At 40.3% G+C, this 211,883-nt stretch overlaps 2 protein-coding genes and 1 long non-coding RNA gene across 14 annotated transcripts; 1 reads left to right on the top strand and 2 right to left on the bottom strand.

Annotated features, from left to right (window-relative positions):
• Nucleotides 1–6,321: 6,321 nt before the first annotated feature.
• LOC148183779 (uncharacterized) lies at nucleotides 6,322–11,552 on the bottom strand. Of its 2 annotated transcripts, XR_015773245.1 has the most exons (3): nucleotides 11,413–11,552; nucleotides 9,658–10,616; nucleotides 6,322–7,559 (listed from the first exon to the last, which is right to left on the bottom strand). It is a non-coding gene; the product is annotated as an uncharacterized LOC148183779 (long non-coding RNA). The 2 variants fall into 2 exon arrangements; XR_015773244.1 differs by lacking the exon at nucleotides 6,322–7,559 and having other exon boundaries at nucleotides 8,952–10,616.
• Nucleotides 11,553–11,896: 344 nt separating this feature from the next.
• Nucleotides 11,897–142,059, top strand: ARHGAP22 (Rho GTPase activating protein 22). 8 transcript variants are annotated; one of them, XM_088059531.1, is made up of 10 exons: nucleotides 11,897–12,001; nucleotides 29,254–29,453; nucleotides 33,477–33,564; nucleotides 105,709–105,885; nucleotides 124,060–124,267; nucleotides 127,866–127,998; nucleotides 132,925–132,998; nucleotides 133,944–134,065; nucleotides 136,376–137,279; nucleotides 141,330–142,059. In XM_088059531.1, the coding sequence occupies exons 2-10, from the start codon at nucleotides 29,274–29,276 to the stop codon at nucleotides 141,556–141,558; spliced, it is 2,115 nt and encodes a 704-aa protein (XP_087915657.1). In that variant the 5' UTR covers nucleotides 11,897–12,001; nucleotides 29,254–29,273; the 3' UTR covers nucleotides 141,559–142,059. The 8 variants fall into 8 exon arrangements, with proteins under 8 accessions (XP_087915657.1, XP_087915654.1, XP_087915653.1 ...); XM_088059528.1 differs by lacking the exon at nucleotides 11,897–12,001 and adding an exon at nucleotides 14,040–14,161 and having other exon boundaries at nucleotides 105,709–105,837; XM_088059527.1 differs by lacking the exon at nucleotides 11,897–12,001 and adding an exon at nucleotides 14,040–14,161.
• A 3,612-nt stretch (nucleotides 142,060–145,671) lies between these two features.
• Nucleotides 145,672–189,108, bottom strand: MAPK8 (mitogen-activated protein kinase 8). Of its 4 annotated transcripts, none has more exons than XM_005520582.3 (12): nucleotides 188,997–189,108; nucleotides 169,816–169,982; nucleotides 167,245–167,374; nucleotides 166,028–166,086; nucleotides 165,765–165,903; nucleotides 160,934–161,099; nucleotides 155,738–155,809; nucleotides 153,738–153,920; nucleotides 152,831–152,955; nucleotides 151,801–151,864; nucleotides 151,010–151,087; nucleotides 145,672–150,575 (listed from the first exon to the last, which is right to left on the bottom strand). In XM_005520582.3, the coding sequence occupies exons 2-12, from the start codon at nucleotides 169,935–169,937 to the stop codon at nucleotides 150,430–150,432; spliced, it is 1,284 nt and encodes a 427-aa protein (XP_005520639.1). In that variant the 5' UTR covers nucleotides 169,938–169,982; nucleotides 188,997–189,108; the 3' UTR covers nucleotides 145,672–150,429. The 4 variants fall into 4 exon arrangements, with proteins under 4 accessions (XP_005520639.1, XP_087916098.1, XP_087916099.1 ...); XM_088059972.1 differs by lacking the exon at nucleotides 188,997–189,108 and adding an exon at nucleotides 174,855–174,936; XM_014250240.2 differs by having other exon boundaries at nucleotides 150,437–150,580.
• Between the last annotated feature and the right edge of the window lie 22,775 nt (nucleotides 189,109–211,883).

The raw sequence follows: 211,883 nt of genomic DNA, 5'->3' as shown, positions 1-211,883 counted from the left end.
GTCTGGGTTGTTTATACTAAAAACCCCTTTGTAATGCCCCTAGGCCTACAAAAACAGGAAGAAAAAAAATCCTTCTTTGTTCTCTTCCCTATAATCTCGGGGGAAAAAAAAAAAAAAAAAAAAAAAGGACATGTCTCCTACATGCATTTGCAGCTCTGTCAAGGCACGCAATTCAAAGGAACCTTCATTTTGTTTAAGACATCTAGAAAGGTCACTACATCTCCTGGTCCCGGGAGCCAGCTCTAGCAACACCAACTGGGAACTGCCATCTGGCAGCACTGTGATGTAGGTCATCCACAGCCCAGTGGAGATGGTGTCCTGCCTGAGCCAGACATACAGCTGGCTTTCCAAGGCAAGGACCCAGAGATAACTATAACTACAAGGCCCACCTGTCTCACAGCATCAAATACCGTCCCTCATGTTGCTTCTTGTTGAACTTCTCTTTTCTTTGCCACTCCAATCTCCACACACAAGCAGAGAAAAACAGATTCACACCTTTACATCTATGATACCAGCCACACTAATGCGTCTTAGTGGTTGAGCATGCCAAGAATCACAGTACTTCTTCAGCCTGAGGCAGGTTTCCCCAAAAAACACAACTTGCTGTACGCTTCAGCTCACTGAATGGCTGACTGGCTACAGCAAGAGCAGACAAGTCCTCCGGCTACTGCTGTGCAGTGGCCTTTGTCTCAGGGCCTCATAGTTCAGCCCAACTGCAAACCCACATGGGATGGGGCTTTGCTGAAAATTCTTTATTTCTCCCTTCACCAGGTTTATCTCCTTGTAGACATAAAAAATAAAAGTCAGCTGAAGTTGCTGAGACAATAAATTTTTGTGCTGCACATTTGTAACCTACAATCTAGAGGGGAAAAAAAGCAAGATAAACATGTGTTCTTTTCAACATTTCAGTGCCCAAAAGTTGAATTAGCTGCAGGCTTTTTCCTCACTCTTTGCCTTTCTTGCTAAAATCCATCATCTTTTCTTGATAAAAAGAAAGTTGATTAAAAAGTGTTAGAATCATTATTCATTTCTTTAGGGAAGCGGCTGTGTTTCATTTTCCTCCCTTCTTTTCAGTGGCAGAACAGAAGCTGACAGAGAAACCGCAGAGAAAGGCGACGCAGAAATTTAAACCATCTGCTTAACCATCATTTTCACTCATCATTTTTCTCAGCAAACCTTGAAATTTGCAGTGAAGGAGACATTCAGCCCCTTCAGCACATCCTCCCAAAGAAGCAGAAGCAGCCGCTTGCAAAGAAGCTGCAGGGTTGTGGGCCTGAGCAGCTCGGCTCCTCTCCGTCAGGCGCAGGCACGGGGCAGGAGGGGTACAGAGGCCACCCCACCTCTCGGGCTGGCTCTTCTCTGGAGGCCGAAGCCCTGGGGAGGTGGAAGGCAAAGAGCTGCTGCTGGTGCTGCCAGGCGGCCCCGGCTGAGCCACGGCCCGTCCCGCCCAGGGCCTTGGGCGGCACCGCCACCCCTGAGGGGAAGAAGGCGACGTGTGCCGGAGCACAGCCACACTGCAGATCGCCAGGTAACTCACCTGTTTGTGCGCCTGCACAGGTAACTACACTTCAGCTCTAAATTAAATGGACTGAGGAAACCATGAGGGCTCTCAGTGTATCCACAAGGAGAGTATTGCCTGCCAGCATCCCTTGCACCTGAGCGCTCCCAGCCTGTATGGGAGCCCCTGAAATCCCCCAATACTCTGGCACCATGACTGTGGGTTTAAAAGGACAGGGCAGTTTGCAGCCTTGCTCCTGCAGTCAAACTCCAAACTTGTCTCAGGAAAGTGATCCATTTCCTTACCCCATGTTTCCACCTGAGCAAGGTCAGGAGTTCTGCAGCTGGTCCTCTGTTCCTCCTGGCACCTTTGGTCAGCAGTAGCAGTGTTACGTAGTAAGGATAATTTTTCACTTGAATTTTGCTATTCCAAAATGTTTCATTGGAAACAAATTCCCTCCATCAACCCAAGTCTGTAAATCAAAATGAATTTTTCCCAATGTTTTTGTTTAAACAGGAACCAACAGAAGTGTATCTAACGGCCTGCAGCTTACATGTTGGGCTGCAACAGTGGTTTTCAGTCTTTTGAAATCTGTGAAATACGGAGGTAGTTTCCTACAAAGCATTATGCAGCTCGTGTAAATCAGCTGCTTGATAGCTTCACCCTTTGGTCATTTGTTTTGCCTCTGTTAAAATTAGTCAGGGAGACTCACCAGATAATATAATTACAGAAGTACACGGAAGAATTTTAAGCTACACTTTAAAAAAATTCCGTGCATAAATAAATCTCAATTATTCCAGAGTCAGTAAAATAACATCAGCTCTTGAAAACACAAGAAAAAATAATCCTCATTTTAAAATGGGTATGTAACAAAAGTGAAAACGTTTTTGTTTGAGATTTTCAGATCCAAACACAACTTAGAGTATTTTTTTTCCCAGAAGAAAAAAAGTATCAAAAAGCAAGTTCCTCTGGCAAGCTGCTATTTTGATTAAATGTCACCTACTGACAAGAAAAGTGTTGTGCAGTAAAATTTTAAGACAACTTGACTGAACACATGATCTCCACACAAGAACCCATGTTAGTCTAATGAGACTGAAGAAGTTGAAAGGCTGGTGCAAAAAATATAATTGGCGTAGTCAATGGCATGCTCCCTCCTGTACCTCAGATTAGCTCTCCACTACAGGATTCACAGGAATTCATTGCTTTCATATCAACTCAAAAGTTGTTGAATTAAATGATCATGGTACAGAAGTTCTGCAGGATTTTATTTTCTTAATATTTTCAAAGTTAGACTTTAACATGGAGTGCTTATCAGAAATAGAACTCACAGACAGCTGCAGACAAAAGCACAAGATGTAATTACAAAACTCATATTGACCAAGAGCTGCTTTTCTTGGAAGATTTATTCTTATTTTCTCTGCAGAAGGATCATCAAAATCTCTGCAGACAACATCACTTTCTTAAGTTTCAAAAATGGGTGCTAGTTCCTGTTTTACACCCCCTTTGCTTTCTGCCAGGATGTTGTGCAGCATGCACAGCCTACAGCAACACTCATCATCTTAGAGGAAATAGGGAGCCTGAAGTTCAGGCTAAAAAAATTAAACAATATCCCTCAAACACAACTGTGAGAGCAGATATTTTTCCAGCTGTGATATGTGCCCTGACAGCTACATTGTGGTTCTTTTTTGGGTTGGTTGATTTGACTTTTTTGGGTTTTTTGCAGTTCCCAAGTCTACTGATAAACTCCAGGTCTTGTGACCTTGTTCTTCAATAAACTGTGCTCCCAGAGAGACTCTGCACATATCTAGGAAGTTTGCTTTCCCACAGTCATAACTGCTCAGGTACCTGCAAATGCCTAATAAGCCAGGTTTAATAAGCTGTCACACCCTATTCATGGATAAGCTTGTTTTTTCTGTAGATATTCTTCTAGCTCTGTGAACTAGACTCATGTCTCTTCCCTTTTCTCCAATGCTTTATTTATAGAACCAATACTCCAGTCGCATTTGGTTTGCCATGTCATACAAAATTCTGGACAAAAGGAACAGGGATGAAAATGGTGGTTTTGCTCTCTGGTATGTTCTGATTTAAAAAGACAGTTCGTGAAGCTGAGCAGCTTCCCTGGGGACTGTTGCTTTTAGGGTGTTCAAATGACCCTGTTCTAGGCTGGTAAATAATAAGAAAAAAATATCCATAATCCCTACTTAATTTACAGCCAGATTCCACATTAGTGTTTGCTTTTGTGCAAGGAACTGGACCAATAAGGATATACAAAATTGCTGCTGCTCATCAGAGAGGTAATTTTAGTCCTGAAATTAAACCTGAGCACTGCATAAGTAGAAAATATTTTGTTAAGGGGGAAAATTAGAGCAAAAAGGAACTAGTCATTGGCTGTGTGATCATTTGGAGCTCCAAGCATGCAGCCGAACTTGAAAGCAGAGCTATCACAGCAGAGGCTGTGGTAAAGGAGGAACTGGTAAAAGAATGCAGTCCTTACCTTACAGTGGGGCTCACCACAAGAGAGAAGTGCAACAGCTCCATGTCAGATGGGAGTCCTTTTTGCTGCTGTGCCATTGCAGGACTGCAGAGCAGTGGCTCAGATCTGACAAACCAGCAAATTCCTTCTGCAAGGCTGCACATTAGAATGCCAGTTCAGACACAGGGTATCTAGGATCACTGCCTTCAAGAACTGCCTGGATGTAAGTAGGGAAATGTGAATGGCAGGCTTCACATGGAGGTCTACAAAGGCTTATTCAGTAACAAGAGTTGCTGTCTAAGAAAGAGACAGCAGTCATAAGATGAAACTTAAATAATTATTTTGTATCTCAGTACATCAGTCACAATACAGATGCCTCTGACTTGAAGGAAACAGAAACCTACCTTGTCAAAGTCTGGAACCTGTATGCATTCAGAATGTAACCTGAAAGGTTTGCCCCCTTCATCCAAATGTGTAGCAACAAACTAGTACCAGAACCTGTGCTCAGAACATTGACAGAGTCACTATAAAAAAAAAAAAAAAAAAAAAAAGGTCAAAATCAGGCACATGACTTGTACTTTATTCGGCACAAGTGGAAGAATAGCTCAGAGAGGGGATCCATCTTAAAAGACATCTGAAATGCACAGATGATGAGCGTATGACTAAATCTTTAGTGGGATAGGCCAGACTCTGGTGGTATTTTTATTTCTATTTAATGTCTTATCCTTTTTCATTTCCAATAAACTTTTATTTTCTATTTTTCTTTTTTTTTTTTTTTTTCTCATATGAGATGAGAATAAAGATGAAAAATTCAGACAGGAAGCCTTTGCCCAATACAGGCATTCCCACCAGAGATATTCAGGGCTCTCCTCCCCTTTCCACAGGCCTACTTTGTCCATAAAGATCTTCAATAGGAAACTGTACCTTACAGTTTTTTTAGCCTGTATCTGAGCCCCAGAGAACATTACTTGCTTTGTGGTTCTCAGCAGTAACATGGGCAGTCCTAATTCCGAGCATCTTTTGTGTTGGCACCATCCTCCCTGAGCGTCACGAGGTGGCAGCACAACAGAAGGGCTTGCAAGGGCTGCTCTTACATCAGGCAGCCAAAATCTCACACACGTGCAAGTACACAGTCCATTTTCATTAGAGTTGCAGCTTCCATTTCTTTTCCTGAGACCATCTTAAAAAGTGAGACAGTAGAGTGTCACGGCACAAAATAAAACCACTCACCTTCCTGTTTAGGTGCTTTCAGCTATTTGAGCATTCATAGGATTACATTTTCACACTCCCACCAGCCTCTGGAATGGACAGGTTTTAGCTGGGCACCCAGCAGAGAAGCCGCTTAGAAAGCAGTGGTGTACTTTGACCTTCTCACTTTATGGACACAGCTTATAAAATTGTCAGCATGTAGCAGAGCAGATATAAGATTGTGGATGAAGAATGGAACTCTGGGGGAAGTAAATTACTCTCAAATTGTGTCAGCATTGGCAGAAGAAAGAAAACATAAGAGATATTTTTATTTTAAAAGTGGGTTTTGATACTCTCAAAACTAAACTAGCCCATGTTTTGTTTTGGAAAGGCAACTTTTCATTTAAACCTTGAACAAAAATATTAGTAAGGCTAGATGAAGGATAACAAGCAAGAATACATTGAGATAAATTATATTGGTGGGGAGCTCAGGTAGATAATTTTAGAGGGTTATTTGGTTGCTTTTAAGCAAAACAAAAATCTCATTCATAAAACTTTAATGAGTAGTTCAGTTCTATCTAAAATTCAGCAATACAGGACTTTTCATTGCTTTATTTTTTTTTTTCACCAGGTTGAAATTCCCTCCAGGAGCACAAGCTTAGGAATCTTGTTAAGGATTTAGAACCATGAATTTTTTAGATCCTACAGATTTCTGACTTTCAATTAAGTATCTCTATGCAGACTCGTTATACTGCAGTTGAGTGGACAACCTCCACAGCAGGGCATATCTGAGAAGACATTTGTATAAATGAACAGTTGGACAGTCCAAATGAGTCTGCTCCACATATGAATATTGGGGAAGGCAAAGGGAAGAAGCATTTGTTTTCTTCCAGGAAACCGATGTCCTTGTGAACAAGATGCTGATTACCAAGCTAAGACAACCTTTAATAGGATAATATCTGCTCTAAAATGAATGATGTTTTAAAATATTACAATTCCTAAGTTTTCTTCACCTAGAGGGAATTTGAAAATATTTTAAAAAATATCACGTTTTTTCCATAACATTTTGATCCAAAAATATTAATGGGAACATATTTTCAGATCACACTTTTACATAGTAAGAAATATTTCTTGTATTAAGCACATTTGATTGGGAGTTTTTCTTCTCTACATCTTAAAAAGCTTAGCAGACAGGTCAGTTTTACAGACTTCATTTCACAGGCTGAAAACAGAAACATTAAGAATTGTAATTATATACCCAGTCAGTGGCAGAGCTGCAAATGATGCCTGGGCCTCCAAAACTCAAGTCTGTAAGTCATTAACAACTCTATTTTAATTTCATTATTTTCTTCTTCTCTGCTTAAGATTATTTGAAAAAGAAGAAAATGGGTCAGTGTTAAAATAACTACACATTTGAAATTTTTAGCTCCCTCCATTTTTCACCTAGCCTCCAGTTTTCACCCTAGTTTCATTTTGAATCAGATCTGCCTAAATTACTATATTTTTCCCTGAGGCAGCAGGAGGAGATACATTCCTGAGGATGCCAGTTTCAGTCCCCGGTGTCTAAAATATGCATGTACTGCTCTTTGATTCCTGCCACTAAAAGAAAAAAAGCAACATTCATTCTGCAGGGATAGCATTCAAGTTTTAAATAATGTATTTCTTTATCTCCTCTCCCAGCCAAGGACCTCATGTCTTCCAGGCCCATTGGTGACAGATAGGATAAACCACTGCCTAGGTTACAGTGTTTTATGCAGCTGATTCAGGAGGTCCTGCAGCTCCTTGCCAAAGGATATACTGCTGTCATCATACTCAAAGGTTCAGGGAAGGTCTGGGGGTGTACAGAACCAGATGAACAAGTGAGAAATCAATAACTTCTCCAGGCTTTCACATCCTACCTGTTTCAGGAATACCAAAGAAGCTCAATCTGGAAAATTTTGGTCGATGATTGGAGCAGACTGCATAACTGTGCAGGTAATACAATTAGAATCAGTGATGTGAGCACAACTGCACAGTTAACTGGGACTTGGTCATGTTAAGAAACTTCATTTTTGAAGTTTGAGATGATTTGCTCACATAATGCAAAATCCAAACAACGTCAACTACCCCAGTAAATTCTGATCCAGCAGGTCAATTAAACATATATTTCAATGTGAAGATTATGAACACTCTCTCATGATTTAAACTTAACCTTTGAATGTTCTTCTGTATTGGAACCAGGAAATTAAGTTCAGAAATACACAATATATTTCACAGAGAATTTCTCTGAGAAGAATCACCCATTTAAAAGAGGCAATGATGAAGGAAAGATCTTCCACTGAAGATTTGATTTCCCCGATTTGACAGCAGTAGCAGCCCTCTTAGATCTGTGATGATCTGAAGGTGATGGTGAGGGAAGGGCTAGAGAGAGAAGTAGCATCTTTTTAGGTCAAAAGATGTAGCAGCAGAAAAGAAACTTCTAGACAGACTCACCAAAATGTTGACAGAAGGGACCTCTGGAGGTTCCTTTGTCCAGCCTTCTGCTTGGAACGGAAGTAGCACCAAAACTAGACTAATTTAAATCATCTTAGAAACCTCTGAAGGCTGACATCTCCCCTGGTCTGCAGGTTTCTATCCCAGTCCTGCATCATCATCCTCCTGGTCAACAAGTTTATCTGGGTTCCACCCTGAGTTTCTAAGGTCCAAACTCGGGGGCATTGCTTTTTGTATTTTAGCATCTGTAGTGCCAGGTGTTTGATTTTATACTCTGAAAATGTCTTTTAACTTCTTGCGGGTTCATATTAGGTTCCTCCATTAGCCTTTTTGCCAGATTAAGCAAGTCTCCTTCAACTTTCTTGTAGGAGAGGTGCCCTAGTCCTCCATAGCCTCAGAAGTCCTTATTTCACCATATTTCAAACCAAATATAATTTGGGAAAAAGATATTTCTTTGTACCTTAATTGTGTTAACTCTATTTTATCTAACTGTGGGACACAATTTGCAGTGTCATTGTCATCTTATTTCAGATTGGAAAATATCCACTAGATCTTGTATGGAGCAGAACCAAATAATTCAACGTCTCTGATCTGCCCTGACACATCCCCAGTAGATATTGCAATGTTTAAAAGATTTCTCCCCGCCTCATCGATAAAGCTATCATCTAGACAAAAAATTAAGATGGACACTGGTTGTCCATACAACTAGTATCCATTCTATATTTATCTCCTTATCCTCTGAAAAGCAAATGCAATCCAATACTTAGAGCCATGCTGTCTCGGTATCCTTATGCTCATTTTCATTACCAAAGGAAACTTGGCTTGCAGACATGTTTAGGACTATGGCAACAGAAGGAGTTCTTATCACTAAAGGAGACATATAATTTCTGATACTAATATAATAAGGATAATACCACAAAGACAAAACAGAAAAAAAAAATAATTAAAAACTAGAAACATACTTTGTCCCTATTCATGAAATCTAGAATATCTGGATTTATAAGACACTTACTGTTCTTAAGAAAGTTCTTGCATTCATAGTCTTACTTTTCTGTAATATATGAAGATGCATCACAAAACATGTTTGGAATTTTTTATCAGATCATTCAGAATTGTCTATCTTTTTTTTTACCACCTTTTAAATCGCACTGCCTAATAGCTTCTCAAAAGCTGAAAATTTGTTAAAGGTTTCATTACAAACCTTCTCATTAGAATAGCACACCTTGACATGGTCAGAGATGACTGTTTATAACAAAATCAGAAAGGACACATCAATGTCTCTGATGTTTGTCAAGTATAAACAAAAAAAAGGGAAAGAAATCCAAGTCATGCTTTTTTAATCTACTATGAAAATTAGCATACAATTCTTAAGGTATTTTTACAGGCCACTTATGTAAAATATCTATTTTTCCTACAGGGCACTCTTTCAAATAAATTTGAAAATACATTAAGGTATTTCCAATAGTAGTAGGTGAGCTCTTGCAGCCATCACTAGAGGAGAAAAAAAATTAAAGTGTGCCAGAAATATTTCTGCAGGGTAGTTTCTTGTCCCACTGAAGTCCAAGACAGCTATGTTATAGGCTTCTCTCAAGCTACAGCTGCTCTCTAGAGAGTCACTCTTACATCCTGAAATCAAAGATTAATTACTCCTGACCTATTTGTGGAACATGACTAGATGGGAAGGAACATTGACTGTAAAAGAATAAAGACACTCAGAAATTCCCTAGTTTCACTCTGAAAAGCATTAAAAATTATTGTTGTTTAGTCTCCCTCTTAGCCCTCATTCCTGAATATAATTCTGCAAGACCATAGGTCTATCCTTTCCTAGCAGTCATGATGTATTTGGCACATTCACTGCCTCCTGCAGTAAGCACTACCCCTGGGAAATCCAAGATGTCATTAGGCTTATGCATTTTCTCACTTTTCAGCCAAACCTAAAGAAATAGGTCCATTCTTTTTCCCTTGGCATTAGATAATCCCCAAACTAAAGTTTTTCCTGAATTACCCTTTTTCCCCTCAAAGATACCTTTGAACTTCCAGTTGTTTCCAGAACTGTTCTAGAACATCTACACAGATTTCTCCATTCTGTATCATCAGTTTACATGGTACCAGAGAGGTCATCTCCAAAGAAGAACAGGAAAATTCTCACTTCATGGTTTGAGTGTTTCTTGGTATAAACCCTAAGACTGCCAGTGAAATCATTGGTTACTGGCAGCTGAGAGGCCTTCTCCACCTGGAAAACCAGCTGGCATCATCAGCGTCATGAGGTTTCAAGTGGTGATCACTTAGCCTGTAAGCAAGCGCTATATCAAACTGACATTGCTTCTGGTCGTTAGATACTTGAAAAGTTGTTCATTTATGCACACATTTCTTGATCAGAATTCCACAGTTCCTGAATATATAACCATTCAAACTTGCCTTGCAGAAGAAATGTTGCTGCAGTTATTGATCTCAAAATGCACACAATGGTCTTTCCTTGTTTCTCTGGACCCTTTTCCATCAACTCTACTTTGCAACATATTAGAACAGATTACAATTTTGGTTACAGTCTAAATAAACTGGATCTGAAATTCAGTGGGGCCAAAGTCCAGAGTTATTTGATCTTGGGCTTTGATCCAGGTGCATCATTCTGATGAGCAAAGAAAATGTTATCAGTCAGCTAGTTACAAGTCCTTGGCCTGCAGATGGAAGCAGAAGATGAGGAGGAGGAAAAAAGGATATACCGTGCGATAATTGGTAGGTGACAGCATGCTGTTTGTGCAGCCTGGGGAAACAGAGATCCATTCAATCCGCCTCACAACAGCTTCAGCAACTTCACTGGCCCACACACTCTTCCGTCTCGAGAACCCGCCGTGTTTCATAGCCTCCAGTCATCAGCCTTGGCGCCAACACATGAATCATATCTTCTGTGAGTGTCCCCACTGCGGTAACTTATTATCATCCTCTGCAGTTAGATTGCACTTGCCAATCCCAGATCTCAAAACACTGCATTAATATAGACAAAACCTGGGATTTAATATCTTGCTTGTAGCCATGGGAAATCAGCTGTCATTAAGACAAGAGACCTCATCTCCTCATTCTCCTTAAGCTTTCTAATCCCTAGGTCACATCACCTGCCTTCCTTCATGTTGTGTGCTTAACCATCCAATGGGGAACATTTGTGATAGACAGAAGAGTTCTTCCACATTCCAAAAAGGCAGCAGATAATTAATGACCACATTTATTTTTAGATTCACACAAGAGTCACATAGTAGCACTTCTCCAGTACATGGTTAGTCAACTGATTCCTATTTTCTAGCCTACTGGATGTTTAGTGCTCTACAATAGACTTCCATTCTGGATTTGACCAAGCAGAGGTATATAACCATGGGAACAGTGGTTTGCAACAACTGGTACATGTTGTCACTTTGGTATCCCAAGCCATCAGGGATGCCCCTCTTGACTCAGATCAGTCATAAAAGCCCTATTGCCTACAGCCCAGCAGCTTCCTTAGTCACTCTAAGAAGCCTGCTAAATAGGACCCTTAGAGCCCAGCTCTAGAACAGAATGACCAGCAAAACCCCTTTTCTCCCTAAGGGAAAGAGAGGGAGAACACAGCAGGGCAGGCCATAGTCCCCATAGTATTTGAATGAAGGAGGAAAGATTTAGAAGTGGCCAGGTTCAACCAGAAATCATGTTCATCAAACACATTTATGATGATGAAGAAGCAGGTCTAGGGTCAAACTAAGGAAACACACCACAGCTAAGAGTGAGAATTATGTAGAATAAAGATTACCAGTACCAGACACAATTTTCCAATTACTAGGTAGATTCACAACATTGAGGGAGATGTAAGGCCTAGCTGAAAAAACAGAGATTATCCAGAGATGATAATCCAAATCCATACATCACTACAGTAGCACTGAAGACTAAGAGTCTTACCAGCTAGTTTAAACTGGATATGAAGCCCAAACCTGGCTTAAATAGAGATCCTGGGCCTATGGGCAGAGGGTGTGGATGGTGACCATATGAATTGTGTTAGGGCCATTAAAGCTATTAATGCACTTCAGGATCACAGGTTTCTCCCATCTTTGCGGAGTGTGCTTACATGGGAAAACATCTCTGCTGCTGGGAGGGAAAGGAGCTGTTAAACTCGCACAGGAGAATTAAGGAAAATACAAACTATTGAGAGAACTTGTTCCAATTATCTTCCTTAGTTTAAGCAGTTCAGTATAGAAGCCTTAGGAATTAAACATTCCCATACTGTCTAGCTCTTTCTAGAAACTTGTGCTACCTTTCTACTGGGTCTACTCTAAGTGTTTATTTGAGGAACTATTTCTCTAAATTTTCACACCAAAGCATTGAAGCTAGTGTGGAACTACTTGCTGGAGGTGATTGTTTTGTTAGGTTTTGTTTTGGGTTTTTTTCTCTCAGCTGGCTTGTTTGTTTTAATTTTTTTTTTTCTTTGCAATTTGCTTCCCCCAAATAGTGTTTGAGCATTTCAGACCTGAACTTCAGACCAATACTTAAATGGGGGGGAAAAAACCCAACCCCCACTTTCCTAGTCTTTAAAAAAATCATTTAACTTATTTTTATACTTTGAAAATTGTTTTAAGAAGGGCAGACATTTTTAAATCAAAGCAAAACAGGGACAAATTGAATGTTTCTATTTCCATTGACTATTTTTTATTTAACAAGAAAAACTTAGAAGTTAACATTTAGTGTTGAACTTGGCTTGAATGTTTTCATTTGACTCATAAACATGATAATTATATTATTATATTATTATATATTATATTATTTACATTATATAGGTCACATTATATAATTTTTTCCCAGAGGGGAAATCAAGTTTTCATGGGAAGTGACTTATAAGGACAAAGTGTTCTGTGCTTCCCATGAGGTTAGAAGTTCAGTCAACTTTATCCCTTGTCATGTTTACTGTACACACCTTTTGTATTCCTGCTCAAATTGTAAAATGATATACATAAACACATCAAAACAGACAGGAATTGCTAAAAATATGGACAGAAAAAGAGTTCTATTAAATTGTTGGATGGAATGACTTTTTGATACAGGGTCTCAGGTTGAACAGAAAGGCAGGAATGTAACACCCCTCTGCTCATGCTCCTTTTGCTTACCCACAGTAGCAGGATGCTTGCTCAGTTTGCTGGCCAAGGGATCTTTCTTCACTGTGCTGAAACCCAGCTAAAGCAGATGATTAGTGGGGAGATAACTGCAGGAGGCTGTGTGTTCAGAACTGAGACAGTAGTTCAGATCCCACTTCGATCCTTGCTTACAGGTGTTTAAGTTTGGGTTCATGCCACTGTGACCCCAAAGATTTACAATCACTTATAAGCTGCCGGTTTCACCAGCAACTAAAGGCCCAAAACAGCCATTGTTGCAGTCTGCACATTGAGAAATACAAACTCTGTAAAGAGCCAGAGAACCTTTTCCAGTACTGGAAATACAACTTGATAGCCAGCATTCAATATCCAAGATATGATAGATCTTGGAAGAGGAGAAAACTGCCGGTCTCAGATGCCTTTTGTCAGTACAACCCAGCAATACAAACCTGCAGGGTGAAGCTGCAGAGCACGTACACTGCTAGGGAAGTATTTACTCCTTTTTGGTACTCACCAAAGGAACTTCTAGGTGGATGGAGCTATGAGCAGTCCAGTGTCAGGTTGTGTCCATTACTCAGATGCAATTATCATCCAATTATCTATTTATATTTTATAGATACTATTGAATAGTTTCTATCTATTTCAACAAACATTTGTCCTTTCCTCCCCTTCATTACTGACTGCAGAACTGCAGACTTGCCTCTTTCCCAAAGAAAGGGTGAGGGTGAGCTTAGCAAACAGTACAATTAAAAATGATGGGTGCTAAAATGTAAAGTAATGTGAAATGTAATGAAGACATTCCTTTGTGCCCATCCTGCCAGTGCAGTCGAGAGATATTTTTCTCTCGCAGAGAGCAGTGGGTCGTTTCTCCCGTGGCTCCCCGGCTCCCACCGGGATGCCTCCCCGGGAGGGATGCAGGGCACAGCAGGTGGCCTAGCACGCCGCTGCCCTCAGGACCAGCGCACTTGGTATTTCTTCCAGCGCAGAAGAAATCCCGCTGAATCAGGTTCAGCTCAAGATCAGATCCTTGTCGAGCGCAAGCATCTGTTGAGCGCACGGCACCGGAGGACGCCGCGGCTCGGGAGCGGGGCTGAGCGCGGCTCCCTGGAAGCGGCACATTGATCACACGGCCGCGTGGCCAATTAGCGGCAGGAGCCAGGGCCAGCCCTCGTGTCTGCGCGCTGCTGATCTATCGGCAGTAATTACCGAGACACTTAATGCCTAGTTTGGATGGGAATTAATTCGAGGCCGGATAAATAATGCATTAGGGTTTATTTAGTCCGGCGTGAAGCGTCGCCCCCGAGCCGGGGCTGGAGCGGCGAGCGGCAGCGATGCGCGGGGCGGCGGCCGGGGCCGGGCGCTGAGGCTGCGGGCAGCGCCCAGCCGGGAGCATGCTGAGCCCCAAGATCAGGCAGGCCAGGAGAGGTGAGTGTGCGCCTCGCGGGCTGGGGACGGAGACCATCTGCGGGCACGGGGAAACTTCGCGGCGGTGGCGGACAGCCTGTACCGCTGCCCGCGGAGCGTCCCCCGCCCCGGCTGCAGCGGCTGCTTCCCCGCTGGCCGAAGCCGGCCCTGGGGAGGGCAGCGGAGTGACTGCTAGGGGAGAATGGAGCCTAGGAGGAGGAGACCTGTGCTGGTGTTCGCCGGCGTGGTCTGCAATGACTGGGTTGAGCAGTAGGGATAAATTAAAAAAAAATTGTACTCTGTCCTGGGACTCAACATAGCCTTTTCACCCCTGTGCTGGTTGCTAATGCTGTGTTTCTAACGCTGAAGTCATTCTAAAGGCTGGAGACAGGTGTGTCTGGTTTACCTGCAGCATCTTGGAGAAGCAGTTTGCTGTAGCACGTTATCTTTGCAGGGCTGGATGCAGGAGGTGGAGATATTCGTTGTGTGAGCTGTGGGCAAGACAAAAGGAAGGAAGAAAAACCTAGCCTGGGTTTGCAACAGATGTTTTGAGGACTCATTTGGAGCTGTGAGGTGTAGTGTGCCATGTTTGTAAAGCAGAGGGCTGGGGCTGGGCAGAGCCGTTGTCTCGATGTCACCTGGAAGAGATGCTCCGGCAGGGGACGCGTTCTGTGATCTTCAGGGGCAGCACCAGTTACTCATTTGACATGACATTCGTAAATCATCATTTCCACTCACAAACTAATGACTGTGTCAGAGGGATATCTTCCTGCCCATGGGAAACAGATTAGATCGTCATTCAGGAGCTAAAGCAAACACAGTCAGAGGAATATGTAAAGATTAGGATTTTCTTCAGCCATACCAGTATTGTCAAATAGGAAAAGTATCACTGGTTCTGTGATTCCAAGACAGGTACTTTCAGCCAAATGTTGCTGCATCATATAATGAAAGCCGTATTATGTGATGAACGGTCCTTAAAATACCAACAGCCCATTAAATAGCTGTTAGCATCTTGGAAAGAAGCAGATTCCTGCCATCTGGAGGTGTCAGGATCAGATATGTACTGCCACACCCACAGTAAAGTCATAAGTACTTATTTTTCAGTTACACGATGTTGTAGAAGTTCAGCAAGTCTTTTGTAGATGCTGCCTCTTTCCCATCCCCCTTCTAAGGGATGTGTTTGATGTTTGTGTTATCCAGCATTCCTGGTAGCTATTACAGGTCTGATGAGACAACCTAGATGATGCTACCAAGGTAGCATCACAGGAGGGCTGTATCATATCTGCCATTTTTCCACTTTCTTCAAATCACCTGGAAGACGCTAATTTGTGTATTAATATACATTGAAATCTAGTTATGAGGCACACATATCCTTAGGGGCTACTGATACTTAGGGGACAAACTATATGTACCTTTGTGATTCAATTTTGATTTATAGCAGTATGTGTCATTCTCTATGGGTTTGTTCTGTTTAGTTCATTAACTGTGCATAGGTAAGTTTATTTCTGAATGAATTTAGAACTCATGAAAAGAGCTGCAATGCTGGAAACTTCAACAATTAGTTTTGCAATGCTGTGACAAAGCACTGGTAACCTCTTGCAAAGCTTACCAAGTCTTGCAAAGTTCTTCTATAGCTCTACTTCACAGGAACTGTAAACAGGCCATGCTGGAGATGCTGAATGCTTCTTGAAGGTAAGTGTCCCACCTTGCAAGACTGAGCTGAATAGGAAATGGCAGTTCATGCTCTCAGTTCATGCTCCCTGGAGTCTCAGTTGGGATTGCTAATGAAGATTCAGGTGATAAACAGTGGACAAGAAAAGTATCCAGAAGGCTGTAAGAATGTTCTGTGTACAGCGAGCATCAACAAGAGCAGCTGATCTGCTGCAGGCTGCTGCATGAGTTTGGCTGACTTTTCAGAGTAGTGACTGTCAGCTCTGCCATTGAGGACTTAGTTGTGGGAGTCAATGTGACTTCTCTGAGCAGACAGATTGGAGAGCAGGGACAAGGAGGGATACTCAGGGTACAGCCTGTGGTTTTACTTGAGTGTGACAGAGGACAGCAATGTGGCTGAATCTAGGGATAGACATTCAGGTATTTGTAGAGTTCTTGAGGTTCAAACCCCTATGTGTGTGTGGCTAGCTAGCTCATTGCTTCAGGCTCCCTGCATTTGTGCAAGCAGGAGTGCTTCATCGACTTCTTTTTTGTTTCCAGTTCTCTGATGAGAATGTACCTTTAAACATTGAATTATGACGTCTGATGCTTTCATTTTTTGTTTATATTGTAGATTGTCCTTAAGAAAGCTCCTGGGTTTAAAGACATTCAACCTTTTGAAAATGCATGGTCTGGACATGAACCTGACAATCCAGAGTGTAGTTCCTAATGCCTGTGAAAGGGACGGTAGAGAACCAAGATAATTTGCCTTACTAAAATTAACTATCAAGTATAAGGCAGACCTTGCTGTTCCACCAGCAGCCTCACATCTGAAACTCTGAAATACGTGTTCAGAGGTCCATGTTCTTTTCATAACATAGGAAGGTGCAGAATCTCAAAGATGGAAAATCTTAATGTGCATAAATTTGCTTTCTGGAAAATCATTCATTTTGGCTAGGTTTGAATGGATTTTGTGTTATTTTTTCAGCTATAGGAGTTCATACACAGCAATTAGTGGAGTCCAAGATCCCAAAATAAGTGACTGCAATGGAAACATCTATTTTCACATTCTTCTTATGTGATAGGGCATAGAAATATAGCCTGGCAGGGTGGAGGCAAGAGAACTTTCTGTATAGATTGGAGGGAAGGCAGTTTTCAGACTACATCCTTCAGTCTCAAGGAATGCATTTTTGCTTCATTGTTTTTAAGAGATTAAAAAAATAAAGCATTTGATTCTTGTCTTGAAAAGTCCCCAAAAGGTTGCCAGCCCAATTGCATTTAAATGTGCTAGAAAATGGAAGCTGGACTGACTAAAGGCTTATGCATTTGTATTTTAATGAATGATGTGATTGCCCTCTATAGAAAGAGAGTTAGCCTGCTGCCATGATATATAATTTACAGTCTTCCTGTCTTCAGCACAGTCTGTCTCAGTTGTAGAGGCACTATGGATAACTCTCCTCTTCTTATTAGGACTTTGTACTTTTGGGTGGCACTGTGACCTATTATTTTTCTTTGTGACATGTCCATACATATGTTACAGTAAGAAAATTTTACATACAGTCATAATAATAAAACCTTTTTTAAAAACATTATTTAAACTTTTAAAGAAAAGTTTAATTAAAACTTAGAGTCTGGAAAAAATGATGTGAGACATTTTTGGTTAGCCTGGTGCAAATGTACTGATATCCTTCACATGCCTGTAGTAGAACAGAGTTATTTCCCTCATGCTGTGTGAAGAGCTATCCTTTCACCAGCCAGTAAAAGGTGGAAGAGGGAAGTCCTCAGGTGCCTGGTGCCCCTCACCAAATACCAGCTTAGCACCTGCAGCCCCAGCTCTGCACAGCGCAGCACTGGTGCCTCCTCAGCCCCACCCTCCGCTCTGGTTTGAGAGGCTGGTGCTGTACACAGCTATCCCAGAGCACATGGGAGCAGCACCTTGGCACCTCCAGCCTAACAGGTAAATGGTAACACCCACTTTCTTACTTCTGCAACCAAGGTAAACAGCCCTGAAGCTGTGAGCTCCTCCAAACATTTCCTTCAGTCCTCAGAGCCCACCAACATTGCAGGGAGCACCAGGGTGCAGAGGCGGCAGGGTGGGAGCAATCAGAGTGGCTTGTGCAGCTGGCAGAGCAGAGCCACCATTAATGAGGAGCCCACCTGTGAGGGGGCGATTCACTACCCCACATCCTCTCATGGGTGACTCTTTAAGGTAGGAGAAAAAAGCTTAGAAGCTCTTCTCTGGAAACATATGTGGGTAAAAGACAAGGATGTTGGTAAAAATCATTTGGTTTCTAGCTTGGTTTGATGGAGGAAGATGTCTCTGACATGGTAGAGAGCAAGAGGAGGTGGTAGTAGGGCTGCCTGCAGCATGAGCCTGGGTTTTGTCAAGTTGCTATGGAGGTGCTCGAGATGAAACTGCAGAGTTAAACTTAAAATCCTAAGGCAGGAGTACAGTGGCTGTGGAGGGAGGCTGGAGTTGGTGCAGTATTGGATTAACTGCCCTGAAGGCAGTGTGAAGAAATAGGACCAGGCTAAGGGGTAAAGTAAGGGACAAGTAAACTATGAGGGTCCCTTCTCACTGTGTGCAGCCCAAGGGAGGTGAATGAAGCATGGAGTTACTTTTGTTCCTTGGTATCGGGTCAGGCTTCTAGCACTGTGCTGCTCTGGTGCAGGGGTGTATGGCAATGCGCTGTGTTATAAGCTCTGGTCTCTAATTTTTTTTTGTCTCTTTTGTTCTGATTCAGTGGCCGTGTGCATATAGACACAGGGTCAAGAAAGTGATGTTTGTGGGATTCCTCCAGAGACAGGTTCATGTTCTCACTCTTACTGGGTGGTATGTCCCATGAAGAAGGACTTGAGTTGTTCAAAGGTGTAATCCTCTCATCTCTGTGGATTTACCCCTCTCCAATTGGATTCATGGTGTATGCTGGAGTAATTGGTGCTCTTGGCAATAGCAGCTTTCTGTCCTTGCCTGAAGGCTCAGGCAGGCAGTCATTCTCCTTAGAAAAAGCCCTGAAAAGTTTGTAGGCAGGCACCAGCTTATTAAGCACAGGCAATCTGAATTTGAAATAATGAACCATAGCCTCACCTCCTGGGGAGGGAAAGGGGCATTGAGAAAGAGCAGTATAATTCAACTCTAAGGGCAGCTGGACTGCTGGGGAGAGCACTTGTGGGGAGGGAATTAAATATTAAAAAATCACAAAGCCATAGGCTCTCTAATTACTAATAGAACATCACTGAGGGAGTACAGGGTGAAACTGACAGTCTGTGTGTAAATAGCATAGTGGAAGGGCTACAAATGCTAGCACCTCTCCCGAGAGGACAGCCACCTGCACTTTTACTACCTGTAAAAATGAATTACTCTTCACTGTAAGATTACTACCAGAATGACTTTCTTTCCTTGCTGGCTTTCCCCTTATATTTATCGTAAATGATAGGCAAGCACAGCAGTATAAACAATTAGTTTTCTTCAGCTCCCTGCAGTATGGGCAGAGGTAGTTTGATGCAAGGATAAGGGTTCACTGGTGGGAAAGGGAAACTCCTTCATGAGGCTGCAGTGCAAGGTATCTGCTGAACTGGAAGAGGAAAGGATCTATGCCTAGACTCTGCCCATACCTCCACATATTTAAGAATTTAAAACTAATGTGGGGGAGGGAAGCTCCTGCTGACAGTCTTTCTAACATGTATTCCTTCCACAGAGCTCTTCTGTGTATCCTTTGTGCCCAGTGAGCTGTAAATTGGTCTTTATGAAGATCTCCTGTAAAGAGAGGAGATACTAGGTTTTTGCTGTGGTTAAGAAAAGTTGCTTGTAATAGACTTCCTCTTAAAAGCAGGTATTAAGAATTGTTATGCTTCACTAAGGTTGTCATCCTGTGAACTGGTATTGAAGTTAAAAAGAAACAGCATGTGGTATAAGAAATGAATGACAAAGAAGCTGCATATGATTTTTCTAAAGTAAGAACTGATTCTGTTGCATGGGAAGGGATTGGGTTGCTCATGATCTCTTTCAAAGAACCGTAAGCACAGGGTTAATACTTACTCCTTTGCGGACCTCCAGTTTAGGGGGAACCACCTTTGCTTATTAACCAGTGATATCATAAATACTTATGGTTCAATAATCTGAGTACTTAGATTCAGAGTATGAATTAATGTAGGAGTAAGAATTCCTAGATTTCTTCTGCCTTTGTCCCCCAGATCAATCCCGGCAGCGCAGTAAGTACTTAGCTGTTGCACACAGTAGGAAGCAGAATTTGTTTGCACATTAAAAACAGGTACAACAGTGTTGAAACAGGCAAACTGATCTCTCGGTTCAATATTATTCCCTGAAAAGTAGGGTAGGAATTAATACGCTCTTGATCTTTGGATGACTGAAAGAAGAAAAATACAATGTTGTGGCTGAATTCAGGGAATTTTATTGGTGAGAGTGGCTGGGTTCTGGTATCACTTCCTCTTATAGCCAGTTGTTGGCAAAAGGCCTTGAGAGAGTTTTTTCTACCCTAGATTCTAATTTTTTCAGTCCAGAATAATTTTGGAAAGTGATATCCCAAGGAGCAGGGAAGACAAATGTCTTTGGTGCTCATAACATCAATTTTAGGAACCACTGATGTTGGCAGCCACTGTCTGAAGAATATGGTCCATGTGCTTGGTATGGCACAGACAATATTTAACAAAAGCACATGGGTGACTGGCGTGCCTCTGGGGAGCCTGAGTTTTTACACTGCAGTGGAACTATGCCTATGCTGCATCTGTAGTGCTGTAGAGCTACAATTTTAATCAGGACTCCCCAGTATTTGGTGCTCTACAAGCTCAGGCCACAGTCCCAGCTCCAAAATGAATGTTACTGGGGTCAGCATTTTTTTGTTTGTTCCTTAATCTACTATGACTGGAAAGATTATTAAACATTAATAGCCATAGCCATTGTGAGGACTACAAGGGGCTGTTGCTGATTGCAGAGGGAATTCAAGGTATTTGTTTGACCTTCCTTCTCTGACCAGATTTGACTTACTAAAACACCAGGAGGAAAAACAATCTTAGAACTTTGTAGCATCTCAGTGAGTAACTTTTCTTATTAAAAAAGTCTCACTTTGTCAGTGTAGGAATGTGAGGCTCAGTGTGTTAGCAGAAACACAAAACATGGAAACATGGAAAGAGGAGAGTTAGAAGTAGGAAGACTTTTTTCTTCTGGCAGTGGTGAGCTGTGGCTCAGTGTGGTTGTCCGTGGGATTACAAGGGTTTAGCCAGCAACAGAGAAGCCTTCAGCAGTGTGGGGTTTGCAGTTCTCTTGCAGGTATGTAGTTGTAACCAATAGACAGAGAAGGTGTAGAGCTTTCTAGAGATCGTGCCAGGGTTCAGTGGGAGTGGAGGGCTGGCGCTTGGGTTTGCTAGGTAACATTGTAGCCCATAGTGTCTAACAGGACATGTGCTTTAAAGCAGCACATCAAATGGCTATGACCTAAGTGCTGATCTGTCCTCTGAATAGCCTGCAGTGGATCCAGATGGGACATCTCAGAGGATAGTGCAGCTAAAGGGACTTTGAAATACAGTCTTTTTGCTGGGAGCAGTTTCTGTACTTGTTCTTATATTATCATTATGGTCTGTAACTCTGGTTTTGCAATAACAAAGGGCATGGGCTATTTCACTTTACTAGATTGTAAATTGGTAGGTCAATCTGTTGTAGCAGAAAGAATGAAGTAATTATCCTTTCATCTTGGCACCTATCCATGATCTAATGCTCGTGGTTTGAAAAGACTGGCATGGCTTTGTGGATTTGCAGGGCAGTTTCGAGAACAGCTGGTGACAGGTTACCTGCAGTATTTAAGGTTTGTTCATTGTCAGGTGTCAAAATCACCAAACATTCCTACAACCTGAAGCAGTAATTCAAATTCTTGTGCAAATGCAAGGTTAAATTAGTTTAAATAACTATTCTGTGGAGTTGAGACCTGCTGGCCTTCTTGCTCATAGTGAAAGCAAATTAAGTTCAGGACTACTTTGTACGATAGCTGAGAGGTCTCCAGTGTGAAATGTCAACCAATAAAGCAATGTCCCTTTACCTATATGATAGCGATGGATTGAAAAAATCCTTCACTTTTCCTGAAGTCCAACATGCTACCAATTTGTATTAGTTTGAAGATGGATATCAATTGTTCTTCAGGAGAAAAGGTTTAAATTATCTCACTGACAGTATGTTTTGGATTGAGTTTTTTGTATTGTGTAGGGAGGATTGCATTGATTAGCAAATATACTTGGTTTTCCTTGACTTGTGGAAAGGTCCTGCATTAATGTATATCAGTTTGTGCTACTATATATGTGTTCTCTGATGTGATAGACCTCACCAGACCATTGGTTATATCTCACATAAGCCTTGAACTTCATGTCATTGGAAAAGAGAATTATGATTGAAGCAGATTCTTTTCTTTCTTCAGTTTTATCCCTCTGCTGCCATGTTTAGATAAACTACCTGCATACTTTTGAAAGTAACTCTGGTCAGTAAAGTGGCTTTTATCGTCACATCACCCAGGTCACTGGAATACAAAATTATTTTTCTGATTTAGAATGGGCCTTATACAGAGCTGACTATGCCATTTGTAAGGTGGTGAAAGGTCATGGCTGTTGAACACCACAAAGAAGTCCAAGATTAATTTCTTCATGCCAGCCAGGAAGAAACTTCCCTCCACCTCATAAGTTTCTTCTTTCTTCCTGACTGTATCCCATAAATGCTGTACTGGTAGAACAGAATCATAGTTTTTCTGCATATTCTACAAAGGAAATACTGTGAGCTTGTTGAATATTGATGGAAAACCTGAACCAGCTCTGCTGGCCCTAAAAAAGGCTATAGGCAGCTTTCAGTATGTGTTGTTATGCCTGAGCTTATGGCACAGTTGGGCAACACAGTTTTCAGTACCAGAGGCAGTTGTGTATTCCAGCAGTGTTGTTTGGATGTGCCTAACCTGTGTACTGGCAGGAAATCCTACCTCGCTTCCTGCCAGGTACTGTCAGCACATTCACCCTTAAAGCATGCTGATATAAAGAATTTATGCAGTCTAGTGCTATGCTTCAGAGCTCCTTGGTGTATGTTTGCCAGTGAAAAAGCACTGACTGGTCTGGCAGTACAAAAGGGATACGAGAGAACATTTATAAAATAGCAAACAGCTTGAAAACAGAACCCTCAGCATTTGGACTTTGAGAGGAGATGACACTGTGTTGTAGCGACAGGGTGCTTCTTCATGAAGAAGTCCAGCTTCCCAAGCCATTTGGGCTCCTTTTTGGGCATTCATCTTTCCCTGCTAAAGTCTTTTAGGCTGGCTCAGATCCTTTGGCCATGGTTGAAATATGCTTTTTGGTTGTTTCCTTGATATTCAGATCTTCCTTCATCCCTCCCTTTGGTATTTTTCTGCTCAATAGTCTGTATATGTGTTTATGTCAGATTTTTTAAAATTTTATTTGGGTGTGATTTTAATTTTTAAACAGAATATGCTTACCTACAGCTAAATTATCTATAACCAGAGTTTCTGCTCTTTGCTTAAGGGCTGAAAGGTATTTCAGACTATGAATACAGCCAATTTCTAACAGCGGTCATCCCTAGTCTGAGAGTGAAAGTACACTGGCTTATAGCCTAGTAAATTGTACCAATTCATGTTGGATTCTAGATTTATGAAGTGGTATTTGGGAATGCAGTTTTTCTTGCAGAAACTTACTAACAAGTAAACAGTTATACGAATAGATCCTTCCATCAGACTTTGAGCTTTGTTTTTCTCTTTTTTAATCCTGGTTTGATACTTCGGCTTCCCAACCACTGCAGAAAGTACAAGTTAGTAGACAAACATATGTAAAGCTGTCTCCTTGCTTTTCCTTTGATTGGACAGTAGGCAACAGAACTGCTTCCAGTATAATGCATTTATGAGGTTTCTTGGGGGGAAAAAAAAAGTGTTTCCAGACCCATTTATTTTTCCATTTTTATTTTGTCTGAAAGAAAAATAAATCAAGGGAAGGGAAGGAAGTAAACATAGCATGTCACTTTGCTCTATAAAATGTTCTGAGTAGACAGGTGTGGCTTTATCAGGTAGAAGTGATGGAGCACAAGCTGGCTCTTATGATAGTGTTTCTGAATGTGGCAAATGTCAATTTGATCACAAAATGTGAGCAGCTGTGTAGCACCTTTTTGTTTCTGTAGAGATTGCTTCTCTGTATTGAGGGAACTAAAAGCCCTTGCCAAGTCCGTGTAACTGATATTCTTCTAGTTGTTTAAAAATATCTTGTGACCAACCACTTCAAATATTCAGCCTTTAATTCTTTTATTATTGTGTTTCAAGATGCCTAATTCTCAGATTGTACTGAGGAAGTACCTTGGTTTTGTTTATACTTACTGAGTTGGTATCTTAGCAATCAAATTCAAAGACAAATATGGTTCTGTGATAGACACAGAAAAAGCCAAACCAAGTATTTTATTGCCTGCAATTCAGTGAAAGGAAATTCAGTATCTCTTTATAGGCATATTACCTGCATTTCCAGTGAATCCTTTTATAAGGCCAAATTTGAATTAAATAAATCAACTGAGAATATTGTTTATAGTATGGGAAGCCGCTTCCCTTTGTGGCTAGTATGCTAAACAAAGACAGTATTAGAAATAATATGTAGTGTCACTGTGTCATCAGGCTGAAGGAACATCACAGCAAAGTGCCTTTATTGTAGGACAGTTTGTTGGCCAAAATAAATTATAATGACTATATTGATTTTAGCTAATTATCTATGAAATTTCAAAAGATTGAATCTTTAATTGATATTGAATTTCATTGACTTGATTGCTTTCCATGTCTGGTTTAAGTAAGTACTCTGAGTGCTCAAATCTCTAGTGGTGTTCAGAGCTGGGAGTGGGAGAAGGAGAGCAGAAGAGGTTGTATAATACTGCCAGGCAGGATTGAACTCAGGAAGGGGGGGTGGTATGGATAGGGAAGGGAAGACGATGTTCCTATTATATGCATGTGCAGGGTAGAAAATAGATGTGATGAGAAAACAGGAATGTGGATATTGCTTGGGGGCAGGTCTGAGTTGCAGAGGAACTCTTGTAGTGGTGTATGGCCCTCTGGATAGGGATTGCTGCCTCTGTAAGGAGTGGCAGTGTGGCTCCATCCAATTTGACCCATCCACTCCTTAGAATAATCTTTGATTTTACTATAAGAGGCATGACAACCAAGTATGGGATTTCGGAGGGGAGTTCATTTAGTATAGTCTCAGGCATTTGCACAGTGAGTGTTGAGCAGCATTTCACTGCCTTGGCTCATATTCCTCCTCCCATCCTCATCTGGATACGAGAACTTCCATGTGCCAGTGTCACTTCCAGGCTTAAGAGCAATTTCTAGGTCTGTAATTTTGATTCTTGCCTTATGTAATGATTTACCATCCCGAAATGGTTTGACTCGTTAGTGCCGCCTGCGGGTCTGCCCGGTGTGTTGTTACCTTGCTGTGCTGCAGTTCCCTTGTTTCCCTGCTGCTGAGTGGGTATGGTGTGGGCGGCTGGTTGGCATTTCAGTACTGCCGTGCTGTGCAAATGAATCCTAAACCTTTTCCCAAGGAGACTTTGAATCCTTTCTACACTGATTTCTGTTAAGAGCTCAGGTGTATGACTAAATCAATAATAGACTAATGACAATGTGAAGAGTGAAACCAACCTGTGTGGTGTTATTGAAAACACATTACTGGATCAGAACTCCAGAGCATGTAAAGTATTTGCTGAGTTGTGAGTCTGCTTTATTGATTTGTTTTCTTCCTTATGTTCTGCTGATTCCATAATTCTGTTAGATAAGTACAAATAATATATTTCTACCATTAAGAATCAGGTGCTTGATGTACTGCATCAGGTTATCAAAGCAGATATTTTGATCCCAGTAATTGGAGATAGCTGCTTCTTTAAAGGCAGGCCCTGCTCATCCATAAAAGTTTTCTTCTGACCTCTATGCAATTATTGTATTCTGTGAAGCATGCAATATAAGCATCAATGCTGTTAATAGCCATAAATAATTCCTCTTTCTAAAAATTTCTATCTGATCCATGTTGTTGACTTGCAGATGAAGTTGCTAAGTATCTCCCTAATGAAATTAACTATTACAGCCACGACCAGAGACTAAGGAAATGGAAAGCTGAGACAGCATGAAGAATTAACAATCATAGCAATTGACTGAGACATGGTGCTGCATAAAATAAAATGAGAAAAAGATCTGCATTCTCCAGAGACTGATCATGAAAGCTTTAACTCTTGACTAAAATAAATAATTACTTGGTGAGCTGTACAAATAGTATCAAAGGAGGACTGAGGGAACATACAAGGTAACATACTTGGTAACATTTGAAAGCAAGATGTTTGATGTCTTTTGTGAGGTCTGTGTCAATATAGATGGTACATTTCCAGTTAAATAAAACTAATTTATTTTTATAGGGAGAGGTAAAGTAGCAGAGGGTGTACATAATTACATGCAAGTCAGGAAAACTGGGGGCTGGTAGGATTTTCATGCTTAAGTTGGAGAGTGCTAAGGTACTTTAATGTGGAAATTACTTAGGTGCTTACTGAAAGATGGATTTTGGTATCATTAGACTAACTGGTTACTTTAATAGCCAAGATTTTGCCCAAGAACCATTTTAGTGCCCTTGATGAAAACAAAGTTTTGGGATATTTTTGTAATTACGTAATTTGTAACACAAATGTGAGTTGGAATTTGGACAGTCTAAACCAGACTACGGTTTGGTTATAGTGGTAAAATGTGGCCTGGGATGAGGCAGAGAAGTTTTATTCAACTCAATTCCTATGGGCCTCTGCAATAGGCATTTAAAAGTGAACAGTGAGTTTTCTTACTGCCTGTGTGTGAAACAGGGTCCTCCATGTCCTGGTGGTGATGGGGAGGGAGCAAGGTGTCCTGGTACCTCTGTAATCATCTGCCAGAGGATGTTGTGCTACCAGAAGAGCTGATACTAAAGCCTGAGCATGTTGGCTGTGTGGGGGAAAGTGGTTCTTGATATTTACAGGAATGAATATACCTGAGAGAGCTCAGACTACAGTGAGTGAGTTTAGAGAATAGGCCTGGATATACCAAAGCCTGCTTTTACATGAACTCTGTTGTAAGATTTTTTTTAAAAACTATTGTTTTGACATATAAAAATAATCAGAACAAAGGAGCACTGGGTTACCTAGCAGAATCCAAAAGTTGCTGGTAAATTTTCCTTATGCAGAACTAATGCTATATATTAGCTCACATAAATTCAGCAATGTATTTTAGGCAAAAATTAAGAGAACAGTAATTCTGAAAAAGCTATGATGCCACAGCAGCACTTCTTACAATATTTCAAGTTTTAAATAAATTTTGAAGTGAAACTAAAAACAAAAAAAAAATTTAGTCCTTACATCATGAAATAGTTATAATTTGAAAACTAATTTCTCTTGATTGAACCACAAGACAAAATCTGTTATTCACATTTTTTGTTGAGAGCAGCAGGATTTACCTTAGCAGTTTAGAGAAATGGGAAAAAAAATCCATATGACTGTCAGGGCTTTCATCGAGTCTGAAATTTCACAAAGTGATTCCATCTTCTGTCTATAAAACTGGAAGGTTGTTGGGGTCAGAATGGATGGTTACAGGAGAGGCGAGTGGATCCTTAAGACAGAGTAGAAGGAGAAAGTATACGGAACTATAAAAGTGGAGATTGTGTCACTGTGACTTTTTGATAATGGGAGATGTGCTACCATTCAAATCTGCCTTCTGCTGATGGAAGTGTTTAGATGTGCTGGTTTTAGCTCTTTATAAAGCACTACATGGTGACCTGACTGCCAGGTCATGAGGAAGGTCAAACCAGATTTTATCACAGACTCCAGTGTGATTTCCCTCACTGGATTACACAGAGAAGGCACTTTAAAAATCTGCCCTAAGTCCCTTATCTGTCTCTCCATATTTTGCTGTTTGCTTCATGGAAGTGAAGAAATAGGAACAATTTTAATGTTGCAAATGTGATTATTTTTAAAGCTTTTTTTGTTGTTTATTTTTGTTTTGTTTTGGGTTTTTTTTTGGTAATTCCCCAAACACCACTACATCCACATTATTTTTCTTTCTTTGGCAAACACTGGCAGTTTCATCACTGTGTGGTGAGGCACCAGGAGCAGAAACCAATCATGTGGTATCATCAAGGCCATGTTTAGTTGGAACCCAAAAGAGGCAAAATTAAACAGTACTCTGAGAGGCAGAGGGTTGCTTTGCACTTTCTTCTGATGGTTTGAATTAGCTGTAGTGTATCAGGGATTCTTGGGTAAGAAGCTTGCCTGGCTTTTAGCTGCAACAGTTCATAGTGTTAATGTGAGACATTAGTGACGCAGATTTACTGGTACTGGCCTGTAAACTCATGCCTTGTTCTGAGTGGGCAGTTATGAATTGTGCTTTAAGTTAGCTGAATGCAGAAAATAGGAAGGAGCAGGACCATTAGCACTAATGAAGGAAAAATGGCATGAAGTATTAAATAACTATTATTATAAGATACTTCATAAATCCAAAGGAAATAGAGGTGGAAAAGACCTATGAGGTCACTTAACCTATCCATTCTGGAGGACTGGCTTACTGCCTGCAGTATATAATCATTGTCTGCTACTGCTGACTAGTTCTAAGTGCCCCAAGTTTTAGTACTCTTAATGCAAGACAGGAAGAAAGAAAGAGCCATAGACTTCTTTCAATTTTTTAAAAATTTTTCCTCAGTTCTTTTCTGTTTCTGAAACCTTTCCTCATATTTACATGTTAGCTTTTTCCTCTATTTTGTCTTTTTATTTTTGATTTTTGTTTTTTAGTTTTGGTTTGGTTTTTTTTTGCTTCAGTGTCAGAATGCCCTGAAGAGTGAGATAACTTTAATAACTCTGGATAGCTGTGTTGTCTCTGTCTTTTGTGTGGATCACAGTCACTACTTTGATTGACAATTCTCTTTTTTAATCTTCCTCAGTTATTATTTTTTTTTCTCTCTCTTTTGGCATCTGGATTCCCTGTCTAATCACCCCAAACTGGTAGTGTGAGGAGTGACAATATTTTTTTATATTTTCTTCTTTTTCTTTTTATGCCTCCTCACCACACATTTGCACATCCTCTTTGGACAAATATCCTGTTAAGAGAGAGCACTAGCATTATCCTTGTAGAGCTGGAAGGCAGTGATGATTTGCCACAAAGAATGGTTGTAGGAGCAGTGAAGCCTCAGTGGAAATATTTGGGGGTTTTGCACCTTTATTTTGCACTTTTAGACACTCTGGAGTGATCAGTACCAAAAAGTAATGTTTGTTCTGAGTTTGACTGTCATGACTTGAATGCACACCCTGAAAAACAAGTATCTGTTCAAAAAGGAAACATGTCTGTCCATATCTGAGGAGAAAGCGTGGAACAGTTATTTATCCTCTCTGATTACTCTTACTATGATTTTTTGTTTCACTTATTCTGTAATTGCCTTTCCAGCCCGGTCAAGGAGTTTGGTGATGGGTGAACAGGTTGGGCCTCCCTCCAGACCATCTTCTCCAAATCCTCAAGAACGTGTGCTGAAGTGTGGCTGGCTAAAGAAACAAAGGAGCATTATGAAGAATTGGCAGCAGCGGTGGTTTGTGCTGCGTGGGGATCAGCTCTTCTATTATAAGGATGAAGAGGAAACTAAACCTCAGGTATGGCTAGAGAACTGTAGGTGTTGTGACTTCTTTGTGATCACAGCCATGCTATGACTGACAGCTCATTTTAGTTGTTTTCTGTCCTCATCAAAACTATATACACTTAAGGAGGTTCAAAGGCACAAGACGTTGCAGGGAGGTTTTTCTACAACCAGACAAGTGGAAGAGCTTGGGCAAAGGTTAGAAGGTGTTTATGTTGGAGGGCATGCTGACCTCCAAATCCTAGTATGGCCAGCTATGAGACTGGAGTTTGACAAGAAGAGCTATGGAGTTGCAGATTACTGAGGCAGGAGTGATTAACCTTGCTTGCTCAGCTGGGACTTGTTATCTCCCAACTAATCCATTGTTAGCCATGAGGTGAACCAGCTGCTTAGAGCCGGCTTGTGTGTGTGAGGTATAAAACCTGCAGTGTGCAGGTTTTGTTAGATGCTGAGAATGGGCTGGAATATGTGTTTTAGTGTGGGGGGAGGGAGTGGGTGTTGTGCTATGGGCTAAAGCTTACAGAGGAGATGAAGTATTTCTTATTCATGTTTTCCTAATGCCTGTAAAATTCTCTCAGAGCATTTGAGCTAAGGTCTTTCCTAGCTGCTGTAGTAGATTATACATCATAATTCACATAGTCATTGTTTTGACTCAGGCCTTTAACCAGAGTCATTGAACGGTGGGAACATAATTGAATGAGCCAGACGATGTCCCTGTACTGCTGGCTCCTGATGAGTCAGTACATGCATTACAGAGTGACAGTCAGCCTGTGTAATATCATCACCATCCACATGCTCATTATAGACAATTATTAAACTTCTTGGTGCAGCTGCCTGCTTGACTGTCACACATAAATTTCATTGTAGAGTGAGAATGGAAACTAATATTCCCCTGTGGGCCTGACATAAATATGGTAGATGAATGAGGATGTTGACTGCATCTTATATCTTGCACTCTCCTGATGAGGGATTTGGTCCATAATTATGGAAAGTTTGCTGTGTAAAGGCTAGAGAGATTTGAACTTGATGATGTAACTTGATTACTCAGGATGCTGCCAGTAACAGCTGGATTTTGCACCTTCAAACCAGGCACCTTATCTTCTTATGCAATGCATGTAAGCACATGGGAGAGCTGGGCACTTCTGACTCACATCAGTGAACATGATGAGGAAGAAATGGCCTCAGGTAGTCACGTTGTAAACGTTTTCTTTAACCCTGACTGTTTTTGGGCACAGGGTTGCCATACATTTATCAATGTGGGGAGCCATTTTGTGTAGGATGGTACAGGACTATGTCCTAACTATTCTTGTAGGAGTTACAAACTAGGATTTGTATCTGATTTCAACTAGGGCTGCTTGCATCCCACAGATGAGATGTACTTTTGAGGCTTATAGACAGCTGTTGCTTGGGATTCTCTAGAATGAAGGGGCAATGGCACAGGTGTGCCCATGCATCTTAGGAAGACAACTGAGACCCTTTGTTGTAGGGAGATCATTTTTATAGGCCATGGAGATATTTTCACCTGTTGTTATTGATATTAAGCCCTAATTTCCTTCAGAGCTAAAGGTACTCATGCTTAATTTAAATCTTGTTGTTTTATTTATTAAGTATGACCTTTACGCTTGTGTGTAAAAACGAAATCAATAGTTTCCCTGAAATTCCCATTGATCTTCCACCTACTTGATTATTTATATATACTCTGGAAGAGAGTTGTATTCTTGTTGTTTACCTGATAAAGTCAAATGAGATTTTTGACATAATGTTTCAAAAGAGAAATACAAAGCAACATCTTTTTCTTTATGAATGTTGCATTGCCTATTTTTATGAAAACCTGCTCTTTCAGATTCTTAGAGGAAGCTGTTGATACTCTTCCTTTAATAGTATTGCTGAAAAGATGGAGCTGTAATCTAATGGCAGGAGAATCACACAGGCTTTCTGGTGTGAAGAGGAATTATTCTGTTGTCTTAATGGATTGAGTACTATTGAGGATGTGTATGTTTGTGTGCCACATGACAGTTGCTGTGGCACAGCCCACTCCATCAAAGACCAAAGGTTGGACTTGTAGACATTGTTTTTCTGCAGGGTTTTCTTTTTTTTTTTTTTACTCTAGGGGACAGGGGGAAGGGAGGACTGACCTGGAAAGAGTTTTTGATGCTCCTACCGAGTCTGTCAATATGTGTGGGTTTTTAAAGTAGCTTTGGGCTTTTTTCTATTCCCAGGAAAGGAGAGAGCATGCACCCCTCCCCAATTTCCAGGGAAGCAGAATCCACTGTGCAACTAATTCATTAACCTTTCCTTCAGTATTGACTTGACATGATAAAAGGCTTTAATGCATCTGCAATGGGTTTGAATTTTGTACTTTAGAAAACAGCAGAATTTTTTAGAATGTGTTCTGGCCACTAAAGATGATGTTTCATACAATATTTTTCAATACCATTTTGAATAATTTGAGATGTATCTGCATTTTTGTCAAGTTACCTTTCCTGTGTTTTTCTGTTATCTCTGGAATGTCTTCAGTTTACCTTCTAATTTCAGTGAACCTTAGAGCCAAATTTCAGGGCAACAGGATTGGGAGGTAAGGGTGCTGAAGGTTTATCCTGTTGTGCTGACTTACTGTACCTCAATTTTAAATCTTACAACCATTCTTGAGGAATCACTCAGCATGGACATTATGAAGTGTCCTCCAACACGATGTCCTTCCACAACCTTACCCTTACACTAGGTAAGGGATAGGAGCTGAGCCTTGACACTGTTGAACAAAACATTTGTAGGAGGATATATTCCTGAGGAGCAAAGCTATGGAAGTTATACTGAATAGTGGCAATGGAAAGTAGCACACCTGGCTTCATTGTTTTATAGAGAAGATTGCAAAGGTCTTATGAGTTGTCTTCTGTTAGTTGAAATTCTGGATTGTCTGTCTCTTGAGATGCTAATTATATTACTCCATTATACGTGGCTCTGGAAGCTGACAAATAGCATCACTAGAATTTGTTTTGATTACCAATGTTATGATGGCACAGTGTGTCTTGGATTTGGTTGTTGCCAGATTAGTAAACATGCGTAGCTATGTTCTTATCAACCAGAGATGTGTGAAAAACCTGACTGAAACAACTTTCTTCATTTTCTGTTCATCAAGAGAAGATGCTTTGGACCCCATTTGAATTCCAGGACAGTTCAGTGCAAGAGTGGGAACTGCTGATTACCCTCTTCATGACTTAACTCTTGAGAGTGCCAGTTCTTGCTGTATTTTTTCTGTCTGATTGTGCATACGTCCTGAAGAATGCTAAACTGGAAACCCTTTAAAATATTGGTGAATTTTTGCAGCTTGTTTCGCTCACGTTACTGGACAAGAGCTTCCTGTCTTTTCAGCTTTTCCATAGATTAAGAGGATTTTATTCACTTTGAAGATACTGTCACCAGCCATGCAGAAATCCCAAACTGGAATATGTTGTGTTAATTATGCTTGGGCTCAAAGCGAAAATGAAGCTGAATACTGGCAGCATTTGAACTTGGGAAGTAAAGAGCCTCAGGTTGTTTTCTAGGGAAGTTATAGCCTTTTGGATTAAAAGGTAGTCCATTGTCTTGCAAATCTGAATTATCTGCTGTCTTCCAGTATTTCCCTGGGAACTTCTGTGTACTGAGAATCTCTGGAAAATCGGCCATTTTATTCAAATGCACACTGCAACCAGAAATTCAAGGGTGTAGGAAGAGTAGTTGTAATACGAGATGAAACTTTTGCAAAGGATAATTATGGAATAGTTAGAAATAGCTATAAATTATGGATAGTTATGGAAACCAAGGAGAATCACTTTCTGCATGCTCAGAGTAGTGTTATTCTAGAGGAAACAGCAGCGTCCAGTGCGAAAGAAAAGACAGTGAAGCAGGTGGATGATCAGCCCAAATCTTTTCTTGATCAGAGCTGTGGAAAGGTGTTGGGATGAGTAGATGAGCAGGACTTGAATTTACTATACATTTTATCATCTTTTCCTTACCCTTTTAGCGGTCTTTCCCTTTTCACTAATGTTTGTATCCATTACAGGGTTTGATACTTCTGCAAGGCAGTCAGGTGAACGAGCTGCCACCTAATCCGGATGAACCAGGGAAACATCTCTTTGAAATTACCCCAGGTATGCTAACTCTTTTTTGTGCTTTCACTATAAAATCACAACATTTCCCGTCAGTTGTCACTAATGAAAATTGAGTTGTACTGAATACTCCTGAATGTTCTGATACACTCGCGAGACTATCTAGTGAGACTGCGAAAGAGAACTTTACTACATGGTATTCTTTGTTCTGGATAGAAGTGCTGCTGTGGCACCTCATTTTCATTTTAAGGTAGTTGAGATGCATCATGCTCCATGACTTTCCTGTTTGAAGAAGGCTCTTTGCTTGGAGTGTTGTGTGGTCTCTCAAACAGATGCATTTGTCCAGTTGTTATGGGAGAAACAGACAAAGAACACAGCACAGAAGTTCTGGAAAAGGGACATGCAGTCTCTGGATGCAGTATCTTTCATGTATGCTACCTATTTTGGGAAGTGGGTGGGAAGGCAGACAGAAAGCTTCAAAACACTTCCCTTTTGGATGAAAGGTTTAAGAAAATAATGACCTGGCATGGAAGAGAGGTTGACATTTTTTTTAATGTAGAAAATATAATGATCTGTCACTGTAGTATTAATGTAAAACTTTTGCAGTCATTTTAGCTCCCATATAAACACTTGCTGTGGACAGAGCTGGTATCTCCAGGATAGATTTAAAATTAAGTTCCCTGTTGCAGTATAGGAGCAACTGAATTCAGTTGATTTAGTTCTGATTGTATTTGGGAGAGGACCATCCCTATGCATGGGTTTCAATGCACTGTATTCAGGTGGTAGTTTCAGGTAGCAGGATCTACAGAGGAAAAAAAAACTGTTTCACTGCTACAGTGTTACAACAGAGGAATGAGAGCAGTGAAAGGATTGAGCCACTTCATCTATTTCTCTGTACCTGAACCCCGAGTTCCTAGAAAGGAACAGGCAAAAGTGATTGTGCTAAAAATTGTGTGAGTGCACTCGATCATCCTTCACTTCACTGCCAGCTTGGCCTGCATGGACTACCTGTCCATGCTGCTTAGCATTGTCTCTCCCCACAGCATTGGTGCTGTCAGTAGGGCAGATAAAAGTAACTGCTTTAGGCTGCCTCTTGTTTCTTAATGGAATTTTTTAAAGCCGAATGCTTGCCCCAGTATTTGAATGTTGTTGCTGTGGAGTCAGGTGTGTTTTTACTATTTGGGAGTCTTTTTCTTGCCACCCTGTTAGGCTAGCTTAAAATGCCATTTTTGCACACCCCTCTTGAGGTAGTATCAGGCAGAGCAAGAACAGGCAGTGCTGTAAGGTTTTCAACTACAGCATCAGGCAGTGTTTTGCATTACCTTAGTTGCAAAATTCTGTTTGACATGGAGGAAGCTACTTGGGGAGAAGGGATTTTATTTTTTTTTTGTTTTTGCTTATCACTGTGCACTATCCTTTAATACCTTTTTCCCCCTTATATTGCACTGTGCCCTCATAGGCAGGGCCCCACAAACAGCAGGACCTTGGGCCCACAGAGTTGCCTCTATGGAGGATCTCCAAGGAAGTGGCATTCATTGTTGCTCTGAATGAGACACATCTGCCCCATACTAGTGCAGAAGGACTGTGGACCTACAATGTGAAAGCACTTGGGTTGTTGTGATCCTGAATGATCCCATCTGTTGTGGCAGTGATCTGAAATAATTAACTGAGCTTGACTGAGTTTCCTGCAGGTTTGAGTTTCTTCTGATTCCAGATGGCAAAATAGTAATTCTGTGCTACTTGTCCAATTTATCAGATTATATTACTGTAGCCTACAGGAGAATTGTCCTAAACTGCAGGCAGCTGTTGCTTCAGGTGAGTTGGTAAAGCAGGGCATGTGGCTAGTTGAAATGGGCTATTCAGCATAGTGAAAAAAGTGACACAGTTTAGCATGATTGTGGATCCCAGGATATTTGTGTTCAGTCTGGGGTTTTGACATCGCACTTTTCTGTGTCCCCTGGAAAAACAATTCAGTGTACCACTAACTTATGGAGGTAAACCCTGTTTGTAGCAAATGTAGTTGCTAGATGGATAGTATCGAAAAGCACTATAAATAGCCAGTCAATACAGAACGTAATTGACACAGACATCGCTGGAGAATGTGGCCCAAAGAGTTCCCCATTTTGTTCACAGTACATTTATTCTGTGCTGGTTTTGGCATAAGTGCCTTTTCTTTTTTTGCGTGTGTTCTCAAATGACCGTGTTCTGCGTGGTTGCCAGCCTGCAGAACACCCACATAGTGAGCAGCTCTGAAACAGATGCCAGCTAGAAAGGGGAGCACAAATGATCTTGCAGGACCCAGATATTTATTTCTCATCACTGCCCATCTTTCCCTGCGTTGGATGTATGGCCATGATCACATTTCTGCCTAATTGTGCTTAATTTATCCCATTATAAGCTAGGACTCTACAGTTTCTATTTTTTAAGTTTTCTTAGCTAAGTTGGGGATTTTGTGAATACAGGTACATTCAATAGCTGTAAGTATTAGATTGAGGTTTTACTGGGCTATTCAGCATCAGAGCTTTAACTAACAAAATTTAGAATGGAGTGTAACATTCCTAAAATGCACCCATAGCTGACACCAGCTTATCTGGAAAATAGAAGAGGCTGAGATCTGAGAAATTTCCAAAGAGTTCCAAAGTCTGTGGTACCAGTTATCTCCAAAAGCCTATTTTGTGATTAATAGCTAACACATTCAGTGTACTTGTTGTGGAATTGTTGCTGAGATGTTGCCGCCTTTTCTCTGCTGCAGGCTGTGTTAAGTTTGGCTGTGGGACCTGTTCCCTCAGAGTGCAGGGACTAGTGCTGTAACAGAGCATGTATTGATTTTTCTGCTGAGTAACAAGAACTAATGATGGGCATTGTGTATTATTCATGTTTCATCAAGTTCATTTCTAAGCTGTATAGGGCAGCTGGGAGAAGGGTTAACTAGGGACATGAGAGACTGCAGAACAGTTCTACAGTCAAACTAGTGTTTGATCTGGTGACAGGACTTCCTGAAATATATTCTCTGTATTCCTTTTTGGGGAAACAGGGTAAATTTCTGGACCTTTTTGAATCAATTCATGCTTCCCTTCACCATAGCTAGAAATTCAAAGTGGAATAATGGGGTAAGCCGTGGGTGCCAGTTGCTCTCATACTCCAGTGCACATTAGCAGGTGGTGGGGGATGTTTGTGTAAAATTATGAGGGTAGTATGAGGTCAGGTGTTGTACCATTTGGGGTAACAATTCCACAGCATCTGGTGTTTATAGATGGAAATTTTCTTTGTTGCTTGGGAGAGGAGTCCAAATCTGGCAACAGAGACAGCATCTGCTGTTGCTAGGGGCAACAGGACAACTTAGTGTTGACATGGGGTTACAGTGCATTTTGGAGTGGTGTATTGCAGCTTGTAAGAAGCCACAGGGATTAAGCTCTGACAAAGTCTTAAGGAATGCTGATGACTTAAGTGCTCCTGAGGTCTCACCTTTCAGAAAATGGATGTTTTAATGTCTTGTGGCAAGTGGTCTACCTAGCTTCATTCCCCAGTCTGCAGCACCATGAGATGCTCAAGTTCTTCTGCAGACAGAGAATTTCCTGATGTAGTACAGTTTTTAGAATCAAGGAGGAGAGTAGTAAAAAGGTTCAGAATAAAAGGTTCATGGTACACATCTTGATGTCTCCTAACCACTGATGATAGCTCATTCCTGTTTATTGTCACAGTGCTTTCTGCTAAGGTGAACAGTGACAGCTCTTAGCCGAGACTTCCTGTGAGAATAAGAGTGCAGATTTGTAATGCATTTAATTTTTTCATTAGAAACAACTGCTGAAGGGGTTGATCTTGTTTCCAGATACTTAATCATATCTTTCATTTCAGCTCTTATAACTGAAAAAAGTTCCCAAACCGGTTGGACTTCAGGTCAGTTGAACAGAGGTAATGAAAACTTCACCTTCAGGTTGTATTTTGTGCTCCAGTTGAGTTAGCACCAGCCTCCTCTTTAATGAGGCAGTCCAGTCCTCTTCATAATTGTTACCTTGGTCTTTTTTGCAGACTTAGAGCAAGGATCACTGCCCACACTTGATTTACATGTCAAAGGTTATTTTCAAAACTTTAGAAGTCAGTTCTCTATGGTGTGCTCTTTCAGTTAATTATAAAGACTTAATTCAATACAGGCAACTTGCCCTTACAAAAGGGACTTGCATCCTTCAAAGATGGAGTGGTGGTTGCACCATGCCAGAAGTTAGGTTGGGGCAAAATAAAATGCCTCCTGCAGTAACTTTGTGCAGCGTTTATGTAGAAGCTACTTCACTGCCTTGGTTGTGCTATATAACAAGAAAGAAAGTCAAGAAAGGCAGAATAAGAAGGTAGGCGTTCTAATTCTTACAGGAACAGTAATTGCTGTCTGCTTGTTCTGTAGGGGTCCATTTGTGCTGTTGACAATATCTGACAGAGAATTTGGAGTGGCAGCTTGTTTGTCTTGTACCAGTAGGTGGAATGATGCCCACAGAGCAGTCTGATCTGTGGTACACTTCAGCATCCCAGGTGATCGACACCAATTAAGCTATTTTTGTGGCTTTTTCATCTCAGTTCCTGTTGAGATGGTGTGTAATTAAAACACCTGGAGGAGAAATTAGAAATTCATACATTGAAAATCATTCAGTGTTCTCTATTATTCAATGCAAATTGCAATTCTAATTAACAGCAGGATCCTGAGTTTGCTGTTGGTAATTAAGTTTTCTCCTGAAGTCTGCAGCTGAAAACTGACTGTGCATATCTGAATATGTGATGATGTTGATATTTGAGAGATATATTTAGATTTCTGTGATTGGGCATCCACCATATTGACTGGGGAAATGGCAGCAAAATAAAGTAACTTTGAGTCCTACTAGAAAGTTTAAGACAGTGTAGTTGCAGCGGTGCATTCTGGAAACACTTAGCAAGAGAGAGCTATGGGTGTTACTATGTCCATGGCATTGCATTGACCTTGACAAGAAGATTGCTGGTCTTGGTTTTGCAGTGGAAAGCCCTGTCAGATCTGTGTTTATTACTTCTAGATGTCTGGAGCATAGCTGAGAGCATGCAGCTGTATGCCACTAAAAACCATAACTGTCTCTTGGAACATGAGATAGACTTCTCCACTTATTGAGGGGTGAGAAGCAATAAATCTCTTTTCTAAATTGTCTTTCCAAAGGAGTGCCCAGAATGATAAAATTGTATGTTTTCTTTGCAGTTATAGTCTGGAAACTGTTTTGTATTTTTATCTTGGGTTGAGACCTTTAAGGTAATAACGTTTTCACACTCAGATGCTGATGGGTACATCTGCTTGCCTTTTCCCAGCTGGAATATCTTTTTATGCTCAAGTGCAGTTTGAGTCTCCTTGAAAGTGTATATCCTGAACTTCTGTGCCTAGAAAGCGTTAGTGCATTGTTCTTCCTGTTCTGCTTGCTCCGTCTCTCCTGAGCACTAGATGGTGCTGGTTCTTTCCAGCTTTTGCTTGGACTCTTGCTGTCGGTGATGGCACGTGTCTTGATTCCCAAGAGCAGAGTTCATCCTCTCAGAGGAAACCAGCTACTCTGTTTTGTTCGTTCATGTCTCCTCAAAGCAAATCAGCAAGCAAGAGTTTCCTAACAACGTCACTGCCCAGCCTGTGAAGCCAGTACTGTGCTCTGTAGGCAGAATACAGCACTGAATACATTTCTGCACATTTGTTCAGTTGGTTTGAAGATGGTGCTAATGATACCAAGGTTGTGGGCTTGATGGCCATATGGGTCATTCACTTAAAAGCTGGGCTCGAAGATCCTTGTGGGTCCCTTCCAACTCAGAATATTCTGTGATTCTGTAATATTCTATATTGAACACTCTCCATGTATTCACAATATACAGCTGCTGTCTCAGATGCCAAAATCAAGTCTTTGAAAACATTCAAGTTCAAATTATTTACCTATTTGAATCTTGTTTTGGTCTTAAAACTTTGATATGAGAGCAGAACATGTCTGCATAGACACATACAGTAATGACTGTGTGGGGAAGCAACTTTGATGTAGGTCTCTGTTGTTTCAGGTTAATGTACTGACCCAGTGCTTATGAGCTATTTAGTGGCATCTGTCTGTTTTCCTCTTCTCCTATTCTGAGCCTGCTAAACTTATTTTTCAAAATGTGTATCTTCAAAATTTTACAGTTTTAATGAATTGGCATTTCCCAAATGGTATACTAACTGCCTTCCTCAGGATTACTCCTTTCCTCATTCTGAGATTCTTTTATTGAACTGAAAAAAATAGCTTTTGTGGCATGTCCAGACCTTGATAACTCCCTTTAGTGTCAGCAGAAGTGTCAACCAGCTGCCAGTATTTCTAGGCTTGTCTTACAATGGATTCAAGTTGACAAACTGTTATTAGAGTAAATTAATGGAGGCTCTCATTTCCCTCGTGCAGATAAATGCTGGCTGCTCAAATCTTCTGTAAGCAAGGCTTCTCTGCTTACTGATTTTCTGATCTGTACCTTCCCTGAATGCTTGACTGCATCATGTCACTGAATTCTTATGAAAAGAACGTGGTAAAAAAAGGACTGAACTTTGCTCTCAATTCATGTAACCTTACTGATTTCATCAGAGTTGTGTTCAATGCTGTGTCTCTACAGCTTGACCAATCCACTTCTGCCTACTTAAGATGATGATTCACTGCAGGTGAAGGTCTTCGGACCGCATCCAGAGTTTTCTGCAGAAAGGTTATTAGGCTCTTCTTTTCCCCTGAGGGCTGTGAGGCTCTCTGATAGTTAAGAATGTTTTGGTTCACCTTACCTTATCAGTTTAAAACATCTTGAAGGGCATCAGGAGGCACCTGCAGCCTGTAAATTGCTTTTTGCTTTCTTTTCTTTTTTCCCCTAGCATATGCAATGAATGAGGCTTATGTTTGCATTTGGCAGGTAATGATCCTGCTTCATGAAATAAGCAAGATCTTGCCTTTGTTATATTAGAAGTGTTTGATCTACTTCAAGTTGTACTCTCTCTATCCCTCAGTGCTCTGGGGCCATGGGCAGTTGAAAGTAGGACTGGAAATGGGCTGCAACAGCAGAAGTGTTCTGCTGTCCTGGGATTTGTATTCCAGGAAGAGTTCTGCATTTGATCCCTGATCAGTAGCACCTAGCTATCATTAATGCACGTGCTGGCTTTCAACAAGAACGATGGTTTTTAAAACTTCAATTGCAATCGCATAATGCCTGCTGTGAAAGGAGCATGAGACTTAAGAAGTCCCATGAATAGGGCTTTCTGCTAGTGCAGATCATTAAAATGTAACCTCTGACTGGTTTTGAGCAGTCTTCCTTAACTCATTGTATTCCTGAGAGACAAATATAGCATTTTATATAGGTTGCCCTTTGGGTATAGAAATATGGCTTTGTAGTGTGATGGCACATTGTAGCAGAAATGTACAAGGCATCATTTGATCCCCTCAGGTTGATTTTTTCGGTGCAAATTAGGTAAGATTTTGAATGCTTCCTGCTGAGACCTTCCAGAGTGAGTTCTGCTATTGAATATCCTGCCTTGAGGATAATATATTAAGTCCTAAGGCACGTGTAGTAAGTAGAGTGATTTTTTAAAAAAGAATTCTGGTGCAAGTACAGCTTTGTTACATAGAGATATGCTTATCAAACTGTCAGCATGATCAGTTATGTAGTATCATCTCTATATTGCTAGAGTGTCAGAAATCAAGTCTTCAGTGATGTTTTACAGCTTGTGTGCTCTGTTGCTGCTGTTATGGGTTTTGTTCAGCCCCAGAAACAGCTGTTTTCCCATTTGCAATAAAAATGGATGAATTCTCCACAAGATTTATGCAGTGTCTGGGATCCCTGAGGCTAATAAAATTCTCTGTTAGGTTAGCATGATGAAGTCAAATAAGATACAGGATATATGGCGATGTCACAGCACAGACTAAATTGTAGCAGAATTGAAATAAAGACAAGAGGAGAAGGCCTCAAGCTGTGCCAGGGGAGGTTCAGGGCAGACATGAGGAAGAATTTATTCCCTGAAAGTGTTGTCAAGCCTTGGAACAGGCTGCCCAGGGAGGTGGTGAAGTCACTGTCCCTGGAGGTGTTTGAGAAAAGAATGGATCTGGGGCTTAATGCTATGGTTTAGTTGACATTGTGGTGTTTTAGTCAAGGACTGGACTTGACCTTGGAGGTCTTTTCCAACCTTAAAGATTCTGTGATTGTGTTCTATGATACTGACAAATCCTGTAAGGCAGCACCACTCACGTTTTTGAGGTACCTGTCAGCACTACACCTTAACTGCTCAGTAAAACACACTGACTTCAAAATACCATGTGGAAATGATTCTGGGAAGCAAAGGTAAATAAAAAAAACAAACCACAGGTCCTTTTTACAAGGCCCACCATAAGTGTTGGGGGGAAAGGGAGACACACAGCTGATAATCTGATGGTCCAGGATCCAAAAGAGAGTATAACTGAGAAACTGCTATCTGGGGTGTTTATGAATGCACTAGTACCAGTTTGAAGTGGCAGCTGGCCCACTGTCAAACACCTGTGAGAGAGGATTCACAGGCAAAAAGCCCTCTGTATTCGTCTGAAATGCTTTAGGGATAATTAATGTGCTATCAGTGAGAACCTCATTGCTCTGGGCTTTTTGACCTTCACAGGGAGGAGGAAATATGACAATGATGTATTGCCTGTGGTGTAACACTTAAGCCTTAGACCCAGCTTAAGAGCACACAGGGTTTTTTTTGTTTCTTTTGGATTTGTTTTTGTGGTTTGTTGTTTTTTGGGTGTTTTTTTTTGGGAGGGTGTTTGTTTTTTACTGGGAATGGGTTTAACTACCTGTGCTAGTTATCAAGGTATAGTTTCACTATGGGAAATGCATGAGTGCTGAGTACACTTATGGCAGTGTGGCTAATCTATGTTGAATTTATTAGCATTACAACAGTTTTATTCCCTAAAACTCACGGTAAGCTTAAGAGTGCCCCTACAGTATTCGTTGCAGGGGCTCTGCTCAAGGTAATGCTCTCTAAAGGCAGTGAGTCAGCTGGGGTCAAGACTGTGGTCTGTATAGTGTAGTACATTCTGATGAGCTTAATATTCCTAATTTTTTTCAAGAACTAATTGAAATGAATGTGATTTCTTCTATTAGGAAGACGAAGTTCAGGTTGTTGGTCATTATAGAGCTTTTTCTTTTCACAGACTTTAAATGTTTATCAAAGTATGTGTCTTCTGTCTCTAACAGGTGAACAGGCCAGTTAAGACACATTTTTTCAAGTCTGCCTTTTAATCTTAGGCAGAGTCCATTGCTCATCTAAGTGAAGTCCACTTAAGATGTTGATACCTATGCTTCCATGTGCTATCAAAGAGGTTATGTATCATCCTGGACTCCTAAAGCACTGTTATTTGTTCTGGGATTTGTTTTTAACCACCAACTGTCAAACAGAAAACCTGGGGGAAGGGGCAGGAGGAATTTGAGATATCAAAGGAAAGAGCTGTGAAACCAAAAGTATACAGTGTTAAAAGGGAGTGTGTGTAAGACAATAGAGAAAGACTAACGATGCAAGTAATAACTTGCATTGAAGGATAATTGTGGTGCTTCCCTGAATTTTGGGTTGTGTATTTTACTATGAAGATTTGTAAGCACTCTGGCAACTGCTGACTTGAGAGGTGAAGAGTCTTGTTTACATTAGTAATTCTGTTCCAGTATAATTGTGTAAAAAGAAAGCCTGTAATGTAATGAGGAGAAAGATTACTTTTATTAACACAAAGAAAAGTGTCTGCAAAGATCACTATTGTGTGAGATCCTTCTGTGCCACAGAAATTATCAAGTCTCTGCTTTTAAATCATGTGGTTTGTAAATGAATCAGAGACTCAAAATGATTCCTTCTGGAAGGGTTCAGCAGAAGATATTTTCCAGATTAAATTATATCTGGTCCACTTTGAATGACAAACCAGGCTTCAGCTGCCAGTTTTTGTCCCTGTGTCCTTTATAGGTGCTCTACAGATCATAAGTGTCATGTGTTGCTAATACTGTAGAATATGAAAGCAGACATCCTACCTTTAGTTAGCTCTGTCACCCAAACACATCACAACAGAGAATAGAGGAAGTTAAAACAAACGGAAATATTGTGCTTATGATCATGCTTGGTAAGAGAAATATTATCACCTCGGCCCTGGTTCTGAAGCTGGTGGAGTCTCTGAAAGGTGTCATAATTATGGGTGTGGGCCTGTAGGGTAACTGTCTTACTGAAGGGGATGCATGAGGATTGAGGAGGACCAGTGAGAAGAAATTCAGTGTTCTCCCTTAGTAGTGTTTTGAGGTTACAGCTGTTTCCTCTTGGAAAGCAGTTTTGCCTTCAGTTTTAGTGCCAATGCCAGCACAGAGTTCTGCTTTAGTCTTGGTAACTTTGATGAAAATACTAAGCTACGTATAAGGAGTTATTTCTTAATCACCTTCAGCAAAACATCCTCAGGAAGCTCAAACCTTAACGCCATTAGCTTTAATTTCTGCAGTCAGTGAAGAGCTGTCATTCTGTGAGTCAAAGCAGATCTTCCCCTCTCTTCTAGAAGCAAGGATTTTTTGAAGTTAGTAAGTGCAAAAGCTTGCATACATTAATAGTGGGCTGTCTGTGCTATGTACACTGGGATCTGTTAGGAAAGGGTTCCTTTTATAGTTTGAAGTGCTAAGGGCAACAAGATGCCTTCAGGTATTTGCAGTAAAACTGCTTCTTATAATCTGTGTGCTTAGGTGATCTTCCCCTTTGGGCTCTTAGCTGGTGTGAACTGTACAAGAGCAGCTATGGATGCAGGGCAGTGCCAGGCAGGAATTGCTGATGTTAGCCAGCGTGCCCACCTGCAGCTAAGAGCTGTTCATGCTCCAGGCAACACTGCCCTTCTTCCGACAGAAATGGAACAGGAATAAGGTCAGCTTTGCCACAACCAGTTGCAAAAGGGGATTTTGGCCATATGTAAGGCTTGATTATTCAGGTATTTTTTTGTGTTTTCTCAGAACTTCAACACCAGAGGCCCAAAAGCTTGCTAATGCCCTCAAAACGAATACCTGGAGATGTACTCGCTAGCACGGTGTGGCTAAAGCTGTACTGGAATTTCCAACCAAGATTTCTTCATTTGTTGATGCTTGCACCTAAAATTCTTTAATTTTTTTAGTTCATCATAATTCAAGGAATGCCTTTTTGCTCTTCACAAGTGCTTTAGCTTGTAGAGTCATTATTTGAAGGAAAAAGCAAAGAAGGTAGACATCTGTGAATCTCCTAAAATATGGCCATTAATATGAAAAAATGTCCAAATGCTAGTGAAAATTATTGTCACAGGAGTGTCAGATGGTATGACTGAATTTCTCTTGGAATTACAGTGACTGGAGGGAGAAGAGAAAACAATGGATGTAGTCAAATCAGAGGAACTTTTTATAAACTCAGTATCTTTTGACTCTTTCTGGACTAGAAATTCTTTAATAGGACAAGGCCAGATATTTTGAAGTGTTATTCCTGACAGAACAGGTGACTTTGGATCCTTTCTTTTTTTATTTTTTTAAGCCTGTGAGCCTTTTATTTATAGAACTGTGTTCCATTGTAAACTTAGCCTAACCTGGTTAGCAGGAATGTGTTTTAGGTCACTCGGGGCAAGGCAACCTGTGAATACAAAATGTGCACTTTCATGCTGTCTCTCATACAGTCTGGTGATATATCTATACTGAACTCATGTTTTCTGTGCTTATGTCTTCTGTGAAGAATAGATCAACTATAAATTGTTCCTTTAAATGATGAAGGTCTAATTCTTCTCTCAGCAGGTTATTTTTCAAAGTCTTAGGAGCCATTGGAGTTTTAAAAAACATTTCCTTTGCAGTTTATATTAAACATACTAGAAGTATGTATTTGGAGGGCAGGGGATGATGAAGACTGGGGTTTGAAAGGGTGAGGATGGTTTACATTGCTCTGCTCTCACAGGAAAAAAGCCTTAAAGGGAGGTAGCATGTCACTTTATTAATAAACACTAGGCTAAAAAATTCACTTGGCAATTTCAGGCTCTTTTAAGAAATACAGTAGGTCTTTAAGAGACTTAGAGTACTTAGATATATATGAACTAAGACTGGTTGTAATGTACTCTTCTACCTGTGTTATTACATTGCAGGAATAGTCTTTTCTTTCTTCTGAGCCCAATGGTTATTGGGAAATTTTTGGAGAGTCACAGAATGCTCCCATTGTGCCCTGGCAAGCCACTTCTACTTGTTTCACCATGTATTTTGGAAATCCCGGGAATAATCCATGCTGAATCTGACTTACAAAATCAACTTTTCACTTTACCAAGACTTTAACTTTTGGAGAGGAAGTCTATAATTTGCCCTGACTTAGAGATTATTTGATTGATATAGAGAAGATCATAGTATAAATAATTTTTCAGATCAGACAAAACAAGCTTTTATTGGCCTAGCTTGAAAATTTTAACACATTCTTCTGAATTTTGGGCCTGGGTATTAGTATACATTGTGAGCTTTTCATGAATGCACGTTTTGTACTGGCTGGCTTAGGTCCATTCTCTATGAAGACCAGTTCACCTATTTAATAGTTATGGTGCAAGGTTGTGCTAGCATTTGTGTTCTTCAGATAAGTTTGTGCCTTTTGGGGAGGAGAGAATGGTGAGGAAAATCCCCAAAGCTATGTAATCTTGGCCTTATGTCTAAAAAAGCTTCCAAAATGAGTGCTTTCCCAGTTCTAGAGATGTAACTGACATAGTTGGGAGTCACAAAAACCACTTGTCTCCTAATAAAGAAATGATTAATAAATACCTTCAGCCACTAGTACTCAGTCATGTCTGGAATGAATCATTGAACTAGAATAACATATTCCTCTGCTATCCTGTAATTTTTTAAAAATTTACTTGGTTAGTCTTTTTTCCCCCCCAGAATTCAAGTGGTTGGCTTAACTGAAACTGAAATCTTTACCTCTGGCTCCAGATATTTAGCATTGTAGAGAAATATAAAAGTTCAATATTCACACAATAATATTCAGCTGCTGGCTTTCCTTTTCAGTGGCAGGCACTACACTACTGCATTTCTTAAGAAATGAGAGAGAATGTGAACTTAAAATCAAGAATTTCAGATGGTGGAGCCAAGAGCTATGGCTGAAGCAAAAAAAAAATGTGCAAAGTAGATGCATTATCAAAAAAAATCTTAGGACACTCAGTCTGCACCAGTTCGTTTTACTGGGATCTTTTAAGTCCTTGGAGTTTTTAAAATATCAGCCTAATGGTTTATCCAAATTTAGACATTGTACTCTGGGCTCCTGATTTTGTAAAGCCTAGTCTCAAGTTGGTGTATGCTGTTAAAGAGAAGACATGCATGGTTAACTCTAGGTCTAAAAGGTCAAATTGTTAAGAATTACAGAAATCCCACCTTGAACAGATCCTGCTCTACAGACTGACTTATGTGTATTAAGAGAAAGCAGTCTCCAAGGAATCATACTGCAGAGTAAACGGGTTTTGTTGCTGGAAAAGTGCAGGCATATCCACCTTGTTTACTGCATGAATGGCCTAATACCTACTTGAATTTTTTGCTGAGTGTAAATATAAATGCATTTTAAATAATATTAGAAATTATATATAAAATCTTTATTTTATTTGACCCAGACAGGTTTGACTATCTTTGATATATTAATCTTGTGTTAAGCCTTCCCACCCTTCAGGTTGTGTCAGGCCTTGTACCTGTAGCAATCAATCTAGGATGAGAGTTTCTAGAGTTTCCTTTATTTAGGCAAAATATTTGAGTGGCAGTTCTGCCCTCTTACCTTCATTAGCTGACTGCTGAGATCATCTGCCTGGGCCTGACTGCATCCAAAGGAGAAACTAAGTGTGGTTTAGACATTAAAGAATCTTGAATTTCCCATGGGATGACAGATATAGACATCTGACTTCTGCATCTCCCAGACATTGCTCAGTTATCTCAAAATGTTTTTGTTTTAATCTTGACTATCATTCCTCTGCCCTCACAAAAAATGGTGTCTGGTTTGTATGCATGCACTCTGGTGGTCTGATCCCCTGCTAGCTCGTTCTGTCTGGCAGGATTCAGACTGGCAGTATGTTTGACCAAGGACACATATTGGCTTAAATTTTAGGAAATTTAATGAGTGCCCTCTGAAGCTAAAATGACAAATGATCTGCAAAGTGCACTGAAGGTATGTAGAGAATGAATGTCCTGGTTTTTATTAGTTATATGGATTTTTCAGATTATAAGAAAGGTGGTAGTGGTTATAGTATTTTAGTTTACTAGACATTAGGGCTCTTTATTTAATCACATTTTCACTCACACTTTTTTTGGTTTAATTATCAATGAACAACTCTTTAGCTATAATTTTTTTCCCCGAGGGTTTTGTCTTTTCTGAGTGCATTTTTTTTCAAATTTTTTCACAGTCAAGACTGACCCAAATATATATCAAAGTCACCAGTTCATTAATGAATTTTCTGAAATGTATCTTTTTTAATGAGCAGTTGAAGAGCTTCTTTGTTTTGGATGAAATTTGTATTTTGCTGTGAAACTCAGAGCACGGATGGTTCATTTATATGCAAACTTTGGATGGCTTTCTGAAAGCTGTCAATATTGGCTTATTTTATTGCTGACCTTCACTGTAATTTTTGTCATCTGGAGCAAATATGAGAGAAGGATTAAATGTTCTTTAGCTCCATTTTGCACAGCAATGTTTTTTGGGTAATGTCACACTGTGTCCACAGGGTAAGAATATCAGAGGCTCTGCCTTCCTTTTGTAATGAATGCAAACTTGAAGATTGTTATTTTAAATACATGGTTATTACAGTAAATCTCAGCTATTTTCATCTGGAACCATTTAATTCCTTTAGGTAATGTCACATAACCAAAAGGTAAGACAAACTTTTTGTCAGTTTTCCAAATATCTTGTGAAAATAAGGCGAGTTTAAAACTGTAACGTTTCAATAATAGAAACAAAAAAACAAGAAAACAAATCTTGAAATGCTTTCTTGAAGCTCTCAAATTGATTGTCTGAACCAAGCATGTGTGCCTAACCCCTCATCAGCCTCTATCTGTCCATGTGAGGTGATGTATGTAATAGTCCTAAAACTTCTTAAATACGCAAATTTCAGTAACTTCTAGGCTGCCTGGGGGGTGGAGGGGTTCTCTGACATGGAGCACCTAGTAACTTTCCCCATGAAACTGACTTGGCTGCCAGGCTGGAACAGCTGGAGAGGAGGGTGCTTTCTCCATCCGTTTTACCTGCCACTGCTCTGACAGTGCCATTAGTAAACACTGGCTTTTCCAGAACGTGGAAAACTTCCCCCTGCTGGGGGCTGCCTGGAGTTTGCTTTAAAATGAAATGAAGGAGTATTGCCAGGACATTGTCCAGCCCCTCAAGCAGGTGGTTTACACACCTCTTCCCTGAGATCAGATCACCCTCTAGCAAAGAAGAAAGGGAAATATCTGCTGCTTTACAAGGACAAGGGAGCGCTTTGCACTAGAGATGGATTTCCAAGCAGCTGTCAGCTATTGTCACTGTCTGATGAGTTTAGAGGCACAGCAAAACAACTAAGATGAATTCTCACACATCTATCCAAGAGGAACAAGTTCGTACCAGCAAAACCAGAATACTGGATTTTCTTCAGTTCTCTTGCAGAAATATCTTGAATTTCCTCTAATATGTTTGGTGGTGGTGGTGGGAAAGTTTTCCTGCCCTGTCCATCGTCTATCCTGTGTGGGATTTGGTTTTGTTTTGGTTTTTTTTGTGCTAACTAATGAATGCTCATACTCTGCGATTGCTCAAGTGTGCAGTTAACAGTTGAATACTCCGCAGAAGGACCTCTCTGTAGAACATCATTGTAGTAATTTTTTTTTTTCTTTTCTTTTCTTTTCTTTTTTTTTTTTTTTTAATGATTGGAGACCTGGTAGACATCTACCCTTGGTTATTCATTTTCTCTCCTGGAAATCCTTTCTGAAGAACTTCAGGCTCGTGTACTGGGAGCTGGAGTTGCAGATTGTCATCAGGACTTGGGTTCAGGCTTCTGGTATTTTAATGGTATTGAAAGATGTAGCTCCTTGTTACCTCCCCCACCCCCAAACCTCTATTTGTCTAGATTTCTCCACTCCCACCCAAACCGTAATTTTTGTGCTTTGCACGCTGCTGTCAAAGAGTGTAGTCTTCTTCAGTGTCCAGCCTGGAAAAGACTTTATCATTCAGATATCAGTCACATTCTTGTGACATCCAACTCTTAAGCTTGATCCAAGCTTTGCAAAGGCAGCCAGTTTTCCTGTAAGTTGGTGTATAAAACAAACTATGACTCTGCTGTGGTGCTTAGGGCAGTGGGGCTAGAAGAAGCAGGGTCCCAGCTGTGTGAAGTGCTGCAGGGTCTAGAGAACAAGCACAGAATGATCAGGGATCCAGCAAACATCTGTTCTAGGGATGTTGTTCTTTCCTTATCCCAAAACAAAACGCTTATCTTGTGGCTGGTGACTCGGGTTAATGTAATTAAAAGTGAGTGTGTAAACAAGCCTTCTGAATATTGCTAGAGCAGTGCTGACCTTTGCAAAAATGCAAGGTCCCTGTAACTCTCAGTATCTCTGTGGAGACTCAGATATATAGTGTTTACTCTTGTGGGGCTTCAAAAAACTAAAAAGCTTGTGGGGGTGTGTGATGTTGGGGGGATACCACATGACCCTGTCCTGTCCTGAGAGAATTTTGCAAGAGGTGAAATAGTCTTTCCGGTATCTTTTTATGCACACTGAAGGTTTACGTTGAATGTCTGTTGCCCTCTGGCCGTCTGAGAGCCTCTCACATAAAGCAGGCTCCGGTGGCTCTCACCCCTTCAAAGGGGCGACTATAATTAATAAGCCAGCGCGGTTTAAGGGGCAGGGAGCCGTGAAGCGCCGAGTCTGCCTCGAGGCCGGCTGGAAATAAGGGCGACAAAGGAGGAGGGCTCCAGGACACCAACCTGCCGCTGTCCCTGCGTAGCCTCTCGGGAGCCCTTGTCCGGCTGCCCGCCCCGCTGCCAGGGATGCTGGAGGCGGCCCCTCCTGGCAGGGAGCGAGCTGGCTGGGGCCGCCAGGGACGCCACCTGCCATGGGGCTATGTTCCTGCAAAGGCTGCCGTGAGCAGCCCAGAGGTAACTAACTTCCCCCTCAGCTGGGACGGGGAAGCTCTCCTTCCCCGGTGAGTGCCGGCGGGGCGGCGGAGGGAGAGCGCAGCCCCGGCTGGGAGAGCGCGGCTCGGGAGCCACCGGCCGAGTCCCTCCTGCGGCAGCGGGACGGGGGGAGCGGGAAGCGAGGCCGCTGTCCCTCTGTGTGCTGTACCCAGCGCCTAGCCCTTCGGGAGGTGCCACCACTTCTGCTCGTGGGTCAAAAAAAAACTCGGCAAACTAAACTAAACCGTTAAAAACTGTCTGGATATGATGTTAAGCTTTAAACGCAATCCTTGGTTCTTTTTCTCCACTAACAAGTAAAATTTGATGTGAGGGAAACCGGTTGTTTCTTTTCAGAAAGGCTGTTAACTTGGCAATAGCATTAGTTGACAATCTTTCCTCTGTTCTGCGTAGTGAGGGACTTGGATATTTTCTGAAAGGTCGAGCTCCCAGAAGTCTAGAAGAAACTGCTTTAGGAGGCAATGTCTCCAACCCACTTAAAGCTATTGTAATTCTCCTAAGGATTTTCAGTTACTTCCAGAGTGGCTCCTGCATGGGTTTATGTGTTGGGACCAGCCTCTGACATCCTGTCTGTTTTGGGATAAGTTTGTAGTTGATATTCAGGCACTCTAAGAAGAGCTGTTGTTTGAGCCCAAAGAGAAGCGTAGCTTTCCTCAGCAGAAAGCAGTCTCATAAGAATGATGTTCAAAAATGTTACTGTGCTTGGAGTTTGTAAAATAAATGCTTGACTGTTTTGACTTTTTGACAGCTGAAAATAATTCTTTTTTAGTAATCAAAATCCTCTGAAGTTGGATTAGTGAGAAAATAGGGAGAAAAATTGCTTCCTGTGCAAAACTTTGGAAGAAACACCATTAGTAGTTGCTACGCTGGAAGTATGGTTCAGAGAATGGTAGAAATTTAGCACATATGGGCAAGTTTTGAGGGAAAGGGGAAAAATAAGCACATTGGTGGAAATTTGGTGAGTATGAGGCTGCTGTCTTCATCACAGCTGCATCAGGGTAAATTTTATAAATGAAGGTAAAAAAAAGCTAAAGGTGGCAGTATAAAAGCTAAAGGAAATGTTTGCTGATGTGAAGTAACTTCAGTAACTGTCACTTATATTAGAAGCATAAACACTGAAATCAATTTTCCCTGTCAGGAGTAGAGAAGACCAGGTAAAGGTCTATCTAGTCTTTCAATTATTATTGAGTTGACTATGCCCAGATTGTTGGTGTGGCACCTGGTGAATGGATCTGAATTTTCCTCTAAAGACAGGATAAGGAAAAGAAAAAAAAAAAAAAGCGCAAAATATCCCTGAATTTTGGATTGGCAATACTGTGGGATTTTTAATACGCTTCTGATTTTAATCTGTTGAGGAAGGGGAGGCTTAGATTGGGTGTTATCAAAAAACATTTGTCCTAGTTCTGGCTTGAATCCAGTCACCTCATTCACTTGAGTGAAATTGTATTTATCTTTTTCGGGAAGAGCTTCTACAAACAATGGGTGTTTCAGCTAGCATATTGCATTCAAGCTTGAAAGAACAAAGTGTGTTTGTGTCAGAATTGCACATTTGTGTAAACCTGCAGACACCAGTGAAGCCACTCCACCCTCTGAGAACTGGTACAGTTGAGATATATGTTTGTGCTAAATTATACTTTGCCTGTGGGACTCTATTGAGTATGTAATACTAAAAAGTGTTTTGAGGACTTCTTTCAAGGTTAGACCAAATTTGGCTCTGTGTGATGCTGCTGAAATTTGCTTGTTCCTTGGTGCTTGGCATGGGCCCCTTTAAAGCTGTAAGCTTATTTTCCAGTGCTTTTCATGTGGCTCTAATTTTATAAGATATGTAGTGAAACCACTGATTTAGATTGCCCCTGCTGCTTTGCTTTTTTGGCTTTAAGGATGGTTTAGACTATGCGTGCATTGGCCTTTTGATCATGAGCTTCAACAAGTCCTGCTTTGCTGTAAAAATACTTTCAGCAGATGTGGGAAGGGTGTGGCTGGGGACCTGGGTACTGATAGCAATGATTTTCGTTATTGCATTTTCCCTATCAGCTTTTTCTGATAGCCTTTTAGCACATCAGGCACAGATAAGGCTAACTGATGATAGATTCCTACTTCTTGGAAGTTGCAGGCTGAAGTGTCTCCTTAAATGCAGTGGGTTATCTGCAGATAAAGACAAGCTTAATAAGGGGGGTGAGTGTTTAAGGATATTTGCATTTGTTTAAGGCCAAAAAGGAAAGCTTGAGTTGTCATCCTTCCCCACTCATCTTCCCTTCTGTCCCTGTGGCAGAATTACCTTACTGGCTGGAAAGTAACAGACTCCTGGGCAGGAATGCAGAACTGTCCCTTTACCCTGTCATTTAGGTTCAGTTGATTGCTGTGCGCTGAAATCAGAATGTGGGAGAAGGATGTGATTGCTGGTAGGAATTGGAAAGGAACTAAAATCCACCTTCCACCTCACCCTTGTAGTACTGTTGGCTCCCACTAGCCTAGAACCTGAAGCTGTTGGGAGTGTTTGCCATGTGCTGTGGTTGATGGTTTACACTTCACTGTTTCCTGCACCAGCTTGTTTCAGTGTGATTGTATTTATTTTCTTGGCATTTTTTATACTGAGAGTTGTTCTCCATCAGATCATCCAAAAAAATCTTGCACTCTAATATTACAAAGATTTCTGGTGGTTTTCCAGTGATGCAATGTAACCAAGATTGTGACTTCTGCCTTGACTTGCTTTAACCTGGTTATCAATTTATCCTGCGCAGCGTAGGTCTCCTGGGGAGACCCACCTTGTGTTCACTATGAAAAAGGTTTCAAACTGGTGCAAACATAAAGGATGAAGGAGAACTCTAGTTCTCAGCCAAATAGTATTTGCCCTTTCAGTCTTGTGTGGTGTCAGCTGCCAAGGTGTGCTTTCTGTTACAATTTTGGGTTTAAAAGGTGCAGAGTTTATACAGGGTTTGTAAGACTGGGAAACTAGGAAAATGGGGCTTGCCTAGGATACCAAAACTCGCTAGGTTATTTCATAATGGTTGTGCTTTGTGTGAAAGGAATAGAAGAGGAAATCTGGAAAAAATCAGTTGCATCTGTTGGATGACCTTAATGCTTTCCTGTGTAGAAGCAAAAGGGATGAGGATTTAGAAGACTGTACTTAGTAAGACTGCAATTCTTAATGCAAATAAAATCTGTTCAGTATCTTCCAGTCTGAAATGCTTTAGAAATGTGGCCTTGGGATTATATAATACATAATACTACCTCAGAGCTAAGGAAATAATTCTCCTGTTTTAAAAATAACCAAAAGCTAAATTGTTTCCTCTATCTTCCTTTTTTTAGATTTGAGTCTCCACAGTAACTAAATATATCTCCTAACAGAATTCCAGAATGAGTTCTCACTAGAAGTACTGAGTAGATTTTGACCATAATCTTATACATTTGGCTCTCCTAGGGACAGTGTGATTGGCTGTGCATTCATGTGAAGCACACAGTAGCACAGTTGCAGTATTTCACAGTTAAGAAGTCCCCAGCATGTGTATGAATAGACTTGGGTGCTTATACATTGCACACTTTCCTTCCTGTAAGAAACAGTTCTCTGTGATGTGACGTAAGCACTGTAAAAACAGCCTGTGTTGTGTGGGAATGTATATTAAGTTGGGATGTGAATTCATTCCTCATTTTAACAGGGTGGTCAGTTTACATTTTAACTATAGTAGCAAAAAGGTCTTCAGAGTCTCCTGCATTTTTTGAAAACTGAAGACATAACAACAGAGATAAAGGAGGAATTCACAGTCTTTTCCAAAATGTAAGATAAAAGTGAATGGATTTTCTTAGTGAGTGCACCAGAGTATGCCACCTGCATGGTTCTCCAGCTGGCCTTCCCTATGTGCACCCAAATGTGCTTCCTCTCCTTTTTCCATGTGCCTATAGCTGCTAAGGGTGACATTTGGAAGGTACATTTGGGACATTATTTTTGCTGAAATTCAAAAATTAACTAGAAATTTGAAAATTTGGGAGATGGGTTTTAGGAAGAAGTATTATCCTGAAGTTATGTGGTTAATTATTACTTATCTAGAAAACTTCTCTGTGACTGGTTTTGTCAATGAAAGCAAGGAGTAACCTTTGACCTAACACAGCAGAGCTGTTGCTGTGTTAGTTGGTGGAAAAATACTATTTACCTTTATGGTCTCCACTACTTATCCTCTGAAGAGGAAAGGAATTAACTGATAGCATTTCAAAGCCTTGATCCCTTGATCATATGTTTGGTCTCTTGTTCAATTCACCACCTGTTTTTTGATGTTGGCTAGTTGCTAAGCAGAGCTAATTACAATTCTTTTGTTGAGACACTTCATTAAGAGGACTTTTTATTTAAAAGTTGTATTTCTACAGTTCTTGATTGCTGTAACTTGAAAATATCAGTTTCAATTAAAAAGGTTTATTTCTTCCCACATTATTAATAATTTAGCAGAAATGTAAAATATTTTCTGTTGTCATCTTTTTCCATGGAAATGTTACATTGTGCCGTGTTTGACTATGTCCCTCAAAAATGATCACATATGGCATAATAAGTGGAGTGGGATACAACTTTGCAGGACAGGAAATACAGGTCAAAAACCAGAAAAACAAAGTGATGGATCACTACCTGTATGTGGGTAAAACAGGGGAACTATGGAATACTGCTACATTGAGGGCAGGTGCACAGAGGTTTTTAATGTGTAACAAGCACAAAAGATGAGAAGCTGAAGCAATTCTTTCCTTAGTCTGTGCCCCTTCAATGAACTATCATTTACAGGTTAAACTGCCTGCTGTGTTTTATCTGTACACAACTAGGCTAACACTTGAAGATTTGGTAACATCTACTGTATGCATAACCTCTGGCTTGTGTTTATTGTCAACAGTCTTGCTACTTGTTGATCTTAATTCAGACTTTCATAGTGAGAGAGCTCATAAATGCAGCATGAACCCCTGCAGTGACGTTGCTTCTGCTCTCTGTTACCCTATCACTCACTTGTAACAGGAAAGCTTTCTAAACTGCATAAAATGGGATAAACTCTCTCTTCTCCAATTTGTTTTATAGCCTCTCTTCTCTTTTTTCCTAAATAAAGTGTTCATCTCTGCATAAGTGTAGTGTGGCATCCTAACACAGGCAGAACTTGCATTCCTTATTCTTGGGGACATCTTCCAGGGATGGTGACTTTGCCATTTCCCTGGGCAGTCTCTTCCAAAGCTTAACTGCTCTTTGAGTAATACCCATCCTGAACCTCCCCTGACATAACTTTTCCTCTTGTCCTGTCACTGATTGCCTTGAGAGAAGGGGCTGACCCTTGCCACAGCATCCTTGCAGGTAGAGAGCAATAAGGTCTCCCCTGAGCTTCCTTTTCCCCAGGATGAACAACCCCAGCTTTGTAAGCAAATAAAGGCAAATAATTAGCTGTTGTTGTCTGGCATGATACAGAACTTGTTCAGTTCATGTAAATGAATCAAATGAGGTCTCCAGGTATTTTAACCAAAGGGTGATGTGGCAAGGAACCCTCTCCTGTGGTATGTGAGAACTGAGAAAAGAGGTGTTGTTCAGACAAACTTGGTGGTTAGAAACTGATGTGGCAGGGTTTATTTCTCCTTTCTTTTCTTTTTTTCCTAAACTACAATTGAATACCAATGCTACAAAACATAATCTTTATGCCCGGCACAATACTCAGACTGAAATGGCAGTAATGGAGCCTGTGTCTGGGTACCTCAACCTGCTTGTGGAGCAGCTGGCTGAGCAAGGTTCAGCACTGCTGGATCCCCCACTGCCTTCTGGAGGAGCCTGGAACATCCAATCTCTCCGTCCCCCAAACCTGAGTGTTTCTGGAAACAGTGGGGAGCAAACTTGTGCAGCTCAAAACGTTGCTGAAGGTGTGTCAGTGGTGTCTCATCTGCTGCTTCTCTCGAGGCATCCCGGGATGTGTCCTCCAGCCTTGCTGCAGGTATCAGTCATCAGAGGGGATTGTGTGCTGCAGCTGTGAATGACAGGCTTCTCGAAACATCTGGGGCATGCTTGCTGACTTGGAGTTAATGCTTCTGTTTCACACGATGAAAGTAGCTGTGCATGTCGTTACCAAGTGGTTTTACTGTAATTAATGTTCGGAGCTTTGTTCAGGTATCAACACTGGGTGCCTTGCATCTGTTTTAAGTGATCACAATGCTGTGGGCTGCTGCTATAAATGAAGGGGTTTTTCAGGTGAGTTACTGATGGTGCTTAGGGATGTGACTAAATTAACAAAAAAATAAGCCCAAACCCTTTGTTTGTTGAGTGTTTACTGGAAAAATAACACTATTTTTTTATTTTTATTTATTCTCAGGAAGTATAATGTTAGTATTATTAGTAAGTATAAATCTAGCCACAAAAGCAGGCAATAATGTTTTTAAGGAATTATGCTACTGAAAGCTTTGAACATCTTGTTTTGACTTTCAGAAAGTTGCCTCATGGTATAATCTGGCAATCTATTCCATTAAAGAGGGTATGGTGCCTGATAGTGGGGACACTTTCCTCACTTCTCCCCAAACCATTTCCATGAACTAGGCTTTTCTAGCATTTAACTGGACTTCAGTCAGTTTTTCTTTTGTTATTAATATTTAGGTTATTGAAGAAGCTGTGAATAAATGCAAATACAAATCCTCTGTGAATTAATAGCTTTTTGACCCTGTGATATGGGAATTGGTACTTTGAAACAAGATAGTAGTCTATGTTTCAACAAATCTATATTTCAAAGCATAACTAATCAATTAAAGGGTGCATGACAAGAGAACAGAAGAACAATGGGTGTTACTATATATTATATAAGTAGAATAACTATTTTGCTTTTTTTTAAGTGACGTGGGAAAGAAGTTAAGGAATTTTTATGGTGTTTGTTTGGGATACTTTTGCTGTTTTACTAGTGACCTAATTTCAGCAGTTGCATCAGTGTAAGTAGTGAAACAGCAGCCTGAAAGGTAAGTTTTGCAGCTCTGGTATAATCACTGGGTTTCTGAAAGGAGTAAGTAATTAAACTTGGTTTTTAACCAAGAAGAGGGCATGTCACATAAAACATTATAGCAAGTGTGTACCCTGTAGGTGATCCCATGGCTGTTTTCTATGCCACAGTTGGTAGATACTACATGAAGAAATGGGATGGAATTTGCCATAGCTTGACCTCATAGACAAGATGATGTTTTTGCACTTACAGGAATTCTTGTCTTAAAAAGTTGGTAGTAAGGAGAGAGAGTGTGCTCTCTCTGTCAGTGTCTGTTAATAACTGGAAGGGATTTGGGGACTGGTTCCTGAAAGAGCAAAACCAATGAATTTCAGTACTGCTTTGGGAGCAGCTAGGGTTCCAGGAGAGGCTCTCTGTCCTCCTACAGCCTTTGCAACAAAAATCTTATCTCTAGACTTTCAAGGTGCAGTAACATCTGTGAGTGGAAATGGATATTCATTTATGCCATGATGCCAGGTTTAATGAACTGAGCAAGTGAATCTGGTGGGGAGTTGATAAATGAATGAAATGAACTATTTGAAATTATCTTTTAAAATTAACAAGTTTCTAACATCTATAAAAAGGCCATTACCTTTCAGCTTGGAAGCATAAGTATGTGCCAGCTCATTAATAACCTGTGACACTGAGCTAGTAATTGAGGCCCTGGCTGTACCAGGGAGTATGAGGTGCAACCTTTGATTCCCAGTAATCCCAGATATGTCTTCTCTTGGCCATGTCTTGGCAGGACCAGCTGTGACTCAGTTTCTGAGTTGGCTATTGCCAGCCAAATGAATTGGGCTGTGCTACTGGTATGAGTCTGAGATGGGGAAAAAAAAATTCTGTATGAATCTTTTTCCGCAAGATCTTGTTTAGTGTTTTGTTATCAGAGGGGAATACACACTTCTCCAGGTTTAATGGTTACAGCAGTATCCTAGCACTATCTATGATGGGTAGTCTTGTATCCCCAGTACCTTTTGTTTATCAAATCAGAAGTGATAGAGGAAGTCATTATCTTTGTAGATGGTGTAGTCTTTTCTACTGGGCATCCTGTTTTTATGAGGTTTCTGGGATATGCAGTGAACTGCTGCCATGAGACTGAGAAATTAAAAAGGCTATATGTCACCATGGTGTTTTCACCTGTGTTCTTGCTGTTGGGATGGTGTGGATAAAGACTCGTATGTGGAGGGCAAGAGACCCTAACAACATCCTGAGCACTGGATTGGGAGACTTAAGTTTAGTACATGTATCTTAGTGTTAGTTGTGACCCCCAACCAGTTTCTTAGGGTTGTTCTTTTCACTTCTAATTTGTGAAAGACATCCAATGATGGCTGAAATTGAGATTGAACACCAAAGATTGTGATTTACTCAGATACTATTGTAATGGGAGCTACATTATTGTCACAAATTTGAGAGACTGTATGTTGTTGAGTAAACGTGTTATGCAACAATCAGAAAGAAGAGACAAACCTTATGGGTTGAGATGGAACAATTTAGTAATTGTAACAAAATATTATTATAGTAATATTAAATACATCAATAATATTTATAACAATTTTAATAAAAAGGAATGGGAGAGGTAGAACAAAATTCAAGAGAAACCGGTGATGCACAGTACTATTATTTTCTACCCAAAGAACAGTATTTAACCCATCCCTGAGCAGCAATTGGCCCCTTCAAAGTAATTTCCCCTGTTTGTATACTGAGCATGATGTTCTATGTTTTATGTGGAATATCCCTTTGACCATATTGGGTCATCTATCCTGGCTATGCTCCCTCCCAGCTTTCTGTGCAGCTTCTCACTTGCAGAGCATGAGACACTGAAAAGCTCTTAAGACAAACACTACTCAGGTGAGCCAAAACACCAGTGTGTCATCAATGTTACTCTCACACTACATCCAGAAAAACACAGCACTCTGTGCCAGCTACTAAGAAGAAAATGAACTCCATCCCAGATGAAACCAGAACACAGCACAACAGTCAAGTAACACATGAAGAAATTCATTAACATAGCAGTAACTGATCATTCTAGCAGTGGTAGGCAATTCAGGATTTTTTTACTGTCTTTGCAGCAAAATGTTGTGTTGTAAATGTAATCACACTATTTTGCTCCCCATCTTCAACCATTTGTGATTCTCTGTAAGTTCACTGTGGAGATGGAAGCTTTCTAGCAAATTTACCAAGGGAAATTTGGACTGAGTATTGGAAGGTTTGAAAAAACAAATCAGACTAAACACTGGGAGCAGAATAAGAATGAAAGCTTTATTTTCCTTGTTACCAGTAGTCTTGTGAACTTTTTGAATATCTGACAATGGCAGGAAATTAAAATCCTTAATTTGAAAAGTTTCTAACCCAAAAGCCAAGATTTAGGAAAGTAGTTTTTGATTATGTAAATTGGGTGTAAGTAATTGTTTGAGTTCTTTGAAAAAAAAACAACAAACACAAACCAAAACAATCTTCTGAAGTAATTTCCTTAAATATAGTGAAAATGGACAATAGAAGGGTTGTTTTCTGCCCTGAAGTGTTCTATACTTCTCGTTCTAGGATTTTTCTTGCTCAAGAAGCTGTGTCTCTGCTCATGCCTGTAAACCCCATTCCTTTAGCATCCAGTGTATGCAGCCTGCTGCCAATATCCAGTACCACACCTGTATGATTGGTGAAAACACTTTGTCTTTCTGCTAGACTTAGGTCTGTGTATTTAGCTTTATAGTATTGTCCTTTCACTTTTTAGGGTGATGGTATTTGTACTTAACCATTGCACATTATATATGTAATCATATATGGGCAGATCCCCTGACTTTCAGGAAAGAGGTCTTTTTTCCTTTATGCTTGTCAAGTGTACTGTCAGCACTAACTGCTCTTGCTTTTAGGATAAAGTCTTCCTTGTCCTGCAGCAGCTGCTGTCCCACAGAGCCCAGACTGCCCCCCGTGACACTCAGCAAGGTGCTCCAGGGCACCATTAGGAACTAAGTAGGGACTGGGATATGTCCAGTTTGTTTCCCACCACAGCCTGCTGCCCAAGATGATTTTGCCTCTAGTTGCTTTGGATACAAAGGCAGGTACATAGGGTAAGAGAGAGAGAGAGCAGTCAGTCCCTTAAAGGAAAACTCTTGGATGCTCTCATACTCTGTGAGGGCTGGTTTCTTTTCCATATAGAGGGCAGCATCCTCCTGAAGCATAAACTACTTAAGCACCTCTAAAAAGGTGGAATCTGGGACTTTACTCCCATTGCCCAAAGCATGTAGGCCTTTTGTGTCTAGCTCTTGAAGTAACGCTTTGAAAAACCAGGGTTTTGGCTTTCTGTGTGGGAAAATCTGTGTGCGCCAATGTGTGTGCCTTGCTGATTAGCCCACTGGGTCAGACACCCCTCCGGAGCAAAGAGTCGGACTGAAGGGTGGTGGGAGGGAGGGCTTTGACTCCATCAATCCCTTTCTGTCTGTAGCTCTCAGGAATGCTGAGAAACCATATGCAGTATTGTTCCCCCCGGCATATTCTCATGTGCTTTGAGTAGCTTGGCTGTAAGCAGTTCAAATGACAGGCATCCAGCCCTCCCTTGGGAAGCAAAATATAGTTTAGACATCATTATAGGAAGGAGAATGAAATTCCAAGGAAATGAGGGGAATCTGCTTGAAAACAGCAGCAATATAAAGGGGCTCTTAGACTTTGCTATCAGGGATTTACCCAGTCTCAGCCAGAGACAGACTTGGGCAGTTTTGTACCTGCTGATGGTGGCAATGACATAGGACCTTACTGTATGTTTCTATATTAGGTTGTAATTTTCTTCTGATTCTGAAGATTTAATATTGCCATATATGGTAGAGAGACTTCAGTATGGGCGAAACTCACAAGGGAGTGTGTGACTTGAGTTAATCTTCTGGAGACTAGACTAGTTGAGAGACTTCATAGGCTGTTTAGGGGCCTGGAAAGGGTCCCTGAGCACACTGATGGTAAGTGTTGATTTGTTGTGAATTACTGCCTTTAAACATCCTGGTTCATTGCTTATTAATACCATACTTATTGATACAATGTGTATTGCTAGATCACCTGACAGTATAAATGTGATTTTATCCATGTGATCTATTTATCAGTGTTTATATTGGATAAGGCAGAGCACAGGTTTCATGGTGGTACTTTATGCCTGTGGAAGCAGATTATGCCTGATCTGGCATAAGGAAATTTATCCTTTCGTAGCATTTTAGTACATCTGAATAAGGCAGAGAGAATTTGCACCCTTTTTTTCTATTGCACAGCTGGGATGTTTTCTGGTATGAAGGAAAAAATGCCCTAAAATTTGCTTTACTGCCTCACAGAACGGGAACCTTTATAGTCTGTTGGCGTTGCCCACTCCTGTTTCCCACAACTCTGTATCTTCCTAGAGATGAGCCTCCCACATGAATTCGTGGGAGTCTTAATTAATCAGGTCATTCCTCTCACTCACAACATCCCAAGGATTTATCCATACTGAGTAACTGAACCTGTTAGAGACACAAGCTGGTGTTACTAACAGATTTGGCTAGTTCAGGGAGGGTTGAATAATCTCTGTCTTTTGTTTCTCTGATTCTGTAGGTGAGTGGATGTTAGTGTATAACTGATCCATGAACATTTTGAGCCAAGGAATGCAAACCAACATTTGGAAGTTTGTGCTTTCTTCTCAACAAAAGTAGAGTGTACTCTGATTTAATGAGTTTTGAAGCTGTTTTACCTACCTCTCATCTGCTCTCAAGACTCCTTTCTGAATTACCTAAAGGAGGAGACGTGTCATACTTGAGGAAATCTCTGCAGCAGTAGCCTTTTTCTGATAATAGCTAAACCAAAACATGCTCAAGGTCTGTTTTCACTGATAGTTCAGTTTCCCTGGATAGGGCTCTTGCTGTGCTGCTAATAACAAATTATCAAGTCTGTTGTTTTCTGTTTCTGAGAAAGACCAGTCTAGCAACTGCTGCTAACTCAGGGCCTGGGATTCTGTCTCTGCACCAGATGTCTCTGAAGTGATTTGTCTCTGGTGCAGCAGGTGGGAGTTAATCTACCCCTATGCTAGGTTTTATCATGTCTTTAACAGCTAGTGATAACTTTAGCTCTGGAGAAGACACATCAATATTTCAGCTAAATATTGGTTGTTGTAGTGAAGTGATCCTTCTGGATAATCTTGCCTAGCACAGGAATACAATATTTTTGACCATACATTTTGTGGAGTTTTCCTTAGTCTTTCTCCTTTTTTTTTTTCCTTTTCTTTTTGGGTTGGTGCCTCAGAATATCAGCTGCCTTTATGCAGAGGTACTGCTCCTGTTTACTGAACTGCTAGTTTTTGTATTTTTTCTTCATAGCTCCTCAGTGAAGTTATTAACTTTTTTTCTTATGGAAGAGGAGTTTTCTTCTTTGTTGAAGCCAGCTCAGCTGCAGTGATGGTGAAAGTGCTTTTTGCTTCCTACTACTCTTGGAGGCTTCTCTGCTGAACAGTGTTAACCTGCTGTTTCCTAGATGCCATCTGGCCTCTTGTGGAAGAATAATCAACATTACCTGCCCTGGTCTTTTGTTAGCTAGAGTTCAGTTCAGCAAAAACAGCTCCACTTCTGTAGATGTATTTCCTGTGTGTCATAGAAAGGAAAACTGAGGCAGAGACCAAGAATGCTCTTTTATCATCAGCTGGAATTTGAGCCAGGCAGTATGGTATCTCAGGTCCACTAATGGACACTATTTCTTAAAGGAAAACTCTGGGTTTGAGACATTGATCTGTTAGTTCAGCTACATAAGAAGTGTATGATCTGAGAATCATGAATTCTGAGAATGGAATCGCCTCAGTAGCACTGAGCACCACCCAAATATCACTACCTAGTGTAGCTCAGTTTCAGGTACCAGCAGGACCTATTTTGTTCCAAATTTTAACAGTGGTTATTACCCTAGAGCTGTTTGTGAATATCCTGGCACAGATATCTAGGACAATAACTTGCATTTTCAGAGCTGTATTGCTTGAAGATACCTCCAGCAGCTATAAATCTGTAGGTGTTGAGTGTTCCATTGATTCAGAGCAAAATAAAGGCAGAAAATAAATGATGACACACATTACTACAGTGCTTGGGAGTAATTCAGCTGGAGTACAGATCTAATCTATTCCTATTTTACTGATGAGATTGCCAAGAGACTGAGGAGTTGAGGGACTGACCTTCAGAAGTACAGTGCAGAACACCCACTGAAGGCAGTGGGAAATAGGAGGGCATGGCAGCTCTGAAAAGCCAGTCCTGGCAGACTGCAGGAGGAAACTTGGGATTCCTGTCTCCCAGAATAGATTAGCATTCAGTAGTCTGTCCAAAAAAATACATGCTTAAATGCAATGTTGATAGATGTCTTAACCTTATGCTTTGCTGTGTGACAATGCAGGTTTGTTTCTGTCTGTTCAGTTGTGGAAGGAATGCAGAGCCCCAGAGGAGAGAGGATGAAGACTTATGTAGGCTATTTTAAGCAAGTCTCTTTGCTGTCTTCAAGAATCAAAAGGTGCACAGACTGTTCTTTCATGGGGTCAATATGTGGGATATATTTTGATTAAATGAAACATACTGAGACAATTCTCCTTAAATAGCAGCAATGCTCCAGGGGTCTTGGTGTCCTTTTGTCCTGGAACACTGGGAAAGATTTGCACTGAAGGCATCCTGTAATAGTTTGCTTTTGCCTGGTGTTAATTTTCTTTGTAGTGCGCACAAAAATGCTTTCTGGGCTAAGGTGTAACATGGCTCTGAGAAATGATGGTTTAATACCATCAGGGTGGGTGGCAGTCCCTGAAACTAATGCCACTGAGTGAGCTTCATAAGATATTTAAGTGTAGCCAAAGAATAGATCTAAAGGCTTGTAACAGAGTGGTTTTTACTCCCAACCCTTTCCTTTTAACTTCTTTCATTTTAAATTAAATTTAATTCCAGGTTTGAAACTGAGCAGAGCTTGTGTGTAGGACATGAAATGATCTGTGCATGTGACTTCTTGGCAAAATCTCTGCTGCTGTTAGCAGTCCAGATAAACCATAGAATGCTGGGATGTCATCCCAGGAGATAGGTCCAAAACCGTGTCATTTAATGGCATGCTAGGTGAGCTCTATCTTTTGTCAGCCTTAACTGAAAGCCATCTTTAAGGCAGCGGATGCCAGCTGTTACTGCCTGGGTCCCAGTGAGACAATGTGGCTTGATGAGGGGTTGGGAAGGCATGCCAGGCTCAGCAACCAGTGTCTGATCTGCAGGGGAGGCATTGATATTTTAGTGGTAATTTCCTAAAAGATGCACCCTTTAGTGCCCAATACTGATTCTATAGTGAGTGTTCTGCATGTGAATAAAAGTCATCAAAATCAGGGATAAAGGGTACGATAATCTGGGTCAAAAATAGTCATAGAAAGGAGAATCTCCATTTGTGATTGTGTGTGGGGATGAGGAGGGTTATTTTCTTGGGTAAGTTTCTCCTGGGGGGAAATCAGTCAGTTCCGACATCCTCTGTATGTCCAGTCAAATTGAGTAGCAGTTCCACTAGTTTCAGTTCTGGCAGATCTGTTCTAAAATGTAAATGCTATAGGGAATCAATATGAATGAGATAATAGCTTTCAACTGAAGCCTCCATCAAGGTCTACTCCTCTGGGAGTTTTGTAATTACTATCACATGAGTGGACTTGATGCTTTGTGAGTTGGCTGCAGAGGTAGTTCAGGTTGCCATACAGAATTCAGCAGCCCATAAGAATTTTCAGATGGGGCTAAATAATTCAGTAAAACACGTTTTGCGTTTTATGCATCCCTGTGATTTCTGCATCTCTGAAAGAGAATGAGCCTCAGAAAATGCAGGGGAAGATATCCTCAGAAAAAGCAGGGAAGGCAACTTCTGCCTGTGGGCCTAGAAAAGGTTGTGTAGAGTTGGACAGCAATTTGAATCCATGCAAATGAACTGGAAAGCCTGAGATACATGATACTGGAGGTCCAGCTTAGAATGTAACAGGGAGGAGTCATAATTTTGTATAAAAATTTTGCCCTTTGCAACCCTTAAATATATTCATACCTATTAAATATCCTTGAGATACTTACAGCTATTTAGTCTACACTGAATGTTAGATGCTAACACCACATCACCATCAGCGTCAGGTTTATATTTAATACTCTGGTTCATTTTGTGCAGCATGTCAAGAATAGCATAAAACCAGTTTATAATCTAAATAAGACTTGCACATATCTTTTCCTCCCCTACTACAGGCATTTCTCTGTTTGCTGCAATACAGGGGTGACAGCTTTAAAGTAGTCTTTCTATTTCTACAAGTGGATAATGTCTGCTTAATATTAGAGAACATCCATCTACCCATTGGTTTGTCCCAAACAAAGGAAAAATCTTCCTTCTGTGATTTCTGAGTGTTCATGGGATGTATAGAAACATATGTGAAGTGTTTAAAGCTCTCCTTATTTGGAGGAGGGTCTTTTCTGCAGGACAGTGTAGTGAGAAATACGGTGTGTTTGTTGAGGATGTGGTATTCAAATCTTATGATTCCTTGCTCTTGGACCTGTGGAGACTTGTCTTCTGCTTCTTGGTTACTTCAGTTCTCCCCTGGAACTCATTCTCCAGTGAATCAGATACAACTTTCTACTTCTTTACTCCTTATGCACAGTTCAAGCTCTTCTGTCATTGCTTGAAGCACCTCTGTTTCCTTCTCTTGATGTAATGAGCTCTCTTAAAAATGAGAGGAAAGTGAGGTGATTAACTATAATCCCTCCTGAGTTTTGTTGTTATAATCATCAGAAAATCTATTATCTTTTCAGCTAAGCTTACTGTTCTGCTCTTAGGATGGAGCTCTGTGATCACTGCTAGCAAGTTAATGCATCCTAAACTTTCATCCTTCTCAGAGGAATGATAACTTATGGGTATACCTTCCTTATGTTGAAAATGTAAAGTAAAATGCATTAGCTGAGCAATTACTATAAAATTACTCTAACACCAAAGCAAAGGTCTTTGCCTCGAAGAAACAGACAAGAACAGAGGCAGCTCTTGCACTGCACACACAATGAGTAAGTAAAAATACTAAAATTATGGTCAGACCATCTACTCAGCACAGATGCCAAGGAAATGTGCAATTTATAAAGTAAATACAAAATAACTGTGTGAATTCATAAAAATCTTCAAATGCTGGAGAAAAATTGAGAAATGCTTCTTCAGAATCTAAAATACTTTAGAAACTCTGCTTAGGGGTTAAAACTTCTAGCCCAAGTTAGACCAAAAAGAAGTGCTGAGTAGAAGACACATGAGAAAGGAGAAGTGTGTTCTATATAGGAATGAACTTTTTACCTCTGTATCCAAACTGACTAGAAGCTCTAGATCAAGCTGGTTAAACTAATCAAAGAATAAAAAAAATATGCTGCAGGCTACATTTAGTAAATTCAGAGCAGCAAATTAGCAGGTCTTTATGTAACGGAAGAAGAGCTGATTATGGTTCCTGTGGTGTTAAATTCCTGTTTCCACTGAGGTTCCCTCCTGCACTGGTTTAAAATCTTCCTAGACTTCCGTTATTATTTCCAACAGACTTGTGGCCTCTTAGTTTATATGTATGTTAGACAAGACACATGCAAATATTTGTGTTGCTTGCTCACTATGTTGGGAAGGCAGCAACTGCAGCAATACAGCTCTTCCTACATTTATGGTGGGCTTGTTTTTCACATCCTTAAGGACAGTTCTTATCCTTAAGTATAGTACCTAGGTCTTTCTCTGTGTGTCGTTACTGCCTGGGCATTTCTGACCATAGAGTACCATCAAAGTATTCAGTTTGCATAAGGTTCTTATGCTGTTTGCTTGTATTGAAGCTTTCTTACGTGCTGTTAGATTATAGGGTCTGCTACTTTTTAACAATTTTAATATTTAGTGTCTAAACATTTAATAAAGGAAGGAAAACATGAAGTAGTTATACCTGTGGTATTTTAATTTTTGTCTGCTTTATTTAATTATTACAGCAAACCTTTATGGCTAAATCAAAATTTTGTACTCAGCTAATGGTCCTCACTGGGTTACTTAATGTTGGTTTGCTTGCTATCTCTTTGATACTCATTTGAAAAACATTTTAAGGAAATTGGCTCTTATAACTTGTCAGGAGAAAAAGTTCACACATAGCATGGAGCCTGTAAACTGTGGACAGTAGAATAAAATGGTTGCAATTTGAAGTAATATGTAATTTGCTTGTTCTTGAGTCTAAAAATGTGATACACTAAGATTACTCTGTATCTCGGATCTGGGGGATGAATTTTATTTTCAGTCTTTTGGCCTGACTCCACCATCTGTAGACTGTTTAAAGCTGCAGTCGTTTGAAGATATGTCTGTCCCTACAGTGATACCCTTGTTTTCTCATCCCATTTCTCAAGGGCATGTTGGATTAGCTTGAATAATGAATGTGTCTAATTGAGGAGAGTTGACATTGGATGGAGCTAATACAAAATAGGGTTGGAAACAGAATGGGTATAATGTAACCTTTGAGAGGACATACTAACTTTTCTTTGGAAATGTGTCATCAAAGACCATTATTACAGGTGTTGGCATGCCGTGGTTCTTAATATCCCATTTTCTGAGACTTCATGGATACTAAATCTGGATTTGCTTTGTTGATCCTCAATTGGGATTGCTTGGCAACAGAGTGAGCAGGACTAATGTTTGTACTCTGCATCTGCATGCAGAGAATGGCCTTTGGTCCCTCTGTTCCCCTCCCCTTCCTAACATCTTTACTGGTCTGCTGCTGTTTTTCCATCAAAGCAAATCTCATATCTCAGAAGAGATGAAAGCTTAGAATGAGTTTTACATGACAGTACAGTTTACAGCTCAGGCACTGTGGCCCAAATATGAAAATCAAAGGAGGTGGTTTAAAAACACAGCTGTAAAGAAAGGAGGTGACGTGATAGGATCTCAGATTTCTGGTATCAGCACTTTGTCTGATGCAAGTGCCATTACTAGAAATGAAAAAAACAAGGTAGGAGAGAAGCTCTGTTTTGTTTCATAACAGCCTTTGGGGTTTTTTCTGTGTTGACACAGCAATATGTGCTGGCTCATGCATAAAATTCTTTATTGAATGAATTGGAGGTTTTGTTTTTTTGAAAGAAAAAAGTGAGTCTCTTTGCCACAAGAGGGAGAACGTGAGAAATGTGAGAGAGAGGAAACTATACTGTGACAGTTCTGCTCATGTCTTTGTTTTAGACCCCTCAAAGGGATAGGGAGGTTTTTGGAGTTTAATTCCTCCATCATTATGCCCAGCCTCACTAGAAGATGGAGGGGTTAGAGACTGTAGAAGTCTAGCAAAGTCTTGCCTAATCAGTGTTGCCTAGAGGTTCTTGCATGAGTTGTGATTATATGGTAGTTTGAGATGTATATCACTAAGGTTTTATGAATTAAACTTGCAGACTAATTTATACGGTACATCAGCCATAGTACTGGAGCTGGAACTTGGAATCTAGCGAAGAAATAGCAGCAGTTGTTAGGATTCATCATTGCTTGTGTCTGGTTGGCATTCTATTACCGAACCCACTTAACTAAATGGGTATCGATTTTTAGTTAATTTGCTATCCAACCAAGTCATGCTGATACACTTTTAATGTACTCTGACTTTAGTTATGCTGAAGGGCTACATCTATTTGAACTGTGTTGGGGTTTGTGTCAGTTTAGTTAAATCTGTATAAAAGTGAGTATTGACAAGCTCAAAGTGTTTCCTAATGGAATTTTGCATTGTAAGCTAATTTTCCATTGGGGTCATGTTTAATCCCATCTTGTTTTTCATTTGGTTTTTGGTGATAACATTTTTTAGGTCTATCTTTTATTTTATTTTAGAAAATCCAGCACAAGAGTGATTGAATACTAACACTCCAAGATTCAGTACTTCCAGGTCAAGAAACAACCTAAATCTGCCTTTTGTTTTGCTTTCTTCTCCTTGCTGTAGATATTCTGTAATAATCAACATCTCATTCACTTATTTTATCCCATATAATTATTTTTTCTTTCTCCTTTGATAATAGCTTTGAGATATTTTCCAATCTCATAGTATTGTGATTAACTTGCAGAGTCTGTGAGAGGTGTCTGTAAAAGTTAATTGCACACACACTGCTCAGCTCAGGTGACTGGAATATAAAGCAGAAAGCAGATATTCTGGGAATGCACACAGTGGTGTGTGACAAGTTCCTGTTGTGGATGGTGGATTAGGCACCACACAGAACAGGGCAGTAAGAGTTCCTTCTCCTGCTCTGTTGATGCCTGCCTGTGAACACACACTGCTCCCTTTGTCTGCAATTCCCTGCCTGTCTGTTCTCTAGTCTGTTATAATGATAAACTCTGCAGGGCATGGACCAACTCTTGTTGTGGTCTGAAAAAGCCAGGCACATCCTCATTAGCTACCGCTCCCTCCTTAGACTATTTTTAGTCATTGTTTGTCTCAACCAGTTGTTACTTCTATCTTGCAGACAGCAGAGACTGCCAGCTGCATGCCTAGACAGCACCCAGCACTTGGCAGCCCAGACTTGGTGAGCCTTTTTACTCACTACTGTCACTCTCTTTCCACCACAGATCTATAATTTAGTGGTATGACACAAATGATTTCTGGTATCACCTGAATTTTATCTGTGGCACTTGTCACAGCTGCTTCAGTGCTGGTGTTATCAGCCATATTTCAGTGCATCTTAGGCATCAAGTTCATAAACTTAACGTAAGCTGAGAGAGGCAAAGTTTGAGGCATAAACTGAGGGGCCAAATTGCATAGTGGCAGTAGTATGTAAATGAGCACATGGACTTCAGTTTCCTGAAAATTGAGAGGAGGAGAAAAAAAATCAGCTCTCTTCAGCCAAAGTAAAATCTTTACAGTTTAGGCAGGCATATTAATTTAGGACTTTTCATCCTGCATTTACAGCTCTTCAAAATTCTCAGGGCAGCCTGAGGTTTCAAAAACATTAATCCAAGGATGTCAAGCATGCACCAACACAGGCCAGAACATTCCCATTCCTGTCCTATTTGTCGGTGGTTCTTCAGCTGTGGGCGGGAAGTGGTTTGAGGACTGGAGCGTTTATTCTTCTAGTCCTGTCCCCGATACACTCCTACACTGAGGCTCCATAGATTTTTCCTAGCACATGAAAAAAGTAGGTTTTTCAGGTGAATTAAATTCTCACGGCTCCTATGCATGCAGTAAGAACACATCTGGTGATGTGTTAGAAAATGCCAGGAACATCTGCATTTGGCTCTGTATGTGCACATCCCATTATAGGATGCCCCATGTCTCTGTTGTATGACACCTGTCATGCGATTTCTCCAATGACATGGTGGGGTGCCTCTTAATGCTCAAGAGTTGATTTGACCCATGATCTGGAGTTGTTGAACCCTGTGGGACACCACAAATGGCATACTTCCAACTAGACCATGATTACAGATCTCTGGGATCTGTGGTTCAGTTTGTACCCAATCCACGTCACTGACCTCTCATCCAGTCCACATTTCCTGATTTTTGTCAATGAGGATGTTGTGAGAGGCAGGATTGAAAGCCACACTGAAGACTAGGTAAATCCCTCATCCAGCCAAGCAGTAGTTTTATCATAGAAGGCAATCAGGTTGGTCGAGCATGATTTACCTTTAGTGCATCTGTGCTGACTACTCCTGATCACCTTCTTGTCATCCATATGGAAAGAGATGGCCTCCCAAAGGAGGTACTCTATCACCTTCCCAGGGAATGAGATGAGGCTGATTGGCTGGTAGTTCCTCAAGTCCTCCTTGCCTTTTTTGAAGACCAGGATAATATTTGCTTTCTTCCAGTCCTCAGGCATCTTTCCTGATTGCCACAGCCTTTAAAAGATGGTCATGAACAATTTTGCCTTGGCACCTCCCAGCTCTCTGAGCACTCATGGCTGCATTGCATCAGGGCCCATGGACTTGTGGATGTCAAATCTGTTTAGGTGTTCTCTAACCCAGCCCTCCTGACCAAGAGAAAGTCTTCCTTACAACATTCCTTTACCCTCTCTTGGGTCAGAGGTGCCTGAGGGCTGGTCTTGTCAATGAAGGCTGATGCAAGAAGTTGTTCAATAACTCTGCTTTCTCTGCAACCCCTGCTCTAGGGTACCCTTCCATTTAGTAACTTTATCCTTTATTTTCCTTTTGTTGTTGATGCACTTAAAAAAGCCCTTCTTGTTGTCTGTAACATCCCTGTTTCATTTCTACTTATTCTGACAGCCTTTCCACATCCATCCCAAGTGGCCTGACTCTGCTTCCATTTCCTGTGGTTTTTTTGTTTATGCTTAAATAGTGACAGACAGTAATGGCAGGAAACTGTGAGGCTGAGGTAGTGCTGAGGAACTGGGCAGACAGGAGGCTGACTCCTGGCTCCTGTGACTCCTGCCTGCTGTCCTCTCTCCAGGAGCTCACTCATGCTTAGCAACTCTAGTGCTGCAAACTGAACTTCACGGTGGAGTTAGTTTTGCAAGGTAAGGGGCATATGAATAAGGGAAATGGTGTCATGTCTTTGAGATGCTTAAGATGCAGCCTGTGCTTCATGTCTGGAGTCTGTAATATGAATCTGAGTTATTAACCTCTACTCCAGATAGGCTTGGTACTTTCTTCCTTTTATTTTCATATGGGAACAACTTCCTATTTTTATGTGAGCTTATGGGAAAAATCTAGTATTTCTCCAATTAAAAACAATTTTGAAACTGTTCAGATAGCTGCACCCATACAAAGGGCAGCCTAGCAGCCAAGGCAGTAGCAAGGGTTTGTGCCAAAGACCATGAAGAATTCCAGCTGTGAGCAAATGTGAGAGAACAGCCTCTGGGTACCCAAGCACCGTTCCCTCCCAGCTATCATTTCTTTCACAGCTGTGGGAATGCTTAAAAACTGTGGATGGCTAGGGAGGAGGGGAAAAAAGATCACAGTGACTTTCAAATATTTGGCTGAAAGCCAGAAACATTGTAAGCAGAGATTCAGCATTACAACTGCAGCCATGAGAGACTCAGAAATGATTGGGATTTATTTTTAAAGTGTATTTAATTCCAAACTTCTTTCTCAGACCGTGTTGGCATGTTGAGGTCCAGCCTGGCCTTTCTCACTGTCCTGGGAGTAGCACTCTCCCAGTCTGTCTCACTGATTCCCCTCAGCTGTTATTAATAGAGATCACTTAGTTAATTTTTCATTTTCCTTTCAGCTATTTCCACTCCACTTTCTATTCTTTAGGAAGTTCAAACAGCTGAGATGAAAGTGAGGAAGATGGGTTGAATAGAGAAGTTGGGTTGCAGTCTCTGAAAGATGTTTATCTGCTAGGTTATAATACTAATCCTCCTGCCACATCTTCAGGGAGATTTAGGGACTGCTTGCAACAATTGTGGTTTGTGATGGCTCATGCTGCTCTTCCTCGGGTACCAGTTAGAAATTCTCAGCCTATGTAACTGGTGTTCTTTTCAGTGCACCTACTCATTTGGGTGTGGGAATTGGGATAAGGAGGTATCCAAGATATGTGAAATCTCATTGCTAGGATTTCCCCCATGCATCCAAATACTTTCTAGGTTTAGCTTGTCATCAATGAGAACTGTATAATCAGAATTAGATTAAGAAACAATATTATAGATAGCTGCATATTCAGAGATTTTTTTGTTAGAAAAAAATTAGGGAGATAAAATTTTCATTTAAAATGCTATTTTTCATGTCTCTTTGAATGAGTGTTAATTGTATGGCAATTTTTCACAGAATCACAGAGTGGGCAAGATGGTTTGTCAGCTCATCTGAAAAGTACTGAGAACTAAAGAGACAGTAGGATAAAAGAATGTATTTACCTCTCAACAAATACTACCATTCATCCACCTGTATTTTAAGTAGTTTCTAAGAGGATCCAGAGACTCCCTGCTGTTTGTAACCTCACAACAAATTCAGTTTCAGTGCAATTTGGGCAGAAATGTTAACTGCCCCATTAGCTTCTGTGAAAGTGTTGGCTTGTGGGCCATCATCCACCAGAGAGTAGGTAGCATGTAGTTACCACTTACCCATAAACATATTAGTTATCCTTAGAAGGACCACTCCTTCATGGCTCAATATAGTGCAGCATTCAACACAGATCTTAAAACCAAAATGCATTTCTATATAGAGTTAAAAATACACATCTGTATTTTTGTATAAACACAGAAGTGAGAGGGATGAAAAGAATTTACTCGTAAGGGTATTTGACTGAAATTAGACATAATAATAGCAGCCTCATAAGGTGGGGAGTAAACCCAATTAAAGAAAGTTTTGATGGATGGAGAAGTTAAAAAATCCTCATTCAATGAAGCTATAGACATTAGTATTCAATTTTATTTACTTCATATTTACCATACAGGAATATTGAGAGAGCAGAATCCACTCCCAAGCAGTAAGGTATATAGCTGGAGTAAGACTGCTAAAATATGAGATTAGAGTAGATTTAACTTTAAACCAGCAGTGAGATGGTGAGTCAGTCTCTTTAACTGTGACTCAGAAGACAATCTTGCTATTACTAGAAAAACCAGTTTTGTTTGTTGCACTATGTTGGTTTGTTAATATTGTAGCAATTGAGCCTTTGAGATGAATTTTTGTCCTAAACAGGCACGTAGATGTTGTGATGAACGGTTTTAAATGAGTTGATTAGGAAGTGGGTGTATTTCACAGCTATTGGCACCAATCCAGCTGGAGGGGAGAGACAAGATACTGTTGCTGTGGCTTCTAGCAAGGGTTCCTGGCAGGCAGGGGGAAAGCAGGGATTTGGGGGGAAAGATGGACTCCATGTTGTATCATTATTGTTCTTTCCTGTTATTTTTCGTTTTAGGCGCAAAAAGGCACCCCAGCTGCTTTTGGTGGGAAAGGTCTTGCAGTAATTGAAGGGGCTAGCAGGCTCATGAAGGGGCCAGCTAGACCTCTCTCCCTACCACTTTAGCATTTGGTTCTGCAGGTTGTTGGCTTTCAGACTGCTTCGGAATTTTTTTTCTGGCTTAGTAGCATAGCCCTGTGATGTTTTCACATCCCTTTTCATAAGTTCTGCATCAACTTTTTTTCTACTCACTTTCTTGTCTTGAAGCCATGGGGTGCTGTGGGGGAGATGATTCCATCAGAAATGATTGTCTGTTCAAGATGAGTGTCAGCTTGAATTTTTCTTTGTGTATATTCTCCATGGTTTGAGGTTTGCATCATGTTATCTGGCTTATTTCTGGATAGTATTGTAGACACTAATGCTGACGTTCAGTTTTCTGATAGCATTTTAGAAGATGTGGTCTTAAAGTATAAATTGGTAGCTTTACAGAACATCCCAGGGAACCATGAGACAACATTAAGGAATGTGTCTCAGTGCAGGACAGTAACTGGTGACAACTAGGGAACTGCCTCCCTGGTTGAATAGCAACTCGGGACGCTCAGTTCATAAGAAAAACCTGCATGGTATATGTGCAGGGAGAAGGGGTGGAACCAGCTCTGAATCACACAAGTAGTTGTGATAGCCTTGAAAAACTGTTTACGCTAGTTTATATGTAGGCTGTATAGTAACAGAACAACCAGTAACATTTTATTTAACCTTGGTTTTTCATGGCTAGGTCACCTAGTAATTTTGTTGAAAACTAAAACTGATTTTCACAGATATTAGGCTTGTTCCAGCTTTAGTAAAATCACTTAATTCAGACAAGAGCGAAAGGAAAAGAGTCCTGCCTGTGTGGCTGATGATGTGTTCTGCTGGGCATACAGCAGGTAGCCGTACAACAACATCTGAAATCCACAGAGCCCTGTAATATGTTGGAAGTGGATTGATTATGTGAGATCTCTTTATTTTGCAGACCAAACAATCCTTTCTTTACTGCTTTTATCACATGTAAATTCCTTTGTAATTAACCATTCCCTGTAACTGTGCTGGTTGCCAGGATTCATTTTTCCATAACATGCGCATTGTTTTCGTAGAATACATTATTTTTCATCTCATGTGATTATTTTTGTCTTTGTAGCCTGTCTAGGATTCTTTGTTCTTCTTCTGTCACTGCAGTTTGCAACACTTGTACTACCTTCACAAGTTCTCACAAATTTCTATTTACAGATCTTTATGAAGATATTATCTGAACACTAAATAAAACATTAAAAGATGTGCTCCCTAAGGGAAAGAGGTTGGGAGCCTCTAAATGGAGGTAGAAACAAAAATCTAGATACAAGACTTGAAGAAGCTGGAGCTAGAGCATCATACTGTGTGCATTTGATGAGAGATTTAACATGTACTGAAGAGTTGACAGTCTGAGGCCATTCAAATACTGAACACGGTTTTGGAGCTGTTAGTACCAAAGATGTAGGCATGTGATCCAACGTACTGTTCTGACATAAATTCTTTGATGTTTCAATTTTTTTTAAAAAAAAGAAAATACATCCCCCCCAGGCTGTAAATTAGCAAGCTTTATTTTTACTCAGATATGGTCTGCTTATATAGATATGGTCTGCTTCTATCTTTCCAGTTTTGTTGGATTAGGTATCTTTTCTCCTGCAGCTGGCATAAAGCTGATTTAACTATTGTGTGCTTTCCCTATTTCCCTTTTCCTATTTGACAGAAATGTGATTGTGTCTGTGCCTGATCTAGCTCAGTCATGCCTTATTAAGTGATTTCATAGCTTAGAGCCAGTATTAATTGTCGTGGAGCCTCTGCCATGTTACACGAGACAGAAGTAAGTTGTCTTCTTCCCCATTTTGCATACGGGGAGCTGTTGCAAAGGAATCAAAGCCATGTTCCTGTTCCAAGTAGAAGTGGTCTGTCAGCTTCCTGCTCTGCTGCTGCCTACTGCGTATTCCTTTTCAAACTGAATACACTGAGTTCTGTGATCATGCCTTTTGGAGAGGGCTGAGTTTTGAGTATCTCTGATAGTGTTCGTATTCCAGACAACTTGAGTTTCAGTACTAAGGAATTTTGGAGCCATGAATACTGAAATAAAATCCAAGCACGTTGTCCCTGCTGCACTTTGCTTGTTTTAGAGCCTCCTTGCAGCAAGCTAGCCCATTTTGTTTGGAATACTTTGCCCTTTATAAACCAAGACTCTTTCTGAAATCCATTATTTACCATCTTCCTGTTGATTAATGATTTGTTACCTTTGTAGTACTTATGTTCTTGCTTGAACAAGTGGTCTGGCTCAGGACAGTAATTACATAGATTATTTCTTTTTATGTCTGCATGTAAAATATAAGCCATGATAACACTAACTTTTATAGGTAGCTTGAAATTTTGTACTTCACAATAATGCAAGCTTGATCTTTCTGTTCAAAGGGACTGTCAACCCTTGGTTCCTTTAAGGTAGAGTTAGTGGCAGGTATAGAACACAGTTTGCTGTCCACCCAGCCAACACTGTCATGTGTGCAAGGTCATTAGAGCTAAATGAGGAAACTTAATTGTCAGAAGTATTGTGTGAGGCCCTGAAGGTCCAACCACCAGTCTTAGCTCTGTTCTGTCAGCTCCTGAATGGAGTGGCCTAAATGCCAGATCATTCTCCAGGGTTTCCAGACTGGGAATTACCCACTGGCCTTGGGAAATCAGTCTGGGAAAAGATTTGGAAAATGCTGAGGAAAAAGGTAATGCTTTAGAGCACAGCAGGAAAGACATGAAAGTTGATTCAGAAGGAGTGGCAAGAGAGAAGGCTCTATCTCAGAGGAATGAGTTGCAGAGATGCTCTCCCTTTCCCAGGTCCCCTTTCTAGGTGACCCAGTCAGACTCTTGACAGAATTTACTTGACTCCACCAGGACAGAAACACTTGGACAGCTGTCAGTACCAGGCTGGAGGGATAGATCCATCCTGGACCGTGCAATCCTTTCTGCCCAGGATGAACTACCCGGCCTGCAAGACACAGATAATCCTGTGCAAAACGGCTGTGTTCTTACTATGCCTAGTGCTGGGTAATCACACAAAATGCTTCATTTAATCAAGAGTTGAACAAGAGTTGGGCAATTTCAGTTTTTAATCCCATTTATCTTGTTCAGGGGATTATTGTGATGAAATGGCTTAGTCGAGCTGCTCTGATCCAGCCTGTTCCTTCGGTGGCAGAGTTGTGGACGCAGCTGTAGGAATGGTGGTTTCAGAAAGGCTCCCTGTCCCTGGATAACAGATTGAAGGTGCTCAGCACTGTGTCTGATAGCACTCTCAGTTTCTGCAGAGTGAGGCATCCTCTGCAGTGTGCTTCAAAACAGGAAAAGTCTGACGACTTCTCAGCTCAGGTACTGCTCACTCTAATTAGTGTATCAGAAAAGATCTAAGGAGACGAGATGGCTCCAGAAAGGGTTCTCACACTGGTTGCAGGAGTCTGCTCAGAGGTCCTAAATATAGCCACCCATGGGTCAGAGGCATGAGTGCTAGGACTTAAAATGCAGACATCCTACTGCCATACTCTGGAACCACACTGTACACGTTCATTGCAGGAATGGGGAAGAAACAGCTAAACAAAATATTAGATGAGGAAATATATTGTTTCCCTTCTCCACCACAACACCAACAAGATGCTGCTATCATGGGGAAGATCATCAATTTCTTTGTTTTGATTAAAGTTTCAGGTTTGTGTGACAGTCTGAAATTTGTTTCAGCTAGTAGCATTGAGTACATGGTATATCCTGAACTAAACAATTTATTTACTCTTGATACTGGGGGCTAGAACCTGTGAATAGATGTTCCAGGCTGCTTCATTTTCCAGATTGTTAGATAAACCTGTGGGATCCAACCCTTTTGAGCCTAAAATAGATGAGGCTTTTGAATACCTCAGCTCTGATCCTTTTTCCATCCTGAGACCTCATCCCCCTCCCTACCCATCCTGGGGCTCCATTATGTACTTGACATAAGTCATCAATCCCTTGTTATCAAATCTAACCAGTAATGATTTCTCTGTCTAAATATTTAATTCTCAGTCTTTTGAAGTAGTACCATGATGGAAAAACATAATTTTTGTCAGCTGTAGGGAGCAGTTGTCCTCATCTCTAAAATTGAGATTGTCATTGTGCAGGTGGTGATGGGGGAGCTAAGTGTGTTACCTGGGTGTTTGTGTGCAAGTGATTAGCAGTAAATTATCTTAACCTGTTATATGAGCATATTTGCATCACCACTAGTAGGTTTTAGAGTTTACATCTCAATTCCTGACTCTTCAGATGTTTGTGCATATATGACTTCATCGGCTTCAAATGTGTTGGGATATTTTTCTGCTGTGCAGTCGGGGAAAGAAACATGGAGGGGAGGAGCCAGAGTGCAATTTAAAGGAGAATGGTGATGCATTTGCATAGTACACCAAGCTTCACATCTGTATATTCAGTAATATGAAAGATGGAGAGACTGTTTCACTCCATAAGGACAAATAAGCAAAGTAATGCAGACTCTGAGCAGCGGCAGCTGTGGGCTGTGGACCTGTGTGCAGTAAAGAGTGATGGAAGGATGACATTCCTTATCAGTGAGGCTGTTGGTGTGAAGTGTTTAGCTGGTGGTGTTGATGGATCAAAGCAGTTTGAGCACAGTGTGCAAATGTCTTCTGCTGTCTGTGCTACTCCATTGGGAAAGGAGCTGTCTGAGCCCCTGTTATACTCTCACCTGCAGGGCCTTTTGTGAACAAACAGAAGCTTTTACAGCTTAATATAGATACCACTGGAGAAAAGTAGAAACGTTGTTTTCTTTGTCTGGGGGAGAGGATTGTGGTTTTGGTTGTTCGGTTGTTGTTTTTTGGGGGTTTTGGGCTTTGTTGTGGGGTTCTATTTTTCCTTAATTTTTAAATTTACTTGCCTACATTTTCTGCCATGAAAGCAATGATGTCAGGGTAAAAAATCTGGGAAAAGATCAGTTAAGGCATCTTGGGGAAAATCAGATGACAGAGATGTTAAAATTACTTTTCAGCAAAGCAAAATATTCATTTTGTGTTATCCCAAGACAGCAAACTGTCTTTCAAATGTTTTCAGTTTAGTTTTGCATTGATTGCTTTTGCCTGAACTTTTCTTCTGTTGTAATCAGCTTATAGATAAGAAACATATATATATCAGTAAAGACATTTAAATACTTTCTGCAAAATGTAATATTTTCAGACGTTTTAATTTAGGCCAAACACATTTGCACTGAATTAAAAAACTCTTCTGATCTCCTTGAAATACCCTTTCATTTCTTGTGTCTCTGTTCTGTTGTGAAGATGCTTCTGTGAAGAAAGGTACCTAAATTACTCTAGGTGTACTAGTCTGAAGCTGAATGTACATTATATTCTCTTTACTGGTCAAGGGTGAAAAGAGATGCCCTCTCTAATGCCTTAGCAGACATTGTCAGTGTAGTTAAATATCCATTACCTGTATTTACATGAGGGTGTTGTCAGCATGCACTACAGGATGCGTTATGGTAGCAGATCTGGAGCTCCATTAGTCTAAGCTGATGGTGTACTGGGACGATGCTTCAGCCTTCTACCCCTTTAGCAGCACTGGAAAAGCTCAAGGTATAAGTCTAGCCCTGGAGCTTAGGGAACAGGCTCTCAGCTGTGGTTTTGCTGGAAAGAAGTGGGATAGGATCCTTCAGCTGAGGATAAATCGGGCTATGCTGACATCATTATTGCTGATTATTTGGCCCAGGGTAATGGCTGTATTTATTTCTCCTGCTGTACCTTGAAACACAGGCAGCTTTTGCTGCATTGAATAAGCCTGTTTTCTAGCTGGGATAATTACTGTTGTAATTGTCAGTTCTGAAGAGAAGGTGTTGGCCTGCTCTCATCTCTGGTAGAGGCAAAGGGAAAATAGAAAGCTCACTGTCAAGTTGCTGCCCTGAGGAAGCATCATCCAAAAAGAAGGAATCCTGGCATCAGCAGGACTAAAGGGGGCAGGTCCCAGGAAAGCAGTAGTGTAACCCTTAAAGATGCATTCTTGTTCAGGAGTCTTACAGGAACTTGCACTGTCTGTTTCCTCACATTTGTGCATGAAAGAGAAGTTCTGTCTCAGTCTCTGCCCAACGGAGGGATGTGAAAATAGAAATACTGAAGTATAGTACCTTGATTCTTCTGCCTGACTGTAGCATAGAATTCAGATTCTGTTCAAAGCCAGTGACTTGCCAAGGCAGATGTTACATGCTTGAATAAGTTTAATAAGATGATCAGGACTCTGTTTATCAGTTTGACTTGCTTAGAGCAGTGCTCCAAACATCCAGGGAAACAGGAAGAAATTGTAATTAAAGGGAGCTTTGAAATTCAGTATGTGGCTGATTTGCATTTTACTATTTTATTCCTCTTTCTCCTTCCCCTGTAAAAGCCTGGGGAGGTTTGCATGGTGAGACTGGCATTGCTGTGGTACATTATCTATGCTTGAGGGACTGTGGAGTGGCAATTGTGTAATGAGGATGAAAATTGGAGCTTACTCTGAAGAGAAAAAAACCTTTTTTCCCTTAACTGGTGCCTGGGGCCTTCCCTCATCTCACTTGTGCATGTGGGCCTAAGCTGTGGTGCTCTGAGTGGCTGTGCTGGAGAATCCAGCATGAGACTGTGGTGCTTGGGGGGCTTGTCTGGGGCTTCTGACCAGTGGCTCTGCTTAGTCTCAGTTTCCATTATTCTGTTCAGGGTGGAGAGCACGTGTCTGTGCTAAACTTCTTGCTAGTAGGACTAGGAACAAAATTGCATCTATTTCCTGTGCTGAGGCTGTGAGCAAAGACTCCTTCCCCACTCTCACAACACTTATATGTTTAGTGATTTATTCTGTTGTGGTTTACTTACTTGTCACTAAAAGCTATGCTTTGTGCCCAGTTGAAGCAGTAGAATTGTGTTACCAATCAGTTTATTGCATAAGTATCTCTTAACTAAGCTCTGTAGACTTAACATTTTGTCTTGTTCTGCTTTGTAAGTGCTGTGGATGTGTTTGTCCTCATCTTGTTCTAAGTACCTGAATAACTGAATTTATTTCATTTCCAAAATGAATTAAGAAAAATGTGGCAAGGCTCTGGGATTTCCTGTTTAGAGCACATAGTCATGAAGTCATATATTGTCTCATCGTGTATGTGTTTTCCCTTGAAAACCCTAATTCTAAATACTATGATTATGTAAAACTTCCAGCTTTCATTAATAAAGAACAAGTCTCTTAATGTTATGGATTTAAAATAAAGATACCAAATAGGATCTGCAAAGGCTCAGAAACCTGAAGAGAGATAATAATGAAAAAAATCCCATTGGTTGGAAACCCATCTCCTGATTTTGGTGGGCTGACCTGATATTTATGAATGCCTGGAGTGGCAATGATTCAGAAGCCAGATAGTGTTCAGGCTGTTCAGTGTTGTTGACCAACAAAAGTCACTGATACTTTAAAAACATGTCATTCAAAAATCAGTTAAGATAAAAATGCCTTTTGGAAGCTGTCTGTGGATGTCCCACCACACTGTAATGTTCTGAACCAGGTGGGTTTTCATCACATCACATCTACACAGCACATTTATCTACCCTCCATGTAGCTGGGAAACAACATCTCTTTCCCTACCACTGCCTGTCCTGTTAAACTAGGAAAAAAAAAGAGAAAAGTAGGGCAAACTCCATAGCCTTTATGCAGGGAAAGTCCCATCAACTTCAGTGGGAGACTTGGCTCAGGGAGAAGTACAGGAACCAGGCCAAAGTTTTCATTCTGTTTTTTCAGAAGCTGGTATTCCATGTTTGTAGATTAATGCCACATAGCTTTGCAAAAGTGGCCTATAAAATGCCTTCAACTTAGTGGCCATTTAATTCCTGCAGTTTCCAGTCGATGTGTTTTAAGAAAAATTTGTTCCTCATTGGAACGTGTTTGCCTGAATGTGACACTAGGAATACAGCCAGCAGTGCTCCAATATACATTGGCATAAATTGAACCCCATCCTTGCTAAGGGACAGATAAGCATGAAGGGTCTCAGTGTTCTCAGATGAATCATACTTAGCTTATCAGTGCATGCCTTGATTTAATGAAGCCACACTATGTTAATGTTAACACCGCAGAAAAAGCTGAAAAGTTACAGGCAGCCATGCTAACTAGCTACAAGCATTTAAAAGCCTGGGCATGAGCTCCTGCTTGGCTATTCTGGCCATAATTAATGATGACAAGTATGTTGGAAAAATAATTATTTTGCTTGCTTTTAAAGACAATTACTTTGCTTGAGGCGAATGAGGGGGTGGGCTTTATGTGGCTGTAATAAGCATATGTAGATGGCATCTTCCCAGAAGAATATTATAGCCACAGGATCTTTTTAATTGACCTGAGATTCCTTTGTTCTGCAGATACAATTTATGTATGTGGTCACAGACTAAAATGACCCTACTTGTCCTAGGGCAGGCTTAGTTCTAAACTGCTGAAAGGAAAAAAAAAAAAAACAAACCTGCTTTTCTCAGCCCAATCAGCAACAGATAGAAATCTCTCCTGGTCACTTTGTAGGGGGGAGAAATCTTTTTAAATTGGTACTCTGAGTGCATGCTTTTTTCATCTGATAAAATAGGAGTTGGGGGTATGGAAGCAGGCTGAGGTGAGTATTATTGCAGCCATCTGGTATCACTCCTGTGTCTGGGCTTGCATAGCACAGCAGCTTTTGCCTGGCACACTGCAATGCCACCCTCTGACAGCCACCTGCCTGCCCATTTACCATGCTGGGCTGCAGACCCTTGGTCCCTTTCCAGCCTGGACATGGTGCTGGAGTCATGGAGAGGGAGCACCTGCTTCTCCATCAGCTGCCATTCTAGAGCATCTTGTTACTGCGAGATGGAGGGCACCTCCACCCCTCCTGCCCACCACTCACTGGCATTCAAGGGCTGTGAGAGCCACACAGTCTTATCACATACTCTGTGATCATATCCTGGAACAATAAGGTAGTGTCTTACTGCCTTTCTCTCTGAGTTTCATGCTAACTGGGCCCAGGTGGGAAATAAAAGCAGAAAATCCCCCAAGGCTGTAATCCAGTGGAAAATTTAAACATGTGCAAACAACTAATGACCTTTAATAGTAATCAGGAGTTTTCATGTTTGTTGTCAGTCATTTTGTTGTTCGTTGAAGATGCTAAAATTTTCTTGGGCTGCAGGAGAGAGAAGAGGAACCAAAAAGCTATGTGCTGCTCACTTATGTATCAGAAAAATCTCCCTCTTGTTCCCTTTTTTAATTGTGTGGTGGTAATACAGAAGTCACAATCCCCTTCTCCAGTTCCCATCTGTAAGATGGAGAAGATGATGCTGTCTTTCAGTAAAGCGTTTTGAAACCTGATACTGAAATTTGTTTCAGAAAATGCAGTAATGAAGAGTCATGGGTGCTCTTCTCCATGTATTTAGCCTGCTGCTAATAGTAAAGGTTATGCTCTGTGCACTCCCAAGTCGGTTCAACTGAACTGGGATCTGGAGGATGAATAAAAGAGGAGAAACCCACTAATCGTATATTAATGTGTTCTTTGCTATGATGGTGCATAACAGAAAAATTTAGATTTCTTGCAGTCACAAAAAGGACTTGTATCTAGTAGTCCTTTCTAAAAGCATTACTAAAGGAAGCAGTCTTAACAGTGGGTATGATATCAAATGATAACATTTGATGGTTTGGGTCTAATTCATTCTATTCTTGGTGTCTGTAGATTTTTGTCAGGATGGAAGTTTTCACCTGATTTCAGTCTGTTTGGAGAGCTGATTAAGGAAAGCTATGCCTGAGCAACAGAAGAGTACTAGAGGATAAAGAATAAACGGTTGTCTCATGATGAAGATACAGAGTCTTAGGGTTTCTCAAAGTAGGCTGTGGTGGTAGGAAGCAGGGAGGCATAGAGAGAGAACTTGTGTTTCATTGCCCTGGATGAGCGATACAAATGTTTGTTTACCTAAGTTCAAAGTTCCCCCTGGAAATTGCAAGTCTAACAGGAGGGCAATCTCTGGTTTTAGCTCCAAGGGCAGTGAGCTGGAAATGAGGTAGAATATAGGGTACTGGAGTCACAAGCACTAGAGTTTTGTGCAAGGTCATTAAAGGGCCAGAATCCTAGGCAGCTGGGAGGATTAGTACATTAGTCTGTATTTGACCCTGTGTTAAACTGGCAGAGAAGGGAGTTCCCTTGTGGTTGTGCTGTGGTTTTTACTGGGTATTTCTTCTTCTCCTTTCCCCCCCCCCCCCTTTAAAATCACTGAGTGCAAAAAGGCAGACTTAGTTCATAAGGAACTCCAGCTTGGTGTGCCACTGAGTGTGGGAGATGTCTGCTGGCAAAAAGGAAGCTGATGTTTTGAGGGCTGTTTGGGCATGACTTCTTTTCTCATGTACCACACAATAATAGCATGAGGAAGTGTCATGAGGTTCAGGGATGAACTTGGAGTTTATTCTGACTGCTGAACTTCTCCTTCAAAATGACGAGATTCTAGAGCAAATTTTTGTTTAAAGTCTGCTGGGAGGAATTAAGAATGATAGAAAGGGCCCACACCCCCAAATATTTCCAGATATCCATGGAAAGATTTGTGAGGCCATAAATTATGTTTAATCTATGAGAATGTGTGAGGTCTTTTTTTTTGATGACACAACATCAGGCAGTGTTTCCAGATTAAATATGATGCAGATTGGGCCATCTCCAAAGCAGAGCGGTAGCAAGCTTGGGCTCCCATTCCAAGGTGATGTGCTTCTATAGCAGCTGAGTAATGCAGAAGTTCTACTTGAAAAGATGCTTCTTCCTCATATGATACTGTACATTCCCCAAGTCCAGCCCACAGCCTGCAGTGGTTCACAGATGGCAGCTGCCTGTGTCACTGACTCGGGGACTCTTCTCATCTCCTTCCTTTCTACTGTTTCTTTCTGCTCCATGCATGCTTAAGGACCAAATAGGATTTTACAATATAAGGTTAACTTGACCTTAGCTTGAGGTGTGCTATGGAAGAATTATTTGTTCCTGAAAGCTTGTCAGCTGATTTCAAAACTATCTAATGAAAGAGCACACAGTTGGGTTGTTTGGTTCAGGTTTTTTGTTGTATGATGGTACAGGTACAAGAACAGTGACATCCTACTGAATATTGTGGGATTTCTGAATTCTAAACTGTGAAGTTTTTCAGATGACATGCTGAATGGATTTTTCTTGAGTATAAAACTTGTCTTGCCCAAAAAAAACTAGTATTTATTTCCATGCTGACAACAAATGGTCCAAAAAAAGGCACAGCTATAAGTTTCCTATCTTGGAAAGTGCAGCCCTGGTTTTTACAGTCTTCTTTATAGTGTTGTATATTCTACCTTATAAGAGTAGTACTGGTTTCCTTTGGATCAGTTCCTTTGCCAGAAAGCTGACTTCAAATCCATTCAGTGGGTTAATGGTTATAGGTTATAAATGTTTGCCCTGCTGACAAGTAGCTGCTTTCTTGTCTCAGTGCACTGATGACTTGGCAGTACCCCAAAGGCTGGAATCGCTAAAAGCCAAGCGCTAAAGCACCATTGGAAGTATGGATTATTTGCTTTTATGCATTTTCCATAAATCTATGAACCTTTAAAAGGGTGAATTCTACCTTTGGGTCATTACACATAGAAGGACTTGAAGCACAGAAACATTAATATGCCCAAGACTGGGTAGTCAAATTTCTGTCATTGTCCTTTATATTCCAAGGAATGAAGTGTTGCCTGCCCAACCAATATGCTGTGATTGAGTGAATTAGAGGTAGGTGACTAGGAGACAAACACTGATAAGTATCATTGCTGTTAAATGTACTGTCCAAACTATATGGAATTTGAAAAGATATGAAATCAATACCAAACTGCCTTAAGCTCCCCAGAGAGGCAACAGAAGCAACAGGAATAAGGCTGAATTTCAAAATCAGGTCATCTTGGTTGAATAAAAGCAAAATATTTTTAGTAGACTTAAAAGCAGCATTGTGGACTAAGGAGAAATAAACAGCTGTAATCCTGTAGGACAAAGCAATGGGGTTAAGCCCTGGTTCGTATTACCTACTGCCCAAGAGTCTCGAAGTTTTGATCTTGTTGTTTTTTTGTTTGTTTTTTTTTAAATAAAAGCACTGTCACACTGTTGCCCCACTTGAAAAACAGGGAAACTGAGGCATGGGGTAGTGGGATGATTGGAATCAAAACATTCTGGAGCAAGTTTCCTTGTGCCTAAGTAGAAATGAGGAGACAGCCAGAAGTGCCTAAGGAGGAAATTAAGAGATAACCCAGTGACATGACAGGAGATTTATAGTGCTACATTTTCTACTTGAGACAAGAACTGGTTAATAGAATCAGGTTTTTCTACATTATCCAAACCTGTTGTGTTTTTTTTCTTCTCAACATATGTTGCTGTAGCAGCTGAGTAATGCAGAAGTTCTGCCTGAAAAAAAATGCTTCCTCCTTATATGATACTGTACATATTGTCATGGAAATTGTCCTCATTTCCCCCGAGCACACTTTAAATAACTCGAACAGCAGTGCTAATGAGCAGAAAGATATCTGCAATCCCCACCGTGCAACTTGACATACTTTATCCCACTCTGAATTCCCTTTGCTCATCTCTGAGCATTTTAAAGATCTGGTACAATAATTTGCTTTCTCTCTTTGGTCTGTTCATTTTGCTTTTAGCACTTGATAACAAAAGGTCAGCTTTGGCTGAAACCTTAGTGTTGCAGCTATGCCGTTTTTTACTGCCAAATATCTTAAGAAAAGCAAGTGTCTCCGAAAGGGTAAGTCATGATATTTTTGGTGTGTTTAGTGTTGTCTGTTTTGCTTTACATCACAGTAAAGGATTTATTTTGAATTAGCAAGCAGTGGAAATGGATCTATTCATACTGCCTGTCGTTTAGCACCGGGGTTTTTGTTATGCTGTGTTCAGTTTTGGTTCAAGATACGGTGTGTGTTATTATCTTGCATTTTACATTCAGAAAAGCCGACTAAGCGAGAGGATGTTTAACTCTTTAAATGTGGAGCATGTGTTTTGCACAGGGATGGAATCCCTGATGCAGAACAAAACAGCAACAGAGAATGTGTGTGTTTGTTTTTACAGATAAGTTTAGGTAAGCAGCTGAGTAATGGTCCACTATTTTTTGTCCCTTTTGTACAAAAGGAGCATTTTATTTTCAGTCTACACTGAAATAATAAAGTAAATGATACCTAATAAAGGAACAGCATATTTCCTCTTAAGCATCTTTCCTGTGTAGCAGTACCTGAGTGCATGGCTCCACAGAGATTTTAGCTTGCTGTTGTGAGGTTCACTTCGTGAATTGCTGTGTGGGCTTTTTCAGGAAATACTGATTTTTCTCCAGGTATATGCAAAACTCACGAGAGCAGTCTGCCTCTAGCATTGTGGAAATCGACAGTGTAGCAAACTCCCAATACGCACATTGACTGTAAATTATTTTCTTCTTTTGCATGTGTCCTCATTGTGACATTGGTTGTTCAGCCAGCAGTCCAGATGTGGGGTTTGCATAAAGGTGAATGGCAGTGATTTTGTCTGTCTGGGACATGCATTAGTTCCAGAGCATCTGAGGAATCTGACTTGCTCACCTGGCTAATGTTATATATATGTTACTTGGCATTTATGTATGTATGTGTTTACTTAGTATGTGCATTTCTCCAATTCCTTTTTTGAATATGAATTTTTTCTAAGGGATACGTGCAAATGAGAATTGTATAGGTTTTCATCACTGGTGTAAAGCCGAGGAAAATGTTTTGGAAAAAAGTTAAAGAAAACAAATTTACATTACCTTTGTGCTTTCTTCTGGGTTCCTATTATAAAATGGGATTGCACAAGAACTAGCAATTGAGATGTGATAATTTAGTTAAGCTGACCTGTAGATGCTGCTTCCAACTATTTAGTATTTTGTTTAATTAAATGTGTACACGTGTACACAAATTTACACAATAATTCAGAAATTCTTAAGGATAGAATTGTCTCAATAAAGTTTTTATTAGATAAAAGTAAAAATATTGTAACTGGATTATTAATTTCATTGCGTTAATTTATTTTATAGCATTTTGTGGTATATGTGTATGTATAAATGCTACTTTACAAGGGGGAATAGGATGATTTTTTCTCATCTCCTGGGGGCACCCAGCTGTCCAGTGCTTCTTTCCCTTATAGTATGTGCCAGAGTAGCAATGTATTTCTAGGCAGGGGCTGAGGAAAGGTGCCTGCCTTAGCGGTGTCCAAGCTGCAGGGAGGGGCTGATGGTATGGCCAGGAGATGTTAAGGCTGGGCCTTTTAGAGACAACTGAGGGATATTCAGGGAACAGCAGCCAGTTGTACTCTTAATGAGTCACTACCAGCAGGAAAATTGTCAGCCTACCGAGCTGAGTGTGTTTTCTCTTAGATTTTGGCGGAAACAAACTCCATCTGATGTGTGAAATCCATGAAACTGTCCAGAATGCCTCCTGAATCAGGTCTGCTGGCAGGGTTGGGATCCTGATTTCTTCTGGTGCCCTCTCTGCTGTGTGCTATCCTTTCTCTTCTTGCTTCCAGGGCATTCTAGTAAGGGCAGTGCTAAAGCAGTGTGTGTCTGAGTGGGAAATGCTGAGGTAGCTGAGCTGTTCAGTATCAGGCTGTCATTAATCTTGCTTTGAAGAAGCTGGACAGAGAACAGCATTTGAACCACTTCCCATCCAGGTACTTAAGGCAATTCCCTTTAACTCCCTTTAAGAAAGCACTTAATTTGCAGAGGGCTTTACTGTTATCTGAATAAGGACATATTCCCAGTAAGTAAATGTGGTTGTTCAAAGTCGTTAAACGATTAGAGTGCCCAAGGCATAGCATCAAAAATGTGGTTGCACAAAAACTGTAGTAGCCACAGGCTCCAGTTACAGATCTGACCTTGATGTTCTCTGTGTCTCTGAACAGGGAAGGAGCAAGCCATTACTTTGTGATCTGTGGTCTCTTTCCCACAGGTTCAGATGGTCTAGGGACAGAAGCTGGGCTATGGACAAGTTCATTGCCAGAAATACTGGTTGAATGGGAAAAAAAACTCCCAGGTAACTGCTCCTGGTTTGACCTTGAGAGGAAACTTGCCCAAATTAATGCAGGAAGTGGTCAGCAGCGATAGGAACTGGAAACTGATTCTACAAAGTCTTATAGCCTGAAACCCCAGGAAGTGCAGGATTTTGTGTCTTAGCTGTTTTGTACCAGGTTATAGCTGAAGCCTGTTTCTTTCCAAGTGAGATTATTCTCACAATGCACCATTTTATCTCCTCACCAATATGCCAGGCCACACTGTGTTTCTAATTAATTCTCTATTTTGTTTTTGTGGAGGCTGCAAGGGTTTCCAGACATGCCTGAAATGAAACAACCAGTTTCAAAGTACAGTGTTCTATCTTGCTATGTATCCTTTGCTATGCAGACTGTTGAGCCCATGGAGACTTCCTGTAGGTCTCATTTGGTCATACACCTTACCCTACTCGTACCCTCTGTAAAACTTGCAGCAATGACAAATTCTGGATTCTAAAATTCCTTTGTTTTTCCTATTGTCAGTTTTAACCTCCCTCAAACTCCTATCGGTTACATCCACACACACACCTTAAGGCTTTAAAACAATGAAACTCTGCAGCCTATTGTTAAAACCTTTAGTTTTCTCATGTATTTTTTTGTTTTGTTTTCTTTGGCCATTCCCTGAGCACTGTCTCAGTGCTACTTGAAACTGGGCTATAAAATGTTGTATAGTCATAATTGTCTTGTGATCTGGCAAGTTGTTGTCAGTTTTTCACTTATGCCTTCATTTCTAGTGGGCAAAAAAGAAAGTTTCTGCTTCAGAAAAGCCTTTCCACTTTAATTCAAAATAATTTAATAATTAATATTTTATTGCCAAGTGGTCCTTACTTTTCTGCAGCTGTAGGTTTACAGGACTTCAAAGCTGGATGATTAAGGTGCAGTTTTAGTTTGTAGCCAGGCAAGCCAAACAATCTGAACTTCAAAGAAGGGGAGTGTTCTTTAATGTTGTGGGCTCACCCTTTGTGTTCAGTAAATGGAACTGCTGGGGAAAATGCCATGTGCAGCAGACAAGTGATGTGGCTGCCACTCCTGGGAGGGGGTCTGCTGGCTGTTGCCTGAGAAGAGCAGCCCATGCCCAGCAACCTCAGGATATTTGATGGCTGACAATTAGGTCATTTTTGCATGGTGTCGACCTACAAGACTTTCAGCTTTCCTTTTTTTAGTGTTTTTAAAGCTTCTGTGTCTGAGGACCTCCAAGGCTGGTCATGCTAAATGCAGGATTTGAACCTGAGCTCTGTTATCTCTGCTGCTTCGTTTTGTCTGATTGTTTTCCTCCTCTGATGTGCTCACAGAGTGGATGGTTTTATACACATTATGAAAGCTGAGAAAGGCTGTCCTGGCAGAAGGAAGCATTCAATCCATACAACACTATGAACTGAGGGGAATAAGTTACAGAACTGGAAATGAAGATGCTCTTCATCTATGGCAGTCAAGCTGAAAAGGGGCCACTGTGATTTTGCTCTTCTGTTACTACTTTGTGCAGTTAACCAAACTCTGCATCTCCAGTTCAATATAGCAGTAGCAGAGAGAAAAAAGGAGCTAGATAGAGTCATCATTAGATGGACCTGCAAACTGTGGTAGTGTGTGACTTTTCTCAACACTGAAGCTCAAGCAATATGACCTAACCCTTTGTGTTTTATTAAACTCCTTATTGCACTTACCTGGTGGATGGTCCAGTCCAGAAAGTAGAACAAAAGCCTCATGATGAGGCAGGAAAGGGCCTGGATAATTCTTTCTTCTTCAACTGGGGTGTTGTTTACTAAGCCTGTTTCCTTGACTAGAAATCAGTCTTTAAAATCCCTACAAATAAATGAGTTTCATAGGTTGGGAAGGCAGCAAGGTGTAAGTGTGCAATGGTGATACCCCATGGTGTCTGAGATTAAAGCAAGGTGCTTGGGTGTAGAGATGAGTCCACAGTCAGTCTGGATCCTGATTGTACACTTGACTGTTTGGAGTTGTTGGAGCCCCCAGGAAACAGTGTGCTGGACTCCATGGGCTAGGAGATATGAAAGGAGCTGGCAGGACACCCCAGAGACATGTCTGGTGTTCAGTAAATGACTTGAAAAGCCATGTGGCTCTAGCGCAAATCTCTCTCATCAGTATGAAAATCTGAGTGAAATTGGGGCTTTATCCAATCAGTATCTAGGCTTTTGTGGGATCTGGGCCACTGTCTCCACAGGGCTCTGAGATTCAGCAGCCAGAGAGGCCAGTGCTGCCAAGAATCATAGTGCTCTAGAGGCACACAACTACTTGCTGTCCAACACTGTGCTGCCTCTCAGTGACCCATGTGCACACTGCTGAGAGTGGTGACTTCAGCTCACCAGTTAAAGCTCTCCAAAGAGAAGAGGTGCCAGGCAACCTCTGGAGCTGCTGAGCAAAGGAGCAGCTTTGTGAGACACAGTACACTCCAAATTCCTGATATGGCTTTCCTGAGAGCACTGCTTTGATGAGAAAATGGCCTTTCCTCTCCCATCCTGTGCTGGGAGAATAATCTTCATGCTGTTCAAATTTTTTTGTTTCATTCTTTGCCTTCTAGGGCTGACACTGCCTTTGCAGTTCCATACAACCAACCCTCTAAACAGTATTCCTTGCTTTATGAGATTAAACCTGGGTTGCCCAGATGCGGTGGTTGGGTTTTTCATAATGTCTCTGCTAGCTGATAGCCAGTATCATACTAGAAATCATTTAGTGTCTCTGTATCTCAGTTCTCCACTGGTATGTAGGAATTTCTCATTGTGACATTCAAAGGATTTTTTGTTAAATACAGAGAAGGCATTTCTCCACTCATGCACAATATAACCTTAGAAAGTAATTTCACTCTCTGTGCCTTTTCTCCCAAAACACTAATGTTTAATTCTATGTGAAAAGTGTATTCTGGCAGTGGAGAATAATTTAATTTTAGTATCTTTTAATTTATTTGTGAATAGCTAAAGTATATACTGAAATAATTTCTGTTTTCATATACTTGCCATAAGATTGGTTTGCAGTTACTGTTGTGTGACTGTTCCATATTTGAGAAAGGCCATCCAAGCTGTGTTGGATGTTTTTAATTGGACAGAGCAGTAACAGTGGACTAGATAGACTAGATGAAGCTGATCTTAGGATAAGGAGTATGGTATAAAGTGTTCTTTTTACTGTTGGCTTACTGGGAATTGGCCTTCCTGATATATATATATATGTATGTATATATATATATATGTATGTATGTATATATGTGTGTATATATATGTATGTATGTATGTATTTATATATACTCAAAGACGGGACTAGAATATCTGAAAACAGGAGCATTTGAGTCTTAGAAGGGCTTGGATTTGCATTTAGAAATCTGCTCCTTCATTATGATCATTATAAGCATGTAATGCTCTCCCAATTAGGTATCTGGATCACCTAACTGGTGAACTTAAATTAAACAAGGCAAGAGAATTGAAACCTCTCTGGAAGGCTGGAAAGCTGTGTCTGTTTGACAAATGCTTGCAGATTTGCTTCAGAGACCATGGATTGAGTTTTCACTGAGAGGTAACTGGCAGAGACCAGGCTTTCAAGACAATAGTTTACTGCTGTCTTGGGTTTCTGCTTTCACAGTATTAACCATTTAAATAAAGAGCATGATGCAATGGAACCTTCTATGTCTTTAATGCTAGAGCACTGAAACTGGCTGCAGTCACAAGCCATACAAGCTTATAGCCCTGTTATTTTTCCCTGTATTTTAGATGTGAAACCCCTTTTAGGGACTTTCAAACTCATCTGATTCCTCTTCATTTAAAACAACGTAGAAGAGAAGAGTAGGGGGCACTTGCTATGCTCCCCTCATTCCCTCTGTTACCTGACTGGGTCTCTGAAAAATCATGAAGCCATCAGTAATTTTTTTTTTTCCAGCCTTGCAGACCATTAACCCAAACGGTTCTTCGATTTCCAAACCATGTCCTCCCAGCCCCCTGTGTACCACAGCTTCACTGTAGATACATAATTAATTATTTGGAAAGCTGCTGTTTTAATGTAATATTAAACAGGCAGCAGCTCATCAGGTGTCCCCAAGGTAAGGAAGGCAGCATGCTGTTGGCAGCAGCTGCTGCCTTTAGGCTTATCAAGATTTCTTTGTTTTGAAACAGCAGCTGGAAGGCTTTTTAATACATGACCTGTCATTGGCTAAGCAGATCCTGGTTTCTGGCTCTTATTCTGCCTTTGACTACAAAGACAAATTCTTGTAACACATTCTGCCTGCAATGGCTGCATACAGTTCTGTGCTCTCAAGAAAGGAGCAGGGTGAGGAGAAAGAGGAGGCTCACGAGGCAGATATTGTGCCCTATTTCCTCCCTGCATTTTTCTTAGTCGACCAGCCAGGCTCAGTGAATCCGTGCAGCAGCTCAACTTATGTCAGCATTTTCAGAATGGGCTTTCTGCTTCTATAAGCATAAAAATACACAAATATATTTCCTATGGAGGGCATTCCAAATAGTGAGGGTGATATTCTGCTGGTCTTATGCAAGTTCTAGTTCTCTGTGGCCTAAATCTGTGTAATTAGATTTAATTTATGTTGTTCATACTACTGGCAGAATCAGCTCAAATGGCAATGCTGGCATTTCTATTTGAGTAGTATATCACAAGGAGCATTGAGCAAGGCTTTTTACTTCTTAGGAATAAGAACTTCATCTTCTGTATTTGAACATCATAAAATGCATTGATGGCCAGTTTTCCCCAGAATATGTGGGCCTTAAAATGGCCATGTGTAAGCTGCATGTGCAGTGTTTCTTGCTCTGGGATGTAGTTACAGAGTTTGGCAGCCCAGTGTGGTCATCCACGCATCAAATATGTTCTCACACCAGGAGAAAGTTGCTCTATTACACTGGATCGCTGTACATACCTCTGTTAGCCTTCAGGACTTTTGGGGCAGGTTCCAGTGAGTTGTAATGTCTCCTGAGTATTTGTCTCCTTTCTGTGCTCCTTTGTGGAAATTCTTTTATTTTCCCTTGGTAATAAAGAGACTCAGTCTTTCTAGGACTGTGACCTAGCTCTGATCAGTAGCCTTTGCTTGAAACATGGCAGACCTGTAAACTCTCAAATAATGTAAGATTGTTTAAAGGACATTTTGGAAACATAGTATAGCCCTCAGTAGGTGTCAGTGTGCTTTGCTGAGAGACTGTGAGTGCTGGTGTAGTGGAGAGGAAGCTGCTGACACAGGTTTTCACATACAAGGATTTCCCTTTTGCTGGCCAGCTGTTCTGGATGAGGACTATCAGGACAGAACATGTAGACTACAGTGCTTTTCAGATCTAGGAAGACCAGGGAAAGTTCAAGGACTCCTGTCACTTCACTGGGGTTTGCCCTAGCCCAAAAGTACTGAGCTGTCCCAGAAGGAATGTTGTACCAGCTTGGAAGCTGTTGTTTGGAAGAGTGATAGCTCAGTGGCTGATTGGCTTGGTGCTGGTGAACTTTCTGCGCTGTGGGAGAGGAAGCTTGCACAGTAATGCTTCAGGCAGTTCTGCTGTGCGGGATGGATGAAAACTGAATAGTCCCAAACCCTAAATTGTCCTTCTGTGAGCAGTCTGCCTGAACTGTGAGCTCTAAGGTTATACACCTGAGCTTTACTCTCTGCCTCTACAACTCAAAGGTGACTGTGTCAGCTTGTCAGATGAGACAGTACCTATGTGCAGGCCTTTGGCCTATGATGGAGACACACAGCTGTCAGGATGGGTTGCAGTGGGAGGGTACATCTGTGTGTAATATTGGCAGAAAATGTTTCAAGACAGAACTCTCACTGGAAAATCCAGTCAGAAACATTCTGTGCAACATTCCCTTGAACTTCAGTGGGAACAAGGCCACCAGCTGAAGGCATTTCTCAGGATGAGTTGTTTACCTAACAGGTTTTTTAATTTCTTGTTTAAATTTGATTTAAACCAGCATGTTTCTGAATAGTGAAGTTATATCAGCTAATAATTAACTACTTCAAAGGAACTTCTGTGGGTGTTCTGATAATGCTGTTAACTGGGAGGAGTTTGTTCCATTGCCAGTGAATGGACAGAATTAGAGTTGGTGTTTCTAAGCATTGTTCTGGTAGCAGTTCACTGACAGCTGTCCTAAAGCACAAAGAATTGAGGCTCAGCTTTTTGCATTGCCCAGCCTGGAGTCCTTTAGGAACAGTTGTGTTCTGAGTGGCTGCAGCGCTGGGCCCGAGTGACAAACATGGACTTCCCATTTTTCCCAAGGACCATTGTTGTGACAGTGAAGAATGCTGCATACTACGCAGTCATGTTTAGAAGATTCACTGATCACTCAATGCATAGCCAAATACAGGAGGAGACTGCTGTAAAACTGTTAGTCTGTGCAAACTGTAGCAGCGCTACAGACTTGGATCAGAATATCCCTGAGCTCTTAAGTTTGGACGTGGATCAGCAGTACTTCCATCTGCATTGTCTCATCATTAGTATTGGCAAGGTTTCCTCAAACTTGTCAACATTTTGCCAAAGGCCTACAGTATATATGCTTTCGCATTTCAGTCCTTTCTCTGTGTTAATATGACAAATAGCTTTGCTTTTTGTAAAAACAAAGTCTGCAACTGTTGAGTCCTTAATGATAGTCCATTAATTTGCTGCTGCCAAAACTGTGCTTGTAAAGCTTCAGTTACTTTACTAAAGAAGATAATAATGTTCGTAATTGGTTGGCTTGAATTTCTGCAGTACTCTGTATTCAGTCTAGAGAGAATCAGTCTTTACAGGCTCAGCTAAAAGCTCTGGCATCTGCAGCCTAAGCTTTACCAGTGGATGGCTTCTTTTCCATTCTCCTTAGTTCAAGGTTCAGAGCACTGGCTAAGATGGGAGACATATAGTCTTTTAAAAATAGTGAGGATGTCTTTGGTTTCATAGTGGATTAAGTGCAGGAGAAAGAAAAAATAGCCTTATGAGTGGCAAGGTGGAGGGAAAAGGTGGTTGTAGAGAGATGTATTCATAAGTCATGAACCACTTCATTCCTGTCATGGAGCAGACCTGGCAAACGTAAGCACAACAGTTCAGGAGAAGTGCAGAAGTTGGATATTATCTCTCCAATATGAAATAATTAAAAAAGATAGATAAGAATTCACTATTCTTATGTTATGGTAAGCAATTTATTGTCAAAATATAAAAATTTCCTTGACTTTTGTTTTGCTGTGAAAGATTTGAAGAAATTTATGAGAATTAGAAAATTACTTGTGGTTGTATGGTAATGCATAAAAATTATCCAGTCATTTTCATTCAGATTTTTCAAAGCATGAAGTATCATCATCTTTGGTCAGGAAGGAATTTCCTCCCTTATAATAGCATGTAAACATAACCACAGTTGGAATATATAATTTGATACATTCTTCGGAAGTGTTGAGCTTTGGAGAACCACATGGAACCATATGGCCTGTTTTGCACAGCTGTGCTACTATTTTTTGAGTCTTTCATACATATATTTGTAACTTCTTTTTTGTACCCTCAAATTAAATTGCCTTAATTTAGATGTCTCCTGCAATGTGCCTTGTACAGACAGACACAGCTCCTTCCAGCTGGCCTAAACTGCTTCCTTGTGAGTGTATGGCTTCTGCTGGCCTGAGAAAAAATTCATTTCCTCTCGTTTAAAATCAGAGGTTAAAATCAGTGAAATGACTGTAGGCACATAGTCCAGGCAGTTCCAAACCATCACCATAAAGGACTGGGCTCATTATAACTCTCTAGATCTGAAATACACCGAGGAAATACAGTAAGGGTTAGTTTTCTGGAGTGGAAGAAAGGAGGGTAAGGGAAAACAGCCTACTGTTGGTATGGGGCTGTCTGCAGAATGTGCTGGGGGAAAAAAAAATTCTTGCTCTCCCTTGTCATCCCCACTTAGCATCACCAGGTGTTCTTCCACGTGGGGATGAAATGACATCTTTCCCTCCTTACCCCCTCCAGGACACCTGTAGAGAGGGGTAGAAGTTGTCCTGTTGTTATTGTAAGACAGACACATCATGAGGTGAACAGCTCCTTGAGAGCTGGTGACATGTCAGACAGATTCTAAAGAAAAGGTTTGTAAGTTTGGAGCACAAGTGTGTGTAAATGGAAGGAGCTGAACTGCAACTATGCCCAGGCTCCCAACGCTTTCAGATTCTTTTTCATTAGGAGCTCTGGCAAGGAAAACAGTGTTAGCATTGGCAGAGGCAACACTATACCCTAAATTTGTGTTCTTTGTCAGTAGATACTGCTGTAAGAGGCAGTGAAGTGCCATTGCACTGTGGGAGCTCCACCTAAGAAGCCTGTCTGTTATGATGCAGGCTTTTAATTGAACATGTTCAATCTCCACAGTAACCTCCTATCAGGAAACATTACTTGAGTTGAGAGCCAGAAGGGTTTAAAGCAGTCTAACTCCTGAGGTGTCTTTGGACATGATTAGAATATCTGGAATTCACACTTGGGATGAAACACGCAAATTGCAACAAAAGTGAAGCAGTGTCAAGCAGCTCCTAGAAATTGCTGGTGGAGTAGTTGTTCCTCATGTTGATTATTTTGATTGACTCCTCTTTGCAGTCCTCCTTGCTGGCCTCCCAAACTAGCTTGTGACCATGTTGGAAAGTTTTCATCCCTTGCTGCTAGCTAGTAGAAGCCGATAACGAAGCAGTTAAAATACAGCTTGTTTATAGGGATACCGTACAGTCTTGGGGGCACATTTCACAAACTCCTGAAACCTCTGCATTTGGGGAGGCAGTGTGATCGTTGTTAGTGTCTGTTCCTTTTATGGAGCAAAGTAGTTGTGTGCAGAAGGTGGAGGGATTGGTGCCTGAGCTGTGCTAGTATAAGGGAGATGCTGTGTCCTTGAAAAAAAAATGTACTCAGTTGAATGTTACGCCTGAGCTCATCTGAACACTAAATATTGGGCTGCTGCAGTAGAAGTGGCCTTTCCTCCATTCTGAAGTCACTTCAGCCAACCTAAGCTGTACTTCATGGCCACAGTGAGCAGCATCTCCCAGGCAGCATAGTAGTAGTCTCTTTGCTGAAACTGCAAATAACTGAAAGCAGGGACACATGAGTGTATGGATGTACTAGTACCATAAATATGCTTTTAATGCTAGAAGTGTAACTTAAAAATTGCTGAGCCTTTTTTACTGAAATTTGGAGAAGTTCAGACAAGGGCAGATAAAGCACATTAAGGAAAAATCAGCTCAATTAGACTCAAACATTACACAGCACTGAACTCATGTAAGCAGGTTTTACAAGCTGAAGTTCAAGGTGAGTTATGTGCAATTCTACTTACTTTTCCTTGAAGAGTACTTGAAGTTATTTTTCTCCCTTCCTCTTATCCTGAATCTTTTATTTTCCTGCTTGCTATGGTTCCTGGAGTGTGACATCACCAACTAGCATTTGGCCTACCTGGAATGTGGGTTTTGTTTGTTTCCAAGGCATTGCTTTATTTGAAGTGGTTGGTCGTCTTAAACAGTTCTTCATTTTAATTAATAGATAAAAGTCTAGAGTAATAAGGCCACATGAATTATCAAGAAAGACATCTCCAGTCAGAATTGTCAAGCTAGCCAGACACAGGTTTTATGTACAACAGGCCAAAGATTTAGTTTCATCTTTATTTCTTTCATATAGTTTTAGTAATCCCACACTTGATCCTGACAACTGACACAGATCACTAGCCTTAGGTTTATAAGGGTTTTCTGTAGTCCATGTACCAGTACAGAGAATCTTTATTAGTGACTCTGTTCATGTTAAATCTTGTCAGATGTTTTTGCATAAGAAACCACAGTTCTGAGGTCTCATCTCTTTATTGATGCATTTTTAAAGCAGTTTAATGGCTTCTGAAGCCACAGAAGGCATGGGAGGGGAGAAGAGATCACAGGGCCTTTGGATTGCTTAATAGATGGCAGTGGCTTTAGAGTGTTTGCCTGCTTTTGCTTTATTCTCTGGGATGAGGTCTAAGATACGATATCGACAAACCATTTACAGACTCATCAAAATCCACCGTAGTGATTTTGACTTGAAAATTTGATCAACTTCTGCTTGTAATCGCCATGGAATTTGGTGAAATAAAAAGTGCTTTAGGAAATTAGGCATTTAATATTTGACTGAGAAGTCAATGAGATTTTAGTGCACGCTTGTAAATCCTGCCCTAAGAAAATGTGAATGTATCAGTTTGAGCCGAACTTCCTCATTACAATAAAATTTTCTCGTTGACCCAACCAAATCAATATTGAATGTTAAAATCCCCCTAAGCTCCTTCCAATCTGTAGAAATTAAATAACTTTCACCTACAAAGGTGCCTGTTTCTTTAGGAAAAAATGCCATTATGTTGTCCATTAGAACAGTGACACAGTGAATGTATTTTGATTCAAAGCTTGTTTCTTTCATTTGCACTCCACATGATAGTAAATTCTTGTGCCTTGTTTTTTGTTAATTTTGTCTGCCTTTTAAAATACGATTGCGTATTTACTCAGCTCCAAATCAACTTCCAACTCATATATTCTATATATTGATAGATGAACAGATACAAATAAAAAAATTCTGGCAAGCACGCATCACTATTTACTGTTTAATTCCTCACAAATCATATCCACACTGGGAAATCCCCAGCTTTCCTCATTTTTATCTCACTCCTTGACTGCTTCAGATTTTGCTTGCTGTTTTTTCTGTTCTCAGGCAGCCTAAATGGACCATTTCAAGATGAGTTTCATACTCACAACGAATTTCCCCTTTTATGAAAGAGTAATTCTGGAAAAAAAAAAATTAAAAAAATAAACAAAAAAAAAAAACCAGAAAAAAAAAGCAGAGAAGTTAAACTGATGCTGATGGCAGGCTAACCCAGGATTCAGCTGTAACAGACAGGGTCCATCTGCAGCATTCAGACTCTTGAAAACCTTTGGTTGAGGTGGAAAGTGCTCAGAGTAGAGGTTCAGCATTAGCTGAAATTAAAGGTAAGAAGACCGAAGAAATGGAATTAGGTTTCAAGTGTCTATTCAAAGCATTCTTCATGAACTTCCACTTACTCGTTGATATTTCTTTCGTCTTTTGATCCAGAGATCAAGACTGATTTTCTTTGGGTTTTTTTTCCTGCTGTGCAAAGAAAGACTCCCTCTAACAGAGCTGCCCTTATTCTTGACAAAATTAATCTCCTGATTTTTCACCTTCTTTCATTATCAGGGAGATCTTTGAGCCCCAAATTCTGATACTCACCTTAAAGTCAATCATAAAGACCAGGTCAGGGAAGATGAATAATTGCAATTGTTCTTCTCAGCAGCGAGTGCTGATTTTTGACCATTTGTCAAGATCTTTGTTGCTGCTTGTCTGCAATCAAAGGCTTCCTGTCACTACTTGCTGTAGCACTGAGGGCAGACACGTCAGCTGGGCCCTGTGGTTCTCACCAGCCACCCTTCCCCAGTCCAGCCCTGAGCTGCAGGTCACCTCCCGCGCTGCAGCTGCACCTGCGCACGGCCAGCTGGATTTCACTCTCGCTGAAAATGCTGCAGCTGCTGTCCACACCAAAGCAGTGCAAAAGTGTCAACAAACACGTCAATGTGTACACATACACAAGTTGCTGTAGTGGTGTAGCTTCTCAGGAGGCTCATATAAGGGCAGGACGCAAGCACATCAGTAAGGGGAATGATGTAAGAAATGGGTGAAAGGCAAGCCAGAATAGGGAGGTGGAAGTAAAAGAAGTTACCTAAACAAGGAGAAACTGCCTACTTCAGAACCCAACAGCAGCATTGCTTGAGTATATAGAAGTTCCTCCTTTCACATGCAGTGAGGTAGTCTCATCTCCCATGCAGAAGTCCAGTCCTGTTCCCCCGAATTTCTCTTCCATACAGGCAAAGGGGATCTAAAGCTTGACTTCACAAGTGATCTTAAGAAGGTTAAGCTTGAATGAGGTTCAAGGCAAACAAAAAATTCAAGCTTTTCCTCAGGAAAGAGCTGTATAAAGGCAGAGATGCAGCCTGTCTGCTGCAGGTTCTTTGAACAGGAGCGCATGGCAGGACAAGTAAATGTAACAAAATGATACCTTATGTTTCACACATTCCAGTGAATCTTTACCTGTCCAAAGATAGTAAAAAAGATAAAAATTCAGTAAACAGGGCCTTGAAGAGTAGGTTGTGATTCCTGCTGCACCCCATCTCACCTTTAGCAAGATTTAGTCCCAATGTTTTTGCATTTAACGTTCTCTTGTGTGGGGCATGGGGGGAAAGCTGAAAGGAGGATCAACTCTAAGGACTGGGAGGTAGACATTAGCAGGTCATGGCTCCCAGGCTATATGAAATGAAGAAACTGTGAGTGCAGGCAGAGAGCAGTTCTGCCAGCTTGAGTTAGTCTGGTCCTGGAGAAGAAAGCATTTGAACACTGGAGCTCAACTGTTCCCTCCAGGCAAAGATACCTACCAGGGTATGTAAAGCACTTTGACAAAGGCACCTTGGGGCAGGGGCAGCAAAGATTTCAAGTCTGCTGGGACCTGCAGCTGTTTTGAGGGAGAGCAACAGCCAAGCAAGTTTGTTAATCCTCCTAGGCTCTTACATTTACTGTATATGCTGACACGGTTGCCATCACCTTTCCCATTCTCCAAGTTGTTTGGTTTCTGTATACCTGGATGAGAGACAAATAGAGCTGCCAGCTTGCTTCATGGATAAGGATGAAATCCAGTGCATCTTGCCCAGTGTACAGCAACGAGAAGCCTGAAGCAGGTGACAGAATACAGGATCCCCTGGTCACAGGCTAATGCTAAAGCAGATGGACTATTCATCCCCAGAGTTAAGCCCCCTGTTCCTGACACATCTTTTGAGATACTTGAACTCTGTTTGTGTTTGCAGTTATTTCATCTCTGGTCTGGAGATGAAAGTAGCTTTGAGCAGAAGGACTGGAGTGTCTGCCCATGGCAATCCTGAGCTACGCAGGGCTTGTCTCTGAGGCCCAGTCTTGCTTATATGGAAGCTTGAGTAAAGATGAGTGAGACATTCTGTTCAAGGGTATGAAAAAGCCTTGTCTGTGTTTAAAATCATTAACGGAGTGCTCTTCTGCATCATGGTGCTGAGTAGCCAGACACCCTGTTTGATTCACACCGTAGAAATAGAGCTTGTGTGCTTCAGGGTTAGAGCTTAGCATCAACCACAGTAAGGGCTGGAGCTCCTGCAATGGCAGAGAAGAGGTTTGAATTCAGCAGCTTAATATGAACTTCATCCTGTTGTGAGAGACAAAACTAAAATTCTGTCCCTAAGTGTTTCAGGGCAGGAAGCTTTGAAATTGTTTTCCTAAAACAGTTCTAAAGTCTAGTGCATTTGAGTTGATACAGTGTTGCATTTCCAATTCAAACCTGAAATCTATTATAGGATCCTGCTTTGTGTCTGAGCCCACAGAAGAAATCATCTGTGAGTTTCAGGCAAAATTCTAGACTTCTAAGAAGTTTCTTGTGACATTGTTTCCTTGGGCTGTTTGTTTGTTTGTTTGTGGAGGTTGTTGGGTTTTTCTGTTTGTTTGTTTTTTAAGAAGATCTAGGTGTTTGAATTTGGCTCTTTCTCATTCTTGTGACTACCAAAACTGAAAAGGTATTGAATGTAGAGAGATGTATCTGAACTCTGCCTTTTAGTAAGCCCTAATTTTTCTGCTTGATGCCTCAATGATGTAGTGGAAGGAAACAGCCAAGTGTATAAAGAAATATGAGTAAAATGTTATTAAAAACTAAAAATGTTTACAGGTGGGTCTCCGTGTTCTGCCACTGCATAGTCACTTTTTGCTAACATAAGAAGCAATTCTGAAGTTCATTCTTATTTCTAAGCTGGTGTTTGTGTGTGGAGCTGCCTTCATTTGCTTGTACTTACATGTCCAGTCACTACTGACTCTCCCACAGGCAGATTGTAGGGTCATGACCTTGCTCCTATTTCAAGTTTCAGTGGGGAAAGGCAAGCATGGAGGAACTATGTGTAGTCTTGGGTAGAATCTCAGGTCTGGTGTGTACAGAAATCTTTTTTTCCTATCCAGTTTTTGCTTTTTTGCAGGTTCAAGTAAAAGTATAAATGTTTCGGTTTTTATCACCTTAAATGCTTGCATGAAAGCTGTCTATGAAGGTTTAGAAAGCAGCTGGCTGGTCCAAAGTAACATCTTAGGGGAAGGGGACTTGTAGTCAGGTGCCTCTGGTATAGTGATTCCTTGAGAAGATGCCAATTTTGCAGAAGTCCAGTAAGTCATCTCCATCCTCTGCTCATTGTGATTCTTATGGCAATCTTGCTATGGGTTAGTGCAGCTAATTCCACTAAATTTAGTTTGTGATTAATTCTAAGATAAGCTTCTGGTCTCTTCTTGCCCTTGATGGCTTGGGTGGGCAAGAGCTCAGCTGACCCCTTTAAACTCAAGAACAAAATGTATTTTTACCTTGACCAAACTCAGTGGTTTGCTGGTGGTGGGACCCATATAGTAAATGTCTTTTAGAGGCAGTTTCATTCCTTTGAAGAATGATGGCCTAGCTTGAGCTCAGGCTATCTGCCAAATGCCACATCCTGAAACCCGTTTCTGATGTGTATTGAGGGTCGTGGAAAACCTTTTTCAATCGTATATCCTATGAAACATTTGGATGTGAAAAAGGGTGTGTCAGTAGGTCTGCTGGGTAAGGTGTAAGAATTATACTTCATGACCTCTGCTTTTCCACCATGAGTATGTTGGTAAAAAAGATTTAGGCAATGACAGTAATTTCAGACTGCAGTTTCCTGGGCAGACAGTTTTGTATACAAAGGATGAAGTATGTCATCCTTGCAGTGGAATATGGTGGGACATTGATCTGTTCAGATGCCTGCATCCTAGCCTTGAGCTAGAGAGCTGTTCTCTTTATATACCTTAAGGAATATGAATAATTCAGTAAATTAAAAAGTGGGAGACTGTCCAAGAGAATTTGGGCACATGTAGGGGCAAAGCATCATGGCTTTTGTTTCTTAAGCTGCATGACTAGTCCCTGGTGGCTGTTGTTTCTCCTCTTTACTGAAAAACTGCCTCAGTTTCCCAGTTTAGTGAATTGCTTCTCGGAGAACCATAAAATATTTCCCAATGCATCTCATTTTTCCACTTCTGCTTTGCAAATCAATAAATGTTCCATGGGTGTGTCAAGGCAAGAAAACAATTAATAGCAAGAAAAAGTACTTCCCTGGCTTGCAGGCAGCTCCCAGCTTGCTTCTCTCCCCAGATTAGCAAGGATTTAAGAAGCACATGTTCTGTGTATGCTAAATCAGCTCTGCAGAAACCACAGCATACCATCATCCTGCTCTTATCTCTGAATTCCATGGGCAGATAATCTCAGCTGCTCAGCACAGGCTGGCAGCTTCAGCTTGCCAGTAGGTGCTGAAAGCCATGTAAGCATGGAAATGACAGTGACACACAGCTCAGATGCTATCTCTGTAGCAAAGCCACAGGCAGTTTCCATGGTGATGGAGAAGCTCCAGGCCTTTGGGGATGCAGCTGCTGAATTGGACAGGATCAGTAGCCTTTTCATACAGAGGCTGTTCTAATAAAGCTTTTATGTGTTTGTGTGGCACTCACTCGGTTGTATCCAGCTCTGGAACATAAAATGAAGGGTGAGGGGAAGATTTAAATTGTTAGAGTGCTGACCTAAAAATGAAACAAGAAAAGCAGGGTCAAAATGTTTCAAGTGTTGGAGTAGCCACAATTTTTTTTTTGTGACAGCTTTATATTCTTGTCAGTGCCTTTCTGAGATGCTACACACCAATGTTAATAGCTCCTAAAGTTTTTACATCAAGTGGAAGTGTCAGAATCACGCCCCCATCTCTTAACTTTCTTCTGAATTGGATCCAAAATCAGAATGGGTCTCTTTGTATTGAGACTATAAATATCCCAGAGGCTTGGGGAAAGCAGATGATCTTGTGACTTCTACATCTGAAGCATTTTCAAATGTCTTGTATGTCACTTGGTCCCTCTTTTGGGTAAAAATCTCTCAATACCTCAACACAGGTATGTGGAATTAATTTCTTTTCCTATAGAGTCTTGCCGCCTGTACCTTTGCTTTTCTTATTGCTGAGACAGCAGATACAACATCTCCAAGTTTCCTTACACTGGAAATGCATATTTTGCATTTCTGCTTTGATCTTCTATCAACCTGTGCTCTGTGGGTGCTGCAGGACGTCAGCAGGAATTGTCTGAAAAACTGCTCAATTCAAATAATAATAGTGTTACTTTGACCAATGTTTTTGATGGTGTTAAACTTTGGTTGCTCTCTTCTGAAGAGGATACTAAAAGAGATTTTTATTCTGTCTTTCAGGTGGTGCAGGGGACCGGGAAAAGATGCCTGTCAATCATGAGGCTTTCCTGCTCATGGCTAATTCCCAGAATGAAATGGAAGATTGGGTGAAAGCCATCCGACGGGTTATATGGGCTCCATTTGGTGGAGGTATTGCAAATAGCTCAAATGCACATAAATTAAAACATTTGCCTCAAGGTAAAACATATTCTTGTGATACTAGGATACGTGTAACACTGTAAAATCACTGAGATGTCTAGATAAGCTCTTGATTGTCTGAAGTGTTTTGAAGCAAAAGATGGGGTTAATTTTTTTTATTTTTTTTTTGTTAGGAGATGGACAGGAATGAAAGGGGAGTGCACATCCACAGTTTATAACTGTCTCAGTCAGAAATGGGTGGTAACAAACATACCACTATTGTCAGTATTCTTTACAGCAAAAATATTCTGTGGACCTTATGGGAATGAAGGATTCTGTCCAGTTATCTCAATTTTCTTTCATAAGGGCAGATGCCCATCTTGAACAGCCATATAGCCAGAGACAGCAGAACTTTAATTAAAGTTAGTGTAGGGCCCAGTCGAGAAGGCAAAGCTTCCACAGGCTTCAATGGGGGTGTAGCCTGAGGAAGAACAGGGTCAGGCTGAGTGAACTCCTGTGGGGTAATACAGCTGTTGACAATCCCTGTAGTTAAAATGAACAAAACATCCAGACTTTCATTGTCAATATTATACCACAATCTTTGAATTCTCGAGTCAGCAGATAAGATAGGAGTTGTTTTTCTGGCTTAGCATAGAGCACAGACTCACAGATGTCTCCTTCTGGTTTTGGTGTTGGTGACAGCAGCTACTGGCCTGGTATTGGACACTGTGTTTGAGGTGACTTGGGTACTACTGATGGAGTTCATGCAAATAGTGCTATCATATGCAGACAGTGCTGTTGACCTCTTTTGAGAGGAACAGATAAAAAAGTGCCAGATAAGGGTTAGGTAATACAATTACTCTTGCTGAAATGAAGTTACTAGTTTTCCAGGATCTAGGAAGGAAAAACTGCCCTTGATATACTAAGGAGACCCAGTGTTTGTTAGTCACTTTTGTCCTGGGTTTGGTTTTTTTGTTTGGTTTTTGGTTGGTTGGTTGGTTTGTTTCAAGTGACTCTTGAAATTTGGAGTCTCTGGGTAGCAGTATTTGGTTTGTCTGGAGGAGATAAAATCTCTACTGATGTGATTTTTTTCCAAGGTCCTTCACTTAGCAGATAGGGTGTAGGTACAAAAGTTAGCTTGTGTCTGAGCTGAGGTTACATGTGGTGCTGTTGTGCTGTGGGCAGAAAAAGCCCTCTTTGCTAGTAGAAAGCTGTTCTACCAGAATTTCTCCTCAAGCATGAGTATGTGCTTCTTTTGCTTCCCCTCTGAATTCCAGTCCACAGTGAAGGGTCTTTTAGACTGAGGTCAGTGCAGGTCCTCCATCAGAAGTCTCACAATTTCAGAACTGGTATTTCTGTAGCTGTTTGTAGTTGACCTTATAGTGTGTATTTTATAACTTTGCAATGTACATTCCAGAAATACTGTGAGGAAAAAGGGGGCATTCAGTCACGATAAATGGTGTACTCTCTAGCAGTATTCATCTTTAGGGCATGATATTGTCAGCAGTGCTGGTATCAGTGCAAATTTGGCTTCACGTTTTGTTTATGTTTGGTCAGTCTCTTGAAGTAGTTTCAAAACAAACATCTTTAAGTGTTAAAATAATAAATAATTTTAAATCCTAATATTTTAAAAACAGAAACATGAGAATGGCATGAAGGTAGTGATGGATTTCCCTTTTTTGTTTGTTTGTTTCTTTATGGGGATAGTATTGTCTTAATTAGTTAGCTAAGTTTCTTTACCTTTGAATTTCTCTGCAAAGTGGTCAGATAATATTTTGGTCTTTTCTTTAAATGAGGCAGATACTCATATTGATTCCAGGAACTGGAGCTTTATGAGGCATTAAAAACATGAAGTAATGAGAATGTAGAAGTAAGGCAGCACAGGGGAGATTAGAGCAGTGCAGGGGGGAATACAGCAGCTTCTGTTTGTTGCTATTTCTACATCCTGCAGACTTGATCTGGTTCAGTGATCAAAGTTCAGTGATCAGTAAAGGCTGCATTGGCTGTTGGTGAGAGCCAGCTTAAGTGCTGTAGAGAGAAGCACTGGTGTTTGCAGAGTTGGAAAGAGTTGCAGCTGTGGATCAATGTTTTTTCTCTACTTGTGGATAAAACTGGCCAAGGACATGGGTACATGCTGGGCAGTCAGTCAAGCCTGAGCTCTCTGCCCTAATACTCAAATGCATTAGCCTGAAGCTAGCTTGATTATGCCAGCTTTGTAGTCCAAGCTGCAAGAGCAGATTCTTACGTTGTGGCCACTTCTCTGAGACGGTGAAGTGCCAGCCACTGTCAGGAGTGGTCTTCTACTCCCCAGTGTGCTCCACCAGGCTTCATTCTGCTGATACTGGTGGTCAGGAGTTGTGCGGTAGGAAACGACCCGGCAGGAAATAAAAGGGGGGAGGATTAATTGGTAGGTAGATTGGTTTCTTGGCCCTGCTAACCATGCAGCTGCAACCCCAGTAACTCCAGCACAATGCAGGCAATGGGGAGACGTGACAGCACGGAGAGGGGCAGGCTGCTTCATTCTGACTGCAACCCACACAAAAATTGGCTTAAAGAAACCATGGTGATGCATCCTCAGTTCCTTTGCACTTCAGAAAGAATGTATAGGAATGCAAATAACTGGGAAACAGTAAAGATATTCAAACCGTTGTTCCCAAATGTTTTTTAGCCAATTTGGAGAAATTATCAAATCTGCACCTTCTCTATCATAATCAGAGCAGGACAGTTTCTCTGAGTGAAATTCCAGCTTAACTCAAATGTGGGAGGACAATAAACATAGCTGTCTCTGTTTTAATGGAATAATTTGAACTCTGCTTTGCCACCACCACTAATTGGAGAGCCAAGTCTTATCTATCAACACTTTTTAATATATTAAGCTAAAGGGAGGAGTTAAAAAGCAGGCTTTATTATTATTAATATGCAAATATACAGCCTTGGAGAAGGTTGATATGGTGCAAAAATGAATTATGCCAAGATAAAAGAGGAGGCTTAACCACACTTTAATCTTCGCTGATGTATTGAAGAAATATAAATATAAAAAGGTTGAAGGTACATTCTTATGTGTTGGTGCGGGCATATGAACTGTGCTTAAAGGTGAACAGCAAAGGCTTCTTAAAATAAAACAGAAAACTCCCCAAAGCTGCTAAGGATTACAAATTACTGATAGAAGACACAGTCAGGTTTAAAAGCCGTATGGAATGTATTCTTTGAAATACGCTTCAAATGTGCCCTTAAAATAATATTGTGGAGTTCCTAAGTCTTTTGAAGAAGAGCTGTCTTGTTTATAGGAAAAATAATCTCTAATAAGTTTCCTTGACTCCTAGACTCATGAATTCTTGAGTCTAGTATATCTCATTTAGAGCAGAAGAATTTGTAAACTGAGATTTGAGAGTATGCCGTACACTTCGATTGTCTTTAAGAAAGAAGTTTGTCACACTGACTTGATAAAAGTGAGTTTTGGAGCACATTCTGACAGTGGGTGGTTGAAACTGTTTTCTGTGATCCTTCTTACCTCTGTGGCAAATTTTGCTCCAAGTTTACATCACTAAAAGCTTATCTTGAGAGTCCCTCTTTGTCCTACAGTTGTGCTGTTCAGTGGCTGCTCATTAATGTGAAGTGCTTATAGCAGTGCCACAGTGCTAAATCAAAGGGTTTGTGGCCATAGGCTTAGGTGAGAATGACTTTGCTCTCACCCTTCCCAAGCTGGATGCATTGAAAGTGTTTGATGCAGCTGGGGGAGAGAGGAGGTCTTGCTCTGTACAAGTGTGGTGGGAGTGTACTTCTAGTCTGAGGAGGTACACCCACTGCAAGGAAGTTCCATTTCGTGTGCCTTCCGCATTTCTGTCTTACGTCAGCCGTAAAACAGAGTTTGTCTAGGACTGAATTTCTGCCTGAGAGATACAAATCCTAAACTTTTTGGTGCCTGAGTTGAATCTCAGGTGGCATAATTCTCTCACAGCACAGCATGGGGACAGAAGAGTTCTGCATTAACCTTGATTTATGTTTGTGTTTGTTTTCTTCTGTTTACATATTCTGTCTTGCCATGAGCAGTTCCTCGCTTCTCTGCCAGAAATACATGTCTCAGCCCCTCTCTTTCTCCATTACTTTATCCTAATTTCTCCTCCTCCTCATCCCAAACTTTCATCAGTTACTTGTGATGGAGGGGAGGTGAAGCAGTTGGAAGGGATGTGTTTCCCTTAGGCAAACATGAAGAGTTTTACCCTGTAACAAAATACTTGTGTTGCCAGAGTGTCATGAATAGTTTTTCTACTTAGGAGGAACAGTCACTGTTAAACTGGTGGGGTCTGAAGAAATGTCCACTGAGGAAGCTGTCCTCCTGTCATTAATTTCAGACATCTTTCCCATAGAGATAAACCATGATGTGTGGATTCTTTATTTTTCTGCCAGAAAGCATGTCACAGAATGTGTTTTTTGGGAACCAGGGCCTTGTGAAATAATGTCTTGTATTAGGGGAGAGCTGAAAGATGCGGGACAACGTATCTGAGGTGTAATTTAATTCCTGGCTCAATTTCCTTATGGGTAATGGAAGACTAGCCCTGCATAGGGCTAATTAAGAATCCTGCTTTAGATGAGTAAATGTCTCTGAGATAATATCTGCAGGAGAGCAAACATGGATGTTTTGGAAGGTCAGATAATGATATTAGGTGCATGTCCACCAGGGTGCCGAACTATTTAGGAGCTAGGGTATGACATTATGTTTTGGGAGTCTTGAGTTTTGATTTTTAACACCTGTAAGATGGGAATTTTCCAGTAAGAGCAGCCATGTCAGTGAATTTAAGATGCTAAAATACCACTGAGGAGGTATTGAAGAGGAGCAGGGAGGTGGCTTCTGTTATTTGCCCCGTCTGAAGACAGAGAGGTGGTTTCTGCTCCCTTTCTTGTTAGTGGGCTCCCGCAGAGTGACAGCCTCAAGTAGGATTCCTGACTGGGTCAGGAGGAGCCCCTTCAGGATGTCTCAGGGTGGGCTTCCCTTGTACAGGCTCCCCAGGTGTGTGGGGAGTGGTGCTGGGTGTTTGTTGTGCCTGATACCTGGTGTTATCTCTGCACAGAGATAGCTGGCGCCTGATGCAGCTTATCAGTGTTTGCTCTTGCTGTTGTCTAATGCTGGGAGATGGGCCCAGCCAGGGGAAGAGGAAGATGATGGGGGCTGTGAGGTCAGGTATCTGCCCAGGACTAAGGGATGCCTGAGTCATCTCAGATGCAAGGAGGTTCTGGGTTAGCCTTGCCCCCAGTCAAAAGTGTCACAAATGGTACACCTGCAGATGTGGAAACTAAAATACAGTAACTAAAGTAAGCTGGGAGTGGATCTTACTGCCAGAACTGTTTACAACAGAGAATGTTTTAAGATCTGTTTCTGAGACCTGATTAAGTTCTTTCCTCCCTAACGTATCTCAGATATATCTGAGGCTTCTATTACTGCTGTATGACTAATGTATTTTACCATCACCTTACAGCCTTGAGGTAGGGAAAGGCAACTGTCCTCATTTTTTTGTTAAGGAGGGATCTGACATATTGAGCAATAGGATGACTTGCCTGAGGTGACAATTACTATCTGTAAAAGAACCACTCTGACGGCATCATTCTGCAAGGCACATAGAAAGATTACACCTATGGACCTTGACTATAGGCACTTGTTTGGAAGAATGCTGTGGGATATGATCCTGGAGAGAAGAGGGGACCAGGAGATCTCATGGATCTTCAAGGATTACTTCCTTCAATCTCAAGAAACTGAGTAAAAGTAGCAGAGATTGCATGGATGAACAAGATGCTTTTGACAAAGCTCATGAGCTAAAAAGGAAGCATAGAAGTAGAAGCAGGGACAGGTGACCTAAGAGGAGGAATACAGAGAAATTTCTGAGCATGCAGGAATGGGCTAAAGAAGGCTAAAGCAATCTGGAATTGAATCTGGCAAGGGATGTGAAGGCCAGTGCTGGAGCCAGTACTGTTTAACAGCTTTGTCAATGACCTGGGTAATGGGAGAAAGTACAACCTCAGCAAGCTTGTAGATGATGTTGGGAGGACTGATTGGTGCATCAGATGATTGTGTCATCATTTAGGGGCTCTCAACAGTGTGAAGCAAGGAGTGAACAGGAACCCAATGAAGTTCAACAGAGAGTAATGCAAAGTCCTGCACCTGCAGATGATGAACGTAGGCAACAGTGTATGTGGGGAGCTAACTGACTGGAAAGCATCTTTGCAGAGAAGAGCTGGAATGCTCTTGTGCAAGTTGAACATGAGCCAGCAATGCACCCTTGTGGCCAGCAAATTCCTGGGCTGCTCTAGGAAGAGCACTGCCAGCAGGTTCAGGGAAGTGAGCCTTCACCTCGGCACAAGTAATTAAAACATCTTTTGTGCTTTGTCCAATTCTGGTCCACCTGGGACAGGAAGGCCATGGGATTACTGGAGCGACTCAAGTGAAAGGCCTCTCAAATGATTAAAGGATTGTGCAGGAAAATACTGAGATAAGCTGAGGAGGCTTGGATTGTTTAGCCTGAAGAAGAGAAGGGCCAGAGTGGTTCTTATCAAGGCTGGTGTATAGTGTGTAGAAATATTTGATGGAAGTGTCTAAAACTAGAATCAAAACAGAATCCTTACTGACATTGAAAGATCTTAACTTTAGAAGTCAGGTCCTGTTCCCCAGCTCCTTGCACATATTTCACATCTAAAGCTGATGGCTCAAGGCTTTTCAGTGACTTTCAGTATTAGTGCCCAGGCTGGTCTGAGCTCTGAGTGGAGACCGTACAGAGCTTGGGCATCCCAGGGCAGAAATGGGTGTTCTCAGATTGCTGTGTCAGGGCTCCTCAGGGAGAAACTCTTTTCTCAAAAAAAAATTACTTTGAAAAAGTCCTGGGAAAAGAGAATATTGCAGAAAGGTTGCAGAAGATTGCAGGAATGACACATCTAAGGAAAATTTGAACAGTTGCACTGTCATGAGGTTTACACTAATAAAAAATGGCATTTCATTCAGTGCACAATTGAACTGGGAAACTCATTGACACAAGATGCAGAAATAAAAAGAATGAATGGATTAAAAATAAAATTAAATGTGTTCACAGAAGATAAGTCTACTTGGGCAGTCAAAGAAAGAAAAAAAGTCACTAGCTTAATGTGCCCATTTTACAAAGAGCAGTTCAGCTTTAGATAAAATGTGATGGGGCTTTGTTTGCTTTCCTCGTCTCTTCAGCTGTGATGTGCCATGGAGAGTTGACAGTGGCTGTACATTTGTTGTATTGTTGGTGGCTACTGCCTGTAGCACAGTCTGACCAGTACCACCCCTGCACTGGTGGTTTCTCAGTGAAGCTATTCCTGTAATCATTAGATTCATGTTTGACATTTGAGAGCTGACAGCCTTTAAAACACTGGTGGTTCTCACTGCATGTCCTGGCAGTGTATTAATGGGACAAACGTGTTCCTGTGGTGTTTCTCAGCTTGCAGGCAAGTATTTTAATTTCTGTGTATTCGTCCTTTGATGAATGTTATGAGAATATGTGATTACTGAATGAAAGGGAATGGTAGCCGGCTCCTTGCAGGTTGCAATTCTAACCTTTTAGGAGCTGAGAATAAATAAATTCACCTTGTCTCGCCTTTCCTGTTTTCTTTCTAATGTTACTGTTCTCCCATCCACAGTTGTTCCTTTTTCCTTCTGCTTCATCATCATGTAATTGGACTTGCTGTTTCCCTTCATGTCTTCTGAGTTACAGGTTAGAGAAGGGAAAATTCAGCCCTTTACCACTTCTAGAAGTGTAGAAGTGTCTAGAAGTGTTTAAAGGCTTTAAAATTTACTGAAGTATTTTACCTATTTGACAAATAGGAGCTAAATGCTGCCCCTTTCCCAAGCACTGCTGGTCAGGTTCAGCTATTGCTGGAACTTAGACCTTATTTATTAAGTGACCTTATTGCTTGGGTGGTGAAGCTGTAAGTTGGTGAGGATTTTAGCTGGACAGTGGAGGATAAAGATAAATATATGTGAATTAGATAACAGATTTTCATCACTGATTTTAAAGAAAGTGAAACCATAACAATAATGGTGAAATAAATACAATTCATCTGGTAGTGACTTTTACAATTGAAAGTTAGAGGCTGACAAGTATTTATGATGAAGTTTGATTTGGATAAACATCCATGTGCTCAATATTGATCCTGTCTGCATCCCAATGAATTATTATGCTTAGCTTATCAACCTTGGGACATGGGAAAGCTTGGGATATGGAAAAGCTTCAGGACATAAGCTTGTTTGGCTTTCTGAATGGATAAAAGTGCCTAATGTACTAAATGTTGGCTGTGAGTGTGGATCACAGTCCCTGCCAGGTTCCTGGATGGCCAGAAATTCAGGTGAATATTTTTATTCCATACTAGAGGCTTCAGACTCCATGGTCCTTTCATTTGAGCCCACAGCTGGAATTCTCATTCATCTCTATTGACAAGACACTGGTGGCAACAATTACACTGGTAATTTTTACTCTGGGTGTGGTTTTCACTGGCCCACAGCCAGAATTTTTGTAAAACTTTTCTGTGCAGTGGGGACATCAACAAACAGCACTTCTTGAAAGAGGTGACCTGCTGATCAGGTGGTTTTTACAGACATAGCTTGAGACAATTGTGTGGAAGCTGTCTTTTAAACTTAGATGTATGCAAGAGTCAATAAGTAAAAAATTGTGTTAAGTATCATACTTTACATACTTAGGTTGTGGGGAGAAAGAAGTTGTCCAGGGTACATTGGTCCAGATCACTGCTTGCTAAAAGGCATTTTTTGCTGCTCTTGATGTTTTGTTCCCTAAATGCTCTTGCCTTTGTTTAGAGAGAAATAAAGCAATAAACAGGGGATTGACTGTGAATTCAGAATGTTGTGGTTAAGTGATGTTTAGGTCTGTTTATCATCTTTTCTCTATGAGCATTTGCAATCTCAGTTTGGAGCATAAACTGGTCAGTCCATCACTGGGTAATTTACAATGCTGTTTAGTCATTCCTTTCCTGGCATATTTTAGAGATATGGGAAGACACATCACACAGGTTAAGAAAAATCTACTGTGGTAGGAAGGTGAGCATAGCTACTTGCAAATTTTTAACCCAGAGTGAACTGTTTCATCAGTCGGTAAACAGAAGCCTGTTTATCCTCAAAAGATTTAATTTCACCAGTGAAGGTTGAGACCCCCAAGCCCAGAACAGGTGAGGGGTGTGGGGATGTAATTTTGTTCAGAGAAGGATCCGACCAAAGTGTTTGGAGAGGGAGGGAATGGGAAAATTTCTGTACAGAAGACATTAGTGTTGAAGTTTTTCCTACTGGGTTCTGTGGCTGATCACCTCTAGCCAGTTCACTGCCAGCTTTCAGCAGATAAATGATGTTCAAATGTCCAGGTTTACCTGAGTTAAAAAAATGAGTCTATACAAGGTTCAACCTTCTCAAAAAAATAAGGAACTTCAGTTCTAGTTCTAACTTTGATCCTAGGCCCTTTCTGTACAAATAGAGCAATTTCCTAGATTTGAGCTCTCTCAGATCTGCTTGAGTGTACCTGCATATTAGCTAATCCTCTAAGCCAGCATCTAAAAATACACACACCCCATGGGCACTTGCTAGAGCTGTGCAAGCCAACAAGTTTACTCACAGTCAAAGATGAGGAGAAATACTCTTGAGTTCATGCAGGTTCACCATTCCTGTCTGTTGCAACCAGACTGAAGACTGAATTTCACCTGAGTTAGATGCCAAGCCTGAAACATACCTAAATTTCCAGAGGTTGTGTGAGCTGTAGTGAACGGCCAATCTCGAGGCTTGTAGTGATGTGTAAAGAAAGGATGCTTTCTACCTGTTCTGGTACCTGCATCAGAATAAATGCAGTGGTGCTAGCTCATGAGAGCAATACCGGGGCTCTCTCCCTGCCATGACACTGGAAAAGAAAATGTCTCCAGCTCCCCAGCATCAAGTTCATGGGAGGTGTAATGTTTGAACAATTTTATAATCCTAAATTGTTATTTAGAAAATAAGATCTGCTAAACTTTTGTACAGTTAAATAACTTCATACCAGTGGGAAAAGAGGGAGTTCAGTCTCCATTACTCATTCTCTTCTTGGTATATGTGTATAGAGAGATCTCCAGGTGAGAGCTTTGGTTGCTTAATAAAATGATATGTTATTTATAATGTGGCAAATTATTTGGATTATATTGCTGTTCTTGCAGTATCAAGTGTACTTCTGGAGTTCGTAGCCCCTGCAATCCAGTGATTATGTATGAACCTTGGATTTCATTTTTGACAAATGTGGTTAACAGAGACAGCAGGATCCAAGTGTGACGTGCAAATTCAAAACACAGAAGAAAAATTATATAGTGATTTTTATTCCAGTCTCATCATATTCCATAGTCTAAGTCATGAATTTCAATACCATGTTTGTAAAAGGATTGAGAGTTTCATATAAGACAGTTGCTACATGTGGAGTGTGTAGCACAGTGTTGCTGTCACAGGACACCTCTAGCTGCAGAGCTCCCTTGTGCAGGGAGCAACACTGAAGCAGCTGCCATTTTCTGCTTTAGTTCTGATGCTGATGTGAGCGAGCATGTGCTCCAGCATTTTTCTCTCACCAGAGAGCTGTGTTTGCTCTTTGGAGAAGAGCGTGCGTCAGCTTCATCTTCTCATAGCATTGTAAGTTCTGCTGAAGTCTGATCGTGCTTTGAGTCATGCTGTGTCCTTGGGCGCAGAGAGGCTGCAAATTTCACAGGTTAATTATACTTTGGGTATAACAATATCCATGTCAAACAGCATGACTTTCTATTTCATTGGATACCTCCTTATTCCTGTGTTTTGAGAGATGGAAAACAGAAATGGAAAAGTGAATGGAAAAATAAAAGTCTGCATTTGCTATCTCCTGTGCTTCCATCCCAAGCACTGAGTCCTCTACTCCATAATGTTATTAGCAGATGTGACACAATTTGAGGTATTATTCCAGTAGTGCCAGAGATTCTGGTGTCTCAGCCATTTAAAAGGATTTGTCCTGCTCACCAGTTAGCATTGTGGGCAGGCTCCCTAACCTGCAGCCTGCTGTGTTCACCACAAGGGAAGAGAGGATAGTAAAATGGTGAAGAATACTCAGGACCTTTCCATCACTTTCTAGATAATCTTTAGTATGCTTTAAATACTGTCTAGTGTGTTGACTGAGCTTGTGGTGTCTAGCTGTGCAGTATCATGCTACTTAGGGCATACCTTAAACAGCTAAGGCATACCTTACTATATTGCCAGTCTCAGAATATTTTGATTTGGAAGGGATCATCAATGTCCCAGCTTCTGGCCCTGCACATGACAGCTGTAAGAATCACACCATGTTCAAGAACTGAAGCAGCTTTTGATCCCAGTACTGTCTTCACTTTTGGTGAGAGGCATTCTTTCCTCAGGAGCTTTTGGTCAAAACAAAGAATATAGAGAAGTTTGTTGTGGGACAACACTGTCTCACTGACTAGAATCTCACAGCTTGTCTGCTGCACCAGCATCTTCTTGGACATGTGTGTTCAACCTGGGTCACAGTGTAGGTAAGCAAGGGGTGGGATACTAAGTTCACGTGAATGTGCTCTATAGAGTGATCGCAGACATTTTAACAGCTAAAGCAGATGAGTAGCTGTGGATGGGGGGGGGGAGGAGGGTTTCTATTGTTTTGTTTTGGTTTGGTTTTTTTTTTTTCTTTTTTTTTTTCCTGCAGAGGGAGAAAACTTAGCTAATAGTGATAAAATTACTCAGAAGTCTGGTGCAAGGGTTTTGCACGGTGACTGCTGCAGATCTGCAGTCACATGAGTGCATTTTGTGAATGGGATGGAGGCCTGACCTCTGTGCAACTGCACAGGGCATTGCATGGTAAGCGTTTTTGTTAATGACATACTTCTTACCCTGAGAGCAGGAGTTTGGGGGGGTGGTATGTGAATGTCTTCCTGCAAATAAAGTGCCTGGGTATTGGTTCACACGTAATGAGTTGTAGTGCCTTCCTCTCTCTACTAGTTATTCAGCTGAGCTATTAATTCAGGCAACTTCTCTCTAAAGAGCTAAAGTAGAGGCAGTAAGCACCAAAAAAACTGCACAGGTCAAAGAGTGTAGCTTTCCCTGAGCTTTATTAGACTTTCCAGCTTATCCCAGAGCTGTGGAGGTACTCTGAGCATGCTAAGACTACTGTGGGGAAATTCTGCCCTCCAAAACTAGGTTTCTGTTTCTGGTGCTTTGAAAGCAGATGGGAGGCCAGAGCAGGGCACCAGCTTCCCTGCAGCACAGGAATATTGCCTGTATCAGGAAGGATCCAAAGTGTGGCATGCAGACAGCAACTGTTGCTCAGCTTTTCCAGCTATCTAGAATAGATCTGACAAGCAATTAGAGCATGAATATATTACAGAGCCGATGGGGGATGCCTTTGTTAAAACTTGTGACCCATACTTAGCTGCTGTTTACATTGGCGGCTGCTTCGAGGGTGGGCAAGACCCTACCTGCCTGTCTTTCTCCTCTCTCCTTCCCTGTGCCGAGCGAGCCGGGGAGCTCTGCATCTCATTGGATATTTCAAATGCTTTCTGCACAAGTCATAATTAATGCCGAGTTGTGGAGCTAAGACCAGATGTGCTGCCGAGATTATCTCCCAGGGCAGAGCGGCTGCTCTGTGCTCTGTAGCGCTGGGTGAATGGAAAGCTGCCAGTGCTGGGACTCAGAATGTGTCTGATGCCTGAAGTCAGGACTTTCTTTCTCTGCCGCTCCTGCTGTCTGACACTGCCTGGTTTCTGCTTGAAGCTCAGCGCCTGTCATGTAGCAGAGTGCTGCACAAGAACCAGAGGTATGAGATGATTTTCCAGAGTTTAGATGTGTTATGGTTTTCTTTTGCTAGAGGAAAAGCATGTATCTAAGTGTAGCCTTAGACAGAGGCTAAGAATCTAAAATAGGAGCTGACTTTACAAAGGGGGAAGGAGTGGGAAGGACACAGTCTGTGGCCAAAAATACTACTGGATACTAAGCTAGCATGTGGAGATAGTTCTGGGGAGATGCGTTTCTCTTTGCATATACCCAGAATATTTAAATGGATGCATGTGGACAAGAACAATCAGCTTCTGGTATATGGATACTGCACTTTCTGGGAATGGGGTCAGAAGACACCAAGTTGTACCACAGACCCATTTGTGGGACTGAGGAAGTAATTTTAGTTTTTCTTGATTACTAATTGTCTTTTGCTTCCTTTTTTCCCCCTATTCTTGCATTCTTTTGTTGGCTGGATTGTTTAGTTTTTCGGGACTATCATTTTTTAGGTACATATGGCTTCTACCATTAAACTCCTTTTCCTGTTGCTGCTGCAGTAATTCACATAAGTGTGTGCTTGGGTGGGCCAGGGGAGGGGAAGCAAAGATTTGTGTGTGTTTTGTGCTGTGGAAGCATATGCATTTCTGAATGTCTGCCCGTGATTTTTTCTCAGTGCTTTCATGTGTGAGAGGGACAGATAAATGGGAACTTTAGCATGAAAGTGGGAATGTAAAAGCAGACACTTACCTGTGCAGGTGAGCACGTACACGATCTTTATATCCATAAGCTGCCTGTCTGTGAGGCACCACATGCGTGCGCGGGTGTATGTGCTGTTGTATAGCAGCATCCAGGTGTAAGCCTGATTATCTTCCCACACATCTTTTAACTTGTGTGGAATAAGCTGCACATACAGCTGACGTAGGTGTGCCTGGACTTTTCACACTTTAAGCACATGCAGAGTCCTTAGTCCTCCGTGTGAAGAAAATCTACTCAAAAAGTGACTTTATCTCTGTCTTTAGTTTATTTTGGTTGAAATAAGAGCCTCTGATGAGGAAAAATGTAGCAGAGAGCATATATTTTCCTGCCCACTGCATGTCTGGACAGCATAGCTGAATGTATAGGCTTTGTATGCCTGGAGCTGGTGGGTGAGCTGTTCAGGCCAGGACAGAGAGCCTGTCTGTGTCTTAGTCAGTACATCATTCCTGGCTTGCTTTTTCTGCAAAGAGTCACCTAAATCTTTAAAGAACAGAGGCAGCTTGTTGGAGTAGAGGAAAGAAATTCTGTAGCTCTGCTAGCTCATTTTTTTAGTATCTCTTGAATCTTTCTGAGATTAAGGATGTGGTTCCAGGCATGCTAGAGTTTTTTTTCTACTTTGAAACCAAACAAAAGGGCCTAGCTATAGATAAGGGTATGACAAGGAAAGTTAACCCTTAGGTTTCTAGTAAACTTTTGGCTTTATTTCCAGCTTAACTCTGTCTGGAGTGTGACTGGATGGCACTGTCTCCCCTTCTTTAGAATGAAGAAAAAGACTTTAATGTCTTCCAGCGGGATCATCAAATGGAGTGAAGCGCTGCCAAGTTCAGTCTGAGCTGCAGGGCCCAGTGATTAAAAGCAGGCCTGTGCCTTGAGGAGCTGGCGCAGGAGGCTGTGTGTGACTGGCTCCGCATTGCTTCTCCTTGCAAGGCAGGGCAGTCTCTGTCCAAACCGGAGATGTTGTCATACACTGGGAGTTTCAGGGACATTTTACTACATCACTTTTACAAGCTCTGAGACCTGACGGAAATGAGACAAATGATACAGAGCCACAAGACACCAGTTGCTCAGTTTGCCCTGTGTGGTGCTGGGAGACTGAAGTAGGCACATCTGCTAAGTCTGTTGTTAGTGTGACTGAGAGGGTCCAAGTGATAATTCTCCTGAACTTCATCAAGCAGATGCCCAAATGAAAGATTTCTGCAAGCCTGGAACTGTCAGCATCTCAGATTTCTCTTTGACAGTCCCTTTGCAGCCCCACTCCATAAGTAGCTCTTAGCTTGTTCTTTCTATGAACCTTAACACTGTTTTTCTTTTCTAAGCCATGGACAAGTTCTGCAGCCACTGTACAGATGAACAATTTCTCCAAGGCCAACTTTCCAGTCTTACTAACTGCAACTCTGTGCTTTTTCTCTCTTAACACCAACCATAATGTTCCTACTGCCAAAAGACTTGGCCTGGGTGCAGTCTTTCTCCTGAGCAGCATCTGTGGTGGCCCCTGTGTATGGCTCAGCAAAAAAAAAAAAAGTAGGATAGAGAGAAAGTATGGAGCTGCAGTGTAACTGAAAAACATAACAAGGGGAAAGTTGCAGTTAGCAATGGACTTCACTTGGGTGAAATATTTTGTCTGAGCAATGTTTAGTTATCCCTTCTGATGGTTCCCTGGAAAATTAGGGTTCAAGTTCAAGGGAGAGAGAAAGGCATAGATCTGGAGTTGGTTCGAAGTTGGTTTGGGCAGCAAAACCAGGGTGGAAGGCAGCCGAGAGAGCTGGGCTGTGAGAAATCTTTCACCCTGGCAATAGCTTGAGTCTTCTTCCCACCAAAAAATGACCTATGCAGACTGTGTGATCTCACTAGCACAGCCCTTCAGCAGACACTGTCACGCAAGAAGCAGCGCATGCTTGTGCCAGCTCCTTTCACTCATCCTGTGATAAGCAGATCATCTTCCTTGGTCATGTTTGGTTTCATGCCTGGCTTTTCCTGTTACTTGTTTGAAATGGTCTGGAGGGAGGTGAAGAATATTGCAGTATAAGAATATTTCAGTGCCTTCATTTCCTCCCAAGACTGTTGTTTTCATCAAGGAGAAAAATATTACTGACATCAACGTGTGAGGAGGAAAGATGGGATCCCCAGCATCTGGCTGTGCAGGAGACACCCAGAGTAATGGTGATACTGTGCTTGTGAAGGGTCCATCTGCTGCTCCATCTGAGTCTCAAATGACATCACCCTTCTAACTCTGTTACCTTAGCATCACATTCCTTATTCTCTGTGTTGGTGGTCTCCATTTGACTGTAGTCCTCTTGTCTCCAGAAGTCACTCACAGGTAGATTGCACCTACAGAAAGCTACTGCTGTTGTGATCCAAATTGTCTGTGAAGGACGAGGACTGATGTTGCCTGAAATGTGTTGGAGATGTTGCTGAGCACAGACCAATCATGGCTGGGGAAAAGTAGATTCTCTTCAGTGGAGATTATGCATGCAGTTGTTGTGTGTGTGCTTGCTTATGTGTGTGACACTGCCTTTGGCCTTGATCTAAGTGTAGAACATCAGAATACAAGCTCACAGAAGAACATTGTATATGTGCTTTATGCCTGGGGAGTGCAGAGCCTTTACCTCTTTCCCAGAGTTTTCTCTGGACAGACGCATTAGGAAACAGATTCAGCAAGTAGGGATTTGAGAAAAGAGGGCAGCTATTGCCTTGACATGTGTCACATCCTGACCTCCCTGAATTTATATGTCTTGCATCTAGAAGAGTGGACAACATGTATCATTTTAAGGAAAGAGATATGCCCCATCATGACAGCAGGGATTACATGATGGGATTATAAAGTAGTCTGTGCAAAAGCAGAAAGAGATTCCCTATCCTAGAAACTGACTTCAGAGACACTCAACTCAGTGAAAATTCAAAGAGATTAGAAATAAGCTCTAGTAAAACCTTTACTCTACAATAAACCAAACATATACAATGATAAAGATAAGTCACTCCCATGCTCCAGGGCATGCCCTTCTGCCAGGATGAGGGAATTTCCTTTGAGACTTCTCATGGCCCTCCGGCTTTGATACTGTAATGCAGTTGTGTAGGCTGTGGTGTAAGGAAAGTTTCTGTCTTCTGATGTATAACAAACAGCCAGGGAAAGGAAATTGGTCTTCAGGATTCTTCTTGCAGCTTTCGTTTGATGAGTTGAAACTAATAATGAGAGGCTTGTTTCACTTAGGATTCAGCAGTGTTGGACTGAATATAGAAAGCAGATATGGTGTCTCCTATGAAGAACAGTGGTCAGTGGTCAGGGAACTCCTGATACCAGGAGTTTTCAACGTCTCATGAATGTAGCCCTGGAAAAAAAAAAAGGAAGACATGGTCACTAGTGGGGGAAGGTAAATAGAGCCTTCAGAAATTACTAGATTCCCTGGCCTGGTGTAAGTACATATGTGCAAGATTAAATACTGCTTCTGGCCATTGGGTGTGAAACAGTTTGACTCCAGTATTGCATGCTGTTTTATTTTTCAGACCTGCAGGTTTAACTGAGTGCTGAATGAATTATCTAAAGATCCTTGATATCTGTAGAGAACTTAACTTTGAGAAATCCCTGAACAGAATTTCCTGCCTGTTCTAGTCTGATGTCAGCTGAAATCCTGAGAGTTGATTCTGAAATTCTGGGAGTAGATTCTGGGATTACTGAATTTTTATTGCCAAAATATCATTCACTTGGATACTATGCTCCTTTACTCCACCAAACATAGTAGGGTGCTAGAACTAGAGTTTCAGAATTCAACTCAGTGGCAGTCCTTTTAGATGGAGCAGTCTTCTAGTAGTAGGGATTGAACTAAGATCTCTGGCTCTTACAGCCTGAGCCTCCTTCTGTGCTGCTGAAACACCTGATGCCAGTAGTGGCATTCAGCAGCTGGTATTGACAAGGAACTCCAGACTCCCCAAAGAAACAGATAGTGCTTTGTAACTAATGATATATGTCTACAGTAGTTCTGAGTAAAGAATTAATGTAGGCCAGTCTGGTTTTACAGAATATGGTGCTTCTCATATTTTCAAGATGCAGGAAGTACGGCACACACTTTTTAGTAGGAAGAGCAATGGATTTTGCATGCATTTTACTGTGTTTTTTTATTTTTATTAATATTCATTCAACAAGTTTAATTAAAGGAAAAGAAATAGAGTCTCCCAGGATGGTGGAAGATTTTCACAATATCCACTTTTAATGTTGATAGCTGTACTCTGCTGTGTGAGCAGTCCCCTCCCAGTGGGATTGCTGCCAGTTGGGCTGGCCAGCTGCACACCAGTGGAGGGCAGCTGTGTGACAGCCAAAGCAGTGGGTGCATTCAGGAAGGAGATGTGTCCCATAAAGTCAACGTAGCCTTTGTTTTGGTCTTCTTGGGATGGAAGGTGCAGTGAAAGTATAATTACTTAATCTAAATCCAGCACAGCTGTCAATAACCATAAACATAACCTTAAGCCCGCCTTCCTTGTGTATCAGATATAAACCAGCTTGGGGCAGAGGATAGTTTGAAGCACTGGTAAGCAGGAAAAAAAAATTCATCATGTAATTCTTGTTTTTTAAAATAGCTTTATTCTTCAGAGTCTGTTAGAAACTGGACCTTCACAAAGGCTGCCCCCTCCATGTGAAAGCTTCCCTCCTTGTGTGCCCCAAGCAACAGCTCAGGAAGAGTTTAAGCTGACACCCAGATGTCTCTCTTGCTCTCTGCTGTCAGGGATCTTTGGACAGCGCTTGGAGGACACCGTACAGTACGAGCGGAAATATGGCCAGCGCTTGGCCCCACTGCTGGTGGAACAGTGTGTGGATTTTATTCGGGAGCGAGGTCTTACAGAGGAGGGGCTCTTTCGGATGCCGGGACAAGCCAACCTTGTCAAAGATCTGCAGGATTCTTTTGATTGTGGAGAGAAACCCCTTTTTGACAGGTGAGTTGATATCACCAAATTCAGGCTGGTGTATGTGTGACATGTAAAATCTGCCAGGAATGTCCATGCAGCGGCAATCCTAGCTTACATGTTCTTTCCACACCATCATTCTTTCTGTTGAAAGTGCTGATGGAGCCTTCTCCCAGATGGTGGTGGGTGTGGAGGCCTTTATTCAGCTCAGTGGTGGGTGGAACAGAGCTCATGTGTGGGGGTCATCCAGTGTTTCAGCTTAAGCACATATTGAATGAAAACTGAGCAGTTGGTGGGATTCCATCACAGAAATTGGTACTACAGAGGTGAACTAGGTGATGCACTGGTTTCAGGTGTTGCATTCTCCCATCAGATCTGCCTGGAGCAATATCTTGACTCTTTGTCACCAGGTTTCAGAATAGTCACCCCTATCTGACATGTTTTACCTGGCCGTTGTGTCAGCAGCTGTTTTCTAGATGCTCAGCTTAATACCTGTTCCCATGGGAAGAGTGTCATCCCTGTCTCTGAGTGCTCCATCCAAGGGCAGCAAGGCAAGGGGCAGCTCTCAGCTGTGCTGACATTGGCCCTCAGGCATTTGGATGATCAGAAAGGTGGACACTGTCAAGGTCCTTCCAGCCAAGTGCTGTCCTTACCCTGTAACTAACATTTCATCCTCTCTGTCATATGTACATCCTGCCTGGAGTGAGTCAGCATTGTGCGAAGCTTAACAGACCTTTGTGAAATAAGGCTTGACCCTAACAGAGACCTTGAACTTGAGGGATATTTGGATCCAAGGGCATTGTTTAGATCTGGTCTGATCTCTATCACAGGTCCATAAATGAGATCAGATCTGGGATCTCGTCTTGGAAGCCTGGCACCATTTCTTGCAGGAACTCACCTAGCCCTGGTTTTCCAGGTGATGCTGGCGGCATCTGGTGTACTACCAACACATTAACCTTGAGGGATCTCTGCCTCTGGACCTGCAGCCAGTCTCAACATTGCCAGCATCTTCCCTGCCTACCACTGCACTGTCTCCTGCGTGGGCAGAAAGTGTGTTTGGTCTCATCTTGGGAAGTATATCTTCAGAGTTTATTTGGAACATTCTTCTAATTCTTCCCTTCCCTCAGCTTCCCAGACCACCCATCCTCCTTTCTTTGATTCCTAACCACAAACACTATTTGCTCCCTAAACGGAAGTGTCAAACATTTAGAAATATCTTCATGAAAAAATAAGTTTGAAATAATCATATTGTCTCAGTTAATCTTTTCTTAAACAAAACCTTTGTATTTTTAACTGAATGTCTGGTAGTTCAGAATTAGAATTATCTTAATTCAGTACTTACACTCTGGAACAGGAGTATCTATGAAGAAATTAATTAGGAATGAAAGTTTCAATTTAATGTTTTAGTTTAGCCTTACCTAACTTCATTGTTATGTAGATAAACCAAGCCTCCACCCAGAATTTTTAAAGCAAAATTCAATTGTACAATGGTTTGGATTGGAAGGGATCATAAAATTCATCTCTTTCCAGGCCCCTGCCATGGGCAGGGATACCTTCCTTCCTGATCAAAGGGATCAGCTTTCTCAGAACCCATTCAGCCTGGCTTTGAACACTTCCAGGAACTTCCAGGGGCATCCATAGCTTCTGTAGGCAACCTCTTCCAGTCCCTTACCACCTTGGGTGCAGAAATAGATCAGTGGTAAGTCTCCCTTTCAAGAGAGGCGCTAGGGACCTCCAGGAAGGAATGCCTACCTTTTGGGTAGTCACTGTGGAATGCAGTAAGTATGTTCAGTGCAGAAACAAAGGAAGCAAGCCTAGAGTACCTGAGTAGTGGAAAGTTGAGGGTGTCCCAGTTATTGCTTTTTGCTTTTTCCACCATGTCCCCACATGTACATACAGTAGGTCTTTCGTATTTGTAGTCACAGACAGTGGTAAGGGAGAGGCAATTCCACTATGGCTAAATGAAATGCTTTTCTTCCTGGCAACCATAATTTTCTCTGTGTGTAACTATAAATTATCTCTGTATGGCCTGGAATATCTTGACAGCAGAAGTGTGAAATCCTTATGCTTCTTTCCAAATCAGGTGCAGTGAAAGGAATATCCTTTCTTATTTCCCAGCTGCAGTCAGTGCTTTTAGATGTCTTTTGTAACTACAGTGATATCCCAGGTGCTTATAGCCTGCCCGCCCCATGGTGGATCAAACCTTTGTGACGACTGACAATTAAAGTATTTATTTTTAAAAGGCTTTCTTTTCCAGTGTTCCTATGAAAGGCCAGGTGGTACTGTTTTGGAAACACCTATAGTAGTCTGTTCCTGCTGCACTTTCATTCCACTGAAAGTCTGGCTGTATTTCATATGGCATCATGGATGAGACAGTTGCTACAGCCAGTGAGCCTGAAGCTCTGTTCTGGGCTCTGCTTCTCAGTGATAGATCCACCATCCATGCCTGAAACTTCACACTAAAGGAAAAAAATAAGAATACTGATCTCATTTGTAAAACACTATAATCAACTGAAGAAAACAACTGTGTGAAACTGTGGTAATCTCAAATATGATGGAGCTGTTTAATAGGAATAGCATTAGCAGGATTAGGAGTAAGTGGTATCTGCTGAGAGTTTCCTGTTGAAGTTTTTCCAGTTTTGTTTTAACCACATGTTCCAAAAAAAAGCCATACTAAGTAGAAGAGATTCAGCTTTTGGAGAGAAGAGAGGATTTGAAGCTCTCTTGCCCAATGTTCAGTGATATATTTTTCTCAGAATTCTTTAAAGACTGTCAGGGCAATGGTGGGTAGGGAGGAGATGGTGACAGAATCTGTTTAGACTTCCAACAGTCAAAACCTTGACCAGAGGAGGTCATCTGCAATGATTAACAGTGCTGTACTGCAGGAAAAATGGAATGAGAGAGAGGCACCACCATACACCAGAAGCTGGGTAGCTGGAAAAGGTTCGTCTTCATCATGGGATCTGACACCTCAACCCCAACTTTAAAGCAAGGGAGAAGGAAGAGGAAAAAGTTGCTCCTGCATTGGGAGAGAAAATAAAAGCTGATACCCTTTCATAACAGATGAGCTAGGAAATTCCAAATACCACAAGCCTGGCAGCCATACCAAAGGGCAATAGAGGACCTGGAGGAAATACAGCTTCCTCTGTTTTTCCTGAATGATTGACCAGGGCACGTGGGAGCCCAGCCTGTCAGCTGTATGTGTGTGCTGGCTGGGGAGAGTATCAGCAGGGATCAGTGAGAGGCTCAGAGGTTATGTTTCACGGAACAGTAGGGAAGAGCTCTGTTGTCAATGCTGTGTAATCACTGTGAACTCGCCTGGACTATTCCTCACATTCGTGGTCCACAAAGGCAGAGGAACCACAGTGTCGCTCTACCTTAAGCAGTATCATGGGCATATCCCTTCCATTGTCTGTGTCACCTGAGGACATTTCTATCCTGACACAATGGAGATTTCTCTTGTTCCCAGACAGACCTCCCTCCCTACCAGTGACTGGTAGAAGAGCTTCCTTCCATGTGCCTACTTTGTCCCTGTCCCTAAGAGGGACCTTGATGCACCCCCAATGAAGGGTATCAAGCTTTGAGGTAGTGTGGGTTTCTAAATTTCCTTCCCTCTTCTCTATTGCAGCAACACAGATGTTCACACTGTGGCGTCCCTCCTGAAGCTTTACCTTCGAGAGCTGCCAGAGCCTGTCATCCCCTTTGCCAAATATGAAGATTTTCTTTCTTGTGGACAGCTACTCTCAAAAGATGAGGGAGAGGTCAGTGATCCTTCTAATCTGCCTCCTCAGAGCATGTTCCTAAGAATCAATGTAGTACAGGTTTTTTTCTCATCTCTTCAAACTTAATTTAAATCAGTGAAGTCCCTGGGAACCTTTCAGTGAATTTTCCTGAAGCTGTGAATTGAGTACTGTTATCACAGGCTGCTGCTTAAAAAAAAGCCAGTCTTGTAGCCTGGTGCTTCTTTCTTCTGAGCGAAGCTCTTGTGTAGCATAATTGGCAAGAGATGCAAGGTAGGAGGAAATCTGGGTTCCTTTCCCAGCTTTGCTGTTCACTCACTAATAAGCTGTATGGAGTAACTCCCTTTGTCTGTGTTTTCCATTTTATATATCAGAACAGTATATTCTCCCTCCCAAAAATTTTGGTGGATGAGACATTGATCAGTGCAGTGGCCTTTGTCTTTCTTTGAGGAAAGGCACTGTGAGAAGGCAGGCTATGGTATTATCCTAGAATGGGGGAAAATAATGCTGTGAAAACTTTGTCAGAACTTTATGATGTTCTTCTCTTTGGTTTCCAGGCAAGGGAAAGGGCTGACAAAAACTACCAAGTCTGTGGCAGTCATGGAACAGGATAATTTACAATATATTTGATTGATCTGTTTCATCCATACTGTGGTGTTCCCTTAGCCTTTTGCATATTGCAAAGGCACGTTAGATCTGGTCAGATCTGTGGGTGCCACCTTCTAGAACAGAAATTTAAAGAAGCCGGAATGGCTGTTACTTGTGTCTTGTCTTTGCTAAAGAAGCAAAGGCCTGAGGGATTGTAAATTGTGGTCCACGGTTCTGTCGCTTTTCTGTGTGTGGTCTCGTGTTTGTCTCTGGCAGGATTTGTAGAAGCTGTTCCTCACCGCGAGTCTGGGGTTCACTTTCAGTTCAAGTGGCAGAAGGCTCTGTGGAAATTACCCTTTATGATGCCCGCAGGAAGATGTTTGTTTGCATGCATCAAATGCATCATATGTGGCAATATAAGTTTTTTTATGGTTAAAAGGCAAATAACACTCAAATAATATAACCTCTAGTTAACTGTGAGAAAGCAAATTTCTGTGCATGACACAGCATGTTACCACACGTGGATATGTACTTGCATTCTGGACATCAGGGTGCCAGTGCACTAGTGTTGTATTTTAGTATGGAGAGGTGTGTGTCTACTTCCTCCAAAACTTGTTCATTTTCTGCCTTATCCTTAGTGAACTCAGGAATCTCTGCAGGGTGCCATGTTACGGACTCCACAGTGGTTATGTCACAAGAAACAGCAGCATTTCTAAGGCGGTGGAGCTGGTTTGATTTTGGTCATAAGATGTGCAGACTGGGAAGTTTTGGATCCATTAAGCACTATTGCACAAGAGTAGAGACACTGCCAAATTGGGCAAACATAATTGTACATCACTGCTCAGCTTATTAACTACATTGTTTGTCTGATTTTGTCTGCACAGGCTGCAGCAGTTTGGGAAGCAACATCTTGTGTGAACAAGGTCAGACTCAAATGACTTGTAGAGCAGAATTCTCTTCAGATTAGAAAGGCAATGGGGTTCACTAGGTAGCCAAAATGAACACTTACAAAACACAGCACTGCTCATAGCACAAAGTTGTTTTGTTAAGGTGCTGTTGTAAACATAAGCAATTTTGGTTTTGTCAGGGAAACCTGGAACCTTAACGTGGGCTGTTTACCTTTTCAGAAAGAAAGGTGGAATGCACACACCAGGGTGGAGAGGTTGTACGTGCACAGTAGCACGAGGAGCAGAATGCAGCATAAAGTCATACCTAGCCTGTGGGGCCTGACTCGCCTCCCACATGGAAAATCCCCCTGCTCAGAAACATGGTTTCATTGAAACCATGATTTTTAACATGTAATGGTAAGCAGGGAATTTAAAAATCAAACATTTTATTTTGTAAAAGTATTTTGAAACAAAATGTAATCGTACTGGTTTAATTTGAAGTACTGTTTTCTTTTAATTTTTCACTTGAAAGTTTTGAATGAGACTTTTGGACTCTTAATATCTTAATATAGTTTTCATTTTGTACAGCCACCCTCACCTCACACCCAAAAATCCAGAATTGCTTACAGCAAAATAGCCTTTTGGATAAAATTGTTGGCACCTCATGCTGTTGTACTGTGACTATGGATAGGAATTATTGTGGTGATCATTAATCTGGCCTAGCTCCAGTACTGCCCCAAGTTTTTACTCAATTCAAGCAATTTTTATTCAAATTGCTTTTTATTCTGCACCCAGCTGATCTCTTGTGTTTGAATGCAAACAGGATCGTAACAGAGACCTTGGATGGTGCAGAGGTCTCCAGGTATTTCAGCAGGACTGCAGCATTAAAAAAATTTTGATTCTGATCCCAACTGATTGGGTGGAGGGTTTGAAAATTTAGAGCAAAAAATCTTCAAAAGCCTAAAAACTCATTTGAGCTGCCTTGACATGGTGGTATTTTAGCCTTCACTGCTACCTGTACTCTAGAGATGCACACAGCAGTTCAGTGGATTGCACACAAGGCTTCAAGTGTTTTTCAAAGAGGCATCTGAATTTTTTATGAACATCTGAAGTGTTGCTAGTTTTCCAGCCAAACTAGAAGATCTGAATTGGTGCTGATCTGTTACACACATTGCAAAATCCTTGGGTTTGGGATTGTTCATTGGAAAGCAGCATTTTCAAGGAGGTAAGAGTTATTTCTGCAAAATCCCATGATAAATAACAGTACAGTGCTTCTATTACTTGCAGGCAGCCATTGGCAATGATCAGTGCTGTTGGTTACTATAGAGGTTTCAAGCTTGTGTTTTCCTCCGTGCTGTCACTGTGGTGCTCCTAGGCTAAGCCTCTGGCCTTGGTGATGACAAATCTGGGAGAGTTGATAAAATGCTGCAGTAGGAGAGAGTTTGTTTTTTTTACCTGTCAGGTGTTTGTACTTTGAATATAAAGATACTCTCTGTGTAATACTGTACCTGAGATTCCTTGAAACAAAGCATGGATGATAAATTTTTAGAACACTTTTTTCTTTCAGGTAGCATCTTTTACCTCCAGGTCGTTTCCTGCTGTTCACAGCTGCCTAAGTTTCTGTTCCAAAGTTTTCTCTTACATCCAGTGGAGCCAATGGCATTTTAATTCAGAACACTTGAAATACAGTGCCAAGTACCATCCTGATTTCCCTATTTGAAATAAATTGGGTTACAGAGCAAAATTCAAGAGGGAATTAGGTCTGTTAGGTCACATAGTTCTGGTTTAAACTTGTCACTTGGAAGTTGTTTGACCTGAACAACTGACCTTAAACTTCACATCAGTAACAGATATCCTTGATGGAAAAAAATTTAGAAGTTTAAAAAAGAGGATTGAGATTTTCAGAAGAGACTGGACTTCAAGTGGTGTCTCCATTGCTGTCACCATTAAACCAGCGTAGTGTTTAAGCTAAGGAATTATAAAGAGGTTACTGCTTTTAAGAATTTTAAGTTTCAGGTTTTTATTAGAGAACTTTTTTTTGTGCTGGGATCTAGAGAATAAAAAAGTACCTGTATATTTAAAGTAATAAGGATGAAGGCAGGAATGGGCACTTATGGATCTTTCTGACTTGTCTGGACCAGAGAAATCAGGAATACATTGCAAGAGTTTGGCCAACAGAATTCCCTTCCTTAAAAATTCAAGGAGAGTTTTAAATTAATGTTCAGCTGCACTTTTTTTGGGAACCATTTGCTTCTGGAATTTTTGCAACATCAGTTAGCAGCTACCACTCCTCCTTAAATGTGCTTTGGTATCTGTTTTTCCACAAAAGGTTTAGTTGTCTCCAAAAATAAGCAAATCTCCAGGGCAACAGCAGCATTGACAGGAACAAGAAGATGATACTTAGGATTGTGGCAGGACAATAGCCTCCTGAGTCAGAGGTTTTCATTAGATGATTTAAGTAGCTTCAGGGGTTTAAGTCATTCCTTCAGCTGATGTGTCATCTTACATTTTAATATAATGACAGAAATTTTGTGAGGAAGTATGTCCCAGGTCAGAATGACTGCAAATGGAAGTGCATCATTAAAAAGGAGGTACCTGAATTGGGCCCATTTCATTTAGCTCTTTTTTAAGAAAAAACTTTCCTCTGCTCAACTGATCACTACTGAAATGTGTTTATACTGCACTTGATGCCTTGAGAGAGGCATCCTGCTACCTAGAGCAGAGGCTAGTCAGTGTTAAAGGAATAAAGTAGGAATTTATTAACCTTCAAAGGATACACCTTGGGCAGTACAAGAGCCCAGCCGAGGCTCCACCCAAGATGGATGATGAATCACACTTTTTCACACCTTTATAAGTTTTGGTCCATCTCCATATTTGGCTTAATTGTCCATTTATAGCTTCAGGTTATAAATCCCATCTTCCCAGATTGCTCTCCTCAATTCACTGTTGTTTATACTTTTTGGGTCTGAAACTGCAGCGGAGCCCTTGGTTCTCAGGCTGGAAAAGGATTGTTTTGGCTAACCTGTGAAGAGAACTTGCTAACACTTTATATGAAGTTCAGAGTTATATACTAATGCAGTACAGAATCTGGAAAATAAGGAAGTTAAAACTTAGGGCATCACACTCAGTGTCCCCAAGTTTCAAACAGGCAAAGGTACATCTGCTGGTACACTGATACTGATGCCAGTGGGCAGGCTTTAAATGCTGGCAAGTCTCACTAAATGAAGGCTTCTATAGCAACCCTTAAAGTTTACAGGAGGATTTCCACTGAGAACAGAGTTCTGGACATTGCATTTTTGGTAAGACACAACACACTGGATGACACCTTTTCTAAAGCAAAACCTCTTTGTGTTATCATCTGTTGTTCAGCATTTGGCTGTGGAAAGAGGACTTTGTAGTCCTAAAGGAAAGTCAAGTCTGCTTTACAGCATTTACATTAATAACTCTGCTTCTTGTTTTTCCTGTCCCTCAGGGTACCCAGGAACTGGTTAAACAGGTGAAGAATTTGCCCCAAGCTAACTACAACCTCCTCAAATACATATGCAAGTAAGTGAAATTAATTAACACTTGGAAAAGTCTCTAAGTTTTGTGAAGATATCCTATATGCAAATAGTATAGTCTGAAAGTATGAATATTCAAAAACCACTTAAGTGTAAGTTACAACTTCTTTAAAAAATGTGGAGGTGAATGCAGCCTGCCTGAAGGAAGCTCTTGGTTTATCCAAGAGGAGCAGCCAAGCAAATTGCTGCCACCTGCAGCCTTGGCAGTAGGTATGAGTGATACTAATACATTATATTGTTTTATTTCAGAAGCACCTATAGATCATTAAAGATAGACACTTATTCCAGATACTGCACACCTGTAAGATTTATGAGACAAGTTGAGTAGCAGATGCAGTCAGAATAGCCAGTCTGGCATTTGCTCTGGTTTGGAAGTGGGGTCAGTAGTGGCTTCCTCTTTGATTACCAGGGACCCCACAGCCTTGTCTCCTTTCATCTCTGCTAATTTTCCCAGTTCTTGGGCTGCCTCTTTATCTGGGGACTGGAAGGAGATGATTTTTAAAGCTACTTCCATGTGACATGTATTTTGTTAAAGTAAAGCCAAGCCACAAAGCTCTTTCCACAGGCTTCTAGTTCTCAGACAAGGAGATGACTTATTGCTTCTGTTATATCTGTAAGTGAAAATTCACCAAAGTCGATCCATGTAATTTGAGAATTCCTATAAAAATGTAAAACTCTGTCCTTTAAGACCCAGTAGATGGCTGGGTCCCTGCTAGGTGGGTACTTCTGGCAGAAAACATCCTGTCTTCTCTGGTTCATATACTAGGAGGGATCTGGGGTTATACTGAATACCTAAGCTACTGCAGTTCCTCAAATCATTTCAGGTGTCAGGGTTGTATGAAAACAGAACAAAACTGAATGCTTATAGTCAGAGAAGTGACTTACTTATGAATTCCCTCCTCCTTTGATTCTTCTGGGGGGGCTTTTCAAGGTTCCTTGACGAAGTTCAGGCTCACTCCAGCATTAACAAGATGAGTGTCCAGAACCTGGCTACAGTATTTGGACCAAACATACTGCGGCCCAAAATGGAGGATCCGGTGACCATGATGGAAGGTAGGTGCTGTTCTGGTGGGATGGCACAGCAGCTGTAGTTTGGAGCTGTAAGTGAAAGCCATACATTCCTTGGTAGCTGTATCAGTTATCTGCACAGTCAGAACAAGTCAAGCCATCCCTTTCATCAGGGCCTGTGAGGGGTATTCCAGCTGGCATCTTATCCCTCTCACCACTGGACTGGGAGAGTCTCTCCTCTCCACCATGTGCCCCTGAAACTCTTTTTGAACCTACTGCTAAAATGAAAGCTCCACTGTTTCTTCAGAAGGACTGTGCTTAAGTACCAAACTGTAATCATTTAATATTGGTGCATTTCAGTGGTTATACAGCTCCCTGTAGACAACATCCGGACCATGAGGACTGGAGTTCTGGCTGTGCCACAGAAGCTATAACTAGAAGTGTCTTAGAAGTGTTGTCTTCTAAGAAGACTGTATGGATCAAAACTTCACACAAAACTTAAAAAAAAAAAGGAGTTGATAATCACTTAATTTTGGATGTAAAAAAATCTGAAGCTTTAAAATTACTTGCTTTCATATGAGTCAAGCAGGCTGACATTAGGGCTAGGATACAGCTCCTCTCCCAGGTTGCATTGAAACACTACTGTGGTGCAAGTTTTAGCAAGATTTTTGCATAAGTTTTGTAGGATTTTGGCAAGTCTACAAAAAGGGTTGATGAATTAATTAGGCGCAGATGGAGATGTTGTGCCCAGGATACCTGAACTTGGCTCTGATTCTGCTCCCTAGCTGTAGGGGACAGCAGATGTGGTATTTTCTGTGATGCAAATCCTTCACAGAAGGCCAGTATTGTCATGCCTTAGCAGCAGAAATGCCTTTAGCTCTTCACAGGTGATGTGCAGATGTGTCCCCCAGGATGGCAACTCACTGCAAGGCAACAGGACAACTTCAGAGCATGACATGACGTATTATAGTAGTTCAGGGACTTAAAGCCTACCACAGAGATGTGGGTCATAGTTTTAAGGGTGAATTTGATACCTTCCCCTGGAGGTGCAGAAGGTACAAAAATCGTGAGGAGAAGAAGGGAGTGCGGCAGCAGTGCTTGTTATTCAGTGTTGGAGGAGGGGACAGCTGAAATCAGCCTGTGTGCGATGCTGGGACTTCCCCTAGTGGCCACCGGGCCAGCGCTGGCACGGCTCTCGCAGCCTTGGCCAGCAGCGTGCTCTCTGCTCAGCTGGCACAAGGGACAAATTTGGGTTCACATCACCTCAGGCATTTAATTCTGCAGCTCATCCGAGGGCAGAGGTGCCTGTACTGTGTGTAGGTGCACACGTGCAGGTGCTGGGGTCTCTATGAAAACACTACAGTGATCTGACCAGGAATTCTGTATTGCCACAGATTTGAACTGAAAAAACTGGAATTTTTCAGTTTCAGTTTTCAATTGGAAAATTGGTAGAAAAATTAGGATATGTGGGCTGGATTTTTAGACTTAATCATTATACTCATAACAGGATTGGCAATGTTTTATTTTAGTAGAGAATTTAGTTGAGGTTGGTTAGATAAAAGTAACAGAGAAGTGGACTCAACTTTTTTTTTTTAAGCTTCAGGGTAATTTGGATCTCCTAAATAAACTGATAATGAGATCTTAACAAAAAGCACTCTAATTGTGTCTCTCTTAAAATTTAAACCATGTGTTTCAAATGGAAGTATCCAAAGTTTGACAGCTTTGTTAGGAATTGTTAGGAATGCCCTTATTTTCAAGACATTTAGTTCTCTTCCTGCATTCACAGATATAAAATAGAAGTGGTAGGTGAGCTCAGTACATTTTGCTATTAGGTCAAAAACTCATCAATAAAATCAGGCTCTTGCCTTGAACCCTGAGTATGTTTGCCTTATTCTCTATTTCAGGCAACACTTAAAAATAGAATTGCTTATTCACCCTTCTAAAGGTTTTCCTCTGTTGTAGGAAGTGCTTTGTATTAGGTTTGGTAAGTGGTGTTCTCTGTTAGTTCATAATGGTTTACTCCACTCCTGGAGAACGGTACCAGCACATTTCTGAGGATTTAAATAATTGTGAGCACTTTCTGCACTTCCTGTACACCCTCTGTGAGTGCAGATATAATATATATATATAATAATATATATAATATAATGCAGATGTCATGCTTCCTGCAAGTTTCTCTATACACTGAGTGTAGCAGAAGGCCTGAGCTGAAATTTGTGATTTCTCAGTAAGCAGTAGCTCTGGGCCTGTTCAGACCAAAAAACTGGGTGCAACCCAGTCATGCAAACAGGCTGGGGTGAGTCGCAGAGGTCTTCCATGTCTCCTCACCTGCTTGCCTTTGTTTTCCATCCACAGGCACCTCGCTGGTTCAGCACCTGATGACAGTGCTGATAAGTGAACAGGGGCGGATCTTTGCTGTTCCTCAGGGGGATGTGCCAGGGAGCCAGCTGGAAATCAGACCCGTGCGCCAGCGCAGCACTGTCGAGTGGATCTCCGAGGAGGACGGGGAGGACAGCAGGTCACAGAACAGCGCTGCCAGCCCCGCTGATTTGCCATCTGGCAATGCTGTGGCTCTAGAGGCCACTCCGGGACCTGCAGTGAAAATCACTCCTCCAGAGCACAGTGGCAAATCGACTCAGCCTGCCACGAGCCCCAGTAAAAGAGTGCAGACACTGCCTCCGTGGAAATATTCCTTCCGCCAGCAGGGAGCACGCTCTGTGAGTCCAAAGCTGGGCAGCTCATCCTTAGATATCCCCAACCTCTCCTCCAGTGGGAACTGGTTGATGAACGGCCTGTACTCTCTCCGAGGCCACCGCCGGACAGCTTCTGGGGAACGAGTGAAAGACTCGTGTTCCTCCCAGAGACTCTCTACTTATGACAATGTCCCTTCATCCAGCCTGTCCCTCAGCACACACAGCATGGCCAGCACCACCTGGTCTACATCATCCTGTGAGATCTCCGTGATGGACTCGGTGAGCAGCTGCCCAGCCTGCCGGGCCAGTGACTCTTCTGCTTTAAGCTCCCTAAAAACCGAGTGGGTAACTCAGGGCTCGCTGTCTCAGAGCGAGGTCAAGACAGCAGATCTGGAGAACAGCACGGACAGGTTTGAAGCCTGCAGCAGCAGCAGCAGTGAACAGAGTGACCCAGCTGCAGCTTCCCGAGACTCTGTCCAATGCTCCAGGGCCTTACAGAGCTTGGTGGTGGAGCTAAAGACAGAACTGAGCAAACAGAGGACTGAGTATGAGACTAGTATCAAAAGGTAATGTCATCTGCAGGGGGCACAAGGAAGTTGTCTGTCAACATTCTCCCTGTCAGAACATGGGTGTGGGCTACCAAGGGTATCAGGTTCTCAGCCCTGAAATTTGGGGTTGGGTGACAGCAGATTTGGTTCTACTTTTTCCTTGCTACTCTCTGAATCCAACTTTTCTTTCTCTGATTTAAGAAAGCAACAAAAAAGAAAACAAAGGGGGATTTCTATGACACAGGGAAATCAAATACTTCATATTCTGTGTTTTCACTGTAAATGAGAACTGCACAGGTAATGCCAAAACTATTTCTTAGTGTTCTCAGAGAAATAGCAAAGCAAACATCTTGTAGGGAGGAATTGGGACCCAAGATGGTCAGGCCTCAACAAGGATGATCTGAGCAGGTGCTGATACTTGTACCAGACCAGTCTGAAAAAGAGGGCTTCTTGTTCTTTTCCCAACAGCAGCATTCTTGAGGAAACTGCTCTTGACTGTTTTCCACATTTTTTTTTTTGGGGGGGTGATGGTATTGGGACTGCATCTTAGCTATAGTATTTTCAGCAGCCCTTTTGTGCTGAACTTCTTGAAACCTCACTTTTGGTTTCTGATGTAGAGAGTGGTCCTTGGCTGATGGAGTAGCCTAGCTTGGGGGAGCAGTGTGAACTGTGCCATGTGCCAGCTGGTGTTTCTTTGCATAACTGCTGGTGCTGTACTTTCCATCCGAGCTCAGAAAAAATCCTTTCAGTTTTCAGGAGAGCTGTGTGTAGGGCTGGGGCTGTAGGAAGTAGAGAATATTAATAACAAGGGAGTCATTAATTTGTGTGAGTATATTAGGTTTTATGAGTGTATGTGATAAGATTTTTAGGAAAGCATTCAGGGAAATAGGCACATGAAATATTGATGCTTAAAGGAATTAGATATATTTTAATATATAGCCATGTGCAAAATTGCACACCATATTATAGTACAAGCTACTTTGCAGCACCAGTACTCTGCATTGAAAGGCAGTAGTCCCATTTCTTAGAAATAGTTGAGTTCTTGGGGTTTGGGGTTTTTTTGTGTTAAGGTGTTACTGTTATACTCCTTCAGTTATTAAAACTCAGATTGGAAATTGAGGTATGAAAATGCTGCCAGTCTCCCAAACATGGTACCAAAAGCACATAAGACTGATGGGATTGTATAGGACAGCTTTAGGCTGCGTTTTTTGGCACTTTTTTCTTAAGGTAATTTCTCAAAAATGTATCTGAACTGTCATTCTTCTCATGGGCCAGTTGTTAAGGTAGGAATTCCTCTTGCTATCTTTCTGCTTTATGATTTCCTCTGGTGGTGGCTTGCCAGCCTGTGCTGCATTTCTGCCTCTTGCACTGCACTGCCTTGGTGTGTGGAGCTGGAAGGAGAATCAGGCTGTGCAGCAGTTTCAGCTCCCACCTAACATCCCCGAGTGGGAGAAAAGCCCCACCTTGTTGTGTACAGGTGTAAGAGCTTATGAAGCACCTGCAGTTGCTAGCATGGGATGTTGTGAAGGGTCTGTGAATGAGGGTGGAGGTTCATGGCTTATATGGTTTGTTTTTCTAGCTGCCCTACTGATGCAAAATGTGAGGGAGGTGAGGGTATGTGCCTTACATTTAATTGTGCAGAGCTGTCCTGGCAAGCCTTGTTGCAGGGATACAGGTTAATAAACAGAAATACCAGGCTGCAAAACCTGGAAATGTGTAGCTGCACATTCTTGCCTGCTGCCTGGGGGAAGACATGGTTTTCCACCTCTTATCAGTAAACCTGTTCCAATGGAGCTTTAAGCTGCTGACATCAGGGGCATCCAGGAAGACCTGTTCTTCATTCCAGCTGCTGGCTGCTTCAGCTCCCATACCTGCCTTTCCCCTGCAGCTGGATGGAACAGAGAGCACTGTGGCTCGAGGGGAGGACTCTAAATTGGCCAGGTCTCACAGGGCAAAGTAGCTGAGAGGAAAATGCCTAATGAACTAAAGTTTCAAAAAACCAGGCAAGATGCAATTGCTGCCTTTTTGTATTAAACAGGATGACTCCAGCTGTTCAGGATTACAGCCTGAAGGACTGTGCTGTCAAGTCTAAGAATTTCAAGCCAAGTTTTTCAGCTCTCAAAAATTTTGCAATGTTTTTACTACATCTGCAGCAATTTATGGGTGCAAAAGTATGTTCCTTTATAGACTGCATGGAAGTCTGCTACTACGAAAAGACAGGAGCTAACTAGCAAAGGGAGGCTGCTTAGCACAAAAGATATAAGCTGCTGCACCAGCTTTGATTTATTGACGATAATTTAGTCCCCCAAAAATGCACATGTGCTTGTGTGGTTTGCAGAACTGTGTGTATCTAGCAGGACATGTTTTAATGAAAGAATATGAGCTGTTTTGTTGGCATGTACATAAGTGAAGGGAAAGCAGAGTGAGTACCTGCCTGGGGCAGAGGTAAGGAACACTTGCTGATAGAAAAGCTGTTATTTCTCATCAACTGCCCATTTTCTCTCTCTTAGTCAGAGGGAGGCAAGTTTTACAGCCTTCCTGTAACCACTCTGTTCCAGAGCATTTCTCCCTCAAGGTAAATATAATTATCTGACATTCTCTGTTGAGTTTCAGTAGTTCATGTTTACCACATGGGACTCTCTTAAGAAAGTGTAAGTATTTGGAGAGGACTGTTAATGAACGTAGAAATGCTGTAAGTACCGTGACCCTGTGTAATTCAGTGCAGGCTGCTGTAGTTGACCCCTAAACTCAGTGGTAGAAAATGTAATTGGCAGCTCAGAGCTGTAATGTGTGTGTGTGGGGAAGCATCCCAGCTTCAGAAGTGTCATATTCCAGCTGACAGCTGGCTGGGGATAAAGGTCTGCCTTCATCCACAGGATGCTTTTTGCTGGATTTGGTGGAGGTCAGTGCACCTGTGATTTTGATTCATTGTGAAAACTGTGGCTATAATCAAACTACCATCTTTACCTGTATGTAAAGGAACAGAAAGGAAAAGTTTAAGGTGAAGCATTGCACTGCCTCTTGGTCATAAAGCAGAATTCAGACCCTTCTGGGACTGCCCAACACCCCTTTTTTTTCCATTCTTGCTTTTTTATGGAGGCAGCAGCGTGACCTTCTTGATAATCAGTTACCCTGACTAAACCCCTTCACAGTTCCACTGGGATGCTACACACCAGCTTCCAAATTGAGTATTGGACTGATCAAGGAGAGGTGGGGGTGATTTTGTATTGGAAATTGTTAGGGTTGTATTTATTTTATTTAGAGGAAGGGAATTTTTCATTGTAAAAGCCTAATTTTTAAATTTACATTCTAGTAATCAGTAATTTCTATCTGAAAATATTCCTTCCTCAGTCTTAACACCACTACTTTGGTCTTGTGATTGGGAAACAAAGGGGGAGAACAGCAAGTGCTGTGCCTTCTGTGCTTCTTTGAAACCACAAAACCATGAACCTTGTTCTTGGACCTCCTGAGTGAAAATCTCTGAATTTTGCTTCAGCGCTTTGTGCACAGATACATTTAAGAACTGTTCTTCTGATTCTTCCTCATGTGAAAATTTGGCTTCATGAAATCCTGTATCCCACCCCAATGTCAATGATAAACTTTACAGAAAATACCATCAAATGGATGGTGAGGAAGGACTGCAACCTCATTCCTATCTGATCCCTAAGGAGGTTCCTCTGTACTGGATGGCCATATAGGGAAACACAGTATCAGGGTGAAAACAGAGATTAAAAGATTATTTTGGAATGATCTACTTGAACTGTGCCTAAGTGAGGAGTTAATACATCTCCTTAGCCAGGCAGTCTGGTACTGATAAGTATGCATTGTTTTGTAAGATCTGAGCATTTTTCTCGAGATGCAAATAAAGGAAGCTCTAGCTTTCAAGGAATCCTCTGCCCTTAAATACAGCAGTATTGAAATGCCATTTAGTTATCTCCTTTAAAATTTAAGTCTTTGAATATGTTAAATTTAAGTTGTTCCTCTAGAGTTTTTATAGTTATCAGCTGTATTTATCCAGCCACTTTATAAAGCCTTTTTTTTTTTTTCCCTCTCTCTGTTGGTTTTAAGAATTGAAGAAACAAGTGCAGACCTGAGGAACCAAGTGGTTAGGTTAGAAGAAGAACTGGACCAAGAACGAAAGAAATACACAATGCTGGAGATAAAGCTGAGGAATTCTGAACGCGCTCGGGAAGATGCCGAGAAGAGAAATTACCTCCTGCAGAAGGAAATGGAAGAATTTTTTTCAACATTAGGATGTTTAACTGTTGGGAGTCAAAGTGCTAAAGTCCCCAAGTAGAACAAGTATAGAAAATCCTGTTCCTGGCAAAATGAGTGAAAATGCGTATTTTGTTCTGGTATACTCATGTATCATGAGTAATGCTATAGTGATTGTGCTCTCAGTGACACTTGCCCCGTTGTCTTTTCATGTGCTATAGTATTTGGGCCAGTTGGGAAAGACTGTGGACTATAAAGCTTGAAAATTTAGTGTCAGATTGCCAAGAAAGAGTGGGTCCCCTCTGTATCCACAGAACTTAAGATACTCTTCTCCAGAGTGCCCTGCTGCCATCTTTGGAGTCAACTGCACCATCCTTTTGCTGGCTCAAGAACAGTGGAAGGTCCTGCAGGGTGGGTGCATGGCCAGAACCAATAACCAAGCTGAGCATGAGCTGAGGGATTCCCACACTTGTGCTTGGGAAGGCGGCAGTTCCAGTCTGTCACCACAGCTGGGAGGTTTGACAGACAGATTTAATGAGGTGGTTTTTGCCCCACTCCCTCCATAAAGTTTGTTCAAATTTCTCATTCAGAGTGGTATTATTTTATGAAGATATTATGAAAACAAGGTCTGCAAACATGCTGAGGATATCAAAATTTTGAAAATTCACTAAAATTGTCCCTTACCCACCAAATGGTTTCAGTGTTTCACAAAAATGCAGCTTTAAATTAAACTTGATTAATAATCATATTGATTACACAAACTCTGTGGAACTTTAAATATGCACATTTTGCCCTAGGTATCTGAGGGTTTTCTGAGCCAAAAATAGAGCAGTATTAGCTGCAAGAAAAAAAAAATCTGAGTCAATAGATGTATTAAGGTAGAAGATGCAAGATTCATATCATCAAAACACATCCAAATTTTAATAGCAAAACTTATGGTAAGAGGAATTAGTGCAATTGGGGTGGGGGATGTCGGTGGTAACGGGGGGAGGGTGGGGATCTATCCTTAACCTTTCCTGGACAATGTACACTTACCTGCCTTGTAACATTTCTCTTGATACCAGCTGATATTTTTGTTGTTAGTTCTTACAGGGAGATGAGGGGACAGGAAGAATACTGCAAACAACCCATCATCCCAAGTTCCTTCTGCTAAGGAAAAATCATTAGAATGAAGCTGTAAGTTCCGGTTATTTGCTGACAGGGCTGACTTCCATTCCAAGTGATTTAAAGAAGTTCTGCATAGCATTTGTAACACACTGAGCCATGCAGAGCCTGCACACAGAAAATGGTTTCACCAGATTCAGTTTGAATTCCACATGTGAGCCCAGCACTGTTCACTCTGTCTTGGCACTCTATCTTTGACATCCTGAGGTAGTTTGGGAGTCTCTAAGGATAAAAGAAGTGCCACAACAACCTGAACTGGCTAATGGGAAAGTACAGACTGTAACAAAGAAGACTGCTTTATTTTAAGTATTTTGAAAAACGCCCTGAATCTCATTTCTTACTCTAGAGAAGACTATGACTCACTGTCTGGAAATAACCTTAGAATGGGTTTTTTACATACCAGGAAATAGTCAATACTGAAAGATATACGTTCTCCTCATCATCATACAGACATCCAGCTATTTCAATATTTAAAACATCTGGGTGTTAACTTGTTTCTACTGCACTGTAACACTTCTCCTTCCTATAGAAATGTAAAAATTTTAAACCGTTTAAAGCAAACAAAAAGCAAAATTTTGACCTAATCTTTCCTGGATAAGGAAGGAAGCAAGCAAGGTGGTACAGTAAGCCATGTGGAAAGGTTCATTCAGTTATTTCAAAACCTTTTTCCTACTCCCCAGGCTCTCCAGCTGCCCTGGATTCTTTACTGCCCCTGGCATAAGGCAGGTACCTGCATGCTCAGCAGCAGTTGCCTGCTACCTGCAGGTATGAGCATCATCCCCATCTGCTTTTTCCACCTCTGCCTTGGATTCATTACCAATGGTCATATGTGACCCTTTAAGGAATAAGATGGCCATTTAAAACAGCAGCATCAGATGCATAATGTGAGAGAGAAGCAGTAACAGTGACTGAGCTGGAAAAGCACAGCCTGGCAGGTAGCTGGAGGTACCAGATCAGTCATCACAAAATAAACCTTAACTTGGAGGGTTGTCTGAACCAGGTCGTAAGTAGAAGACCAGGACTGATAAACAGCAACATTCAATCCAAGTACTAGTAGCAAGCAGGGTATTTTAATCCCTTATTTTATTTCTACCCAAAACACGGAAGCCTTTCTGTATCCACCCTGCCAGCCCACACCTCCCTTACACCATTTATATTGCATTATCTCCTGTATGTATTGAGTGCAGACTGCTCCCTTTAGTTCACACTACAAACTCAAGAACTGAGCCCTGCTGACTGGAAGACAAGACATCAAATACACCAGAGACAAGCTTAACTCTCCTAAGTATTTAACCTTAGGTAACAGCTAACAAACCCACCTATCCCAAACTTGCAGATCCAGGATAGGATCATGAGCTCTATAGCACTACATGATCTGGTATCCAAGATAAAATTAATTCTTTTTGATATACAAAGAAACCCCATCCACTTAAAATGAGGCGTGAAACAAACCAGTTCCAGACTGGCTCTTGTGCTCCAGCAACATCTATGGGTCTTGTTCATGAGGAATAAATTTTAGCTGCTTTTGAAGATGAGCCACTGCAGTATATAAACCTGGCAAGAAGCTGCAAACAATGCAGTTCACACTAAAATGCACCACAGTGGATTCAGTTTAACTTCAAGTGCAGCAACAGGACCATAACACTAGATTCCTGATATGGGCAATTATGCAAGAAATGAGATCCACTTGTACAAAGCTTCAAAGAAGACTATGCCCTTATGAGGAAGATGATACACCCTTTCCTGCCTTTAATTCCTGTTTCCATACTCTTCCCCACCAATACATTTCCCCACAGCAAGCACTGGAGACCACTCCTTATTTTGCAGACATCCCACTCATTACAGTCCCTCATTTAAACGTCTGCTTTCTTAGCAAGTGTTTACACAATACAGGTTTGGTTATTATTAATTAAATGTGACAGAAGGTTCCTGGAATAGATAAATTTTTACCACAGTTTCATCTGTGCCATCTTCCCAGCCTGGAATATCTCTTCCTGTATTATACGGGAAAAAAAAAAAAACAGTAAGAACTTTTCAGTGAAGAAAGAAAAACAACACAAGCATATGCTTTAAAAAAAAGCAAAACTGCAACACTTCAGAATAACAAAGAAAACTTTGGTAGGCCATGGCAGTTCTAACACAAAACCAGAAATGAACAGGGATAGCTTAATGACTTATCTATGTTCACAAGCAAGTTCTACTGAAGCCAGCAGCATTATGGCGTGTTTCAGCCCGAGCCACCAGACAAACTCTGGGCAGAGCTATGACTTTCTCTGGCCTTGCTCTGTAATAACATAGCACTGGAAACTGGCTGCACTTTATACTGACATATGCAAATTAAGAGGAGCATTTCTGAGTGCCACCACTCCTAGAAGAGCATCCCATAAACTGCTGGCCCAGATAAAAAAAGCTGGCTACACGGTGGTCACAGTTGCTTTCCCTTGAAACTGGACACAAAGGCACCACCAACACAGCTCACGGGCAGCTCCAGTCATTAAGGAAGCACTGGAATCCTGCTGGAAGTGAAGGCAATCAAATACATTATGTTGGGACTTACCTGTGGGAGAAGTGCCAGTGCAGTGAGTGGTCCAGGCATCCAAGTCAGCTCTCCAGAAGTCAGATCCTTCAGGCTTCTCCAATATGCAGTGTTGAGACTCTCCCATACAGTAGGCAGCCCATGGCTTACCTTTCAGCAGCACAGGCTCTCAGCAACTGTAGTTCCAGGAATTCCTGGAATGTAGTTCCAGCTGGAGCTGGCAGCAAGGAAGCAAGAATGGATTCCCACTTGAAGCAAAGACCCTGAACCTGTGGCTGTTAACAGTCTGTGGCACATCCAAAGTCCATGGGAATGGAGAAACGGAAAAAAAACGTCACTTTGCCCACAAGTGAGCTCACACACAAGACAGGACACTACCATTAGAAAACAGAAGAATTCTCAGGAAGGAGTCTCACTAATAAGATTTCAAATGCAGCCCTATTACACAATTCATACGAAATCCATCACAGCCTGGCAATGAAGAAACACTAAATGCATGGTGGTCAAACTTTTTTTTTTCTTTTTTATTTAAAATATCATTATAACCAACTGACATACTAGATAACAATGTATACATTCCAGTGGTGCACATGTAATGACCTATGGCATGAATGAGTTAAAAAACCCCACAATGTTCTCAGTAATGCCCACCAACAGCTTATTTGGAGGGAATAAAGGAAAAGCAGGAAAAGGTATCAAATGTGGGGAAGAAAAAAAATTAGTTTTCCCCAGTATTTTTAATGGTGTATCTTCCCCTTCATATTTCTTGGGACATAATAAAATTAAGGATATACTTCAAAAAGGGCAGAAGGAATGATAACAATAATTGGGGTGGGATTTTTTTTCTCAACTTTAGTAATAAAAGTTAAAGAACTCTCAAAAATAGACTAGATATTGGGCCTACAAAAGTAATTCATCTGTATGCAAAGCTTACCAAGAATTATTCCTTTTGTAAAATGTAAAGGATGAGCTGACATTACTAGTAAGCTATTTTTACCCTACAAAACCAGACTACAATAATAAAATCACCAATTTACAGCTAACACAATAATCTAGATGTACATTACTGTACACAAGCTCTATATTACACATGAACGTCTTATGTGAAATAGATAAGAAACATACTGATATTGTCTCAACATTGGCCAATATGTTTGTTTTTCTAATGGAGGTGTATTTTCTATTCACATTCAGTGTAGTTCCAATAGCAAGGGTTAGCTTTGCTTACTTAAGAAACGTAGAAAGTTTGTGTGAGGTAGTTCAAGAAAACCTAGCTTAAATTTTGAACTGCAGAAGAGAAACACAATGTGATCTGATTCATAACACATTTCTCTAATGTAGACATACAAAGAGAAGGGAGTGAGAGAGACCACTTAAAATACCACTTTTATCCAGTGCCCTTAACTAAGAATAAATTAAATTAATTGAAAATTTGGATAGGCAGTACAGTCTTATCACACTGCTTCAATAAAAATCTCTTTCTAATCCTACTGAAAAATACAGACAGGCTCTTCTTCAACTGCACCAAATCACTGACAGGAAAATGACAGGAAAATAAAATGTAACAGCATGGACAAGCTGCTGCCAACAGCAAATAGATCTAGAAACTGTAATTCCCTCCCTTTAGCAACTTGAAAGAGTAAGACCAAGTACAAGCTGAACCTTCTCCCACCCTTTTGCCCATGAACTTTATCAAGAAACATTTGCTGTCCTACACTTTGGATTACTGGCCGAGGAGGACCATCCTCCTGTAGGAGTTTTTTGACATTTTTTCTTCATGCACTGCTGAGCTGAATCAATCTGTCCGTCCATCCATCTCCACAGAGCCCCGGCCCAGGTGCTCAGTGCTGGCCCCACCAACCCCAGGCACAGCACAGGACACCCCCACCACACCACAGGTGCTGCTGCATCTCACACAGTACAAGTTCTTCAAAGCTAAAAGCCCAGGCTTGGGCAGGGCAGAGTGCAACGTCTGCTCAGCTGAGCAGAGTGACCCAGGGCTGAGCATGTTCCAGCAGGGAGCTGTGCTTGGGCAGAACAGCTGCTCACACACACAAACACATCAGCTCTGACCCACTGTCTTGCACCAATAAAAGATTTCCCAGCACAGCATCCCAGTACACCCTAAGGTTACTAATTCCACCCCCCCATCTCTATTTCAAATTCTTGAACAACCTACTTCTACAAAAGGAAACAGCTGCTTTACCCTTGCTACATGATGCCACTGCTCTGCCCAGAGAAGGCAGAAATCAATCTTGTTATTACTGCTCAACTTTGAACCTCACCTGAGGTGAGGATCAGACAGCTCATGATAATTCAATCCATATCAATTCTCAGTGGATTGGAATGGCCTTAGAAAGTTGCATGCACTTCAGTGAAGCCTGTTGTCTTGAGAAGATTCCAAATCAAAGTCTAAAATAAAACTTAAGAATTCTTTAATATTGTACAGCATATTAGGTGGCATATAATCTACCAATAGACAAGGACAGCTGAATTCCAGTTAACCATTTGTTTGCTATCTGTGGCAGTGTACACCTACATGAAAAAAAATTATATTTCAACAAATAAAAAGGGAAGACTAGGATGCTGTTGTGATAATTTGATTACTGAATATGATTTTGTCTTTGAAATTTGCCATCACTTTAATTTGCCTAAAATGCAAGCAACTGAAAAAAAGAGAAAAAGCAACACTCCTGTGAAGATGGTGCCAAAAGTGAACTCTTGGTTTCCACAGGCAAAGCTCTGACACTACTGAAGCAATCCCTTTAAGCACAGCTTGCTCACACTGCAACAGGCTGCAGTTCCACACATTCACTAACCTTGCCTTGAAAGAAGAAAAGCTCAATTTCTCTTAGCGCTTATGAGCTCAGTTCAGTTACTCTGTATTTAGGACACTGGAAAGTGATAGCAAAAAATATTTCTAAGTTTCAAAATATTTCAATCATCACTGCAATCCAGTGGAGTCTAAAATAAATTTAAATAGGAACTATATTTACCAATTTGTTTTTAACAGCACTGAGAGGCATCAGAAGTTACTTTTGTCAGTCTTAACTTCATTACACTGTGCTGACCACACTATCACTTGACCCTATAACACAATGGAGTTCTGTTGTTTGACCAAAAATTTTGGCTTAATTCACAGCTTAAACTTTGATAAAAAAACTACAAAATAGACTGTTCTGTTGGTCTCTGTTCAACATTTTCTACATTCCAGTGCTAGATGAATCCAAACTTGTCCTGCCTATTCTGAGGTAATATACAATTTGGCAGGATCCTGCAAAAATAATTGCCTTAACAAATGTGGCTTAGGAAGGCAATATTGAAATATTAGATACAAAGTGAGGAAAGCAAAATTACACGCATACAGCACTTACCAGCAGTCTAGCCAGGCCACAAAAACAACTGTGCAGTTTATCAATTTAGTTATCTTTGAGACATTACCATTCCTTGCAACCCTGCATTTTTTTAAAAAAGACATATTACATATTGACATTACTATCACTTCTGTTCTTCTGAAACTTACTGCAAAGACAAATTTTCCTCTTTCAGTTAAAACTTCAAAATGATGCTTATTTAACCCAACAAGCAGAAGGAACCACACTGAAGACCACCAGTAACTCCTGGATGACCTCTGTAGGCAGTTACATTAGTTGCTTATGCTCAGCGCCTGGCAAGACTTCTGTATCTTTTATGCCCATTTGTGTGAGCTTTACTAATTCAAATTCCTCTTCACATTCTAATTCACTACACAAAATATGCATCTACACAAGGCAATCAATTATACAGCCTAGCTTCACTAAAAATCTGCATTTTCCAAAGAAATAAATTCTGAATGATTGTTTAACTCATACATAAACTTAAGTCAGTTATACATAAATCATTCTGTAAATATAAAATGTAAACAGTTAAAATACTTCTGTAAGGAGCAGCACCATCTTACATGACTATTTAGTAACTGTTTTATATATCTCAATATATCTTTTGTTTAAAAAGTGTATTGAAACCTGGAGCTTTGTTGATGAAAACTACTGAATATTTATGACTTTAAATGAACCACTGCTAAGATTTCTGCTACACTGATCTCATGGTGAAATGAAAGAGAGAAATATTAATTTATACAGCACTATTTATCCCTCCTTTGGATGGCATATATTGCTCAATTAATGCATTAGCTACAGAAATCCTGAGGTTCTCCTACCACTTCATGGTTTTTAGCAGTTACTTTTGGTGGAGAAAGAGTAGCCAAAGTTTTGCCCCTATTGCATTCATGTCATTCCCTCTTTGACCCAAAAAGCACTCAAAAAGCACTTGCCTTAGTAGACAAAACTAGTAAGAACCAGAACTCCCAATAATCACGTCTCACATGAAAGTATAGCTACAGCATATTCATTTTCCCTCTTGTCAGTCTAAACATCCTGGATACACTTCATTTTGTGTGTACAAAACCAGGCTACAAGCTAGAAGTAAACAGTTTATTGGCATTGCAATGTATTATTCATGAAGTATCCTCATGTTTTATGGTGATCACAAGATTTGGCATGCCACAACTCTGCAGAAAACATCACATTACTCTGCTAGGCTGGATATTTCTGCAGCTTTGAAGATATGCTTTGCTTTCTTAAGTTCATAAACCCATTCAGACGATGAAACTCTGCAAAGGATTTTTTCTGTTTCTCTGAAAAAAGTCTCACTAATTGTTGGTTTTGCTGAAGTATTATAGGCAAATGGCCAAAATAAAAAGAGGATTTTGTTCACTACCCAGCACCACAGTAGTAAGCCTGAAACTACAGCTGGCTGCACTGAATTCTCTCCCCCTCCACCTGGACAAAGATGTATGACCAAGCATAAAACTTTGAAGGATATCATGAACAAAACATCTAGAATAAATTCTAATTAAAAAATTGAAAACCTATAAAATCTTAAATAATTCATCATATGGTAATGACCACAACATTAATATGTGCTTTGATAAAACAAATCTTACAAATTCAGTAAAAAAAGATCAGCAGCATAATAGTAAAGCAAATATGCAGATTTTAAAACCACAATAAAAATTACCAGGTTTAATATTTTACAGTTAATTACAGCAAGAAAGTGGCTGCTTATAACACAACGTACAGTTTGAAATTACAGCACTTTATGATGAATTCCATGATTATTTTTGAAAAAACACTCAAAAATACCACCAAATTTTAAAAGTGCCCTATTAATGACTAAAAGGACCCCCCTCCCACCCCCCAAAAGACCAAGTAGTCATCTACAGCAACCCAGAGGTCCAGCTGAGGTTTCTAGACTGCTGTCTGTATCAGAGGCCAATGTTGGATCTGTTGACATTGAAGACACATCATTGACAGATGATGATGAAGATGGGTGTTGAGAGCCATTGATCATTGCTGCACCTGTGCTATGAGAAACAAAACAGCAAATCAGTTGCAGATACAGTTGCACAGTTCAGTACTTGCATTAGTCTGTCTCTTCCTAATGGCTGTTACTTTTCCCTGTTTTGGCAAGTTTGAAGAGATGTGTCTCAATCCATTGTCAAAATAAATAAAACCCACAAGTCTTTAATGTGGGGCTTAACAGATGGTGTGTCAAGAACTGAAATGAATGAAGAATCAATTACACAGGGACAAAGATAGGGGGATCGAACAGATCCATAAAAAGCTGTCAGCCCTGTATATTCCACTCAAAAATACAATATTTCAGTTGAAGAGGTTAGGTCATTTAAGAGCCATATTTTTGAGTTAGGTTACTTTTGGATGTCTTGATCAGCTTTACTCCCCCTGACCTACAACTCAGTGAAGCCTTGTACTGTGCTTTTATTGTAACCAACCTAAAGGGGCTGGTTGGCCACGTATAACCCCATTCTTGGTTCTCTCCTCCAGGTCCATGACTTCCTTGTATATCAACTCTGAAAATGCAGAGAAGGGAAGGCAAAAAATGAATTTGCAATCAGAAGACTAGGTCAATAATACATATCCCATTAAAATATTCATTTAAATTTAATAGGTTTATTACCACTCAGAATCAGTTTTCAACAATAGGTTGTAGGCTACACAACAACTGGCAAGTGATAAAAAAATGTACATTCTTTTCTGTTGGAGCTACAGTGGCCTAGCACTCTTGAGAACACACTGGCATTGCTCTAAGGTTCTTTTATTCAGGCTGCTTGGAGACCTAAGACTAAGCTGAGCCTTAAGGTCCACTCAGTTTTCATCAATGGATTCTTTGGTAAGGGAAACTCAAGCAGCAGTCCCTCAAAGGAAGAGCTAGGAACAGTCAGACTTGTCCTTCTAATTCAGCATTACTACACTGCTCAAGGTCCTGCATCTTTTTCAATTGTAGCAGTTTGTCCAGAAGAGTTACCCTCCCTACAAATGCTGTCCTGTGGATTGCAAAAGGTGACTGAGATGAGCAGGTCTTTAGTTCACTTCAAAGGTTCATCTCCCTTGCAGAAGTTTGTGTCCCAACAACTGAGAGGCTGTGAAGCACTGGTCTGTTCCCCTGACATCCAAGCATATGAAGTAAATACTATTAGGATGCTCTGAAGAACTTTAATAACAATATTCACTGGGGCCTAGCACACTCCCAAAAGCCTTATTATACTTTAAATGCTTTTCTTACCTTTCCACTCTTCTATCGTGTGCTCCCTCTCATCTAACTGTTTATCTGGTATCTTTGGTGGAGGCTGAAAAACGAAACTCATCATAGAGCAATCAAAAGGGATACCAAACCAGTATAAATTAAAAATTAAATTAACCATTCAGAACATTAACCTGATTTAAAAGTAACATTTACATTATTATATATCCATTCATACTTGGACTTAGCCTATTTTTTAGATGCTGCCACAGTCTTTGAAGTTATTCTGATAAATTTGCTTACATTACAGTAATAATTAACAGATAAACTGATCAGTCTGGTAGAAGAGCTCCTAAATGCAGCAGTCTCCAGCACAAGCAGTTCTTTTTAGCTACTTACCGTTAATTACTAAATTTTCTATCTAGCTATTATAGAGCAGCAGAATTATAATTGCTCCCTTTACATCAAGTAGCTTTTTCTATTCTTAGTGGCCATCACCAAACTTCTTTAAAAAAAAAACACTTTTCTCATAAGCTGAAATTATCCTGAAACTAAATTTTAAAGGAAAAAAAATATATTAATCCCTCTGTTCATTTGTTTTAATAATTGAAAGCTCAAGATCTTGTATCCAGATTTTGCTGAAACACTTATTTCTGGTTGAAGAATAGTATCAATTCCTACAGCTAATGAAAGTATTTTCCTTCCTTGGGAAGCAAATACCTACTTCTACCTCAGAACCCCAGCAAGGGCAATCAAATCACACTGAAACAACCAAAGCTCAATACATTAGAACCCTATATAAAATATTTCAGATGCATGACTACATGTTCAAGAGATGATACACAATTATGCACCGACACAGAGATACACAAACATGGAGACAGGTACCTCAGCCCATTCCTGATGCTACTTCTAATAAGCACATCTATTAACATCAATAAAAACAATTATGGCTCAGTTGAGCTTCTAATGAAATGTGCAACGATCTTCTGTCAAGCAGCTGTACAAAGCATCACAGTAAGGTGGCTTTATACAGTAGCTTCCTAAGCAGAGACCTAAAACAAGAACTTACAGCTTCTGCTTCTGATGGATCATACCAAACATTGATGTATGGGTGCTGGAGGGCTTCATCCACAGAGATTCTTTTAGAAGCATCTATAACCAGCATTTTTGATAGCAAATCTCTTGCTTGACTTGCTGCAAAAATAAATTTTTTTGTTCAGATTACTGCCATATATAGAACACATAACACAATGTTTCAAACTTTTAAAGAGAAGGGTCAGAGCAATCAAGTTCTAATCAGATGTCTATGCAGCCCTCACATAATTTGAGGTTTAGGAGAGTGGTCAATTTTTTGGAAAAAAAATCTGAAGAGAATGGCACAGGTGGAAAAGGGGTCAAACATGTTTCATTATCCATTTTCAGCATGCAGTGTCCCTTGGTGTGACATCCTTATGTGAAACAGCTCAGGTGGCAGTGCAGCCTTGTCTCGAATAGCAGTAGGCAAGCACCTACCGCCCCCTTTCTGTCACAAGCTTTTAGTCACAGAAAAAATCCTGAGTGACTCCACTGACTAGGTGGCCTTTAGAACCAGTAAGTCACTGAAGTAACTACAGGGTATCTATGTATTATGAACATAAATCCCTTATTCTCATCCCTAGAGAACAAGGATCTGCTCTGCCTACACAACTTCTATTCCAACCTCCTCCCCCTTTTCTCTAAACTGTGTTGGCATCTGTCATTAGGAAGAATATAGATATTTACTTGTCTTTATAACAGCTCCAAGAATAGGATCTGTCTCATGAAGATATGAAAGTGAAGGCAAGCACATGTCAGCATGTTCATCCCGTCTCATGATATAAATATTTAGAACCTTAGCAGGATAATTTTATGGTGAATAAAACCAAGCTACATTTCTGTTCAATATACCACAGTTTTAAAACTTTTAAAACGTACAACACACAGAAGACAGACCATACCTTTAAGTTTATTGTGTTCAGAGTCAGCTGGGAAAAGGACATCTGGAAAGAGTTTTTCAAAACTATATCCAGCATATTTAGGTCTGTTCTCCACGTAAGTTCGGACTGTAGGCTGTAATTTCTTCATAAATTCGGGGCATGGTGTTCCTAGCTGCTCTATAACTTTATTCCATTGATCAATATCTAAGGTTATGCAGCTAAGAAAAACACTGTGTCTGGTTTTCAGCTAGAAAGTTATGTTAAAACCACATGAAATAACCAACAGAGAAAACACAGGAAATTATAATAAAGTATCAAGTTCATCATCATGACTTACGACTACTTTCTTAAATGGTGAAACAAAGCAAGACTATGATAGTGTAGTCAAGGCAACATGTATTTCACTCAAAATCATTCTGGCTAGAAAAGGATATAATTCTGAGAAACAGAATATTAGAAGACTCACAAAATATTTAAATATAACAAATTTAACTTAAATCCTTGTCTAGGTTCTGGAAAACCCTGATCTGAAAACACACTCACAGCAGTCAAGGTGATGTGTGCTACTACACATCACCAAGGTGCTCCTGAGAATGACCCCAAATGGGTGCTTTGTCCTTCATTCTTCTCTTGGTAGCTCAGCCCAGCCCTGGACAACCTCTCACCAAGCACATGCAACACTGAGCACCAGTGGGCACACAAAGGACCAAGCCTTGGCCCACACAGCTCAGTGACAATATTGACAGGGATTTGAATGAAGTTAGAGCTTCAAGGATGCGTAAAGAACATCTTAACTGAGTTTACACACTGTAAAGGGGAGACTGACTACTTCAGGGCAGAAGAATTTAATACATTTTACCAAAACAAAAAAAGTTTGACTCAGGAATTGCTAGTTGCAGATGGTCCAGTACTGGGGGAGAACTCAGATAGAATTTTATAGACACTAATTCACTCTCCATCTCTCTCTTCTTGGCTGCCGTCAAACACCAGATACCAGGCTACCTAAATCTACAGTGGGTTGAAGCAGACCCTCTCTTATTTTCTCCAAACTTAGCAGCAGATTTCTATATAAGGATTCTGAAGTTCTGCTGAGCTTTAGTACAGGCCTTGACAAAAGGAACTATTTACATTGTACAGCACTGAGTCTAAATTGAAAAGCCATGCCAGCAAACCAGATGCATAAAGCAAAGCATGGTGCAGCTCATGTAATAACAGAGCTGTGTGAAAGTAAGGATGCTCTGCATTTCCTTACCATGACTCAAAAATCTCCACCCCACTTTCACCCCTAAATGGTACTATATCAATTTTTAAACAGTAAAAGCCGGAAACATTTCTGATGGCATCTAAAAAACGCTCTGTAAGTAATAGTAAAACAGATAGGATATCAAAATCCAATTACTTTCACTAATTTTAGCAATGATCTAGAGGTTTCAGCTCTGTTTGTTTGGAGCATACTCTTCATCTGAAATATAGTTCACAGGACGACCCATATAGACACCAAGCCATTCATGGAATAGAAAGACAGAAATGCCAGGTATTTCTGAAAGCTGCTTGCATGATCATTTCTGCATACAAAAAATAAATCTCCAGAGTGTAACTAATGAAGATGGTTAGGAATTTTGGCAAATATTTTCTATAAAATGCGAAGAGTAACTACTAACATGCTCAGGTACTACACAAGATTAGTAAATTACTACATAAAAATGAACTCCAAAGTAAAACCCAATGCATGTGAACCAAGAAAACACCACCTAAACAAAAATAAGTCTATCTATAGCATGACAACATTCAAAAGTATGGATAGGGACTATATTATTATACTAGAAAAAGAAAAGAGGAGGGGAAAAAAGGAAAAAGGAAACTGTTTGCCCCAGTGGTATATAATGAACTTGCAAACTGCAATTTTAAAAGGCAGCTTAAAGCCAGTATTTTAAAAATTAGAACCACCTTAATCTGGCACTGTATCACTGCAGTATCTTTTGACCTTTTACAACTATATCCTAGGCCAAGGGTAAGGATACGATCTGTACCAGGAAATAAAACACCACCTTTGATCATTTCTCCCATGATGCACCCAACTGACCAAATGTCAACTGAAAACAAAATGCAATGATATTAACATAAAAGATAGTTACTGAAATAAAATAAATAAAAACATCTAGACACACATATACACATGAAGTGACTATAAAAAGCATGTGCAATGAAAATGAGTGAAGGTGAATGTATGCTAACTACAGGACCAGCAGAGACTATGTCCTACTGCTAGGTGCAGCCTGAATATAAATGATTTTTTTTTATGTGTATCACAAGAAAAATCTATGTTCATTTAATAAAAAAAAAAATTGTACAATATGCATCTTCATGACAACATCAATAAAAAGGTTAATCACTTCCTAACTAATTCAACCTGCTGCAGCAGCACAAGGATACAGTCCCTTCCTGGAAAGAGGATTTTGTGGCAAACCATTTCGCCCATAATGCACCCCACAGACCATAAATCCACTATGTTTGTAGCACAAAAAGAAGGAAAAGCAAAGCAAACGGTCATTTAAAATTAAAAGAAGCATAACATGACTGCATCCTATAAACTGCAGAGACAGCACAGGAAGAAGAGCAAGTCTTTGTATTAATCAATGAAAACAGTTTAACATACACCATGTGTAAGGATTAGCTTTTAACTGTCTCAAATACAAGGCAGAAAAACATCCTTTTGTTTACTGTAGTGCTAGAGCAAGAGCTTGAGCAGAGAGAGAGAGAGAGAGAGACACAAATCAAACAGAGTAAAGCTTCTCCAAGGCTGGAGGCTTCAAAGGTACCTCTGCCAAGAGAATAGACTCAAGCACCAAAGACAGATTGATTCTTTGAAAGTAATTCCATTGTAATTATAGGAATAATTCTAAAAGTAACTAAGTAAACTGACCTCTAAATATATTGTCTATTGAAACAGTTCACACTTTTTAGGACAATTAATTAGGTATTACATAGGTATTACAATTTGATATCAAGTATTTCCTAGAAGTCAGATTACCATGCATCTCTCTCTCTCGCTTTTAATAAAAAGCAAACAGAATCAGTAAAATATCACTTAGAATTTTAGAGGATCAGTTAATGACAATGTTAGTATGCTCCTAGATTTTCAGTTCATATAATTTTTTTTTAAATATTTCTCCAGTTATGCTGTAATAACATTTTATGCAAAAGAAAAACCCAAAAGCAGTTTTTAAAAAATGAAATATGCATTTTCTACATTACCTTAAAATAAATCACTCAGAAGACATAAAGATGCACAAGTTTACTTTGTACAGGTAAGCCAATTTCTTTTGCAGTTACTTTCAGAGGTATTGTTAATTCCTTATGCAAAAGTTTTCTTGAAGTCACAACAATTAAATTTTATTATTATAAATATTTTTATGCCAAATATGACACTGGAATTTCAATTAAGCAAACAAGAGGGGGAATTTAAGTGACAACAACTGTATAGTAAAAATTATATGTAAATATTCTGAAGGAGCTCAACAATGTCAAGCAAACAATATTGCTTCTTATCTTTCAATATTCCTTCTCCTTTAAGTTCCTCTAAAATAGTATCTAGATAATATGACAGGAGTTCATAGTTGTGCATATTAATAGGTCAAAATTAAGGGCCTTGCTCATTTAAAAAAATACTGTCAACACCTTACTTTAGTGCTCTTTTTTCTTTAAAAACTTTTTTTCAAATACTCAAGTACATATTCTTTGGCTTAGAGAAAGAAAACCAAGTTTCGCATTTGACTTTTTAAAAAAATGCTGAATGTTGACTTATCTGCTAAACAACCTTAATCACAAACAAAAATATACCCAAATCTCTTGTAATTAGCTTGTGTATAACATGATAAAGCATTCTACTGGTTGATCTCTACAAAATCACACTTGAGATGTTTTGTGGTGCTTTGATTTGCTGCTTTCATTAAATCAAAAAACCTGTCTAATTACAGATGTCTCACTTTTGTAGCAAGCTGAACTAATGCCACTGTGAACACTTTCACAGAAGACTAAAATCTCATTACAGATTTGAAAAATACTTTAAAAAAATCTATTGCTGTCATAAGGAGTCAATTTTATTCTTAAGCCCATGCAGAGAACTTACTGAAGTTTATAATTCTAGGAGAAAAAATACCATGTGAAAATGAAGTTTAAACCAAATCTACCTAGTAGGAAATGTAAAAGTAGTTGTATCAGAGTGCTTAGGACTTTCCTTGCTTTTCAGTGTTTCCTTGTTGATAATCATGGACATAGCAGTGCATAAATCTGTTAAGGAGCACAGTTCTGATGTCCTTTAGTTGGTTTCTTAATGTGACATCCTCAAACATCCTTTGGTAACAAACCCTACATAAAAGTTAATTCTGTATTTGTTTGGGTTCCTTGCTAGCTTTAAAACAATTGAAGATTCTCCATCTGTGTAGTATAGCACCAAAAAAATGTTGCTCTGCAGTACATTAACTCAGTCATCAAAATACACATTGCAATCCTCCCACAAGTTCAGCAGGGCACGAACTGCAGGAAACTGCCAGAGAACCCTGTAACCATTAGTTAACTGCCAATTTTCAATATTTAATTCTGCATTAAAAAAGTTCACAGTTAATTTAACTATGGGTGTGATGGGCTATAATATGCATCAGTACTAACAGGTGAGGCTCCTGGACAGCCCATGGTTCTTACTCTAAGTGCATCTTTGATACCCATCTCCCTGTCATGGCAGCTTCACAAAATCCTTGGCTGAGAAGACTTAACAGCTCATGTAAACTGCTTTCTAATGAGAACTGTATGTATGAGAATGTAATTGGCTTTGGACTCACTCCATACATTTACATCCTCCAGAAGTGCCACTCTCATTTCAATGGCCACGTAATTGGCTTTGGGAAGACTTAGCTTTTCAAATGAAAGTAAATTATTATTGTTTATGATGCACAACACAACTCACGCTTCCATAAGGAACAGGATTGTCACAAGTTTGGCAGGATACTCTAGAATACAGTCTAACTCCAGTAGGGGAAAGAATGTTCCATACTTTTTCAACCCAAAATTACTTACTATTTAAGAGAAAAATTTAAAATGGGCAAGCTGAGTCAGAAAACTTGTGACTTTCATTTTATCAATTCCTTCTGTAAGACAGCTGCCTGACTCACTACTACAGCTTTAGGTACTTTTCTTTAATGTCCCTTAAATAGCCAACATAAAGTCTTGGGGCAAAAAAAAGACAAACTTAAATTTGCAAATCTAGAAAATTTTGGCAATTGAAAAAAATAACTAACTTGCTCTACTCAGCCTGTGACTCCTAAATTACAGAAAAACAGTCAACCACAGAGGACATTTGAAGAAGTATACGACATCCTCTCATGCACACTAACAGTCCAAACAAATAAAAATCACAGTCCTGCAGTAAAGATCCACTTTCATTCCTTTGATCTGGCTTGTTTCACCACTAGCACTATTCACACACACCTGAAAGTCCCTTGCTGCAATGGTATGCAGTTGCCAGGCAAGTTTGCAGACCGGAATGCTGAAAGGCAGAGCAAGCCCCAGTTGTGTCAGGAGGTGAGGAGCCACACCTCACATCCCCAGGAGACAGCTCAGGGCCTCCCTGGAGACCTGACCAGAAGAGTTTCAAACACACACTGAGGTGCTGACAAGTGGAACCAGGGAGCTGCCTGAGCACGGGGACACACAGCGTGAAATGGCAGCAGAATCAGGGCGCTGCAATAGAGTGTCAGGAATGAGACGTCACTTTGTTTTCCTAATGGGTACCACTGGCTGTTTCCTTGAAGGTGCAATGTACTTGATGATAGGGAAACTTGTGTTTCCCTCAGATGACAGATCTTTTATTATTTTTCTGTAGAAGATACTGAGAGGCAGACTGGTAACAGAGTGAGTATGGTGAGGAGGATGTGTATGCAAAGTAAAATTCCCTTGCAATTTGTCATGGATCTCAAAGAATCTATGATGCATCACAACAGTACTCTCTGTCTGCTTGTCTCAAGTATGTTACTGAGTTTTTCTTCAGTGTTATAGATACATATCATATTACTGGCTTTTCACAAATATTATAATGAATGTTATATGTATAAGATTAGAAAATTTAGCTGTATTTATATAGTTTCCTTTATTTCCGTTATTGATGAAACTTAGAAATAGTGGTATATACATATATGTTAAGCTATGGCATAGTATTAAAACAAAACTATTTTTGTTTGTATTACCCAAAGACCAAAAAAGATAGCTAGAGACCCCCTGCATTCGGAAACTATCTTATCCAGATGAAGACTGCCGTAACCAGAGTTTTGGGGGAGGAATTTATTGCATTTCTGTTATCAGGGAATGTAAATCTCGATGGCGCCAAAAAGATCGATCTAGTGGGAAGGGGGCAAGAGAAAACTAAACAGAAGAACACCAAAAATCCTAAGAAGAATGTATGAATATGTATGAGAATTTATGGATATGTAGTAGGGTTCTGTTTTTAAGGGACGATCCTTTGTTAGTAGGTGTGCTCTCTTGGCTGAATGCAGAGACACCCGGCCGTATCTGTATACCTGACTTTAATTCTATCTCTTAATTGTCTTTTTATTAAACTTTGAAATTCTATAAAAAATATGTGAACCTCGTTTTTCACATTCAGCAGCATTAAGAACTTAATGCACTTTTAATGTTTAATGCACTTTTTTAATGCAAAAAGCCTAAAGGAGGCTGGTTTTAATGAAAAGCAATGCCACAGTAAGTAATCTTAGCTTGCTGGTTCCTCAGTAGACTTTATGCTCCCTACTTCCTGAAAGGCCATACCCAATACAGTTATTTAGCATCCCATTTAGTACACCTATCTACTGATAAATCACAATTTACATCTTCACCATGAATAAAGTCAGATACATACAAAAGTCAGATACAAAGTACATACCACATTTTAAGAAAATATATTTCCAGTTCTTCCTGTCATGTAATGTACCAAGGAAGTTATTTAATTTTTTAAACAAACAAGGCCCTCGATTTCCGCTCCTATTAAATGCAAACTTTTTCTAATGGGTTGAGTTGAATAAACAAATTGGTGTATCCAGAATCTGCATTTTGGTCACAAGACTAATTTATAAAATTTCTACAGCTTGAAAAAAACATTAACATGTAAAATGTGGTGTGCCAAACAAAAAAAAATAAAGCTATGCCAAAGAAAGACTATATTTGCTGACCGTTTTCTTTGTATCCCATCCCTAGGATGACCTCTGGTGCTCTGTAGTAACGAGTCACTACATAAGGCGTCATCATAAAACTAGTTCCTGCAGTTCTGGCCAGTCCAAAGTCAAGAATCTTCAAAGTGCAGTCTGACTTTACTACTATATTACTGGGCTTTAAATCCTTTAAAAAGAAACATCATATATGACTGCTAAGACAAGCACAAAGTAGTCTGTGGTTCACATTTTTAAAAGATAACACTGCTAACATTAAATCCCATGCACACAACTAGGTTATTCCTCTAACTGCAGCTCTTTTCCCCTTGCATCAATTTATGTGCATTCAGCAGATTACAGAATTAATTCCTTTATTGTGCTTGTATATTTACATAGCAATTAAAGAAGGAAAATACAACCAGCATTACAAGATATGTTAGCAATGTCTGAAATAAATTGAGGTTAGTAAGAAGTGTTAGCTCTGAGGAAAGGTCTAGAAACTGCTCACTGGAACAATAATTATCACTACAATGCAGAACACAAGTAACATGACAATCACTTAATTCAATAATCATCTTGATACAAGAATTATTAGAATTATAATGAATGTAAAAGGTTTATTTGCTAGTTGAGGTTACATTACCTCTTTTGAACCAATATATTTCTCTGAACAGAAAAGAAATCTCCATGCCCACATGGTTTTACTTTCCAATTTAAGACTTGGTTTTATACTAAGTTTGGCAACCAAACCCAAAAAGGCACCATTGAAAAACTGCCAAAAACTACCACAATCATTAAAGTGGAGCGGAAAATGTTGACATAGCTTCAGATAGTTTTGGTTAGCAACATGGTAACTATTCTCTACACTTGAACCCTATTGACAATACTGGCTTTGCAACATTTATTTATACAAACACTACACAGGCTTTCTCTGTCATCACCTCAGCAGGATCTTACAAACACCTGAATGTCCCAGAGTAAATATTACAGAGTAACTTCAGAATAACCTTGCTATCATAAAATCATTCACAGCACATAGGACAACACAGACAAGACTAAGAAACCTCCTGCCCACACTCTACTGAGATTAATGAGAGAAAAACCTGAGATCTGACAGAGGACTCCAGCCCTTGAGCGGAAAGCATTTGATAAGTAGCCCTATCTGTCATTGTTTCTTAAAGACTTAAAGGTAGGTATCTGCAGGATTTATGTGGTTTTCATTTGTACTTGGATGGCTTTCAGCAATCTCCTCATAATGCTATGAAAACTGCATTAAATATAGAGAGGAAACAACAAAAAGAGTTCCAGAACAATAGAATTTTAATGACTAGTTAAAAGCCTTGCATGCATACATATTCACACATGCATTTCCACACAAGGACTCTGCAGACAACTTCAGCTTAAAACATTCTCAAACACCACAAAATAATTTAAGTTGTATAAGGCCTTCTGGCTATTTAATATGCACGTCTCAGATTCTGCTACAGTCCTTGTTATTACCAGCTTTATTTCTGCACACTTCTATTATTTTCAGGATGTTTACTGCAGAATGCCAGGTGCATGCTCACAGTATTAACTACACTCATCCTTCCCAAAGCTACAGGATTAACACTCAAAATGTTAAGAGATCTTCTCTTTGCTTACCAAATGCTGTCCATCCTTATTTCTGAACACCATATGTAGCTGTCATGAAGCCTAGGATCAAAATGATGAATTGACTTACACTACATTCAAATTCATGCAGCTATGCAAAACCTGCATCCCTTATATATATATATATATATATATATATCTTCTACTAAATAAACAGAAACTCAAAGCTCCTTCAGGAGTGATCAAATTAATTAGAATGGATAAATATAACCAGAACCTATAGCAAAAAATCTCTCACTGAACCTTGAAAATGTAAAATGTCAGTGCTTAAGAAACAGATTCTTGCATGGCTGTCTCCCCATTAGCCAGACAAGGAGACAGGGACATCTCTGGAGGGTAATTCATGGCTTCTGTGGGCTTTTCTCTTTCTAACAGATTTGTGAAGGGCTTCCGTAATTAGGCCCCTTTGTTAAGTACTGAAATTCGGGCAGAATTCAATGTTTCAGAGCCCCGATGCGAGACTAATGAGACACTCTGTGTCCCTCAAAGTCAGTGAGGCACAACTCTGCAATGCTGATCATTCATCCTCAGATTATACAATGTGTACTTCTATATTGGCTGGAAATTGCATCTCTGCAAAATGTTTGGAACACAGTAATGTTGATTTGCCAACATCTGTTAAAGTCAGTGCAAAGTTATGGTCAAATCTTTACCCATTGATGTGGCAACTAAGTTTGCCCCTACAACTTCAAGGTGAAGTTGACAAACTCATTATTTGTTCTCTGTTTTGTTCCATGCCTCTAGCTTGCTATTAGAAAAATCACTTATTTCTATGGCAAGCAGTATCCAGTGCTATAAAGCTCATAAACAGATTTTTATTTCAGTCATTCAACCAGCTTTAAAAAATTACTGAGGTGGTGAGATTACCACAGCTATGTGAGAAGCTGAAGAACCCAGTTAAAAAAGGTGTAGAACTACCAACAACAAAAAAAGCTTAAAGCTTTAGAGATCTTTAAAGTAGAACATTAGATTGATAGCCAGAATGCTCCTTGGGCAGCCACAGTATCGCAGGCTATGTTTAAGAAGTTTCGAAAAAGTAATTAGACTTGGACACTAAGGACTGGTGCTGAGAGCCCAGAAGAGTGGTACAGAGTTACCACTGCAGCCATCCACTCTGCGTGACATGTGTGCCTTTGCAGGATACCTTCCTTGTACTCCAAGGTTTTGTTCAGCGTCCTCCACAGAGAAACAAAACTTTGGCACTTTGCACCTTGAAGTAAAAAGGCACAATGCACACAGCAGGTAATGCTGTGCCTGAATATACTCAATTTTCTAACGAAGTCTAAGAAGCTGTCAGCTGAAAATCTACAAGGAAGGCAATGCAAGTGAAATGTCCTTCAAAAGTATCTGCACATGTCCTTTAAAAAGCATTCATGCATACATATGGTGCTATTTACATAGCAATTGTATTTAGTCTCTTTAGGACAGTTTATCCCTGTATGATAGGAAGCATTTCAAAGACGCAACCCATTTACAGAGGCAGGAATTCTATCCTCAAAGCTGTCTTTACTCTTGCCCAACTACCTAAATAGTTACCTCTTTTCTATAACTGTAAAAATGTTTAAATTTATCCACAACTTCTACAGGATCAATGCCTACTTCAGAGGGGTACAAACCACCCTGAGGCAAGCACACTTTTAGAAACTCCCTTAAGCTTGTGCTAAGATCCACAGAGAGATATTCTTACTTTACCTACTCTAGCACGTCCAGACAATACACTGAAACTAAAAGAGACCTAGGAAAATCCACAGCATTAAACGTGCATATGCAAGTATTGAAGAGGAAATGTGAAACTGCATACAAACCATTATTTCAGACCCACTGGTACATACATTAGAACACCACGGGCTGCGTAATTTCAGTCATAGGCAAATATAGTACCACAACAGTAAGTGAAACAGCCTTGTTTTGCTGAGCATTCCCAGAATAATGCAAAAAGCCCAAGTGAACCATCTCAAATGCCCACAAGCAGACTAAACAGCATCAGGTACAATGCCTAGTTGCAGGCAATGCTTCTCTCTCCCTTGCCCATCTCTTCCAACAGAGCAGGGAAACTGAATGCAAGAAGGAAGGTTTCACCTTCATTCCCTGAGCTCCTCACTGGAATGAAGCAGCTGATGAGTACGAGAACTAGCTGAGCAAAAGAAAGCAGCATTTGCCCACTCAAGCTGTACTTCTATTCAAATAGTTGTCCCTGTTTCTCTGGGGAAAAGATGGCACACTGAACAGGAATGTCAGACTGCAAATGCAGCTTGCAGACCATTCAACACCCCAGTCACGATATAGTGGACCACTGACCTCGACAAGCATCCTAACGTGGCAATTCCTGTGGTAGTGCACAGAATGGCCATTTGTGATCTGCTTTCCTGTGCACATCATGAGGAAGACTGTGTAGTAAGGACTGAAACCACCCCACGTCACTAAGGTTAATTAAATCTTTTCTATTGCTTCAGAAATTAAAACATCTCAAACTCTTAAAAAAGCCACAGTGAAAAATGTAGTACTATAAAAATACAAGCTTACCATTTCCCAAACTGACAAGATTATACTTGGAAAGTTATGATCAGATAATCTCAAACAATCTTTAATCTATATACCATTACATACGACATGCTCAACTTGAACAGGCAACCTTTAATTCAAAATCTCTTGACTAGACTGAAACCCACATGCCATTTAAAAAGCTGTAGTCAGTTTTGCCTGTTAGCCATCTGAGTGAATGATTTGTGATACACAGTTATCCAAGTTCCAGTTACAAGTCGTTATTATCATCTCCTTACCTGGACATTTCATATAGTTATTCATTACTCTGCTAGTAAAGGAGCAGAAATAAAATGGGCAGTTCTTTCAAAAGATGGGATTTCAGGTTTGGTTACCAAAACAATAAAGGCAGAGATGCTTCCAGATACCCTTTCCTGCCATGACTATTAAAGTAGAACATTATACAGAATTAGAGGAGGTAATGCAACTCACTGCAAAAATCTTCAGTTTGCTCTGTGCAGATCATTATCAAATCATTTTAACATTCAAAAGGCTCATTCCAGAATTACCCTGGAAAAAGGTGTTATGATTTCCTCTCCCTGCCTATGGGACAAGGCTATGACACACCCTTCATGCTCCTATTTCTAACTTCTTTTATCTTTTAAATACTCAAGATAAAACCAGGTGCAATGCAAATTATACAGTTTAGTTCACTTACCCTATGAATAATCCCAGCTGAATGAAGATGTTTGATACCACACAGCATTTGATAAAGGAGATAGGACATTCGTTCATGGTCTAGCTCCATTTGAATCACTTGGCAGAGATTTGCATCCATGAGCTCCATCACTATGTAGCTTATGAAGAAAAAAAAAGAATAATCAGATAATATTGCCATTTTACTGTATTCTCTCTCCTGCTCATCTTTTCATATGAATACTTTAAAAATAAATTCTCAGCTTTAGCTCAAATCTGACTTACACATCTTGAAATTCTTCCAGGGATTTTTGTGGTGTGAACACATTCAGCAGGCCAATTATCTGCAGGGAGAGAGGAAGGGTAATTGCACCACAGCAATAGCAAAGTTGCAGAGTCAATGTTTCAAAACTGGTAACTATTATTCTGATATGAACCTCCTGGTATACACAAAGCTCAAGATACTCAGTAGCTCAACCAGGCCTAATGTGATGCAAACAGATACAAATGATTTTGGAAGGAGTATTTTTCCTGGACAAATCACATAGTCTAAAGACACTCTGTGTGTTAACAAGATGATACTAAAATCTTAAAACCAAAGGAGCTTAGTCACTCTTCCCCCTCCTTTCAGTTTGAAGACCTGGTAAATTTTTTTTTGTACCTGAGGAATAATAAAATGAAAACCTGATGAAGACTCCCTAAAGGATACTACTTTGCCACTGACAAAGGTGAAGAAACAACTTCATCCAAACAGAAAAACAGGTTCTTACAGATGCTCTAGGACATTCTGAATTAAGAATGGATGGGATGTACAGGAAGAGGCCAAACTACTACTCATCAAGAATCAGGCAGGCATGCAATAGCTTACTATCATACAAATGACACTATTATGTGGAACATCCTTCAGAGAATCCCTGTCTGAGAAAAGTTACAAAATTTTCCCAAGAAGCTAGAATACAGAGTAAGTTTCCTATGACACTCTCCCTCCCTAGCAGCCAGGAGAAATTACATCTTCCTGATGGGAGATTAAAACAGAAGGTTAAGAAGACTGCACACATCTGACTCTGAAGGAATAAAATGGCCAACACCAGCCTTCTGCAATTCAGCTCCAATAAATTTATCACCTATTTGCTCCCCACTGTCACAACACAAGATTCTAAACTCATTCATGCATCAGGGTAAAAAAAAAAGGTATTACAGTTTATTTCTTTTTTCTCCTGGGTGCCTAGAAGCAGGATGCACTTACCAGCCATGGTACCTTCTATTTGACAGCTGCTTGTAAATTTTAACACTGACTCCCTTGCCGAGTTTGAAGGGGGTATTTAAAGACTGGGCAGGTAATTAAAACTAGCCAATAATAGCTCTTCTTCAAGACCCTTCTGTACTTATCATGGAGACACAACCATGCAATGGAAATCTCCTCTGAAGTCACTTTCCAGACTTTTACAAAGGATAACCTTCCAGTTAATTCATTAACATCTGAAGCAGCACACCACACTCACATTTTTGTGATTAACGCACTTCATAAGAACAAGCTCTCTGTAGGCTCTTTTAGCATGGGTTTGGTTCTGAAAAGGTCGGCTTAACTTCTTGATTGCAACATTCCGCTCAAGGATGGCATCATAAGCTGCACTGTAATTAAAAATAACATTATTACATCTCTAGTGTCAAGGTCCTTTAAGCTGTGGCAGTTGCAAACATTTTCAGCTGATTTGTATCATGTCTGCAGAAACCCCAAATGCTATCCCGTGTTATCCAGCTTTAGGAATGGGAGAGTGATTCAAAATTTAAAAATATTTCCCAGCTTCAGAGCATTAACACATGACAATCTCTACAATATAATGCAGTATTTCTGCTTCCAAGGATACCGAGTTCTTGCCACTCACTGTCACTTAAGAACAGACCATCTAAAAGAGATCCAAAACACTTCAAACATAAAAAGCACATCAATTTTACATAAAATCTTCACACTACAAGGGAGAAGGCAGGAAAAGTAGGTTATAAAAGGGTCCCATGCTTTCACTTATGTAGTTGTTTAACATCCTGATGACAATGACAGCATCAAAGTCAAGACAAAAAAATTGTTAAGAAAGCTTTAACCTCTAGATGTCACTGGCTTTAACTCGGTGGAAAAAAAATAACATTTTGTTTGCAGACTAATGCCAAGATTGTCATACGATTCAGTGACACAGGCTGTTTAACTGATGAAGACTGTTATTGGAGACAACTCCCTTACATATCACATTTCCATGACAGGAAGGCATCGCTTGTTTTTCCTGTAACAGCTAATACAACAGCTGACTGCCATGCAGACTCAGGAAATATTTATCAGTTACTAAAAAAGTCTCAGCAGGGAAAATACTATTTTATTCTCTCTTCTCAAGAATGTTATTCAAATCTAATAAAGACTATCTGCCAGTAAACACTAGCATCTATTAAATCTAACTTACTGCTTTAAGAAGTGAATTGTCTATGTAGTATGTAGGCTTGAATGATTTGTAATTTATCATCAACAAAACCTCTACACACCACAAAAGAAAAAAAATTAGAGTAACATGTACTGATAACTTTCTCTGATGTACATTTTCCATTATATCTGGAATTCCCCCACCTGATCCAAAGATAAGGATCATTTCAGGGAAGGCTGCCAACAAGGGACTCCTGTTCTAGTATTTAAACTTCTATATTCCCTGCACATAACAGCAGCCTAGAGCCTGTTTCAGTATCAGGCCATCTACTTAATATTCCTCCAAATCAAGCTGGATCAGTTACCAAAAAAACCCCACAAACAAAAATAAATAAACTGCCACCACTCAAACAAAAAATCCATTTTTTTAAAGCTGCAATTTATGTAAAAAGGTTTCAATTAGCACTAGCAGCAATTACAGAATGGCCCTAGAGTAGTTACACGGTCAGTTTTGGGATCTCAGCTCTAGAAAGGGCAATAAATTTGGAAAACGGGCAGTAGTAACATATGACTGGCTATCAGAAGGACACTAATAACATCCAAAGCATCTGGCATTTCTATAGCAACTAAACAATCTACAACTGTCTACATCCTCAGTATATTAACACAAATGCAAACAAAATTCAAAATGCTGCTAGTTAATACCAGTAATCTTAATGCTAGAAGTTACCATATCAAAAACAACCCTTTATAAAGTTCTTTCTTCAAGTATCCATTTGCATTTGTTATGCTCTTTTATTAATCCTGCTAAAACACAAATATGAACCCACCTATACCGCATTTTCTCTTTACACTGATCAAGACAAGATCAAGGTAGTAAAGAGGTAACAGAATTGAGATTATGCTTTCCCCTAACTTTCTCCTTCTTGATGTTTTTGTATTTTTAAGTACCTGGTTAGCATCTTAAGAGTTACAATAAACTGAAAAATCTGCAAGGTCCTGTGATAGTTACATCCTTTTCAAACATTCAAAAAAGCTTCCAGGAAGGTTAAACCAACACTTCTCTTTGAGGCAATACCACTGCACAGGAAATAGTGTCTGCAAGCAAATAGTTGTCAACAACTGAAATCAAATGGACACTTTACAGTCCACACAGCAGGGCCCTTATTCAAAGAATAATTTAATATTGTCAAGTCAGACTTACCCAAACGGCATCAGGCACTTACATATGACAGCCAGCATCCCAAATGCTCACTCACTGCTATCAAGGACTACCCAGATTATGAAACTAAGGGAAATGGACTCCTAACAAACCATATCAAGAAGTGCAAACATTAACAAATATTATACAGAATATTTCTGGCATTTGTTTCACTGCAAGCAGTGTTGTTTAGGATTAGTTTCTTTATCCAGTTTCTTTTTCCCCCATTAATTTACAGGACTCAGCACAGCTGGCTGAATGTGCACAGTAGGGCATCACTTCTAAAGCTGAACAGGTCAAAAAGCAACAGCAACAGCCCTTGCTGAGGAAAAATGGCCATCAGTTAGCATTGCTGTTTCACCTGTAAAAGGTAATTCTCCACACTCCTGCTCTGTAACACACAACACCTAAAAAACCTATGTTAAGGAAACCTAAATGTACATTTAAATTTTAAAGAAGCCTTACCATACTATCCCTTGTGCTCCTGATCCTATTGGTTTCAAATTCTGATACCGTTTCAATACGGTGAAAGTTGAGTCTCCAATTTCAACACTGTAGAAATTGTTGTCACGCTTGCTCCTGCTCATGACGGCAACTTGGTTAGTTCACTTCATCCAAATTTTACTTCTGGCCTAGGAAGAAATCAAATTTGAAAAATTAAGATTTTACAACTATATGGAACCTGGCATAAGGCAGAACTCCTTTTAAGACGTACAAGACACTTCCCAAATAAGTCCCAAGTGCACGTATAAGTTATTTTTAATGTCTGCAGTAATAAGATGACATGAGTTTGAAATTTTGTATTTTTAGGAATGTTCCTAAGGCAAGATTCTAGAAAGTAAAAAATAATAGAAAATCGAAAGTTAACATATGGTAGGAAAAATCTTGATGGAAATGACAGAAGATCGAAAGGCAGGAAGCTCCACACCATCCAGAGAGCTCCAAGAGTCCTACCTTCCCTTTATACTCACACCTACAGCACGGGAGCAGGGCTTGGGACAGACACTCTCCAGAGGCCCCATTCAACCTGAATCATTGCATAATTCCATAAATAAAAGAGTGACAGAACAGGAACAAGTCTTCCAGATACTGCAATCATTAAAATACTCTTGGTTGCAACCACTTATCTGACACTGATATGGAAACACATACAGTCAACCAAATCTAGAAAAGGAAAACTGCCCTTGTCAGACATCTTTCATGGAGAAAAGTAATAATCACAGAGAGAAGAAAAGAAAAAATGAGGTTTATTCCACTAAAGTCCTCTCATATTAAAAAATGAAATGCAACACCTAAATGCAGACGTCCACAGTAGAAAAAACAAAACTGCATCACGGATTTTACAGTAATATTTCTCATTTCTTTTGTGCTAGCTGTGCACTTTTAACTTTGTCTTTACACAGGTTTTGAGTGTAGCTATAAGAGATGCCTAGTAGTTCAAGTATTTGACTAGAAGAATTGTCTTTGTTTCTTCAAGAGTTACAGCATGCTGTCTTCCATTGTTATTAACTTAATGAATGTTTTCCCATATTATTCAAGTCCTAAAAAGATTCTTGCTTTCCATATGCCACAACACTATACATTTGTTAATTTTTAAGCAAGATTTGAGGACACAGTGCAAACACTGCCTCCACAAATAATAACAAATATTGCACAAGTAGTATTCTTTTAAAAATCTATGTATTCCACTTCTAACTAGCTAACCTGCATTCATTTCACAGCTAGAGGTACAACCAAAACACTCTGATGTTCTTTAAAGGAGACATTTTTTAACTATTTGATATATTACTAATTAAAAATGTGCTACCTTAATTGGCATTTATCTCAAAAGAAATGTCAATTTAAAGACCCCTTTTCCAAAATGCTGTCAAAAAACAAAACCTCTGTTATAAAGAGTTAACTCAATACCAAAGCAGCTCCTCTCAGTATTTTGGCTTCCTTCCCCAATTGACAGGGGAGGCAAAATTGGACAACAACAACCCTTCCTTAACACATAGAAAAAATATGTATCCAGACTGCACTGGTAGGATGCAGGTCAGCTTACTGGAGAGAGAGACCAAAAGCCTAATTTCTGAGCAAAACATGACACCAACCCCAGCTCCTTCTTCCCTACCCTTTGGATTCTGCCACTTTCTCAACACCATGTACACAGATGTACTTGCATGTAGTTTTGGAATAAAAATGCCCAAGAACATATAATGACAAAACCTGCTATGAATTAGAAAAGAGAAAATCTGTTTGGGACAGTATGAAATCAGCCAAACACATTTTTTAAAATCAGAAAACAAAGAATGAAGACACTAATTCAAGTAATTACATTTGTTCATTGTCAACTGAGAGAGAACCCAGTACACCTTGAGGTTATCCACTAAAACTATATTAAGATCTAGTGACATTGAACAACGTGGGATTAGCTGGAACAGCTAATTGTTTGATATCAGCACCAAGATAATGAAGGCTTAATACTTCACTTTGGATGATTCCTCAGAAACAAATACAGGAAGGACTGCTCCCCTCCTTCCAAGGTTTCCAGGTGAATGTTGACACCTTTCCAATTAAAAGTCATTTTGAATGGCCAAAGCCAAGTGTTTAATTGCATTTTCTTTCATTTTGGTAAACTTCATAGAATCAAAGAGTGAAACAAAGTAAGTATAGTTTAAGAAAAGAACCTTGAGAGATTTTGTTCTCTGAGAAAATAATTCCTTTATAGTAACCGATTTTATACATATACCATACATAGTATTATAACTAAGCAAATTTTATTGCCTTGAAGCCTCATAATTTGCTACATGTTCAAAACTGTACAATATACTTGCCAATATGTACAAGAAAACTTGTATTTACTAACCATTTCATAATTCATAATAGTATTTTAGTATACAGCAGCATATAAAAGAACTCATTGTTTATTTTTACTAATAATATGAGGAAGGAAGGAAGGAAAGGCATCCCAAGGTGAGGAAGGAGTGTCTCCACTTGCTGTTAAATTATCATTCCTTCTTCTGCAGCTCTACAATGCATTCATCAAAAATTATCAGTCTGTACTGTGACAGCAAGAGGTACGGTCTCTCTCTTAATTTTAAATGCATGCTCTCCTAGCATAAAACAGATTCATTCAGTGCTTCAGAAGATATGGAGCCAACTCTCAGAAAAGCCATTTCTTCTTGCATGTTTTGTGTGGTGAGTGTGGGATGTAAATAAGCCACTTCGATGTAACGCACTCAGATCAGCAGAGGCCTTAGAAACTACATATGCCTTACCCCTGCCTCCAACCCTCTAGTATTTCATCTGGCCATTAATTACAGCTTCCTCAGACTGAACCAGCCCTGACATTCATTTCCTCTGCAACCCTTGCCTCAATGTCTCATAACTTCTACATAGTTTTGTCCATCAACCATGGAGAGCATCAGCCTCTCATCTCATAACCAAGCTTACTTCCACTCAGCTCAGAACCTTTTGTAATCCCCCTTTTTTCATCTCAACAGAAGCATCCTCACAAATGTCTGGTGCAGCCCAGCTCTGGGAACACAGCTCACAGAAGGCCAAATACGTATTTTTTCTATCTGTTAATTTACTGGTGACTAGTCTTATGAAGCCTAGCTTCAAAGATCCACAACACCAAAAATCCTATCTTTAAATATTAAAGCAAGTCTAAATTCAGAAATTGTCAGACTTTTAAGATTCTTACACAATGTATGTGTGCCATGTCCTTCACTAAAACATGATTAAGCTCTATCAGATAAATTTGCCTGTCTGAAATTTGACATTTTGTTCCATTTTCTAGCAATTTCACAAAAGCACATATGGAAAGAGAGGAAGGATGGAGACTCCAGATTTCTATTATTAATGAGGAAACTAATAATACATTTGTCCCATTAACTGTCAGCTTGCTGGAATGCTGTCAACTGTCAGCACGGAAAGAATCCCACAGAAAACTTCAATTTCCTCTCATACATCAACCATTGTGCCTTTCCTTGAAATATTGTGCCTAAGCAAACTACACTACATGGCAATCTTTTACTGGCAGCCTGCAGTCAGTTAAGATTAGGATATTTCAAAATTGAATTCTAAGATATTCTGGAGTGGTTACCACTCTTCATATTGCCATAAATACAATTTACCCAAGGAAGCACAACAAAAACACAGGAATTGAAAGTAACACTATCTCCAGAGTAAAATCCCCTAGGGGATCTGCAAGGCTGGGTACAGGTTTTATTCTGAATTCATTGACCGCAACTACAATTCAACAGTTCTTCAGGAGACTTCAGATGGTCAACAACTTCCACGCCTCAGTTCTGTACTGCCTAATACAGTTGTAAAAACCAACATGGATGCATTGAACATATAGTTCTATGAAAATTATATGAACAATAGAAATATATTTGGTAAACCTGTCTTTGCAGAGTGTATAAATTAATTTCTTTAGAAGGTGGAGAGAGATGGCTTGATACTCAATTCCAGACCCTGTTTCATTTAATGCTATTTACACATACAATACCACTGGTCAGTGTTCCCAAGGGGCCTCCAGACCGAGAGCTTTAGCTCTGAACAGCACACAGCAAAGTGCAATGAACGTAAGGTGTTTGGACCAGAGCTGGCACCAGCGTGGCTCCATCGAGGTTCCCAGCTGTGCAGAGCTGGTGGGACAGACGGTTACCAGGCCTGTCCTCACCACATCATTCTGGCTGCCCTTGGGCAATCTCAAATTTTACTTTTAAAAATCAGTCCAGGCTCATCTGCAAGAGGGCTCCAAGAAGTTTAGCTGAAACAGCAGGCAATTAAAAGTCATACTCAGCTCATGGGCCCCTGACTGAGCCCAGCAAATTTATGTATCCATGATTAGAAATTAATTGGGAAACTATGTGCTTTCCCCAAGACATCTGGGTATTTACCTTCCTCACAGAACCATCGTGAAACAGTATTTTCTTGGCTATGATACCTGCTAGCCTTCACATCAAATACAGACCAAGACAGTGCTTTTGAAATCAGAGATCACTGCGAAAACAATGCATAATTATGTGCAAGATTACTTCTCCTAGGTAGTGACCTGAATGTGTGCATTCCAGGCATACAGAGGAATAGAAATGGAACAGGTCTTGTGAAAGAAAGCTTCTCTTACTTTAAATAAGAGCACAAAATATTTTACCACCTCTTCTGCACTTTCCCATCACTACGGATACTGACAATGAACAAGAAGTGTCAAAGTTTGCATTAAAACTGACAACAACCATACATTTGAGAGGCATCTCTTCTGTTCAGACAAAGAAAAGAAACCCCAGCAATAATTTTCTCACTAGGGACATGAAAATAGAATAGGTCAGAATACTGCCAACTTAAAGGGTGGAGAAACATTTGTTCTGTACAGCTCAGTCTCTTAGAGTGCTCTTAAGTGCCGGTTTACACCTTCATTAGACAACACAACATGAAAATCCATGATTCATCCTATGCTATAATGCAGAATCCCTTACTCTAGAATATTCTTTTGTGTAAGAAGTTATACATACTCAGCTTATTTCTACTGCAGTGAAGAAGTAGAGCTGAGAGGACATTTTCTACCCCAGTACCCTGAAATACAACAAAACATTAAAAATGAGAAAAAAAAGAGATGGAACAACCATCATTAACTACAAGTTTTACATTAAATCAGACTTGGTTTTCATTTTCATGATTTCTAAAGCAATCCTCTCCTAAACAAGCAAGCATGAAGTGGGCTAAATCTTGGAAAAAACTTTGGATGCTAAACCAGAAAACAATAGTCTTTGGGGCAAGATATATCTGAGGTTCAACACAAACACCAACTAACAGATCTGTCTACATGAGCACACAAAACTGTTCTACTTTGAAAGATTACTACAGGAGCTGCTCAGAAGTATGACTGAAAGAAAATGAAGACCATGACAAAGAGATGCAGAAATGGAAGAAGGCAATTTTAAAATAAAACAATTACATATCAATTACATGCTAAATAGTAATATAATCAACATAGTATAACATAAGCTACCTATCAATGATGATTCAATAATTCCATTTAGAAGGCTACTAACACTATGAAAATGAACATTCTGTAGGAATCTGTGGTTGACCTAGAAAAATCCAACAGTTCTTCAAGTACATGCTAGTTTGCTACTGAATGCAAAACAAATGGACAATGTATATATAAAGCTCTCGCATAAATGAATTTCATTTAATTTCTTTGTGAAAATACAGTTCACACATAGCTGATTTGTATGCATCATGTGTTTTTGAATGCTTGTCTAATTTTCAGCTGTCATGTTTAAAGGTTTCTGGACACCTGCTAAATGGATAGTGCAAACACAGCCTAGTTTTCACATATGCTTCAAAGGCTCAAATTTAGAAAACAAAAGAAAACAAAAGAAAATTTCATAGCTCATTCAGTTAGTCTCAGGTTTTAATGTTTTGTTTGTCCATGCTGCCCTCGAAACCGAATGTTATATTTCACAATACTTTCAGCTCTGTTAAATATTAATGCTGATAGAGCATTTGGAAAAAGGAGTTACATTAGCTGGGTGAAAACTGCAGCAAGATATTACTAAACCATTACAAATGCCAGAGATGTCTAAAAATCTGAAGCTTATTCTAAAATGGAATATTCTCACTGATGACTCTAGGATTTGCATGGCTTTCAAATTATGCTTTCACAGATCACAGATGGTTTTAAGCTGAACAACCTCCACATTGAACTTGTGTGGTGTCCTGAACTATTCCTAATGCTGACATGTGTTTAACGAGGCCTCCAGCTGATGTGCACCGGCCATGGCAGTGCCCCTCCCCTCAGCTACTGCACACCTGCACTACACAGAACTCTGCCCTGCTCACACCAATCACAGGACAAGTGGCACAGCACAAATTGAAAGTCTACAGCTCAGATCTCAGGAGCTATTTTCTACATGCAACTATTAAACAAAACCACAAATATACTGGAGTGATTCTTGTATAGCTCACATCTCAAGTACAGCGTAGATACATTTCTTAAAATAACTACATTTTAATATATCTTTTGTCCACCAAGAAGTCAAGCTTCATTGGTTACAGATTCAGTACAGCAAAGGTGTTCACCAAGAAAAGTACCAAAGCTGGGGAAACCTGCATAAACACAAGGACACATTTAGATTTCTATGTTATGACTTGCCTACTGCTTTCATGTTCAAACAGAAAAGGGTAGTTTCACTCCAGTTTGCTCAAACACAAGAAATTTAAGGCACATTTAACTTTTTTTTAAACTTCAAGACTTTTTTTTAATAGTCATCTTATATGGAAAATTCAAAGCCAATTACTTAATTTTGCAGAACCTGTTGAGTATTTAACAATAAATAGATGCCTTTCTCCATTAAAGATAGTAATTTCAGAAAAGATGATGGTTTGGTATAGAAAAATAAATTTGGCTATAAAGCAAAATATCCCTGTGTACACAATAGAAAATGAAACTTAAGAAAATGTAATATGGGCTGTTTAAATCAAGGAATACTTCACTGTTTTGGCAAACATTCTTGCCAGATTTATCAATCTCTTGCAAACATTTGGAGCCCCCTGTGTTAATCTAACTCTGTCCTCAGTACAATTTAACAGGGAGCAACTATGTAGAGTCCTAAATTAATAAACAATGAACAAAATCCTTTAATGCAAATGCAACCTTTGCCATAATTTAACGTTGCAGTTTACACGTTCATATTATGACTAACAGAATGCTCCAGCTGGACCACTGGATGACTTCTTCTAATCATCTAGGAAACTAGATATAGTTTTCTTGAAATGTATCCGCCATCTCATTATATTAAGGTAATTACTGTAATTTGAGGAGTTTACAAGAAGGGGAGGACATAGAGGGAAATAAACCACCCCCTTCTCCACTCCAGCACTCTTTTCTTGACCAGTAGTCATCTTATTACAGTTTACATAAAAGATCATCCATTTGAAGGTAAACTGCAATGGACTGAACTTAATTATGCATTCCAAAAGTCATCTGGAGGCCCTTTAATAACAAAGAGGTGCCTACCACTTAAACAGCACAGATTCATAGTGTCTGACAATCTGATTTTAATCTTCACAACTGATGTCTTCCCCCAAATACCAGTTGTTTGGAACAGACAAGTAATCCTATTACCTTACATAGAGGGAGCTTTCTTGCAATATTCAGCTCCAGATACAAGTATATAAAAAGCATAAAGGGCCTCAAGAGCCACAAGGTCCTAAGAGTTTTCACCCTCATCAGTAGTAACTGAAGAGTTATTTCAGATCCTGAATCAAAACAGAAATAAATATTTAAAACTTACCAAGGAGAACGTGAAGACAAAAATAACAACAAAGCAGAGACAGAATTAGTAGAGGAACATTTGGGTGGTTTTTAACCCCATCTGTGAAACACACAGTGAGGATGATGCAGGAGATTAGAATCCAAGTACCCTGAGGATGAACTGAGGATGCTCTATGGAAACACCAGAGCTACTGATAAATGCTACTCAATTTATCAAAAATTCTTCAACACACTCCGTGCTCAGCCTTCTATTTTTTTCTCATACAGAAGTAGGTGAACTTTTACCTTTTATACTGTTGTAGTAGAATTTGAGGCACAGGAAAGGAGAAAACTTCTTCATAGAAAAAAACAACCAGCAACTTTTTCTTTTTTATCTAAATTACACTTAGCAAGTTTCCCGCATTTTAAATCTTCCTTGCCCTAATATCTATGTACTTTATAAACTACAACAGAAGGGGGAAAACTGAGTCCACAAAATTTCATATCTACTAAAAGCCAGCTTCCAGCTTAGAGACAGACTAGGAGTCATTAAAAGAAAATACATATACATGCAAAAAATGCATGTTTTGTTTTTCATCTTGGTTAAATTGACCTGCTGTTTCTTTCAGTCACTTCAGTCAGCCCACAAAGGGGCAGTGCCAGCAGCTCCAGCACCTGGGTAGAGCACAGGTAAACAGCCTGATCTCCAAGCAGCACTGCCACTGGGAGCTTCCTTGTTTGCTTTGAAGGGAAGGACAGGAGAGGGGAATTATTACTGGCAGCCAGGCAAGAATCTCTCCAGGAAAGAGGAACATACTTATTTCCCAAGCAGAGCCTCCAGTAGCAGCTGCTGGCAAATGCAGCCCCTTGAGTTTTCCCTTTTCATGCTGCTACTCACTCTCTCTTGAAAAAGCCAATTTCACTGACACTGAGGACAGACATGTTCTGCGGTGTCAGTGAAGCAGGGATGCCCCAGGGATTGTATTTGCAGAGTTAGTCATACAGATAGGAACTTGAAGCTGGCATGTTCTCTAGCGCTTCCTCTGTCAGACTTATCTGATCAATACTATAGCATTTATTAAAAATAAATGGTTCCAATACAGATTGTGCTATTTTGAGAACCTCACCTCAAATGGAGGTGAGGAGTCATCAAAACCCATAATAAAAGGTTAATAACAAAATCAGGAATGAGCTCAAACAGCTAATTTTCAACATCATGTTTTTTGCATCAGTGCTGGAATTACCTGCATCAAATTACGTTCAAATACTAGTCAGCCTGAAATAGGAATCACTCACAGGTGCAGTGACCAGTGTCAAAATATTAACAGCTGAACCTGAAATTAGGGAAACCTGAAGCTGGAAACCAGGATTTCTGTATTGGGCAACTGGAACTTGAGCTTTTCCACTTCCATGTCTCAAGTACCTTCGAGCAGTCTGATATAGCTAACTGATATAACTAACTATTCACAGGCTGTTTAACTGAAAGGAAAGACCTCCAACCGGCAGCAGTAAAATTAAGACTGTAACTAGCAGAATACTGATACTGTCTGTAAACAGGTAGTGCAAGATCACATGCAAACATTCAGAAAGCCAGAGGAAACAAGGCCTGTTGCTAAACACTGCTCCACATGAGCCATTTCCCAGCACTGCTGGGGCAGCTGGAGCCACCAAAGCTCCACCAGCAATTTCACCACACTGCTCCCCATGGAGCACTGGCAGAGCCAGCACCTCCACATCACATTTCCCTCAGAAGCTCAAAGCAAGCATTAATGCAAACCAAGTACAACATACCGGTATTTTCTCATCCTGCCTGCTGAACAAGGGTCAGCAGCATCAACCAACTGCTGAACTTGCATTCACAGCTTCTGAGTACCCTCTATATAAAAATCAATATTTCCAAACATTTCTAAAGCAAATACTCATATTGTGAAACATCTCTTGCAAAACATCCAAAATACACCAATCATTTCTGGTACCACTAAAACATTACCTTTGTTTAATATAAAATCCAGTTCAACTGAGTATTTAATTCTTTAGTCAGATAAAACACATCACATACCTTGCACAAGCAGGATAATGAAGAACCAAGTAACAAATGCACCCACAGTAAATGACATACAATGTAAGTTTTGCAGTGATTCTTTTTTCAAAAGAGACATTTTATCAGTAAAGTTCCTGCTGAGAGGATTTCATTTAATCCCCCTTTTTCCCTTTGCATTTCTCTACACTCTAAGACACTGTCCCATAATGCCATTAGTCTGTAAATCACAGCCCTTCTACTACAAAAAAATACTAAAAAGATGCATATAATAGTCATTAATGAAGCGTCAAGGCATTGGTTGTTAATGGCACAGGACAATTAAAGAGACTGCCATAAAACACTGGAAAAAAGCCACATGGGCTGTATGTTTCTGTTTATCTTACACACACCTATTACCTAAACCAGTCAGGTAACTGAATCACTTCTGGCACTTTGAGCTTCTCAGTTTTATCTCTCTTTTACAACTGTGACTAAAGCAGCTGGTCATAGAATAAATTCTCCAGACTTTTGGTTTAGGGCCTGCCTTCCAATTAGTTAAAACACACATTACAGCCACCAGCAGCTCTAACTTCATCACATGGGAGTTGAACAAAATTTAAAGAATTTTCGCTTTTCAGAAAACAGAAAAATGAGAAGGTAAGTCAAAGTATGGGGACTTCCAGTAGCCTGAAGGCAAGGAAAGAAAGATGCATAAGTGAATGTGTGCTATCAGCTCCATTACAAGGTGAAAATTTGTGCTTGCTTATCTCCCAATCCTTCAGCCAACTTCCTCTCCTCTAAGCAAACAGGAGAGACTGCCAGTTTGTGACAGGGAAATGAAACCTCACATTTCTTCATCGTGTGTGATTATTATACACCAGGTGCAATCCAGATTTCCAGGTTTCTGAAATATAATATCTTTAAAGTTAGCTTCATGTTTAGATTATGTATCTCTAGAGAAAGACACCAACATAAACACTTAAACCTCCTGAGAGCTGCCTTAAGTCACAAAGTTTATCTGAGGCTTTTGATTTTGGTGATAGACACAGTCCCGGCAATCCAAATCAGCAGGAAGACAGCAACACATACAACTTCTCAGCATTTCTCACAGCCGACTCCTACAACACAGCTGCTCTGGAATACCAGTGCACCCTCTCTGGAAAACCCTCATCTGTGGCCAATAGCACTTAACTAATTATAACCAAGTTACAGATCACTTCTAGTTTATTACAGTGCCACTCTGCTGCAATATAGTATTCTGCATTACATGTTTTCCAGGGGGCTGTATTTTGTGATAAGGCTACATGTGACACAAAGCTTAATACAGGAGCTTCTACAGTGAAATTATGTATTGGTAATGGAATACACTGCAGAGTTCCTCTATTCTTAAATATTCTTGTTTTATTAAGTCATTAGACATCAGCAGAGATTCTTTAGAAACGTATCTTCTGCTCCCTTTTAAACAGGTTTTAGATTCAAATGCCAGGAGGCTGTAAATGAGGCTGACAGGCTGCAGCATGCAATACTAAACAGCCTGTAAACTGGCATTTCTAATGATGAAGATTCTCATCCTACCTTTCCTCCTGAATTTTTTTTGCGGATTCCTGAACTGTGACTTTAATTAACCATGAAGAAATTTACTGGGTAGCATTTTTCTAAAGCAAGCATTTTCAGAATGAGTAGTGATGTATCTACAGAGAAAATATCACTCTGCAAACTCTGCTGTGCTACATTGGATAGGAGAGCAGCTCTATAGCTTCTTCAGTGTAATGCCATATGAAGCTCCACTACAGATTGGTTCCATGATGAATCCTATTATCACAGTATTAAGAAGCAACCCATTGTGTCTTCCAGATCAGTTTTGACACAGGAATCATAAACCACAGTAGCTTCAACAAAAGAAAACTTGTGTAACTTTACATTTTCACAAGGAAGCTGTTATGAAAACAGATTAAAAGACTATTCTTAGCAAAACTCTCCTTTTCAGAAATAATAGGATAAGACAAGGATCTTCCTTAATCCTTTCTCAAATAAAAGATTATAGAAAATAATGGTAAATGGGGAGAAAAATCAAAGTACACATTTTTTAAAAAGCTTTAAGTATTCAGGTTTATTGCAGGGCACTATTTGTCAATTTAATTTATGGGTTTTTTTTAAATAATGCTCTTAAAATCTGAAGTTGGTGGAAACTCAGTAAACCAACAGTTCAACAAGCTGTTCTATTTTAAGCATCCAATTTAACTGTCAGAAGTGCAATATGAGTGCCTGCTGCTGGACCCAGAAAACACATTTAATCATAATCATGCCTAAACCATAACTGAAACTACTGCATTCTAGGGAATGTCAGTCCAAATCGCTTTATGTAGCTCACTTTTGGCAGAATCGTGTGGCATGGCCCATTCAACTTCCTCAGGTACTTGAAAAAGCTGAACCATATATAAGATGAATTTGACAAGAAAAGAATAAATTACTAATCTGGGCACAACACTGTTTCAGCTGACTACCTAAGGGACCCTTAATTCCCACATTCCACAAAGGCCTGCCTGCATATGGTAGCTCTCTGCATGTCCAATGACCATTGGCAAAGCAACAAAGAGACATACCATCAGCAAAATAAAGCAATGAATTTAACAATAAAATAATCGAGTGCTTCAATGAGATCTGTGCAAGTTTAGAAGCAAAATCCCACTCCAGGATTATTCTCAGGATAAGAGGAAATGCTTGTTTTTTAACCTCTTCTTACAGGGGGAAAAAAAAAGCATATAAAAGCTAAATGTTTCCGCAAAAAAAACTAATTAAATGGTTCTTTAATTGTTTTAAAGGACAACAGAAAACAAAGCTACAAAGTGACCTAAAATAGTAATTAAATATCAGTGATCAAGAGGACAATAGCTATAGAACATTAGAGGAAGGAAGGATTTGGGTAACAGCTGGGAAAAAAGTTTTCAGAATGTTTTAAAACTACATTAATTTTAACTTTTAATCCCAGCTACGAAAACTTAGAATCCAATTATGAATGCGCTACTTTTGTTAATTTACGCATTTATCTCTGAAATACAAGCAGATTAATGTGCTATGAAATCCTGTCTAAAGTATTTGGAATAAAATACTTCTGTAATAAGAGCTTTAGAATGGAACAAAAAACTCCAACACATGACAACTTCAGCACTAAGAATTCCTTCAGACATACCTCTTGTAACACAATACAATACTTTGCACAATAATTTCTTGCTAGTGGGGTGGGAAGGAAGGCAGCACATCTCAAAACAAAGCAACTACTTTCTGGGTAATTTGTAGGAAAGTACACCGATAATTACTAATGGCAATAGTCTGTTCTGTTGTCCCATTTCTCAGACTCCAGTAGTGCCTGATGCTCTGCCCCTGTGTATGGGGTTTGCATGGCCAGGTCTTGGTAACAGGGGGACTACAGGGGTGGCTTCTGTAAGAAGCTGCCAGCAGCTTCCTCCACATCCAGCAGAGACAATGCCAGCCAGCGCCAAGACAGACACACGGCTGGCCCCATCAGGAACGATGGGAACACCTCTGTGCCAACAACTTGTACTAGCTCTGGCTGAGCTGGAGCTCATTTTCCCACAGCAGCCCTCACAGTGCTGTGCTTTGCACTGGGAGATACAAAGGGGTTGAGAACACACCAGAGTTTTGGCTATTCCTGAGCAGAGCTGGCAGTGTCAGCACTGCCTCTCCAACATTCCCCCCATAAAGGGGCTGGGAGTGGGCAACATCCTGGGAGGTGACTAAATTAGGCCAGCAGACACAAATTAAAAATAAATATTCCTTACCATATGGCAGAAGTTCCCAAAAATAGGAAGAGTTTCAGAATTTCCATTCTTTAAATAAGAATATTAGCCTTCAGAAGCACTGCTGTGCACTGTACACTAGCACTGGTGGATATGCCTACAAAGAGTTGTGATGAGAAATTTTCTGAAGAAAACTAAGAAAGAATTTCCAATAAACTAAAATAGAGGGAGAATAAAGTAGCCCTCATCACATCAAGGTTTTCTGATTTTCCCACAGTGCCATGGGAAAAAATTAACAAAACATTAACAAAATCTTTTTATATCCAATACAATCTTCGTATAAACTGAACTGTCTTTTTCTTCCACCATCTTGACACTAAAGTGGCACAAGAACCTTGTAATGTTTTTTTTTAAAAAACAGCAAAAGAAACACTGTCTATTGTTCAACAAGGATGAGTTTTTCACTGCTGCAACTGTGCAAATGAAAGTCACCCACTGCTGGAAGGCTTTGCTGCTCATTAAATGAGCCACTGCCATGCACAAGGACCTTCCTCTTACTATGTGTCTCCGAATATTCACTTCTTAGTATAAATGAAAGAACTGAACCTAGCCTAAACCTTTATAATAAACTTTTTAGGTTAGCATGTTACTACTCTTCCTTCTGTAAAGGTGACCAGGATGTCTGTCACCACCTAAAACACAATGAACAATCCAGAATTTACCATGATTTATGCTGGCTGGCCTGTCAACCATGGCATCCACTTTCACTGTTTCCACAGTAAATTGTAACATTAGGATTACATCTTCAAAACTATGTATTTTTACATGATACTGCAAGTAAGTATTGTGATTCCTACTCACTCCAACATCATCTTAGGTGTTAAAGCTACTAAAGTATACATCTGGGATTCTCAAGGATGTGCTATCCCTAACATTAGATTTCCTATACAATTCTCTCAAGAGTCACACATGAGCAACTGTATTCACATATTAAAATACTACAGGTTCATACCAGGACGGCTGCTTCATTAAGATACAAAACACTTACTCTGGGTTGTAACTGTACTGCTCACCTCACTTTCACTAAGATCTCTAGTTGGTTTTGCAAAACAGACAAATATGTAAGAACTTATAGAAACAAGTGAGATGTGGCACATCTTCTCAAGGCAGCACAAGCATTTAAGAGAGATTTATGGATCTACCTTGGCCCTTTTTCTTTCTTCTAGCTGCCATTAGTCCTGCCACCCCTCTGCAGTCATAGACTGCTATTGTGACCAGCTGGAAGTCAGAGTTGGTTTGCTCCATGAAGCCACTTGCTGAGATAACCACACTCCAGCTAAGCATAAGGCACCATCACCCGCCCAGCAGAGCCCTGCAGCAGCAGCTGCCAACTTGTTCCTCCAATGCAGAAAGCCAAGACCTAGACTAACTTCAGCTGTTGACTGCCAGCTGTTTCTTTGGAGACAGGTTGCTAAGTTCATCACAGTGATCATAGGCATGACAGGTACCATAATCCTTTTTTTTGGCCTTTATACTAGCCTGGAAGCACTTCTGGCCTAGTCAGCTGGAAAGTTCAGTGCAGGGCAAAAAAGTCTGTATTGCCACCAGCAGACTTGAACTAAGATGCTTATCGCATCTCATTACTTTTCCCTTCACATCTTCTAACACAGTTCTGAACAACCTAGTTTACCTAAATCACTGTGCCTTTGTTTTGCCAACTTCCTCAAGCTACTTGGAAAACAGAGGTTTTAAAATCTATAAACAGTAGAACTATAATATGGCTTGGAAGGAACCTCTATAGATCGTCTACAAAACAAGCAGAATTTCAAATTTGTATTCTCCTTTCAGGCTGCTCTGGACCTTGTCGAGTCTAAAGTCCCTATGGATGAAGATTCCATGGCCCTTCTGGACTCTTGGTCCATAAGAGGGGGTGACTGCTACACCAAGATATTCATCCCCTCATCACTCACTGAAATTTCCATTTTTATGTCTTGCAGCTGTTGCGTCATTCAGAGGGGCAAGTGGTTCCATCACCTATATTAGCCCTTGCTTAAAGCTGGTTAAATGCAACAATTACATTCATCCCTAGGTTACAAACCCAGTCCTTTGTGCCCCACCCAGCTACAGAAGCAGTGCCGGATTCCCAGGTTTGGCACAGTGCAGCTGTGTGTGACCCGAGCAGCTCTGCAGGGCAGTGCCACAGCTGGGAGCACTCCCTGCCCAGGGCAGCCTCCAGGAATTACCCTCCAGGGCTACAGGGGCACTGCGCTGCTCCTGCTCAGCAGAAGCCCCAGCTCCTCTTCTGCCAGCAACAACAGCTGAAGAATCAGTTTCATTTTATAAACCTGGGCATTTCCATGACTTTTGAGAGTCCAGTGAGAAACAGGTACCCATTGTTCATCATTCTTATTTCACAAAAATTGAAACACCAGACTTGAGACATTTCAACTTTTGTTCAGCAGATAAGGGGAAAGATAATATTTGGATGGATACAGACTACAATGATGGGACACTTTAGCCACAGTTAGAATAATAAATATTGGGTTAAGACATTTTCCTGCACACTTTTTACATATAGATATATATAGTAAAAAATGCTTGGTATCGCATCAATAAAATAATGGAAGGCTGTCAGAGGTTTTTCTTTAATACTCAAAAATCAATAATTACAGAAAACAGGCTGTCCAGTAGCACTGTAAAATCACCATTTGCCCTATTGGTTTATTTTAAGTGTACACACATGCACTCATATACAGTATTTGCTTTGTTTGCAACACAACTGACCATTGAGCTGAAGTATATTTTTCTGTCAGGCCTGATTTTACCATTAGTCTGCAATATTCAGCTAAGAATGATTAATAAGCATCCCATCTGTTCACATATCAAGCAGCATTTATCCAACAATAAAAATGACAGTATGGGAAACAACAATTTTAGTATCAAGCTTACAGGCAATCAATTTGAACAGAAAAGGAATCAAGAACTAGTCCTTAATAACTTAAAAGAAAAAAATCATTTAAAGTTAAGGAGAAATGTGTAGCTGTTAATTATAAGCTTGGTACACCAAGATCATTATTCTCTTCACACACAAGAATACCTTAAGAAAGTATTTCAGAACCCACCGCAAAACTGTGGTGAATTTCACAGCAGGCAACCAACATAAGTAGCTTTCACTGGATTTTTAAAGAGTTTTCAAAAGCTAAGAGATCTTTCCATAACATAAATGGAAGCCTGTTTCTGCAGGTTTTGAATTAAGGACTAAGGGTTTTTTGGTTTTTTTTTTAAGGAAGCATTTACAGCAGTAAACATTTAGCCTTTATTTAAAAAAAATTAAAAAACAGACTCAAAACAAGATTGGTCTAATTTACAAAGTGAAACACTATATATATTGAAAATAACAAATAGAGTAAACAGAGCACTTTTTTTTGCAAAGGGGAGGGATTGGGAGGATGGGAAATGAAGGTTAAGAAATAGCACACCATGCTTTTCAGGAGACTATTAAGAAGAACATTTGTATTTGTCCAGAATGCTGGGTGAATATTCAGAAATGAGGAAATAAACATTTACTTTCCAGGCACCTTTTAAACAACAAGCACCCAAATAATTTAGGCAGCTGAGGAAGAATGAAAAAGAAACCAAAACACATATACAGTAAATAGCTATTTCAGGTAGATAACAGGCAGAAAATAAATTCAGTTGTTACCATCTTGAAACATTTATTCCTTAATATTTGCATAACAATTCTACCTAAAGAATTTCCAAAGAAGGTTATGCCAGCACACCTAATAAGCCATCAAAAGCCTTGGTCCTTAAAGAGTAGGGTTAAAAGGAAAAATACAAAAATCACAGACAAAAGGCAACTCTATTTCTGCCTAGAAGGCAGAGTCCAAGAACTACAGGACCTGGAAGCCTCACAGATCACCTTACTAACAGTTCTGAATTAGAAGTCTCCATGAAGTATAATGGTAGCCCACAAGATTACTCTGAATGCTTATAGAAACCAGCGGTCAAAAAGCCTTGGGAACTTTTGCAGTGGAAGACATTAAAATTCCTTGTTTCAAAGTACAGCTTTGAAAGTACATCACCTGCAACTCTGAATTAGTTTTTGTTCAGCAGATACTTCTCTCTCTCTTCTCTGATCTTTTGCCTTTAAAACCATCAAGAAGTGCAGCCAGCCTGCAATGTGTCTGGTTCCTGCCCTGGCATCCCGTGTTATGCACAATACCGTCAAACTAGCCTGTGTTACACATCTTTGAATCAAGTGGGGCAAAAAGGGAAGATGGCTGTGCCCAGAGACTGAGATCAAAGCAGGGGACTATTTGAAATTCAACATTTTTATTAGCTACTATTAGAAGAACCAAGAGCTTCCCTTCATTATATACAAGGAACACTCAAGTAAGTCAGTGAAATCATTTTAACAGCACCCTTAAATAAGTTTGGCCCAGATTCATTTCATTCTACAGCTTAGAGCATTTCCAAGTTATCTAACACACAGATATACCTGCAGACATGTACTGAAGCACATCAGTTACTATTCTGCACTTGAATTGCATATGTTGGCATCTCTAGAACTGAGACCAGGTCTCACATGACCTGCAACACTATCACAGGTTAAGTCTCCACACCTGTAAGTAAAATCCAGCTGCAACGAGTAAGCTTGCTCAATTCCACATGCACATGCCCTAGGGCAAGTAATACTTTCCATCCCCGAACAAGCGTAACACCCTTTGTGTTTGTATTATCAGATAGGCCAAAGCGTGTAGGATTTGTAGGTTGCCTGAAAGCCTTCAGCAAGCCTGTTCTGTACAACCGTGAGATTCAAAACCACACCATATGTGCAAAACCATTACTGTAGCTGGGGAGCGGAATAAATAATCAAGTGGAATTTGTTTTTGTAGGTTATTAAAGGAGCTCAGGTCAAACTTCACTGATGGAACCGCTCCAAGCAGAGAGGCATAAAGAAATAGGCTTTGGGAGGAAAGCTGGATATAACGACAGAGAAATCAAAAGCAAAAGAAATTCTGCAAAGAGACAGCTCACTCCGTTTGAAAGAAATCTAAGAATTAAAAGGCAAAAGAATCAAAGACACTGCCGGTCACCCCCGCCCGTGTATCCCGGAGAAGTATTTTTTGCTTTAAGAGGCATTCTTAAGAGGACGGTCACGGTAGTGGCCCACGGAGGGCTGCATTCCCACCACCCCGCCCTGTAACGCTCCTTCCCCGAAGACGGAGCGTCCAGCCCGGCCTGCCCGGGTGCCCCCGCTCCCGGGAGGAGGAGGAGCCCCGCGCCGAGCCTCCTGCCCCTCCTGCCACACCAACAAAGAGGTCCCCGCCATTACCCACCCGCACCTCTCCCGACCCCCCCAGCCTCGAGCAGGCACGGAAGGTCACCGAGCAGGAGCGCCTCCCACCGCCTCCCGCCCCCGGCCAAGGGCACGGCCGACCCCGGCTCCCTTCGCGCCCGTGGAAACGTAAACAAACCCGCCCGGCCGGCCGGCCCCGGCCCCGCGGCAAGCCCGCCCCCCCGCCCGCGCCGGGCCCGCGCCGCCGCCCCGCTCCCCCCGCCCGCCCGCCCGCCCGCCGCCGCTCGCGGGGGCCGCGACCCCGGCCCCGCTCACCGACCACCGCCTCCGGCCTCGGCCGCTGAGTAATGGGCCGGGCCCGGGCCGCGCACACGCTCCGCGCTCCGCCCGCCGCGGCTGGGGCTGCGCCGCCCCCTGCGCTCGCCCCGCCCCGCGGTTCGGCACTGCCCCGCTCCGCTCCGCTCCGCTCGGCGCTGCCCCGCTCCGCCGCCCGCAGGCCCCGGCACCCGCCGCCCCCGGCCCCGCCGCCCCCCGCCCGCCTGGCTCTCACAGCGTCCCTGCGGGGGCTCTGGCGCCCCGGCTGCCCCGGGCCCGCGCATCCCTGTGGGGAACCAGCATCGCTCTGCCTCCCCCGCGCCCTTTCCCCTGGAGCAGTTCTTTTCCTGGATTACGCCCCGTAGCCAGACCTCTCTTCCTGCTGGGGCTTTCAGGAAATATTTGCATGTTTTCAGGCCTTTGCCCTGGCGCTCAGCGCCAGTGCGCGGCACCCTCCCTCGCATCCTGGCATCGGTGCTGCTCTCAGCCGCCTTTCACGGCCTTGGCAGCTCCAGGCTTCCCGCTGCATGCCTGGCGTGGCAGTGCTTCATCTCATTATTGGGCATCTGGAGCGGTGTAACATTTTCTTGTTCTGCGTCTGTTTTGGTCTAGTTTTTCCTCTAAATCGTTAGTACCTCTTTGAGTTTTTCATTACCATTGCCTTTGGTTCCTGGCACCTGACATGAGTGCTCTCTCCTTAGACTTCAAATATTTTCCTAGGTATATAATTTTGGGTTTGTTAGGTTTTTCCTTTTTTTTTTAATCTTTTTTTTTTTCTTTTTTCTTCAGGAAGGTCCCTGCTTAGAGACAAAAGGAGGCCACTCAGCAAGCTGCAGCAGCAAGCCTTTGTATATTTTTACCACAAAAAAAGGCCCTATGAGCAGTACTTAAAATCTGCCAGTTAGGCACAGGGTGCTGACAAAATGGACATTTCACATTTAATTCACTGTCAAACATGTGGCCTGTGTCACATTTTTGAAGATGCCAATCTATCAAGATTTTTGTTGATAACAGCTTTTATCCCTCTTTATCCGTTTTACAAGCTAAAGTGCTTTAGAATATTCCTGTTTTGACCACTATCTTGGTGTTAAAAGTTTCACCTCCATAATTCTGTCTATATCCTACTCATATGCCCATTTTGGTAAGACCACTGCATGCTGCCCTTATAAAATTCTCACTTAAGTAATTTCTTTCCATTCATTAAAGTGTTAAAGATTTCCACAGACAGATATATGATGCCTCTTTTATATCTACACATCAAAAAAACCCAACAAAACAAAAACTATTGCTCAGACTCTGCCACCAGTCCTCCTTAGGTGCCTCTGGGCTCTGTGTTTCTAAGACACACTTCCTGCATTGCCTCTGATCATTTCCATGGGACAGCTCCCAAACAGAATTAACCAGCTTTTAGCTCTGAGGCTTTTTCTTATTGCAGTGTGTTAGATCAGACCAAGATACTGCATTCCCTTCCATGTTTGCCAATGGCAAAACTCAGAAGGCACAAGGGGCAACATAAGTGCAAAACTTAATCTGGATGGGTCATATTTATCTTGGCCAGGTAATTAAAAGTGTCTGCTGATGGGGGCTGATTGAGGTCATGGCACCTTCAGATGTTTATTTGTCTTGGAACATAGACTTCCAGTGTTAACCTCTGGTCTCTGCACAGTAAGATACAGGTGAGATGACATCATATTCATCCAGTTCAGTTATTTGCAACAAGTCCCATAGTCTTACAGAACTGATGTTACTCCAAATGTTTTTGGGAGTCATTGTTCCTGATCATCCCATCTGATGTAAAATTGCACTGAGATTTGCAAGTGAAGGACAACAGTCCCCTTAAAATATAATGTGGTGTTTTGCTGAGGATCCAAGTTTCTCACATTTCTTTTTTCCTTTAAGGTATAATCAAATTCTTCTTAAGATTTTATAGTTTACAAAGTTAATGCTTTTAGAAAGAGATGTATTTCTGAGTGACTTCTTAAAACTAGTCCTTACAACCTTGTATACAATCAGCATCTATTGCCATCTTGAATGTAAAGCTGATAAGCAACAGAAATAATAATGCAGAAATTATACAAAAAGATCAGATTGGTGGTGTTGTTAAGCATGATAATAGAGGCTGGAAAGTATGTAAAGGTATTAAGAAGGAAAACTGAAGGGAAGAACTTCATGCCATAAATTTGCTGTTAACTAGTCTATTGCTCTAAAAATGAGGATAATATGATAGATAAGCTATGAAGTTCCTGTACATTATGCAAAATTTGCAAGATATTGAAATAGTAACTCTTCAAGTAAGAACAAAAACTCCCTTTATTGTGTGTATAATCAGTTTTCAAAACTAGTCCCTATGTAAGAAAATGAAACTTTGACATTTTCTCAATGTCATTGAGCGTCACTATAGTATTGTTTTCAAGCATTGAAGAAGTATTTTCTTGTAAACATTATGGCTACACTCCTCTGTGTCTGTGTGGAAAGTGTTTTCTGGATTGTCCTGAGTGATATCAAAGAAAATATAAAACTAAATTCCTGATAAACATGAAAGTAAACAGGTATTTTGAAACAGGTGGCAGCAAAGCCACCATTTTTCTCTGGACCTCCCAACAGATTAGAAGGATACAGCAGAGAGCAGGAGTAGGGATTCATTTGGATAGAACATACAGGCAACCAGACAGAAGATTCATATTATGTTTCTTCACAGAGAATCAGTAGCAGAAAGGGGGAATAGTTTTGGAGAACAGTGTAAAGAGAGAAGACTGTGGAATGAAGTGTGGGCTACCTGCAAGGTCTTTCCAACAAGGACTGGCCCTGCTGAGGCCCCAGAACGACACAAACTTGACAGGATTTTTTGGTGATGGGTTTGACAAGGTGCATAGGAAATAGTGAGAAAAGCTGAAAGGTGGTAAGGGTCTCTTAGGAAAAATATTGGAAATCACCAACCTCAGAACTTGAATCTTCCTTTTCAAAATAAATATGAAATTTTATATATGAGAAGCATCTGATGAGTAGGTTTATTTAGTAATAGAATCTCCAAAATTAAATCAATGAACAATCTGAAGCATGAAAATCAATCTCTGCCTACATGTAATTGTTAATCATTCTCTTACCTTCTCAGTTTCACTGTTTACTTAGCAGTATTCTTGGATTTGGACTGCTGCTCTAAAATAAGCAGTTGTTGAGTGTTTAATAAATATTTGGATTCAAAAAGTGTCAGTAAAATCTGAATTATGTCAAAATACTGCAAACTTTCTCACTCCCCTGCACTGGTACACTAGTAGGTTTATGAGCATTAAAGTGTTTGGATTCAGCAGTCATGAAATTACATCAAAAATTTTGTCTTTTTTTAATATTTTCATTAACTTGTCAATTACCATACTCAGAGTAGTAAACAAAGTTTTAGCATATTGATGTTTATAAACTGCAAAGCAATTTATAAACTTCAGACTGAAATCTTTGGAGACAAGGAAATAGATCTGAATGTCTGACAAATTATGATGTACAAAAATCAAAATGTCAAAAAAGAGATTCTGTAACATAAAATAACTGATCAAAAGATAGAAGGAGTAGTCATTTTTGTTCACAAAGCATCCATAGTAAAGAACAGTGATTTATTTTTGCACCAAAATGGATTAGCATAATACACATAGTAACTCATCTGAGTGGGACTAGTGAACAGACACAAGGTGGCTTAAACCACAATAGCTATTTTGCCTGATTATGTCTATAGTCACTTTTAGACAAGCTGAAAATAGAAACAAGATATCCTACACATGTGCCCTTGCAGAAGAGCTTCACTGCTCTGCAGACTGAGGAGGAAAGACCTTGTCACATCAGGAGAGGTGCTGGAGCTGGCTGAGGCAGCCCCATCTGCTCCCTGAACAACAACCAGTGTTCCCAAGAGAAGTGACGGGTGACAGCAGTAGGTGACTCTCTTCTGGAGGCAGGGAGGCACTCGTTTGCTGACCTGACATGCTGTCTAGAGGGGTGTGCTGCTTCCCAGGAATGTCACTGAGAGACTGCCAAGCCCCGTACTGCCCACTGGCTGTTACATGCTGCTGATTTTCATGTGAGCATCTCTGGTACAGCTAGGAACAGTCTGAGGAGCATGGAGAGGCACTACAGAGCCCTGGGAGCAGCATTAAGGGAATCTGGAGCACAAGCAAGTTTTTTTATCGGTCCTCTTGGTCAAAGAGAAGGTGTTTGAAAGAGCCACTTCATCAAGAAGAGATCAATAGAAAGTGTGGGTACTCAGGGGGCCCAGTATTTCCAAGCTAGGGTTTGAGAAACCACAGCCAGGATCAACATCCCCATCCTCTTGTGCAAACAGATTGATAAATATTGTTTGTTGAGGAAGATAGATATATGTGGAAATACAATACCAACTATGAAAGTTTTTAGAAAATTCTGGAAGTAATACAAATAGAAATAAATAAAGCATTTTTGGTAATATTTTTCTGAAACATATTTTTCACCATTGGTTGTGGCAAAGAAGCTGCATTTCACATAAGAAAGTGAAATGGAAATTTTCTAGCAAACCCCAAATTAATAGCTATATTACAGCCTAGAAAGGTGTACAGAATAACCACACACACTAATTTCTTATGAATATAGCTGTTAAAATGTTTCCTTTTTAAAATAAAAAAAATTATAATGAAAGAAACATTGTAACAGCTAGATTAAAAAAATTAGTTCTGTTTTGCAAAGCACTGTGAAACCAACTCCAAGTAACCACCCAGAGGGACCTACATTTCCTCTTCAAATGGAACTAGAAACACACAGTAGTTGCAAAATGCAGTTATACACTTGAATTCTGACTATTAGCAAATAATGATGAACTGGAGCAAATATTTTTCTTTAGTAGTAACCAAACCGGAGCACTTGCTGGCTTGAGCAAATATAAGAAAGAGGAGGCAAGCAGCCACCATGGGGCACCATGCAACAGGTTACAGATGGGAACAGGAAGGTGGGGCCATGCTCACGGCTGATACTGAAGCTCAGACATTTCTGCACATCTAGTCAAGAAACTGCTCTTTCAAACATAATTAATGTTATTAATCCCTTCTTTGTTGTTCCTGAAAGTTCTTCTTCAGCTGCCATAATTCCATGTACAGCCAATTTATATAAATTGTTAGACTGAGTAAATAGGCAGCAAAGTTTGTGCCATCATTAGACATATTCAGTCAATTGGAAATTGTTTGTGGAGGGATGTATAGGTTAACTGTTAGAAAACAGTGTTTATGTGGTCACATACCTCATATTTCTACACACTGATATTAACACAGCATAGGGTGTTCTTTATCTATACTACTATTCAGAAGAAATTTTTCATAGGCAAATTCAACATAAGTTCTTGGGGTTTGGTATTACCTTTCTAAATTACATAGTGGAATCCCTTCCTGCACCTTTATCGATGAAGACTTAGTATTTGGCTTTATAAGAATAATTCCAGAGCAAAGAGCATTTTCAGGATTCAGAACAAGGCCATAGGGAATTTTATATCAGCTTTTTCTTCTTCGTTATTACAAAGTGATCATAATTGGAAAAGCTCCTGTACCATCCTCTCTTCATGGTTTCTACTACACAAGACCATTGTAAGTTGACCAAATTTTAGTGACCTTACCCAGAACAACACCATTGATGACTCTGGCGTTGCACACAGGGGATACTGAAGGGAAACTTTCAGTAAAGGTCTCTCCAACCAGAACCAGTGTTCTTCATCCGCAAACTTGCCCTTCCGGATATAAAAAAAAAAGATTTCCCAGGAGTGCACCAATTCTTGTCAAAGTCTTAAAATTTCAACTCCTAAATGCAAATACCCATTCTAGGTTAGATAATGTGTCATACATTATCTCTGAAAAGAACTGGAAAATTAAATTTGCCAACACCAATTATTGTCCATCGTGTCTAAATGCTAGTTGAATCTAGCACCACACATAACAATTTCAACACAAAACCTGGTAACTTCAGAAAGCAGTTTTGAAAAACAAGTAACAGTGAGCTAAATGGCAGGTAGAGGAGGAACACGGCCAACTTAATCCCTTTTGACTTATGATTTTACCAAAGCGTTTTGAAGATACTTAATAGTGTGTGTTAAGTCTATACTGCACAAAACCTGACTTAGCACTCAGTGAACCACATTAGGCAGAATAAGGAGAATAATTTCAATAGCAAATGATCCCCTGTGGGTGGAACTGTACCTCTTTATGCTAGTTTGGTGCCTGCACACATCTCTGCCTTATGGAACAGCACCCTGTGGAACTTATGGACTTATGCCCACTCATTCTAGGATTTTGAAATGAAGATATATTTTGATCACTTCAGCTACTGTAAAGAAAAAATATTTTCAGTCTGTAAGTAAAGTGTTAATCTGATATACACAAGTACATGTTAATGTACACAGGTTTCGTTGTGGTGACAAAGAGCATAACAAACACAAAATCTCTATTCCAAAAAAGAGAAAGGATGATTTTTTTTCCCCCCTTTACAACCACTGTCCATATCTTTGCTGGGTAAAATGACTGTTTTTCATGAAACTATGCATTGAGGAATTCCATCCCAGATATACATAGAACTCTATCCCATATCCCAGAAACCTTTAAAGCTTCAGTCTTTCTTTCTGAGATTAATGGCCTGAACGTTTGTAATTTAGAAAGTGGTTCCATCACAGTCTAAGAGCATTTGGCATTAAATAGTATTCACTTCACAGCCTCTCTTCTTGTACCCTAGATGGATGCACTGAAGGATGTATCATAGGAATACTGGCCTCCCATTTAATTACTTCTGGGATCAGCAGAGCTGTAATCAGGTGTCACAAACAGGAGCTATTTGTTCAATAATGCTTTCTTTCCTCACATCACATCTCAAAAGCAGTGTAAGAAGCAAAAGGAAATTAAACATACTGAACTAAAAGTGGTATTTTAATTGGGTGTCATCCATTCATAGAACTTTCTAGAGATTTAGAAACTCCCAGAGGTTTAAGCCAGACTTTTCCACCTATTGTTAAGGAAAACTGGTTACTGTCATGGGTGGCAATAAGAGTTATGCTGCCTTCCTGCACTTCAAGCACAAATTTAGAAACAAACTCCAATATACCTCCACTCCCAGTTTAGTGGTATTTTTTTAATTACCTTAGGAATTATTTCTTAAAGGGAAACAGGCTGTTCAGATACTGGCCTCTTGTATTTTTTTAATTTTTTTTATTTTTTTAATTGAGCTTAGGGTTAGACAAATCAGATGTGATTCTCCCAAAGATACTGTTGTACTGCTGTGAAACACCCCTGACAGCAAAGACCAGAACAAGAGCATAGACTCACCTCCCTTTATTACTTTGCTAAGCTAAATATAGATGACTGGACAAATTCCAATCTGCTTAGAAACCATGATGGAAATTTAACTTTAATTTGCACATCTAGTAGACATAAGGATTATGCATGGAAGTGCACTATCAGAAGTGGTTAGGTCCTGTTGTATGACTTGAGAAGATCCAAAACAAAAAGGAGGATTCCCTGATTTTTCTGAAAGCTCAAGCTCTGACAGCTCAAGCAGTCTATGATCCACACCATGGGACTCCAAACTATAACTAGTTAAAACTTAACTAAAGCACTAGAAGTCTTCTCTGTTTACCAGAAACCACAGGCCTGAGCTGTGGTTGTAGTTTTGACAGCTTGCTTGTACCACCATCAGCTGAGAAGTAAATAGTAATCTTCACCTTTATGTAAACTTTAAGAGCTTCCCACACTTCAGCTTCTATGGGATAAAAAGGCATTAATGTCAGAGAATAATTGGATTCTAGCCATTGCTGGTTCTCAGAAAGCTGGAAGGGACATAAGGGAGATCCTAAGCCTCCATCCAGCAGTTCCTTCACTGGGATAAATAGTCTTTCATCTTGTTAACCTTCTTTCATAGTGATCTAGTTACATAAACTTTGCTGCAATTACATACATGTCACCTGTACACAGTGAGGATTCAATAAATGAACTGAAGGAATTCAAGTGTTGTTATCATACTGTATATTTTGGATTTATGACTCTGAAATACTGCTTTGGTTCAAATGAGTAGGTTGTGAGTGATTTTCTAAAATGGCTGCTTTCATTGACTATTTAGAATAAAGAAGGAACCATGGGTGAGAATTTGATCTCACAAATCTGGAACTGCTGCTTATACCAACAGAACTACCACAGGTTTGCAATTGCATGTTTTCATGGGGAGAATCAAGTGTTTTCTTAAAGCAGTAGAACAAAAAGTCTTTAGAAACTTAGATTAGTTAATCAAATCAGCATTTCTACCTGATTTTTAACAGGAGCATGTTCATACAACATATTATTTCTAGCAAAGTGATTTAATAAGCCACACACCCTGTTACCTCCACAAACAGCATTATACACACACCAACCTAAGTCTGCTAGCTACAAATTCACCACTAAAAAGAACTTCCTATCTCTTCCCCACTCATTACCTGGGGAAGGAGCAGTCACATACTTCTGTGCTGCTTTTGTCCTGCTAGTGTGACTGTATAGGACAATAAGCAAAACGATTCCTGAGCTGCATCAATACTCCAATGGGCTTTTTTTCATTAATAGCCTTTTGCCGATCTCTTGGTATCTGAATCCATAAATTCGAAAAATGAAGAGTAGTATAAGCCTAATGATCACAGGAGAAGGCAACAAATAGTTTCTTTTCCACAGCTGGTAAGGTTTATCAATAAATGTTGGTATGCAAACTCCAGCATTTTCTGTTTGGGGCATCTCATATGTGAGACCTTTCTATCTAGTTTTATTCCTGCCTGCAGTCCTGTCAGACTTCCTGTCAGATCATATTTATGACTTCTGTACCAAGCCAGAATTGATAAAAGATAGTTTTATTTTGCTGCTACAAACTAAAGGGACCAGAGAAGGATATGAAAGGATGGGTGATGTACCCAGTGGGAGAATTCAGCAAAATATATGTTTTCTGTGACATTTTGGATAAGGTAATATTGCACTTCCAAGTGACAAAAGAGAGGGATTTACAGCCATTCAGATGATGAAAACCTGAATAAATTTGCTTTAAAGATAAATAAAGACAGACCATAGCTTGTATATTTTCCTCAAAAGCATGTGTCAACACTCATACACTGGAAGGGTTGACTGAACTGAATGTGAAATCCAGAGTGTGAGCTAGGGACAACAGTGGCAATATTCACAGTGACTGAGAAAGAAAAAAGGAAATATGAGGCTGGTTTGATCTTTTTTTTTCCATGTTGAACTTAAATGATTAGTTTCATTGCCAGAAGTTAAGCAATGAAAGAAATCCAAGATTTTCATTTTGACATGAACAGAGAAACCTACACTACAGTCATCTGTGAGGTATTGCCATAAGGATTGTACAAGAAAATGCATTTGCAAATCCCATTGTTCAGGGACAAAATATAGGGAGGACGATTAAACAAATGAAGATTTGTGGACTTAAACAAAAACTAAAAAAAAATAGAATTAAAGCGAAATAGAGCTGGGAAAAATGGAGGAATAACTAATGTGAAGAGCTTACTGAATAAGTCTAATAGACCTCTCCTGTTTTACTAAGGTTTCGTTCCCTTCACTTTCTTACACCCAGCTCACACTTGCCCTGCAGCATCCCAAGAGCTCCCTCTGCCCTGCTCTGAGCACATCTACACCCTGCTATAATTAAAAACTTTTCAGACCAGACAACACTAAAAAAATGATCAGATTTCCTCCCTTCAGTTTTGGGTTGGTTTATTTTCCTGCCAGGTAGACCCATCAAAAATCTTATCAGCATTGTTTATTGAGTCTGAAGGATTTTGCTGCTCATAAAAGACACACTCACCCCTCAGACCATCAGTCACTGCTTTGGTTGTGCTGTTGCTTCCTGGATTGGCCGGGGGCTGAAAGTGACATCAGTCTATGGGGGTTTAGATCTAATGCTCGCGTGTGCGTCAGGTAATCCAATTGAGTCCTTGTAAGTCGACGGACCCAGAGATTTGTACTGAGCCACTTCCTAAAAGCTGACTCTCATTACCTGGCAAGTGAACTACCAGGGGAAAAAAATAAAAAAAAAAAAAAAAAAAAGAAAGAAAGAAAGAAAAAATAAAAAAGGAAGGAGTGTAAACAGCTTTAGCAGACATGACGTTGCCTTCAACTTCAAACCAGGAGCTGCTAGGTTTGGCTTGCAAGAGAAGGAACCTCACTGGTTTTGCTTAGCCACTTGCCAGACCACACAGTGCTTAGTTACAAGATACAAACAAAGCAGTAGAAAGGAAGGAAGAAAGGGGGAAAGAAAGAGAGAAGACAGAAGATAAAGAAGATAAAGAGAGAAAAAAACAATAAACAGAAGTCCAATCAAGACCTGAATATGTTTAATGTTATATTTACAACTATTATTGTCTAAACAATCATTATTGGGCAAAAATATAGAAGATTACAGACCATTCTGGATGCGGCATCTGTCCAACTTGTACAGGTAGGTTCTTACGTATTTATCTTAATCTCATTATCAATTAAATAAGTATTAAATCACTCATCTTCTTGGTTTTGTACAGCAGTATCTAATATTTACCTTGTTTGGGTTTTTTACATTAAACCTAATTTCATTTCTCTTAAATCATTAGCTGATTCTGATTAAAAGGCTGCTTTTTTGTAGGACAAATGATAATATAGAGCTGGCTGGATTGTCATTCAGAATATCAGTGCTCAGCCCCTCCTGCTGTCTTTGGGAGATAGAAACATTCACCTAAAACAGAATTTCACTGTTAAAAAATCAGGATACCTCAGCATTGTCTTGTTTTCTACTGAAGGCAGAGAAGTAGAAGGCACCAAAGTGTTCCTGTTCTTATGGCAGGGATAAGTCTTTGTTTGCATAACACAGTTGACATGATTCTAGAAAACACATTTAAGTACATTATTTTTTTATGGGTTTGTACTAAGCACTATTATTTTGGAAAGAGCACTGACCTCCAAACAGCAGAGAGATCACTAGTGATTATAATCTGTGACTAAAGACTCTCAATTAAGAAACTGCTTTCCTAATTTCTTCTCTACTGCTCTCCAATGTTTTTAGCAAGTCCCTACATTACAGTTTGCAGTTTCTAAAAGAAAAGCAACCTCATTTTATAGAAATTTTGGCATAGGCTTCATAATCATTACTGATCTAGAAATTTATAGATATAGATTCCAGAGGAATACAAATACTGATAATTTACTATTTACATCTAAAGTGTAATTAATGATGGGAAACTGCTTCATCCTCAATGATGTGGTAAAATAAGAGATTGAGTCTTTCTCAAGTAACAGAACCAGTCAGCATCAGAATCAGGATCAGAAGCTTTGAAAATCTCTCTTCTGCAAGCAAAGGTGTAACTATGGCATTGTCAGAACTCAAGAACTAGCTTTAAAAATAAGCAAACCACAGCAGCATTGACTACAATAGGATTATCTGTGAGAAGCTACAGAGACACTTTGGGAAGACTGGACAATATAAGCTAAAATCTTAGCTCTTCATCTTTCATTTAGGACTAAATTTTTCTTTGGTACCTGAAGAAGCTGGTGTACAGCCTGCTCAGGTTCTTTTACCTGTGTTTTGGTGGTACCTATTAACCTCAGCATCAGCATATCATTTGACCCTTCATTCCCTATTCCTTATTTTTGGCATGAGGCTGCCTCATTTCAGAGAATTACATAATGTCTTAAAAAAGGACATAAATCAATAAATATAAAAGACAAATATTACCATGCTGCTTCAGTTCTATTTCTGGCACTGCAGCACCAGAGAACATGGCTTTGAAGCTTCAATCTCTGAAGTGCTAGAATAATGTAGATAATGTGTTAGATGTACTAGATTTAGTTCTGGGCCACCAGTCTGGTCTATTCTCATGTGGAATGAGCTTTTATGAAAGGTGCATAGAAAAAAAAAGCAAAGTAGCAGTAGCTACTTTAGAGGCAGTAGCTGTCTATTATAGACAGATATTCTATGAGGTCCTTAGCATTTGGCTTCAGCCAGGGCAGGGGAGAAAGGGCATATAAACTTACCAAGAATGAACACAGCAAAACTTTCTTTTGATTGCAGTTATCCAGTGCTATGGTTTTAGGCACTTCTATTGAAAGAATATCTAGGTGCAAACTGACTGCAGTCAGTGCAATATTTTCCTCTGAAATTCACTGGTAGGCTCCTTTTGAAGTAGAGAGGAAATAGGAATTTGACCCTGTGCGTCTGATTTTGTAGGATGCTGAATTTTTCTAAATTTTCTTTTGGTATCAGTAACATTTTATGTCTTCAAGGAGCAATGTCCATAGGTCCTGTAATAAAGTCAAACTTTTAGCACCCTTACCACCCAGCTCATGAAATTCCCTACAGAGAGACACATAACTACACTGTTCAGGAACTAGATTTCAACTCTCTCCCTCGAAGATTAGGCTGTTTAGAGACTGGCCCACCTCATATGAAGTTTATTATTTCCTAGAAAAGAAATTCATCTCTTCACTGTAGCAGTGAAATTTTTATCCCCTTTCAGTGCTGAATAAATTGCAACAGTCTGGTTAATTCTCCTATTGATTTAAGTACATGTTTCTAGAAAGGAAATAAAATAATTTACAATAGAGAGTGAAAAAATACCATATCATGAAGGCTGTTTCACTTCAGCTATAATTTCTGGGAAACAATCTTTCTAAGGTAAGGTCATGGTTTAGCAACAAGGCAACTCCCTCATTGACTTGTCATTATTTGCAGATTTGGCTCTGCCTGTACTTTACTTGAACAGAAGTTTTTAACAGCATTTTAAGTGTTTATTCCTATTATAAACCCACACATTTCCAGCCCATATTTCAGAGAGTTACATTTCATAGTTAATGAGATTCATCTCTCTGGTATGAGGAATATTGTGCATTCTCTCCAAAATTGTAACAACAAGTTTACAGTGAGTCAGAGTATAAAATTTGTATATGGAATATATGTGAATAAATGAGGTTATGATGTAAATTAATTTTAAGCTATAATTTTCAAAAAATGTGCTCTTTTCAGTTTTTTCAAACTTCATATAGGTAAATTTTTTTGTCATTTGATGGCAGGTTGTACTTAAGTAATGGAATTAGAAAATATTCAGCTTTTCTATCCATTTATATATTTTACTATGCTTATGTATCAAGATAAAGACCATAATATCATGAATGATAGCATGTATCCAGAACCCTTTAAATATACAAAAGGGTTACTGGATTTGGCCCAACATGTATTATATAAGAGTTAGTATAGAAGAGTCTAATGTTGACATTTAAGAAAGTCTAAAGTACACAAGGCAGGCATCTTCTGTCCCCAGAATCTTTCGCTTTTTGTTTCTCTAAAATTTGCATACATTTATGATTGGGATACTTAAGATATTACATTTATTTTCAATACAGTTTTTCTGTATTTCCCCTAAGATTATTAGTAAGAATTTGGTGATAGCAACAACCAATTGAAATACCTTAATTCCATTTGAACTGTATTTAAATAGATTTTAAGAATTTACTTGGGTTTTCAATTTTACATGTTCCAGATGAATATTGCCTGTAAAGCAAATATATTTAGTTGTCATTTCTTAGTAAATTATTTCTATACTATATTTTTATAACTTTGATTTTTCTTATGGAAGAATACTGTTCTTCAAGAACAGAATACAAAGTATTCTGAAGTAGTAAATCAGAACAATCAATCAACATAATAGATGTAATCAGACCCTATTCAAAGCTCGTGGTTACAGGCTGAGGTGATCTTGTTTCCTCTTGCATGTTATAGTTTTGTGGGTTGTTATGAAGATTTAGAGCTGTCACTTATAGTCTGGTCACAGCTTTCATTGATTCTTCAGGATCTTCCAACCACCTAGTCCTAAATATTTTGGAGACCAACATCTCTCAGACTCTCAATGCAGTATTTGAATATACAGGATTTGGGTTGTGGTTTTTTTTAGTGTTTGGGGTTTTTTTTAAGAAGCTTTATGAAGCCTTGAGCAACAAAGAATTGTGATCCTCATGTGAAAACTGTTCATTTAAGAATATTTCAGTGTAGACAACTGGAGTGTAGCAAAATTATTTCACTGATCCCAAACTGTCTGTGGAGACCCAGAATTAGATTAATACATATGTACCATGGAATAATCTTGTGCCTTTATAAAAAGCAAGTCATATCTTTCCATTTTAATTCAGAAATTATTATCTATATCAAACATTTAATCTGCATGCACGCTAGGATAATTTTAAATTTCAAAACTGTCTCTACATTCATTTTTATAACTATATGATTTTTAAGGGCACAAAGAAAATCTGTTAAGTATTTTCCTGGAGACACCTCCTACTGAATTCAGGTTCATGCCAAATGCTGCTCTTGCCACCATCACTCAGAGAAGTCAGAGGCAGTGAGATTGATGTATCATTCCTTCTCTATTGGTGACTACAGAAGACTCAGGACAGGTTGTTATAAATAAATTCTGTAAATTTACTTTGAAATAAACACAGATTATTTCAAAACTATAGCTCAATCCCATTTTTATCCTATTTTTAATTCCCCTAATTTTGTATTACAAATTTGATTTATTATGCAGCCAGACTTGAGAAAGGCTGCAAAAACTTTTTCTTATCTATTTTGGACACTTGATATTAAACAATTATTTTTCTTCCCTTATTGAGATATTATTTGTGTTTTAATTTACATATATTCCTCCATGAATTTTCAGCCCCTTTTGATGAATTTTCTGAACTTTTGTGTCATAAAGATATAAAGATATAAATTTAGCCCTGCTCTTAAATATAAGGCACTTCAAAACAATGTGTTACTGTCAGTTATTAATCTTTGATGGGGAGATTCACAGAGAAAAAACAAGAGATAGGATAGCCAGAGTGATTTTATCTTGGTCAAGGTCCTCACCTAGGTATGGTCAGAAATTACATTACATATGTAATTAACCCACTGTCCAGCACTCAGGTCACATAAAAGGATGCTGACTAAAAACACATTTTCCTTGTAACTTTTATTTTAAAAGATCTTTCAGAATTAGCAAGTCTGTCTTGTTAATCTGTCTCTATAGACCCCTTTTCAGTACTTACCATCCTCCAACATCCTAGAAAAGTGACACTTCAAGTTCCCATATTTCCTGGTCTTGAAAGCAGATTGCTTGAAGTGTTGTCAACCAGCACCTGAGGTCCTGTGGCTAATTCCCTTTTTCCAGAAAGTTTTCTTTTCTCTCACTGCATCTTGCTGCCACTAATACAAGTTCTGCCTTTGGCTAGTCTGAGGATTGAGCTCCCTTGGGTTTGGTCATTTGTTTACAGAAGGTGCTTTTAGACTATCAGGTAGCACCTGAGTCCTAAAAGGGACTGCTAACATAGCTGAGAAATTTGAGTACAACAAATGAAAGGGATAGAAGGTTGTGGAGGAAAATACTGTCTAGACAAAGGTGCCTAAAGACCATCTCTTTATAGACTTGTGTGTAGTTTTATCAGTGTGTCCTTCAATGCCACACTACAAGAAGCAATTCCATATCTCTAAAGTTGCCCTTAAAAATGGCTGATGGTTATTCAGGCATTGCAGGTAAATTAAGCAAAATCAGTATTAGCTAGCTCCATACATCTTCAAGTGTAGTGGGTTTACCCCAGCTTCCATGGATTGTTATGAGCTGAGAACTTTTCCTGTATATAGGGGTGCAAATGGAAGAAGTTACACTTCAAGTCCCTTTCACTTTTCTGTCAGTACACACCTACACCCTTCTAGTGAAGTTAGTGGCCAATATTAGCAACCTCTCAGGTCTTTCAGAGCACCTGCTTAAGTGGTCCCTCTCTGGCTCACTCTTGTCAAAAATCAGTCACCTCTAATAGAAGGGCTGTAATGGGCATATATGTCCAAACCATAAATAGGCCTTCCCAGACAGATTTGTTTACAAAATTTACATTTGTTTGCACCTTCCAGCAAATTAAGAGTTGGTTAAGTTTACAGATAGGTATTTTGCAATATGTACACACAGAGCAATGAAGCAGAACTGGAAGTTCAGTCACACGAAAGATAAGACCCCTCTGCATAAACAGCTTCCAGGCAGTATAAATTGAAAGGACTTTCTGATTTGACAGAGGCCTTTCCAGTTCACAGAATACTTTATTCTTACCAAGGTTAATCCTTTGTTGTTGTTGTAATTGCTGTTGTTGTGTTTACACACAAACTATTTTGCCAAAGTTCTCACTTCCAGTTGTTCTTCAGGATGTCCAGATGGGACAAATCTGTTCTTGCATCATGCCTTTAAAAGTAGACCAGAAACAAACTTGACTCCCTATTTTCGAAAACTAAATGTGATTTCTCCTTCCTCATCATCTTCTTCACTGGTGTATCCTATGATTTCCTTTCATCTTTTTCATCATTATCTAGATAATGGATTGACTTTCATGCCATAAAACTTTATTGTACAGCTAAACCTACTCCCCAGTACGTGATAAGTGGGAATGAAAAGGGCTTTCAGGTAGTTAGAAATCTAGCTGATCCATTCCTCTTGAGGATATTTAACACATTTGACTGTATTTGAAAAGGGAAGGTTGGTTTTCCTATAAAAGTAATAGTTTTTACCTCTTGCTTTCTTTACACAGTAAACCAAATAGCAAAAGTAAAGATGAAGATTGACCAAAGCCAAGTTTCTCCTTTACATTTTACTAAATAAGACTGCCAAATCAAATAAAGTGACCTTGGCATATGAAATTACTAAAGCACAAGTATTGCTAAGTGTCAAATTCAGATGTAAAGCTGTAATTCATTTACTTTCATGATAAATTCAATTTCTTTCATTGATTCCAGCTTTCAATGGATGAAAGCTTGCACACATGATAAACCAAAATATACCAAAATTGAATTATTTAGAAAAAAATGTGATAAATAGCTGGATGTTGCTGGCAAAATAAGGGGTTAGCCTCACTCCAATGCAAGCTTTAATATCTATGCAAGAAGAGCAGGGAAAAAACTGTTGACTTTAGAGAGTCCATGTAAAGAATAAATGTGTTGCACAGATTAGAACAGGGAGGATATTTTAGGCTAATTTGAATGGTACTATCTTCTTCCATAGACATCAGCAAAATCAGCCTTTGACCTCAAAACACAAATTGGCACTGGAAGCTCTTTACTGCTTTTTCCAGTCACAAAAATATTAACCTCTATAACCTGGCCAAACTCCAAAGTGGGTGATTACATTCTGCTGCTCTAATTTTCCCCTGCAGGCTCAACTAGATCCAGCATAATTTCCTGATATGTAGTGCTACTGAAAAAAAAGTCCCTTTTTTTGCAAAGTTGCTGTCAATTTTTCCTTCTTGCCTCCTCATTTGTTTGCCCTATGAGCTGTAGGTTGTTTGAAGGTCAGATTTGTTTGGTTCTGGATCACAGGTTTTACTAAACTGAGAGACCATGAACATGGCCAGTGCTACAACGATAACAATATCTTTCCATCACTTTTACTTTCTTACAATACACATAGTATATTTTTTATATATACACACACACTAAATGTACTATATATAGTATAGCCTAGCTATAGTTTTTTCCCCAAGCATTCATGCAGTTAGATTGGAAAATCAGATTCTGGAAAATCAGAAGTCAAAAATACAGCCTAAAAATACAGGCATTCTGAGTATGTTTAAAAAACAGTTGCCAGTTTGCTTGTAAAATAGCGCATTGCTTAACTCCACATTGCTTTAAAGCAATAATTTGTTAAAGAGATTATGATTTCCATGGCCATACAATCTAATATTTTTCCAAGAAGTTTGCACATAATTGATAGCAGAATTCATTTAATTTATACTTAGTATTGGTCTGAGACATTACTTTTACTCTTAGAAAAAAACATTCACTACGAAAGTTAAGCATCTCTGGTGTAACTGTTGATTTCACTTTGGTTCTATAAAGCTGTAACACCTGCACTTTGGATAGTTGCTTATTGAGTTACTTAAGATAGTTAGAAATATCAGCACTGTGATCACTTGGTATAAGCATTTCTATCTAAAAGAGGTGATGCAGTGCTCCTTCCCCCAGCACGGTCTCAAATAAAACAGCACTAAGTACAATCTGATGGATTACCTGTATGGAGAAGCCACACAGATTCTGGCTCTGGGGACCTGAACTGATTGCTTAGTCCCAGTACCACAGGGTTAAGTGAAATGCTATCACAGTAATTTATTATTAAGAGAAACAGTGATGGCTTAGATTAAGAAGATTTGTCTGTCTCTTCTAATTAAGGTTAGATTTGTAAGAAGCTTTACTGCCCTTTGAAGCTACACAGACTAAAATTAGGACTCTGGTTCCATTTAAAATGTCACTAGGTTGGTCTATAATCCTGTAGTGATTGCAACAAGGGATCATTCTTCCTATGTTGTGATTCCTTGTTTGCAAGCTAGTGAGCCAGGACAAGACCCCATGAAGCAAAGTCTGAGCAATCTATTAATCAGCAACAAGTTGGTCCTACAGGGCACTGTAATGCTCTTGCAGTGACCCTTGAAGACTCCGTAATGAACAGGAAGCTGGCAAAGCAATCAGCTGTAAGACACAAAGAGTTCTACTGCAGGCAGAGAGCAAATGGTGGCATTAAGTGGGCTGTGTACAGAGAGTGAAGAAGTTTGTGGGGGGACAAGATCTATCCTCAGGCTGTGAGTGAGCTCATTTTACAGTGGCATTAACAATCCTACACGAGACAACAGCAACCCAGACTATAGTTTCCTCACTTGCTGGTCTACAGACAACGTTAAAACCTCAAATCAGTAAATTGATCACTTCTAACTTTTCTCATTATTCACCTATTTACACAGCATCAAATGAACCTGTGAGCCTGTTACAGGAGAGTAATAGCAAAAGCTGTTCAAAAATTTTTAGTAAATTTGAAGCTTGGATTCAGTTTTCCTTACCGATGTGTAGACCTAGAGCAGCTCTGACTAGATTAGTAAATTACAGAAACATGAAACTCATTAGATGGAAAGCTCAGATGCATTTATGAAGAGCAAAACCTTCTTTGAGAATATTGAGCATGACAAAACACTTGAAGGAAAAGCAGCTGTGATGCTTCAAGTCACAAGTCAGTTTCTGGTTCGCTAGGATTATTAAAATACTTTTCCAGTAGGTAGGACATGAAATTATGATTCAATGTAGAGTGCCTTTTTCTAAACAATCTGATGCTGTGCTGTGACTGAGACAAAACAGGGTGAGTGTGTGGACCCACATTCTTCTGCAGTGGGCCAGGTCTTACATACCTGTCAGATTATGACAGTGTGCTAGGAGCCACTAAATTGCTATTCAGCAGTTCAAGAGTCATCTTTTAATTTTTTTAGAGAAACAAAGCAAGTTTACATGTATATTGGCAGGGATAAACTGCAAGCACTGAGTCTCAGATATGTGAGCAAGAAAATCTCTCATCAATGAATTCAGTAAGAATCTACCAGCTTTTACTGATCAATCTGCTGAACAATGAATGAAATTTAATTGCTCCGTTGCACTGTTTGCGACATCTTTTGCATTGTCTTCTTTTTTCTTAGATAAACCCTGTCATGTTTTTATAGACAGGAACATCCAATTAAGCACAAAAATTCAATCACCTATCATTCAAATAACCACTCACAAAATCTGAACAGCACATATTCATGAAGGACCTCCTGAAAAAAACTATTTGCTCCACAGAATCTTATGACTGGTTTCAAATGATGAGTAAAAGAGCTCAAAAAAAAATACAGGAAGTCACTTAATTCAGTCCCCTTTATTTACTCAGACTAACACAGGGATAAGCAATACCTACCTATTCTGAACAAAAAAAGCAGGGTGGTTCACAAAGTATTTCTTACTGTGAGAGAAGGGTACAGCTATAATCAGTAGGGCTTGTCTTGAGCAATTCAGTCTACTTTAGTGTGTCCAAAACCCAGTATCTACTGCAGCAGGCATGAGCAGTTCCTGTGTGACATTGGCCGAGGTCCTGTGGGCAAGAGGAAGCCCTCTGGAGGAAGAAGAAATATGGGCACTCCTGTACCTGTCCACAATGCAGCTTCTGGAGGATCTTCACAAAGGTGAGGTAGAAAGTATCTCTTTCAGAGTTCTTACTGTGGCAATTAATTCTTGAGTTATTTTAATTCATTTGAATTTGTTTACTTGTTTGTTTGTGGGGGTGGGGTGGAGACAAAAAAATACTAATGGCACTAACAGCCTATAGTAAAAGTGAGAAATCTTTCAGTGCTGCTGGGATTATGTGCAGATTGCTCTATCTTCATAGAAGGTCTTCACACCATTTTGTTTGTTTATTTGTTATTTGTTTGTTTGTTTGTTTGTTTGAATTAAACATCAGGTAGTGATTAATCTAAGTACAACTATATGCAGACATAAGAGTTCTTCCTAAAGTCTGAGTAACATGCACCCAGAGAAAGTGCAGTGCCAGCTAGGCTCATGTCCTTCATGGACTGATAGAGAAGGAAAGGCAAATCCACATGGCTCTCCATTCAGCTAGTAAGAGACTTTTATTCTTCATGATAATAATGTGATCATTGTGATGATTGCTTGCCAAGCAGGCCAGCTTGACAGAGCACAAAGCACAACTGAGCAACAACATGAGAGCACAGTGAGCAACCTGTCACATTTTGAGAACTGTTTATGTGAATGGGTATTCCTTTTGAGGGGAGAAGGGATGAGACGTGTTCTTACCTCATAAGCATGTAGAATCAAAACACAAAATACAGAAAACAAGTGATGTGTTACTTCTACTGTAGCTGGAGGAGCAAAATTCATTACCAACTAGTTTTTAATGGGCTGGAACACTATAGCAGGCTGACTATATCATCAATCCTCTATTAACTGGTGTAACAAGGGGATAGAATAGCCCAGGAAATACAAGCACCAGAAATGTGCAAAGGAGTGAAGCACAGAGATACCCACCTGGATAGGTTCAGCACAGGTCCAACTATTGACTGTGTGCCAGACACTAAGCTGACATTATGCTCTTCTGATTGCTGACCTAACAAAATGAAATTAAAAAATAATAAAAAATAATCAGCCTACATTTCCTATGCTGTGCCAGATAAATTTAGGTTATCAGAATGTGAAAACTAAACCAAGACGAAGTAGGGATGTACAATCAAGTTGGACTATAGGCTAAGTGTAAGGCTGCTAAAGCTTGTCTTTACAGAGTTCAGGTGCAGAAGTGATGCCAAGCCGGAGTAATTCTGAAGCTGAATCCACAGTGCTCCAGTTTCTTAGAGCGCAGGGAAGGCTATTTTCAAGACTAATACTGCCACATTTGCTGTGCTGTGCATGATCATGGCAATAAATCATGCCTGATCTCATGATGGTCAGCATCACTTGCTATAGAATATTCCCAGTGTGCTGGGGCACTGCCAGGTTAGGCAGGAATGCCACTTGTGGCAGGCAGGCAGACATGGCAGGCTGGCCAGCACTACAGAAGGCCAGGTATTCTCCACAAGGCTGAAGTACAAGCTGGCTGGCTGTTCCTAAAACAGACAATCTTCCTGGCATTTGTGACTTGTATTTGCATACAACACTACAAAAAAGTAGAAAACATGGAAGGAGCAAAAGAGAACACTAACTGAAGGTAACCATGGTCACAGAGCCCAGCGACCACCAGACAAGGCCACAGTGCCAAGGCAAGTCTGAGGTCAGGCTGGGAAGTCAGTCTGTGGGTCAGGACCAATAAGGTCCCCAAGAAGGCAAGTCATTCTGGGTACATCTCCACTGATGAGTTTGGTTATACAGGTGAGATGCCAAAAATATGATTTTCTGAGTGCAGTGAGTTCAACATTATCTACTTAACATTTTTCAGACCCTGCCATCTATGTGATTTGCCCATGGTCAGTACTACTGTCTGGTGAAGGAAAGTTGTTCTTCCAAAACAATGCATCTCAGACAGAAGCTGCCCCTTTCAGTGCACCAGAATTGCTCCACAGCCCAAGTAAAAAACAGCACTTTGGACTAACAAAGGTGAGGTATATTGCAGAGTACATCTTGACGACACCTCATGAAGACAAGCTTGTGGGTTTTAATGCAACATACTAGGCACCTACTGTCACATCCCATTTCTAATAAAACTAATCAAATTAGGCTATAGTTACAAAGATTTACATATATCTTGCAGTTTGCCATTGGATTAGCGTGCATGTCAATATCAAAATTGATTTTGAACATCATTCCCACAGGCCTGTATTATTTGTAAAGGCCCACAGAAATGAAGAACATTTCTATGAAATGGTGTTCAAGTAGATGTGGTAATTGTAATCTCAGAAGCAGCAGGACTGCAGTATCTGTGCAATCAGAGGGTGGAAACAGTCCCAGCAAGTCAGAAATACGTTCAGCTTTGTTAACAATTTATTTTTCTTCTCTCTGACAAATGAGTTTCTGGAAAGACAGTAAGATACAACATTCAGGCACCTGAAAGTTTTAAATGCCACTCAGACCACATACTCCCCTCAGGCAGAACACAGTATTTTCAGATTCATACATAACTGACCATTTAGACACCAGGCAGAAAAATTAAGCTGTGGAATAGGCAGCCTTATTCCAGTAATTATTTTCCTGCATACAACACCTAGTCAGTCCCACAGGTAGGACAGAATTTTAATCAGCAAAGGGAGAGCTTAAAAATTAAGGAAGGAGTTCAAATTTTTTTCCCTACTCCTGGCATCACTGAACAAAGTGATGGGCAACAAAAGGGCAGCCTGGCTCAGCCCAACAAGCTGAACAGTACTAATGATGCCAAGATGATTCTTTACCTTTTCTTTTATATATCTTTCATATAACTTTTATGTAGCCTCAGTATTCTTAGCATGCATACTTGTAATTCCTAAAGTCTGATAACTTAGCATAGCCCTAGTATTTTTTAAGCCAGGAGACCAAACATCCTAAAAGCCTCATAGTAGGAGGCCA

This window comes from Pseudopodoces humilis, chromosome 9 (genome assembly GCF_049639895.1).
Source record: "Pseudopodoces humilis isolate 2021_Gansu_Grassland_sample_001 chromosome 9, ASM4963989v1, whole genome shotgun sequence".
In the NCBI taxonomy this organism is placed as follows: Eukaryota; Metazoa; Chordata; class Aves; order Passeriformes; family Paridae; genus Pseudopodoces; species Pseudopodoces humilis.
Note: the sequence above shows the minus strand (reverse complement) of the source record. Positions and strands in the feature narration are given on the sequence as shown.

What these genes read in the sequence shown, in the direction of transcription:
- ARHGAP22 (XM_088059527.1), top strand. Translation starts at nt 14,128, where the DNA reads ATGCTGAGCCCCAAGATCAGGCAGGCCAGGAGAG. An exon ending in GAGAAACCCCTTTTTGACAG is followed by an intron (nt 124,268 to 127,865) that starts GTGAGTTGATAT and finishes TCTCTATTGCAG; the next exon opens with CAACACAGATGTTCACACTG. An exon ending in TCCGGTGACCATGATGGAAG is followed by an intron (nt 134,066 to 136,375) that starts GTAGGTGCTGTT and finishes TTCCATCCACAG; the next exon opens with GCACCTCGCTGGTTCAGCAC.
- MAPK8 (XM_005520582.3), bottom strand. Translation starts at nt 169,937, where the DNA reads ATGAGCAGGAGCAAGCGTGACAACAATTTCTACAGTGTTGAAATTGGA. An exon ending in CAGCTGGGATTATTCATAGG is followed by an intron (nt 161,100 to 165,764) that starts GTAAGTGAACTA and finishes TTCTTTTTAAAG; the next exon opens with GATTTAAAGCCCAGTAATAT. An exon ending in TGGCCAACCAGCCCCTTTAG is followed by an intron (nt 150,576 to 151,009) that starts GTTGGTTACAAT and finishes CTCATAGCACAG; the next exon opens with GTGCAGCAATGATCAATGGC.